The sequence below is a fragment of the Rattus rattus genome, chromosome 15, assembly GCF_011064425.1.
Source record: "Rattus rattus isolate New Zealand chromosome 15, Rrattus_CSIRO_v1, whole genome shotgun sequence".
In the NCBI taxonomy this organism is placed as follows: Eukaryota; Metazoa; Chordata; class Mammalia; order Rodentia; family Muridae; genus Rattus; species Rattus rattus.
Window position 1 is genome coordinate 73,594,604 of NC_046168.1, and position 288,358 is coordinate 73,882,961.

General features: G+C 43.3%; 1 protein-coding gene and 1 pseudogene across 1 annotated transcript; one reads left to right on the top strand and one right to left on the bottom strand.

Moving 5' to 3' along the window:
* Window positions 1-32,385: 32,385 nt before the first annotated feature.
* On the top strand, window positions 32,386-239,447 carry Fbn2 (fibrillin 2). The gene is given in 66 exon segments (XM_032885839.1): window positions 32,386-32,639; window positions 33,489-33,571; window positions 38,115-38,213; window positions 41,304-41,399; window positions 51,943-52,038; window positions 91,007-91,204; window positions 98,433-98,558; window positions 124,804-124,929; window positions 133,893-134,045; window positions 135,028-135,240; window positions 136,263-136,400; window positions 142,870-142,989; window positions 143,853-143,978; window positions 144,937-145,059; window positions 146,639-146,761; window positions 152,569-152,721; window positions 153,499-153,552; window positions 155,103-155,228; window positions 157,756-157,881; window positions 162,628-162,747; window positions 166,171-166,308; window positions 166,825-166,875; window positions 167,329-167,454; window positions 170,746-170,973; window positions 171,476-171,601; window positions 174,792-174,920; window positions 175,731-175,856; window positions 177,545-177,670; window positions 178,093-178,215; window positions 178,366-178,428; window positions 178,431-178,490; window positions 179,215-179,340; window positions 181,376-181,498; window positions 183,700-183,822; window positions 185,374-185,499; window positions 188,525-188,647; window positions 189,535-189,657; window positions 191,750-191,911; window positions 192,622-192,690; window positions 193,139-193,264; window positions 194,281-194,406; window positions 194,990-195,142; window positions 197,811-197,879; window positions 199,136-199,261; window positions 199,434-199,559; window positions 199,986-200,111; window positions 202,310-202,426; window positions 203,496-203,624; window positions 204,037-204,156; window positions 207,933-208,058; window positions 208,671-208,823; window positions 209,690-209,755; window positions 210,074-210,199; window positions 210,824-210,943; window positions 211,910-212,032; window positions 212,516-212,647; window positions 221,817-221,942; window positions 222,909-223,115; window positions 223,773-223,898; window positions 225,419-225,541; window positions 227,412-227,528; window positions 228,116-228,244; window positions 229,823-229,942; window positions 234,650-234,881; window positions 236,099-236,276; window positions 237,786-239,447. Coding segments are annotated over 66 exon segments (8,721 nt in total). The 3' UTR covers window positions 238,161-239,447.
* A 48,272-nt stretch (window positions 239,448-287,719) lies between these two features.
* On the bottom strand, window positions 287,720-287,806 carry LOC116885090 (annotated as a pseudogene).
* Window positions 287,807-288,358: the final 552 nt, after the last annotated feature.

Sequence of the window (288,358 nt, forward strand, 5' to 3'; positions counted from 1 at the left end):
TGAAGAAGCAGGTGCTGCTTTAAGTCTACATTATCACTGATGGGTTTGGTTCCTTTTATCAATGTATTTCTATTCTGTGCAAACCTCTGTCGAACCCAATACTTTGACTTCATTTTCCTAGTGATAAAGAGTAATGTGGAGAGTTTTTATTATGTTAAGCCCCAAGAATATAACGAAATGGAGAATAGTTTCCTTTAAACTTTTTATAAATTTATTTTTATTGGATATTTTATGTATTTACATTTCAAATGTTATCCCCTTTCCCGGTTTTCCCCTTTGGTATTCCCCCTCCCCTGATCCTTTGAGGATGATCCCCCTCCCACCTCAACACGCCAACATACCCCTACACTGGGGAATCGAGCCTTCACAGGACCAAGGGCTTCTCCTCCTCTTGATGCCAGATAATGCCATCCTCTACTACATATGAGGCTGGAGCCATGGGTCTCTCCGTGTGTACTCACTGGTTGGTGGTTTGCTCCCTGAGAGCTCTCAGGGGTCTGGTTGGTTGATATTGTTGTTCTTCCTATGGGGTTGCAAACCCCTTCAGCTCCTTCAGTCCTTTCTCTAACTCCTCCATTGGGGTCCCCATGTTCAGTCTGATGGTTGGCTGCAAGCATCCTCATCTGTATCAGTAAGGATCTGGTAGAGTCTCTCAGGAGACATCCATATCAGGCTCCTGTCAGCAAGCAGTTCTTGGCATCAGCAATAGTGACTGGATTTGGTGGCTGCATATGGGATGGACCCCGGGGTTGGGGGGGGGCATCCTGGATGGCCTCTCCTTCAGTCTCTGCTCCACACTGTCTCTTTATTTCCTCCTTTGAGTATTTTGTTCCCAGTTCTAAGAAGGACTGAAGCATCCACACTTTGGTCTTCCTTCTTCTTGAGCTTCGTGTGGTCTGTAGATTGTATCTTGGGTAATCTAACTTTCTGTGCTAATATCCACTCATCAGTGAGTGCATACCACATGTGCTCTTCTGTAACTGGGTCACCTCACTCAGGATGATATTTTCTAGTTCTATCTATTTGCCTACGTATTTCATGAAGTCATGGTTTTCAATAGCTATAGTCTCCTTTAAGCTTTTAAATATGTATTATCCGTATGTGTGTTTGCATTCATGTTCATGTGCGACTTGCATGCATGCTTGCTCGCACAGCCAGGATACATGAGCATAGCATGGCAAATGCAGATTTTAGTGGGTTTGGGGACTGGACCTGGGGTTACCAAGTTCGCACAGCATGTTCTTTTCACCTGTTGAGCTAGCTCACTGCCTCCATTTTTTTTCCAATTAAAACACTGTTGCCTAACTAATACCTTCCAAATATAGGTAACTAAATGCAACTGATTTCTATAGACTAAACATCCTATGGCACATGCCTTAGCCTTAAGTTCGTAAACACTTCATCAAGCATCACACATGAACACACACACACACACACACACACAGGCACACATGCGCACACACACACAGCTTTAATGAACACTGATACCCAATGGAGACGTCCCACTGACATGTTTATGAGGACATAGAATAGTGGCTTACATTCTTATTAATTAGCTACATGTTCTAACCATCTTCAAGCATCAGTGCTTCAGAGCACTCCAAACATCTACCTTCTATTTCTCTCTTAACAATATCCATCTTTATTCTGTCCCCACTCAACCTGAGTCTTGCCAGGTTGGCCAGTATTAACCACCTTAATGACATGTTTGACACTCAATGTTAAGTTCTAGTGGGAAAGTGCAGCAGGGTTAGAGACTGACTTCCCTAAGCCCCTGCTCTTCATCGTGGTTCTTGATTGTCCTTATCCCACTACAGAGGTATTTTCCATTTTGAAAGAGCAATTCCTCTATCAAAGTCTTTTTGGCTTCGGATTTTAAAAGCCAAACCTTTCTCAAGATTTAGAGATGGGATAATGTTTTTTTTTTTCTTACTAAAGTAGGATGTGTACCTGATTCCATATAATTTCATTATATGCCACCTATCTCTCAATTAATATTTTTTCTTTTGTGCCTGTGTGCTGTGCATATTGTAGAGACATATATGATTTTATATGGTGGATGCACCAGAGGTTGACAGCAAGTGTCTTAGTCTCTTTCTACATTATTATTTGAGCAAGACTTTTTCTCAGCAAACCTGAAGTCCAATGATTCAGCCAAACTGGCTCTCTAGCAACCAATGTGATCTGGCTGTCATCAATGGCCTCACTCCTCCCAGCAAGGAAGTTACAGATGTGTGTCACCACCCTGGTTTGTGTGAGCCCTGTTGGTCTGAACACAGATCTACATGCTTTGCAAAACAAGTACTTTAATGACCGAGCCATCTTCTCAGCTCAGAGCTCTCCTGTTCTTGAACTTGTAAAATCACTCGACTGTCAGTGTGCCAGCTTTTTCTAACCAGAATCTCTGGCTGGTGCAATGTCTTCCCTGAGCTCTGCTGCCCAAGATGCATGCTACTTCTCCACATCTCTCAGTCTCTCTGGTTCCTTCCGCATACACCTTTCTCACCAAAAGGCCATCTAGAAGACTTAGCTGAATAAGAGCTAGTCGCCAACTTAAGGATGAGCCATCACCATTCTTTCCCCCCTAAAAATCATTCTGGAGGATTCAATAGTTGTTTCTGTTTATGGAGACTACCATGTTTTCTCATGATACCAAAGTTCGTTCCCACTGACTCACTTGCTCACCAATCCCCCTGATCCCACCCATACTAGCACATATGACTATGACCTGCTCATCCCTGTCAGCCTTTAGAGATGAGAAGTTTGGATAAATATACCTACTGCCAACAAGAAGATGACAACATTTACCACAATGGTTTTCAACACTCCTAATGCTGTGACCCTTTAACTCACTATAGGACCCCAACCATATAATTCTTTTTGTTGCTACTTTATAACTGCAGTTTTGTTACTGTTATGAATCATATAAGTATATATATAATGTGCACGTTATCTGATATGTGACCCTGTGAAAGAGTAGTTTGATCCTCAAAGAGGTCATGACCCACAGGTTGAGAACTGCTGATCTAGAGGAAGAGGCAGAGTCTGGCATCAGATTCTTTGTTTCAGTCGTCTCCATGACACTTTAGCAAAAGCCCACCTTCTGCCCTTCCAGCTTGTACCTATACACAGCAATAAGAAGCACCTTTCCTTCAAATTCCTGATTCTTGCTAGTGTAGGATGATGGCAGACGCAAACAGACCACTGAATTGTGTCATGGAATGCATTGTGTGTGCTCATTCTAACTTCTTGACCAAAGAGAAATGATAGGACATTTCAACCTTTCAAGGTACACAGGGACCCACTGTTGGTTTAATGGCCCACGTGTCTTAGTCACACTGCTTCCTCTGTGTGTATCTTCTTTAAGAACACCAAGGGCACAGTGATATCAAGTCAAGGGTGTGGTGGTGGCCAAGCTTCCCAGGTTAGCTGCAAGGTACCGGAAATTCCACATCTCCTCCACCATCTTTCTCTGCAAGGAGTCCCGAAATAAGATGTTGATTTGTACACCTAGGGTCTTTAGAGTCAGCCAGGGGCACTAACAATAACTTTGACTTCTGTCGGCAGGTCACATCTGGATGGGGTTTATAAGCCAAAAACCAACCACATACTTGCTAGCTCTAACTGATCTCAACTTCGGAAGCTATGTTCTCAGCACCTTGTAAGAAAGTTTACTGCTTGTATTTCCCCAGTCTAAACACATGTGCTCAACCAATCTGTCCTTCCTTTTGAGAAGCTCCTGCCAAAGGTCCACTACAGAAATGTGCGTCTTTCCCAACTCCTCCTCAGCCATTGCTTTTATACATCAGTATCAACACAGGCCACGGTGACAGTCCTAAACTGAGCCTTGTTAGCTCAATGCTTTTTTTTTTTTTTTTTTTTTTTTTTTTTTTCGGAGCTGGGGACCGAACCCAGGGCCTTGCGCTTCCTAGGCAAGCGCTCTACTGCTGAGCTAAATCCCCAACCCCAGCTCAATGCTTTTCTTTGAATACTTGTGCACTACATTTGTCTAAAAAATGTTTCACAGCACCCAGTCATCTGGCCTCACTATCACGAAATGCCTTGAAAAGCATTTCTGGGTTCTCTAGGTCCAAATTAACTTGATCCTTGTCTTCTTAGCAAGAAATGCCAAGTTTCAATTGCCTTTAGATGCTAGCTGATTAACAAGTGGACATTAGGAAAATCCTACATCCTAATCACTGGCCTACTACTGGCACCTAAGTTATCAGGAATAAATCTACTGTTTACACTTTCTAGCCAAGTGACTTCTGGCCAGCTCTTTACCTTTCCTGACCCTAGACATTTCGTTTTTAAATCAGAACACCAAAGGTACAAATCGAATCTAGAAAGGTGAGCATTTTTCATAACCCAGGCCATATCCATATTTCTAATAACAGTTATCCATTAGGAAGTTATAATTTGTGAGATGGATGTCGAAAGAGAGAGATCAATGGGTATACCACTCTGAACGTATCCAATCTAGGAAGCTAAGTAGGGCTGGGTCTGGTTGGGACTTGGATTGGAGAAGGGGAAGATTAGCATCCATGCTATGCATTTACCTCTGTTAAGAAATGATAATGGTTTCTTCAGTAGCCAACAAGAGCTGCTGACCTAACGATCCATCCAAAGATGATCTGGAGAATTTAGAGACACTAAACATGACCCACACCATCCAACACTAGCCATTATGTAATTCCTTCAGATGATGTCTTCACCCTTCTCAGTGTTTATAAAGAGCAGTTACTTCCATTCCCTTGTACTTAAAAGTAAGCACATACACAGGGCAGCCACACTATGCAGCGCGCTAGAAATAAACATAAATTTTATCAACACATTGTTTCCCAGTCGCCATTTGAAAACACGAATTGCATTTTTATGCTTTGAAGGGCGGAGACGGACACTGGCAAGAGGTTATGCGCCGCCTATTAAGTACACGTGTTGGATTTTGCTAATGGTAAAATACTAAACTCAAAGTGACTATTACTTCATTTTTGTCTCCTTTTTGCTGTTAGCAAAACATACGTAGAATATGTGAAATATTTCAGCCCAGGCTGTTAGGAGAAGGGTGTAAGGAACATTTCCTTTTCAGTCTGAAAATTTACAGGAATGCACCGAGACGTCTGTGTGGAATTAAGGGCGCTGATTCTATAGATTCAAGCAACTCTCCACTCGCGGTTTCGGCACTTCTGAGACAGGCTTTTGTCTGTTTTCTTTAATAAAAATATGACTTGTCTGCATTATGGGGGACAAAATTAAACCAGAATAACACAAACTTGCTTAAATATAAACTCCAGACCATCACATTGCTTCATATGTTTGCCTTCCCTTATAAAATATGATCTCCTGAGATATCTTTCATTGGGCCCAAAACCAAAACAAGCGAACGGATTCAGAAAGCTCAAAAGACACTGTAAGTGTTCTGGGTTCTTGAAGTTGATAAATTAAACTTTCCTATGTAATAAAATGACTTCATCTTGGAATCTCGTTGGCTGTTTAATTTATGGACACTACGTGATCCAAGCTTACATTTCATAAATGTGTAAATATATTTAAGACAGAACACACCAGCTTCATTACTCATGCCGCTCACCTCTCGGCTCCAAACTGTAGCTCCTTCTCAAGCATCTACTCTGGGAATTCCCTCACAGTGCTAGTTTGTTTGACTTCCAAGGGCTCGCATGCCTGCCTCAGTTTTGTTTTGCTTTGTTTTGTGAATGTTAAATTTTATTATAACAGCAAACCCCTAAATACAATGAATGGGAGAAAGAGAGAGACAAATGTACCAAGAGCCACATAATATCAAAAACCATGAGAAGGACAATAATCACTTGTCATCTTGTTCACACTGAGCCCTGGATCCCAAATGATAGGTGAGCCCCCCTCCTATCCATAAACGGTGTATTTTAAACATACACACGAAACCCTGCAAATAAGCATAAACAAATATGAAAGAATCATATCTTAACCATTGGAACAATTACAAAGTATTAGCCTAAAGCATTATAGAATATATTATATTTCAAAATATATATCATTATGATATATATTTTAGATCTATATTTTTCTACAGAAAAAGGGAAATTTATCTCTAGATAAGTACATTCAGAAGTTTGAAAGAAGATGATAATGTTGTGACTATGAAATCCTAGATTCTAGGATGTCCATGATCAAGACTCAGGACAATGCAAAGAACTCCATAGACAGCAGCAAGGACAAGAGCCGTGTGCTTTCACCTGGCACAAGAACCAAAAGGGCCATGAGCTTTCTGAAGCCTCCATTCATGAGGGTAGAGCTTTCGTCTAATCCTTCTCCAAAGGACCCTCCTCTTAAAACAGATATATTGGGAATTGTTTCAACTTGAATTACGGAGGGACACAACTGTTCAAACTATTCGGAATCAGTATTTTGCATATAGCAATTTGTCATGGGTCCTGAGTGTCTTACATATGGCAAGAATGTAGCCCTGTCTTTTTTCCTAAGCCGTGTTGTGGGGTTGTGTTGCAGCAAGAAAGCAACGGATAACGTTTTTCCTTCCTCTCCAGAATGAATAGACTGCTTCCGGATGCTATAAGGCACATAATCCCTCAGCTGTGTGATTCTGCTGTGATAGCAAGCTACCATCTGCACAGCATCTGTCTCTACTGCTGTCTTGTCCCTGTGGGACTTCAAAGAACTCCAGCAACCCAACAGGAAACAGGCCCCCTTTGCTTAAAAAAAAAAAAAAAAACAAAACTCCCCCACCTACTATGTTTGAGACAGGATTTTGCTTTCTGTAGCTCAGGCTAGCCTGTAACTCACAGTCATTCTTCAGCCTCAACCTCACAAATTTTGGGATTACGGACTTTGGGCCTCCATAATCATTTCTTAGTATTATTTTTGACGTTTCATCTACATATATTATAAAACATAATATTCTATGTAATCACCCTTTTGATTTAAGTGTCGAATCGTCTTTGAAAGCACAGGACCTGACAGAAAGGACGTAATCCTTCCCACTCGGCTGTGTTTTCACTGTGTGAGCGATACTGCCCCTCCCACCCTCACTCCCTGCTACTCCTGTGACGTAAGCCATAGGTAACAGTAATGTTTCCTGGGATCGTTCTAGAGACCTGGGGTGAGGTAGACGGAACCACCTGATAAATGTACTCCAGCCCGTCACGTCCCAAGTCTCAACTGTTTCATCTGTGTTATACCAAGGAAGTCTGGATATCTGAGCTGTTAAGCAGCTAATAACATTGGGAAGATATGACTTTGTTAGCCAGGAGAGAGAGCGAGCCAAGTGGACAGTCTATGTCATCTTTGAACTGAACATCCACGTCTTTGTTTGAGGTTCATGTAACTTTTTATTCTTACACGTGTGTGTACACACACACACACACACACACACACACACATGTATGTGTGTGTGCAAGAACTTACCATGGGGATTAGAAGAGGATGTTGTATTTCCTGGGGCTAGAGTTACATATAGTTCCCATATGGATGTCTGATATAGAAGTTGGGCCCTTTGGAAAAACAGCAAACACTCTTAACTGCTGAGCAATCTCTCTAGATCCATTTCGCATAACTCTGAAAATCTCCGTGCAAGCACTTAATCGAATTGATACTATTTATTGGCAACTTCAGTCATCAAATTTCAAGTTGGACACCTTGCGTTGGTGTCTCTATGCCTCTAAGAGGTAAGACTGAAGTTAAGAAAGTTATATACCCTCCTTAGCTTTTGTTTGATGCTGACTTACAACTTGTAGATCTGGTAGAGATATTCCTTCCCCCTCACCACCTCCCCACAACATATCTGAGACCTTTTGAATCAGCTCACTAGTTAAAGGCTTTGAATTCCTTGTGGTTCTTGTAATGGTCACAGGCAGAGCCAATTAATAACACTGAAGCCTTGTCCTCAACGGCAGGAAATAACAGGAATGTAGAAGCCAGTAATTTGCTTTTATCTCTGCTTCGACCAAATTTCCCTATGGATTTCTTTGAGGCCATTACCTAGACTATGATTTAATTATAAAGTAAACGAGGGTGCTTAGTTGCTAGCCGAAGAAATAACTAGCCCAATCAGAAGGAAGCTCTATGGGAAGGAAGTTAAACAGCTATGATAAAAATTATAGAGCAAGGAGTTGGGGATTTAGCTCAGTGGTAGAGCACTTGCCTAGCAAACACAAGGCCCTGGGTTCAGTCCCCAGCTCCGAAAAAAAGAAAAAGAAAAAAAAATTATAGAGCAAGACTCAAGAGACATGTGTTTAAAATGGCCACCTTTAAAAGGTAGGACTTGTCACCACTAGAAGCTATCACCTGTACTCTCCAATATTATAGTCCTACTTCCAGTTCAGTGTCACAGACAGCAATATCTAAGGCTTCCCCATTTTCCTCCCATGTCTGAGGCTGTATAACCAAGTCCCAGTGGCAGGGCACAGTGAGGATGATCCCTAGGAAAGAAACTGGAGAGGAAGACGACCAAGCCTAGCACTTGCAAACATAGAAATGAACCTAACTTCTCCCTCTGGCCTGGGGTTCTGATGTCTAGCGTAACCTGCAATTCTCTGGGTAAATTCTCCTGGCTGGACGTCTGTTTCTTTCGCCAGCCTCTCCTCCCTTTTAAAAGTGTTGTTTTCTATCATCAGGTTACTGATGAGGCTAGGCGGCCATCTGATTCGCAGGAGCTCGCTAGGGCACTGCCTCTTCTTTTTCCTTTCTAGAGACTGTGATGAGCTTGGATTTCCTACTATTTCATTCTCGATACTCTGTCCTTTCTTATTCACTTGAAACTTGGCCCTGCTACCCCTACTTCCTAACCCCTGCTTACTCTTTAGCAACTACCGTTTTTGAAACTGGGTCAGTTGGAATGTCTTCAATGGAAGTTCAACCTCTCACCCGGAAGTAGTGACAAAAGCCCTCCTTTCAGTCTCCAAAGGGCTGTTCAAGGCAGAGTCACTTGAAGATCTGAAAAACACGCAGTGATTAGTCTTTGCTGCAAGAAGTTTTCCTTCTAATGTTTCTGAGATGTCCTAATAGGTACCCAATTCGACCCTCTAACCTGTCACACTCGGGTCCTTTCCTTTAGCTCTCTGCTTTTCCTTCTGCCACGTACCATCTCCTGAACCTTCAATGGAGATTTCATTTTTCCCTCTGTTATTTTCATTCTAGTGGAGCAAACAAGTACCTGTGTGTCCACAGGCATCTTTCTGGTATTTGTGAAAGCCACAGCTGTGGGCTACTCACTGACCTACCTGTTCTTTGTGCATAGTTTGTGATACAGAAGGAGTCTAGGGGGATCTCTCCTGCCTGAAGTTACAGCAGTAGAGGCCCCTATCCATTCTTTTGTTGTTGTTACTTTCACTCTTTGCTCATACATTACATCCCCACAGCAGTCTCCTCTCCCCTCTTCCCCAGATCAACTCCTCCTCTGCCCACAACCCCAAGGATCAGGCCTACCAGATGTAGCCATCAAACATGCTCTAAGAAGATAGAATAAGACTGGGAACAAACCCTCACTTCACGGCTGGATGAGGCAACCCAGTAGGAGGAAAAGTTGATTCTGTGAGCCAGGTTCTGGCAGTGTCCTGGAACCCTCTGGCTCCTACAATCTTTCCTTCCCCTCTTCTGTGGGATTCCCCTGACTCCACCTAGAGTTTGGCTGCAGGTCTCTGCATCTGCCCTCTCGGTAGCTGGACACTTCTTCTCTGATGATGATACCAGGATATATTAAGAATTATTTCATTTAAACCCATTGCCAAAATGGTTTCTCCAGATTAACTCACAAAATGCACTCATTCCCATAGCCCCCCAATTTATTCTTTTTACCCAGACTCATTCAGTCATTTCCTCTTACTCAACAGAAGCCTTTGGAACAATGTCTCCCCTACACACACACACACACACACACACACACACACACACACACACACACACACACACTCTTTCTCACACAATGCTCTTGACTTTTGTTCCTGCAACACTATATCAGGAATGTTCCTCCCACCTCATTCCTTACCAATTGCAGCTTCTCGCCATCTCCTTCTGGCTGAACAACCTCAAGATAGACCTGGCAACTGGGCATCTCCACATCTCACGTGGCATTTCTCCCCACCTCGCGTTTTCTGATTCTCATGGCATGTTTAATATTCGCCAACATTATTACTCCTTGGCCTTAATCTAGAAAATCTGCAGGAACACAATTCTCCTCTTCAAGGTCTTTGAGTGGTTTTGGAGTTCCCAGTTTTCTCCCTGCTGCCTCATTCAGAACACAACGACCTCCTTCTGCACTTCTGCTTCTTCTCCGTCCTTCTAGAAGTATGTTGGACCACTGAAGTCCTATTTCTTTATGTTTGAAACTATGTTATTCAAGAAAATCAAACTAATTTTGTTTCTATGTTGACTAAATTCACTGCATAGGACATTATCAAAACCTATAGAAGCTTAAGACACACGAGAAGTCACAAATGTCAAATGGCCAGTAGATGGGTAAAGGCATTCTCATTGCCCTTTTGTTTTCCTTGGCATTGCGGTTTTCTCCTGCTTGGGTTTTCCTTGAAGAGCTTTACTAGAAGCATGACTGTTATTTAATCAGCTTGTCAACAATTTTTTGAAACTCAACTCAGTGTCAGGCACTACACTAGTATCCATGTGTAGAGATGTCATTCACTGAAGGACTCACTAAAATATGTGCCCTCTGCACCAGGGGCGGTCTCCTTTCCTGAAACAATCGCTGAGGTAGGCAAAAGGGAAGATCTGCTTAGTTTAGGACACTCCTTAGCCACCACTGGCCCAGGGAAATTTCCCTTGTAGAGGAGACAAAACCAAAATAACAACACAGAACAAATTCCTGGTAATTCAAGAATAAGCATTCACTGCATTTATTCTACTAAATCTACACATAACACTTATTGAACTTGATAATTGCACTGATGTGCACTGATATATATATATATGTAATATATATATTATACACACACATTTATTTGCTTAGATTATGGTTTTAGAGATTGGCAATGCAAACACGAAGACACAAGCTTTGGCAAGGGTGAGGAACAATACCCAGAAAATGGAAAACCAAAGATTGGGAGAGAGGGACCACGCTATGACTTTACACGAGGCCCCCACTCCTTAAAGGTCCCAGAACTTCTTGACACTGCCACCCTTGGAATGATATTCAAAACACATGACTTTAGGAACACATTAGTCGTCTGAGAACCATATCAACTGACATTTATGGATTCGAAGTTTTTTTAAGCAAATAATTTTGGAAGAATTAATATTCTTACAAAATTCATCCTTCTCAGACAGAAATGACAGATACAGTTTCACTTACTATTCACGGGTCTCCCACAGAAAGATTTTTACGTGTCATTTCTATTTTGTATATAATGAAAATGCTTTCCTGGAAATGTTTTATGTCTGATATATGTAAATATTAATTTGTTTACTAGATCAAATAATATTTATAATCCCAATTTTAAAAGATATACTGGCATTTCACCCTAGACTTCACCCTCCACCCAGCTCCTAGCACTGACAGATATGGCTGCTTTCAGCCTTGGTCACGGAAGGTTGTTGGCAATGGTCGGTGAGAAATGCATTCTAGTAAAAGTGCTGAAAATGGGAGATTGGAAGCTCAGCTCCAAGTCAGACATCATATTAATCCCTCCACCACTATGGCTCAGGGAACGCTGAAGAAGAGTAAGAAAGTATGTGAGAGAGGGAAGGTAGACAGAAGGCTGCAAAATGCTCCCTTGGGCACGCCTATCCCAATCATGAAGTCACAGCTCTGTGGTACCTGTGTAAGGTCTATGTAAGATCAAGCCAGTCAGAATCCTGCCATGGATGGGGCAGCTGGTCTGGAGGCCACACCCCTTAGTGAGAAGTTACTGGCATTGGATCATTGTTGGAAAAGAGAGATGCTTACTTTATTCTTATGTGGTTTTTTTTAATGTGACTACTGGTTTTTCATACATCCATAAATATATAGGCAACACTAAGTGAAGTTAGTGGGTTTTAAAAATAAAAGTATTTCAAAAGGCATGAAGTTAAGAGGGAGTTGTATTGGTCATATATGGTTGTATTTAGAAAAGAAGGGGTCTATATGATGGTATTTTATAAGAAACATGAAATTCTCAAAAGTAAAAAAAAACCCAAAACGTATGTGCTGTAAAGGATATAGGTTTTACATTTTCGTTTCTTGGTATGTTAATAAACTGCTTTGCCTTCTACTCTTTAAAATCCTCATTCACGGGTTGGGGATTTAGCTCAGCGGTAGAGCACTTGCCTAGCAAGCTCAAGGCCCTGGGTTCGGTCCCCAGCTTCGAAAAAAAGAAAAAAAAATCCTCATTCACATGTTATTGAAATGATATTGATTTCTGGTTGGACACAAAGCAGGGACTGCAGCTCTGTTATTGTTATTTATATAATTATGGGTATGTGCTGCAATCTTATGAGCTCATTAGTAATGAGCTGTGATCCCCAAACGGAAGAACAAGATCTTTTGGATTGGGCTATTTCTAATAGCTTAGAGTTATGCTGTCACACCTAAGGGTTTAGGGTTAACTCCAAATACAGAAAACAAAGAATCTTTTGCATTTTGTCTATTTAATTATTAATTTGGTAAAAAAAAATCCTAATGTAAGGAATCTTTCCATGTGGTATAAATTATCACATTAAGTATAGATATGATTGTTACTATTCCTTTCTGCTTGTTTGCCTGTAAAACTATCATATCTATGAAAATAGATGGAAACTGTGTTTTAGTGTCTTCCTACATCTAGTAGAAACAAAAGTAAGATTTGTTTTAAAGGATAACTTCGTAATGTTTCATGTACCAGAGCTTTAAGTTCATTTTACTAAGAACTTGACTATGAGATGGCGTATTTTCCACTTTTAAGTCAACTGATTTTGTTAAAGAAACCAGAACTTTTGTCTTGTTACGAAACGTTAAACTTCAGTAGTGACTTTCCCATTATTTTTATCTTTCTATTTCTTTTCCAACTAGTTTTTTTGGCTCTGGTGTTAGCACAATATGAGGGAATTTTATTTAATTTTTCTCTAAACCACTTAAATATAATCAATAAAAACTCCATTATTCTCGTAAATTCCATTCGCTCTACTTTAAAAGACCCAGTAAGTGAACCAGGTGCTTGGCACCCCCTCTGAAGGCGGGCGTTCTGCAAAGCTACTCATCCAGGACGCCCTGCACTGTGAGCAGGAGATGTGAAGTTACCAAGATGCTCGTCTCCTTAACATCTGCCTTAAAGCTTTAGACGTACTAGGCTTGCTTAATTTGGCAAATTCCATTTACTTTTATTTTGGTCCCCATCCCTTACCCCCCTTGAATAGTTACGGGAGTCATGCAGGTTCAAATTTCACATCTTTAAACTGTATTAGACAGTTTATGGGGTTGATTTTTAAAGCCAACTGCAACGGTACATTTAAGGTTCACTGATGTACACACCCTTTATACCTAAGATTGGTTTGCCCCAATGCAGACTATGTAGTATTTTATTGTTAAGTTGCTTTAAAGTTCACTTCTCACAATGTTTGAAAGGAACAATATAGACCTGGCTGCTCTCTTTAGTGGTCACCGTATTTTGTTTGCTAGTTTACGTTTAAGTTGGCTTATTCATTGGGGTGAGGTGGATGCGTAGATGTTGGAAAGAAATCGGACGTGTGTAGTAGGATGGGTACAAGTCTGGAAAGTGATGTGAATAAATTTATAATGAGGATTAGACTCACATGGTAGGTAGTCTAGACTGGGTAGGTAAGTATTAAAGCCATGGAGTAGGTTGTCAGGAAGACAAGCTACTGGGGACTCAGGAGAAGGAAAGATCCAGAGTCAGACAGGGTATGTTCTCCCTTGGGAAAACTTCACTCTTAAGGTCTTCATGTCTTTTAACTGACTGGATCAAGCCCACCAAAATTAGCAAAGGTAATCTCCTTACTGAAAGTTATTATTGTAGATGCTAAGTCTACAAAAAGCCTCCATCACAACACCTAGACCCATGGTCAAATTAGTTATAAGAATAACCAGTGATGGGCTGGAAAGGTGGCTCAGTGGTTAAGAGCACATATTGTTCTTGCAGAGGACCAGAGTTCGATTCTAGCTCCTGTATTAGGCAGCTCACCACTGCCTGTAACTCCAGCTCCAGGAAAGCCAACAGTCTTCTCTCATCCTATGCAGACATATGTAATAGTAATAGTAATAGTAATAGTAATAATAATAATAATAATAATAACTTTGAAAAATACCTAGCGAACACATAAAACTAACCACGACATTGAACAAGAAAGGAGAATTAATTCTATTCGCCACAGTCAAAGACTCTCAAAATATATGTGAAAAACTTAACAAAATATTAACAATTGTATTAGTGAAAGAAATTAACCAAGACCTAATCAGAGTTGTTCTGTGTCTCCTTGATTCAAACGCCGAGTATGGATGAGACATCCACTCTTCTAAACTGTCTACAAACTCATTGAAATTTCAATCAAAATCACACTAGAGCTAAACCAAGAAAGAGCTTGCATGTCCATCATCAAGTGAATAGAGAAATTATAATACAAATAGACACTAATTGAAATGTTCCCACAGTATAATTACTAAGCAAAAGGGGAAATGGAATGCTGTACAGTAATGAGGATTACATTTAAAATGACTACAATAAGAGTTACAACTTCATGCTGTATGAAAGAAGCCACGAGAGCATACAGTATGCTGCAATTCGTATGTTTCTATGTTTCTGCCCAGGGCAAGCTAGCCTTGTGTGCAACTGGGTAGGGGTGGGAAGGTTAGCTTTGTCCCTGCAAGAGCGATCTTCCCCTAGCGATGCAAACAGTCTCCATTTTAACAGAGAGAGTGACAGGACTCTGGGCCATCATCACAGTCCACCCGACTGTACACACTTATAATAGATACACTTCACAATATGTCATTTTTTCCCCTCTCCATTTACACAGACAAAGAAAAGTGTCTATGGGGAGGGAGGTTGGGTTCAATCGCCCTGGAGCTGAGTTCAGTTGTTTCTTAACAAAATATTTTTGCAAGATTTGATTTGTGAGCAGTTGTTTGTGTTGCTTTGATTAAAGTTTACTTAGCGAGCACTCACAGACGTCCAGGTTAAGATGGTGGACTGAAAACAACCGAAAGGCTGCACTTCCCAACCGCAGTGAGAGAATACCAAGGGGAGAAACCAATCAAAATTCCTCAGACGCGGTCAAAGGAAAAGGCAGAATTTCCTGACATCCAATTCAGAATGTGCAGTCCCACTCGATAAGGAGAGAAGAGGATGATGGGAAGAGATGTGAGGAGAAGGAGGGGGAGGAGAGAAGAGAGAAGTTTCTTCCTGCTCATCTCAACTCTGTTGTAAAATTTAATCTCTAGTTCAACCCTGGAACACAAGCTTGGTAGGTAAATCATATGAGAGAAAGTTTAATTAATTATAAGACAAGCTGAGTCAAGACACAAAAGATGTGCCTGAATTGGAAAATATATCAGAAGTGTGCCTGTTTAATTATTGATTGATTGATTGATTGATTGATTGATTGATTGATTTGACTTAAGGTAAGGTCATCTGGAAAGATGGAGTACCACTTGAGAAAAATTAATTCCTCAGACTTCCCGGTAAACAAATCTGGGTAGGGGAGGTATTTTCTTGATTAATTATTGATATGTGAGGGTCCAGCCCACTGTGGGTGGTGTCACACCCGGGAAGGTGTTCCTGATTGCAGAAGAAACCAGCAAGCTGAGCAAGCCATGGGGAACAAGCCAGGAAGCAGCATTCTTCTATGGCTTCCACTTAGTTCTTGCCTCCAGGTTCCTGCCTGGAATCCTTCGCCTGACTTTCCAGGACAATAGACTACAGGCTGCAGGACGAAGTGAACTCTTTTCTCCCCAGGTTGTTTTTGATGGGAGTGTTTATCACAGCAGTGAAATCCTAGCTCAGACAGAAAGTTCGGTATCCATTTGCCAGTAGGAAACTAAAACGAATGGCATGAGCGGCCATTATATTCCAAGAACCTGAGCACCTTGCTCTGTGCTGGGGACATTCCTGTATAGAATGAAGTGAGCGGCCAGGGGACATTCCTGTACAGAATGACATGAGTGGCCAGGACAGTGTCAACGGGGAGCTGTGGATACATAGTAAGAGGTGGGCTCTGTGCTGCAGACAATTCTCTAGAAAAGAGATAATGGAAAAGTCAGGTGAAATCTCCGCACAAAACGATAACAGCATAAACACAGTAAAAATGATTCATTTTTTTTTTAATTTGAGAATTTCACACAGGCACATAGAATACATTTTGATTCGACCCACTCTCTTTCTCTTCCCTCTAGGTCCTCTCCTAACCACCACCCCTTTTTCTCCAACTTCATGTGCTCCTTTTTTTTGTTTTCTTTTTTTTTTTTTTTTTAACCCAGCGAGTTCACTCAGTGCTGCCTGTGCAAGCAGACGCTGATTTATGGTCCAGCTTAATTGTAGCAATATAGGTATAATTAGCACTGCTGTGATACCTCACTAATTTGTAAGTTGAGTTCTCTTGGTTGGGTTTTCAAATACAAAGCTCAACATATTTAAAAGTTGAAGAGAAGATAAATGAGCATTAAGGGAAATCTTCAGACCTTAGAACCTAAAATATGTGTTAAGAAGCAAAACCCAACCATTAACATCTTCCTAGCTAAATAAATGCAGACTTGATCACCAACAAAGAAGGACGTTTTGAGATGACAAAAGCCATGACAACAGCCCCATAGAAAAAAGGCAGGGCAAATAAAGCCAGTGGATCAGCTCACAGGCCAGACAAACACATCATCTGTCCTTGAAATGAAGAGCTCTGTGTTGCGGAATAATTTAAAAAACACTGCTTTTATCCCATACTAGTGCTGGTACTGTAGGGCCACTGGCATCTGTGGGATATTTTCATCTTTGTCAACCAAAGAAGCCCGGCGGCAATCTCTCTACCCATCTAGCTCCCAAGGCAGGTTGCCTCCATGCCAGGCATACACATCCCAATTCCGTGGCGGGCCCAGTATGTCTGGCCACCAAACACTCTCTTGAACCGATTTAAGTCGTCACATGAAAAAACACATCGCACAATGACCTCTGATTCAATTGATAAGATATAATTGCCCATCTAAACAGCACAAAATCCTATACACAAGAATAGTCATATCAACCTATAACTGTGCAGAGAGAAATCTTAACATCTGCCTCCATAGTCTCTGGACTGCTGTCCTCCTCGTTCCAGTCTCCTCCCTTCTCCTCTCCTCTCTAAAACTTTTCTCCCACCCATCCTTCCTTCTTGTCCAGTGATAGGCCTTGTTCTATCCTGTATCTGCCTTCACTTGCATAATGACGTCATCCTACAGCTCTGCACACAGGGTCCAAAGATACTTAAAGAACCATAAAAATTCATTTTTTTAAAGAAAACAACTGAATCTATAGATGTCTAGAAATAAAAACATAAATGACAACATGTACCAAGACAGGGTGTGCTGGCCAGTCTTATGTCAACGACCTATCAACTAGAGTCATCTAAAAGGAGGGGCTCAATTGGGAAAGTGGGATCCTCCACAGGATCCAGCTTTAAGGTATTTTCTTAATTAGTTATTGATGGGGAAAGGTTCAGCCTTGGGCTGGTGGTCCTGGGTTCTATAAGAAAGCAAGCTGAGAAAGCCATGGGAAGCAATCCAGTAAAAAGCATCTTTCCATAGCTGTGCGTCAGTTCCTGCCTCCGAGTCCCTGCCCTGTGTGAGTTCCTGTCCTGACTTCCTTTGGTGATGAACAGCAATGTGGAAGTGTAAGCTGAATAAACCCTTTCCTCCCCAACTTGTTTTCTTGTCCTGGTGATTTATGGCAGCAATAGAAGCTATAAGTAAGACATAGTTCTTAGATACATTTGTAAAACATCAACACTAATGCTTCCACGGAAGAAAACTCAGGTTGAATGTTGTTAAAGGACGGAAGAGGCAAGGCAGGTCAGCCATATCCTGATCTACAGCCCCAGTCAAAGTCACAAGAGACTGTGCTACCCATGTTGAAACAGCTAAGGGAAAGCACAAAGCCACTCCTCTATACAGTGCATTGAAACTCAAAGTAGTTTGAATATGTAACAAAAGGGCTGGGATACAGCTCAGTATCAGAGGCAAGGCTTGATTCACAAGCCATATGTGTTCTCTGGAATTACAGTGATGGTGATGATGGTGATGATGGTGATGATGAGAGGTAATAATGAATGATGATAATATACAACAAGAAAGGTGCTGAGGTAAGATTCATCATTAGAAAGGCCAATTGTAAGTTATGAAAATAAAATGAAACAAGCCAAAACTTGAGGGAATTCCTTTTATAATCATTCTCTTACTCTTATCAATGATAAGTCAACGGCCATTTAAAAGTGAATAACTTAGTAAATGACATTAAACTGTTAGTATGTGACATAATTGAAAGGCACTATTAGACTCTTCATGGGGGCATCAGTATTGTCTAAAGCTGCTCTAATGAGAAGTTATAGCTGGAAAACTATAAATACTGATCAACGTTTCCATAGCCATGTCTGAAAACAAGACATTGCAAATCGTGAGAAGCTTACGCTTCAGAGTGAAACCAACGCTCGAAAGTTTCACCCATCTGCAAAGCACCAAGGCCACGCCAAGGCCGAGAGCCAAGGAGGTTCTCGGGCTTTCTTACTAGTGCCTGGGTTAGCACAGTAACATCAAAACAGCTACATCACCGCAAAGTCTCAACTCAGCATGGATAACGGCTTTCCTGTGGCCTCATAGACAGTGGAGCCCAGACTCAGCTTGATATTGAAAGCATCTCTTGGGATCAGTAGACCACATACAGCCAAGGCAGAAACCCATACAGCTGGCAAGGAGGTGCAGAATAAAGAGAGGGGAATCTCAGGTGGAAGTCTAATGGCCCTTCACAGGCCTTCCTCACTGAGGGAATGTCAACAGCCTCGGGCTTGAGGAGGCACAGCTGCTCCAGTGAGGCTAATCATAGCCGTTATGCTGAAAGGAAGTTTCTGTCTCCCTTCCTCCCTCCCCCTCCCTCCCTCCCTCCCCCACCACATGAGCAAAAATGAAGTGTTTACAGCCAAAATATAAAAAATGGAAACAGATAATAGTTAAACCAATGATATGGCGAATGTATTCACACAAAATGATCAGGTTTAGTAGAGGAGGAGGAGGAGGCAAGGGAGGAAAAGGAGGGGAAGGGGGGAGGAGAAGGAGGATTTGAATACAAAAGAGGGATAGGAGAAAAGCACCATTCAAAAGGACTTAATTTCAAGCAATGTTTGAACAGGATAGCAGTCCCCTGTATGAATATAAGGCATACGATTTACTATGAAGATATAATCATGCAAACTGTATGGGTTAGGCCAAGCATGGTTTACGCCTGTCACCTCAGCTCTTAGGAAATAGATTAGGAAAATTGTTATAGCCTAGGTTACATAGTGAGTGCCAGGTCAGCCTGGCTAAAAAGAGAAACGTCTATTGTAAAAAAGAAAACTGGGAAATTATAGTAAAATAACCCAAGACTGTGGGAAAGTAAGTTAGGAGCCCTGTGCTGTCTTAGCAGGACATTTTAACTTGCATCGATAAAGTCAGAACAGATTGGCTGGAGATGGAAAAGAACAACTCCAAGTTTGAATTATATAATTGTTATTTATGTGCTAGCCAACAGAAGTCCTGAATGGTGTATTAAGAGTACGCACTATGCTTTCTTTTTAAACTTGTATGGACCATTTAAAAAGACCAACACCATGTAATGAGACAGATAATGATCACAGAGTTACGTGAATATGCAGAGGACAGGCCATAATCCCTGAATATGTCACAAGATGACTAGAAATCAGTAATCACACATACAAAAATATGTAATCATAGTAAAACTGTACACCTTTTCCTTAACGACTTCGAATTCAAAGTGAAATGAAAAGTTAATGAATATTCATAAAAGATAATGAATATTCCACACACTAAAAACGAGTATCCATCACCTAAGGTTTGGTTTAGGAAGAAATCATACTGTACACCCCTTGAGCAGTTAAAAAGAAATGTAAGCACCTGGACACAAAAGTTTAAGGAAAATGAGGAAATTAAAATGTGCTTTCCAGGACAAAATGACTCAGCAGAAAATAACTCCTCTGCATGGCAGAGAACTAGTAGAATTTTAAGACCTATATGTGGAAAGTTTGCGGTTAACAATAGGAGAATACAAACAGGAGTAAAGCCGGAAATAACTTTCGATCATGAAAAAAGTTCATTTTTTACAACATCAGTTCATTAACCATCACTTCAGAGATAAGCACAGAGTAAGCGTCCTGTGGTTACTCGTACACTGCATCCTGTGCCATGTTGCTGGGATGACTGTGGCCCTTCAGAGATTCTTGATGGCGTTCAGAGACAGTCCTGTGCCTATGCCATTCATCATGGCTGCTTTCACATAGAAACTCAAGAGTCAATATATCACATAGTCATAGCCACAGAATAAGGAGCCAAGACCTTTTCTTCACAATTGGAGTGATGCTATAGGTAACTGCTAGGTCTCATCACTGGGTAGACAACATCCATCCCTTTAGATCTTTTTTCTCATCTGGTCTTAGGTTTCCCTTCTGTTAATGTTTGGCAAATTCAGTACAGTTCCATCTCAGCAGGTTTTCTTCAGAAAGAAGGCAACTGACATTAGAAGATGGTTATTAGCTCTATTTCTTTTTAGTATTCCCTGCATACACAACCCTATCACCTGCAAACAACTGCGGTTTTAAAGATGCTCCTAATCTTTATATTTTGAGTCCATATTTTTGTCCTATTGTACTATGCCTTGGACTAGAAACAGTGAGAGAAGCCATCTTTGCCTAGTTCCCAATCTTGAGGCAGTCCTAATCTGAAAGTTCCTATGGGAAAGAATTCAGTTCTGATCATTAAATGTGTTAGCCACAGGGTTTTGGAGATGTCTTTTATTAAGCTGAGGAAACGTCTATCTCTAGCTGGTAAGATTTAAATGCTCTTTAGTCTGTGTGGTTATTGGTCTGTTATGACAATGAGTTTGCTTCATTAAAAACAACAGGAGCTGTGGGAATATGTAGTGTATGCACTAGTGTATAGAAGTGCACATCTTCATGCATATGCAGAGGCCAGAGGGAGACACAGTGTCTTCTCTATTTCTTCCCACTTCACTCACTTGATACAGGGTATTTCTCAGCCTGGAGCTAGGATGACAACTAGAAATCCCTTAGTATCCTCCTGTCTTCACAGTTTGGGGACTACATGGCTGTGTCTGCATACAGGGGGGCGTGAGATTTGACCTCAGGTCCTTATATTTGTACACAGTGTGCTTTTACCCACTGAACCATCTCCCCAGCTCCTGAGATTTCTTCTTGAACAGACATAGTATGATAATTCCCTTAAAAATTATTTTTTGAGAGTTGGAGAGATGGCTCAGTGGTAAGAGCATTGACTGCTCTTCCAGAGGTCCTGAGTTCAATTCCCAGCAACCACATGGTGGCTCACGACCATCTGTAATGGGATCTGATGCCCTCTTCTGGTGTGTCTGTAGACAGTGACAGTGTAGTCATATACATAAAGTAAATAAACTTTCAAAAAATTATTTTTGATTATTTGAGAATCTCACACCATGCACCCAGATCCCACTCAACTCCTGGTCTTCTCATGTGTGCCTTCCTCCCCAGTGACTCCTCCTCAAATCCACTCCCCAGAGAAAAGAAGAAAGGGGAAAAGGAGAAAATTAAGTCCACTTTGTGTTGTCCATATACTCACTGCAGCATGGCCACACTCCTAGTGGCCAGCTCTCCTGTCCCCATGCCACAGTCACTGCCTGTACCTCAGTGCTCTGGGCTTTCCAGGAGCAGGCCAGCTCTCCCTCGAGGGAGGGAGCTGTCCGTGTGCCCATAGCACTGCCTGAATCACCATGTTCTGGGGCTTTGAGGTTCAGGGCCAACTCTCCTCTGCCCACAGATATTACCATGGCTTCAGGCAGCAGCCCAAACCACAGTCATCCAGCCTTCAGTGGTAACACATGCAGCAGACACCAGCCTGTCCCTTAATCACATCAGGACCACAGACCCACTCATGGCAGCTGCACGGACCACAGGACTCTGCATGGTTTCAAGTGGCTACACATGCAACTTATATCGGGATAGAATCCCCAAGGCAGTGAAGCCAGAAGATATCACCAAAGTATCAGACAACACTAGAGCTGTGTATGTCCACATGGCTTCAACATGGCCTGAGGCAGTAGCATGAACCACTTGAGATATTAATCCAATGTGAGTACTGTTGTCCATGACCCATGAGCCATTAGTCCACTCCATTTAAATTAGCATGTTTGTAATACAGTTGCTCATACTGTGTGTTTCCTTTTGATGCCACTAGGGTAAGTAGTGATGGTCCTTCATTTAATAGAACGATGCATGTCTTTTTCTCCCTAGCTTTGCTAGGTTTTATCCACTTTACTGATCTTTTTTAAATAATCAAATCTCAGTATTGTTGATTTTCTCTATCATTTTTCTGTCATCGATTTCATTCATATTTGCTCTAATTTTTTTAACCTTATTTACTTGGGATTTAACTTACTCTTCTGGTTTCCTAAGATGAAAGTTTGATTATCAGTGTTAAATATTTTTTTCCCTTAAAATATACCTCAAATTCTAGAATTTCCCTCTAAGTACTGTTTTCATGATATACATACAAACAAATTTGATTTTCATTTAATTTAGTACAGTTTTTTTTTTAATTTCTTGAGACATTTTTTACATGAGTCTTATTTGGAAGACTAGAATTAAATCTCTAATTGCTTTGGCATTTTGTCTCTATCTTTCGATTTATTGTTTTCAACTTTAATTGATATTCTCATGGTATACTTTGATTTCTATTCTCTCAGAATTTGGCAAGGTGTGCTTTATTTCTAGGGTGACTACCATGGTGGGTAATTTACATGGTTATGGGAAGAATGTGTATCATGTGACTGTTAATCAGTTAAAATTTCCCAAAATGTGTCAATAAGTATAACCATACACATTCAAGAATCCTAATAAATCATAAACATAGTAAACCCAGTTAAGCTGATATCAAGATTCATCACAAAGTAACCAAAATCAAATATAAGAATATCTTGAACTCAGAGAATTGATTTTACCCATTAAAGAAAAGCCATTGAGTTAGATAAACAATTCTATAAAATCCAACTAGATCAAGTTGATTGTTGGTGGTGTTCAGTCCAGTCTTTTCTTTTTTGGGATTTCTACCCATTGGATCTACCCATTTCTAATAAAAGGCTACTCACAGCTCTAACAGTAACCAAGATTTTGTCATTTTATTTTAAATAGGAAGCAATGTCCTACTTCACATTGACAAGATAGGTGAGGTTGAGTCCCTAATTTTAAAGGGTTCGTCTCTCTGTGTGTTATGTATTATTTACCTATTTATCATGTGCGGATGGCAGTGGCGTGGGCGTTTACATGGCACGATGCACCCACGAAGGCCAGAGGACGAGCTGCAGACCTGACATGCTTCTTTCACAATATAAGTCCCGAGGGTCAAGCTCAGCTCTTCAGACTTGGCGGCAAACACTAAACTATCTCCCTGATGCCATTTTCTTTTGAGCATAAATTTACAGAAAGCTAAAAAGACAACAAAGAGAACCTATGTGCTCGTCACCCAGATTTCCCAACCCCCTACTTCTCAGACACTTAGAACATCTAAGTGAAGATTGGGTAAGCACTACCCAGCCCCTAGAGAGTGACTTCATTGTCACGAGGTGGCTGTGTATCCTCCTGGTCCTAACACAGTATCCTCACAGCAAGGTCCTAATATTCTGCACTCGCCTTGATGCTGCTCCATTTATTCTATATTTCTCCTAAATACTCCTCACACATAAATAGAGAAACACATAAACAATGTAATGACATTAGAGAAACAATAAATTAAACCATGCTCTCCCGTCTTTGCTCATGTCAGAGCGGTCTACTGCTCTTTATTCTCAGTGTCTACACTCACTCTCTTTTCCTTTCCTTTTTGCCAGAGAATGTCTTTTGGTCATTACTTTACAGTAGGTTTTCTGGAGGAAAATTCTTTTTTCTCTTCATCAGTGTGATGGTTTGAATATGCTTAGTCATGGTGCCTTGGTCATGGTATCTGTTACAGCAGTAAAACTCCTTTTTTTTTAAATTACTATTACTTTTACACTCCAGGTTTTATTCCCCTCCTAATGCACCCCCCCACAACTGTTCTACATCCCATACCTCCTTTCTGCCCCCTTCCCCAGTCTCCACAAGGATGTCCACACCCAACCTACCCCACCAGACCTCTAAACTTCCTGGGGTCTCCAGTCTCTTGAGGGTTAGATGCATCTTCTCTGACTGAACCCTGACCCGGGAGTCCTCTGCTGTATACGTGTTGGAGGCCTCATCTCAGCTGGTGTATGCCACCCGGTTGGTGACCCAGTATCTGAGAGATCTCAGGGTCAAGGTTTAGACTGCTGGTCCTCCCATGGGGTTGCCCTCCTCAGCTTCCTCCAGCTTTTCCCTAATTCAACCAGAGGGCTCAGAAGCTTCTGTTCATTTACTAAGACAGAAGCACCCTAAGACAATCTGAAAACATCTTATAGGCGAATGCCAGCAACAAACCACGGAACTGAGAACGGGACCCCCATTGAAGGAATCAGAGAAAGAACTGGAAGAGCTTGAAGGGGCTCGAGACCCCATATGAACAACAATGCCAACCAACCAGAGCTTCCAGGGGCTAAGCCACTACCTAAAGACTATACATGGACTGACCCTGGACTCTGACCTCATAGGTAGCAATGAATATCCTAGTAAGAGCACCAGTGGAAGGGGAAGCCCTTGGTCCTGCCAAGACTGAACCCCAGTGAACTAGACTGTTGGGGGGAGGGCGGCAATGGGGGGAGGGTGGGGAGGAGAACACCCATAGAGAAGGGGAGGGGGAGGGGTTAGGGTGATGTTGGCTCGGAAACCGGGAAGGGGAATAACAATCGAAATGTAAATAAGAAATACTCAAGTTAATAAAGATGGAAAAAATAATAAATAACAATAAAAAAAAGAATTAGGTGACAGCTTCTTCCATCTCGAGAAAAGCCTGCTACTGCTACTATTCAATAGCTTTTCTCCATTGGGTAAACTCAAACGTCTGCTGAGTTCAAGATATTCTTCTGTTTGATTTATTTACTTTTTGATGACTCCTGGTATCGATTTAATTATTTTTACTGCGTTTATGATTTACTAAGACTCTTGAATCTATCTGTTTATGTTTATTACCACACGTTGGGAAATTCTTGATACTCTCTAAATGTATAGTTTCAGAAATTCCACTCCTCAAACTGAAAGGTCATTGACTGCTGTTCCTCCACAGCCTGAACAACTCAGCAAGATTCTATCTAAAAAAAAAACAAAACAAAAAAAACATATTAATTGGAAAGAGCTCCGTTCTCCAGCATTGCAAACAAATAATACCACTTTGCTACATTTTTATTGCTGTATATTTTTCATTTCTTCTTTGTACCTCTCTTTTTTAATCTATTCTCACAAATACTCACTGAGGCATTTTTTTTTCATGTCTGCTTTGAAAACACTGTGAGGCACATCTGTATCCATGCCATCTTGATGCTGGTCTGTATGGATTTTCACTTCCCATTTGTATTTACGGTTTCCTGAGTTTTGCAAAGTGAGGGATTCATATTATGAGATTTTTATATACTTAGTCTATATAAAACTTGGGTAGCCTTGGGAGGGAACTCACTCATTACAGCTCAGTAGTGACGGAAGTCCAGTTTCCATACTTAGCTTCTGTTGACATTCTTCAAGAAAAGGAGCACACTATCATTGCCAAAGAAGAGTAGAACACAGGATTCTCTTTGTAACTTATCAATATCCTCCTACCTGGGAAAGATAGGGGTACTTTACTACTGCTCACCAGGATGGTACCATGATTAGATAGTCCACATAGTCAGAATCCTCTACTGAAGTGTCTCACATGTCATCTAATCAGATAGGGGTACCTCAATACTGAGACTGAATGCATGATGGTTTTTCTGGATGACGTCAACGTGAATGGATTGAAGCATGCCTAGAAAACTAGCCAATCATGACTTACTTGTGCTTGGGCCTGTGAAGTGTTTATTGAAGAGATTACTAGTGTGGCAAACATTGGAATGGTGGAACAGATTCAGTATGGCCAAGCACCATTTCATTAGCTGGAGACTCAAGGCACAAGGAAAGAAAGAGGAGCCTAGCCTTCTGCTTCATCCTTCTGAAGCAAGGGACAAACTGGAAAAGTGCTAAGAACCAAACACAATCTAGAATCACCCGAGAAGGAAAGCTCTATTCAAGACTGAGTTCACCTATGGGTGGGTCTAGTGGGAATTTTCTAAATTGGATTGATTGGGGTAAGAATGGCTACCCTGAGTGTGAATGACACCATTTCAGGGGCTGGACCTTGGACTAAATGAAACAGAGTGTAAGTTGAACGCTAGCAGGCATGCTAGAAGGCATCACCTTCTGCTCTTGATTGTAGTTGTGATGCGACCAGCTGCTTAAAGTTCCTGCCACCTTCACTTCCCTCCAACGATGGTCTGTAACCTGGAATAGTGATTCTAATGCATCCTTTCTCTGCTAAATTCCTTTTGTCAGGCTCTTTACTGCAGCAACATGAAACAAAACTAAGATACAAATGCTTGAACATTCTCTCCCCCTCCCCCAGCCTCCGTCCTTCCCTCTCTAACTTTTCATTCTGCCCTGGCAATAGTCCTTTGAGGTTCACAAGCCTTTGACCTCCAACTGAGACTCTACTTTTGACCTCCTTTGTTCTATGGCTTCTGGCTTCCTGGGATGATTCAAGTTGTTGAGTTCTCTGGATTTTCAGATTGCAGAAGAGGCTTTTCAGTCCATGCTTTGTCAGCCATCCCTCTAATAAATACTTATCTACATATATACTACTGTTGATTTTGATTCCAGGGAGAACCTACTACCACAGGTTGCAAGTCTAGTTTCTCCATTGACTTGGTAAAAGGGTGACTACACAGGAGGATTGGCAGTCACACTCCCAACTGGGTCTCCTCAGATGCTATTTAAGGTGGGAAGGTCCCTTTGTTACAGCCCAGTGTGGGTGTCAGTTTTCCATCTGACCTCTGTTGGCATACGAGTGGGGACCACAGTTGATTCTGTGATGTTTTACTTGTAAAATAGCTGTTATTTAAAGGTTTGGCCCTGCTAGGTTATCCTTTACTGGAGACAGCAGGTGTTCTTAGAGTCTTTCCTTAGTCCATGTTGTTGGCATTTCCAAAAAACCAACTTCTCCTGCACCAGGCATACATGAGGCACCCATTTCCATGTAATTCTGGAGGTACCAAGCTCACTACACAGTCTGTCTTATGTTTTGAGTCTTCCTGGGCATAATGATTCTTCTTCTTCCTTTTGCTTAAATATATTTAGCAATGGTTAGAGAGAAAATTACATCTAACCCACATTTTCAAAACCCAGTCTTTATTTTATTTTTCTCTAGTGGTTTAATTTACATTTGAAGTATCATATCCAATCACAAAAAAATTTTTTAGTTGGTATAATATTAACAACTATGTTACCTAAATCAAATATGCCAGTAATCAAATATGCCAGTAAACCCCCATTCAAAACAGAAAATAATCATTAATACATAATAGTTTTCAGATATTCTCCTGACTATACAAAATATAATTTTGCACTTCTCATGTGCATATAGAATTCCTAGGTATGATACTATTATTTTCAGTTGTTGAACCAAAACAGTTCTCTTTCTTCCCACTCCTGTTACCTACTTGAACAAACCTGGTCATCTGGTATACCTCACGTCTTAGCTACAGTCATGTTATGTTTTATGACACTAATAGTCCTGCAAAGCAGAAGTTAAATAAACGAATATGAATACATTCATGTTCAATGTTTTTGACATTTTTAAACCAAAAATATCCAAAGAGGTCATCCCTCTTACTCTACCACACGGATAGACCCACACTGATTGGTTTTATCAGTTTCCATAAGTTTGTAGTTATTATTCTGTAAAATGTTCCCTGATTCACTTCCCCATAGTGGCGGACTTCTAGAGGGTGATATTGCAGTATTGATACTGAAGTTGACACTGATCCCACTTGGTTATGGGACACTTTAACTGTATCCCTCATGTTCCTCCCACACCACTATGTACGGTCTTGTTACAACAACCATAATAAAAAAGACCTCACAGTTTAAGCAGCCCATTAGTTTATAGATCACTATTTCAGCAAACTTTGCCAAGTGGTGTTAATTTTTCCCCTTTCTGAGGTTCCTACACTTATTATTTACCTTTCGTGGAATAAGCACTTACTCTCACCCCTCCCAGCGAAGGTAGAATCACTGTTTATCTTCTGAAAGTAATGACCTGAAGAGACAGAACTTCCAAACTGACTGGCTAACCATTTTGAGTATCCTTTGGGGCTCTTGATTATTTTTATATTCTATACATCTAAGTCTCTTTCCCTATAAAGCAGAGTAAATGCAGTGAGCGGTAACCATGCCAAAGCCTAATGTCTTGAAATTTCCTCCATAGAACAAGTAGTCCATCACTTTAGGAATCAGTTTGACTCAGATCTTAGGAACATGGACGGTAACTTCCTGATTCTTTGTCAGATAAAACCTGAATGAGTTCTACTCCAGTTCCCAAAAAGCCCTGCCCCACGACATCACATGACCCAGGCCTCTGCTGTTCACATTTCCCTCAACATTTTGTTCTAAGCTCCCATTACTTACAGCATTTTTTACAAAATTTAAGCGTGTGTGTGTGTGTGTGTGTGTGTGTGTGTGTGTGTGTGTGTACGTATTCCTGCCACAGTATAAGTGTAGGGTCAGAGAGGTGGTTCTCACCTTCCCATCTGTGGGGGCAGAATCTCTCTTCTTGTTGTGATGAACATTGCTGTGCTATGTTCTATAGGTTTTCTGGTCGATTCTCATGTTCCTCCCTCTCAACTCTCCGTAAGAATGCTGTGGTTACAGATGTGCACCACTCCACCTGGCCTTTACACGATTGTTGAGCTTGAGTTTAGGTTCACAAACAAAATTTACCCACCTTTCTTCCTTTCTCACACTGTTCCACTGAATGATCTTTTAGTCTTCTTTATGCTTTTTTTTTTTCATTCTTAAAGTATATTTCACTATAGACTCACTGTTCCAAATATGGTCTTGACTACCTGCTTACTCTGTGCCTATGTTGTAGATGCCAGCCACTTATTTTGCTTGGCTTTTAGTTCTTTTACATTTTAATTATTGTTAATTACATAGGTATGTAGATGGTTTCAAAACTATAAGAGTAGGTGAAGCTTCCACAAGGTTTTCTCCTGTATTCTCTTTTCCTTGCTTTTTTGTTGTTTGACTCGTTCTTCTATTACAGAGCAATGCACAGCACAGACACAGACAAAAGGCAACATGCAATGCAAAATTACATATCTTACATTTGAAATAATTATCGTAAAGTGGTTTATGAGATCACTATTTTAATCATTTTGAGAGTACAGTTCACTGGGATCCCTTGTACTTAAAACTTTTTCAAAACCTGGAACTCTGCAACCAGAGGCAATGGCTCATCGTTCCTGCCCCCTCCCCCTAGTTCCTGTCCAGTTGCCTTCTACTTTGTGACTCAATAAATGGCCGATTTTGTCCCATGCCTTGCTGATTTTCCATTGAATCCTCTTTGGTAGACGCGGCTCAATAGGAACACAGTGCTCCTAATTAATTTTTCTTATATTTGCATAGTATTCCATGGAATGAACTAAGTATGTATGTGGCCAATTCTTTATTGATGAAACACTTACATTTCTAGTCCTTTGCCGTTATAGCCGTGCTGCAATGCCTAGCTTAATGGATCCCTCATTTTGTATTTTTTTCCAAGTATTTTTTATGCAGGCTCCTAAAAGACGCATTATGGAATGGAAGGGTAAAGGCATAGGCGAGTTTAGAACATTTGGGCTTAATGCAATGAGCAGAAATGAAATATGAAGTCTTTTGAGTATTAAACGCGAAGTCATAGGTAACAGTAAAATGCTTCTTTAACTCATGAGATCACTTATTTAGCTCTTTAAATAATTATTTGTTCGACTCAAAATTCAGGGGAAAAAAATTACCTCTCTTGCTGTCAGTGTCCCCTCCCCCCAAACCGTGGTGGCTCCTACTTTTTCTTCTGCTCCTAGGATGCTGTGAGAAGGGCTACTTACTACCTGAGAGTCTTTGTCTGCCAACTACAACTACACTGGGGAAATAAAAGAGGGAGGTGTGCCAATTCTCCAAGAATTTTTGGCTGTCAAATAGCACATCTGGACAATTCGGGCTAGGAAAAACAAGCAAGCACACTCGTTTCTTTTAAAGTAAAGCTCTCGAGGCTGGAATGAGCCGGACACTGTTCCCAAGAACTATTTCCTAAACTGTGCTTGCTCATTCCTGGTTTTCAGAGGTGTGTGGTCCCCTGGCCCATTAATTCCACTGACTAAGAGATGGCAAGGGATTCATAGAGACCTCCTGAAGTCAGGGCCACCAAAGACCCCAGAATCTGGCCGAGAGACACCCTAAGTTTACAGACCATTCATTGCACCAGTTGCCAAGTTTAATCATTAATCAGACGGGGTTCAAGACAAAAACCAAAGCCACGCCCAATCCCATTTACCAGCTATGTGGACGAGCGACCCCCAACCCCAACAACAAACCATCCTGTTTAAGGACCCAGGCAGAGTTCTGCCAGGGGTCACACCTGAACACATCTCCTCTAAGAACTCCTTGAAACTGTGGCGCCAGCGCGTGGCCAAGGCTCCTTCCCCGTGATCTGAATTCCTTCTGTACACTGCAAATGCAGTACAATCTGGAAACATCCAGCCCCTGTTTGTTCTGCTGGTTGATGGTGTTCCTGGTGTGGGTAGCAGAGCGATCCAACTCCGAGAATAGAGGGTGCGATCCAGTGGGAAGGTCTGTCCCTGGCCATCTGTGAACCCCCACCCCCAACCTCGCATCAGAGTCTCGACGCCTGCTGGAGAACTGGGTCCCTTCTACCATGCTGCCTCTGTCCCACTGGGACGTTCAGTAGCACCCTCAGGGACCCTTGTCACCAGTCCTTAAGACCTGGAGCTCTCAGGAGAAGAGGCAGGGGGCCGCTGCGGGGTCTTTTCCCAATCTGGCCGCTGACTGCCCCCTCCCCCGCCGTCTGCTTGCTTTGTAAGGCAGTCAAAACAGAGCTAGCGGCCAAGGAGCGGGACGGGAAGCCGGGCCGCCTCGCCCCTCCAGCGGGCCCTGGCCCCCTCCTCTCCGCCAGGCCTGCCCTCCCCTTTCCCACTTCTCTCCTCACCCTCACCTCCCCCATCCCCCTCTCATTTCCTCTGGCACCCAGGCTCGCAAATCCCTCATCCGAAACCCCGCTTCCAACCTAGACTGGGCACTCAAACTCGCTCCCCCCTCACCTCTTCTACTCCCCAATCTCAATCTCCTCCGCTCCCTTCGCCCTGCCCCCCTTCCTGCCTCTACCCCTCCCCCAATCGCCCCCCCCACGCCTAAAATCGCCCCCTAACATTGTCCCCGCCCACCCCGCGACGCCGGCCCCTCGGTCCCGGCTGCGCTCCACGTGTGGACCGCTGCGCCCCGGCCCCCTCTGACAGCCGCCGCCCGCCGTCCCGCCCCGCGCCCCGCCGGGCCTCTAAAACCCCGGCGCCGCGCCCTCCTCCGCGGCATCTTCCCCGGCGTCCAGCCTCCTGCCCTCCCTCCCGCCAGCCGCTCGCCCCGGCCCCCGCGCACCTCCGCCGGGCTGTGCAACCACCGCCCGCGCCTAGCTGCCCCAAACGAGCCCCGAGGAGACCCTCCTCTTCTTTTGGGGGTGACTTTTGTTCGCTAGCCTGCTTCCTTTGGTGACTTCTGCAGCTTTCCAGGATCTGTGCCCGGAGCGCACGGGAATCCGCTCAGCCTCTGCACACCCCCACCCCCTCCTTTTTTTTTTCCCTTGTGAGGTCCGCTTTCTTTGTAACTTTATGCCGCGGCTGCTCGGGTTACTTTTGTAATTTCCCGCCCCCACCCGCTGGCGGTCCTGAAGTCGCTCGGGGCAGTGGCCCGGGGGATGCAACGTGGACCGCGCGGGACTGCCGTCTGCACCGCCGCCGCGCCTCGCAGCCCCCTGCGCTAGATCCCGCGCCCCGCGCGCTGCCGGGCAGGAGCTGACGCTGCGTCCCGCTACACCAGGACACCGCAAGCCAAGGGAGTCCTGCGAGCTGACGAAGGGTGGTCAGACCCTGACTTTATTTTTTTTTCCGGGCCGTGCGGATTTGGTCTCGGACAGTGCTCTCCTCGCGGGCCTCATTCCGCGCGCTCTTGGCGCCGGCGATGGGGAGACGGCGGCGGTTGTGTCTCCAGCCCTACTTCGTGTGGCTGGGTTGCGTGGCGCTCTGGGCGCAGGGCACAGATGGCCAGCCCCAGCCTCCGCCACCAAAGACGCTCCGGCCCCAGCCGCCCCCGCAACAGGTCCGGCCCGCAGGAGCGGGCTCCGAAGGTGGCTTCGCGGGGCCTGAGTATCGGGACGAGGGCGCGGTAGCGGCGAGCCGGGTCCGCAGGCGAGGACAGCAGGAAATACTCCGAGGGTAGGTGGGTGGCGGGGGTGGCTGGCTCGTGCGAGGACCTAGACTTCCCTGCTCTTTATTCCACGCCCTCCCTGACTGTCTTGCTAACGGGTAGAGCCACTGGCCTCTCCACGAGGACCTTAAAGACCCCCTGAGCTCCAGGAGCGCCTCTGCCCCCGTTTTTCTCCCGAAAGCCTCAATTCCTCGTCGGAAAGCCCTCCCTTGGGGGCTTCTGCTAGCTGGCGAAGGGGAGTCCAGCCTTCGGTTGCGGATGGCAGAGCATGTGCAACGTCTGTGGCTCAGGGAAAGTTTCTCATTGTCAGACCCGAAAGCCGGCATGGGTCTGCCCTGCTCCGGGGCCCCCCGGAGCCTGCCTGCTCCCCACCGTCGGGAGCGCAGCTCTAGAGCCTTTTGTTTGAGGACGTGTGCGAGGGAGGGTAGCGGCTGGTTCTCTAATTGCCAGCTCCAGGACTCCACCTTCTGAGTAGCCTTCCTTGACACTTAAGAGCCAGGGACAAAGTTGATCGAGGAGGAATGGGTTTGGGAACAAGGGCAAGGATTTTTGAACGGAGTGCCCCTATTGTTCTCAGCATCCGGATGCTAGAACAGTAGTAAATTGTGTGTTTCTCCTTTCTTTTCCCGGTTTAAAAAGGCAAGCAAAAGAGAGCACATGAAAGGGCACGTTTAGATGTTCGGACCCTTCCCCATTCCAGCCTCTAACCCATCTGTTTCCCAAACCCCAAAAATGTGAAGTAGAGCTTTGATTTGTTCGTCGTCCCGACATCTACTCACTCTGGCTTTGCTTACGGAGGCATTTTTGTGTGACTGCATCCATCTTTACGTGTGTATCACCGTGTTTGTCCCCTGCAGGCCCAACGTGTGCGGTTCTAGATTCCACTCCTATTGCTGCCCGGGATGGAAGACGCTCCCAGGAGGAAATCAGTGCATTGTCCGTGAGTGTTGGGCAGGGCACACAGTCTAGGGCAGCAGCGTACTCAGCTCCATTTCAGGGCTGACCTTACATTCAGTGTTTGAACACTAGGTTGCCTGTACGAAGCTGTGGGTCACACACAACTGTGGTAATGAGAGCTCAGTGGGGGGAAGGAAGCCGCATCAGCTGAGACTTCACTGACAGGAACATGGGAGGCAGAGAGCGATGAAGGTTTTATAATGCTCGATCAGGTGTTTGCGTTTACCATTTATGTGTATTGATACAAACAGGGGTGCAGGAGGGGGGGCTTTGTGTTAGAACAATTCTCTAGATAACTGAACATCACCTCTTCTTTAAAATTCCAGGGAAGACCACAGTGTTACTATGGTCATGCTTGGACTCTTAGGTTTTGGCCAACAGAAGATCAGTCTTAAGACTTTATATCACATTCTCATCTCTGGGCTGTTCTCAACAGCCCCATGGCAAAGATTGTTAAAGGAGTACTCTCACAGATTTTAAATTAACCCAAAGTTAAAAGAATTTTTTGTTTTGTTTTGAAGAGAAAAATCTAAGTTGGTTGACTTTTTTGGGGCGGGGGTGAGGGAACAGTTAACTTAGAATTCCCACAGATCAGATCTTACAGTGGACAGTATGTTTTCTAAGATGTGACTCTTACACCTTGATAACGTCTGTGAGTCAGAACTTACAGGTTGGGATTATTAGCAGCAATAGCAGTACTTTTCTTAAGATTCCAAGGTGCATATACGCAGGTCTTCAGGTTCCAAGTGGAGAGCTCATTAGTTCCTTGGGTTATGATCAAGGACCCTGAGGGGTCTTATTTCAGTCTCCTGAGGTGGAGTATGATAGGCCTTTCCCTGTGTGTTTATGTAGCCCAGACACATTTGTCCATTCTGGAGGACAGCCAGGTCACAGACAGCGCATGCATTCACAGTCCATCTTGACTTTAGACTGACCTTGATGCTCTCTAGTGGAAAGATAATTATGTCGCTGTGAACAGCAGAAAGGCAAGCTACCCTAGGCAAGGGTGCTGCGGGCATGGTGGCATTTCCAGCTCTGTATTTATTGGTTTTGTGGGTTTGAGACAGACCCTAAATGCTATTTCTGTCCTTTAAAAGGACAGAAGTCTGAAATTTTATTGTGAAGATTGGTTTTCTCTTTTTTTCCCCCCTTCTATTCACAAATCCCACAACCTCTAGTAATCAAACAAAAATGAGAAACGATCGTTGTATCCTTTCGAGGGATCGATTTATAAATATTTTTAAATACATTCCATGAATGTATAGGGTTTTGGCTTTGGCTTTTTACATGATGTTCACCTGCCTTCTCTCCAACACCTCCAACACAGAAAGTCCTATGTGAAGTATTTATGGAAGGCCCCTTACTCTCGGGCCACTGGGGCAGTGCTGCGGATGCCTGACACTAGCAAGGTCTCCCAGACTCTGGAAACAGCTCCTGCCACTCACCACACACCTGCCACCCTAGCTGGGAATGACTTGGGCCCCAGGGAAAGTCTGACTCACTAAACCTAATGAACGTGACTGCCATTACTGAGCTGGAGAGCAGCCGAGGAGAAGGAATAGGTTTATGGTACGCATTGAAAATCCGTAGAGTCAGGTTTTATTGGACCAGTAAGGAATGGGAATTCCAGAGAGCAAAGCCTTCCAGCCTAGTTGCTATAGGAGTGTATGTATGGCCCAGTGAGTGTCGGCCTTAACTGCTCTGAGTCTTAGACTATCATTCTGCCATTTCCTTCAGGAGAGTATTGTCACCTGTGTTTCTTCTGCTTGAAATATTTGGATGCTAATGAGTTGCATTAGGCAAACCTTGATGTTTTATTATATCTTCAAGAAAACACTTACGATATTTATGTCAAGTATAGCTAAGTCATATTTATTATTAACACCTTTGGAAAACAACTGACATTCTTGAGAGTGTAAAACGTGGGCACAAAAATCAGCAGAGAGGATGGGCAGTGCAGTGCCCTCCTTTAGAGACATTAAATTCAGTATTTCTGATATCTTCACATCCCAAAAGGGTCACATGTGAAGAATTAAGGAAACTAAAACCATTGCAGATTTAAAACTAGGAGTTTCAATCACTGAATTTTTCTTTGATAGTAAGTATTTCTTCATGGAATTTACTTATGTTTCATTACGAAACAAAGACAAACTCTGAGGTGATTTGTAAATCATGATAGCAATATGAGAACCAGTGGTTAATTTTCTCATACGTTTACATCTCTGCATTCTTTCTATGTAGAACAAGCTTCAAAGTTTAATGTTCGCCTCTTAGCAGGCATCACACAGGAAGCACTAAGGAAATACGTCTATTATTTTAAAAGTGTGATGCCATGCGTTGTGATTCCATTCTCTTTTTCCTTAACGGTTATTTAATTAGTAGTATTTAAAGACGGGGTCTCTAGTGCGTCCCCTGGAATGGAACTAACTGTGTGGAGCAAGTTGGCCTTGAACTCCCAGGTTCTCTCTCTGGCATTCAAGGGCTGAGATTACAGGCTTGAGCCACTGTGCCCAGCTGTTATTATTCTTAATTGTGGCTTGAAATGTCATTGAAGTACTTCCAAGTTTCCATGTTTGTTTCCAAACTGACTTTCTAGCTTTCCTTTAAAAAAAAAATTCAAGAGAATTATCTTAGAACATGGAACAGCGGAGGAAGAGTTGCCTGTGCCTTTACTTATGGAGAAAGTGCGCCATGGTGTTTTCATCATTGGAAAACAGTGGGCTGGGATTGGCTTGGCGTCGTGGCATTCGAAAGCTGAAAAAGACAACTATAGAGTATTCATGTAAATAAAATAAGTAAATAAATCTTTTTTTAAAGAAGAACCTTCCAATATAACCCCTTTAATTTATGTTTCTAATGAGAAAACTGAGCCGTAGAAGTTCTGAGTGTTTCCTGTGCTCGCTGTGGCTCCTTGGCCAGGTGAGAACCCAACCTCACATCTCCATCTCGTATGCATCACATGCTAAGCACCAACCCATCCACCGTCTCCAATCTCCACACTCCTAGTATTTACATCCTGTCTGCCACTCCTTCCAACACTGCGAGGCTTAATCATTTTGATGAAAATGGAGCAGTTGTAAGGAGACCTCAGACTGAGACTCACACAGGGAGGAAGGAGTTCATTAGTCTGACTTCCTCCTGTCCTGTGTGCAGTACACGCTGAAGCTTTGATAGACAGCCAACCGTCCAGGCCCCGCCCCCTTTAGCCCTCTTTGGTTTGAGACCTAAATGGGACCTTCATCTTAGCCTAGATTCACCTGCCCGAAGGGCCCTTTGAAATAAAGCTATTTTAGTGAGCATGTTTCAGTGAAAAAAAAAATTAGTGATCAGAAATAAATACATTTTAAGTATTCTATGGTGGAAGCCGTTTTCTTGCTTTTTTTTTAAGTCTTAAGAACATAATTTTTTTTGCAGTGTTTTCATTCAGGAGAACTTGTTGAACACTGTTCATATAATACAGATGCTAAAGGGGCTCTTAGAGAAGGAAAGCAATTACTAAATTGGTTTGCTCCTGGAAAGAGTGTTCCTCACAGTATTGGAGGTCCTCAGTCTTTTTTGAAAGCATTGAGACCTCTCTGTAGATTCGTGTACTTGTCGCTGTTCTTACACATTGCTTCAGGACATTCCCACGCCATTCTCCTGTTCCATGCATCCAGAGACAGAACAGATCAGCCCACAGCCTTTGTGCTCAAAGAGGGAATTCAGCTGAGGGTAGAGAGATAAATCTTTCAGCTCCTTAATGGCCTGGCTAAATTTGGGAGACAGTTCCTAGTCCAGAGCTCTTGACTGGAGGTTTTGAGTATCTGTGGCATGTGCTATGTCAGTGAGCCTATTATTCTTGGTTCAGATGACCCTCTTGTTCACTAGAGGTCACAGCTGTAGGAAAAGCTTCAATCCCCACCCCTGTCATAAGGACTTTTTGGAAGAGCAGAAATGGATTGCATTGGTAATGTAGCAGAAGACTGGAGGAAGGAGAGAAATTACAAAGGGGGACAAAATTGATGACGGGTGAGGCAGAAGCCAGCTGGGTTGGACTGTTCAAGGAACCTGATGTTTGGCCAGTCCATGAGGGTCTGGGGTCTCTGTTGCTACCAATTTTACATTCTTACATAGTGGGCTGTATTTTCTAAGATGTTCATTCAGTCTCTCTGGGTTTCCTTCCCACTGCCAGCTCCCTAAGGATCTAGACTTCCTCCTTTGGTAAACGCTGAATTCGAAAGTTTTCTGTTTTGAATTTGTTTTTTTAAAAAGCAACTTTCATTGATAATCAAGTTAAAGAATTGGTGTTACATTAGTATGATAGAATTTAAAAGAGTTATGTTGGTACATCATCACAAGGAAACTGTAAAGCTTAGTGCCACGTCTTTAGTGGGTGATTTGGTTCATGCTGAAAAGTCAGACGTTTCGCCAACATTCATTCCATGTCCTAGTTTCCCAGACCTATGGCTTTAAACTATGGCTTCCGTACTGTAAAGCTCGGTGGAGGGTGTTGACACTCATTCCCTCTTGTGTTGTGCTCTCTGCAGCCATTTGCAGGAACAGCTGTGGAGACGGATTCTGTTCCCGCCCCAACATGTGTACTTGTTCCAGCGGACAAATATCCCCGACCTGTGGAGCAAAATCAAGTACGTGCCCTCCCTGGGTCTCATTCTCCTCATTCTCCTTAAACGCGTGAAGCAGCAACAAGTGTCCTCCTCAAATAAGATACGGATTGGTGATGGTTCTCCCTATCCAGGCCTTGGCTGAGTTTTGCACTAAGACATCTTGGTGCCTCAGTTGTCACCTAATCATCAAAGGAAATGTGTGTGGGTAGTGGGACAGTTAAGATTCCATGACGTAATTCTTCACAATAGCAATAACTTCCCATTACTCGCAAGGTTCTATGTGCAGTGTTAGCATGATTTCAAGCCTCTCGCCACCATTATTTGATATCGATAAGATCCTATTTTGCAGAGGAGGAAAGTGAGGCACATAATATATTTAATAACTACTGTCCTGCTTAGATGTCTAGCACTGTGATAAATACCATGACCAGAAGCACTTTGGGGAGGAAGGGGTTTGTTTTCTCTTACAACTCCCAGGCAACATTCTATCACCAAGGAAAGTCAGAGCAGGGACTCAAGTCAGGAACCCGGAGTCAGGAACTGAGGCATGGGCCATGGCAGAATGCTGCCTACTGGCTTGCCTGCATGACTTTCCTAGCTACATTCTTTACCACCCAGAACCATCTGCCCAGGTAGTGTAGCCCATAGGGTTGGGCCCTTCCACATCAACAGTTAATTAAGAAAATGCCCTGTAAAGTTTCCCATGGGTAATCAAATGGACAGGATATCCCCAGTTTGTGTCAGATTGACAAAATAACCAGCTCGCCCATCTAAGGTAACAGATTTGAATCGGCTGACTAAGGCTGACTCAGCAGGTAGCCACACAGTAGCCTGCATTTAGCACCTTTGGTGTATAGTGTTGCAACCTCAGGCTAGTCTCAGCTATGGGAACAAAAGGCGATAAGAATGACAACAGATACTTACTAAAATACTGACTAAATACTTTATATATATATAGCCATTTTTCCACACATACTAATTTTCAACAATTTCATGAAGAGAACTATAACAGAAGACTAAGAATATATATATTATTATTATATGTAATAATATATATAATATATATATATTAGTTACTCTTTTTGTTGAGACACTTAAGTCCAAGACTGACCTGTGTAAGGGTTTAAGATCACACTGGATAAGACAGACAGAACACTAAGTAAAACAGAAATGATATCGCTTATTTAACAGCTCAATATCTAAACGAGGGCCTCAAATCTGCCTTTTAAAATGAGTATGAAACTGTTACACCTTAATCGTTCCCTCCACGAGTTTCTTGCTCAGCAAGGGTGACGTAGAACCTGTCTCATCTAGGAGTAAGAGTCGAGCAATTACATGCCAGTGTTTGTCATGGACCACTGACAAGAGCCTCTGGGTCCACCGATTTCAATAGTCTATGTTTTAATCAGTGATTTGAAACTTATCATCGAAACGCACAAAGATGTCAGGCGCCCTCAGGAGCACATTCCTCCTGCCAGTTTGTCTGCCGGAGACCTTTCCTCCATGCCTTCATTGTCTAATTCTCGATTTGCTCACACCCACCCTTGGCAATACCACAAAATACAAACCAAAGAAATACCGCTTCTTTTTTTTTTTCAAAATAGTATTTTTGTTGATTATTTGGGAATTTCACACAATGCACCCTGATCACACTCACCTTCCTGTCCTCCCACCCTTGTGACCTCCCCTCAAGAAAGAAGAAAAAAAAATACGAAGTGCAATATTGCTTCTTAATGCCGACCTGAACAAGGAACACTATACACGGTACCGCACTTAGTCTGGAATCCGCACTCACTCATTAGAGAATACCCAATTCCTTTCCACCTGGAATTTTCTTAACTCTTCCAACCTTCATCCTGTTCGAACTTGCTAGAGCTTTTTAGCAGTATATATCACTAACTGCCCGAAACACTTTCTAGTGTGTGTGTGTGTGTGTGTGTGTGTGTGTGTGTGTGTGTGTGTGTGTGAAAGAGAGACAGAGACAGAGACAGAGACATAGACAGACAGAGACAGACAGAGAGAGAGAGAGAGGGAGAGGTGGGGGAGGGAAGAAGAGGAGAGGCCAGAAGTTAACCTAGGGTGTCATTCCTCAGGTACTGCCTACCTCCAAAGTGAAACTTTTAATTCATGGCTGACCACAGTCTAAGTGTCGCAGATGCTTCTGCCTCAGCACGTGGCCACATCTACCTAGTGCTTACACAACTATAGTTTTCCTTTTTCCATGTCACTCTTTAAATATGTGGGTTCTACTAGGCAGTGCATTTCAACTCCACCATTTTGCTTTCCATGGGGTTCAAACCATCCTCATCTTTCATCAGACTCCCTTGCACCTGGCATCTTTAAATCCCTTTTCTACAGGACAGGTCCTCTTTTCAAATCAAATATCTTCACTTTCTTTGATATCTTTTCCTTCCATCTGCAATTGGAACATGGTAAACCTTTGGCGGGCAAGGAGCCCCACCTTATCTGGCTGGCCTTGCCTGCCTCTCCAAGACACCTTCTACACCAGTTCTTTGGAGGAAACCCTAAAAGCTTCCTAGGATCTTTAGAGTTTGTGTTCTTATCCTTCCAAAGTGGCTCCTTGCCTGGCTGATTTTCATCTTTCCAAGACCAGTCCACATGTCACATCAAAGTGGGCTTTTCCCGGTTGGTGTATCTAAGTTCCTAATTCAGTCTAGATAGTTCTCCTTTGTATTGTCTTTCTCCAGACAATTAATCACAATTTCTCCTAACCCTGTATTCTAACCTTGGATTTGATCTGTCTCCTAGCTGATATGAAGGTGCCATGAGGACTGACCTAAAATCCATCCCAGCATCAGGCCCATGGTCCTGCTCTCTAAGTGGATACTAGTCTCCAATATGCCCTAAACTATGCTACTAACAGCTTCTAGTGATTTCCTTTGATACTGTAGTTTATTTTAAATATATACTAAGTCAATGTCCTAACAGGTATAGGCACATGTGTGGACTCAATGAAGGAATAACTTGGTTGGATTGTTTGCATCAGTAGAATGCATTTGCCATCAGATTGGACAGGTAGTTTATTGATGTATGTGCTCATGGATGTAATTTGGTGACTGGTGCCTCTCTTTTTCTTGCTATTCTTCACAGTTCAGCAGTGTAGTGTGAGGTGCATGAACGGTGGGACCTGTGCGGATGACCACTGTCAGTGCCAGAAGGGATACATCGGGACTTACTGTGGACAACGTAAGAAACCTCAGAAACAACTTTATTGTAAAACCATGACCTAATGGCCATTTCACATTGGTCAGAACATAAGTTCTTACAAAGCTCATGCTTGGGCATTGGAAGAGGTCATTTTATACAGTAAGTCATAGGTCACGATTGCGCCTGGAAGAATTCTTCTAACTCAGTAGTTCTTTATGCTTTACAATATTAATGTTGAATACTAGTGATGTGCTATCAAGTTTAGTACTTATCATGAGTATTAATGCCACAAAACAGATATGTTCCCGAGGAAAAAAATTATTCTCTTCCCAACCTTGTTTTAAGAATCATTCAAAATCCCACGAGAGCCAGTTTCACAAGCTGTCGTTTGTTCAAATGTATTGAATAACAGATATAGAACTATGGAATTATTTGAAGAGATCAGATACCACTGTGAAAGAAGAGGCTTTTAACAAAGCTCGCAGCTACTCACCCACCCTGGAGATTGAACTCAGGGTCTTGTACATCACGTTATGACTGTGCTCTATCCCTGTGCCAGGAAATAAAACTGTCTCCAACCGGGAGAATCACACACTGATCAAGAAATAGTCCTGTTTGGACTACAGGGTGTAGACTATAGCTCCAGGGCTGTCACACATCCCTGGGGAATACAGTTGGCTAATGTTCACCAAACTGGGACACTGTTCTGAGAGCTTGTATGGTTTTTGGTTTGTTGGTTTAGTCTTGTTTGCAGTACTGAATGTGAGCCTGTCTTTCTGCATGGTAGCCAGGCTTTCTGTACCTGAGACAGAGCTTCAGTCTTCTTCTTACTTTTTAATTTGAGGCAGAATCTTGCTAAAATTTCCAGGCTGTCTTTGACCTCACCAGCTGGCCCAAGCTGGCCTAGAACTTGGAATCCTCCAGCCTCAGCCTCCTTAGCAGCTGGGGTGAATAGACCTGCTCCACCTGGCCCAGACAAAAGTAGCGTCATGTTAAGTACACATGAAGAACATTAAAGAACATTGAATCACACATAGAAAGATCATCCATGTTATTTCACTCATATTTTATGTGAGCCTAAACTCTCCGTGGCTTCCTTACACAAATTCCCAAACTATTTCCAGCCTAGGGGAACTGGTGTTAAGTGTGCATGCATATCTACTTTTAATTACATTCATGATTTTTGCCGCAGTTTAAACTGTTTCTTGATAAACACCTATAACACGGCATTTGTCTCCTTCAACACTTGGAGTTACAGCTCGGAGGCACTGGTCCACTCTCAGTGCACGGCAGGCATCTCCAGGGTGTCTGTGCTGTAAAACGGGAGATCTGAGCCTGAGATCACTGTCCTCATTTCCCTCTCACCCAAGTCCTGGCATGGGCCATCCTTCTAGCCTGACACTTTTGATTGCTCTAGTTATGTCATAAAGTGTAATCAGAAGGATCTACCTGTAAGCACAATATTTGTTCTCTTATCACGGGCTCAATTTACTTAGCCTGATAATTCCTGTTTTATTCAAGTTATAACATGTATCAGAATTCCTTCCTCATGAAGGCTGCATTACTATCAGGAATTCGTTCATTCATCTGTCTGTCAGTCTGTCTGTTTCTCCCTCTGTCTATCTATCTCTCTGTCTCTGTCTCTGTGTGTGTGTGTTTCTGTGTGTCTGTCTTATCTGTGTGTGTGTCTGTCTGTCTCATGCGTATGTCTCTTGTGTATATGTCTGTCTCATCTCTGTGTGTTTCTGTGTGTCTGTCTCATCTGTGTGTGTATGTCCCCCCCTCTATGTGTGTGTGTGTGTGTGTGTGTGTGTGTGTATGTGTCATTGTTTACACATCTGTTGATGAACATTATGTTCATTCAGCTTTTGGCTATTATGAGTGATTCTGTTGCAAATACCATTTTGCATGTTTGGGTCCTGATTTCCATTCTTTGGGATATACAACCAGAAATGGAATTGCTGGGCATAGGGAAGCTCTGTTTTTAGAAGAGTTTGAGGAAGAGCTATACTGGTTTCTGTTATAGCTGCAGGAGTTTTTCTTGACATGACACAGAAGGGCCCATGTTATGTTGCTAACACTTGGTGCTTTATTTTCCTTTTTTAAAGAAAACCGCTCTAATAGATATGAAGCAGTGTTGCCCTGTGGTGTTAGTTGTTTCTAACATTGTCTTCTAGGTATAATTGTAACTTCCTGAACAATGATGTAACTGTGTAAGGCAATCTCAAGAAAATAAATCAGTTTATAGTCTGGTAAAGGCAGGGATAGATCAACTCAAAGAGTAGATAATACATATGTTAGTATTTGCTTCCTTTGTTACAAAGACTGGACTCTGGCACCATGTAAAGATGGCGACAGGCTTGTGTTTTCTAAAGGAGAGTTAGGGGGACATAGGAAGATAGGAAAGCCAGATCCTTGTGATGGTGGCTTCTTGTTCCCAGAATCCATTGCAAGCAGAACCTGCTTGGGGCCATTATCTAAACTGGACCAATATGGGAAAAGGAAGGGGCCCTTCCTTAATCATCGTAGACATTCAGCCCAGGATCTGTTTGGCAGAACCCCAATATTAGGGCTCCTCCCAAAGTGTTCTGTCTTTCCTGGATGTTCAATTCTTTGTTCACCCCGGGGAATGAACAATCCCCTAGATGATCAATGACACCCGGTTGATGATCAGTGACACCCCATTACAGTACATGGGAAATCTCACTTACTCAAGGCTGCACACCTGACCAAAAATCAGAGAAAGACTCAGAAGTGGCTGCTCTCTGAGGGCCTCTTCCAAGAGAGGGGAGCACTTACACACATAGCTATCAAGGAGGGAGCTCCCACTCAGTCATCACGAGGGCTAGCATAAGGAAAGGAGAGTAAGGGATTGGGCACCATCGTGTCAGGGTGTTTAGATCTATTATGGCTAGACAGATATTTCTCCTTGGAGATAGTAGAAGCTTCCGTTGCAACCCCTAAGCCAAGAGACAGGGCATGCCAAACCCCAAGGAACCGATTGTCTTCCTAGAGAGGAAGGATCGGGAGGATTTTTCACTCCACATGCTTGGGAGAGTGCAGCATGTAATTATTAAAAAAACAATCCACAGGAAAACAATCCACACTAACACCGCCTACTCACTGGCCGCAGCGGTCTCTCTGCCCCCATGGCTAGCGGTCCGTCCAATTTCCTGTGGTTCACTCGCAGCCGAACCGCTCACATTCCCAGTCTTAACAGCTAGTCTGCCACAATTTGCTCTAAACCCGGAGCCCTGTATAAAGAAAACTCCAGAGGCTTGTAATGTATCAGTCAGGTTTAGAACAGTAAATTCTCGACCCACAAAATGCCCACACAAAGAGCTCAAAGGTCAACTGATATCGGTGCAAGCCGCCCACCTAGACTGGATAGATTGCTGTACATTGCTCTATTGTTCTTCTACCTGTGGCTATTTCAAGCCGCCATATGCATCCGGTTCGACTTCCTCTCCTGTAGGTTCCATCTCGTCTCCTTGTCTCCTCTCTGTCTCCCTCTGTCCCGTCTCTAAAACTCTCAGCCCGCCTTCCTTTTCCACTGCCCAATCACAGGCTCTAATCATTCACCTACCCTCACCTTGCTTACAGGTGACACTCTACAGGAAACACCCATGGAGAAGGTCACTGTGCTCAATGACTTTTTACTCCATGCCCAGTTCTTAGGTCCCTGTGCCGTGAGTGACTCAAGGGTCGGCACCTGCTCATGGGGGGATGGGAAGACTTGGTCAGTTCTATTTTTGAACCATCCCAGCGGGTAGGCAAAACTTGGAGTAATCTTGAAGTTTCTGACGTGGAGTAAAAAGGTGTTGTCCAGCAGGCTGTAAGTTGAGGTGGAGCGTGTTTGAAATTCAAGTAGAGGTTCTGAGTGAGTTAGGGGGACTGTTCTGTCTCTGCATGGTCAGCCTTGTCTGAGGGATGACACTCTTTCAAATGTCCCCTGCATGTATACACCCTTTCTTCTGCCCAGGATCCCCCATATTTCTGATATATATATATATATATATATATATATATATTTGCTGGCCTTGTAGAAAACCCAGGCTTCTGGAGGTCCACAAGCTGATGGGGGAATTGGGGAGAGAACAAAGAAGGCACTGACTGTGGAGATCCAGAGGTAAAAGGCTTGTCTACCTGACAGAGCCCTGAGGTCCATTCCTAGCAGCACAGCAGTCAGTTATGGAGGAAAGACATTTACGAGGTTTCCCAGCTGTGTGATTCTGTCACTAACATAGCTAGACCCGATAAGCTTATGTGGATTGACAGAAACCCAGGCTCAGGTGCTAGACCAGCTACCGTCCATGGCAGCTCCAGGCAAAGAAGGAAAAGAGTCCTTGGCGGGAGTTGAGGACTCTACAGGTCTTAATGCCTGGCCTTTCTGCCGGGAATCTTCAAGCCTTTCTGTCTAATTGAGATAGAACATTCTCTCCCTCCTGCTACGCCTCCGTTCCTGCTCGGTTGTGCCTCCTTTTTCTTGTCTCTCTCTACTTGCTGTGGCATAAACAGTCAAAGGGAAAAAGCATCCTGGTGTTCTCTAGAGGTGGGGTGCCTGTGGTAAATTACTTACCCTGAGTGTGTTTCATACTTGCTGACAGATTATAAAATTAAGGGAAAAAAAAGAAAAAAAGGTTAACATGAATGTCTATTCCAGATGTGTTTTCGATGGTATATCTTACCCAGGCTAGATAAGATTAAGGTTTTATTAAGGTCACGGGGTACCAAGAGTCATCATTATCAGCAGAGACAAATGTGACCAGGCGCTGCCCTCTTCATGGCCTCCAGTGAGGAAGGCACACCTGTGCGAGTTGGTAATGAACAGGCACCTACTTTTCTCAGGGTTGCTCAGGACAAAAGGGACAGGAGATGGTACATCTCTGGTGCAGGCTCTGGAGAGAGAGACCAAGGGGAACGTCTGGAAGATGTCCCAGTATATTTTCTTTTATCCTTTGTTACCCAGTGGTGACAGTTTTAGCATATCTAACCAAATGAAAGACATAGGTACTTTTCCTAGTTCAACGTTCTGCTCCGAAAGGGAGAAAGTGGCATTTTCTTTAGAACCACCGAGTAGAGCAGGGCATCCAGTGTTTGTTTAGAGCCCTTCTTAGGACTGTCCTTGCCCCGGTTGTTTTCAGCCTGGATTCAGTACTCAGGTATACTTAGGGTGTATAGAACAATAGGAGGGTGTCTTGCCTGTTTCTAACACACAAAGGGGAAGCTCTGGAGTGAAAAGCCTCTCCCTTATAGACGAGTGCTTTGATCCCCAGCCGGCCTGCTATCGCTATCAACCTTACTGATGCCGTGCTCTCTGGTTGGAGAAATCTATTAAGCACCGAGTTCCCAGCCAGGATGCGTGCGGACAGCTCTTTCCTGAGTCTCTTAAGATGGAGACTTCTGTCTGCTTTTGTCACAGGGACAGTAGAGCCTACGGTACAAGCAAAACCTTACCTATAAATCCAGTAGTTGCCAAATGAGGTGAGGGCGGTAGCTGGCGGACAGGAGGGACAGGAAGAGTTTAAGATGACATTTTCATCTAAGTTGTCTTGTAGGAAAGGGTGGTACACCATTGAGAGTGGAGAAGGAGATGCCGATTTGCAGCTTTTGAACCAGGAAAAGCCCTTGGAATATGATTTTTGGTGATAGAAGGGCCACAAAAACACTTAAACTGTGATAAGTCTTGTCCAAAATGTCAGCAGCGCTCTTTAGGAATGTCACTGTGTGTCCTTCCCTCTGCATGGCACAGCAATATGGCACGTTTAGGGAAGAGGACTGCCAGGTAAATGAAGAGGTGAGAGTCTAGCTGGCTCATTTCTTGTCAGCTTGGCACAGTCTGGACCCATCAGCGAAAGGGGAACCTCGACTGGGGAGTTGCCTCCATCAGATGCTGTAGGCAAGTCTGTGGGGCATCATTGACTGGTGATTGATAGGTAGGGTGCAGTTCACTGTCAGAAGCGCCACTCCCCAGGGCAGAAGGTCCTACGCTGTATGAGAAAGTGCGCTGAGCAAGCCAGCAAGCAGAGGCCCTTGATGGTCTCTGCTTTGGTACCTGCCTGCAGCTTCATCACGGATCCTGAGGGCCATTTTCCACTGGTGGGTTTTGGTCAGTGTTTTGCTATAGCAATGGAAATGCATGTTGTGCTTAATCCACTGGAAATGTAGGTAGTGAGAAGGTCCAGGATGGGAGGAAAGGGAATGTGACTTGCACACAGGCCACAGTCTCTGTGATCCTGTGGGAAAGTGTTCTGGACACACAGAAAAGCCAGTTGAGAGATGCTGTGGCAGACACAGACTCTGTGGACTTTAAAGACAGCCACAGAACCTCTGGGGCCAGAGTGAGACGAAGACATAGGAAAATGGCAGGAGACAGATCTGGACAGGAAGGTTTGGCTTAATAGGCCAAGGGAAGAAACTTGAATTATCTCTCAGGTATGATGGGGAAATGATGCCTTCTGAATGGTCAAGTGCCTCAGTTAGGGTCACTGTTGCTGGGATGAAACACTGTGACCAATTTGTGGAAGAAAGGGTTTATTTGACTGAAGCTCCTAATTCACAATTCATCTGAAGGAAGTCAGAGCAGAGACTCAAATAGGGGAGGAACTTGGGGGCAGGAGTTGATGCAGAGACCATGGAAGGCTTCTGCTTTCTGACTTGCTTCTTGTGACTTGCTCACGCTGCTTTCTTATAGAACCTAGCACCACCATCCCATACAGCACTACCCACAGTGGACTGGGCCCTCCCCCATTGGTCACCAATTAAGAAAGTATCCTACAAGCTTCTCTGAAGCCTGATCTTACGGAGAGATTTTCTCAATGGAGCTTCCTCCCCTCAGAAGACTTTAGCTTGTGTCAACTTGACATAAGACTAGCCAGCAGACCTGATTAACGTTGTTTACAAAGTCGCTATGGATGCTATGTTGATACTGCTTGTGAGGGGGCAGGAAGGAAGTGGAGCAGGCGATGGACACATGGCCACCATGGCAGCGAAAGCGCTGGTGACAGCACAGGTCACACTTGTGCTTTGGAAGTCGTTTGTGGTCCAGGTAAGATGGGTTGAAAAGAAAAGGAAAAGGCAGAAGTCCCAGATGGAGGATTATCAGCGGAGCCTAGCTGGCTGGTAATAGAGTTTCCTTATGGGGGATCAGCTGACAGTGAGGCTAGATGGGCAGAGACTGGTGAAGATCAATGGTTGTGCCAGGTCTAAAGATCTGTTGGACTTCCAAGTGTACACAATTAGAAAGACAGACATCAAGACAGAGACATAAATTGGATGTACTTGGATTTAAAGTTCAGTCAGAATAGTTTAATAGACAATAATTAGAATGTTATAGACAAAAAACAGACTTGAAGTCAGAGCCTTAGATGACCTCAACATTTTGATATCGATAAGGGGAAAGGGGCATGAAACGCGGATGAGAATAGGTTGAGATCAGGCAGGCCCGATACCCTGGAGGAAAAGTCGAGGTATCATCTTCTGCTGTCCTTAACATGGCTGAGAATGTTATTTTTATGTGATGTGTCTGTGTAGAAGTCACAGCCACAGTTTCAGACTCAGCTTGGCCCTTCTTCCCTGTGCACTTCTTCCCTGTGAAGCGGTAGTACAGGTGTCTGTCTCATGAAAACCCGTGCCTCGTGTCACGTGGCCTCTCACAGAGCAGGTGCCAGGGTCATGGCTGCCGTGAAGTGTTCTCTGAGTACCCAAGCTCCTCCAGCAGGGGAGCATGCTCTGTCCCTCAGGCTGATGCCGCGTGGTGCTCTTGTTGCAGAGCTTGCTGGTAGCTTAGACAGTAGCTTCTGCTTCTGTGGAGTCTGCTCTGTCCTCCCTGCCCTGCCCTTTGGTGCCCTGCTAGGTACAAGCCTCTTCTGAGTGGGTGGCCGGTATTTCTTCTAAGGTAGAAGTTTGGGTGTATTCAAGGTCTTTCTAGCAGTATTTCAACTATAAAGTACTTTTTCCAGATTCATTTATCATAAAAATATTAGTCTATAAAACCATACTTCACTGAAAAGAAGAAAAGTGCCCTCTCCTTTGAGTGTTTAGGCTCCATTTGCACTTTCAGTATATCAAGTCTCCTCCTCCATGCTTGGGTTCTGTAGCAAAATAAAGTGTCGGTTAAGAGTACAAAACAGAGGCCATGTGTGGTGTGCATGCCCTTAGTCCCAGCACTTTGGGCGGAGAGGAGAGCAGATCGCTATGACTTTGAGGCTAGGCAGGACTATAAATTGAGGCCCTACCTCAAAACAAACAAACAAACAAACAAACAGCTTCCCTTAAAAAAAATCACCCCAGGAATATAAAAAAGCCGTACTATATCTTTGGCCTTCCATGTAGGTTTACTTAATCACAGTACCGTGGGCTGGGGACCACCAGCTGTTGTGAGCAGTCATGCTGAGATCAGGGAGGTTAAAATGCTGGAACGGAAAGCAGGTCTTACTGCTCCTTACACCGTATGCCTGGCAAAGTGGCAGAAAAGGTGCTGAGAAGGGCTGTCACAGGGCAGGGTTCCATCAGTGATCACAGTGCATGGAGGGCGAAGCTTAAGTCCAGCTAATTGTTCCTCTTATGTGATTGACAGGCCTGGGAGCAAATGACTTGCAGTGGGTCTAAGCCTTTCTGTTCCCAGGGCCCTTATCAATATTCACAGTGTCAGAAATTTGACACAGGAAATGTGAGAACTATTTGCTAACTCATTTCATTTGGGGTCATGTTATTTGGTGTCAAACTATGTTATATGTCCACATAAATATTTTTATTGGATATTTTTTATTCACATTTCAACTGTTATTCCCTTTCCTGGTTCCTGTCCGTAAACCCCCTATCCCATCCCCACCTCGCCCTGCATCTATGAGGGTGCTCCTGCACTCAACCACCCACCCCTTCCTGCCTCCCCACCCTGACATTCCCTTACACTGGGGATCCCAGCCTTGGCAGGACCAAGGGCTTCTCCTCCCATTGGTGCCCAACAAGGCCATCCTCTGCTACATATGGAGCTGGAGCCATGGGTCTGTCCATGTGTACTCTTTGGATGGTGGTTTAGTCCCTGGGAGCTCTGGTTGGTTGGTATTGTTATTCTTATGGGGTTGCAATACATATTTTTATGAGTAATAATTATACTTTCTAAACCTCCAAACATACTGTGACGAAATAGAGACGGATTAGTCTGACCCAGACAGGTTAGGCTAGGGTTACACTGTAAGTCTCTGTCTCTGCAGGAGGAGCAGAACCCTCACCAGGACTACCTTCCGGTTTGGAGAACTTGCTTATAGAACCTAGCCATGGGCAGACAGAGTCTCCTCATTTGTGTCTTTGTGATTTGAGGGAATGTTATAGATGTCCATGCACCTGGAGGACAGAGATTGTCAGATGCCTTTCCCAGCTCATTTTAATTTTTTGGGACGGTGTCTCACTGAAGCCGGAGCCACCATTCAGCTAGGATGGCTGGCCAGGGAACTCCAGAAATCTGTCTGTCCACCTCCACAGTGCTAGGATCACAGGGGCACCAAATCTTTGTATGGATGCTAAAGTCCAAAGTCAGGTCCTAATACTTGCACAGGAAGCACATTCCTGGCCGAGCCATCTCCCCTGCCCCCACTGTATCTTTTCCAGAGGCTGGTACAGTACCAAGAGGCTGTGTCTGGAAAGTTCTATTTCAACGTTCTCCCACTTAATGCATTTAAAGAAGATTCTTTGCATTTCCAGTAATCACATTCAATTAGAGTTGTCCTTCTGCAAAGTACGTGTTGGGCAGTTGGGAAATCCTCGACCCAAATCGAGCACTTATTTACAATTGAGCCTTCAAATACTAGCAGTTGGTTCCAAGAATTACACGCTCCTTAGAGATCTCTGGGAAGTTTCTGTTCCATTTGACATTCCTATCCACCCCCATCTGTCTCCCAGCCCTCATGGTCTCATTCTCCCTTTCCTAACCTTTGTGTATATCCATCTCACTGTTGGCCAGTCTCCGTGTTCAGTGCAATGGAGTATCAGGAGTGGTACTTAGAAATGTAGCGTGTTACGGGTAAAGAGGCAAAAGGCATGGTTTCTCGGGAGACACACTTCTCCAGAGCATATAGCATCATGCCTTGCATGAAAAGTGACACTGGAGTAACCCTGAGGTCACTGACATGGCGATGCTTTAAGACAAAGAAAACATTTTCTCCCCAAGTGCTATGATTGGGAGGGCAATCATGCCATGTGCTCTGGTCAGTCGTGATGGGTGAGGAAGGAGCCAGGTGGCTGAACCTTCAGCCCACTCCTGTGCTTACTGATATGTAGCCTACTTGAAGGGCATGTGAATGGATTTTGCCACTTCTGTCCCAACAGAAAAGGTGATGGAATAGTGACTATTGATCTTCTGGCTCCTTGAGCATCAGACCCAGCCAATCTTCATGAATCTGATAAAGAAAAAATGAGACTACAATAAATGTTTGCTTGACAATAAGGTCTATGCATTGTTGAAATATCTCCATCTGACCAGTCAGATGCATTCACTTGTGTTCCAGAGAAGCAACTGGATATAAGGTGTTTTCTAGTCAGCATTGCTCCAGGATCTCTTGGTGATTTTTTTTTTTGTCCGCAGCTGTCTGTGAGAATGGATGCCAAAATGGTGGGCGTTGCATCGGCCCTAACCGCTGTGCTTGTGTTTATGGATTCACCGGGCCACAGTGCGAAAGAGGTAAGAGGGAAGAAGAGACTGTGGGACTTACGTTTTCAAAGTTTATTCTATAACATTACAATGACGAATGTGTGTTTTCGTCATCCAATGAGAATTGGTCTAATGAAATATATGTTTGGCTCCAGTAGCTTGAATGGAAAGATTTGGGGCAGCAAGTGTATCAGCGACTTTCATGACAGTGACCCTGGTCTGAGAGGCCAGTTCAGAAGCAGTCGCTTCAGGGCGATGCTAACTGACTGACTGATGGCAGATTCTTATCATATTCCTTTCTTCTCTGGACACTGTTGGAGTACACTCTCAGCTGTAAACAGTAACAATAATAATAATAATAATAATAATAATAATAATAATAATAATAACAGCAATAATAATAATAATAATAATAACAACAACAACAACAGCAATATGTCCCTGGCTGAACTCCACAAAATTTGACAAAGTTGTCCTAATAATAAAAGAACACACTCTATTCCATGACAGCAGTCTAGAGCTCCTGGGCTTCATAATCAAATGGGATTAAAGCTTTGGATATCTTACTCCTCTTCTCTTAGACCTGCACTCTCTGTGCTTCTGTCTGGCCTGACTCTGGAGGATTCTGGAGTGTTTTCTTGTTGTTTGCTTTGTGACTGAAGGAGAACTATCATTAACTGAAACAACACACTTCCTTGTTCCATCTGTGGAGAGAAACTTCTCCTCTAACTGTTTCCGGGTCAGTTCGAGTCCTCAGAGATAGTTCATGTTGGTGGGATTAGGCTTAGATTCTGCACAGTAGTCCATGGTGAAATTAAAGTGTTACTATGTTGGCTGTGGATTCAGCAGCCATTCCTGCAGCAGTAAGGAGTAAGCCTCCCCACAGCTACATGCAAGGAAGGGGCGGGTAATTCTCATTAGAACTTCCTTTAGGCAAGACAACTAAGAAAGTATCCTGCGCTGAGCACTGTTATCTCCAAAAAACAGTCATTAAAGCCATTATAAAATCAGCTTACAATAATTTCCATAGCAACTAAACCTGTTTCCTCTCAGCTGCTGAGAACAGCCAGCACTGATGCTCTAGCAACCTAGTCCTATAGCCTGATAGGTGTGGTCGTCGTGATCCACCAAAGTTGAACCTTATAAAGTGTAATAAGTAAGTGCTTAGTGCTGAGCTGTGAGAGCAAACCTAAGTTTAGAGTAAAAGTAATATTACATTATCATATTGCTGGATTTCATCTTTAGATTTATTTTCCCTGGGCTGTGGGGACAGCGAAAGGCATGTAGAACTTCACTGGAAAATTAAAGTGTATGGTGTTGATGTCGGTGAAATGATACAGGTATCCATGCAGAGAATCTTTACATTATGAATATACCTTGTACTTTTAAAACTGAGACTTATTACCCTCAGAAAAATCTCATCTTAGCGTTTAGCCTAAGTCTTGAGGATAAATTGGGAAACTTGAATAATATGGCGAAGTATGTGACGTTAGACTTAGGCCAACTTTTAACATATGTCTGTGTGATGCACACTGGGAAATTTATGCTCTTCCTAATGTAATTGAGGTTTCTTGGGACTAAAGTGCATTCCACAGATGACAGAGTTTATCATTATTCTTAGGACGGACTCTAAAGCTTTGTACCAGATGTTCTTACTGGGGGAAGGGGAATGAATTGCGACAGGCTAACACAAACGTTCGAACGGGATATACTGATTTGCTAGACGGTGTGATTTAAAGGCCAGGGAATACAAGATGGTAAACTTGAAAATGCTAACCTGGTCCTGACCAGCGGGGACGACGCTCCTGCAAGCTCTACAGCACTTTCGTCCCAGAGCAGGATCCAAAGTTAGTTTCTGCTGGGCACGGAGTTGGCCGTGTCCTTTCAGCCCAAGCTTCCAGCTATTGCATCACCGTTCTGCAACAGTTGCTCCTTCACTCCTGGGGATCTGACTCCGGCTGAGCTGTCTGCATTTTACACGCACAGTAGCATGTTTGCAGAAGGGCTTATAAAATTAATCCGTTAATGAACTGACCTTAAGGATATTTTTAAAAGGTTTTTTAACCACTGCACTTCAGTATTGAAGTACAAAAGCGTCCTCTCTTTCTAAGAAGCGGTCAGGAATTTTCACTCGTAAACTGCAGCCATGAACTTTTTAACCTTTCCAGGACACGTTTACTATTTTTCAGTTGATTTTTTTTTTCACGTGCACATAGTTTTTGTAACTAGGAATTCTCCCTTCAGAACTATTGTGACCGCTATATACAAGAGTCTTATATACATGTAGATTGGGTAAACAGGTTAATTTGCCCGTTTGTAGTTAAAGTCCACATTCTTACTCAATTACTGATTTCAGAATACCCGTCCTTTATTATATAAGAGAAAAGAGTTTTATAAAGTGAAGGAAATTTTCCTTGCTTAATGTGGAATATGTATAATTTCCCTTTAAACTAGCCTCCTGGGCTCGGGGGTCCTGTAGAGGAGGTCTGCTTATCCAGCTATCTGGTAGACTACTCTCTGGGCAAGCAGAGACTGAGTGTAGCTAATGACTGGCTTGATTAAGCTATTGAACTCGAGTCTTGGAGCCGTAAACTGAAACTCTGGAGTCTCTTGTCTTTATGATATACACAATGACCTTTTATAGTTAGAAGAAAAAGAGGGAGAGGCCTTGTGGTCACATGCTGACTGTAAAGTGCAGACAGCTTAGCTGCGTTCAAAGAGCAGAGAAGTATTCCATTATTTTTGTTTCTTTCGCCAGACAGATGAATAAAAAAAGTACTTCCTATGCACCTGAGGAAAAGAACGAGAACAGAAATCAGTATTCTAGAGCAGGCCTCCATGTTCCCCCAAGAGTACCTTACTTCTTAGCAACAGAAATTTCAAGGATACAGAGAGGAAATACGGGAGTCTACCTAAAGGATGTTTAGACACACTAAAATGGTTACGTGAATCCCGATGTGCTCTGCCCCGCGGTCCCTTTTTAAAACTTCTTTGGCTTCAGTGAAAACTTATTTAATGATTGAATTTCCCTTGAAGCTTCCCCTGAGGAGCATCTGGTAAAAATGTATGTCACACCCTCTTAGTTACACACAGACTATGACGACAGATTATTTTTGTCATGTAAAATATGTTTTTCTTCCAAAAGCACTAACTACCCTGATACCTAGTGACATGGTCTTTAATTTTTAAGTCTTCCCAACACTACCAGAAGAAGGTGCTTTTTAAAAAGCGGGTCTAACAGGTTAGTTTTTGAACCAACGTTTTCAAGAAAATCTTCCCAAAGTGTGCATTTGCAAGGGCGTGGGTTGTGATCATGACAGTTGTGCAGCTTGTACTAGGGAAGCTTTCACGTCTGTAGGGAAGGTATATGGAATTGGTTCCACGTTTGGGCAGCTCTCAGGAAATCCTACGGTTGTATAGAGTGATACATGAACTCATTGTCCAAGCGAGGCTGAGGCTGAGTCCTCTAGTGTCCCTGAAGCCACATGGCTCTCATGTGTACCTGTAGTAATTTCCTTCTCACTTCTACTGATTGGTTGAAGGTTGAATCTTCTACACTGTTTCTCTTCTACTTAGCTGGGACATTTAAAGCATGCATACTCACTCACACTCACACTCACACTCACACTCACACACACACACACACACACACACACACACACACACACACACACACCACACACACACACCACACACACACACACACACACACACACACACACACACACACACCCCACACACACATATCACACACCACACACACACACATACACACACACATACACACACACACACACACACACATACACACACACACACATACAGCCCATGTTACCTGGTTCAGTATGAATGTGACATCAGCACCTTCTCCAGCAGATCCAATCATCGTCTAGGACAGACATGATTGCAACCTCACGTCTCATTAGAAAAGTCTGAATTGTCTGCATGTTTGTTTGCTCCCTCGCGTGTCAAGAGCTAAGGTAATTGGGATAGTCACTAAACCACTTAGACAAAAACAAGAGGAGAGCCACCTCAGAGTTTCTGCGAATTCCGGGAATTATGTAGACAAACCCCCAAGTCGTAAATACCTCATACACTTGTTATCCTGTTTTGATTTCCCGGGCTTGGCACTTACTGTAATGGATGCACGGTGGCCTTCTGTAGGATTTCAGTAACACGGAGAATGAATAAGACATGCGGAAATGCAGGACTGTGTGGCGGGAGAAACTAAACAGTATCGTCCTACAGACGTCTCAGACGGCGGTGGGCAGTAGGTTTGAGACTTTCGAGGAATGTCAGTGCAATCCTTTTTATTTAAACCGTACTTTATTGTACTTTTAAAATGAACAGTAATGTGCATATAAGGTAATTGAGAAAATAATACAAGATAAAAGGAAAAGTTACAGTTGTTCATAATTCCTAGTCTCAAGGTTAATTACTATTTAGCTACTAAGTAGTTTTAGCCTCTTGTTCCTATTGAACATAAAGCATTTCCTAAGAATGGGATCTTGCCCTTCTTCCCAGAGTCTGCTCCTCCGCGATCTGAAACACTCTCATGCTTCCCTTCTCCTTTGGCACTGTTGAATACACCATGGGCTTTGATGGCTGCGTTATATACGGTAGTTATAAGGATGAATCCGCACTGGTACACCAAGCCTCTGCCCTTTATAAAGCCATTCCCCAGTCTCACAGACAGGGAAGGCTTGCTCAGGTCAGACCCGTAGCACTGATTGTGACAATCAGAAGACATACACCGCAATCCAACTCAAGACCCCAAGCCTTTGTCCCTCCATCCCAGGGGTCGGCCCAGGTAGTCTTCTGTCATTGACATTTAAGGTCATTTCCAAGGTTATTTAAGCTTGGTTTTGTTCTGGATTTGGCTCTGTGCAATAAACATTTCTGGGTAAATCTGTTTCCTGAGCTATATTCCTAGACCATACCATATAAGTATAGCAAGGAGTTTGCAGGATGTCTGGGAACAACGGAGACTGACACGTTCTGCTCATTTCCATGGAAAAGCTCACTGTGGTTCTTTCCATGCTCAGTGTGTCTGGAAAATCCTTTCTTATTCTAAAATCTTATGAGTGACTATTTTTTTTAAACTTTTGGTATCTTATTTCTTTTAATCTTTCCAGCCATGAATTGAATATAGGACTGCTACTAAACTGCTCTCCCTCAGACATTTGTTCAGAACTTATCAAGGATTGAGCTTGGAAATCTAGTTCTAAAGAAACAATGTATACTCCATTCACAAGAAGCTAATTGTGTATTTAGGGACTGGGACTGGAAATCTTCAAACAGAGATAGGGTCACTGTGGTAGACATCATAATAGGAATGGAAGGAAGTAATGATCTCAGAGATGCTTCTCAACTGTGGGCAGTTAGAGCAGTGCCTTGTCAGCCATGAAAATGTAGACTAAAAAACAGAACGTTTCATTTTCTGCCACCATAAAACGCCATTAGACTATCGCCTATGATTGATATTACAAATGGTACTATGGCTCCGTCCTATACAAACACTATTTAAGATGCATAATTAGTTTTATTACTGTAGTATACTACGCCAGCTTCCCCCCGGAAGTGCATTTCCCTTTTCTTTCACACTGAAGATTTAGTAGAATGGAAATAGCAAAGAGGAGATATCATGGGGTCTAAATGTTAAACCCACATATGCTTATGAGCCAGGGAGCACACACATCTCAGCAGTGTGCTGGTGTGCTTTCACACACACACACACACACACACACACACACACACACACACACACACACACACACACACACACTTTCTGCTCCAGCTAAGAGAGAAGAACATTTTATAACCCTGTACCCTTTAAGCTAAACTTAGCCTTAAATGGGCATCAGAGGAATTCCAGAAGATCTGTGTGAACTTTATGTGCTGGCACTAGCTCAATGGCATCTGTATCTTGAATGCCATTAAGAAGACGAGGGGGGAGGGGGAGCAGACTCTATAAGGAGCAGAAGCAAAGGAAGACATCATCTCTCTGGTGACAGAAATGGAAGCAGCAGTGGTCGTCAAGCCATATGATGCTGGTGTGTGTTGAGGGAGAATTGGGGTTTAGAAAAAAATCAATTCTTCAATAGGTTTATCTGGAAAAGGCCCTGACTTCCACCTCTCTGTTCTTAACCTAAGCCTCTCTGCTTACATCTGCAGAATAAGGCATCTCCCCACTTCACATCAGGTCAGATGGCATTGCGTTAACACATCTGGAAACTAGGCCAAGCCGCCATACCATGTATAAACTCCAAAAATGTAATTGTCATAAAATGTCACTGTGTAGGAGCTCATTGAAAGACATTAAATATATGTATGTAGAGAGAACATTAGAAAACAAATACGATATTTACCCAAAGATCCGAGACAAATAATACTTGTCTCTAGGAGTGAATATGGCCTTGTAATTTCCCCTTAGAGTTATTGGGAGGATTAAAAGTAGTAAAACCTGATGCATAATTAGTGTGCCCACCACACAAGCAAGCATCCCCTGTTATCTATTGTGTCTTAGGAATGTTGGGTGCAGTAAAACTTCAGACGTTGGTGTTACCCTGGGTGGCTTTGTTTGCCTACTCTGACACCTGCTTCCATACAGGTAGTAAGTTTCTGTGGGAATTAAATGACAGTAATAAAGCGTGACATCCCACAGACGATGATATTGGTAGTTTTAACGACTCCCCAGGTTATCGAAAAGATGGACGTGATGGTTCCTTATTCAGACTTAAATCTCAGGTGCCAGAACCAACATGGGCCACGTTAACTGAGGTAACGTTTGATGCTGCTTCTCTTAACAGGAAGGACTTAAATGGGAACTTTTCAGAGAATCTCATCTTCATGAAAGGAGAATTGAGAAAGTTCCTAGCTGGTGTTTGGCACAGAAAAGGTGCTATAACTACAAAAGTCATAAAGCCAAGTCAGGGATCTGCACACTTAGACTTGGTGGTCTTACTAGGTGCTGGGAGGCAGGCGAATGATTTAGGATTCCGGGCTCTCACTCCTTGCTCTGGTTCATGGTACGTTAATTGTTAGCGACACCAATTTCATCTCCGTTGTCTCCTAACAGTATAAGGCTGACTAGAAAATAGTCTTTAGCGTCCTCACCAACTTGCTTGGTGCACAGTTGAATGATCAGATGCTGTATGTCTTATTTTGACCTATTTAATTTACCCCAAATATCAGAATTATTGTTACTGTTTTTAGTTTATTTGGCCCCTTTAAAGTACATCTGTTCCCTGCCCACAGAATGTGGTTCTTAGATTTTTCACAAAGAAGGGTCTTTGGACAGATCAGGAGTCCATTAATCTGCAAACATTCCTTCTCCACTTATTCATCTATGACAGGCACACACACCCTTCATCTGCCATTTATCAGTCCTGTAGAATAACTGTGTTTATCCCTGTGTTGTACGCACACTTACTTGGCTGTGAGTCTTTTAAGAGCAGAGGATTTTTCTCTCCACTTGCCTGTAGGCTCCAGAGAAGAAGTACACAGTAAAGGTCCTCTGTGGCCATAATACACAGTCGATGAAAGAAAGAACAAGGCTGGGGGGAAATCTCAGACCTCCGTGGAGAGTGTGGGGGAAGAAGTCCACAGACTACTCTCTCTTCAGTCTGCACTGGGGGAGGGGCTTCCGAACTTGAAAGTCGTTCCCCACAAAGGTCAGTCCAGGGTGACAAGATGGAATGCAGGCTGGGGAGAGAGAGAGAGAGAGAGAGAGAGAGAGAGAGAGAGAGAGAGAGAGAGAGAGAGAGAACCAAGAAGACTTCAGAGAATTCACGTCTATCAGAGTGTCGCAACCGAGTAGTAAGGTTATATGATATATTCACTGGAGTAATGGCGTTTGTGTGCCTAAGTCAGACTATTAGCTTAACTATTAAGTGGAAAAGTATGTAATGTTGAGAAATGATACTTACTGACCATTTCTTATGGCTGACGCTCTGAAGTATTTAAAGTATTGTTGTACTCACACAAAGAAAATGTCTTCTAATTTAATTCGATTTAAGAATTTTAATTGTAGGGGGCTGTGGGGGGGCGGTGCTCACCTTTAATGCGTGTGTGGGAGGCAGAGCTTGACACTGGGTGTCTTCTCCTTCACTCTTCCACCTTAGATTTCTGAAACAGCCTCTCCCACTGACCTTGGAGCTCACCTATTGGCTAGGTGGGCTGGACCCACCTGTTAGCACGTCAGCACGGGGGTTATGTACATCACTACATCTGCCTCCTATAAGGATGATACAGACCTGAGCTCAGGTCATTACTCTTGGGTAGCAATCACTTTACCCACTGTATCATCTCCTCAGGCCCAAAGATAGCATTTTAAATTTTGGGTTTTTTTACAAAAATAAAAATGTTGTCCATGACAAGGTATTTTATCCAAATCCACCAAAGCTAAAAATGGAGAACCTGAACACAGGCGCCTCAGAACCTGTATGCTTAGGCATAGCTTCAGATGGAGCACACATGCCATCTCCTTAGAAGTATATGCTAAGCACCAGTCGGTATGTGTAAGAATAACGGATGTGCTACTGAAGTAGATAAAATGGGTAACCCTGGAAATGCTTATTTTGCTATCTCTATAAGTGAATTCATTTTTGCATATAATTTCAGATTATATCTCTGAACTCATATACTCAAAACAAACAAACAACAGTAACAAAAACAAACAAACAAAACAACATGGTTTTTGTGCCTGGCCCAAAATGATCAAAATTCCTCATCTTAAAAGAAAGTTGAGACTTTTAATTGAGACCAGGAGAGGCCATATTGACCCTCGTGACTGAAAAGAAAAAGTAAGATAATTGAGACAATTCTGAAAAAACTGGACACCTAGCTTTAGGAATTGTAGGTGTCCCTCATGACGGCTTGATCCTCAGTAACGCAGTGCTCTCTAGGCAGAGGACAACAGGATGCTGATGAGGTCTCCAACCCCCACCAAATGACTCCATTGGTGGATTGAGGACCTAGCGGGTTTTGGAGGGAGACACTCTTTCTCTTCTTCCTAGCGGCCATGAGGTGGTTGGCCTTGCTCCTCTCTGCTGTGAGCTTTTGATTTAGCACAGACAGAAACAGTGAAACCCAGTGACCACCAACTGAAACCTTGCGTCGAAACAGGTCCTTTCTTCTTTGGTTGCTTTCCCCGGATACTTGATCTCAAGGAATGCAAAAACCAATTAACACACCATGCAACAGAACCCAGCTATCAATGAGAGAAAGAAAAATGAGCAGAACGAGCCGTCCGCTTTTCCCAGCTATCGGTGGAGTTTCCCATGCTGTGTCACGGTTAGAAAGAACACAGGCCCAGCCTTATAGACTCCCTAAGACACACTAAGGTAGTGGAGATTCCAGGAGACCATGATAGCTAGAATTCTTAGGACACAACGCTAAGGGGGAGTGGAGAATATATAGAGAGCTGTACATACAGGATCACACCATTCACCTTCTCTGTAAAACGTGATGAGGTCATGAGGCGAGCAGTCATCCTAAAGCTGGAGAAGGAACAGAACAACCCAAGGGCCTCAAAATGAATCCAGGGGTGTGCTCTTCCCTCAGACTAAGTCGTAAAATCACGCAGGTTCTGAAGTACGGATTTTAGCACTCTGGAAAGTATTTAAGGCACAAAGTGTTAAGAAATAAAAGGGAGTGATTAGCCATAGAACAAATTTTACTCTGGTCCTGACTATTGACTCCAAACAGTAAATATTCAAGAGGATCAAATATCCATTATCTAAATTCAGAATGATTTATGTGATTACAAAAGTTCTAGATAGTCAGAAAAGTGCTGACAACACGCGGTATCTAATAAGTTATTAACAATCAAAAGTAACAGAGGTCAATCACAGTGAAATCAGAATCACTCAGAACTCATGTAATCATTAGGGTTGTAGACTAGACAATGTAAGATTACTTTAGTGATCCTTTGTTTGTCTGTAACACTAGAGAAGCCAGTAGCAGTGTTGCTACCAAACAGAACATTTAGACGTGAGATACTGAGTATTGTCGATGAAAGCATTAGTAAAGCTAAGGACACGTCAAGAGAAAATATTAAAATATATTACAGAGACAGAGGCCATCAAATGTAAGGGTACATGAGTGTTGTGCCAAATTCTAGCAAATTTAAGTATATGTAGTTGGAGTTATCGGAGGTGTGGATGAAAGAAAAATAATACTTGAAAATGCTCCAAATTCTTTTATGTTGTTAACTGACATGACCAAGAATATCAGTGAAGCCCGAGACAAAAGAAAAATGTTTAAAATATCAAGGAACACTGTAATCACATTTCTAAAGTGGCATTGAGAAAATCTTCTAGCAGGCAAAGAGGAACAGACACATCCTTATAAAGAAGAGTGAGGTAAGCCTGCTGACCCCAGCACGTTTCTGACTGGGGAGAAAGCAGGTGGCAAGATGGCGGAGCAGCGCGCTCAGAGGGCTGCCTTTAAAGGCAGACCTGTGCTGACTTAGAAAACACCTTTCAAAAGGAAAAGGAAATAAATCAATTTTAAGATGTGAAGTATAAAAACGTCATCACTGTAAAGTGTTAAAGAGAGCCTTTCAGACCAAAGAAAAATATTACTGGGCAAAACCATCAATTTATATAAAAATATGAAGAGCCTAGCAGCACTTAACCATATGAGTAAATAACTTTTATTTTTAATTCTTGCATCTCTTGAAGAAGAATCTGGCTATTGGACCAAAAGGTAACTATACTGTTGTTGTAAAAATATAAAAAATAAAACAGTCTATTTTATCCCCCACTAGGTCTGTCACCGCAGTGCCCCAAGATATCTGCTGGATATCTTAAGTCTCAGTCAGCAAAGCCTCTCACCCGCTTTGCTCCATCCCCTATCACACTGCTGAAGGCCTCTCTCTGAGCCTGGCAGCAACCTCTCTACCTATCTAGTTCCCAAGGCAGGTCTCCATGCCAGAAACACACGTGCCAACTCTGTGGCGGCCCAGACCAGCCGCCCCACACTCCCTTACACTTAAATCTACACATGAAAGAACATACAATACAATAACCTTTGACCCAATTGATAAGATATAATTGCCCACCTAAACATACAAAGCCCAGTACACATCTATCCCTCAAGGACATTCATAACAACCTGTTAATACACAGAGTGGGATCTTAACATCAGCTTCCATGTTCTGTCCTCCCGGCTTCTCTGTCTCTCCTCTCTCTTCCGTTCCTGTCTCCTCTTCCTTCAAACTTTTCTCCCGCCCATCCTTCCTTCTCCTCCAATGACAGGCCTCCTTCTATCTTGTACCTGCCTCACCTGTGACATCATCCCACACTACAGTGTTCCTTTCTCCACCACATGGTTGGCCAAGGACATTTTAGAATGGAGTAGCCATTATAAAACTCTAAGATCTACTCGTGAGTCTTCTCATTAACTGATGTGGAGTTTATTATCTCAGGTTTGAATTACAAGTGGTATCTGTTTAATTTTGAAGGTTTACACACTTTCTACTCATTTCTTTGAGTATAATACAATTATTTTCTGACATTGAATATGCGGTGGACATTTGGATCTAGCTTTATCTTTTTCACTGAAGCTATTGCCTATTTTCCTGCAATAATAAGTACTTTGGTTTGTTAATTATGGGCAAAGTTTCTTCTTTATTGTATAATTTTTAGGGCTCGATTGATCTGGAATAATAACCATTTGAAAACTTAATGGAATTTTTCTTCCATTATATCTCTGAGCTCAAGTTTAGGTCCTCCACTTTAGTTACATTAATACTTATCAGTAAACGTAATTTGCTATCTGCTCTGTAATTGTTTTAATCTTTGTAAATAGGTTTTTTAACCACATTGTTCTTTTCACCAATTAACAGTTTTATAATAATCTGCCTTTGTCTTCAGTTTCTTTAACTTTTAAGTTTTCCTGTATTGCTTTTACGTTTTATCACCTAAATGCTGCTCTTTTGTTTTCTATTTATTTATTTACTTTAATTAATCATTTTATTCACTTGCATTTCAAATGATATCCCCCTTCCCAATTATCCCTCCACCAACCCCCCCATCCCATTCTCCCTATGCCCATCCCCTTTGTTTCTATGAGGACGCTCCTCCACCCACTCACCCATGCTCCCCTCACCTCTCTCGAATCCCCCTACACTGGGGCATGTGTATGCATGTTTTACCTACATGTACATATGTGTGACACAGGCATGCTTGGCACCATTGGAGGTCTGGGGAGGATATCAGATTCCTGGAACAGGAGCTGGGGATATTTATGAGACACCGTTTGTGTCCTGAGAACCAAACCTAGGTCCTAGCTCTGAGCCATTTTAAACTGCTGAGCCATCTCCCCAGACCTTCCGTTAGTCTTCTTATGTAGTTTTTAGCAGACTTCTGTGGTGCAAAAAACTCCTGTCTACCTTTTTGTTTGGGTTCCTAGGTATACCTTCCTTCCCCAGGAATGGAGCAGTCTTGTTTTTTTTACTCTGCACCTTAGAGTGAATGAAGCAAATTCCCGCCCTGTCCTTTATCCCTCTCCCAGCAAAGCCAGGCAGCTCTGTCCAGGGTAATTCGCAGTAATTGGGCACAAGAGATAAATTTTCTCTTTCTCCTTTTAAACATTACCTACACATTGTCTCCATTCCATAGCTCTTGTTGGAGGCCCAGGAATTTCAGGCTTTTGGTAATCTGAACCCCCTTGGACGAAGGAAGAACTCAGCTGGGCTTTGGTATCTGGCTGGCCCCACCCCCATTTCAGGTCTCATGCCTGGTAACACACTTGCCGTGAGTGGACTCTGCTGGCTTGACTTAGCTTTCTCCCATCCCTCTTTCCAGAGATCACCTCTCCTCCCCTGTCATTGTAAAGGGCTTCGCCCAGTCTCTTTCCCCCTCCCTACACTCCTTATTTGCTCTCTTGTGTTTATAATGCTGGAGATAATTGGCCCTGTGTGGTGATGATCTCCAAGTTGTCCGTAACTTCCTCCCATCTGGTAGAGATCACACTGGCTGGAGCCTTCCAGGGCTTGGGCTTTCCCTTCCAGTGTGGTGCTATATTGGTAGCGGGGGCCTCAGCCCTTACACATTTTCTCCAGCTCATAATCTGAAGCCAAATACAGCTCTCTATGGGAAGCTGGTGGACTTTCTCAGGAGTTTGAACAGCTACCCTCACTCCCTGTATGGTCTGCAGGGGAAAGCTTACAAAAACCTCTCTGAGTCATCCTGGTCTGTCGTTGCAGTGCCCTTCTGGGCCGTTTCCTTAATTAGGTGTTGGTGATGATCTTGTCTCGATGGTGGGTTTTGACCCCTGTTGAGCTTTTGCTCATATTTACTGTGGGGAGGGGAAGAAGCTGCTATATGGTTTCAATTTGCTGTGTTTTCTAAGATGTTGACATCACATAGGAAATTTTCGACTTGGAAATGTATCTAAAGCCATACAGGAAGCCAAGTGTAGGTACTCCTCATAGGGGTATAATTTTTGATTCTATATCCGGTATCTATAAGTGCAGTTATGGTAATGCATTAGGTACATCTATTGGAACCAGGACCTGCCCCCCGCCCCCCAACTCCACGGCTGCCTCTTCTTCTGTGGGTTACAGATGTTTCCCATGACCGTACTTAATGTCACAGCTTAATGCATGCAAATTCCTTCCATATGGGCCAAGTTGCATGTCCGTGAGTGTTTTCATCTGATTTAGAAATAGCACACAAGGCACATTCCAGGCTCGAACAAGACCGTTTTCATCTTAAAAGGAAAAAGAATTAAGTTCCGAACATTACCATAGAAGCTTTAATCAGAATTTAACACGTTACTGTGTTGAGTAAAATTGCTATTTGGGAAAAATCAGGATGTGTGTGCTGATTCTCAGTCGTAGGAGTAACCTGGATATTTTGGCCCAAAGCACATCCTCCCATGCCAGTTCCCCTGAGGTTCTGATTCAGGGCTCAATTGCAGTGATACCAGGACGGTGCGAAGCAAGGGGCTTGAAAGATGCTGACACAGGCCCCGCCTGTGTTCAATCAAATACGCAGTGAGACCCACGCTAAGGAGCCATCAGTGGTTTGCAGGCCCCCACAGTAATCCCGTTATAGGGTGAAGGTTGCGAAATACTTGCTTCCACATACGCCTTTCAAAACACCTCAGGATATTTTCTTTACTAACTAAATAAGGGGTTTACAAAATATTTCCAATTTTTTTTTTTTTTTTTTTTTTTACTGCAGAGAGCCCCAAATGAAGCTGTTTGGGATGAAATTCACTTTTAGGATATTTTGAACCAAGTTATACGTCCTCAAATTGTATTATTAGAACAGTTGTGTGCTTCCTTCTGATTTAGCAAAACGAGATTTGGGAGAAGTCTATTTTTATCGTAAGGTTTTTCTCCTTACCTCCAATTTTTAATCCTAATGACTTCAGTCGGAAGCATAATACCTGCTGGGGGCAAAACAGCCCAGAGTCGTTAGGATGGCTTAGGGCGGGTGTCAGCGTGGGTACGGTGACATAAGTCAGTAGTAAGTGAGAAAAACGTTAGAAATTATGTGTCCAAAATGGAAAGCTTCCTTGAGATTTTCCAAAGGGCAGTCTCACTCATTTTGAAGCAAACTCCTGACATATCTTGCTGTATTTGAACTGTATTTTACTCAATGATTACATGAGCAATTTGGAGGGTTTAATAAGATAGTGTGGTATAGACTATGATACCTGAAGGAATACATAATTATGTTTCCTTATGTTTATAATGCTTACTCCTTTTAGATCACTGTCTGTTTTTAATGCTTATATTTTTTAAAGCCACACATTTTCTGTTGTTGGTGATAGAGCAAAGCTAACGCAGTACATTTAGGGTAAGGCCAGAGGACCATGATGAGTGTCTTGGTTCCATCAAGAACGTTTGTGACGGAGGGAGAATGTGAAAGGATGTATGTTAGAAAGACAGCGTGAGACGCCTGGCTCAGGCATCCTCGGCCAGATAAATATCACTTGATGGAAAACCGTCACATGGGGACTAGCTCACCAGAACATTCTGAAGGAATAGAGGATGTGAAGGTATCCTGATGTTAAGTCTAAATATCCTCTAATTAAGGCCTTAGTACTGTTGTGGTGTTTGGATCTTTTTCTCCCTATTTTTCTCTTCTTTTTTTTTTCTTGTTTGCCTATTCATATATATGAATATATATGACAATATATAAGATTTTCCTAACCAGACCCTCTATCAAGGTCTAAGATGTGCAGAGCTATTTTGGGCCTGCTTGGAGGATACTGGGTTTGCTGAGTCCCCAGAGAAGACAAATATACCCTGCCCTCTGTCTCCTTTGAGTTCCTCTATCTCTCTTCTCTGGACAACGGACTAATGGTATCAGAGGAGGAAGCATTGCTGTAGGGGTTGGGGATTCGAGGCTTGGATTTATTTCCCATAGTGCACTTTGGTAAGTAGAAAGAAGTCAGTACCTTGCGCGATACAAATACCAAGTTTTAGTTACTAAAACTATGAAGCACATTCATCCAGTCATTTCCTTAGAACCTGTGTGGGGAATTTTGTGCTGTTCATTTTAAAAATCCAATTACAGTGGGTCTTGAAGTTTAGATTTAACATTGTCTAATCCAAAGCTACCATGACTCGGTGAAACGTTCCTTCTCACAGGGGGCACTTCAATGCCACTGACATAGCATGATAACTGGAAATCGGGTGGCTCTATTGTAAGTCTCTCTGACAAGAGCTGAGACTGTATTGCTCCTCCTGTCAGCTGCATCTGTCTGGACCATGTTACCTTAGAAGGACACTAAACGAACCTGGAATCTAGTTATTTGAGTTATGTAGTAATTCAGAGTAAACTATTAGCTCCCACTGCGTTGGTCTTCCTTCCTTTGTGGTTGGATCTGTTCTGAATACCAGACCAGATGTCGGAAGTAGTGATCCAGTGATAAGTCATAGTGGCCCAGGGGGATTGGATCCACAAATCTCTAAAGGTCATGGATTTGGTAGACTAGATTTCCCTAAGTCCAGCATTTGGTATTCCATGAAGTTGTCCTGGTACTTCTGAGTATACATTTTTCACACAGTATAACTCAAAGTGTCCTTCTCTTATTTGTTGAAGACATCTTAGAAAAGATGTCCGACGGGGTTGGGATTTAGCTCAGTGGTAGAGCGCTTGCCTAGGAAGCGCAAGGCCCTGGGTTCGGTCCCCAGCTCCGAAAAAAAAAGAAAAAAGAAAAAAAAAAAAAAAGAAAAGATGTCCGATAGTCTTAGGTTACTGTTAGTTTGCTAAGCTAGTTCTTCGTTGCAACTTGTGCAGGAAGGATTTATTACATCTCACAGATTATAGAGTCCTTCATCAAGAGAAACTAAGGCAGGAGCTGAAGTGGAGGTCATGGAGGAACACTGCTTACTAGCTTGTTCTCCAGGGTTTGCTCAGTTCGCTTTCTTATACAAGCCCACAGTGGACTGGACTCTCTTACATCAGTCATCAATCAAGATAACACCCAGCAGATATTCTCCCAGGCCAGTCTGACGGGGGTGGGATAATTCCTCACTGGACTCCAAATTTATACAAATTAGTGCTATTCTATAACCTGCTTATTGATATGATTGACCATATTCATATTATCACTTTATGAGCAATTTTATTTCATAGAACCAGTAATATTATCTCCTTATTCTTGATGTTAACAATTCTAGTGCCCCGTTTTTCTTTGGTTCAATCTAGCCAAGGATTTGCCAAATTTATGTATGAAAGGACAAGTTTTTACCTTTGTTGCTGTCTGTTTAATCTTCCCATTTTTAGTTTCATTCATTTCTCTGATTTTATTCTCTTGGTTTTGCTTTCACATTAGTTTTCTCTTCTTTTCCCAGCCTCGGATTTGTCTTTTGTATTTTTTTTTCCTTCTGACAAGAAAACCATTAATTGTGCCGGGGTTCTTTCGTGTGGGAGGTGTTGGCTTTGTCAGACTGCTTTAACAGTTGCCCTCTTTGACCAGGTTCAGTCTCTGGTTTTAATGAGTTGGAGATTTATGTATTGAATTCCTTTGAGGTTTCCTTATCTACTCTGATAGAGCAGAGCGACCAAGACAACTTATAGAAGAAGAGGGTTTTTGAAGGCGTTCAGTCTCAGAGTTAGTTCCTGACCGTCGTTCCGGGGAGTGTAACAGCAGGTCTGCCGACATGGCAGTGGAGCAGTAACTGAGAGCTTACATCTTGAGACACAACCACAAGGTAGAGAGAGAGAATGGTGAGGACCTTTGAAACCTCAAACCCAGTCCCCAGTGACACATGTCCTCCAACAAGGCCACGCCTCCTGATTCTTCACAAACGGTTTCACCAACTAGGGATAAAGCATTCAAATTTATGAGCCTGTGTGGATCATTCTCATTAAACCACCACAGAGCTGTAGATTAATTAATGATGTGTTCAATCAGGCCGGGAGATTTTCCTGCCAGTATTTATTTCATTGTTGCTTTTGCTTTCCCTCTTTTTCTGGTACCTATATTTTCTTTTTCTTATTACCCATGTTTTCAGATACTTAGTGGTATTCCCACATTTCTCTGGATCTCCCTCCATTTTAGTTTTTTTTTCTTCTCTTCTTTCATGCTCTGCCCTCACAATGGAATCCCAACAGAAAGCCAGTGACCTACCTTAGAAGGTAATTACATTTGCTGCCAAGTCTAACACTAGGATTTTGATCCCTGGAGCCCATGATAGGAAAAGAAAACATAATCCCACAGATTTCCTATGTCCTCTACAGTACAAATGCATGCCCCCTAACCCCCCCCACACACAACAAATGCATAAATTAGTTTTAAAAAGAAATACAAGCTAAAATTGGGCCATTCTTGTAATCCTGACCCTTGAGGAACTGAAACAGGAAGAATTACTAAAAGTTTGAGGCCAACCTATTCTCCATAGAATCCCTGGCTATAAGACCCTACCTCAGGGTTGGGGATTTAGCTCAGTGGTAGAGCGCTTGCCTAGCAAGCGCAAGGCCCTGGGTTCGGTCCCCAGCTCTGGAAAAAAAAAAAAAAAAAGACCCTACCTCAAAGAAAAGGAAAAGGAATCAAAGGGAAACAAAGTGAGGGATTAGGGATGGTCTGTTTTGCCCAGTCCACTCTCGTGCCTGCTTCCCTCTTGTCACCTCAGACTTCCGGTTTGGTTCTTTTTCCTCACTGCCCAATTGATTATGATGCTCTCACCACACCTGACTTGTCCAGCAAGATCTCCTTTAGCCCTTGAGAGAGATTCATGATTGCTCTAATTCCATCAGATCGGATCCGTGGGGCCTCTCCCTGGCTCCGTGCCTCCCATCCCCTACTGGGAACATAGTTACAGTCTCCTCTTTTCCCCCTGGTTTTTGTTGCAGACTCTAAGAGATGATACATTATAGCCAGTCTATGCTTCTACAGCTCAGAAACCTGATGCCACTGTTCGCCTGCTGAAGAGACTGAGACACAGAACAAGTTCTGAGCATGCTCAGTCACCCTGGGGGACTAGTGGGTTTAGCAAAGCTTTCTTTGACTCTCCCTTTCTCTGATCCCTGTTAAGCTGTCTGCTTCTGTTGATGTCACACCCGTTTGTGGGGTTCCACTAATTGCTCACTAATTACTTCATTGTTTCTCTAATGCCTTAGGGCATAAATTGCTCCACAGGTTCTTTCAATTAAATCCAGGCCCCTTTGCAGAAGAATTCTTTGAGACTAGTCTTTGAAGTGCTTAGGGATCTTTGTCTGTGGTTTTCTTCCAGATAACTAACTGGGCTGTAGTTTAGCTCATTGTCCTCATAAAGCTACCTGCATCCTCTTGCTTGCTTACCATTGAAATCCCCATTTTCAGAAGAACTCTTATGTAATAATTTAAATATTGCCTGTCCTCACCGGAAACCTCTCCCCTTAGCAGCAAGCTGCTACATTAGCTGCCCGGGTGTAAGTGGCCCCGTGCACCCTGAGTAGCAATCTGTTCCCTTCCGCCAAACCCCTCACCTGTCTGTCCCTGTAAGTGAGCTGAGGACACCAGACATAACCTGCTTTCCCCAGGAGACAAGACTCAGCCCTCAAATGAAAAGGGAGAAGGAATGTCTTGCTGTTCCTGCTTGTACTGGAACTTCACGAACCTAAGTTGGTACATCAATAGGAGGAAGGAGGGCGTGGTCCCCAGTGACAGGGACTCTTGCTGTTACTGAAATTTTGTAGACTTTTTTGAAGACATGTTAATTATCCTGCTTTGTGCCCTTAGGACAATATTCACAGACTTAAAATGGCTGCTGCCTCAAATAGTTTTATTAGTTGTTTTACTGAGGACCAGGTTAGCACATCTTCTATCATCTTTCTATGGATTTTTATGTGTATTTAAATGTATCTTTAAATTCATCAACTTCCTTTCAGACATTTAATTAATCAAAGCATCTCTCTCTCTTTTATTTAATGTCATGTATCCTCCCCCTCCACCCCCCAATTGTTTCCCTGGGCCTGTTCACAATCCCACTTCAATTCTTGAGCTTTTTATCCACTCACTGAGATCTGTCTCCGGCTTAGACTGAGTCTCAGCCTATACTGAACCCTCTCCGCCTGCATCCCAGGGTCCCAGTTCTTCTGTCTTTGTTTTGGCTCTGGGTTTTGCACGAAGTCCCAAGGTTTTGTCCTCCCAACAGTCTCAATGTGAGAAATGAAATAGTCAGACCCACACTGGAGGATATACTCACTCATTTGCAAGAAGACAGGAAGGACCCAAGTTTAGTATCCACATTCTTTACAGCTTCTATAGTGACATGTTTATAACTCCTGTGACATTTTTTATTTTGTGTAGTTCAGATCTACACTGTTTATGCAGAGGACATCTAAGGTTACCTAAGAGTCCCGTTTATAGGTCTGGACTTCCTTTCACAGGATTCTCATGTGGAAGCCACTGTGTCCCTATTGTACAATGAGCTTATATTTCACCTATGTATTCAGGTTTGGGATTATACATGTGTTTTTAATTTTTTCCTGTATGTTTAATCTCTTACTATTTGCATTGTAACAAAATTAAGTAATATTTACCATTTATTTCTTTGCCTAAGAATATGATTTTTTTTAGAGTTTTATAAAGTACCAACATTATCTCAATAAAGTGGAACATTTATTCATTCTGCAGTACTCGCTAGTAAACTGCTAGACACACACAAAAGAAAGGATACATTCTCTGGTGAAAATAAAGAGTTTTCTGATAAATTTGACTGGAGAAATTTCAAATAATGGCATAGGACTTCCCACTCTGAGGACGTCATTTAGTCTAAGAGCTCTGTTAATTATGGTTTAGGTCAGTGCTTCTTCTCTTTCTACTTTCAACAAATGTTCCTGTGACCCTGGGTACATGGTTGCATAAACTAGGAACACAGAGAGCTTTTAACTGATAAGTCACAAAGGAAAATTTAAGACTTGTTTTTATTTTATGTGTACGAGTGATTTGCCTGCGTGTGCTAAGTGCAACATGTGACTGCAGTTCCCATGGAGTCCAGAAGAGGGCATCAGACCTCCCTGGAAATACAGACTGTTGTGAGCCATCCTGTGGGTGCTGGGAACTGAGCCCAAGCCCTCTGCAAGAGCAGCTCTTAACTGCTGATCCATGAATCCTGTTCCAGGAATTTTATTTTTAAATGATTCTTGAGGCATGCACATAATTTTTCCATTTACTAAAGATTAAAAAAAGCAAATTTGCATATGGAAATGTGTGCTTGCATACCTTTACATGAATCATTGGCGATGAGCTCATTGAATACTCGATCCCATCACACACAGAGCAGCTTCCACGTTTTTCAGAGTTGACTGACACTTGAACACCACTGACTGTGCACCAGAAAGCAGCAGGAAACGCGTGTGGAGCTGATTCAGAAATTGTTAGAAACTCTATCCTAATCCCAAACCAAAACTAATGTAATGAATTTTTGTGAACCAACTCAAAACCAACTACTCATGCAGCAATTGTAAGAACCCGACATTCGAACGTAATGCACCCTAATCTACTAATAAATGCAGGCTGAGAGTGGCAGTTGGAAAACCTTCGGTCTGCATTTTTTATAATCAGCCCCTTCTATCTCTGTACCTTGGAGTGTACGTTTAAAAACATGGAGCAGGGCCAGCTTTAGCCCGGGTATTTCAGGCCATCATTGTGAGCATGATGCTGTGTGTGCATGTGGTACTTTACAAGACTGCAGGGAAGCCGTGTAGGGCCACACGGGCCATTGCTGACAGAACGACTCAGATTCATTACAGGTGGGGTTTTGAATTCCTTTTGGCCCTTGTGTATTTAGAACCATTTTACTGCTGCCTGATTCTCTTCTCTTCTTTTTTTTTTTTTTTTTGAAACTCCCACATCCAATAATATGACCCCGTGTGGAATTTCACCCCCGCAGTGTGTGAGGCTCTGAGAGCTGGCACACCAACCAATCACAAGACTGCTATTCAATTTACTTAGTCAGCAACGGTTAATTTCCGTTTACACACATATCCAGTGGAGGCTTGTGGGAGCTTTGATGGTTGTAGCAGCTCGCGGATCTGCGAAGGAAATGACTCACTCTCATACTCACCTCTGTAGATACAGAAGCATGGAGAGAGGATGCAGTGGCGTGGTAGCGTGTACAGTGGCAGGACACTTCTGTTCTTGCTTTGTTGACTATAAACGTCACGTGCTCTAGTTACATCTTTGTAACGGATAGAGATCTGTTTCTTTCCATGTGTCTGTAAAGGGGCAAGTTATATTTGATAGGCAGCGGCATGAACCAGTACAAGCCTGCTTTTTGGGGGATGGGAGACCTGGCTATTTTACAGACCTGGTTTTGTTTTAAGGACCTGGCTGTTTCAAGAGTTGTAGAAAGAAGGTTCTTGACAAAGGAGACTTCACATGAATGGCTTTAACTTGGAAAGAGCTGAGTGTGTTTGAAAGATGTTGCGGTAAAAATTGAAAAAGGGCACAACTGGTTCCCACGCATCACCGCCCCTCACTGGGCCCCTGGTACTCTCGGACCCGGGCGGTTGCTCCCCTGGCGTTAGTTCTGGCACGGTAGGGCCATATAGCACTAACCTTAATTTATCTCAGCAGCGGCTGCTTCTAGTGAGGCACCACGCCACGTTAGCCTAGCTGTCTTCTAACCCCAGGAGTCTCTCCGCTCCCATTGCTAGTCGCCCCGGCCAGCCCTGGCCAACCGGGAACGCTGGTCCCAGCTACCCAGTAACATCAAGACTCAACAAACTATAACCCAACAATCAGATTTATGTGTTAAAGTCTCAGTCTATGATACCTCCACAGAATAAATTCACTGTCAATTAATAAAGATAGAAACCGCCCATCTAGACAAAATAAAATTGACCTAGACCACCTGGATCGAATCATCGCTCCCCAGTCTCCATCTTGATTCCCCTGGCTCCTCCTCCTCTCTCCTTCCTAGACTTTTCCCCGCCCACCCTTCCTTCTCATCCAATGATGGGCTATGCCTTATCCTGAACCCGCCTTGCTGCACAATGACATCATCCTACAGAAAGATCAGAACGAACCTGGGCTGTTGGAAGAGTTCTTCACACAGCTGAGAGTTTAGGATCCTCAGAGTTCTCATCGCACCCCTTGTCAGCAGGAGCACTTTTCTGTTCCACACGTTTCGTGTACAGTGATTGCACAGGGGTATGAAACTAGAATTTATGTTCCTTTCGGAGGGATCTTAATTTAATATCAAGTGTGCTAGATTTTAAAACCAACCATGATTTTTCCCCCTCCAATTTGACTTGTCTGTGACAAGCCCTAGCAGAGAAGGAAGTCTCCAGATAAAAACTGAGGTAAGAGACTATAGCGTCTCTTAACTATAGAGTCAGCATAACATTCTCGTAATTTTTTAAATACATGATTCCTAGTGATATATGTATGTTGTCTTGCAGCGAAACTAAGAACTGTCTCTAAGTCATATATATATATATATATATATATACATATATATATATATATATGAATTATTGCTTTGATTCAGTCCCCCAAAATCCTAATGCATCATTTGTTTAAAACAATCCCGTTCTTACCAAGGCGGGCTTTGTGTAAGACTTAGTCATTTTAAAACATGGCGTACAGAGGTTAGAGAGATGGCTCAGTGCGTAAGAGGGGCTCTCTGTGTAATCATCAGGATCTGAGTTTGATTCCCCGGTACCCACTCAAAATGGGGGAGGTATTGTCCTGATGCCTGTAGCCTCAGGGTTGTGGAAGGCTGAGGCAGGAGGACTGCTGAGGCTTGCTGCTAGTCGAGCTCCATGTTCAGTGAAAGACTCCATATAAAAGGCACATGAGGGAGGGGAGACAGCAGAAACCCTGACTTCCTTCTCTGCATAGACACAGACACACGTGCAAATAACCACACGCACACACACACACACCACTCGAGTCCGCTACACACACGGACACGCAAAGCGAGAAAACTAAAGGAAGTGGCTTCTGATTATTTTTCCTCCCTGTCCCTTCAATGAATGGGACTTTATTGATATAATCTTTTGTGTTTTCTTTTCATTTCTATCTTTCCTGCCTTACTAGACGCTGTGGCTGTTAGGCCTGTTCAGGTCATCTAAGCTTCTACAGAACCAGGAGGGGTCAAAGCCAGGCTTCCTCGTACACTGCCACCACTTGATACGTATCCCCAGCCTGTGTGACCTCTAGTCATTGGCATTTTGGTGGTGCTAATGTTTTTATCCACAGGATATTTCAGTTGTTATTAAGTCCTGTTGTTGTAAAAATATAAAAATAAAAAGTATTGTTGGTCTTTTACCTCACTAGGTCCGCACCGCGGTGCCCCAAGATATCTGCTAGGTATCTTGGCGGAAACACATCCCAGCCGCACACTTTCTTACACTCAAACCCTCACATAAAAGAACACACAACACAACAATCTTTGACCCAATTGGTAAGATATAATTGCCCACTTAGACATACAAAGCCCGGTACCATCCATCCCTTGAGAACATTAATAACAACCTGTAAATACACAGAGCAGAATCTTAACATCGCCTGCCATGGCTTCTCACCCTCTCTCCCTCCTGTCTCCTCCTCTCTCTCTTAGTCTCCTCCTCTTCCTTCAAACTTCTCTCCCGCCCATCCTTCCTTCTCCGCCAATGACAGGCCTCCTTCTATCCTGTACCTGCCCCTCACCTGTACTTTACAAATTCAATGGGGAGGTGGTTCTGGTGAAGTCACCTGAGTTCTGAGTCCTTGGCTAGGCAGCTGTCCTTGGGGCAGTAGAATTAGCATCAAAATACAGTAACTTCAGGGCAAACCACAACAAAGTCCCTTTATGGTTTCTGCTTAGAAGTAAGTGACACCTCACCTCCAGGTATTCAGATATGCAGTGGCATATGTGAGCTTGGTAATTACAGAAGAGTCTCAAAACCTCTGAGTTATCAAGGTTGGAACTGAGAGAGTGTAGCTGGAAATAAATGTACTCAGACATGAACAGGTCAGGCATGTGAAAGTGGTAATTCTATGAAAAATCTAAAACAATACCACCAACAAAAGCTTGAGAAACTGGCTTCTCCTCCACTGAACAGTTTTAACCCTTTCCCTGCCTTTGCCCATACATCTTTAGCACTGCGTTAGGTAGCCCAGCCAGTCACAGGCCTCCCTTGTGAGAAATGTTACATCCCTTCACTTGAGTCAGACACTGCAAGATTAAAATGCAGTTATGAAGCCAGACTTGTCTTCTCTATAAAGACTGTGATTTTGAAAAGTGTTACTACACACCTAAGTTTTTCCAGATATTATCACTTACAACGTGAAGAAGCACTGATTCACACAAAACACTAACACCCTCTGGTCCGTGCCGGACACAGTGTATTTTTCAGAGCCCAGAACACTCTTAGGAGTTCGGAGTCATTGTACTTTACGTGTTCTCAGTCTGCCCTAAGTATTTCACTGAGGATTTTCACAGAGACTTTGTGGAAATTTGGAATGCTTCTAGATGGTCAGCACCTTCCCGGTTAAAACATCAGCCAGCCTCAGGTGGTTTACAAGACCATCCCTCATTTCCAGCTAGTGTCAGTTGCCTCTATGTCTCCTTGAAGGCTCCACAAAGTCATTTTACATGTATCAACCCCAAACCCGTGCATCCCATCGGATCCTTTGTGCACATCATTGGAAAGCTCACGACTGTCTTCCTGACGAATCAGTGTGCTGGAGAGAGACGTATTCCATGTTGAGGGATTCCCACATGTACAAAGACCTCTATAAGGGCTAAGCCTCTTTAAGTGGTAATGATGTTGGCGCTAGGACTCTTTAAGCATCTCAGTGTTATAGGAGATGTGGGGAAGATTAGAATATGGAACTGCAGTGAAGAACAGTACTCATTGAACCACAATGCTTAAACTTCTCATCAAAACCCAGACACACTGGCAAAGAACGGCCCCTGCTTGTGCACGCTGCTGTGAAACCAGAAACTGGGGGAACTATGGAGTGGATTTTTAAGTCGTAACTAACTTTCGAAACTTTTAATAATTCCATTGTCCATAAGATGCCAACATACTTCAGCTAGGGCTCTCAGTGACCAAACAATCTACCAGAGGGGGAAAAACATAGCCTATGTAACTGAAAATAGGAACCGGAGGACTGCCTGTGTAAGGGTATCCTGTGCACCATGGGGCAGGACTTGCAGGCAGTGCAGGGAAAGGAGCCTGGGGAAGGTAGGCAGGAAACCCACCCAGGTCCTTCCCTGTCCTTTGCTGCCCGCCTTGTGCTGAGAAGACTGTGCAAATAAGCGACTTCCCATGATGCTCCCACCAAGAATAACACAATGGAAATCTCTCCCAACTGGAAAGAAGGCGTGAGCCCAGTACAAGTTAAACATATCTACATTTTCTTCTGTGTAGGTCAGGATATATTTTGAGTGTGAGTTTTGCCTGCTCTGGGGATCTAGATTTGTGAGAGTTTAATCCTACGAACAAAAGTATATTGCAAAAATGGAACGATTCAGCTGACCTTAGCTGTTCAAATTTTGGTTTTGCTCCAATCAGCAAGAGTTGTTTTTAGTGAATAACATTTGATTTTGCTCCTCATAGGCATGATCCGTGTAGGAAGCCCACCTCATAGGTCTTAATATTTCCTCTCTGTACATCAAGCAAAATTGTCTGCGGTTCCCTGAGAACTGGGATAAGTTTTCTTTCTTTTCTTTTTCTTTTTTTTTTTTTTGAGCTGGGGACCGAACCCAGGGCCTTGCGCTTCCTAGGCAAGCGCTCTACCACTGAGCTAAATCCCCAACCCTGGGATAAGTTTTCTAACGATGAGAAGGAACCATAGTCACAGGCCTTCTAGACCAAAAATGCAAATGTGGAAGAATTTGTGGTTCTGAGCTCAAAGAAGATATTTTTCCAATAATAATCTTGAAGTTGATGATATTTACTAAATAAGGAGAGGTGATAAATGACTGATGATTGATAGATGATAGATGGTTATGGATAAATGATAGATGATTGACAGAAAACAGATGCATAGATATATAGATGACAGGCAATGCCTTGATTGGTGATATTTAGATTGACTGATAGGTAAATAGATACTGCAATATGATAAATTTTACACTCCTTTCAATTTTGAGTTTAGAAGCATACACAGGAGCAATCAAATGCCCAAATAGAAACATTGCAGATTGACTGAATAGGAGATGTTTTTATATACCTAGAATGTTAGTGACATTTGGAAACATGGATACCCAAGTAGGTTTTCTTTGGTGTCATCACAGGCAGGGCCAGCTTTTAGTGGTCAAAGCCATTGAGACCCAAGGGAAGCCAGAGAGGCTACAGGGACATAATCTGACCAGATAACCTTAGGGTTTATCAGGAACCCCGGCCAAGCCTCTGTTCTGGTCAGAGCAACACTGATAGGGGCAACACTGAGAGTCGGGAGCCAAAAGTGCTCTCAGTGGCAGAACAGGGACACTGACAGACACTCTGCCTTTGTGTTTGCCCATTGCACTTTCTGGTGAGGTGGAAAGGGAGAGCCCTTTTTCCCTCCAAACTTTTTTATGGATCTGGTATTTCTCTCTGCAAAATAAATTTATCCCTGGCTACACAGCACTGCTTCTCAGACTGTGAATCCCGGCTTTGGTGCCAAGTAGAACTTTGAGAAAGAGGGAGCTTGAATAATAGACTCAGAAGTGTATTATTTCTTGGGAGGATCCACTTATCCATTTAAGTGGTTTCCTATGGCTTTCACAAGCAAGAACACTTTATCCATATATAATTATGAGGCTCAAAGCCACAGTAAGTTTTCCACAGACTTCTCTGCCTTCTTCATGCCTCACCTTTCAGATGTTTCTGTGGTGGCATGAAGAACTCAAAGGCACAAGTGTTTTTCAAACAGGAGTAGCCTAAGACGTTAGATTATTGGTGGCCATAGTGATAAGGACAGGAAACAGGCAGCGTGCATTTATTAAAAGGCAGACACTGGGCCCAGCACACAAGGGTTGTCCTTACACACAGTGTAAGCTCTCTGGTTTTTCCAGATTCAGTTTACAAACACAGAGGCAAAGGTAAGTGCACCGGTTGACTATGTAATGTTTCCAAATATCTGGACTGCTAGTGACCTTTGGAAATGTGGACACCCAACTAGATTTTCTCTGACGTTCGTCATTAGGCGAGGCTGGCTCTCAGATCACGGGCAAGCTGCTGGTGAAAGCTTGGGTTCCTGAACTGCCAGAGAGCCCCTTCCCCATTCCCAGTCACCCAGCTTGGTTGGTGCTTCTGTACAGAATGTGATACCTTGCTTATCCGAGTGACAGAGAAGCAAGTGAACTGCTGGACAATCTCGGAACCATTTGTAACAACCATAAAGGCCTCACCAGATTGTACTCCTCTGTGCACGCGCACAAACACGTGTGATCTCCCGCGCACTGCATCGCTTGCTTCAGAATGTAGGAATCACATTTCAGGCCTGGGATGTGAGCTTTGGCAGGTAGGAGAACAGCACCAGGCAGACAGAAGAGCCTTGGGGGCTATGACCATTTACAAACTGTCCTTACAAACACCGTCAGCACTGTTCGCTGTAGCAGTGTAGGATCTGCTGCAGAAAGCTTGTATATCACGGCACCGGCTCTGACGTTCTCCGGGATATTTACAGCAGCAGTGATGTCATCTGGAGGAGAGCCAGTCACACGAAAGGTATCCTTTCACTAAATCTATTTAAGGCAGCCTTGTTTGAAGCTATGACAGAGGCTCGCGGAGTGAAAAGATAAGTGTTTGCCAAAGTGCGTTTCACCCTACACTGGTCTTCAGGAATGCTTCTATATAAAACTTCTTTATGAGCAAATAAATTTTGAAGACTGCCTACTATAGCCTCCTCTTGGCAGTTAATACATACACGAGTACATTAAGCGCTCCCAAAGGCTGCAGAGTCGTATCTACAAAGGAGCCAGTTTTCTTGAATTCTAATATATTTTCTGATGTTTGACCACAGAATCCTTTTTTTTTTCTTGACAAAATATTCCTAATAGTTTTGTGTTCCATGGACCACATACTGGGAAATGTTAGTTACACTCTACTCTGAATTTTAACCAGGTGTATTTGGTCATGAAAGTCATGAATCACATCAAAGATGTACCTGGCACCTCAAAGTCCTAGCTCGTAGATACCCCAGTACCATTTTCTGTTGGGTATGGCAGGTGGATGAGCCTGGAGGTCCAGCTCTCATCTTAAATCCTTCTGAAGAAACGAGTTTTTCCCTCTTTGCAGACTCATTCCCCCCTCTGCTGATCCACAATCAAACCCCTTCATTCCTACCGTGTTCCCTCTCTAAAGATTATGGAAAAATGATTCAAATTTAAGTCATTGTTCCATTGCTTAAAATGCTTTCATACATTCTGTCTAGTTAGGGCTAAAACTTTTGGGAAGGCAAGAAACAGAGCCCGCTGGCACCCGCCTAACACTTCAGATCCAGCGGAGACTTTACTGAGCAAGCTCCACGTTATCTTCTGTAGATAGTGTGTCTGGCTGCTTGGGCACTCGGTGAGCATTGTCTGTCATCCATCTAGGCACCGTCACCACAGCCTCTTTCAGCACTGAAGCAGCCACTGCTCTACACTCTGCCCACGAGGAGAGCAGCAGCAAAGCTGCACCAGGGTGAGAGCGAGCCGTGCTATCACGCTGCGGGAGCGGCTGCTCAAAGAGAATGTCCATAGCTGAGAATGATGTAATCGGAACAGCAGCGGAAACAGCCATACCCAGGCAGTGGTTCAGGAGTCCAAGACACAGTGGCTCCTGGGATGCAAATCAAAGGGCCCAGTGGAGCGATCAGTAAACCAAGCTCCTTTATCGACAGAATAAAGACCTTACAGTCGTAAAAATGTGGGATGGAGTAGAGGGGGCACAAAAGTGTAGTGGATACGAAGCAAGATCTATTGATCAAGTGTGGGACGAACTCTGCCGTGATAACCAAAGACGCTGAGAAATAGGAGGAGTGTGATGGCTGAGGATATGGTTTTGGGGATGGAGAGAGGGCTCAGCTCACTGTGCAAGCTTGAGGACCGAGGTTGGATGGGCAGCGCCTGTATAAAGGAGCCAGACACAGACTCCCAGAGCTGAGGAGGTAGAGGCAGGAGGATCTCAGACTGGTCAATCTGATGAAACCATAGAGCTCCTGGTTCATGGACAGACTGTCTCCCAAGATGACAGGGAGAGTGTTTGAGAAAGACACCCGACCCTGACTTCAGGTCTCCACATGCATGCACATATATGAACGTGTACACACAAGATTCTGGGAAAGGGGCAGGACTCGATGTTAGTTGCAATCAGTGATTCAAAGCCTGCTTCACTTCACTAAGGACTATGTCACTTTGGGCAATTCTGCTCAACTCATGTAAGATCAGGAAAGGAGTGAGACATGCCACTGTCGCAGTGGCCTCTCCAACCCGAACACGCCCGTGCAAAGAAGACACAACTCGATTAGTATGAGTGCAAGCTCACTATAGACTGGGCAGATCTACCACTGCGCTATCCTGTTCCCCAGCTCTGAAATCCCTCATAACTTGCGGTTTCTCCATGCCATGTGCTTCAGCTCCATCTTCCTCCTTCTCCTCCGACCTCCTCTCTCCCTCCTCTTCTGCTTCACCTTCCCTTCCCCTGCTCAATCACTGGCTCTCGCCTTTATTTTACAAATTAAATGGGGAGAAGGTTCTGATGAAATCCCCTGACTCCTGAGTATGTGATTAGGCAGCCTGTTCTTGGGGCAGCAGAATTAGCATCAAAATACAGATAACTCCTGGGCAAACCACAACATGCCACCAAATAAGACTGTTAGACAGATTAAGCGGAGTGCTGTGCCCATGCTGTACACACGCTTCATGCTTGGCACATGTGTGCTCTTTGTCCTCTGTTCCCTTTCTCCTCTATGCCCCACCATAGAACTAAACTATTCCTTAGACAGCTGCTTTTTGATGCTGAACAAGATACAGTGATGCATCCTGTTGCATTTCTGTCTGTCTGTCTGTCGCCTTTTCAAGGCAGGGGTTCTATCTGAATCCCCATATCTTCAGACATATGGCCCTTTATAGAGCCATTGCCTCAGTACCAAGCTGTTTCATTTCCGTTTCTCTGTGGTCTTGGGAGATAACCACAGCAGCATGTATAGATAGAACATTCTGGGATGATGGAAATACTTGTGCCGTCGAGTTTGGTAGCCACTAACCACCGTGCGGCCTCTGAGCACTTGACATGTGGCGAGGGTGACTGGAGAACTGAATGTTTGTTTTATGTCGTTCATGCTTTAGGTTGAAATTGAGGAAGCCACATGTGGCTGCTGGCTGCTTCTGTCAGCCATACCGCTGTGCGTGCTGGCAAACTGCGGCGCTGTGACGTTAGAGCTGGTGCACTTTGCTTCTCTAGAATGATTGATTTCATGTCACTAATTCTGTAGTGGGGACAAAAACATCGTCCCTTTGTAAGCAGCATGGGATGCTCTTTCCCGGATGACCGTCAATTCTTTTACCCAAAACTCTTTACATGAGGGCTATGTCAGCTTTCAGTTTCAGCTTTCAGTTTCACCCACTGTTTAAGACACAACACTTCGTTTAGTAGAAAGCTCAGAAATCCATTGATGTCCTTCGAATAATTGTGCGGTCATAAGCAAAGATTTAATCATGATCAATTAGTCAATTTGCCAAAATAAATAAAAGAAATACTAAACAGAGGCATCTTATTTTGATAAACCTTATCATGATAAGTTATTGCTCCCTGAAAAGCAAAAATAATACGTAACACAGCATCGTGTGTCACCTGCCAAGACAAGAACTTGTCTTCACCTTTTCTGTTAGCTGCTTTACTTCTGACAGACTCTCTGTTTCCAGAAGTTTTTGCACACTCTTTGTATTTCATCATAAATTTTAATATAAAAATGACATAAACCCTTACCACAATTTAATTTTACTCTTATACCAGTCAATGGTGTGTGTGTGTGTGAGTGTGTGTGTGTGTGTGTGTGTGTGTGTGTGTGTGTGTGTGCACGTGCACACATGCACAGTGCTAGGAATGGAACCAAGGCCTCAGGGATAGCACACCCTCCCTCCACGCCAAGCTCCCTCACTCATCCTTCAGTCGGTGCTGCTGTCTTCACATTGTCCTTCTTCCCATATTGGTCATTGTGACTCTGTGCTTCATTAATACTGGCTTTTGTCATTTTGTTTTAATGATTTTTACAGGTACCAAATAGAGTCCAGTGTCATTATTTTAATCAGACCCATCATATGTTTACTAAAACCCCGACTTGTTCAGCTTGCTTTCTCTGTTCGTCTTTGCTAGTTAGCCTTTTTGGTTCATCCTATGATATTACAAACTCCCCCAGCTCTGACCTTCCTGAACGATCATTTTGCCTATGGACTTTGTGATAAAAATGGCTGCCTGATTTCCTTCACCACTGTATTGAAACCTCTGTGCCTCTCTTTTTGTCTTTTGGGCAATGTCTAAGTTAAATGACATTTGTCTCTCTTAACTCACTCCTTTCCCACTCCTCCCGATGTGAACTGACATCATAGGAAGAATTAACCTCCAAGTCTGTGCTATAGGAAGCCCCCCTCCCTTGTCTCTTTGTTTCCCGTCTTAGAATTTACAAATTTGCCCTCTGGATGTGATCGCACTCTCCTTAGCTTCTCTGTCCTACAGATGAAGAGAAAGAATACTGGCCCACGGCATCCTTCAAGGTAGCCTTTCCCTCTTGTTGATTAGTAATGGAAAGTTTTATTCTTTTATTTCCACACTTAATCTTGGAATTCAAAGGCATAGAGATTTTGTACAGCTCTTTCCTTGGATGAATATTTTTGTTGTTTTTGTTTGAGATATGGGCTGTTTTCAACTAGAGATATAAAACTATTTCAATTCATGAAAATACTTATACTATTACTTTTTTACTGTTTGTGTTTGTGCATTTTAAGTCCCATTCTTCTGTTCACGTGATCACACCCTGTACAAGACTGACTATTCTTAAGTCTCATTTTGTACTTAGTATGTGCGCCCATGTGGTGAGCTTTTCCTACTCTGATGACAACTCCTTTCCTTTCATGGAGTGACTGTCCCCCCCCCCCCCTCCTCCTCTCCTCCTCCTCCTCCTCCTCCTTCCCCTCCTCCCTCCTCCCTCCCCTTCTTCTTCTTCTTCTCCTTCCTCCTCTTCTTCTTCTTTTGAATAATGGTGTAAAGGGTTCACTTTCCAGAAGCAAAGGAAGACCTTGGTCTTTGCCACTTTACTCGTGTCTTGATGAACTATGTGTCCTCACTACCAAGGCTAGCTAGCCCGCCCGTCGGTTTCTATGGCTACTTAGATTTGCAAATCTGTTAGAATATGGTCATTTCAGTTTCTGATATGGTATCACGACATTCTGACCTTTTGCTGAGTGGCCATAGAGAATGTATTCACTCTTGAATCTTTTCCAGTGTTGATCCTTAAAGTTCCAAGTTTAAGAACCGGCAGGGTTCACTTCAGCAGTGCAGATCAACACATGTCCAAGCCGGACCAGGTCATGCCTGCTGGGCCTCTCACAAACTTCTTCCTCTTCTAGTATTTCCCTGAAGGTCCCAATAATGAAAATCGGAGTATGGAAGCACAGGGATGTGTTTTGTCTGTTCAAGGAATCTTAATGGGTCTACCACAATGTTGCACTGGGGATCACGTGTCAGGCAGTTAATCAGGTTCAGGGGAAGAATGGGCTATTTTAGACTTGCCTGACTTAGCACCAGTGGTAGGTCATGTCACTCAGGAACCATTGATACTCCAGAGTTAAGTTACGTCAACAATGCATTGGTGTACGAAGTATCCCTCAGCAAATCATGTGGGAAGTTCTTACTTATTTCCCACCAGAGTCCAGTCTTAAGGGCCTTACTGTGTTTGAGGCGAGGCACACATAAGAGCTGTGGAAGTGACATGTTTTTATTGGTTTAGTCTCCCTTGAATATGCGTAATTATTTTGTGAGCATATATCATTTTTTTCCTGAAATATATTCAGGACCGCTTTGCTTGTGTTGTTAATTAGAGCTGTAAACGCATTACTTTTCACAATCTTCCCTTTTATCTCTATTCCCCCTCGTTAACTCAGGTCAAAATACAGATTTGTCTCTTCAAACCTTTATCTCAAAGGTGGCTCTAATCTTCTTCTTAATTCTATTTAGCTTGTGATCTGCATCACTTTGGGGGTTGTTCTTTAAGTAAGTTAATTGATTTTACTTAAGAGCACACACTTCCAGTACCTAGGCTGTGAATGTTAGGAGCTCATCCTTGATAGCCTTCATCCTTATGGAGAGAACCAGCAAGGACCGGAATGTTGTTCGTACCATTGGCCAGCACCTAATTATCATTCTACCTCCCCGTCTCTAATGTATCCTTTGATGCTAGCATCAAAAGAAAAAAAAAGCAGTCCTTCTATTCGAAGTACACATCCCACTGATGTATTAAATGTCTCTGTTAGAGATAAGATGTGCTAGAGCTGTGGTCACTAAGGTGGCTACCCATCTATCACAGAAGCAAATCTTCAGTGTCGACCCCAGGTACCAAAGAGTCATGACTCCTGGTGTCAGGGACCAAATGGAGACTTCATCTTTGGGGAATAATCAAAATGAAAGTGAGCTATCTAGTTATTTGTATAAATAACATTTGCTTTCAACTCATGTCCACACACATACATTTCGAGACATTAGCTATTTTTAAGTTCAGGAACGTGAACTATACTCACAGTGAGGCACTTACACTCTTGTGCAGCCACTCCCCCATCCATTTGTGGAACCATTTTTGATTTCATCAAGCTGACGTCTCCTTACCTCTTAGACGCTACCTCCCCAGCCACGTCTCTCGGCTCCCAACAACCAGTGACATGATTTCCGTTGTTATGAGTACAGTTATTCTGGTCGTCTCATGTGAGTGAGGTCACTTTGCCTCTGACCTCTTGTGACTGACTTACTTCAGTCCGCGTGCCTGCATCCCCCTGCCCCTTTCGTGAGGGTAAATGATACTCGGTTGTATGGACTTACATCATTGTACTATTCATCCATCCGCCAGTGGGTGGTTCCTACCACTTGGTCATGCAAATGCTGCAAGCTGGAGCATTAACACACGGACTGATAAACATGAGTGCTGAGATATTAACAAACAGGGTTTAGTAGCCATGCGAAGAGAACTTCAAGTAGTCTTTGGTTTTCTCTTACACTGTAGCCGGAATATTACTCTACCCTATCAGTTGCTTGTCATATTATAAGTTTGTCACATATGTCTGATGCCGTCCCTAAGGGACTCAGCTGTATGCCTTAAAAGTGCACCTAGCACTCAGATCTTACAAGCTAGTGAACTCAAAGCTAGGCATATTAATGTGCAAACAAACATTTTGAAAAACATGGAGTCCATCCACCACTGATACTCAGGATCTTGTGTAACCATGAATCTCGTTCGTCACTGTTCCCTAACCAGAGAGGCTTGTCTGAGTGAACCCGAGAATGGGCACGAGCAGACACATTTACAGGGCAGCCTGATGCTATATCAATCTAGACAAACAGCAGTATTCAGTTCCTCCTTAGGGCCTGTGATCCCTTTGCCGTAGGGTCTTTGTAGTTCAAGGTTTCTAGTATGAGGTTTGTGCTTCGTCATATGAAGCAGATCTCCAATCCAAAGAGAAAGCAAATGGTTACCCCACAATCATAGAGGCCCTAGGACATACACTACTTACATAGGTTGGCCTCCTTAGACCATAATATTCACAGATAAGTAAGACCATTGATCCCTCTTCTCCCTCAGTAGCCTGCATAGCATCTTCTGGCACTGTAGACTCTAGCAGGAAGGGAGGACATTTTCAGCTCCATCCTAGTTGTTTTCTGCATACCACACATCCAAGACGAATCGTGTCTTTAGCAGTAGGGCCTTCTCATCTACCTCTGGTAGGCAACCAAAAAAAAATGGGCATATATATGTAAATTTTAAAACTTGGTTATGGGGTTGGGGATTTAGCTCAGTGGTAGAGCGCTTGCCTAGTAAGCGCAAGGCCCCAGGTTCGGGTCCCCAGCTCCAAAAAAAAAAAAAAAAAAAAAAAAAAAAAAATTTGGTTATGAGATATTAAGTATGTGTATGGCTTTCTCATACCCAATGTGTTTTGATTACTCCCCTCCTCTCCATGTCTTCTCTCATGATACATGCTTGTATCCTAGCTCCCCTCCGTCATGCTCCAGAGCATTTTTCCCCACTCATCCAAGGATAACTCCCATATGCAGATTCAAGCCTCTGATGTCATTTATTTATATGAATTGCCCTGAAAATGCAAATTCATAGTGACAGGGCTTGGAGAGCAGTTGTCTAGGATCAGACTAGTCATAGTCATAAGGGGCGCTGGGGAAGTGGCAATGATGTTCCAGAACTGAAGTGTGATGATAGCTGCTCATTTCAATTAATGCACCGTAAGTCATCTACTGTAAACAGAGAGATTTATGACATGTAATCTATACCTTCATTAATTGGTTGGGAGAGGAAAGAAATGCAAGGAGTCTGCCAATTGTTTTATGAGTTTGCTAATTGCCCTAATGTGCAAAATCATGAAATAAAGAGCCAGAGAGATAGAGTAGCGTCAGTTAAAGATGCTTGCTACTGCAAGCCGAAACCCTGCTGGCCTGAGCTTTATCTCTGGAACACCCATGAGGTGGGGAGGAGATAGCTGACTCCACGAAGTTTTCTTCTCACCTCTACATGTGAGCAGCGTTACATGTGACTCTCCCCTCCCACCCACATCATGCAGTTGCACACTGGCTTGCAATAAGAAAGAATAAGACAATAAATTTGAGAAATAAATATTAAGTGAAATGGCATACAGTTCTCATTCGGTAGCATTTCAGCTAGATATTAGAAAATAAAATTAACAGTATTTGAGTGCCATGGACTAACCTTGAACAAATTTTTATTGGTCATATCGCAAGGAGGAAGTCAACAGTTTCTCACCCAACGACTCCAACATCCTAAGTTAATGGAACATTCCTGTACTCTGCTCCCTTCCCAACTTCCAATGGTTGCGGGAGTGCACGATAATATTCTACTATGATGAAACTTTCATAAAGAGAGTCCATGATCTACAAGAGATCAGTTAGAGCATTTTAGGATCCTCATTCATAGCCAAGATATGCATAGAATTTAGGAACAGAGTAAACCGACCAGGAATTTAAATTCCTTTTCAATATGCAACACTGTTCTTGTTTTCGCCTGGTGACAGTTGCTGTGAGCAGAGCTAAGACTGAGAATCTAAAACTTTAAGCTATTTGAGTGAGAAAGAAAAGTGTCATCCCAGTAAGAATCTGCACAGTTGGTGCAGAGGGAGGTATAAACAGTAAGGAAGAAGCAGAAACCGTGTGGTTGGGAAGGGAGCCTAAGGTTGCCTGCGTTCTTTCATTCCACTAACAACATCATTTGCAAAGGACACACAGCTGCTTGTATCCACTAGCAATTCGCTAAGAGGCTCACATTTTGAGGGCGCTGTGGTTAGATGGAAGCATGGGTCTCCTGGCCCCTTGTTTCCCTAGAGGAAAGCCCACAGGCCTCTTCCCTGGGGATCTGAAAAACCCGAAAGAATTTGAAGATACATATTTATGCATGCATCTCGAGAAGTCATAACTTTACCACCGTTTGGTGAGAAATGGAGTTTTCCTATATGTTCAGAACTTGATATAATTGAAAACCACAAATCCAATATTTAAAATGGCAAAATATGGGTTTTATGAAGACTTTAAAAAGTTATGACCTGGCAAATGCTTATTCATAAGGCCGGTATATCTTCCCATATACATAAAAAAGAATTTTCTTCAAGAATGTAGTATGCGGCCAGTACATCTGCTGTTCTTAAGAAGGATTAAAATGAGCTATTTTTTTGTGGACGTTAAGCTGCAAGCATATAAAAACCTTAATCCAGCTTGTGCCCAAATACCTGCTCTCGATTTATTTCATTATGCTGAATTTAATTATCCTTATGTTAGCTCTCAAACTGCACTGCCCTTCAAAATATCCATTTCTTATTTACGAAGAAGCCTCATTTTTCATTAAAAACTTTTGTATGTGGTTTTAAGTTCTGCTTGATCATTTGTAGCCTTTATATCCTATATAACATTTACATGTCATTCTGAATATCATTTTATCCATTGATTGTCACAGTAGAAGTTTTCTCATAAAAACCATACCACTAATCTTTGCAATGAAAGCCCAAGACATCTAGTATTCCCCAAGACTTAGTCAACGATGAGATACAATCTTTCTGGAAAGAGAACTCTTTTTTGTATGTGTTCCACTTACATGTTCAGGGCCAATGGGAGTCATTACGTCAGTCTGTCATTAGGAAACACTTCTGACATCTTACAAATCAGCATCAGTAACACTCAAAGGCTGTCTTGTTGGCAATTCAGTTCTGTCTACAAGAGTGTTTACTGGTTGCCTAGAATGTTTACCGAAGTAAATTTACAACATGGAGAAAGTAGGCTAGAAATACCCAGAGCCAGCCTTTGAGTCGCCTGCAGCCTGATTCAGCCCTCGGGCTTTGAAATGCATGTGGAGTTCTTGACCATTTCACTAAATATACTGAGTCTGGAACAGCGAGTCTTAGGGGTGGGCTACGAAGTGACCCCAAGAGAGCTTGGCCTCGGACCTTACACTTTGATGTGTAGGGATGACATGACAAGTCCTCATTAGAGTCAGGATCTCACGGGAAGGTCATAGGTTACCTCTACATCATGCACCCACCGTACATTCACTCAGACTTTGCCCATCATCTACCGAAGCGCAGGACAATGGTCATTTGGTAGAGAGCAAGGAGGATAGAGCATTCAGTAGCCTGTGAAGCGCCCATGCTTGCAGGTCTCTCTCAGCGTGTCTTCCCCTAAGGGAGCTAACCATACAAGTGCAGACTGATGCAGAGATGGATGTCCGCCTGTCATACCTCACGGTTTATGTACTGTTTAGACTGCTCAAATATGTTTTTGGAATGCAAAAGACATCATCAGATCAGCTTAGCTTTCTACACTCTTGATCACTTGGTCTGGAAAGGAAATACTTCCGGGGTAAGAAGGAGTAATAGTTAATGCTGACACCTTCAGAGCCCTGGCGGGGCATTTGAATGAGCACCAAGGGTCAGCATTAAAGTAGGAGGAGCCTTGGCAGGAAAACTTCTTTACCCTATGATTTCCGTGTGTTGTGTTGGGTTTAGCCTAGCTAGAACCTTAAATGTTTCAAGAAAAGCCTGAAATCCAAGTTTCTCGCAAAATGTTCCATTTTTTACAATGCTGGCTACTAACTCTTTTAAATGATCCAAGCCAAGACAACACATCCGAGTGCCATGAACCATCCATTCGCAAAGCACGCTCCACTGTGGTCTCTGAACACACAGCTCATGACTGGAAACTTATAAATTTTCTAAATGGAACTCAACTGCTCTTCTGTCCTTAGACATTTTGCTCAGAGGAAAGGAAGAGTTTTGGGTTTCTGCATATGGGGTCTAAGTGGGTCTGAGTGGGGTCTAAGATTGGTGTGTGCTCATAAAAGTCATCCCCCTCCATTCTCATTCCAGATTACAGGACAGGCCCATGTTTCACTCAAGTCAATAATCAGATGTGCCAGGGGCAGCTGACAGGCATCGTCTGCACGAAGACGCTGTGCTGTGCCACCATTGGGCGAGCCTGGGGCCATCCCTGTGAGATGTGCCCAGCCCAGCCTCAGCCCTGCCGCCGGGGCTTCATCCCCAACATCCGCACCGGAGCCTGTCAGGGTAAGTCAACTACTACTTAGAATATATAGTTCTATAATAAGAGGGCTGCATGATTGAAATGTCTGGAGAAGGGAGACGTTGGCTTCACTGAAATGAAACATTTGGCTCCATTTCAAGGTCACAACTTGCTCAGGAAGTTCTATTATGTGTCAGTCCTCAGTTTAGAATACTCATAGACTGCTGCTTTCTGTGATTTTGTTTTCTCTTTAAGTTCCTATGTTATTTCCTGAATACTTCTACCAAATTTAGGAAAGGTGAGATATTAAAAAAAGCACATTGACATACTCCTCTCTCTCTCTCTCTCTCTCTCTCTCTCTCTCTCTCTCTCTCTCTCTCTCTCACACACACACACACACACACACACACACACACACGGTAGTACTGGCCACTTTTTATAGGATGATTGAAATTGTTATAAAATTAAAAACAAATGTCAGCTCCATAGAAGACAATAAAAGTTGCTTAACAGAGGATAAGGAGAGGGAGGATGGAGGGAAGGATTGTGGGAGGGGGTGACCGGGAAGGGGGCAGTGAGCGGGATATAAGGTGAATAATAACGATTTTTAAAAGTTGCTTAATATAGGCCCCAAAACACTGATCATACCAGCCAAGGCAGGCGGGTTCTGAGAGTCTGCACCTAATGAAGTTTTAATGTGTGGGTGGCTTGAGCATGAGCGAAGCATGGTTTTGTAACAAGCAGTAACTGTGGAAAATGGGAGATAGCAGCAAATTAAGATGATACTGTAGAAAGGGTATTTGTGGGGGAAAGCAGCAAGGTTTTGTTAAGCTTGAACTGCATCTGTGAGAATAGTCTAGACATGGATGATGAGCTTCTCTGGTGTGCCTGCCTCACCTGGGTGCCCAGCGGGTGATAGTTGACTTCTTTAATGCTGAGGGCAGAGTGAGCCGTTTTTGTCCTCTATCCACACTTAGTGGTGTGCGGTCTCCTTCATCCATCATTCACCCTTACTGATGTGCTTGAGTAGTGCACTAAGTAACTAAAGGTAATTTACATCACACCTTAAACGTAAGCTATCCTAAAACAAGTGAAGACAGAATGTTGGTAGTTGAATAAGGGGCTGGAGAGATGGCTCAGCATGTAAAAACACTGGCTGCTCCTCCAGAGGACCCGGGTTCAGTTCCCAGCACCCATATGGTAGCTCACAACTGTCTGTAACTCCTGCTTCAGGGTTATCTGACTCCTTCACACGTGAAAGCAACATATCAATGTTTATAAAATAAAAATGTCTTCATCAGGGTTTGTAATCCTGCACAAAAACATCATGACCAAGAGGCAAGTTGGGGAGGAAAGGATTTATTCAGCTTACACTTCCACATCACTGTTCATCACCAAAGAAAGTCAGGACTAGAATTCAAACAGGTCAGGAAGCAGGAGCTGATGCAGAGACCACAGAGGGATGTTACTTACTGGCTTGCTTCCCCTGGCTTGCTCAGCTTGCTCTCTTATAGAACCCAAGACCACCAGCCCAGGGACGGCACCACCCACCATGGGCAGGGCCCTCCCACCCTTGATCACTAACTGAGAAAATGCCTTACAGCTGGATCTCATGGAGGCATTTCCTCAAGTGAGACTCCTTTTTCTGTGATAACCCCAGGTTGTGTCAAGTTGACACATAAAAACCAGCCAGTACAAAAAAATAAATTTAAAAAAATAGCTGAATTAAATCCTTTCCCTAGTATTCATGGCTTTCACGTCCTATGTAAATTTCTGCTATTTTCTTAGGGCTTGTGTTCTTATCTAAACACATGCATATATTTTAATTAGCAATGATACTTTTTTAAGATTAATACATGACTTTTTGTCTGCTGCGGTTGTAAATAAATGTCTCCATTTCGAATTTTTAGTTATATTAAGCTAAAGTAATACAATTAATGATCTACGTCATCGATAGTGAAGTATTAGACTTTTAAATGTCTCTGTCTGTTCCAAAACGTGAAAACCTGTGGATGAAATTTGTTTGTTTATTAAATTCTAGTTCACGGTTGAAAGGTTATTATCTTGATTAATGTAAATTAGTAAAAAAAATAGTTATAGCCAAGGTACATTTATTTATCTTGGCTGTCTACACAAACCAAAGTAATCACATAATTAACAATGAACACCTAATGAATGCCAGTCTTAAATAAACCTTCTGTCAACACAAATCCTAGTCAATCCAAAACGTTACTTAAAACTCAATCACAGAAAACCTCTGTCAAAGACAGCAGGCTAACCCCTGTCCAGCCTGGCAGCCTTGCGGAGTACCAAGAGGATGCTCACTAAGAACAGCTCACAATCAAGAGGATGCTCACTAAGAACAGCTCCCAATGCTAAATGAAACCCTGAAGGGATGGTTAGGATCAGTGAGGAACACTGGGAGTCGGGAGGCCATTTGGGCACGGCTTCTAAACAATTAAAAACCTAATTGTGTGTGTGTGTGTGTGTGTGTGTGTGTGTGTGTGTGTGTGTGTGTGTGTGTGCATCATCATCCTGAAAGCTGCTCAATTTGTGTTTGTTTGGACCTACGAGACCTAGATCCAGGGTTCCCGAGGTCCCACTGAAGAGGAAAACAATGTACTGAGGCAATCCTGAACCTCAGATCATCACAGTAACAGATGGTGGCAGGAAAAGAAACTTAGAAAAGCAGGGGCTAAAAGAGAAAGAACTTAAGAAAAAGGCATCTGTCCATCTGAGCCCTCTCCCCAGCAAGCACTTGACCCACTGAGCCATCTCCCCAGTCCCCTTCTTTGCTTTTTAAAATAAGGAAACCCCCCACCTTGATTTGCATTTCTCTCAAATAACTCACTCATAGAACAAAACACAGCGAGGCCAATGGTTACCGACCTTTCAGAGGATAATCTGTTTTTTTGTACTTGGATACAATTTCCTTAGTCTCTGTATAGAAAGGTTTGAGCACATGGGGCTGAATGAGGAAGACAAGAAATGAAATGGAACATGAATGGCTCTAGCAGAAGTTTGAGTGATGCCTGACAGAGACTGAGGGAAGGTGTGAGAATGGGAAACACATGATGATGACGATGACTATGAGGACGACCAGATGATGATAGTAAAATAGTAATAGTAACAATAGTAGCATTGGGGCTGGATATACGGTTCAGCAAGTAACAATACTGTTACTCAGTAACAACTCTTTAGAACTCAGGATTCCGTTCCCAGCACCTACCTGTAACTCCAGTTCTAGAGGAGACAGCTCCCTCTGCTGGCCTCAATAGGCACTGCATAAACATGGTACACCTTGATGCGAGCAAAACACTCATAAAAATTAAAATGAATTGAGCCTATTTGGTGACCAAAAAAAAGTTAAACATTATTGAATATTATTGTTTTCTTGTCCTTGGTCCCTATGCCTATAAATGAGCCCTCATTTATGTCTATACAACTGACTGCATTTGTCCATATATGGGCAAGAACTTAAAATGTGCCACCGAATGGTAGTTTTTTTTACTGAGTTTGTCCTTTTAAGACAAGAGTCCTTGGAGAAGTTGGAGAATGCATTTTCATAAACAATAATTAACATAGCTTTGTTACATTGTTTATAATCTTAGTAGAAGGCACTGAAGCGGCTGAGTTAGGCTGCTGCTTCAATTTTCCTTAATTGCATGTAATCTTTGCATACGGTTTGAAATCATCCGACATTTATAGGAATGGATGGGATGAGCATGGATTAACAATGAGCAGAAACACACGGCACAGTCGGGTAGTGGACACTGAATTGTTTGGTGTTGCTTGTCTGAGATCGTGAAGATGTCGTTGGGAAGTCTGGGCTCGCCTCTTGTGTTTGCAGACAGTGCTGGCGTGTGCTTCTAAATAGATTATTTCCATTTTGCTTCTTTAATACTTCCCTCTCAGGAACCTCGGGGGTCTAAAAGATACCGTGTATCATTCAGTGAGAGTGTAATTACTTTTGTATTTTGAAACAAGTTCTCACTCTTATCCCTGTTAAAGATGTGGTATTACATTCCTGGCTTAATGAGGCTTTTAGAATCACCAGTGTGAGTTAATTCTGTTACTTGCTTTTCTACATCTATAGGATGATGTTGCCTCCTCTTCTTTAATTTAATATGATGAACTATACTAATTAATACTGTGATCCACTTTTAGGAAAACCTTTAAATTACTGAGATAAACTGACTCTGGTCCTGTTACATTGATTTTTCTTGTATATTAATAAGCTTGACTCATGAAAAGTTTCTGTGTTTCAGAGAGAGACTATCTAATTCCATTCTTTTTATTCCTGTATTTCTTTCGGGAATGCCTTGGTCTGACCTTGATGTCAGAGTTATGCTTTCTTAGTTACATCAACAGGACAATGTCCATCTTTTTTGCTGTAAGAATCAGAATGAAATTTCTGCCATCTTTTCCTTTAAATCTTTCATAAGCTTCCGTGGTGCAGTGGGATGAGGTATTCTTGAGTAAATATATCAAACTGTGAACGAAATTACTTTAACATATTATGCTATCCTTTTTCTGAGTCAGAGCTCTCTCTGCATGTATGCCTGCATACAAGGGCAGCCAGTGCTCTTAACTGCTGAGCCATCTCTCCAGCCCTTTACTTTGTTCTCAATATCTGTTTGTTTTTGGGTGAGCCTAGGCATTTGTAACTTTCAACAGACTTGTATATTTTACCTTAATTTTTGAATTTCTATTATTCGCTCTTTACGTCTTTTCTCATCTTCGTTGACTATTTGGCGATGTGTTTATTGTCAGTACTTACATTACTAAGTTTTCCTTATATCTGTGATTAATATTGATGAGATAACATCAATTGTACTTATATTTCCAGAAGGCCAGATTTCAGAGTGATTACCTCTCTGTTTTGTTTGTTTGTTTGTTTGTTTTGTTTTGTTGGGTTTTGTTTTTGCTTTATTTTGGGTTTTGGTCTTGTGTTTTATTATATTCTCTTACTTCTACTGAGTTCACATTTACTTAGTGCTTTTAAAATTTGTGACTATGGAAGCTTAGATCATTGTCTGTGAAGTTTACTCTTTGCAGTAGAAACATTTTACTGCTCCACCTTTAGTTTCAGGTACCAGTTTAGCTACAGCTCACAAGCTTTATTGGATATATTTTAATTATATAATTAAAAATGTGTTCAAGTTTTGATTTCTGGTTTGATCCATACATTATTACAGAATATATTATTACATTCCAATATCTGACCTTTGTTCTAGATATTTTCCATTTCTGCTTTTAGCTTAACTCTTGTTCTGACATAGCTTATTTTCTATGGTTTACACACATACACACACACACACACACACCTGAGAATCTGGGGATGGAACCCACAATCTTTTGCATGCAAAGCACGCTACCCACCAGAGTTGTGAATGCAATCCCCCCTCCATATGTATAATTCTATGTAATAAGCCTTTCCACATGACCTTCACTAGAGGGGGTATTCTGTGTGCATTTGAGAAGAAAGTCTGTTCCGCTGAGGTGTGTGAGGGGTACAGATGGGTGAGGAGCTTGAACGAAAACCAAGTCCTGTATCTCCTGTGGGACCTTCAGTTCATTCGTTTTATTTTTTCCAAAGAGACACGTGTGGAAATTTTCATTCCAGTTGTAGGATTGTTGTCTTCATTTCTCCTTCTGTCTGCTGAGGTTCCATTTTCTCTGGGTGTTTAATGTCTCATAGGACACGTGCCTGATTAGCATTGAGTTGAACGTCTAAATGAACTGAATCCTTGGTCATTAGGAAACGTCAGTTTTTCAATCCTCGGGAGACTTCTTGTCACCAGATATTGTTTGATTTACCTTTGGCTCCTTCCTTTCTAAGTCGTCAAAGTGCCTTTCTTGTGAACAGCATATAATTGAGATGCGGTGTTTCAAAATAAAATATTACAATCTCAGCCTTTTAGATTAGATTGTTACACCCTTTGAACCTCATGTAAATGTGAACATTATCATGCTGAAATCTGTGTTTCACTTTTTCCCACTTGTTCTGCTTCCCTTTCCATACTTCCCCTTCCCTGCTTCTATTGGGTTGACGGTGTTTGCTCAGGTTTTATTTCCGGTGGACTGTGTGCTGCGCTGTGGTTCACTCTATAGTGTTCTCTGCACGTATTTAACTACCCACAGTGTGTTTTCCAATACGAACCAGCCATTTTTACATCCCCATTCCTTTTCCTTCTCTTCTACTTTGCGTTGTTTTCTCTCTCTTTGTTTATTTATTATAACCTACAAAATACAGTACTTTTATTCACTACTTTTGTTTACAGTCAACAATTATCTCTTAAACTTACAAAAAATAAGAGAAACACTTTATATTCCTCCACACACTTACTATTTCGAGTGCCTTTTATTTCGAGTTTAGGTTTTAACACCCATCTCACTTTCACCTGAAGAAATTCATCTGACATTTCTTAGAAACTCTCGCATTTTATCTGTTGCTAACTTTCATTTTTACTTCGTGAATGTCCCCATGACGATATTAAAGCTTTAACGTTTGTTCCTAAATGGGTGAGGTCAACACACAGTGTACGATTCAGGAGCCCTTGGCCATCTAAAACTGAGGCTTTAATGGGAGGTCACTAACCACAGTGCAATACTGTTTAGGGGGTAGAGATTCATAGATTTCAAGCGAGAAAATAATAACCCCAAAAAACTTAGTAGCAAGTAACTGAAGCGATGAGAGCGAAAGTCGTGTACTTTTGCTATTGTTTGGTTAAGGGAAATTAAGAGATGACATAGTAGTAGCAAAAAGTGGAACAGTTGTAGCAGGAAAGGGGGAAGACCAAGTGTTCATGACTTACGGAGGCGGAGCATGGAGTGCTCTTTACAGCAGGGGTATGTATGCCCTGTCCAAGACTTCTGTCCTAGATCAACTGCAGAGAGATCAAGTGGCTTTGAATCCCAAGGTCCTTAGTCACTGAGCTCCATTAGGAAGCCCACTGGGGGCATTCACTTTATGTGGAGAAGATAGGAATGAATTCAGTGCCAGAACCAGGAGAGCACACAGTAGGAGCACACAGTAGGAAGCACTCTGTAACAAAGCAGCAGATCGTCCACAGGCCAGCACAGGTAGGTCCCTAGCAGGCATCTTTCTCCAGAGGAAAACATCACGGTTAAGCTGATAACAAGCATGAAGGGAGGGTCCACTTTCCTCGCCCTGGAGTCCTGAGAGCATGTTCCCTTGCACATAAGACACCTACTAAGGCATGTCTGGAAATCAGTTTTGTTTATGTTTAAAATGTCTTCTCCTTGCAGATGTTGACGAATGCCAGGCAATTCCAGGATTGTGCCAGGGCGGAAACTGTATCAACACAGTGGGCTCTTTTGAATGCAGATGCCCTGCTGGTCACAAGCAGAGTGAAACCACACAGAAATGTGAAGGTGAGAGTGTGTGTGTGGGTGTGAGCCCCGCAGAGGGGCACAAGCCTGGTGCTGAATTTGAATTTGAAAAATAAGATGCATCTGGAATGGTTAAAACTAATGACCATAATCACGATTCTTCATCTTAATATGAAAATGAAGGTGCACCCCATAACATCTGGTGCTAGAACCATATGTTGTAGCTTTAAAGGATTTGACCTGAACAAAGGCAAGGTTGGTCTCACTGCCTACAAGGCGGGGAGAGTCAGTTAACCTCTGGTAATTTTCATTTAGTCTGTGAATTCATTTCAATAAGAGTACATTTATTGTTCTAACTTATCTGTGAACAAAGTCTGTGTCCTTATTACAAAACTTCTAGATGCATGTAGCTTCAAGGGTCATGTTTGTTTAGAATGCTTTTTAGCAGTACTGAAACTTTTTCAGCCATTACTCTACTGTAATCAATTAATTTTATCACAGGTAAATTTGTAGTGTGTGTGGTGTGTGTGTGTGGTATGTGTGTGTGTGTGTGGTATGTGTGTGATGTGTGTGTATTTGTGTGTGTGGGTATGTGTATTGTGTGTGTGTTGTGAGTATATGTGTGTTGTGTGTGTTGTGAGTGTGTGTGTGGTTGTGTGTGTGTGGTATGTGTGTGGTGTGTGGTATGTGTGTAATGTGTGTGTATTTGTGTGTGTGAGTATGTGTATTGTGTGTGTGTTGTGAGTATATGTGTGTTGTGTGTGTTGTGGTGGTTGGTGTGTTTTTGTGTGTTTGTGTGTGTGTGTGTATGTGTGATGTGTGTGTGTTGTGTGTGTGGTGTGTGTGTATTGTGGTGTGTTGTGAGTATATGTGTGTGTGTGTGTTGTGAGTATGTGTGTGTTTGTGTGTTGTGTGTGTGGTGTGTGTGTGGTATGTGTGTGGTGTGTGTGATGTGTGTGTGTATTGTGTGGGTTGTGAGTGTGTGTGTGTTTGTGTGTGTGTGTGTGTGTGTCTGGTGTGTGTGATGTATGTGTGTGTGTGTGTTGTGAGTGTGTGTATGTGTTGTGTGTGTGTTGTGAGTATGTGTGTGTTTGTGTGTGTGTGTGTGTGGTTGTGTTTGTGTGTGTGTGGGTGTGTGTGTGTGTGTGTGTGTGTGTGTGTGTGTGTGTGTGAGAGTGTGTGTGTTCTGTGTGTGTGTGTTTGTGTGTGTGTGTGTGTGATATGTGTCTGGTGTGTGTGATATGTGTCTGGTGTGTGTGATATGTGTCTGGTGTGTGTGATGTATGTGTTGTGTGTGTGTCGTGTGTGTATGTGAGTGTGTGTATTGTGTATGTTGTATGTGTGTTTGTGTGTGTGTGTGGTGTGTGTGATATGTGTATGATGTGTGTGTTGTGAGTGTGTGTGTGGGTATGTGTCTGGTGTGTGTGATGTATGTGTTGTGTGTGTGGTATGTGTATGTGATGTGTGTATGTTGTGAGTATGTTATGAGTGTGTGATGTGAGTGTGTATTTGTGTGTGTGAGTGTGTGATGTGTGTGTTGTGAGTGTGTGTGTGTGCTATGAGTGTGTGTGGTGTGTGTGTGGTATGTGTGTGTGTGATGTGTTGTGGTGTGTGTGTGGGTGTGTGTGTGTGGTGTGTGTGGAGTGTGTGTGTGGTGTGTGTGTGTGTGTGGTGTGTGTGTGATATGTGTGTGATATGTGTGTTGTGAGTGTGTGTGTGTCCGGTGTGTGTGTGATGTATGTGTTGTGTGTGTGTTGTGATGTGTGTGTGTGTTGTGAGTGTGTGTATATGTTGTGTGTGTGGTATGTGTGTGTTGTGTGAATGTGTGTGTGTGTGTGTGGTGTGAGTGTGTGTGTGTGTGTGTGTGTGTGTGTGTGTGTGTGTGTGTGCTCCTGTGTGTGGTGAGGAGTAGCATACTGATCCCTTGCTGTATATACGCCATGGTATGTGTGGGTAGGTTAGCTTCAGGTGTCTGCCCTCATCTTCCGTCTTATTTGAGGCAAGTCTCTTGAACTCCTATCTCTACCTTCTATCTGCACAGGGGTTGGGGGGGCTTACAGAAATGCTAGCACATCAGCCTTTAGACAGATTCTGAAGATCTGAACTTAGGTTCCATGCTTATACAACAGGCCTTTTATCCCCTGAGGCACCATCTAGCCCAAAGGTAGAACCTAAAGACTGCACCATGTAACTTATCCTAGTTGGCTGTGGAAGAGCATCCTCGTTTACTCCAGTTCAGAGTCCCCCATTCTTCTTTTATCATAGGCAGGCATTAGTTATTTCATGGTGGTCAGTTACAAAGCAGCATGCCCATCTACGTAGACAAGAAAATGGGAAGATGAAAAACCTAGTATTTAATTGCACAAGGTCAACAGGAGTCTAAGCACTGTGAGGAAGTAGGAGGTAGTGTGTGGAGATCGAGGCTCGCACGAGCAAGGATTCGCCATGAGCACAACCCCAATCCATGAGTTGTTGGGTAGCATTGGCCTCTGCTTTCCATGTTCCTCTGCTGTTTACCGTCGGCCTGAACTCATCTCTACAGTCTGACCATTTCACACCATTGCCAGACAATCTCACGCTCCTCACAGCAGGGAGGTGAGAAAGATTTCATTGATTATCTCGAGGAACAAATACGTTTTCTCTGATGCTGTTTTTTTTTTAATAAAATCCAAGTGGTTTTTGCTACTTCGATACAATTATTAGTCATCAGTCTACTTGCAGTGAAAAGGTGGAGAAAAATACTTGCACAGTGAAGGACACGGGATTCTGAATTAGCACAGGAAGTGAATCAAACATTAAATGGTCTGCAGAAATGGTGCTACTATTCCAAAATCCTCCTAGGTTTTTGGAGGCATTTATACTATCGATTTTATTCTTCATTCCCCTCTACTTTTAACTTCTGGAATAAACTCCAAGCTCTATCCAAGCATGGGAGAAGAGAAGCCAGCCTTTGATTGTAGGTGAGAAGGCACAGCCACCGACTGATTCTAGTGGTTGTGACGTTTCCGTTACACATCAAACAATGAGTTTCTTCTTAGTCGAAAATGGAAGAAGTCTTTTCTCCATCAATTTCATCAAAAGAGCATGCAGAGCCAAGGCACAGCTCAGAGGAAGACAGGGCCACTCTTTATTCTTGCTCTCCTCGTTCTCTGGGAACGGGAGTTATTGATAGAACGTAGGCACCACCCAGAGCCCTGAATCCAGTCGCGTCTTGGCTTACTTCCTGCCGAGGCAGCCAACTCCATTTAAACATTGCCCAGAGAGAATTATATGATTTAGTATTTGTGATTTGTGGGAATGGTGGAATTGGAACAAGGGCTGATTACCCTCAAAACCTAAAGGCCCTGTGAAAGCTTTACTTGTTTATAAAGCGTATTTATTTAGATGTCTTAAAAGTAGCTATTTTCAATTTTCTTTGGGTAATACTGTTCCTGTATACAAAAGAGCAAGCAGTACTTTTTTTTTAATTATTTAATTCAATCAGTATCAAAATGTACCTTGAAATACCAGAGCTGTGGCTATACCCAATGTCAGGTTTTGAAGCGTACTCACTTTAATACAGTGTTGTCATAAGTTTAAATTTGATGTATGTTTCAAATAAGAATACAAACACAGCATTTACCCTTGTCTATCAAAACGTGGGTCTTTAAATTTCGGTGTTAAAAATGTAAAGTGGAGGATTAGCAGATTTAGTTTTCTAATAAAATTTTTCCTGTTTTTTTACTACTTGAAGTCCCATGCTTTTGTTCATGCAAAAGAAACCTCCCACTTTTTAAGTTCCTTTGTCAAATCAAATCTACGAGGACACAGCATTCTTGGGTCTGAGTCACTGGGGAGATGGAATTCTTACTAGGAAACTGCAGCTGGAGGCTGGTGGTTTTCGACAACTGTGATGTGACTGTTGCTTTCAAATGCTTGAATAAGATTCCCAAGGACAGAAATTCTTCATTCTCCACTACTCTGTTCCAGATCTAAGACTTATTTCTAATATAGCAGATTCCTGACCAATAAATGTTGATGAGCAGGGTCCAAAGTTCAAAAACTAGGTGAACTGTGAAACCAGGATAAGGCTGTCTTTGGAAAGAGGAAACTCATCCAAGCAGATTTTCTTTTTCTTCATTAGACCAGTTTTCATTTCCCTCTAAAAGTGCATAATTATTTGTGCGTTTGTGTGTGTGTGTTTGTGTGTGTGTTTGTGTGTGTGTGTGTTTGTGTGTGTGTGTGTTGTGTGTGTGTGTGTGTGTGTGTGTGTGTGTGTGTGTGTGTGTGTGTGTGTGTGTGTGTGTGTGTGTGTTTGGAGACTTTATGCTACCATATAGCTCTGACTGCCTGCAACTCACGGTGTAGCCCAGGCTGGCTTTAAACCTGTAACAATCTTCCTGCCTCTACTTTCAGAGTCTGGATTTATTGGACTGCGCCACCATGCCCACCTCCATTTGAAAAAAAATAATTTCATTTTTGTTGTCTGTGCCACTGTTAATCCAAGTAGGACATTAAATGTGGCGTGCTACTTTTCCCTCCTGTGATTGTCCCTTTATGTTGACCTATTGCTCTGAGATTAGGGAACCTTTGCCTTTTTTGAAGTAGAAAGATGTCTGCTCACTTCTCAGAACACCATCCTTCGCCATTCTAAAAGGCTTGATCTCCTAAGTTATATGCGTTTATGCATGAATGGCTTATGGGGTAACTCAAGGAGAGGACAGAGCTCATCTCTTTAATGTTTGGAATCTGTGCCTTGGTGTCTTCATGGAGGCTGTTGTGTGTTGTGTGCTGGTCTGGTAGGTTCTGCTAAAGGATAGGCTTCCCCTCTCATGCTCAATATAGACTACTGCTCAAGCCCTAAATTCTCAGCCCGACTCTGGAAGTAGTATGTGTGTGTGTATATGTGTATGTATGTATGTATGTATGCATATATGTATATATGTATGTATGTATATTGTATATATGTATGTATATATGAATGTATGTATATTGTATATATGTACGTATGTATGTATATATGTATATGTGTATGTATGTATATATGTATGTACATATGTATATGTATACATATATGTGTATGTATATTGTATATATGTATGTATATGTGCATTATGTGTGTATATATGTATGTATATTGTATATATGTATTTATGTATATGTGTATTATGTGTATATATGTATGTATATATGAATGTATATATATGTGTATGTATGCATGTATATACATATGTATATATGTATGTATATGTGAATGTATGTATATTATATATGTATGTATGTATATATGAATGTATGTATTATTATGTATTTGTTCGTGTGTGTGTAAAGAAGATCATCTCTCCCTTCTCTTTGGTTAGGAGCCCAGTTCCATAAAATCCCTCTTGATGGCAGCTACAACCATGTCTTAGTTCTCCTGAGCGAGCTTGCCTCTAAAACCCAATGTCCTAGCTCCGTCAGACAGCAGGCAAATGATTCTTCAGTGGAGTAAACGATTCCTTCACATCCAAAAGGGAGGCTGGCTCAGCCACTTACCTCAGACATTCATTAATATAAATATCTGTGTGGCTTACATGAAGACGAGGCACTGAGGACTAAGCACCTCCGTGCGGCACGATGCTCACCATTGGGCTGCCCAGCTTTCTTCCTTCTGCAGCCATGTCGTGTTGGCTTGCCTTGCCCTGCACATGGATAGAGACAAGTGGGTGCCCGATGTCCTTGCTTGTCCCCTCTCTTCCCTTCTATATCTTCTCTAACATTCCTGAGCCATTTACTCTGCCTTGGTGTGTTGTGCAGGCAGGAAAGCTGTGTCGAGATTTTTCCTTTCTAGTGATTGGTGTGTGTGTGTGTGTGTGTGTGTGTGTGTGTGTGTGTGTGTGTGTGTCAGATGCCCGTTTTAAACTATTCTGAAGAGTGTTCGGCCTCGGTCTATTTCTACCGCATTTTGTCATTTGGGGTCTGAAGGTAACAAATGTGCTTATTTATGCTTGTGAAACCCCCAATACATGTTGGCATAGTCTTTTTTGCTGCTATTACAACTCTGCTTTAATAAACCTGGGGAGATAAATTCTTCACAATAGGATGAAAATTAATTGAGTTTACCCAGATTTCCAAAAGTAAATTAATTTTAAAATAAATAATAAATGCCCCACCTATGTGTCAGGGGGAAGCCCATATATGAAGTGGTTAGTAGGGGAAGATGGTTGTTAGCAAGGGCAGACAATGAAAACTTAGAGGTCAGCAACACAAAAGTAATGAAAACCAACATCTTCTAAATCGTCTGGAAAGCTTAGAACTTTGAAGATGAAATGGATGCATTCCCCCTATTGAAGAAGGAAGTTGGCACTGCCATATCCAAACCTATTTCTTGATCTCGTAATAAATAATACTTAATCCCCCTGTCTCCTAGTTCACTCTTTTAAGTGGCTCTGTTATTTTTTTCATGCCTGAGTCTGCCAGCAGACTATATCCACCAATAATAATGTCTGGTGTTCACCACAAACTTACTATAACTTTTGGAGATACTGAGAAAATAAGATAACCCAATTTACAGAGGTTCTTGTTCTGGATTATCACAACAGATGGGGAAACTGACTGACTAACACTAATCTACTTACCAGCTGAAAAGACCTCTGTGGGAGGGCCTGGGGACTCGCTCCAGGTAAAGAGTAAAAAGGGACATTACAGAGAGCTAGCTGGTCATTTTCCTTCATTTTCACAGGAAGCTCTCCCATATCATCAATGCTGATAGATATTTGTAACCTCGATCTCTCTGGCTCCCAATGAGTCACCATTCCTGCTCTTTCCTCAGACTCAGGCATCTGAAGGATGATACATCTAGTGTCCCTGTGCTTTTCAGGAAACTGGCTCACAAGACCTACTTCTTTAGGACGCTTACTTCCTCCTGAGATGTGTTCTGCTGCCTTCCTGACTGGCACATTTGGATACGCAGCTAGTGGGTCTTCTGTCACATCCTATATTCATTAAAATGTGGTTTATTCTGTGCCACTGCACTGAACTAATCCGGTCACCAAGACTGTAGACTTTAGTAGATCTAGGAAAGCGAGAGTCCAGGGTAAGGGGGTAGAACTGAAGTAATTCCGTTGTTCATGGAAGGACTCAGAAGCAGTACTCTACAGAAGTCGTTCTAGAGTGGGGATGTGCTCAACTGTTCCTATGGAAGAATAAGATGAAAACTTAAAAGTCAAGCATGAGTGGATGCGGTGACAATGGCTTTCCCAACACCAGGAAGGCAGAGAAAAGCTAGCCCTTCTGAATATTAAAGCATAACAAAAATATCTAAAATATTTACTACAGGATTTGTATCATCAGCTTTCTGGTCTGAGAAACAGAACTCAATGACTAATTTTTTTAGTCAGAAAGCATCTCTGAAAGATTCTCCCCAAAGGCAGAGAACTCTCAAACCCTGAAAGATAGTTGTTTTTTTCTTTTTAAACACCTCTGGCTTCTTTGTCTCTATATAAGATGACTTATGTTCCAATGAGATGTGAGGAGTGAGTAGGGTAGGGAGGAAGGAAATGGGTTACAGGAGGGATCTGGTAGAGTCACACATCACTCAAGCACACTGACCAACAGGTGACTGTTTCCTTCTTCTTCTTCTTCTTCTTCTTCTTCTTCTTCTTCTTCTTCTTCTTCTTCTTCTTCTTCTTCTTCTTCTCTTCTCCTCTCCTTCTCCTTCTCCTTCTCCTTCTCCTTCTCCTTCTCCTTCTCCCTCCTTCTCCTTCTCCTTTCTTCCTTCTCCTTTCTTCTTCTTCTTTTCTTCTTCTTCTTCTTCTTCTTCTTCTTCTTCTTCTTTTCTTCTTCTTCTTCTTCTTCTTTTCTTCTTGATTGTCAGGGGCCTAGCATGCATCAAAGACATTCAACAGAAAGTCGAGCAAATTAATGCATATATATATGTAATTAATAAGGAAGGTGACTGAGCACACAATGAATGAGAAAAGAGGATATCAAATTTAAAAAAGATTGGATGAGACATCACACCTCATACCAGTGGTTCTCAGTCTTCCTAATGCTGCGACCCTTTCACACAGCCCCTCATGTTGTGCTGATCCCAACCATAAAATTATTTTCATTGCTACTTAATAACTGTAATTTTGCTACTATTATGAATGGTAACGTTAATATGTATGCTTACTGATGGTCTTAAGCAAAGCCTGTGAAAAGGTCTTTGAACCACCCACCCAAAGGAATCACATCTCATAGGTTTAAAACCATTGCCTTACACCAAGATAGACCTTTAACATTAGTAACAGTGAAGACACATGATATCCAAAGTCATCATGAAAGATTTTTTGTGTAGTAATCAGACAAAGAAGACATACTCCCATGTTTTGTCAACCCTGAAGCTATAGAGGAATAGATTCAATAAATTCAAGTCTATGGAAGAAAATAAATTCCATGCTAATAAAGGAGAGAAAAAACACAAATGCGAGTGAAAGAAAAAATGCACAGAGGAAGACAAATTATTCAAAATATGTGAAGAAATCCTATGAAACAATAAGAACATTTCTAATAACAAGATCAAATATCAAAATGTACAAAGAAATTCCATAAATCAATAAGAACATATCTAATAATAATCAAATATTTGTCTGTTGACAAGGGTAATTGTTGTTTGACTACTATCTTTAAACATGTGTTTCCTTACATAGAATAAATTATGCAAACCAATACTGAGCTAACTTTTTAACTATAATCTATGATGAAATAAAATTCTAATGAAAATTATACCACTACAGGTGTTAGAAACATGGTCATGGTCACCAGATTCCTTGCAGCCTATATCAGGAATAATTTTGACTCTCAAAAGACAAACATACATGCCATTTAATTTATTGATTTCAATCCTTTGATGTTATCTTATCTATAGTCATCATTAAAATTGATAGATATAAGATCTGTTACTCTCTTCTGTAATGTTAAATTACAGTAAACAATACAGAGAGCAGAAGACTGATTGGCATGAAGTACAAAATAGGAGATGATGACCTTTTAAAGATGTGGATGCCTTAGGTTTATGTAAATGTATTGGAGATATTAGTTCCCATGACAAAAACAAGTTATAAAGCATTTATATATAAACTGTTTTATTTATGTTGAGGGATTTTCCAAACAAGGCTTTCCCTGAGACCCTGATGTGTAAACAGGGAACATAATTTCTTCTCTAAAACCAGGAATATGTTTGGTAGAGCCAGTGATAGGCAGAGGCCAGGGCCTTGGCTTGAGATCAAGTTATGGCTTGAGATCCTGAGAAACCTACTCTTCTGGCCATGTAGACTTGCGATTCTCAATCCCAAGGTCACTGTGTGCTTGGTTTCTGATGCCCCTTAAGTGTCCTGTGTGCTCCATGTACAATATTGTTTGACTTCCTCCCACTGTATGATGGCTTTTTACTGACTCTGTCCAATTCTCTTCCACAAAATAGTATAGAAAATGCTGTTCTTAATAAACTGGCTTGGCATAAGACATAGGTCGCACAAGACCTCCTGACCCCAGCCTTTCTGTCTTCTTTACCTTCTCATCTTCTAGCCATCCCCCCTGCTGGTCCGAGTCAGTTTTCTGTGTCTGTTCTCTTGGATCTGCATACAATGTCAGAGGAATGACAGAAGGAAATCTCATTCAGTGCCCTAAACCATGGACATTGGATGGCTTGAAAAGGGGATGGGGAGGTGTTTTCTCATCAATTGCCCCAGCCTAAGTTTCTTTTTATTTTTTTTTTACCTACTTTGAGCCACATAAGTATATTAAAAATCTATTTAAAACTAGGAGTAATTATTTGTACTCAGACAAATTGATAGTAAAACTTCTATAACCTAAAGATTTTGCTTTTTATGACGCGTTTATATCGGGCTGAAGTTTAGAGCAAATTCATTTGGAAGATGGTGGATTAAATCAAAGCTGGGGAGTGGAAGCCCCTGTTCACCCATCAACCATCTAAGAGAGTAAACCTAGAAGCAGGGTTATCTCCTGACTTTTAGATGCCCCTTATCTCATAAACAGACATACCACATCCAAGAAAGAGAGACCAAGGGTCCGGGAGTGATAGGCACTCCAGAGGGAGGGCAGAGCAGTGGTCCTGAACTCACCAGGCTAACTCAGCAGGAGACCAGATCACTGCTCAGCATGCCGACCTGAGGGCTGATCATAGACTTCTCAATTTCTTTGCAAAAATGGCCTCCGTGTGTGGCCAGTAACTTTGCTGCCGCCTTGACAGCAAAGTTGTCAAGTCAGCGTCCTTTTAGTGAGCCAACAACAGGACTGTGTGAGGGGCTGCTAGAGTCCATTTCTTTTTAGATTTCAAACTAGGCAAGATGGTTCATGGAAAGAAGCCACATAGATAGTTTTCAGTGGAAGTGTTGAAGAGAAGGAGCTCTTTAACTTTTATTCTACTATGTCTGTGTATTTATTTTACTTAGTGTAGGTATACCACGGTATGCCTGAAGGAGTCATGGGACAGCTAGCAGATATTCGTCCACTCCTTTTACACTGTGGGACTTGGAGTTCAAAGTCAGATAGTCAGGCCTGGCAGCAAATTTCTTTCCCCACTGAATCACTATGGGCTGTAAGTCAAAAGCTGAAATATCTAGATCCGGTCTGGTGAGAAAACTCGGGGGGTGAGGTATTTAAATTCAGATTCCCAGCAGCCAAATAAGACACTTCAGGGTGGGACACCAACCCTGGTGGGGAGGGGCAGAGATGAGTGAGACGCTGGAGCGTTTAGCCAACCACTCCAGTCAGTCAATTCAATAAAAACACCTGCGTCAGAAGGGGGAGGAGGAACCGGAGGAGGAGGACAGCAATGACGACAACAATGATGGTGATGACAGCGACTAGGATGGAGAATAGAGGATAAGATTTGACACTGACCTCTGACCTCCACATGCATACGCACCTGCAGAGATGCTTCTGCACCTGTACACACACATCCTTCTACACCTGTACACAAGCATGCACGCACACACACACATCCTTCTACACCTGCACACAAGCATGCACGCACACACCATGCACTCATGCACATACACAGGCGGGTCACACTTTTGACTTCTGTCATAACTTTTTTAAGAGCTGTATATCCAAGTAAGAGGAAACATAGAGATGGAAACAGTAAGTTAGGGAGGAAGTATTATTCATGTCTAGGGGGAGGGAGGTAGAACAGAGCGCCTGTAGCACATAGTCAGTGCCTACCCATCAGGACAGTAGGAGCTGTCTTACACCACTTGGTATGGTCCTGCTTGACTTTTTTGGCTGTAATTGTCACGTGTGTCATGAAGTGCAGTATTTTTATGGCACTATTTATTTAGATTTTTGATGTACCATTCTAGTGAGGATGGACATTCAGTAACAGCATCCAATAAGTCAGCTTTTTCCACGTTTTCAAAAATTTTCGGGGCTGGAGAGATGGCTCAGCGGTTAAGAGCACTGACTGCTTTTCTAGTGCTTTTCCAGAGTTCAATTCCCAGCAACCACATGGTGGCTCACAACCATCTGCAATGGGGATCCGATGCCCTCTTCTGGCATGTCTAAAGATAGCCACAGTATACTTATATATAATTAATAAATAAATCTTGTAAAAAATTTTTTTCAAAACTAAAATTGGCATACCGGAGCATATATTTGCATGATCTGATAATACTGATGAGGTCAATGATGTGGTGCTGAGGGACAGGAAAGCCAGATGGTCAGTTTCTTCTGGCTCAGTCTACTCCCCATGCCCCAGTTAGTTCCATACAACTCACAGGCATGAGCATTTGAGACTCAGATAACTCAATTTATTTAGCATAAGACAGTGGTTAGGAAATTATTCTTTGCTCAATCCAGGGATATTTTCTCAAACGTTAGAAGCCAGTGCTGTTCACCGGGGCTAGTATATCTTCAAATCCTTTGTGTAGTATTGAAAACTGGTAAAGTAAGCACGTGGTTCTTGCAGCCGGATGTCTGTTGATCACTGGAAAGATCAAGAGCCCCCAAAGCGCCTTTTTCATAGACGCAAAACTAGATGTGGGGTCACGTCAGAAGACCGAGTCCTCCGTGGACTGAAAGGAACAGAGAGGTGCTTTGAACCTGGACTTTGATGCTCAAAATTCTAAAGTAAATTCTAAACTATATCTCAATTACATTTGCCAAACTGGTGGGGTGACAGAGGCCACAGGCACTTTGCCCTCACTTGTCCCTTAAATGATCACAACGAACAGTTAGGAAAAGTTCTCCTGGCGTTGTTGATGAGAAGGTAGAAATCTCAATTTTGAGTTTCCTTACAATAGAAGGTGCAGTAAAGACGCCCTCCACAAAAAGGACCACTTTTGCCAGAATCATTAATTCAGAAGTTTAACGTTTGAGTTGTTGTTTTTCTAGCATGGGCATAGAGACTGAAACCAAAGTCACCCAGATCCTTGCTCACAGGAAGACTGTATTAGAGACAAAGAAGAGACGAGAAGCTTGTAAACCTCTGTGGCTAAACGTGATCAAATCAACAGGAAAAAAGCAGAGTTTATAAAATGATGTCATGAAATTTTATTTGTGATTGGACACTCATGAAGATGCTGCTGTTTGAGCAAAGGTCTGAGGGTGTGAAGGAATGAAACATGGCTGAGGGGGAAGGAAAACTCCTGGTATGTGCCATCCTTGGCAGTGGCCGTTGTCCAACGGAGGCCAGGGCATACCAGGAGTTTGGAGGAGACATCAGGAGATCTGTGCTCTTGGGAAAGTGAGCAAGAGGAGGAGCAGGGAGCCTTCATCATGAGGTGAATTCAGTCTCACTGAAGCCTATGAAGCGTTCAGGTTCCTATGAAAACTGTCCAGAGTCATTCCTCACGGGTTAGCAGCAGCGAATTTTCTCCTACAGCAGCAGGTGGTCCGTGGTGCAGGATGGATGTGTCTGTATCGGCCGATCAGAGGGGTCGTCTAGTGAGGTTCACCTGTGAGATTTGCAGGCTGCAGAGTTGGCCATCTTGATCTGTTTTCATTTTCCACAGGAAGTACTAGAAAATAACTATATTATATGTTTGTGACTCCAGCATTTCATTGTGAAAGTCAAAGTATGCACTCTATAGGCTGAGCCTGAAGAATGAGCCTTCCACACTGATATATCCAGTTACATAATCCCCTTTTCATGTTTACACAAATGGCGTTTACATCACACAGTGAATATACAGCTGCTGTTTGAAGTGCTGGAGATTGAAAACAGGGCCTTGCTCAGTCTGAGCATGTGTTGTAATTCCCATATGTACCCCCTAGCTGTGTACCCTACTTGAAAAATCAAAGAACTTAACCTGGTATGAGAAATTTCAAAATAAAACAGAACTAAGAAAATACAATTAAGAAACATTCTTTATAGAAATTTTACGTAGTATGCATGTTATTAGTGGATGAGCATAGACATTCCAGTTCTATGAGAATAGGTCACCACTCATGACATCATACTGCTACAGAGGAACGTAGCACTAAATTCACTTTCACTTGAGACCGTTTATAGAGAAGATAAAAATAAATTACTCTTAAATGTATCATTAGAATGTTGAGGACAGCCCCACATCTTTAGTTTTCTTTCAGTGTCTTGCCAAAATGCTTTACGAAACATCAAAGTTTTACATCCCATATACTAATGAGAACAGGCGCACGCCAGTGCTGAATTCCTGAAACGTGGCCAGGTCCAAATGGTTATAGTTCATTTAACTTTGGAATGTCCTGACTTTCGTGTTCAAGCTTTTATCCAACCTTAAAGGGAGGCTTTCCATCCATCTTCTCTGCACTGGGACTTTCAAGGAACTTGAGAGAGGTGGGGGAATGAGAGCAAAGGAAGACCGAGGGTCTACTGGAATACGGTTCTGGGGCCGAGTGCTCACTAAGTGTGAGTTTGATCCCCAGGGCTGGGAGTAGGAATAAAAACCAAGAAAGATGCCGAAGGCAATTTAACAGGGCTCCACCCCACTCCTAGAGGCATCGTCTCACAGATGAGCGGCTGAACCCTATTGAATCTTCAGCATTTTAAAGTAATAAATAGTAATTGGTTCGATTTGTCCTGAAGTCCATGTTCTAAATGTAATCTCGTTTCCCATGTGTCTTAAGTTTGGATTAAGGAAGGGTAACAGCATATTTTCACCCTGAATAAAATGATAGAAGGTGTGTGTGCAGCTAATAACTATTGATAAGTGGCTGTGTTGTCTAAGAAAACCATTTTGGAATATAGATCAAAGACTAAAGCTCACGTTGTTTGACTATGTTACCAGTATCCTTTATGTATTTAAGTGGAAATCATTTCCAGAGTGTTGTCACAAGGCTGCAAACATCATGGTGGCATTGTTTCTTGCTGCCAATACTTCATGCCTGAGTTACTACAAACCAGTGTCTAGGAAGATCCAGCACTAAGTTCAGGCAACGGGGAACCATTTATGGTATCGCTCAATAGAGGCCTTTTAAAAGCACTATTGCGAACACAAAACTGTGAGAAAGTTCCAGCGTTTAAAAACTAATGTACAAAGAGCATTTTCAAATGCACTTTCCTAGACTGACAGCAATAGAAAAGGGGATCAAGAAATTAGATAGATAGATAGATAGATAGATAGATAGATAGATAGATATTTTTTGCTGATACACAGATACAGATTAATATAGTATGGATGATAGAGGTACAGATGTGTAGATCCATAAATAGATAATGATAGGTAGATGACGATGATGATAGTTGATAGATGATAGATACATTGGATAGATAGATGATAGACAGACAGTCAGACAGATAGATAGATAGATAGATGATAGATACATAATAGGTTGATAGATAATAGAATAATAAACAGATGGATGGATGGATGGAAGGATGGGTGGATGGATGGATGGATGGATGGATGGAAGGATGGACAGATGGATGGACAGATGGGTAGACAGGATGGGATGGGTAGGTGAGAGCTAAGTGATGGATGATGGATGGATGGATGGATGGATGGATGGATGGATGGATGGATGGATACTGCAGCATAACCCTGAAGTGGCATAGGACACTGATGTGAAGGTATAGACTAAACTGTTTCCACACAGCTCCTGGTGTTGTCCACTATCCTAGAAGAATGTCCTTCCCTTCCATCATTTCTGTGATTATTACCCCTCTCCATCTTTCACATAAACTTCTGGGATTGTTGACAGCGGTTGACTTTCCTTTTGTGGAATTGTGTTCTCTCCAGTGCCTGGTAGCATTTTCCTTAGTGTGCATGACTCAAAACTGTAGGAGCTGAACTTCAACAGGCATCAGAAAGTCAAGTCGTCAGAGACACTGTCTCATGCTCAAACTCTCAGTCTCCTGTCAGTAATGGTTAAAAACACCGACTCCAGCTGAAGCAAAGCAAAAGCTGCAATCTTTAAGTTAAGGAAGCGAGAAAGATGGCGGCAGCTCCTGGGGCAGCAGGGGACTTGAAAAGCTGAGCTGTCAGGCTCTTTTCACAGAAAGGCAGAACATTTTCCTTCTTGCTTCTACTGTGATCTCCTTTCTCTATATATAACTTCCACTGCACTGATGGCCTCATCCGCCTAGATTCTTGGCTGACAATCACTTTCCAAAATTTAGCTGTTTCACTGTAACTCAGAGTTAATGAAGAGACCATGGATTTCCTCTTCCAATGCCATTGCTGGTTTACTAATTCCAGGTCACTAACAACACTTGCTGTGTCTTCCTCTTACCCTTCCTTCTTGCTTTCATGATATTGCATTGTCCTTTTCTCTCAGAATCTTGATCTCATCAGCTGACGCTTGATGGCCTCTACTGCCCCCGTCATCATTATTAACTCCTTCCTGCCTTATTTACCAGCACATGCAGGACTTCTTCATCAACAGGGAACCCTTGTTCAGCCTCCACCCCACTTTCCAAGATCCAGTTGCCCCATCTTTGCTCTGAAACAGGGACAGCAAAGTGTTCTAGGTCTTTCTCTACCTTTTCTGTTTTATCTTCTATTACCTCAACTCAAAGGAAAGCTCATTCCTCACACAATGGGCTCCCTCCATGGTTTGGATCTCCTATTACCTGGAAAACACTTCTTGTTCCTCTATAGGTGAATGTTTGTCATAATCTTTAAGGTCCTTTATCAGATACTATGACTTCCAGGTACTCACTCTGAGAGTCAAAACTGAATCGAGTGAGAATTCTGCTTTAACACAGTGTTGTATTTCAGGGTGATCAGGCATCTTGTGATTTGTTTTATATCCATCCTCTTAGCAGATTGCAAATTCCTGATAGTTACAGACCATGCATGATTAGTTCTTGGTATGTGACGAATCAAAGGCTTCTAATCAGCAGTAACTTCTTGAATCTGTAAATGAACAGCATGTGTCTAATCGATGCTTCGTTGTTTAAAGAATTAAAGGCTTCTTAAAAGGGTCATTTTAATTATTACTTTTTAAACTCCAAACAAATTGCTTGAAATATTTTGCCTTTTAAAGAGAAAAAGGATCAAGAAGCTGGAGATTCTGTGTTTGTTTAAACGCCCACCTCATTCAACTTTTTTCCATAAAACATAGATGCTGTTATTGATCACTAAAACCGATATCTGTGAATTAGAGTTGAAGGCTCAACAGTGATCATTTAGAAGTGATACAACCGCTTTTCCTGACTTTCTATGTTTTTGCTGTATGGGGAAAACTCACAAGATTCTAGGGATTGCATTTTTCAAATGTCTCATAAATACATTGAGAGAAAATAATCCTGTGCCAGCCCTCTGGCTGGTCTTGAGAAATGAATGTATCATCTTTTATTGATATAGAGCCATGTAATGACTAACATTTCATTCTACACAGATAAAGTTTAGAGAGCTGAATTCAGTTTAGAATGGCATGAAAAAAATCAATTTCTCTTAGCAAGACAGGAATGCAATTGGCAAAAACATTGATTTGGAAAAATCTCATTTGTTTAAAATCAAGAACTAAGAAGGCGAGGTCCTGTGTGAAAATAACTCGGCATCATTGTCGGTAGCAGGTCTCCTTCCACAGACGGGCGGTTACACTTCACTGTCAGTTAAGATCTGTCCTGAGAATGTAAACTTGGCTCAGCATCTTTAAATGAATCCACATAGAATATCAGAGCAGATTAAAGACCGTGATCTCTACAAAAGATGCGGGGGAAAACATGGAAAACAACAGAAACCAAACTTGCTAGTGTCACTTCCTGGTCAAAAAGATCTACACATTAGGCATTTCTTGAAAAGACTTCCACTCCCCTGACCAAGTGCCTCTGTGTAAAACAGCTGACAAGCTTCTTAAATAATAAAAGCGTGTTTCTCCAACAGCAGGAACAAAACAGAGTATGCTGCCCCCATTTCTACTCAGGCGTAGTGGAAGTGGTAGCCAGGGCAACTAGGTAAGAAAAGAAATAGAGGGAATTAACTAGAAGATGAACACTACAACAGTCTCTCCTTCATTTCAAGGGATAAATCCCAGATGTCCCCATGGATACCTGAAACTATTGTTAGTATTTGTCTATTTCTGTCTCTCTGATTGTCTAGATATCTATCTCTTTAAATATGCATATATAGTGCTTTTTGTTCATATATATGAATATATGCATATTTGTGGTAAAGTTTAACTTACACATGAGACATGTTAATTAGGTGCAGTAATCACATTAGCACAATTTTAAGAAACTTAGGGAATTCTTGAAAGCAGGAAACATCAAGGGGACAAGGCAGGAGAATATATTCAGTGTGGAAGTGCTCAGTAATGACATGTTTGAATTCAAAGTAAGACACAAGGTTTTATCACTACTCAAAATGAATACAATAGTCTGTTCTCCATTTAATATTTTAGACTGAGCAATCTGGTTGAGAAGAACACATTCCTTTATTCCAGTTTTAGTTACTAATTTTAACTCTTATATCAGAGCTCTCTCTCTCTCTCTCTCTCTCTCTCTCTCTCTCTCTCACACACACACACACACACACACACACACACACACATTATTTGTGTCTGTCTACTGTCTGTGTGTCTGAGTGTTTTTATATGGGATATAAAATGGATAAAGGGATAAAAAGACTACAGAAGAGTTTTCAGAGATTTCAGAAGTAGGCTGATAAAAGGGCAAACAGAGTCTATGTTGCTATAATAACAAGCCCAAACCAGCTACAGGTAAAAAGGGAAGGCCTGGCTACTAACCAAAATGAACAGATGTATGGGCAGCAGGTTCAGAGGCACGCACATGAGGATGAACAAAAGGCAATTCAGTAGGTTAAGTCAACAAGGGGATTAGCTGAGGAATAGCAGGGAGTTCTCTGCCCGTTGACCCTTGATGCACATCCATGATGACAGGTCAGTGGTTGAACGGTCATTGACATCACCATCTTAATGGTGAATGTTTACCTCTTCATGCGGTCCACATGAGGGAGTTTAAAGAATCCCTCTCATGAGTCCACTGTACCAGATAAATTCTTGACCCCGGTCTCCCTGATATGGTTTCAGTATGCTCCTGTTTACCATGACATATTAATAAGGTGACAGGAATAAGTCATGCATCCGTCTGTACTGTGTGGGTGGTGCCGGATAGGTGGCGGTGGTGTGTGAACATACCCAGGCTCACCGTGATGTCCCATCCTCAGGATGTAGTCAGAAGCTGCTTGTGAGAGGGAGTGTTTTAGGATGAGGTACAAACTGAAAACCAGTGTTTACATCGTGAATAGTTTAGAGCAGGACACAGCCTGGTCTCCACATGGCGAATGGTGTGTCCGTGGTGTGGATGATGGGCTGAGCCGCTAAGATACCACCCAAATGCACTGAGATGTCCCATCAGGAGCCTGCAGTGTACTCTAAGAAGATAGGAGAGTTGGGTAAACTGGTTCATCATTGCTGCAGCTCGTCCTCAATACGCAAAACAATGCTGTGTACACTGACAGTGAGCATTCTGAAATTGAAACTAGGAGAATCCCATTAATAATAAGGTCCAAAAGAATGGAATGCTTTGGAATAAATTTGAAAGGGATCAAAAATTAACATACTGAAAACTATAAAATACTGTTGAAGTAAAGTCTAAATGGAAATATATTCTACTTTTATCAATTGGGAGGCTTAATCTTGCCAAGTGTAAGGAGAGGCCAAAGAGTACACTGGGAAAGGAACTACAAAGCCCACCCCAGTGACACACCTCCTCCAAGAAGACCACACCTCCTCCAAGAAGACCACACCTCCTCCAAGAAGACCACACCTCCTCCAAGAAGACCACACCTCCTCCAAGAAGACCACACCTCCTCCAAGAAGACCACACCTCCTCCAAGAAGACCACACCTCCTGCTCTTTCCCAAGTAGTTTCACTTACTGGGTACCAAGTATTCAAACATATGAGACTAGAGAGGCTATTCTCATTCATAGCACCATAAAACTCAATAATGAAATGTTTTTTTAAATAGGCAAAGGAATTAAATACATTTTTCTTCAAAGAAGATACACAAAAGGCCTAGAAGCAGAAAATGAAAATATCAACTGGACGTCCTTAGGGAAATGCAAACCACACCGCAGTTTGATAGCCCTCCACCCCTATTTTTAAAAATAACCCTCCCCCAAATACTTGCAACAAACAAACAAGAGAGAGTAACAAAAGTAGCTGAAGCTAGGAGAAGCCGGAGCTAGGAGAAGCTGAGCGCTCATACACTGTTAGTGGGAGTGCAGTGTCACTGCCCCTTGGCAGACAGTTCCAACTCCTTAGGTTTCATGGGGATGGCGGGTTCGTGTCCACTGGCACCCAAATATAAACCACCCACACATCCACAATGGGTGATAAGGTGCATAGTGTATTCAGCGACCCCCAAGGAGCAAGATGGGGTAACACAACACAACACAGCATGGAGAAGCTTGGCAAATGTCAGGCTGCATGGAAGGAAGCCTCCTGTCAGAAGAGACCACGCTTTATCACCTCATTTGATGGACTGTGTGGAAGAGCTGGTTGGGTAGCCACAGAGTCTGGATTAGTGGTTTCCTGAGGCTTACCGGAGGCCATTGTGGCGTGGAATTAGTTGGGGGGCGGGGTGTGAAGGCGTCATAAAATTAGGCTGTAGTGACGGTTGCCCAGTCCTGCACTGTATTTTAAAAGAGACACAGTAGAACTTAGTGAGCTGGGTGTGTGAAATGTACAGTATAGGAGTCGTTTCTCAGTTAAGCGGCCCATACAGGACTCAGAGCGCAGTTCATGTAGGCTGTGCTCTCAGAATCTAGGTAGGAGAAAGCTAGCATGAGTTTTCCATTCGCAATTCATTTTAGCACACCAGCATTGGCGTATTCTGACATAAAAAAAAGAAACCCACACCAATTGATTGTAAGTCACATTTCAGCTCATGGATTTACCTACTATACACTCCTATACATTAAGAAATAGAAATTTAATATATAACAAAAACAATTACATATCAGAAAAGTTCTGCAGATTGCACCTACTGTATACAGGCCATTGGCACCGGTGGGAAGGAACTATTCCAGCAGTATTTTATAAACAAAATCACTTACTTTGTTCACACTAAGTTTTCTGGAGCAGGTGCTGACGGGGGCTTTGAAGATGCTGTGTGTCTGTTACAGCAGAGCATCACCAGGACAGCGTTCTCAGGAGTTGGTGGAGATCACTCCACTCACTAAGTTAGCACCATATCCTGCTAAGAGTAGGACCTACAAGAACGTGACGTTCTGTGGCTTGTCAGTAAGAAAGCCATCCGATGGTCTTCTTTAGACCCTGTTTTCTTTTCCAGAATCCCTGTGTTCAGATTCATCAATCCCCATACACTGTGAGGTTCCTCTTACTTCCCATTTCCTGGGCTCTTCCTCTGGTCTCTGTCCTCTCACTTCCTGGGCTCTTCCTCTGGTCTCTGTCCTCTCACTTCCTGGGCTCTTCCTCTGGTCTCTGTCCTCTCACTTCCTGGTCTCTTCTTCCTGGTCCATCTCTTGATGAATTTTCCTTTAGGTATGGACGGCTCACACAGCCTCTTCTCTAAATTCATCTCTGTTTCTCCTTGTTTAACTCCCACCCACTCTCACACCTAATACGAGCTGTATGCTTTATCAACCATAAAAATACTCATTCAGAACTTAGCTCTCCACTGAACTCCATACCCAGAATCTGAGTGCGTAGTTCATTAGTCTACTTCCCTCCCACCAGACTCTCCTTCGGCTTGGCTCCCTGTTCCCTGTGTCCTGTTCCTCTCTTAATCATTCTACGCCATCTGTCTGTCATATCTTCTCAGTGACAAAGTTCTGTTGTTTTGTCTTCTTTCCTTCTTGACTTGTTTTCTTCTCCAGCAAGCCTGACTTCAGGCGTCCTGCAATGTGGTTCCTTCACATAACACTCTTGTTCTATCTAAAACCTTTCTTAGAAAGTAGACCAACGCTCTATAAATGATGCTGAAGGGTTTGCCCTGTGTCTTCCTAACTATGCCATCTACACCAAGTTTCCCAGCCATCGGTTGTCAACAGTACAGTGTTTCAGACTCACCCACACTCTTCTACTTCCTGTTATGTATTAGTCTAAACTTAGTTGTGTGGAGGACCCCAGGCTTATGCTGGTGAAGACGCTCCTCAGACTAAGGAACGATTCAGGTATTGTCTGTGAGACAATTCGAGACATTAGGATGAGAGGGAAGATTTATGGGGGCTTTCTTGGAGAGTGTGTCTTCCTCTTAAGAGGGCAGACACCCTGGAGAGAGTCTGTGCTTTACTGGATGGCCTAGTCGACCACATTCACTGTAGCCCTCTTGACCCCAGTAGGGAAGCAGACGGGAGATCTGTCAGAGAACAGAAAGGTTCTCCCCAGATGTTCAGATCTCTAACTAACTGCCCCCAAGCTTCTCTATTTTCTGAAAACTTTTCAGGAAACAGAATTTAGTAAAGGAAAATGGGATATTTCCAGTTTAGCCAAGCCAGGGGAAGAATCTAATTTTTCTCTGTACCCTGCCCATATCAATTTTAGAACCTTAGAATTCATAGTAAAGTAACAGAAAGATCAGACTGTTTAGACAGCTGGGTGTGTGGCAGTTTAATCTGTTTTTTTTGTGGAGTGCAGGGGAACGATCATCTTGACCCCGTCCATTCTCAGCATGTCATCTTGATTCTCCTATATTTGTACAAGGTTAATAGGGTGAATAATAGAACATCAGCCCAGGTGTCTTGTGACCCCAACAGGAGACACTGACCTAACAAATCCCGAGGTCCATGTTACGTGGACTTTCAGCCACGATGCTGTAAATCTCTGGCTTGTGTTTAGATCAGTCTTTCTGAGATTTGAAAAGTAAAGCTCCCAGCTCGCTTTAAAAGTTCAAAATGTTCAAGATGTGGGGGGAGCTTAATAGATGTGTGGAAATGGTCTTAACTTTTCTTTTGAATTGGACCTGCCACCTTCAAACACACTTGCTTAAACAAACTTTAGTGTGTGATGTTCATTGTTATAGACTTTCTTCCAAATCTGATGATAATACAGAGTCCTGAAGAAATGACATAAGAGAACTCAGTTCATGTAGCCCACTGATCATAAATGCTAGATTTTATTAGATAAACACATACTCTTATACTGAAAAGCACAATGTCTGGATCCTTATGTTTCTGTGGTCAGTTGCTTGCTTGCTTGCTTGACTTCTTGTTTTCACCTATCTCTATAATTCTTAAAATTTGGGGAGTAATTTGCTTAAAATAGGTTTTAAAAAAAAATCACCATTTTACAGAACCCTCAGCCTCATAACAGAATGATTATGGCATGAATCTATTTAAAACCCTATCTTTTAAGGTTTCTATCTCATTTTAAACACAGACTGTAAATAATTAATATTTTAACAAAACCCATCAAAACTGAATGCCATTGGATGCTGGTTAGTTTGTATCAAGTTAGTGAAAAATTGGGGCCAACTGGGAAGAATTATTTGTTTGAGGAATTGCCACCATCAGATTGGCCCATGGGGAAGTCTGCAGGGCATTTTCTTAATTGACAGATGTGAGGAAGTCCAGTCCACTCTGAGTGGGCAGGTATTTTAGGTGACAGAATAAGACACACTGAGCAAGCCATGAGGAGAAAGCCAGTAACAGTGTTCCTCTTCATGGCCTAAGTATATTAGTGACCAACTCTGAGTCAATGACAGTGCATTGATTACACACTAAGGACAGAAAAGCATTTCTGCTAGGAGTCGTCCAACCAAGATCAAGTACAGAGTTAGATTCTCTACTTCATGCTCCCCGAGTGTTCTGCCTCTTGTCAGTTTGCCCTGTGAATCTGAATCCTTGCCTGTATCTGTCTGTACCTGTATCTGTCCATGTGTCTGTCTTGGCTCTGTCTTTATTGAACTGTACAGAAAGCATCCCATGGGGGAGGAATGGCATAATTTACAGAAACCTTTAACAAAGCTTGACAAGGGATTAAGTCACTGGCTCCAACTGATCCCAACTGATCCCAAGTGACCCAGATAACAAGCATCATTGTTTATCGACCAATATCCATACATGGTTGCTTTCGACCTTTATGGTTTATTTTCAGAAGTTATTCACAGCTTCTGTATTTGCTGATTTTAACAAATGATGCCCACGAATTATTTGGGCCCGGGCATGGAAGAACATATTACTCATGATTACAGATATGTATTAGCTTAGGTTGTAAACGTTGTTTACAGGACAAACCCAAGGCAAGTAAGATTGACTGTTACATTGTTCTCTTAAAAGCAGGCTAAGCAAACTATTGGGGTAGATGTTAAGATAGCCATCTTAAACCTGAGGTGACCTCTAGGTCTGTTATTAATTTGGATGTGAGGTCCAGCAATGGTTCCAGTTTCTTAAAATATAAGAAATGTTTTGTAATATTGCTTTAATCCCCCCTCCAGCATGACGTCAGCTTCAGTTCCTATCTCTAGGTTCCTTCCTTGAGTTTCTCTCTTGGTTTGCCTCAATGATGGAATATATGTAGCTGTAAGAAGAAGCAATCTCTTTCCTTTGTTCTTGATCAGTGTTTCACCACAACAGAAATATTGTATTTGTCTCTATCCCAGATATTTATTCCAAAATTACCTTCTCAAATGTCAAACATCTTTCCCTTTTTGGTTTTGAACAAACTTGTACTTTATTAGAAAATGCTTGCAAGTGGAACTTAGTGTTCAGATGAAGGTCACGAAATCTTAGAATTTCATTAATCCTAAACCACACAAGCTCTTGAATTGTTGGTATTTTTGGACAATGAAGGAGAATGTAGACACAGGGTTTTGCCTGCCCTTTGTGCTGCCTGCCTTACATCACGCTATTCTCGGTTTTGTCTCCCTTGGGGAGAGGTGATTTATCACATTCTTGTTGACTGCAGTCTCTCTGCTCCTGCTTCATCTCCGTGCCTGTCTCCGTTGTCTGACAGCACCACAGAGCAGGAAGATGGCAGCTCGGGATGCAACAGGTCCTAATTCGCACACATGGTTTCATTTTGCTGGGTGAAGGCTGATGGGAGAGCTATTACCACATTACACATTTGCTCCTCATTTGTGCGGGCAATTCTTGTTAGGATTCTGGTCCCTTGGGGGATTGCTAGGTGTGGATTTGTGCCCCTGTCCTTCAACAGCTATCGAATCTCAGATGAAGATGGTGTTTTAGAGGACGTCTGAACGTTAGCCTTCTTTTCGAAGAACAGAAGGAGGAGATAGCAAAACCAACAGTTGCTTCTTGGTGCAACCGATTAGCCTGGATATGTGTCAAAATAAATGGGTAAATGAGTGGACCCACAGAGGGATAGCAAAAGGAGACGTCTAACTTTGTGTACTAGTATTTAAGACTTTGAATTGTTTGTTTCTAGTAGTTTCCATCTTGTAGTTTTAACTACTTTCTGATCAAGGACTTCATACTCCTGTATGATGTCTTTGATCAAATGTTCACACACTTTCCCCTCCAGTTCTTGCTCTTCCTCCCCATTTCTCCCCCAATTGCTCTGTTTTCAAGCCCACTGAGTCCTCATTGTACTGCACGTATGCATATGGGCGTTAAGGACTTTTTATTCAAGAGGAGCTTCTCAGGGACCAAATCCCTAAGAAACTGGCTCTCCTTCTCTGGCCAATAGCAGGCTCCTCAACAAACCTCAGGCTTTAAGGTCCACCTTCCTTCTCCATAGGGGATTTTTGGCTAGCGTCGTCTTGCGCCTGTTGTCACGGGCCCTGTACGTTCCTGTGAGCTCAGGACATACTGTTCCACTGTGGAAGTTCACCACCCTTTACAATCTACTCCTGCAGTGATCCCCGAGGCTTGGGGGTGGGGGGTAATTACTGAGCTTAACCGTTTTCCCTTGCATTTATAATTAAAGTGCAATTATTTCCCCTGTCTTTCAAATTGAGACATTCTAAAAGAATGTATACAACACAAGAGGACAAGAACATAAAAGAAACAAAACGTTCCCATTTTACTTTGATTTTAAGTAATTATGTTTATGACTTTTATAATTGCTTCCTCTATTCATTGGTCTTTACTACACCAGTTTCTTTGCAAACAATGCCAACAGTTGGGTATCCCTGGCTGGGTTTCTCCGGGTGGCTCATTTCCTTTTGTAAAAGGGATTAACGTTCAGCTCCCAGTGTGCCTAATTGCGGTTTTGTTTGACTTTCCACCTCTCTCCACTCACAGGATTTCTACGGGAAAACTTGCAGAAATGCTCAGGTTTCCCCATCTTTGGGGATAATTTAAGAAAAAACAGACTTTTGTTCCTGTGATAGGAAACAGTCCATTCCCAGAATTAAGCCGAGTAGATAAGCACGGAGAACCTCAGTAGGAAAAGTGGACCCTTCTCCGTGCCTCTCGGGTTTTTCCTCTGCCATAGTTCTATATTGTTTCAAATTGAAGTTATTCCCAGAATGTCAAATATACCCACATTCACGTGCACCTACCGAAAGCACGTCCTACAGCCAAATAGGAAAAAATAATAATGATCTGATAGCGTTTGTTGGTTCCAATGATTATTGTAAAAATTAGCTATGCGTTTGTATTTAATTATTCCATATTTAAGAGGTAATTGTATACGTGTTTTCTGAAGGGCCCGGGTAGGATAATTCCCTCGTTGGTGTAGATTAGAAACTAAAACTTTGACATCTTTACTTATTTGCAATTTAAGTTGCATTTGAGCGGAAAGGGCTATATAGAGTTTTGCTTTAGTTGGCCCTGTTTTGCTACCCTGAGAGGTTGCTCTCAACTCAGTTCCCATAGATATGTGCGGGAAATTCCTCAGGGCCTGAAGGAAGACTATCTCCAGGGTTATATGATCCACCTAATCAACCGTGAGTGCTCTCCTGAAATCCTTTTGTTTAATGAAGGCCTTTCTCAATTATCTTCCCTTGATTAGACATCGACGAGTGCAGCGTGGTTCCTGGAATCTGTGAGACAGGCGACTGTTCCAACACCGTGGGAAGCTATTTTTGTCTCTGTCCACGTGGCTTTGTTACCTCAACAGATGGCTCCCGGTGCATTGGTAAGCCTTGTGTTTTGAAGTTACAATATGTGGCTTCTTTATAATGACAGAAGAGCCCAACAGGTATGAGGATGGTAATGATTATAAAACCACTGGGCGAGTGGATGAAAGGGTTGTTCTAAGGCCTTAATAGTATTTATCATCACGGAGGGATTGATAGACCAGATACTGTTCGTAGTAAAGTCTTAGCTTTCAGGAGCCATCTGGCTTAGTTTTATGTTGTCAAGATCATTTTTTGAAAGAAAGAAAGACTTGCCCAAGATGTAATTACTGCCCAGCATTGCAGACACAGAGCACAAGAAAGGTGTAAAATCTGTTGGGGAGCTGGACTATAGGAACTTAAGGTTCCTCTCTTGCTATGAATCATGAACTCAGCATTTATTTACTTAAACCTTATTCTGATAAAAATGCGTATTACAAAGAAGGAATGGGCACCCCTGATTTTGTGTTTCAAGTCTATTCAAATGAAAGCCAAGTAGACTTACATGGTCTGCTCTGTTTAGAGAGATAAAGCTCTGTGCTTTGCAGACAGGATGTAGGTTATCCATCCGACAACACACCTTACTTAGGCTTCCGTCTTGTGAGCGCTTTGATGTACAATCCTGGTAAAGTTATCTACCTTTACATTTCTCCCCTTGGGCGTTCAGCCTGGTCAGTTCCAAAACTGAGCTGACAAAGCTTTGGATGGCTACAAAGAGATGGAGAAATATGTACCATGTCTATAGCAGCCCTCAAGATTCATGTATGAGGAATTAGAGAAAGTCATCTAGTGTCATCTAGAATAGTTTCATGGTCCAGTGATTTTTTTCTTATTTGTTTACCACTGAATTAAAATTTTGTTTCTCTCAATGTCTTAGTTAGGGTTTTACTTCTGTGAACAGACACCATGACCAAGGCAAGTCTTATAAAGGACAACATTTAATTGGGGCTGGCTCAGAGGTTCAGAGGTTCAGTTCATTATCGTGGTGGCAACATGGCAGCATCCAGGCAGGCATGGTGCAGGAGGAACTGAGAGTTCTACATCTTCATCAGAAGGCTGCTAGCAGAATATTGACTTCCAGGAAGCTAGGATGAGGGTCTTAAAGCTGTACCCATAGTGACACACCTACTCCAACAAGGCCACACCCACTCCAACATGGCTACACCTACTCCAACAAGGTCACACCTCCTACTAATGCCACTCCCTGGGCCAAGCATATACAAAATACCACATCTAACTCTTTCCTGGGCCCCAGGGCTTTTAAGAATCCGGCCCAGCTTGTTTCTGAGTTTGTCTGTAAATGTCTCGAATCTTACAGTCTCTCATTGCTAAATGTGATGGCATCATCTTGCTTGCCTACAAACTCCTCTGCCTGAATTATCATGGTTTCTCCTTTCCATACTCATTAAAGCTCACTCATTCTTTCAAATTGGGAGTTATTTTTAATAGCTACCCTTACCTAATCTCAATTGTCTTCTTGGACAAAACAGTTGAGCCCCTCCTACACTATCCACATACCCCCGTAGCTCAGGGTCTTTTGTCCTCTCTCAAGTACTTGTGCTTTCCCAGCCAACCCGCCTTTGGGGTTAATCAGCCTTGTGCACCTTAGACTCCATGTTTCATATACATCATATGCATTTCCTGCTGAGTGGATGCATTTGAATGCATGGGAAAACCACCAGAGGGGTGAATGAGGTGCTATCAGATATAGGAGTCCCGCTTGGTTAATGACAGCTTTGTGTCCTTTGGCCTCCTGATAGACAAGATGACATGGGACTGAGTTAGGGTCCTGCATATGTATGCCATACATTGATTCCTGAAGCTGAGTCCTGGGCCTTCAACAATCCCCTTCATCTCAGAGGAAGCATCCCCAGGGGACAGAGGGAGATCACCCCAAAATAGGAAACTGGAAAGTGACTCCCCCCAGGAAATAGAAAGCCAGTGCTGAAATTAAGTTTAACAGCTTAATTTTCAAGATATTCATATTATATTTTGAATAAGCATGTCTTTGCATGTGTGAGAAGAAAAACAAATACAGCATTCTAATGTGTAAGAAGTCTTTGGGTTTTAAAAAAAATCAAAGAGTTTATTTTCTCGGATTGAATTTATTTGTGATCGAATCATGTCATGAATATATGACTGCCCCTCTGGTGTTTGTTTTGTGAGCTCACACTGGGCACGCCACTGAGTTAGATAACCTCCGAGTTTTCTCTAGTATGAGACGGCACACTATATGAACTTCTTTCGGAGAGTTTGACTCTGGCTTGCTTCCTTGTCCTATTTCTCCCCACAGAATCATAAGAAAATCATCAAAGTAGGTACACTGAGTCTAAACCACGTCATAAAATACCGGGGAGCCTGATCCTTTCTTGTGGGCAAGAGAAGCATTTCATGGGACAGAGGCATTTAATCTTCAAATAGCAGAGCCTTCCCATTTCATTTAATGCTAAATTAGGGAGACAAATCCTAACATAATTTTACCTAGTGTGTTGATCAAATTTCTTTTTTTAAAAAAAATCCAGGAAAAAAATCTTTAACTTAGAAACTAACATATGCCACATTTAAAAGGAGCCGAAGTGTCACTAATAGTCTTTTCTTTAAAAGCATTTTAATAGCGTTATTTAACGAGCCTTATGTCATTTTGGAATTCGCTCCCCTTGGGCACTATTAATACCTAATTTCTACAATTTAATACAGGCCCTGAAGAATGACTGGCACAAGCAGTAATGAGTAATGAATATTTAAGCCACAGAGAGCAAGCCGGATGCAGGGGAAGGGGGCTGACTCTCAGTGCTCTCAGAGCTAGCAGAAGCCCTTAACTAATGGGGACAGGCTACTGCCAGCCAGGGGCAAAACAAGGTTCGGAAAAGAGATTAAACATTTAGAAATTCTTGCAGAAAGCAATGTCGAGACATTCTGATGCCTTTTCCTCCAGCCTTCCGTGTCCCATTGCACAGTCCCACCTGAAAAAGTCTGAGGTTACAACCCCAAAACTGTAATGTGAATTGTGTGCGAACATGTGTGTGTGTGTGTGGCAGGGGGAGGTGTGTGTGTGTGTGTGTGTGTGTGTGTGTGTGTGTGTGTGTGTGTGTGTCTGTGTCTGTGTGCGTGTGCACGCACATGTGCGCACGCATGCATGCACACATAAGTAAGTTTGAGGAAGTAACTCACTCCTACATACTCTTTCTATGAAATGTGTACCATTAAGCAAAGCAGAACAGAACGCTAAGTCTAGCGAGAGAGCCTGACCGTAAAGTGCTTGTACAAGCCTCATGGTCTGGGTTTTGAGCCCCAGATTCCACAGAAAGGTGGAAGGAGAGAACCAACTCCACACAGGTGTCTTTGACCACCACATGTACAGAATAATAACAAACAAAAGTGTTTTAAACGTTGACAGTTAGAATGAAGTTTTTTAAAGGGAGTGTTGGAGAGAAGGCTGAATGAATTATGTACCTGCTCGGCAAGCTTGAGGGCAGAGATTAGCTCCCGCAACCCACACAGAGGCCAGACAGGCGGGGCAGAAACAGGAGATCCCTGAGCAGACTGGCCGGAAGTAGCTATTTCCGGGGTCAGTAAGAAACTCTGCTCAGTAAATGAAGTGGTGGAGCAATTGACGAAGACTTCAGTCATCAATTTTGGGCTTCTATTCATATGTCTACACTCTTGAAAATGTTTCCCTTTACACACATGTGTCCACACAGAGATACATGCATACACACATGCGCATGCATGCACACGCACAAATTAAAAAACAAAAACAAACAAGCAAGCAAATCCTTGGAAAGAAAATTCTCAAGAGATGAATTGATGAAGATCTCGATAAACGCACAAGAGCCGGATCTGTGGGAGGAGCAGGAGTTGCCGGACAAGAGAATCCCGTGAGCCCCTGGATGCGGAGAGGACTCCAGATGGAGACACTGAGCAGAGCTTGGTTGGGAAAAAAGTGAGCGAGCAATTGGTTGGCTGGAGGACATCAGGCTGTGAAAGGTATCCTGATTCCTGGGTCGAATCCCCAGGGACCCTAAAAGGGACAGCAGGCACATTCCCAGTACCCCAGGAGATCGGGGCCTTCTCACGTAGCTGCAGCCCCCCACAGATCCCAGTAGGAAGGTTTGAGACAGATCAGTCTCTTAGGACAATGCCCCAAGCCCCTCCTCCACAGGTGAGGATGTGACCAAAGGTCACATAGGCTCCAGACAGATCAGTCTCATAGAAGCAGGACCACGCCCCTGAATATGTAGATGAGGTCTTCCCAAGCTCTCAGGCCAAACCAATGGGAAGTACCTGCTGTCAGACACTGATCCATCCACACACTGTATTTAAGAATCGTGTTCAGAAGGATTAAATGGGTGCTGGAATTATTCCATCGTCTGAGAGCTTCTGACATAAGAGTTGTAACACCACCACTTGGGGAAGAGATCTGCTCTCCCGAAATCACCACCAGAAGCTCCCCTATGTTAGCTAGCCAGTCCCCTGCTGCCCCCACTCACCCCCCACCTCACCCTGGCTCAAGCAACCAAAGTGGCAGCAGAAAGGAGCAGCAGAGGTGGTGAAGGTTTTCTCCTCCCTGCCAGAGTTCTCTTCCCTTCTCCTGAACCTGAGCACCTGGCCAGCTCAGAGATCTCTGTGGGGAGCCCCCAGCGCACAACCCCACAGTTGGCAATAAAACAAAAAGACTGAAGCTCCTGCAGTCCTTTCTCTAACTCCTCCATTGGGGTCCCCATGCTCAGTCCAATGGTTAGCCCAAGCATCCTCATCTGTATCAGTAAAGCTCTAGCAGAGCCTCTCAGGAGACATCCGTGTCAGGTTCCTGTCAGCAAGCACTTCATGGCATCAGCAATACTGACTGGGTTTGGTGGCTGCATATGGGATGGATCCCCAGGTGGGGCTGTCTCTGGATGGCCTTTCCTTCAGTCTCTGCTCCACTCTTTGTCCCTGTATTTCCTCCTGAAGGGGTTTGCAACCCCACAGGAAGAACAACAATATCAACCAACGAGAGCCCCCCGCCCCAGAACTCCTGGGGACTAACCACCAACCAAAGAGTACACATGCAGGGACCCATGGATCCAGCTGCCTATGTAAGAGGATGGCCTTGTTGGAGTATCAATGGGAGGAGAAGCCCTTGGTCCTGTGAAGGCTCGTTTCCCCAGTGTAGGGGAATGCCAGGGTGTTGAAGTGGGAGTGGGTGGGTAGGAGGGGAAGCATCTTCAACAGAAGCAGGGGGAAGGGGTATGGGAGGGGGAACTGGGAAAGAGGATAACATTTGGAATGTAAATACATAAAATATCCAATAAATACAGATAAAAAGTGAAAGATGTGCACAATGTTAGGGCAGCACCGAGTCATCAGAACCTTCTCCTGTGTTGAACGTGGCAGTATCCCAGCAGATTTACTAAAGGGCAGGGCCCACATAGAACGGCTTCCTGATAAACCTGCTGTCTTGGGCTTTTACATTCACATCTTATATGCATGGCCATATTCCAAGTGGAATGCTGTGCCTGAACCCATGCAATGTGCTGAAGTGGGCAGAGTTTTCTTGGTTTCCTTTGCTCTCGATAGCCAACTTCATTACGTTCAGTTTGGTCGGAGAAGTCTCTGGTGTTTGCTGCTGGCAGAGCAAACACATAGTTTTTCGAAACCTTCGGTACACGTTTGAAAAGAAACGAGCTCTCTCGTTTGTGGCTGGTAGACTCTGGATATGCCTGTGAGAGGAGATGGGATCGTTTGGTGTTGAGATTTCTCCTCACCTACAGAATTAATTCTGCTGTTACTGTCGGTTACTGAAAGAGCTGTTATCATTCTACTGTGGGGCTAGGTTTATTTAAAGCTTTTACCACAGACCTCTGTAAGTATTATTTTATGTAGTTTGGATTTGCTCTTTCTTCTCTCACTTTAGATTTACTGTGGATTTCTTAGGCCTAAGCTTATGACATTGCTAGAAATTTCTGGAAGGTTTGCATCTGTAGAGCATTGCCTGTTATTCTGTCTGCCCTCTTCCAGACCTCTTATTAGATGATCCCTCGTTCCCTTTCATCTTCACATCTCTCAATCTTTTTGCCGCATTTCCTATCTTTGTTAGAGCAACATTGACAAGGATGTGTACACACAAGCCTCCCCCACCAGTACCTCTCTCCACATGTGCCTGGCAGAGGGATTTTTATTCATACATTGTCATAGTTTTCAGGGTAATTTCATTGAGAGGGACGTTCCCAGTAGAGAGTCTACCAGTTGGGTGGCAAAACAACAAAACAAAACAACACAACAACAACGACGATAACGACAACGACGAAACCTATTGTTTTATTTCGTTTTCCCACCAGCTCTGATCTATGAGTAAGAAGTATTAAATGCAGTTATGGAAGTAAATCTAGGTCTCTTGACTCAAGGCTGCTACAACCTCCTTAGTGCAGAAGCCTTGCCGCATGTCACATGTCACGCTCCCCTGTAGCATGGATTGGACGCTATAATTTGGGGGATAATTCTTGAGAGTTCAGGACTTCCTTATCTTAATTGACATCTTGTTCCTGAGAAGCACAGCAATCAACTGGAGCTAAGAATACGATCCTTTGGCTCCCAGAACGAATGTTTTTAAATGTGTTCCCATGACTCACTTCACAGTAGAAATCGACCAGGGAAGTTACGCACATCTACAGACTGTTCAAGCTCAGCTCCTGAGAGTTTTAGTGTCTCCCATGGCTTTAAGCGTGATGCATGTGGCCAGTTCTGCACTGTGCTTTCCCGCAAGCCGAGTGTCTGCTGTCAATGAGAGGACGATTTCCACATCTCCTTGGCTATCTGCAAGACAGCTCATCTGTTTCCTTCTGGGTTGGAGGCCGTCTGAGAACGCTGTGGACCATTTGGGAAAATGATGTATTTATGTTAGACTGCGTAATTAGAGCCAGGAATGTCAGCTGTGTCTATTACTGGAGTTATTCACAATAATTTTTAATTTAATTTAAAAAGTATTTTATGAGTACTGTATTTACACCAATTTCTATCCCTCTTTCCAACTCCTCCCATGCTCTTATCATATTGATGATCACGTTTGCTTTAATTAGTATTGCTAAATACATGTGCATCTGTACCTGTGAGTGTATATGTGTGTGTGTGTGTGTGTGTGTGTGTGTGTGTGTGTGTGACTTACTCAGTCTATTTAGTGTTGATTGTATTTACTTGTGTTAAGGACTGACCATTTAGATCTGTATAAACTATCAGGAAACTTGTCCCTGAAGAAAACTTATCTCTCTGTTTTTGGCGTGACTGGCGTGAGGCTCCTGAGTATTGTTTTGTACCTTCATATGATCATGGAGATGTGTTTCTAGATAAAAAGGCATGGTGGCTTACATCCATAATCTAAGCACTTCAGAGGCTGGGGAAGGATAGTTTCAAGTTCAAAGTTGCTCTGGGCTCCAGAGTCAGCTTGAGGGATGCCTTGGACATCTGTCATCACCCTGGGGGCTTGTTAGTTTGTTTATCTGTTTGACAAAGGAGCTTGCTCACATTACAATAGTACAAAGCTAACTGGATATAACTTTTTCACTTATTAAAAGAAGGTGGTTGTATATCACATTTGACGATGATTTGGATTTTTTATTCCTGTGTGATTTGGAATCGAGAGCCTTTTGTTACCGTTACCACTTTTTCTTGCTGTGTTTTCTGCCACTCTGATTCTTTCTCAATCTAGTTGACAGGGTGCGCTCTATCAGCCTCAAATCTGATCATGTTAATTTCCTACCCCAAATCCTTCAAATATTGTACCAAGGCTTTACCACAACAGTTTTGCCAAACTCAGCGATGCATCCAGGTTATCGCCTTGCTTCGATTCGGACTTCCTTAGCGACCCTGAGTTCTTAAAAAATGTCATCCAGCCTTACAGTTTTAGATTATTATGTATGTGCATTGACAACTCCTGGATACACGCATCTGTCTTAAGTCTTCCCCTAGGCTCCAACTCATGTATTCAACATCCTAGCTGTGTTATGGGTGACAGAGGAGCCTTGCCTGGTCTACTCTCAGCCCACTGTTTCCTATTCGTTGCCATCTTAGAGGTCCAAGTCGAAACTCAGGAAATTTCCAACACTCATTCTTTTATATCCAGCATGTAAGTGATTTCCCATTAGGCCTGTCTTCGAAGTGCTCTTTATAACATAGTCCTTGCTACTGCTCTAATCAAAGCCATTGGTCTCCTGAACATCTTCCTGTCTCCTTTTACATCAGCCATGATCCTAAGAATGTCAGTCACTATCTTTTGTCTAATTGAAACCATCCACAAACCCTCATGGCATTGCGTTTAAATCCCAATGACACTAGGGCTCCTATGATAACGGCCTTCTTTTCCTCTTAAGTATGGGACCCTATTCTTTCTATGACTACAATCCATTCTCTTCTTCCCCTTGCAAGCTGCTTTTGCAGTTATTACCAGGGTTTAAGTGTGTGGTCAGACATAGTGGCTCAGGCGGCTTCTGATTGACCTTTAAGTCAGCATCTTCGTTACACATTGTTGCAAAGCAAATCGCTACGTAGATCTCAGCGGCAGACCTCAGAATACATGTGGGTCCAGTTTGATGCTGGCCTGAGATACATTGTAGCTCTAGACCAGCCTCAGATGTATAGCACAACCCTACTCCCTTACTCCCCAGTTTCAAAAAGTATCTTGATCAAGCTCAAATAGGATTGTAGAGACCAGTGTTTTGAGCTCGAGACCTTGGCTTGTCAGCTCAAGTTTGCCTCAGATTTACATGTCTTTCACTTTCACACCCAAGGAACAGGACATAGAATCACTAATCAAAGGAACCTTTACTGAATAAAGGAATAAAGTAATGATCAGATGTGTAAGAATTAAAGAGACAAAGGAATGAACTGATATAAAAAAGATCAAGTCAGTGGAATTCACTTCTCCTTTATTTGCTTACCATTGAAAATGGTTGCTGTCAGACCTGGAGGTAATTCCACTGTGTCTTCTGTTTTTTCTTTACATCTTCAGATCAGAGAACTGGCACATGCTTCTCCGGCCTGGTGAATGGCCGCTGTGCTCAAGAACTCCCAGGCAGAATGGCAAAAGCTCAGTGCTGCTGCGAGCCCGGCCGTTGCTGGGGTATCGGGACTATTCCTGAGGCTTGTCCTGTCAGAGGTTCTGGTGAGTGGCAGGCCACTGTCTCCTTGGCACCAAAAGAGATTATAAAGTCAATAACTGTGATGCACTTGGCCCTTCTACTTGGGGACAGGTCATATGCTTATATGGGATGACCATCAGCGTATAATGCACCAGTCTTTCACAATAATTTCTTTCCTTTCTCAAGACCTTGAGAATTAATTCCTCTCATATCCTGTGTATTCTAAATTAGTTTGCTTTGGGAAACTCTGCTTAGGATGAATGAGGAGTCCCTCTTACTATATGTACCATGAATAGTGCAGTTAATTAGAGATTCTGAACCAAATGCCTTGATGTTTTCGTCATCTTTATTATGGGAAAAAATAAGATACATTCTTTGTTCTCTCAAAATCATGAAGCCATAATATACTACCTAGTTTGATCTCTAATATACTGCCCTAAGTCCACAAATAATTAAGAAAATATGGTAGTTGCTTCTTTTATACTTATACAACTGAAAAAAAGGTTTGAAGGCTACCTGGATAGATTCTACTACTGAAACTCATTTTAGAACACTATTCTGAATATATATTAATATCTAATTCCTTAAAATGAATAAAACAGACATAAAGTGCGGGTAGACAGAATACTGATGAGAATTCAAGTAAACCAAACATGTAGAATGAGTTACCCAAAGCTTTTCACCTGCTCAAGTAAATTTCTCGCATTCATAGTTATGTCTGGTATTTTATGAGCAATACTTAGAGTGTAAAGTAAAAATAGGTTCATACAAAGGACTCTTTGTCTTTTGCAACTTGGTTAAAATAATGAGGACCATAAGTTTTAAATATTTCAAAAATACCCATACCTTGTTCTTCTCACTATACAGCACTGAAAATATTGAATAATATAATAACCTCCTTATTCATATTGTACAGAACAAGTAAACTAAAAGTGAGCCATGACAGCTACATTTATGATGCAGCGAGAACTCTATTTGTGTTTCACCAAACTCTTTCTCTCACAGAAGAGTACCGTAGACTGTGCCTGGACGGTCTTCCAATGGGCGGTATTCCGGGGAGTTCAGTTTCTAGACCTGGAGGGTCTGGAGGCAACGGCAATGGTTATGGCCCAGGAGGGACAGGTTTCCTGCCCATCCCTGGAGGCAATGGCTTTTCTCCTGGTGTTGGAGGAGCTGGAGTAGGAGCTGGAGGGCAGGGACCCATCATCACGGGACTAAGTAAGTGATCAGGTTTCCTGTAGATTCTTGAGTTCTCAGCCTTAAGTGATATTATATTAGCTGACACGTGTGTGTGTGTGTGTGTGTGTGTAAAATGGACCAATATTAAATTAAGAAACTGTGATAGCAAAGCATTTTACCTATTCCTCATACCTTTGGATAAAATGGAACAAAAGTATGTGTGACCAAGGATCTTTCAAAATCCAAATGTGAGTCCAAGACATCTGATCTCGATGACATCACTGCAAAGCATGTTTGGGGTCTTGGTGGAGTTCATCTGGCCCGTCTCACTGCTCCACTCATACACTGCTTGGATTACATTCCAAGGCCATGTCTCCAGTGAGAGAAAGCAAGCCCCGCTCTGTGCCTCTCCCAGTCCTCTGAAGCACACAGCCTCTCCACCTCACGTTTTGCCATTGTTGTCTGATTGCTTGAAACTGAGAACCGTGGGCTGCGGAGCAGAATTGGTGCCCGCTTGCTTGACACTTAAGCCCGCTCTTTAAAAGCACTGCTCTTGATGATAATATTTAATAATGTCCCACAGTGCTCTGTTTATTCTTTCTGGCCTGCTGCCTATTTGCTACATCTAAATATTCAGCAAGTTCCAAAAAGAAAAAAGTGCTCAAACGTATGGGAGAACATTCCTGAAATTTTTCAAAACGATGCAATCAAAGTTTCCAGATGTGTGACTTACAAACGCTACTTGAGGCCATGTGCCTCAAGTATTTATTTTTAAGCTCTTCCATATTAAAGTTTAATAAAAATGTGAGGATAACAGAGAATGACTATGAAATGACTATATATATATACATATGTATGTATATATATATGTGTGTGTGTGTGTGTGTGTGTAATATATATTACATATACACTCCCAGTTGAAAATATAATTTAATAAGATACAGAGTAATGTAGGCTTTTGATACAATTTTAATTAATTTCTATGAAACTTCTAAAAATCCAATTCGAGTATATAATGCATGTTGTAATGAACAAGTATGACTTGTTATATTTTTCTGTAGCAATTCTCAACCAGACAATAGACATCTGTAAGCACCACGCCAACTTGTGTTTGAACGGACGTTGCATACCTACTGTTTCCAGCTACAGATGCGAATGTAACATGGGCTACAAGCAGGATGCTAATGGAGATTGTATAGGTAAGTTCACATTCTTTAAGGCTTCTCAGTCTTCAGATAGCCGCTGGACCATAAAAACAAATGGGACTGAATACGAACTTTTTAAGGTTGTTTGAAGTAAAATGAATTTCAGTGCTGTTTTCCTGGTGTGTATGCCACTCTCTGAATCATGGGACCCCCCCCTTAACTGGTTGTTGACCTAAATCCCATCAAGAATTCCCCATCTCCTCTTTCTCTAAACGTAATTTCTGTCTCTCCTTCCTTTATAGACTTGCCTATCCTTAATATGAATTAAAATTTTAAAGTGAATGTATTTCACAAGCAATATTCATTCGATCCATTCAAGGTGAGAATGGATGGCCAACTATAAATATTTAAATAATTTGGTCCCAGGCTCATTTAACATCTAAAAAAGTACTGGGTCTGACTACATGACTGGAAACAGTAACTTCCACTTCATCCTCTGTCTTCCTCCTCTTCCTCCTTCTCTGTCTTCCTCTGTGTGAGTTTTGGGTTGGTGTGTTTGTTTGTTTTTGCAGTGGTTTTATTTTGTATTGGGATTTTGGGGGTTTGGGGAAGGGGTTTGGTGGTTTTGTAAAACAAAGTCTCTCTTTGTAGCCCTTACATGTCCTAGAACTCACTATGTAGACCAAATGGCTTTGAACTCACAGAGATCTGCCTGTCTCTGCCGCCCACCGAGTGCTGAGATTAAAGGAATACAACCACACAGGCAACAACTATTAACTCCTTAAATACAGAAGCACCGCATCTAATAAACACAGAGGGCTTGGGGGATAGCTCAGCTGGTAAAGTGTTGACTGTGTAAGCGTGAAGATTTCAGATCCCCAGACATACATATAAGAAGCAGAGAAGTGTGTGTCTGTAATCCCAGACATGGGGAAGCAGACACAGGGATTCCTGGGACCTGCTGGCCAACTGGTCTACCCCAATCAGGGAAGACCAGATTCAGTAAGATATCCTAGCCCTAAAGTAAGAAGAAGGAGGAGGAGGGGGAGGAAAAGAAGGAAGAAAAGGAGGAAGAGAATAATTGTTAGACAGGGATGTCAACCTCTGGCCTCTACACATATCTGCATACATCAATGCACACACAGAGAGAATAACCATAAATAAAAAATTTTTAAATATAATGACAGGAGCTAGAGAGCTGGCTCAGCAGTTAAGAGTACATCCTGGGGGTTGGGGATTTAGCTCAGTGGCAGAGCGCTTGCCTAGCAAGCGCAAGGCCCTGGGTTCGATCCCCAGCTCCAAAAAAAAGAACCAAAAAAAAAAAGAAAGAAAGAAAGAGTACATCCTGATTTTGCAGAGGGGCTGTAACCTTGTCAAGTTGTTCCAGTTCCAGGGGATCTAAGAGCCTATTCAGGACTTGACAGGCACTTACTCACAGGTGACATACATTCACATAGACACACACGTATACACATAATTTAATAAAGAATAAAAATCTAAACTAATTTAAATAACAGTATAAATATTGTATATCAATGGAGGTACCACCTGAGTGCATAAAAATTGCACGTTCTAAAATAAATGAAAGTGTGCTGATAAAGCAAAAAACTAAAAAGTTGTATTCTCTGTCTCTGTATTAGTCAGCTTGCTAAGTTGTTTTAGCTGGACCTTGTGATAAACTCAATTTTTAGTCATAAAAATCCCTATAAATAAAATAGTTGAGAAAGGACAGGATGTCATCAAGGCCTTCAGATAGTTGTGGATCTTCTCTGCTATCCCACTCAAGACCAGTGAATGCTAACGCATAGAGCTTCTCTGTAATGTGGAAACGTCAGCAACCCTTTGTGTGCTGTGCAGAGCCAACTGATCTGTTTTGTGCATCGAGTGAATTTTGTAATGTGCATTGGTTGTCACTAGAGATACAATGTGTCACGAGTGATTCCACTATTTTAAAAAAACAAGAGCAAGAGATGGCTCAGTGGTTAAGAGCACTGAGTGCTCTTCCAGAGGTCCTGAGTTCAAATCCAAGCAACCCGGCATGGTGGCTTACAACCATCTGTAATGAGATCTGATGCCCTCTGCTGGTGTATCTGAAAACAGCAACAGTGTATTCACATACATTAAATAAGTAAATAAATAAATAAACCTTTAAAAATAAATTAATAAAATATATCGATGTGTTTTTAAAACAACAAGCAAACAAACAAAAACAAAAAACAGAACACAACCAAAAAACCCAAACCACAAATATCTTACAATATCACCTTTAGATTCACTAGAAACTCTGTTATACTTTAAGGAAATTGACAATATTCTTTATTACTTTTACCAATTTAAGTCTGGATTTTAGCTATAGCGTCAACTAGACTTTTTTACTTCCTTAAAGGGACAGGTTCTTGGTTTTCTTCTTCAAGAAACTGACAAATTCACACATTTGGAGACCTGGAATTTGCATGTCAGCTAATCTTTGAGTAAAAATTGCAGTCTGTGATAAAATGTGACTTACAGAAGAGTGTCGCACCAATTCATTTCTGAGACAGGTGTGGTGTTTCAGTCAGCAACGGTGTGTGACATACATCGCTTCCGTTAGAGACTTTAGAAAGCACATTGCAGGTCAGGGTCTAGGGTAAGGTTTTACTGTTACAAATGAAGTCCTTTGCTGAACATGGCTTCTCTTTGCACTACTGTCCTCTGTGACCTTGGTAGTGGGGCTTTCATTTATATTCAGGCATCTGTGCTCAAAGTATTGCTTTGTCCTGTGCCATTGTTTTCAAAATGTCCCCACAGTGAAAAAGGCAGTAGCATCAAGTGATTAAGAAAATTTTTTTAAAGATTCATTTATTTTTATTGCATTGGTGTTCTGCCTGCATATCTATATGAGGGTGTCAGATCCCCTGGAACTGGAGTTATAGATAGTTGTGAGCTGCGATGTGGGTGCTGAGAACTGAACTTGGGTCTTCTGGAAAAGCAGCTGGTACTCATAAATATTGAGCCAGCTCTCGAGCCTCAGGGAAAACAAACCAAAACATTTTAATGGTGTTCCTGAAATCCCAGTGAGTTCCAGGGGCTCATAGACCAGACCCTGAGACCAGTTATTACAGAGAATTCCCTGTCCCTGCTCAAGTTCTGAGCCACTAGAGAGAAGAAACACACATGCTTCTCCCCATATGGGCTTACCAAGTCTGAAGTCCTGAAGAAGTCAGCCATACTGTTATATACTAGTCAAAGGTGTGTTGATTTGTCCAAACGTAGACTCTCGCCTACAGAGGCCAACGGACCTCAATGAAGGCTTTGGTTTCTCCCAGTTGATTGCCCTTCACAGATGCCACTCCTTGAACTTCATCCCGTGAAGCCATTGGCATGACTACTGCTCACTTCACCAAATGATGGTGCATAGACCACACCCAACCAGGTGCCCTGGAGTTGAGTTTCTTAAGTTTAACATTGCAGAGCCTGAATAAGTCCTAGGAAGGAAGGGTTCTTGTTCGATCTCCTATTACCTCTGTCTAGTGTGATATGAGGCTGTCTGTCTGCATGGCTTAACACATGAGGGAAACCCAGGGCTTCTACAGTTTGCCCAATTACACATGGTTGCATTTTAGATACATCTCATCATGCAATCCTTCAGCAATGGAACCTTACCAGGATTCTCTTTCACACTATTATAGTTCACACAGCCATAGCTTAATACTGAACCCCATATTCAGAAAAAGATGGTTTTGGTATTTTTATACCTTTCTTGTGTCACCTGTTAACCATTTTGTGCTCATGAGGAACAAGTTATTACTTTAGAAAAAACTCACTCTAGGACTCAAGATAAGAGTAACGCCTACATAAATGTGCCGGTGTTTTGAGGAGTAATAAACTGACTTTTGTTTGAAAATGTCTGTTATGTGCTTGCAAGGCATAAGGGAATCACTATGTTAAACATTAAAACAAAACAAACAACAAAAAGAAAAAACAGAGTCTGACCCTTATTTCTTGTAGAAGAATTACTCCTAAGGTCTGAAAACGGCTACATTTCCTCGCTTTATTTCTCTTCTTTTCTTGTTCTACTCTTAACGTGAAATTCTGCAATGCCTAGTGCATGTCTAATTCACACTGTTGTTAAGATCATTTTTACTTCATATCATTTACCATGGGACAATGGGGAATAAATGCATTCCTCTCCTGCCCTGGGTAATAAGGAGCTGTGAAAAGTAACCGTTTTATAGTTATATATTACATACATAATAATTTCCAAGGGTAAAATTTTAAGCTCATGGTGTCTGAAATTTTAATAACTTCAATAATCAAAATATTTCTGCAATTCTTTTCATTTGTTTTAGGAGCCTAAGATTCCCATGAATTGTACTTGACACTACTCAGTCCTTAATGGAATCGTAGAAAGAAAGCAAAAATACCAAAGTATAGTGGCTGCAATGGTTGTTTATCTCCGTTCCTTTAAGATAGAGACATGCAATGCAGGAGTCAGGAGAGTGTTGCTGGCTTGCTCGACCATTCTAAAACCAAATCTCCAGCTACCAGGGCTGGAGCTCATTGGTGGAGTGCTTGCCTGCATACTTAAGGCCAAGGATTTGATTCCGAGAACTATCAAAAATAAATAAAAATGAAAGCTAAATATCCCAATCCTGGTAAACAAACAGAAAGAAAGAAACCAAGTTTAAAGGGAACTTCAAATTTTAAAGCAACTCAACTATTTTGCCGGTGAGGAAGTAAAGAAATCAAGGAGCAGATACAGTCCATTAGCTGAAATGTAGGAGACTAAGAATTCAGCTTTGATACCAGTGAATGACAGGGGGGTGGGAAGAGTTGTCATGGGCAACAGGAAGCCATGGGGGTGGGTTCTTAAGAGAGAAAGACATGCTGAGTGACACTACCATCACTGAGTGATTCTTCCATTTTTCCATGGCTCCTTGGACAGGTTACCTGGAGGGAGGAGTTGGGTGCTTGCTCTCTTAAAGTCTTCATCACAACTCAGTTTTACACTGGGCTTCCAATAGGATACACCTATGAGTCGTTTTTAGCTGTTGGGCTTCAGTGGTGCACCTCTAGATAACCAAGGCGATTCTTCAGCAGTGCAAAGCGAAGGTTCCGTTTCATAGTGGGAAGTGCGCAGATTGTACCTGATGTGTTTGTTCGCTAATGCTCTAAACTCTCTCTTCCCCATTCCACTCCACTCCTTTGGCTCAGTAGGATTGATGGTATCAACCAAAAGTGTCAATGTAAGTGAGTCTGAGGGGGCTGAAAGGGCCCCGGGTGAACTGAAAACTCACCTAATCCTGTTAGACTTTGCTGTCTTAATTGTATTCACCTTGAGGTTTTGTTTTGCCTTCCCTCTCTTTACCAGAGAGGGTTTAATTGCACTCCATCTGAAAGTTTATATAAATGAGGCTGCCGTGGTGGAGAGAGCGCAGTCCCTCTGGCAGGAGCATCTGCGAGAGGAGCAATCTGTTTATTACCATGGTCCCCCTGGGTTGACTGCTTTGTTCTTTTCTCCAGTGTAACTAAAATTGAAGTGCTAAGGACTTCTGCAGGTACCTGAGATGGCAAACCAGTACAGCAGCGGTTTTAACTTGCCAGCATTCAAAATCCTACTTAGTGGGCATTAGTAAGAAAGGAGGAGTTCAGCGTACACTGGCACAGCGATTTCACTGGGATTAGCCTGGTCTGATTTGTTCAGTCTAGCCTGTGGTTTTACACACCCAGCGTATTGGGTTCGCACTTAACTGCGCCCTAGGAGACCTTACGTGAAAACTTTCTACTTACTCATGCTTCAGATCGGATGATAATTGCACCAAGTCTTATTTTCTGTGATAAAGAAACTCTCAGTGCCAATTTTACGACTCTTAGGAGATCCGAAGTTAATGGGAAAGAAATCCCTATCTAATCGGTTTTTGTTTCCTATATATTTATGATTGTTACTACAAAATAAAGCCTCGGTGAATATCTAGTTACGTATGTGTAAACGAGCCTGCAACAAAGTAACAAAGAAATTCCCTAGTCCATCAGTTCCTTTATTTAAAAGTAACAGTATTGACCACGTGGAGAGAGAGAGAGAGAGAGAGAGAGAGAGAGAGAGAGAGAGAGTGTGTGTGTGTGTGTGTGACTTTAGAAACCGTCCATTGTTCTCATGATATTGTCCAAGGCCTTAGGCTATTAACTTGCCTAGATTGCCGTGGCCGCTGAGTGTTCCTGTCTGTTGGAACTCACAGTTGTTATTTTTCGAGGCCTGCACCTTTAATCACTGGGCATCATTCCAGTTGAAAAAAAAAAAAAAACCATTATTTCCTGATTAAAGCAAATTCACTAGGACTCTCCAATAAGCATTATTTTTGTAAATCTCCAAATTGGACTCTGTGTGTATTTGAGGAAAGGAATTTTCATTCATTTATAAATACTCTGCTATTTAGACTGTTACCACGGCCCGGCCTTCTCTCAAGTTTGGGAGGCCGAATGCACTTTAAACAAACATTTCTACAAATTGAGCGACGTCTGTAATGGTTTCTTTTGCTGCTCGCAGATGTCGATGAATGTACGTCAAACCCCTGCAGTCATGGAGATTGTGTTAACACACCTGGATCCTATTACTGTAAATGTCACGCTGGATTCCAGAGGACTCCTACGAAGCAAGCATGTATCGGTAAGGCAGGGGCTCTGCTCGGAAACCCGGTCTGTGAGCTAGAGTGGGCCAGGCTGTTGAAGTTAAAGGAAACTTATTAAAATGAGACAGACGCGGATTACTTAAGCACTGTTACGCTGTGGCTTTGTTTGAGGATGCTATTGGAGAAAAGCATAAGCACCGAGTGCGTGTGTAACCCAGGCAATGCAGTATCTGGCTTCAAAACCCTTTAGTCTGCTTTCTTTGCCTATACCGACAGCTGCCTTTCTCCAAATGACATCAGCACTGCTGTCCACTGAACTTAAGATTTATAGTTCTTTTTCAACTACTTTTTTTTCACAATCCAACCCTGAATCGTTCCTTGTCTGAATTCGCAGTCTCATTGCTTCACCCACGACATCACCGAAACCCTACCTCACTGCTGATTCAGCCCAGAATTCCTTTACCAGACAAGTTCGAGTGCCTTTCATTTCCTGCTCATCCTCGCACAGTTAGGTGCCTGGATGGACTTCCTCCCCCGTTGTCCTCATATTGCTCTGAAGCCGGAAATTCCAGTTTCCTTCCCTGACCCAGCACTGGGTTCTGACTTTTAAGGCCTTTGTCCACTCTGCCAAAAACCGCTGCCTCAGTGATCCGGCCCCCTCCTACCCGCTCTCAGGCTAACTGCACGCATGTTCCTTTCTCGGTCTTTCCCCCTTCACCTACCATCCGCTTACGCTTTCTACCCAAAAAGAGAAGCTAGTGAGAGGTGAGGATTTTGCTGAGGACTGAGCACGATCCTACACATGTAAAACAGCAGTGAGTATTTCAAATTGCGTGCATGATCTTACTGCTTTCTCCAACGAGCATGACAAAGACTGTTTGGCTCTCTTTAATCTTGTCAGACATTGATGAGTGCATCCAGAATGGAGTCCTGTGTAAAAATGGCCGATGCGTGAACACAGATGGAAGCTTCCAGTGCATTTGCAATGCTGGCTTTGAGTTAACCACAGACGGAAAAAACTGTGTTGGTATGGACTTTCTTTTCCCTTGGAAAGGATTTTTAGAAGATGTGCATTTTATTTAGGGCCACATATATGATGTCTACAAAGGCTTCCACACCTCGTGCGTGAAAGAAAGTGGGTCACGTTACCTAGGTAAATAGAATATGAAAGCACATGGCATGACTGGAAAGGTAAAGTGATGGAATTAATGAGCCGCGAATGCTACAACACCACATAATTGGTGATGTCCTGCATTTCTCCTGTGTGGTGCACATTTCAGTATACATAGCAGTTATTCTTTAGCAATGTGCTGAACTTTAAATGCCACAGTCACAACACTGGCAATATAGAGAAGGGGCGCCCTCCTTCTAAATTTGGGGAAATTCTGTGGTAACTGAATCTCTTGATAGCTTGGCATGCTTAGCTGAAGAATAGACGTCAAACACTCACTAAGGGAAGAGCAGATCACCCTACCTGCAGTGAGGTTCACTGGGTTTTAATTCCATTGTAAACTGAACACCCATTGGGTGTTAAAAGACCACGGATGCTTACCTGGTTTTAAGATGTATTCCTTGCCTTTTCATTCATTATACCGAAGGTCCTTGAAGCCTCCGCATGACTTACGTTCAAGCACTAGACAACCTTATTTTTAAAAGTGAAAGGAACGGGCAGTCAGCCCAAGAAACACATACAGATACACAGCATCGTGCAGATTGAACCGGCTGTATGTATGTGTCTAGGAACATCAACAGTGAATGGGGAAAGAGGCAAAGGATTTGAAGGGAGCAAGGAAGGGAACATGGAAGGGAAGGGAGAGTGGGAAGAGGAGGGAGAAATGATATATTATAATCTCAAAGCTAAATAATTTTAAAGAGCGAGATAGTGCCCGCAAGGACAGGATTCTGACAGGCAGGTTTGACTGTAGACTATGGAAGGAGAGGCATCTTAAGGCCAGGGCTCAAAGTCACTGTGTCTTCTGCCACAGACCACGATGAATGTACAACAACCAACATGTGCTTGAATGGGATGTGTATCAATGAAGATGGCAGCTTCAAGTGCGTGTGCAAGCCAGGCTTTGTCCTGGCTCCAAATGGCCGCTACTGCACAGGTACGTAGAGCTTTGAGGTGAGCAAGTCACTGTGACTCACACACAGCCCTGGGATCATGTGAGAGTATATTCTTTATTTCAATATCATCTTATTCATAGCTCCTGCGAGGAATAAGACAGATGTCTAAAGCTTCCTATGGAAAAATACACTGTGAACTGAAAAGACGAGGAGAGAAAATGGTGTCTTTGCAAAGTAATAATAGTATTGGAAAAATTAAGGGCCTGGCAGAGTGATTCAATTAAGTCTGAAGGAGACAATTCAAAAACAATGTCTTCCTACTTGTTGGCTAAATGAACAAGAGTAATCAAATGCCCTTGCAAACTTTTCATTTTTATATATTCCCAGGACTGGATTTTTCTAAGGTCATTTTTATGGGCACAGTATCTCGTATTTTCCGTAAAGCTGATCTGCAATTTCTTTGGAAACATATCATGAATCTATTATCTTAGTTTCATTAAGTAGAGACATAATTTGAATGTTTTCATTAGCTATTTTGTTTATGAAGCAGTTGTGGAGACCCAACTCTAGTGATAATTTTAATAAATAGAGACCCCCCCCTGGAAATCCAGGACACTCTATGACGTCCATGCTCACAAGCAGAGCTTTGTAACATGGAACATGTCTTTGTGGGTTTTGTCTTGGAAGCAAGCTTTTATTTTTATTTCCCTTTCCTTCCTTAGAGGAAATCAACTTTTCTGCCTTCAATTCCATCGGTCTAACTGAATAAAATGAGACTCGTTACCATGCCCTATGACTTCATTAACATTGCAGGGACAGTAGGGATACAAAGTGGTGCAAAGTTTATGTATAACAGTTAGCTTTTGACTTTGCAAAGGAGAGGAATACAAAGTGGAGTGGACTGGATATGGCTTAGGATTGATACCTCAAAGTCAATTGGCTGAGATAGGTTTAACAGGATAGGTGCCTAGCATTGCCCTGTACCATCCAGGATTGCACGACAGTCTGGGACGTCACTTGAGAGTTTCTTAGGAAAGTTTAATGCCTGTTTAAGATGCCAACATGTACCCATTCATCCGTCCTGGAAATCACTCTTCATCAGCTTTCTTTACTACCAGTGTCCCAAGCTGTGTCTTCTCACTTCCGTGTCTGAGGTGGGCCTCTGCTGCTCAGAAACCTCCTTAGTGTTGGGCGGCGTTTGATAAATACAAGTGGACTGGAAGCCAAGGTCTACCTCAGCTCTTTGTCGTTGGTATGAAATGTTCAAGCTGGTGCCAAAGCAGAATCCGCCTCCCTGTGAAAAACATTGCAAAAGTCGACCATAGATTTGTAGAGACTTACTTCGCTTAATTTGAGTTAGATATTATTAGTAGTATCAAAGGCTATCAGAGATAGTAGATGTCATGAGACTGTTTTTTTTCCTCCTTCAATACATAAAGCAGATCTTAGAAGGTTGACTTCTACAAAAGCACTTGATAGGACTGTATTGTTATAGATGCCAGTTTGCACTTATATAAAACCTTCTACAAGTTACTCAGTTGAAAGGCTGGAAGGCTAGAGCGGTTCAGCAGGCAAAGTCTGTGACTCAGTAACGGACCAGCTTCTGTCCCCCCTGGGCAGACGTGGACGAGTGCCAGACCCCGGGCATCTGCATGAACGGGCACTGCATCAACAACGAAGGGTCCTTCCGCTGTGACTGTCCTCCTGGCCTGGCTGTGGGTGTGGATGGACGTGTATGTGTTGGTAAGTGAAGCAGTCTATAATGGCCCGATGGTCCCAAGTGATCTCTGGAAACATAAAATTATTTGACCACAAGGGAGGATGCATGCTAAAAACACAGGTAAGATTTGAACGCATGCCAAGTGGAAAGCGCCAGTCACAAAATGGCCACATTGTGTTCGATGTCCTTCATAGGGAATGGCCAGAGAGGCAAAGCTGTGTGCATTTAATGTGACTGCTAAGGGCAGAGAAGACATGGTGGTAGGAGAACGAAATGTTAGCTAAAGAACAATGCAAATGGTCTTAAAACCACTGTGAGTGTAAATGCTCTTAAAATGTAGAATTTCCGTGGGTAAATTCTAGGGCATATAAGTTATATCTTAATAAAACTCTTTTATAAAACCGAGGCCCTAAACTCTCTCTTTTCAAAGCTTCTGATGATACACAAAGAAAGAGAGTTCTGAGTTCAGTGGGTATTCGCGCTGTTATTAACCACAGCTATAGAATTGGGGATTATAGTCACATTCACGTACACTCTTAACTTTTGTTCAAATAAAGCCTGGAAGTCAAGCAACTCGTGCCATGGCAGTGTACTCATATCTAATGCTTAAAGTATTCAAGAGTATTTCTCACCACCATGAAGAGAGACTGTGAGACGGGATACACATTTTACTCTAAGCCATTCCGAATTCCTTTTTGGAAACTGAATGGACAGCATGGAAATGAATCAAAAGGGCCACACGTTGGCGTTGAAAAGGCGTGCAGAGGATGTGAGAGGCCATGGGCTCTTCAAGGCCTAAGCAGTAACTGCAGTGATAGCGTAGAGAAGTTAGGAGGAGACATTGACGGAGTTTCCCCTACCAAGTGCTTTTGTGACTTGAAGTATGGGTTGGTCTGATTCTCTGATTCTTCCTGTGCTTATGCAGGAAGACAGCTAGGCTGGTTTGAAAGCCTATTCGAGAGAAGGGAAATTCTTAGCCATCGTACTTTAATACTTTACGTGTAGCTCCTGAATCCCGGGCGGGATGAGGAGGGACAAGGAGGGGTCGGCAGATGGAAATCATCTGTTCTCTCAAATCCTCCGCTGTCCGGCGGAGGCTCCGTCCCAGCCTGCAGGTTTGTCCGGAGGAATTTTGGATATGGCAGCTAGAAGAATGTAGCTCCTTCCTGTGCGGAGAGCCCAGATATTTTTTCAGTTTGCTTAAAATACTTGGTTTCTTTTCATCTACACCTAAATGATTCCACTGAAATCGAAAGTGAACGCCAAGCTGGTTTAGGATGGAGAAATTACTTTTTTTCTTTCAAGCATCCAATTTTGAGCATTTATCACAAAATTGATGTTCAAAACCACGACATGGTCCTTTTATCCACGCGCCTGGAACACATCAGAAATCATAGGAATGCTCTTGTGAATTTTTTGTCTTTGTGGCAGTATCAACTTTTTAACATAGAGGACCATTTATTCGGGTGGAAAATTAAATATTGCTATTCTCACACTAAAGGTGGATTTCTTCAGTCCTTCCAATAAACAGTGGGAACTGCTCCTTGTTACGTGAGGAAGAAGTCACGCCTATGTCCTCTTTGAATTGGCTCTTTAACTGAAGTTTTTTAATGATCTTTGTTTCTATAAGGATTGAAATTGTTAAAATAAAAACTTTCAGAAAATTAGGCTACAGTTTTAGCGAACTGAAGAACCATGGCTCCCAGAGTAAACAAGAGACAACACTTATGTTTTCCTCTCATCCCCATCCTTTTAAACTGTTTTGTAGTTATTTCAGTAGACAGAGCAAATCCCATAATGACAGAAGAAACGTCAGGTTAGCCCGTAACTTAGCGGTTAGGTAACCAAGAAATTCTATGAAGATTTTATTTAATGGGAGAGATCTAAATTTAGAAACTAGAATGTTCACGAGCACATGATAATTAACATTCCTGAGTTTTAAATAAAAAATTCCCTTCGAAGCTCAGCTCTTCAGTGAGTGACAGTGGGGCAGGGATACTTCGTATTATTGGAACCACCCTAGGATGGCTTTGCAAATTTTAAAATTACCTTGCGTGCCCACCCCATGAAGCCCTTTCTTCATGTGACCCAGTCCACAGACATATTATCCTCTGTCCTGTCTATTGTGACACGAGGCTAGCCTCCTTCCATCATCTGTTCAATGCTGACACTGTGGGTGTTATAGCATTGGGCTTGCCTCTTAAGCCAAATAAAAAGCCCTCCCAGGGATCCCATGGGATTCTTTTGATCTTGACAAGATTTAAGTAAGAAGAACCTCAATTTATAGCCCAGATTATGCACAAAAAACTTAACTTTTTAAATAACCATTTTCTTAAGAGCTTAACTAGCTAGATTACAGAGAGATGATAGATGATAGATAGATAGATAGATAGATAGATAGATAGATAGATAGATAGATAGATAGATAGATAGATAATCTTGGGCAGATACGAGAGATCAGTCATTAATTTCTCTATATCTTCAGGATGGGATCTCAAATTTACCTTGCTATTGGAAATTTTTTATTTAAATTTCATTTTTAGCGGGCTCCTTTAAACACTGGCTTTAGACCATTTTATCGTGTTTCTAAACCCTAACATATTTCCTTATAGAAGTTAATGTTCCCCTCTTTATCCATTCTGTTGTTTACTATCTGTGTGCTATCAGACAAGGTATATATAGTCCCTTGGGGGGGGACACCACTCCTTTCCTCGGCAGCTTTGTTGATTAAATGTGTTAGTGCCACATACCTCACCTCTGTAAAGCATTGTACGGTGTCGGCTCAGAGCAGACAGTTAATAAGAAGACGATACTGGGGCTGCAGGGATGACTCAGTGCCTAAGAGTTCATAGCGCTGTTGCAGAGGACCCAACTTGGATTTCCAGCACTCGTTTTTGGCACAATCCCCTTCTAACTCCAGACCCAAGGTATCTGATATCCTCCTCTGGCTTCATATGGGCACCTGCACATATGTGTGTGCGTGTACACGTAATTAAAAATAAAAATAAAATCTCATTTAAAAGCAAAATAGTACTTTTTCTTTTACTCGGTTAGAATAACGGCATCATATCGAGGGTGAGTCTTAGGAGTTGCTGTCTTATGTAGTAAAGTTGACACTAAAAAGCAAATAATGCAAAATGAGTATTTCCTCATCCATACATATTTTGCTAGCGGTTTCTAAAATTTGTTAGCATATTGGTGAAATTTTCTCAAAATTACCTCATTTTAAAGAAAAAATCAGGCTAAAATGCAAATTATATGTAAAAGATATATATCTTAATATATACATATATAAGTGTGTGTTGAATGCATATATGACTCTGGTCCACCCAGTTCCCACACAGGTCCTGTGATCTCATTCTCAAGCTCACTGATGGCATCTGTCTTTCCTATTGTGACTCGGTTACACTATTAGGGGAATATGAACCGAAGTTCTATCTTGGAGCCCTTGATCATAGTACTGTCCTTGTCAAAGATCAAAGAAATAAGGTTGCTCCCCCCTGGGGCTTTTATTTCCTGACTGTTGTTTGGCACCCCACTTAATGTTTAGCTAGCATTCCTGTTAACTTTAGAAACTACTCCGTTGGTAAGCTAGGAGTGTAGTAATCTGAGATACATCATCTAACGGAGATCTGCACTCAGGGTGGGTGTGGTCCAAAGACCCGCGCAAGAATCATGCTGCTCTCTTTCTTGGGGACCTTCTGGTATCAAGTGCTCTCAATAACTTAGTCAACCACACAAACTCGTGTGTAATTCACTTGCTCCAGTGGTAGATTCCACAGCTTTTTGTCTGCTTGTTTTTATTCTTTCACTGTTTTAGGTTTATTATTTTTACCTTTACATGTGTGTACCTTCGTGAGCTTGTGTGCACCATGTATATGCAGGCGCTCTCTAAGGCCAAAAGAAGGTGCCAGATCCTCTGGAATTAAAGCAACAGGTAGTTGTAATTTTCCATGAGGATTGTGGGAACTGTACTCAGGTCTTCCACAAAAGCAGTTAAGTAAGTACCATTAGCCACTGAATCATCTCCGTAGCCCAGTCAACTTGCTTTTGAAAAAGTGTACATTGCATGTTCTTGTCCTGAAAATGGAAATAACTTTGACCGTGCTGATCCCTTACAAAGCTCTCACAGAAATCCTACTTAAAATCAAAACTGTGCTTCTCAAGGTTAGAACGATAAACTCGGGAATAACAAACATCTCAGCATTTAACAGAGCTATGACTCTGATAGAGTTAATGGTTAAAAACTACGAGAGCATAAGAAAGCATTAGAAGACACACACTAAGAAATAGATACAGTTATTTACAACTTGTGAACAATGTTAGGGGCTTAGAGTGGGGGCTATCTCTGATGAAATCACCATGTTCTACTGCTTAGAAACTTTGTTGCCTCTCTGGCCTTTAAGATGTTCCAAGTTTTTTAAAAAAATAATTCATTGTTTACTACCTCATAAAACTATAATTATTTCATAAGGCTGGGGGGTGAGGGAATGAAGGAGAGTGGGATTTTTAGGGATGTGGATTGGCATAGAGGGGAAAGAGGCACCTTGGAAATCACTCAAACCTACCCTGAATCCCAACTTGGGCCTTTGGGAGTCTGTTACTTTGACCTTTTACCTATTCTCTCTCAGCTCCAGTGACCTCTTTCATGAGACCATGTCTGCGTAGCCCCTTTAGTAAGGTGCCAGAGGGAGAAAGTGATTGTTTTCTTTTTCTTAACTTTGTATCTTAAATTGTTTTGTTTTGTTTTTCTACAACAAAATGTCATGACTAAAACTGCAAGTTGGGGAAGAAAGGTTTTTTTTTTTTCAGCTTTTCTAAGTTGCTGTTCATCACCAACAGAAAAATCAGGACAGGAACTCAAGCAGAGCCAGAACCTGGAGGCAGGAGCTGGTGCAGAGGCCACAGAGGATGCTGCTCACTGGCTTGCTCCCTCTGGTTTGCTCAGCCTGCTTTCTTATAGAACCCAGGACCACCAGCTCAGGGATAGCACCACTCACAATGGGCTAGCCCATTCTCCACTGATCACTAATTGAGAAAATGTATTATGGCTGAATTTCATGGAAGCATTTCCTTAACTAACACTCCTTCCTCTCTGATGACTCTAGCTTGTGTTCAGTTGGCAAACATCAACCCATTAAAGTCCTTTTTAAAGGAACAGGTTCTCACTATGTAGCTGGCCCAGAACTCACTTTGTAGACCAGGTTAGCCTTGAACTCACAGAGATCTTCCTGTCTCAGCCTCCTGAGTGCTGGGAGTAAGGGCATGTGCCACCATGATCAGCTCATTTTTAAAATATAACTCTTAATTGAGCCAGGATACTGGAGACTAAAAACATAGTCACCAACTCATCCTCGGGTTGAGAAGAAAGACTCGCTAATTTAAGAAGTCAAAGCAAGAGATCTCCTAGGCAGCTCTCCAGTTACTTCAAGGCAGCTGATCTTTGTTGCTCCTTAGAAGTTCTCAAATAGAAACAAGAGTCCAATGCCAGTCCGAGGCCAAGACAAGCTCTGATTAAAGCCCAAAGTGGTGATTTTAACTGTTGCTATATCCTTAGCCAATGAAAGATCTGTGAGAATGGTTGGGGTTATGGACACATGTGTGGCACAGAAAGCTCCAGATGGGTAGGGCGGGGGACCATAGTCATTGGTATGTTTTTAGCTGTCCCTTTACTCTACAGGCATTTGTTCATTCCCCAGCCTCGAAGATGCTAAAGATGGGAAATAAGAGAAAATGGCAGATGTTCTCGAACATTCCCAAGGCATAACCTCTTAGGTGAAAGAAGCCTTCCATTCTAGTCTCTGATGGCAAATCCCTTTATCTTCACTAGACACGCATATGCGCAGCACCTGCTATGGGGAAATCAAGAAAGGAGTGTGTGTGCGGCCCTTCCCGGGTGCAGTGACCAAGTCTGAATGCTGCTGTGCTAATCCAGACTATGGTTTTGGAGAGCCCTGCCAGCCTTGCCCTGCTAAAAATTCAGGTAATCGGGTGGGTGGGAGGGGAAGCATCCCCACAGGAGCAGGGGGAGAGAGAATGGGAGGGGGGACTGGGACATTCGAAATGTAAATACATAAACTACCCAATAAAAGAAAAAGGGAAATTGGAAATTCAACAGTGGACTCCGCCCACTCTAGAGTGTTTTGTCTTCTGAACTGAGGAAGAAAGAGCGGAGTTTATATCATCATGGGAAGCAGGCAGTCAGCAGCCTCCGGTTGTGAGCCTCACTTCACAGTGATCACGGTGAACAAGATGTATTTGCTGCTGTGACCAAGGCCCAGATTTTATACAGGACTGTTACCTGACAGTATAAATAGGTTGACATTGTACTTGCCACTGTTGGAATTACAAATACAGAACGGTCTGACTGGATCTTTTGAAATCTAGACACCTCATGTTGTCAAGTCCCACATCCATCGAGGTCGACCGTTGTTCATTCACGCTTGGGATGGGCCTCTTTGGATAATAATTAAGTCCAGTGAGGTTCAAAAAATAAACAACCCCCCTGCCTTTTCTTATACTATTCTGTGATTTTAGAATTCTTAAGACAATTATGTTCCAGAAAATGGATTTTTTCCATTATTAAAATGAATGTACATAAAATTGTTATTTTAACAACTGAGTTATGGAACAGGCTAGGCATAACATCTCTCTGTGTCATTGCTATATTAATGGCTGAGTTTAACTTCTCCATTGTTATGTTAATGAGTGGGTGTGGCATGGGCGTGGCTTGACTTCCTGTTTGTTCTTTCTCACACAGCGGAGTTCCATGGTCTTTGTAGCGGTGGCGTAGGCATCACTGTGGATGGAAGAGGTGATTCTGCTCAACTTGTGATTATAAAATATCGCTATCTCGCTTGCTGGTTCTCAGATGGATACGGTTGTTTACAGTGAAAATTCACAAACGGAGAAAGGGTTGTTAAGTTAGACGGTGTTAAGTGGCATTTTACAAGTGACTGCTTTTCATTATAGACAAATATTTATTGGTTAAAGTTGCTTCATTGAGAATGTTACTAAAAACCCACAGCTGTAATTTTATGTGTTCATTTATTTGAGACAGTGCTATAGCACATGATTATACGGACACAGCTAGAAAGGTATCTGTCTCTAGAGATGTATGATATGGATCAAGTCTGGGACATGCTCTCCCCAAATTAGACTGTGTTTTAGAACCACCAAGATGTTTCTGTCCAACTGTAGAATTCATTCATGTTTTCTTATTGCAAACTTAGCATTATGTTTTAAGAAAACTCAGATAGAGAAGAAAATACTCCTGTGTTGAGAAGGGGAGAATGTTTGATGTGATGTGAAGTTTTAAATGAAGATCTGAAACCAAAGAAAGAGGTAGAATTTTACAGGGATTTTTTTTTTCTCGGATGCAAAACGAAAAGCTAGATAATCAGAGAGTTTCTAAGGAAGTCTTCCTAATTGCCTTTTTCCTTTTTAAGATGGAGTCTCGAAGCCCTGGCTGGCTTTGAACTCCTGATTTTCCTGCCCTGTCCCAGGTGCTGGGGTTATACAGATGTTGTGTAGATAACCAATTCCTATAAATTCCAATTCCTATAAACAACCATTATCAGAATCTGATCACAGTGAACAGAATGGGATTTTTGCGTCACAGTCCTGTTGTTGTTGATGAGGAGGAGAAGGAGGACGAGGGTGGGGGAGGAGGAGCAGGGTAGGGAGGAGGAGGAGGGGGGTAGGGAGAAGAAGGAAGGTGAAGGAGGGAAAGAGGAAGAGGATTCCCCCTCAATGGCCTCCAGCTAAAGCCTATTGCCTGTTGGGAATTATGTGTTTGTTTCACGGGCACTGGCGACACAGCACTCATGTGTCCGTGGTGTGCTGTAAATCCCTGGGTTGTCAGCAGCCATATTTACGTGTCTTCTGGATTCATTCCAACTCATCAACAGTGAGAGACACTGCGTATCCTATTCCTTAGGTAATTGCTAAATATGAGAACAAAGCAGGGACATCCAGTGACCATAAAATCATACAGGCCTTCCTAATAAATTTCTATGTTTTAATTAGATGGCTGTAAATACTTATTAAATTGACTTTTCCTTTGGATTTTGAGCCAACAGCCTGTAAATGTTCTTTATTAATTTTGTCAAAAATATAGACATACTACATGACTTAATTATTTGGCTGCTGTCAACGCCTTTCTTTTTTTCTGACTTACCAGTGAAGTGTATTGTATTCTTCCATTTTATTTTCTTCTTTTTATTTTCCTTTTTTTATCCCCTAAAAGGCAAATTGTAGGTCTTCCAAGTTAGATATTTCACGTGTTGGAAGTTCCTTACTAGATCCTTTTCTTAGTCTGCAAACAGGTGTCTGTGAGTGTTAACCACGCTATATTTCACACAGATATCAACGAGTGTGCTTTGGATCCTGACATATGTGCCAACGGGATCTGTGAAAACTTGCGAGGCAGCTACCGGTGTAACTGCAACAGCGGCTATGAGCCGGACGCCTCGGGAAGGAATTGCATTGGTAAGTCACGGAGATCTATGCACAAGGGCCATCCATGTTGTCTGACCCCATGGATAAGAGAAGAAGCGACAATTAATGATGAAAACTAGACATCCCATAGCTCCCCTCATCGCCTGTGTACTGCGTATGGATACAGAGTCGTTAGGACTGAGTTCTGCAGCACAGCGTCAAACTCGCTGGTGTACTGTTACTTAAGATAGTCTTCTCCCAAATGAGTGAATCATTCACCCATTGCTTCTCTGTACTTATTTTAATCCTAAATGTCTCCAGTGAGACATGGACTTCAGAAACTAACACTCTTGGTTATAGTAAAGTTGGGGAAAGGGTGATGTTCCAATGGAGGAACTTCAGCTTTATCCAGAAACCACTAATTGCTGCCACGTGCCTAAATGTGACAGCAGAAGTAAGTGTGCCCCTGTTTCAACTTATAATAGGAAAAAACCCTTCTGTGTAACTTGCATTCAGCAGAAGGAAAGGGGACAAAATGAACACAAAATGAACAGTGCTTTATTGGTTTATACACTTATGATACTGGACAGAATCAAAATTGTCCCACAGAACAACTGACTCTTTTTTCATAAAGTGAGAATTAATAAATATATCATTAGAAGGAATACTTACAAATTACCCATAATGCTTTTACAACCTATCAATTGATGATTGCGGATAAAGAAACTTAACATTCTAGGTTTCTACTGATGGATTTATTACTCAATATATCCATTTGACCTTGAGTTTAAGATGTATACAGATAGACTTTTAATACTCTCTGATCACATATTTAAATAGATTGAACATCTGTAGGGAAAGGTACCAGCCAAAGATTATCAAACCGTTCTAAAAGCAGGCAAATGTGCTAGAGAACCTTGTCTAACACTCAGGAAGCCTTGGGATCAATCCTTGGCGCCACATAAACCAAAGGGTAGTGGTACACACCTCTAATCCCAGAACCCGAGAGGCAGGAAGCTGAGAATTCAATCTCTAGAGCTACCATAGTCCCTGGCCAGCCTGGGCTGGAAATCCTATCTTAATAAATAAATACAACCTAAGCCATCTTTTATTCAGCACAAGCAAAGGCACTTCCAAATTAGCCTCTAAAGTGTTGAGGTGAGCACGTGAGTGGGAGCCTTGTAAAACCAGGGGAATTCTGTGGGCGTTCCCACTTTGCGCACAGGTGACATGACTGTACTACTTCACAGTGTGTGGTTTTGTTAAAATTTATAAATGAAGGGCCTGGAGAGATGTCTCAGCAGTTTAGAGCACTGGTCGCTCTTCCAGAGGACCGGTGTTCAGTTCCCAGCAACCACATGGTGGTTCACAAGTGATGCCCTCTGCTGACTTCCATAGGCACTGCATACACAATGGTAACCATATATGCATGCAGGCAAAACATCCATACACATAATATAAAAACGCGTGAGTCTTATCAAATGGTTGACTCATCCTTTACCCATTTCTCAGGTAACTGAACTGAATCCCTCAACGAACGTGCTTCAGAGACCTTAAAGCCCAATAACACAGGATGTGACCTCATTTGGAATTAGTTCTATTTTTAATATTTATTTAATTTATTAACGATTTTATATGTGCATACTGTGCGTTTTGATCATAACCACATCTCCTGCCCCTCCCCCAGCCTCTCCCACACCCACCCCTTACTCTCTGCCTCCTTCCAACTTCCTACCTTCCTTAAAAAAAAAAAAAAAAAAAAGGAATTACATGTCAAGTCCACCCTGTGCTGTGCATATATGCATGGCTGTGTGACCATCCGCTAGAGAATGGTTGACTTCTAGAGGCCATACCCCTCATAGAAAACTGACTGGGTTTGTACAATTCTAATTTAAAAGTTCATATTAACAGTCAGAGTCAGAGCAAAACATAAAAGCGGGAAAAACTCAACCAAAACAAAAAGGTGATACTGCCTACGGTAATGCTATGTGAAGTCATTTTCTGATCTCCGTTTTCAGTGTCATCGGGATGATGCTGTACCATTTGACAAAGTACAATGGTTTGCACGAGTAAAATACATAACCTGAGTAAAGGGAACTCTTTATCCCCAAGCATAGTTATTGTTTCTTCCTCTTGGTAATTATACTTGCTGATAAGAAGGCAGTGTAACTCGCCTGTAATCTCAGCACACAGGAAGTGAATCCGCTGCCAGCCCGAGCGACATAGTGAGGTCTGTTTCCAATAAAACAAAACCAAAAAAGAAATGAAGGAAGGAAGGAAGGAAGGAAGGAAGGAAGGAAGGAAGGAAGGAAGGAAGGATAACTGAAGAAGAAAGAAGTAGTGAGCCTTACTAAGTCCTGTGCATTTCCCAAGGACTTCAGAAGATTTTTAAAGCATTCACCAGCACAAGAACGTAGCATTTGAATAGCACTGGGTGTGTTTGCTCTAGTGTGGTATAAAGAGACAGAGAGGAGAGGAGGAGAGTCTGGGACAGTAAAACAAAGAAAAGTCAAGCATGAGGAGTCTGTGAATGATGCCTTTAACCATTTCCGTCTCCTGTCTTCCACTGGCTGTGCAGACATTGATGAGTGCTTGGTAAACAGGCTGCTTTGTGACAATGGCCTATGCAGAAATACCCCCGGCAGTTACAGCTGCACGTGTCCTCCTGGCTATGTGTTCCGGACAGAGACAGAGACCTGCGAAGGTAAGGACTATCTTCCCTGACTTGGCAAGTTCTAGCCCTAGCCTATGTCAATCAGTCACAGGGAACCAATGTGCTCAAAGCACGTGTGTGGGTGTTGTCCCTGTTTTATGACCTCTGTCCACGGCTTTGGAAGTTCTGGAAATGGCATTCATGTAAACATGGTTTACAAACACCGTTGGTTTCATTCTGTTCACACAGTCTGTCCACAAGCAGTTAGAAAAACCAACAGAGAGAGAACCCTTTCGTTTTACTCGTTAAAATAGAATATCTGATTTTGTTCGCTTGGTTTACCCTTTAAATAAAAATCACTATGACACATTAACCTACAAAGCCTCATTCCAAAAAGACTCAACCGTTGGCCCCTTTATTATGAAATAGATGGTTGATGGTGTCAAAATCTTGACCCAGAAAAATATTTGGAGCCTATGTGAAACTAATTCCATGCTGAAATAGTCTATTAAAATTATCATTTGCATGTGACAAATTAAAGGACATTATTTGGCTTTGCAGACCATTGCTTGATATCTTAAGACTTCTTTTATGCTGTGAGTTTCTACACAGTGCAAGTTGCCTAAGGAAACAGTTGAGTGCTTGAGAAATTCTCAGTTTTCAGTGAGATGCGGGCTATGACATGAGTGCATGAGGCTATGACGTCATGATTCGGTATCTGGATCATGCTATGGTGTCATGATTTAATTTCTTGATCATGGTGGTATTTCAGAATAATCTGTTCCTTAACTAGCATTCGTTATCCCCCTGTAGTTTCTTTACACTCTGTGGGCCTGCAGGGCACTCCTATAATATGCTCAAACCCAGTTACAACTTCCAAATAGTAACATGTTTTACGGAAGTTCCTATTAATTATTGCAGAATAACCCTTCCCTTTTCTGTGGGTGGACTTGTCCCTCTGTGACGTCACAGCTGGGAAAAGTGCAATAGCGTTATTATGCAAAAAAAAAAAAAAAATGGAGGCTTCACGTCCTCTCTTCATCGTCTTCTTAACTTCAAAGCATTCCTGTGGATAGAAACAAGTCAGGGCCATTGAACAAGCGTCTCAGCTGAAGTCAATAGAGCGCAATTACAGAGCGCTGTTCTAAGTTTGGGCTGAGCTGTATGTGTGGAGGGGAAACCTTTGAAAAACAGTAATTAACCAAAAGGTGGGGGGAGGAAAACAGTCATTTACATAAAGTCACATTTTCCTAAACTGAGGTAACCTTTCCCTGGTTGTCTGGCAGGACGTACCCATCGATCCTGGGTTGGAGTACTTGACCTCTCTTTTACAGATGGTCATGGGGTTTCCTAAGAGTGAGGGGCATCTGTCAGTAAACCAGCCTGGGCTCCTCAGCAGTGCCTGGGAAGGTTTCCGGTCTCTGGCTTCTGTTCTCACCCCTAACACCTGTTACCCTTCAACCTCTGAGAAAAGTTTGTCTAGTCAGATCCCTGTGTTGTCCCTGTCTCCTCCCCCATCACGCCCACCCCACAAAAGGATGAGGTAAGCGATTGCAGGCGTCACACACACACACACCCAAGCCCCCCGGGTATTCGCACTTCTGCTGCCTTTATCCACTGTACCAGTTCAGTCCTCTGTTGTAGGGTAGGTTTATCTACATCTCAGGAAACGTAAAAAGTAAGAGCAGATGAGACGTCCTCCCAAGCAGCTCAGTACTGTGCATTCTTGGGTCTGTTGAACCTTTCTGTCGCCACCGTACCAACCATACCCTCTGGTGATCGCTTGAGAATAAAATGGAAACCCAGTGGTTGGAGTCTGGTTCTGTGACATATGTGCTGAATTGTGAAAGCAAGTGAGATGGAGTTGAAGGTACTGAGAGGTGAACTGCCCAACAGGTAAAAGACAGAATGAGGTTTAATAGTGAAATATTGGGTGGCCGCATAACCTTTAAGGCGCTTCCTTGGCAAATCAACCAACAAGAAAGGTTAGAGAGACATCTTGACTTATTTTATTCAAGGGACACTTGTTCTTAATAAACCTCAACCTTGCCTTTGATATGGAAATGACTCTCATCTGTCATTCATAGGAAAGAAGTTCATGGTATATAAATAAGGATGAAATAATAGAGAAATATTTTAGCTCCAAACTTATATTGGTGGAAATTAAAAGTAAAAACAGATTTACACAGAAAACTTTTCCCCCCAAAATTTTTTACACAATGTTACTTGTGTTTCATCAAAAGATTTCCCCCCAAATACTACACATGTACAGACCCAGAGGCTACTCACCTCTTCTCTCCTTGAGTCTCCTGACTTCCGCCATCGTCCTCAGTCAATTTGTCAGCCCGAGTTCTCTCTCCTCTACTCTTTCTTCTCTAATTTCCAAGGGCTAGACAGCGAATCATTACCAGATTCATTGCAAACTTCGGTTTTCTGTGTATGTATTTTCTCTGTTCGTGTAATTCATGTTTTCAGTAGATTAATTTAAATATATAATAAACAACAGTAACAATAAGCAGGATGTTCCTCTGTGTTTTAGGCTGAAGTTACAAAAAAAAAATTATTTCATTTTGCTTGAGCTTGGAGAGTCTGAAAGTTAAATTTTTTACATCAAGCCCTGTGGTTTAGATTGTGTTTCCAGTGACATAACTAGTTAAATGTAAACCAGATGTGCTTTGAAGTTTATTTCCAGAAATGTACAGTGAACTGTTTCAATTTCTGGTTCCATGACATTTATACCATAAAAAACATCATATTTAAGGGAGAACTAAATAGCTGATATTTGTACTTGTCCCTGTATGTGTTTATAGTTTTTGAGTTCACCATTGCTTAATTCAAAATGAATCTTTGTAAAACTATGACATGGGCACTTTTCTTTTGGGGACATCTTTTCACACATGAATTAATTGGAGAATTAAGTGTGGAATACCCTCAGACAGATTGCCTGTTTCCTGCACATCTAGTTTCTTTTGCTCTTGGATGGTCGTGGAAGGATTTCAATATTACATACGAGCATTTGCTTTCATTAAAAAGCTTTATGTCTGAATTAGTGTATTATTATAAATATTTTTATTTCCCTAGCAAGAGGTCTTTTTCTACTGCAAACAATCTGAATACAAAATGTATTTGTATCCCCCCAATAATTTATACTTCAAGAGCTAAATTAACACCTGAGCACCTCTTCAGTCATTCTGAAGTAGCAATAATCTCTCTACATAGATTTTTTAAATTAAAATACAGCGATATAATTCTTACCTTGTCTGTCTTCTCACTCTGACACCTCCCATGAACCTGTCTGTCAAGTCCATGACCTGTTTCTTTAGTTGTTGTTGTTGTTGTTGGTTGGTGGTGGTGGTGGTGGTGGTGTGTGTATGTGTGTGTATTTCTAAATATATAAATATAACCTTCTCAGTCCATATGTTACTTGTATGTATATAATTTTAAGGCTGACCACTTAGTGTCAGATAGTCATCATTTTCTTCCTGACTCTCAGCATTCCTTATGTGCCTCTAGTTTCTTGTTTACAGTTAGGCTTCCATGACATTTCCCTCTCCCATATCAGTGTGCCTTTGGTCCTTTCACACAGAGTTTTGAACAGCTATTTTAAGCCCATTGGCTGGCAATCAGTTCTGAGCCTGCCCCCCTTTCAGAACTGGTTTATTTACATTTTATTTGAGATAGTCAGGGGCAAGAATTAGAACCTTCCAGCTTTACTTATATGCCTTCTGCAATATTTAGAGTAGAGAGCTATGTATGGAGGGCAATGTCTCCTTGGCATCGAAGAAACTCTACTATATAACCTAGAGGGATGTTGACATGTTTGGAATAACTTAGCAAGGGGAGACGAGAGCTCGATGATGACTCCCGAAAAATGGGTGGTTGAATTTGTATAGAAAGTGTCCTCAATGTTATTGTTCACATTTTAACTCAGAGTTGTGTTATCTCTTATTGACTCCAGTGTTGGGCGACTTAATTTTATAACCTTGAGAAATTCTCCTATTAAGAAATACAGGTGCGCTGTGATGATGTCTGCTTTTGTCAGCAACAGGATTTGCTTAGAGTACTGATGTATTATTTGATTTAAGGCTACAAGCAGTACTTACAAAGTTCTGTTGAGTGTAATTGAAATTTTTTATTTCTAACAGTTCTGAAGATTGAATTTAGGGCCTGAGGCCCGTGCTCTACCACTGAGCAACTCCCCCTGCCCACTCTGCCCCAGTTTTCCTATTTTATATCTTACCAAAGTTGGCTGTGTAAAATAATTCATTAACTAATCATGCAGCTATAAAGGGCTCAAGAAAGAGAATGGTGGATGACAACTGAGGAGAATTCTGTAGCCAGGATTGATATCCCAGTTCTTTTTTCTTGGTTTGCCTCTAAGGGTTCAGAACTAAAGCCAATGTTGGTGTGTGCTTTTGACTTCAAAGCTTCACAGAAGTGTAAGTGTCAGAAATAAATAACCTTTGTTGTGCCTGATAATTGCACCTGGGCTTAGAACCTTCAACAGAGCAAGACAGATCGACTGTATGTAGTGAGAGTCATAGAAGGCGCCCATGCTGAACCCTCTTCTGAACAGGCTGTTGCTTATGGTCCTACTGAGTCTCTAGTCATGTCGAGGTCTATCCGTGCTGTGGAACACATGTCTGCATTCCCTATTCACTTTAGGCCTTGTATATCCATATTAAAATTATAAGAGCCAAGTTTACCAGACGTTCTGGCACAGTCTGGCTTTGCTGGAATAATATTTTCCAGAAACACATGGCAGCTCTAACGGAATCTTTTCCTTCTGGGTTGTAGATGTCAATGAATGTGAGAGCAACCCGTGTGTCAATGGGGCCTGCAGGAACAACCTGGGCTCTTTCCACTGCGAGTGCTCACCTGGGAGCAAGCTCAGCTCCACGGGACTGATCTGCATCGGTAAGATTCCTACACGGATTCCCCCTGGGAGGTCATCACACACCTCAGCCTTCCTGAGGTGAAGACAGAGCTGGTAGGAGGAGAGCTGAGGAGCAGAAGTTAGGCAGGCTTTAACGTGTTAGACTCTAGAACGCTTTCTTTTCATGTCTGTAGATACCTGCTGCCATGGTTGTGAGCATTTCTATGTGTACACGTTTCGTGTGTTTGAATTCCTTAGGCCTGGGCACAGTCAAATCTCATCACAAAGACATTCATTCCCAAATCGTTGCACACGTTTCCTACCTTTGAACCCCTTGGGCATTGGCACAGTCAAATCCCATCACAAAACTTGGAATCCATCATAATCAAAGACATGATGGGATTTGGACTCAGTTCACAGGATAAGAATTTGAGGATTTTTAGCATTGAAGCACAGAGGGAGCTCAGTATTTTTCTTTCCCTCATCGATCACACGTTGATAGGCTCCAAAGAAAGGAAGACAAGTGTTCTCTTGCTTTGGGAAGTCTCTGGGTGTGGTAATACGACTCAAAACGTCTAAGGTCAGTTCTTTCATTCATGATTTTGCTCCAAGATAGGATTTTGATGTACAGCCCAAGCTGGCCTAGGACCTGATGCAGAGCAGGCTGACTGGGAACTCCACAGTTCCTCTGTCTCAGCTTCACAAGTCTAGGTATGGGCCATCATGCTTGGTCAAGGCCAGGTCTTGGTAATGACGTATAATGTATGCAGAACAAGGTAATTTGATCAAGGAAGAAAAATCATGCATATGGACAAGGTCTACCTAGGTTATTTCTTCCTGTGACTAATGGCAGTGGCTCTATTTCCTAGGCACGCCCAGATTCCCATCACACCCTTATATCCACCTTAAAAGGAAACAAACTATAAATGGGCAAGTTCTTGCTTATTATCTAGCCAAAGTGAATCCGTCCAGGCCTTTTGTAGTTATTAATGAAACAAAGACATTTGTTGCAAAATCATTAAGTCGTATTTTTTTTTAATTTGCCAACAACTAGATGCTACCACATTTTCCAGCCAACATTTTCAATGTTTTCATTCATTATGATAAAATTCCGAGTATTTCCATTGGCTCCCTTTCCACCATGTGAATCTCACCGAGAGAACTCAGGTCACCAGGCTTGTTGGCAAGCACGTTTACTCACTGAACCATCTCTCCAGTCGGCCTTGGACATGTTTTAAGAAGGGCTATCAGTGGTTCTATCAGTGATGAGCCTGTCACCGCTAGTCACAGGATCTAAGTCACTTAATTTGTAGAGGAATGAAAATTCTACTTTGTGGTTACTAATTTGAAATCAGACCATCTGCGACTTCACTGGGTACTAAGGCCTGTTCCAGAGTTTGAGCTGGTCCTTCAGACACACTAAACGTGATTTTGTAGATGCTAAGGAGAGTTTTGTATCCTGGTGAGTGTTGTTTGGCTTTCCAGGAGTTAAGTTCACCTTTCCTGAGCTGCGCTGCTCTAGCCAGATAGCACCCATGTCCCATGTCTTTGTCTTGGGTCTGCACCCTTTCCCCATGCCCCTGATTCCTGTGGACATAAAGGGACAGTGGCTTCCCCAGTATCAGGTCCCACTGTCCATTCCTCGTGGTAGGCTATCGAGAAGACCGCCACTCACTTTCTCGGATCTGCACTGGGAATATCCCAACCGCAACTGTTTTCTGTCTCTCTCTCTCTTTTTTTTTTTCTAATTTCTTTTGCTTTATTCTAATTATCCTCCTGACCTCCAGACCACAGTATATGACCGATCTGCCCTTGATCGTTTTACATCCCTGTGTGCTCTCGCCCCTAGTTGCTCTCTGTGCTGTTTCTCAGTTCCATGGATCCATCCTCACCTTTTTTATTAATCCCGGGCCTGTGTCTCCACCTGGCTATTTGGATGTCTCAGGACATCTCGGCAGATGTCCAACACCAGGGTCTGATCTTCACACTTATTTTACTTAACCTTTCCAATTGGGTTTATTTCCCTACAAAAGTCACAAAATTCCATTACGTCTATTCTCTGTATGCTTACCTAGTTCTGCCTGCTCCCTCACCCAGCTCCGCCCACATCCTAACTCAGCTCCTCCCACACTCTCCACCCAGCTCCTCCCACATCCTTACCCAGCTCCTCCCACATCCTAACTCAGCTCCTCCCACACTCTCACCCAGCTCCTCCCACATCCTTACCCAGCTCCTCCCACATCCTAACTCAGCTCCTCCCACACTCTCACCCAGCTCCTCCCACATCATCACTCAACTCCTCCCACACTCTCACTCAGCTCCTCCCACACTCACCCAGCTCCTCCCACACCCTCACCGATCTGTCCACACTCTCATACTTTGACATTCCTAAGGTGTGTGCAACAATATGTACTTAGGGTTTATTATCAGAATCATCTGAGGAGAATGACAAGAATGCAGATTTCTGAGCTGCACACCTGGACCTATACATTCACATTGATCAAGGATATTGACAGTATCATGCACACTTAGCTGAAAGCTGCAATTCTCCAGTGAAAACTAAGTATTGTAATCGTATAGGCACTGCTTTAAAACCAGTTGTCACTTACTTTGTTCAATTAGAATCTGTTGTTCTATCAAAATCTTTCCCCTGAACACACACAGAGTCAGAAGCGGTCACTCACTAGCATTCCACTATATAAAAATAAAAAGTTAAATGAGATGTTGGGACATTTTAAAAATTAGGAGTGGCTCTCTAAGGTGGTCCGATGGCTAGGTGATTCTTTCCGTGTCTCGTTTATATTTCTCTATGTTTATGTGACTGACTATAAATGAGTATATATGAGTTTGGGGGCCAGAGCTAAAACGACAGGTGTGCAGAACGAAAACACCTAAAAGAAAATATGCCTGGCATAACCGAGAAGTGACAGGCTGGTCACGTCACCATCATGTCTTACCGTCAGGTGCCTGTCATCTTTATTTTCTTTAGATTTTGTTCCAAGTTATTAATCCAATAAATGATTCAGTTAGGGAAGTCCTGGCTCTTTAGGATAGAATGTAGATTTTGGCTGGCTGCTCAGTGAGGAATGAGGTGAGAAAGAAACGGAAGTCCGTTCTTCACTATCCCTTTCCATGTGTGTTACGGTGTCATCACCACAATTTACCGCATTCCTGGTGCCAGAATCAACCCTCAGGAAGCAGTGACTATTCCTCCATAGACTATTAGTCCATATCGTCATCATATTAATGGCCACGACGTACGAGACAATGCCGATCAGTATTTGACTTGTGGCATGTTTAAATGCTGGCACATGTCCGTCTGCTCAGAGAACATGCTGTAAAAATGACTGTGAGGATTAATACTCTTCTTGTGTCCTTTCACGCCGGAACACGTATCTTTGGTGTGCACCGAGTTCATTCTCTGCCAATAGAAGAGCTTCCCGACCCCTCCTATTCCTTTCCAGACAGCCTGAAAGGGACCTGCTGGCTCAACATCCAGGACAACCGCTGCGAAGTGAACATTAACGGAGCCACCCTGAAATCTGAATGCTGTGCCACGCTTGGAACTGCCTGGGGGAGCCCCTGCGAGCGCTGCGAGCTAGGTAGGAGCCTGACCAGGCCTCCGACTTGGTCACTGACTCGTCCTCTGCAAGTCAGTGGTCACGCCTTCTCACACTGTATCCTAAACAATGGGGAAGGCTGCTAGGTCATCTTCTCTCCAAAGCTGTTCCCGGTGAAACTCATCCTCCTCTTGAAATGTACGTTTGAGTTTCTCCTTTAACTGAGAGCGGATCTAAGTATCTCAGACTCGGAAAGGGAATTGGCTCAAACCTTCTGTCCTCATTTGAGTGTGTCCGGGTGGGATGTGATAGCCTCTCCCCTGAGGTCTTGACTTTTAATTCAGTTGTCAATTTGAGCAGAGGGGAATTGTGGGAGAAATCGTTTCAACACTGATACCATAGCAACTGGAGTGCTTTCTGAATCAAAGACAACTGGTCCTACCTAGGTCTTTGTGACCCACTTTAAATTTAATTCCCTTGTACAGTTACTTGAGCCTGAGACCCGAGTATTTTTTTTTTTACACAAAGAAGTAAAATTCTGTCCTGTTGTTCTTACAGATGCAGCTTGCCCAAGAGGGTTCGCCAGGATCAAAGGCGTGACCTGCGAAGGTGGGTGTGACTCATGAATGAAGGGCACTGCTACCCCCTTGCACGTTGCTAGTCGCTATTCTCAAGGCCCTTGAGATTTCGGTTTAAAGTCCCTCAGTGTGATCAACATAGTGCGTTCAGGAAATAGCTTCGAGGTTCCCGTTTCTCTTCTTTATGCCGTTGAGGAAATTTCATAAGGAAGTCCCCAGCCTTCAAGGCACGGAACAGCTGGCAAGGGAACATGTCTGGGCTGCTCTTTTATGGACCAGCAAGACTGCGGTCGTCTGCACAGCTGGTGCCCAGGAAAGCTGGTGCTGCCTCGTGGAATATTTTTTTTTTTGCTCTAACTCAAGCAATAATCCACACCGTGTTGCAGATTGAACACACTACACAGGAAATGAGGCTACACCTGCTTTTTCTATTCGTAACATCTTTTGCCTTCTGCTAACTGCATTTTACCCCCACCCCCCACAGACGTTAATGAGTGCGAGGTGTTTCCTGGCGTCTGTCCAAATGGACGCTGTGTCAACAACAAAGGCTCTTTCCACTGTGAATGCCCTGAAGGCCTTACTCTGGATGGCACAGGCCGAGTGTGTCTGGGTAAGATGAGAACATTCCTGTCTACGTGTGAGGAGCTAACCGTCGGCTCCTTGTCCTTTGGGTGGTAGCCAGTCCAAAACCAGACTTTATACTTGAAAATTCGGCTTTAAATGAGATACTCTTTGAGGGGGGAAATCACTCCAAGGTAAATCATGACTGAAAAAAAAAGAACTATTATTTAACCCTCAGTGTTAAATAATACTTTAAACAGATTGAGTTATTTGTATGAAGTTAATAGAAGAAGAAAACTAGGCATATTTCGGGTCTAGAATTTAAAACATTACCATGTTCCAGCCCGCTGCAACTGGACTGTTCAGATAAAGGGGGGAGGGAAAAGTATGTCAATCAACCTACTCTCTCCTCTGTCGCCATTAAAGGAAAGATTTTCTTAATGCTTTTTTCCCCCCTAAAGATCTAAAGCCCGCAGACTCATTATCAACAATTATGGATGGTGATTTGGCATTAGTGTTCATCAGGGCCATAGCTGAAATTATTTGAGTTTCATAACGGAGAAAGAAGCTCTCCTTCTCCTTTCGTGTTATATGTGAGCAAAAGAATGTCTCTTTTAAAGACAACTTACCCCTATAAGCTATGGAACGTGTTTTAGTTTGCCAAACATGTTCATGTCAGTTGTTGTGTTTGGAACTTAAGGAAGTAGACGGAGTCGGGACCGTGGTGATGCCCTATTAGACGCTCTTCAAGTATTTAAATGTATCAATGATATTTTTCCACTACTAGCTTAGTAGTTGACTCTGCAGTACTACAGAGCTTAATTCACTCTAACAGAGGCTTCATTTTAAGTTAATTTTGACAGCATATTTAAGTCTGGATAGAAAGCAGCATAGTGGTTCATATGGAATCATTTAGAAAGTGCATATTCAACATGGAAAATAATTTTTTTTTACTTGGTTGATTTCCTTCTTTGGATGTGTGCATTCTGAGCGCCTGCGTATACATTGGTACACTTATGAGTCCATCACAAGTCGAATCGTAGACTGGGTGGGCAATGAAACCCCTGCCATCCTTTGTCCCTACCACCCCAGAGCTGGGGTCACAGCTGTACACCGCCATACCTGGCTTATACAGAGATTGCTGGGAATCTAAACCTCGGTCCTCATTCTCGCATGCAATCCTTGGCCTTACTTACAACCCAAATACTGCTTTCGTGAGCCTTGTTCTTGATGAAAGATTTTGTTCTTTCTAACTTGTTCTATGTTGAGTCCTTCTGAGGATGTAAGAGCGTTTGGGGTGGGGGTGTTTGGCATGTGGTGGCGTGAAGATGCTGAGGACAGATTAGTGATAAGTATTAGAGTTTCATATAAAATAGGGATGTCATCTCGAGTATCTGCAGGAGGTGAGCTGACGTAACAGTGAAGCAGGAAAAGGAGCAGTGGTGATTGTGGTGAATTCCCAAGTGCACATGCCGTTGGGTTCCAGGGTTCCATGGTTCCATTATAGTGTTTTTTGCAAGCCAATCCAAGTGTCTACTTAGGTTTTGTTGCCCTGTGCTCTGACTATTTCAATTCTTAGTGTAAATATTGATATGAATCTTCATAATAAAGACACCAGATTACTCTTCTCAGATGTAAAGGCTCTTTACATTCTTGGTTCCCATAACCCATTTGTTCCAATTTATCACAGAATGACTACTGAGCGGACTACTTCAGCGGTCCTTGGGACACCTATATTTAACTAAGATTTAGTTATTAAATCCTTCCCATCTCATGAAGATCCCTCCTCCCCTAGTGCCAGTGCTGGGTGAAGCCAACTCAGAGATCAGTGCTTGGACGTTGTGCCAATGAGACTTTGAGATGTGGCCAAGTGTGTGGCCTTTGCTTCCTGTTAATGTAGACGCGAAGTGAAACTTGACCATGCTCTCTCCTTAAGAATAACTTCCTTAGTTTCGATTCTTGGAAATGTGTGTCACTCGAGGTTAAAGACAGCTGTAGATATTGATGCCACCTTTGATTGAGAATTTGATGCCCCATATTGAGAACTATTGAAGAGTCAACCTGTCTATTGTTTATGGTGACCTTGCTATCAGGATGACCTTCCCTCTGTGAAGCAGTTCTCAAGCCCGCTGATGATGTCATGCCTCGGAATTCTTCCACCAAAGTCATTTTTATTTAGCTATGAAAACTCTCTCCTGAGCCTGTTACCCATGGCTGCCATTAGACAGCGTGTGACTGTAGTTGCTCCATCTCTGTTGGCCAACACGTGAGCGAGCGTACTGTCTGTAGATATGAGCATACTGTCTGCAGATCGTGCTGGCTCCACCATTCACTGCCGCTCTGAGTCTCTGAGTAACACAGGCTAAGCACTGACATACAGTATGGTATGGATCGAAGTTAAGAGGAAATGTTCATTCATTTAAAGAAATGATTTGGCCCCTTTGTGGTGAAGAATTCGACATGTCTACATGACTTGGGACAAAAATCCAGATCTAAAATGTGTAACAACAGAACAAAACCCAATTGCAGAAAAAATATCATATTTTTTGGTAAAGCAAAATCTATAGATTTTACCAAGTTGCAGATGGAGTGCAGCAACTATTACTGTTTATGACTAACTAGTCCCTAATAGGACTGACTATGCCCTAACAGTACTGATTAGGCCCTAACAGGACTGACTAGGCCCTAACATGACTGACTAGGCCCTAACAGTGCTGACTAGGCCCTACCAGGACTAACTAGACCCTAAGAGGACTATCTAGGACCTAACAGGACTAACTAGACCCTAAGAGGACTGACTAGGTCCTACCAGGACTAACTAGACCCTAAGAGGACTGACTAGGTCCTAACAGGACTAACTAGACCCTAACAGGACTAACTAGACCCTTATAAGACTGCAAAATTATTTTAAGGTAGTGACAAAGAAGAGTCCATCATTGGAATTATTGTTCTGTTGTGGAAACAAAAGTAAGAGAGTGATCATTGGCCAGGACATGGAAGAGTCATGTGGTCATGAGTGCCTTTCGGGGTTCCTTGTGAGAGTTAAGTAATCTCCTAAAGAGCCCACCTTCACTCTCCCTAAATGATTGTTGCCATGGAGTTCATTCAAGGTGGTGACAAACCAACTTCTCATTTTAAGTCTGCCCCCACGCCCACCATCCTCCACTGCTTTCTTGAGTACACTCCACCTGGCATGGCCACTGAGGAAGGAAGAATCTTGGGAGATGTAACGGTTTTAACTAAATACAGGTAGCCTGGGGCCCATAGTTTGTGAGGCTAAGCAGGATGCTCAGTGAGTGCTCCCACCTAAGCTCAAACTGCATGTGTGCTCTCCATGCAGATGTCCGCATGGAGCACTGCTTCCTGAAGTGGGATGAGGATGAGTGTGTCCACCCCGTCCCCGGGAAGTTCCGCATGGACGCCTGCTGCTGTGCGGTCGGGGCGGCTTGGGGCACAGAGTGTGAAGAGTGTCCCAAACCTGGCACCAAGGAATATGAGACCCTGTGTCCCCGGGGCCCTGGTTTTGCTAACAGAGGGGACGTCCTCACTGGGCGTCCATTTTACAAAGGTAAGTACAAGCTGGTCTCTGGCCCACCACACCCACAGGCCACTCTCTACAGTCTCTGAGAATTAGTTGAGTTTTCAACATATCATTGGTGGGCAACCTAAGGTCCAAAACTATAAGTTACATGTAAAAGGCAGTATGGATAAAAAGCTGGGAGACAAAACGGTCACCATTCTCTTTCTCTCTTTCCGTCCCTGTACTTTTCTTCTGGCGTAGATTGAGGAGAGGCAGTTCTGCCTACTTCCTCAGCAGCAGAGAGATCTCTGTCCCTATGTGAGTAAGCAACAGCCAGACGTACAGGAGTTAAGACTCAGGTGATGGTGGAGCATCTCGCCCTTGGTGAACCCTTTCCCTGTGCCATCTCTGCAGTCATTGCAGACCCCGGGAGCTGTCCCTGTCTATGGGTGCCTGGTTATTGCCTAGGGTGATCGGTTTTTCAGTCAGGGTGATGGAGGTGCTCAGCCCTGTCAACCATCTCAGCAGTGAGCCCCCTCTCTGCTCGCAGATATCAACGAGTGCAAGGCCTTTCCTGGGATGTGCACCTATGGGAAGTGCAGAAACACAATCGGAAGCTTCAAGTGTCGTTGCAACAGTGGCTTTGCCCTGGACATGGAGGAGAGAAACTGTACTGGTAAGATTATTTTTCCTCCATAATGAACCCTAGCTCTCTTGCTTGAGTAATCTGCCTTCAAAAGTCCATCTTCTTGGTGAAAACAGAACCCCACCTCCACCCCACCCCAACCTGCCCCCTTTCTCACTGTTTGTTTTGTTTTGCTTGACTTAAAGGCCAGGTCTCCAAATAACTTTGAGAGAGAACTACAAAATAGCACAGAATGCTATTTTGATGTAAAATTATGATCTTCAAAAACATATGAGTACTAAAGCATATAGCCACTAAGAGCCTATGCCTGTTATATCGTATTTGAAGAGTATGCCAGGAATTGTCTTAGTTAGTGAGAGACGTGTTTCGCCTTGTTTTCCTCACCTGCAAACAGCATTCTTAGCCGCGTTGGCTTGAAAGGAGATGAACTCAGAAATGTTTCTCTTTGACACCGTGCAATTTATTGCAAACGCCTGACCAGGCTCACCAGGGATTTCTGTGCAGAGTTGCCTGCATCTATGTGTGGAATGTTCAGGTGTAGATGTCCCCTTTTTGTGACCTCTCACCCGGCGCTTCTTCATCATGCCCATTAAAATGTCTCTCTCGCCTCCTTCCTGTGCCTGCATGGCCTGGACTCTGCCTGGGCGTTCACAGCCATCTGTCTCAGCCAGTTCTGCTTAGTCCTGCTGCTCTGCCCCCAGCCTCCATCCCCGTCACCATCAGTATCTGTTCTCTGGAATGCCGACATTGCCGACATTCGCCCTCCACGGGCCCTTCCAGCTGCTTAGTAAACCCCTGCTTTCACTTCCCAGCGCTTTTGAAACTTTTCTGTGCTTCTGAACCACTGACGGACCTCCATAACTCTTCTTTCTTCATGACTGTCCCCAGGCTTCCTGTCCTCATGGAAGCCCCTCTCCCACCTTCTTCCCTCCCCCAGTGTCAGAGAGCTATGGGCTCTCCCTGTTTGAAGTTGACCCCCCTGTCTCTCCATTCCTCTCCACTCGTGCTACAGGACAAGTCTCTGTGGGCTCTTGTCCCCTCTTTGATGTCCTTTGACTTTTGCCCAAGGGCAGCCGTTGCCCCTACCTGCCCCCCCACATGCTATCCTGCCTTCTGCCTTCCACTTCCTACCCTTTTCTTAGCCGGCTACCTATTTTGCGGTTTGGACAGTTGCTGAACTTGACCATGGCCTAAAGATAGATGGCATCTAAGAGCAGTCTCCCAGCTCTGTACCCCAGAACAGGAGTGCAGGAAGAAGAGAGCCTTTCGGTGGTCTTTGTCTATGTATCAGTCTCTGCCACACGGCAGACCTACCAGTGCCTTCTATCTATTGCATTCCCCCAAACAAATCCTTCATTTTTGCAACCATGGGAGTTTTCAGGCTGACCCTTGAGAAATGCCATTTTTGACCCAGGCCATCCTGGACCTGTATGGACAGAGCAACTGAGGCTCTTCTAGCCTCGGCCCTTGTTAGTAATGTGCAATTAGACAAGTTTCTTAATCTCACAAACAGGCACCTTCTACTGCTGGAGAGAGATCGCTATTACTAGCGCTGCCTTGTTTAAGAACAGAGAAGGAACGAATCCCCTGCAATGCTATTGGTTCCCATTCTTGTTAACTGGAGGCATTCTGGGTAATCAGTCCCCACCCTGCCTGCCTTGATTGTCAGTCTCTGCAGCCAGCCACTCAGCAGCCTTCCACTTCTGGAAAACCAGTCACTACTCATCTACGTGCTTGTCTCTGCTTGTCCAGCGATTCCACATCTTGAAAGTTAGAATTTCTATACAACCTTCGGGTTCAGTATGAAAGCCTTGCCTTTCAAAATGCCAGCTCCTAGTGGGGAATGGATCATGCATACATAGCAGTGTGTATGTGCCCGTGTTTGATGCTTGACTCCCTTCGTTTTAGAGATGAGCCCTGCTATAGATAGGAAAAATAAGATGAAGAAAATGGTTGGATTTTTCCAAAACCCTGAAAGATGAAAGACTGGGCTGTCCTCGGGCGCCTTGTCACAGAGTCCATACTTGTACCGTGTGGTGCTCCTACGAGTTTATATTGACCCAAAGCTGGGCCCTGCTTACCACAGGGTTCGCTCTGTTCCCCATAGGAGGCTGAACACCAGTCACCAGAAATCGCAGGGCCAATCGTGTCAAGTTTTGGGTGTGGCTGGTGACTGGAGAAATAAGTAAAAATTGAAATCGGAAACTGCAACTGAGCCTACCAAAGTGCAGATTGTCCATTGTTAATGAAGACTTCAATTATAATTCATCAAAAAGACAATGGGCCTGGTGCGCTGGAATTTTATTCAGCATTTGACAGATAAAGGCAGGTGGATCTCTGTGAGGTCCTCATAGGATGCTCCAGTGAGAGCCCACCTTAATAAATTAATACATATGCATGACAGTGGCAGAGAATTTCTTTTATTGAGACTTATTTTTTTAAAAAAAATGTAGCTCTTGTTTTCTTAAATATGCTTTGTGCGGATTCAAAATTCCTGTACTGAAAATACATAACAGGTTCGAGAGATTTCTCCAAACCTTCTGAGAGTGCCCATATACTACTAATGAGTCTAACAGTCATATAGGACACATAGCAAAACATGAGCACGTAAGTTTTCTTTATTTTTGGAAAGCTGGGTAAGCCCTTCTCATCCGACTGTGACACAGATCCCATAATGGCTTCACTCCAAGGCCCTGCTGTGTCTGCATACTCTCTGGCTGGAGGAGTGTGCTGGTCTGCCGTGGAGGGTGCCTCTCTCTGTCCTGCCAGCCAACCCAGAGTAGCATCAGGGTTCCCTGTCCACACGCTCCCACCCTTGGCTGAGGTAGCAGAATGAACAGTAGTCCCCGTGCACACCTATGGCTTCCTCCCTTGTGAACTCACTGCCTCCTCACTTGGGCCACGTAGGAGTCGTGTGGTCTCTTCTCTGTTACTACATCTAAGCCACAAAGAGAAGGCCACATTTCAGAATTCAAAGACACGCAGGCCCCACCTGCCGGTTGACCATGACAGTTTTGACAGTTGGAGAAAGGAATGTGCCTGATGAAGGCCTGGTCCCCCTCGACCCTATCTCTCCAGAACATTTCTTGCTACTCTCAGCCCTGATTTCCCAAAGTCTCAAATGTGCAGCACCCTCTCCTAGAAAGCCCCGTCCCTCCAGCACTCTCTTACCTCATTCTGTGGTTTTTTTTTTTTTCTTTTCTTTTGAACTCGTGGGCAGACATTGATGAGTGCAGGATCTCCCCTGACCTCTGTGGCAGTGGCATCTGTGTCAACACGCCAGGCAGCTTTGACTGCGAGTGCTTTGAGGGCTACGAGAGCGGCTTCATGATGATGAAGAATTGCATGGGTAAGCGTGGCCAGACCCTCCTGGCTGGCCTGGAACCTGACAACTGTATATACTCGTCTGCTGTGCCTCTGCTGGCGTCAGGGCTATGGCAGCACCCTCAACAGGGCATGTGCCGAGAACGAAGGCCTACAGAATCCCTTCCCCAGGCTGGAAGCAGCACACAGACTACCCAGGATGCATTTATTTAAAACAATTAACCTTGTGCTGGCCTGGCCCTAAGTTTGTGTTCTGCCTTGCCAGTTCCATGAGAGCTGTGTCTTAGAGTTGTGATACTGAAAAATGTTTGGGTCACTATTTCACGTGAGTGACTATGGCACTTAAGATGCTGCCACTCTAGGGGGTCCAGCCTTTTCACTTTGCAACAGGGGATTGTCCCTACAGTGAGCTGGGCTGGACTTATAGCTGTCTTGGACTGCGTGCAGCCAAGGGCCAGAGGTTGGACATTCCAATTGTAAACATTCGGGAGTTTTAAGAAAATTTTTTGTAGTTGGATTCAAGCCATAAACACTAAAATGACCAAGAACAGCATATGAACCCAGGTCTATGGTGATATAAGGGAAGAGTTGTATCGATCACTTCTTGTGAGCTATCATCTTGTACATGAAAATTTTTCAGTGGTTTACTGCAGTGACAGTAAAAGTTACTTAATTTTTATATTGAAGCAAAAGGTAAAGCTTGTCCCATTTCTGATTGGGTGTGTCTTTACGTTTACGTCACACACCTGACTTCTAGGGGCCCTTTTCCCGTACTATATGTGTGAACGTGTTTTCCTCAGGGTGCTTTAATGAATCTCACGTTTTTACCTTTCAGACATTGACGAATGTGAACGTAACCCTCTCCTTTGTAGGGGTGGCACCTGTGTGAACACTGAGGGAAGCTTTCAGTGTGACTGCCCACTGGGACACGAGCTGTCGCCGTCCCGTGAGGACTGCATAGGTGAGTTTTCTCACTTAGTATATAAAAAGAAAGTGAAAGAGAGAGAGAAAGAAGAGAAAAGAAAATGCAGCAGGCACAATGGGTGAAAATGGGGTCACCTCTAGTGAATGCACCGTCTGAGTTCCCAGTGTCTGCTTTCTGGAAGGTTGGGCACTCAGCTGCTCTTCATGGAAAGATCTCTGTGCCACGTCATAAGTTCCTTCCATTGTCCAGGCAAGGTTGTGAGTGAGCTGCCCAGGCCTCTTCCTGGTCAGCTGTGGGTAGTCCACACACCTGTTCCTTCCCTGCTCTGTCCAGTCCATGCTCACCCCGGTCTACACACCCACGGGTGACCATGACAGGTCCCTTGGTGCTTTATAACCCTGTAAGTTCTGCTACAAGAACCACGTTCAGGAAGATGGCCAGAGTGTGCTCTGGTGTTTCCTCATTCCAGCTACTACTTGGAAATCCACACAGTGTTTAGCATGTTCTAGAACACTTGCTGCCCAGCACTGACGTAGCCAGGGGCCATCATCTTCAGGAGGACTGGCCCTCAGAACTGTCTGAGCACGGCTCTCAGTGCACATACATTTACTCACAAGCCAGAGAGATCTCTGTGCTGCACATGAAGGGAACCTTAAATAACACACTAAGCAGACATTTTCAGAAGGGCAGATTTAAAGTTTTAAGTTTTTTGTTTTTTTTTTTAATTTTGATGGTAGTGTAAAATACAACTGTATACCGGTGGTTGAAGAATCCATGGCTAGACAGGCTGGGCTTGAGTCTAGTTCGTCCTTGCTTATAGTTCATCAACCTTATGGATAAAAAAATTTACTCTTCAAAAGGGCAATGTATATCATAAAACAAATGCTTTGTAATATGTGTACTTAATAAATATAAGCATAGATTTATTCAGTATAATCTTTAGGTGACTGTGTGAGTCTGAAATAATTTCTTGTTACATCCAGTTACCGTCTGGGGTCACTGTGTCTAACACCTATTCCTTCTGATGAGCATTCTGCCTATAGAAACGGATCAGTCTGCCATTTTCTGGGCGTTCACTGGGAATTTACTAATTTATTCCACATATTTTTTGCATGACTCTCTTTTTAAATTTATTTGTCCATCTTGTAAGGGCCGCGTTGTTTTTTTAAGGTATTTGTGAGGGCCAGGTTGTTTTAAACTAAGAGTTGTGGACCGAAACTCCACATATGCAGGCACAGAAACAGCTCCGCGAAAGCGCACACGAGAGTCTTACTGCCATGCCTCTGGTCCCTGGAACTGGTACCTTCCTTCAGATAGTTGTATAGGCTGTACCCAAACAGCTACTGAAGACCACATGGGCACAACAGTATAAATCATAAAATAGTAATAAGCTTCATTTATGGTATACACTATGTCAACGCACTCTGCCATAGCAAGTACCAGCTGCTATGGCTACATACTTGTAATTAAAATCAAGTAACAGTAAAAATTGCTCAGTCGTATTATGTGCAAGGCCTTGTAAAAACATACAGAAATACAGAAATTCTAGTCAGAGAAGGGAATGCTTCCAACACAACAAAAAGATCTGGTGTCAGTGAATGGAGGGCCCAACGTTTTCACCAAATAGCCCAGGTTAGCCTACTCACTTCTTTGGTGAAGCCTGCTCTTAAAGGCTCATGTAATCGTGCTCTGGCATAAAGCATGGCTCTGTTTGCCTTTCACAGATATTAATGAGTGCTCCCTGAGTGACAATCTCTGCAGAAATGGCAAATGTGTGAACATGATTGGAACCTACCAGTGTTCTTGCAATCCTGGGTACCAGGCCACGCCAGACCGCCAGGGCTGTACAGGTAAGGGTGGGTGCTCTGGTCTGCATTTCCCACCTCTCCAATCAGCAAGCTCCCTCACCAAATATGAACTAACACTTCCGGCAGTCCTTTGTACTGTAAATGAATGCAAGCAGCAGTCCAGAAGGTTTGTTGGTTTTGCAGAGGACTTGCTGGCCTTATCATTAAAAAGTGCTCCAAACTCCGTACGTACCATATTCCCGAGTTCCTCACTCCTCGCACAGTAGATGAAATAGAATGCTACACAGAAGGAAGTATCAGGGATTTAAGGAGGAATAATGGTTTAATCTTCTATCAGTACATACAGAAATGGAGGCAAATCCAAAGCTAGTCAGTCACTATCTGTTTAAAAGGAAGACGCTCTAGCCATTGCCATGCGTGGGTGTGGACTTGGCATTTCATGTGCTCGTGTAATGTCTGCACAGATATCGATGAGTGTATGATAATGAACGGGGGCTGCGACACCCAGTGCACCAACTCAGAAGGAAGCTACGAATGCAGCTGCAGCGAGGGGTACGCACTGATGCCAGACGGACGATCGTGCGCAGGTACGGCCAGGATAAGACATGTGCATGCCGTGGTTGCTCTGTTACAAACGTAGCTCCAGACTTGGTCCAGTAGAGCTGAGGGGAGAAAATGTGTCCGGCACCAATGAAAGACATCCCTGCTTTGACCGGAGGCTACCTTTGTGTCCTCAGATATCGACGAATGTGAAAACAACCCCGACATCTGTGACGGCGGCCAGTGTACCAACATTCCGGGGAGTATCGCTGCCTCTGCTACGATGGCTTCATGGCGTCGATGGACATGAGAACATGCATCGGTGGGTAGCGGAAACCAATGATAGGTTTTTACTGTTCTTTATTCGTGCAGAGTGGAATATAATCATGTTTACCCCACCTTCCTTATCTCCTCAAACATGTCTCCCTCCCAACCTCGTCTGTCTGTTTTTGGCCTCTGAGTCTCGCTCTTGCTGCCTGTGTGTACATGGGTGTAGGGACATCCACTGGAGTTCAGGAATCCTACCAGTGGCCACATCCCCCAAAAAGGAACGGTTCTCCCTCCCTCTACTGACCATAGCTCCTCAGTAGGGGCTGGGCCTTGACATCGCCCATCTCAGCTACGCTGCCATCTTCGCTCGCTTGATCTTGTGCAGTTCTTGTGCAAGATCACAGCTGCCGTGAATCCATGAACGTGATAACCTCATTATGTGCAGAAGATTATGTCGCAGCACTCCTCCCCAGCAAATGATTTGATACACGCATGAACACACATAGACATAGAGAGAAGACTTTTTCAGTCTTGAAAATCTGAGCCATTTTGCCAGAACTAGAAAATCTGAGAAGGAAGAATTATTTCAGAAACCCTTAAAGACACACAGGTACTGACCCTGCAAGACTGAGTCTTCCAAGTGAACTGTATTTTAAATTTTGCCGGCTCATCACAGCCCTGTGCTAACATTCAGTTTAAAAGGTGTTTTTTTTTTTTTTTAAAGTGCAGTGACGGTGAAGGACAATAGTAACCCAATGATACAATGCGTTTTCCAGATGTGAACGAGTGTGACCTGAATCCCAACATCTGCATGTTTGGGGAGTGTGAGAACACGAAGGGCTCCTTCATTTGCCACTGCCAGCTGGGCTACTCAGTGAAGAAGGGGACCACGGGATGCACAGGTAGGTTCGCACCCATGTCCTCCTGGCTTCGTCCTCAGAGAGGTTTCACGGGCTCACGTCATTCTGGCATTCAGCCTCCCAGGACCCAGTCAACCAGGAAATGCCTGCCGGTGCTGAGTAACTGGCTCTTAGCTAGGCCACGCCTTGTCTCTGAGGTGCACACTGCCTGAGCCACCCAGTAGGGAGGAAGGAGTGGTGAGTCTGCCCTGCTTCTGGTGGATCCTGCAACATCATTCAGTTGCTCAGCTTGGTTGCAGCTCAAGTGGAGGACCCATGTAAAGTGGGAAGTCAAAGCAGTGGTCCTCAGTCTTCCTGATGCTGCAGCCCTTTAATACAGCTCCTCACTTGTGTGGTGACCCCGCCCAACCAAAATTGTTTGTTGCTGCCCCATAACTGTAATTCTGATACTGTTATGAATCATAATATAAATATCTGTGTTTTCCAGTGTCTTAGGCGACTCTTATGAAAGGGTCGTTCTAATGCCAAAGGAGTCGTGAACCACAGGTTGAGAACCAGTGACTTAAAAGATCCCAAGATCCATATGATTTGCAATGTTAAAAGGATAAAACATTCTAAGGTTCTATTTGGACTTTTACTGCCTTACTTCCATGGTTTCTCATCAACCTCCCCCCCTCCAGTTACCTCTCTTTTTTTCCTCTCTTCACTCCTCTTCACCCCATGCACTTTATCTTCTGTCTCCTTTTTCACTGTTTAGTTTTATCTTTCATGTACAGATGGGACTAGAAAACGTCACTCGAGGTGTGAGCCACTTGTTTCTTGAATGCTCACTTTATGGTCCCTGTATGGTATTTTGCTCGAGGCATCAGTAAGGAGCTCAGGCAAACCCTTTAGCTGACCATTCAGATAGAGGTAGATGATGAGGGCAGGTCAGTTGTGTGATCATTACTAAAAGAGAGAAAGAGAGAGAGAGAGAGAGAGAGAGAGAGAGAGAGAGAGAGAGAGAGGATAGCAGCCGCTAGTGTTTATGGTATCCGTTCAGCAGTGGCGGCTTGTGGTCAGTGAGCTGTGAGGACATACAAATCACATGCTAGAAAGCGTTGGGGCACCGAATCCACCTACTTTACATGAGTGTATATGTTATTTGTACGTACATCCACACAGTTGTGTACTGCTTTGCAGTGGGGATACATTGCAAGAAATGGGTCCTTTGAAGAGTTCAGCAACATGTTAACATCAAAACTCATATTTATTCAAGCACAGCTGCATGTCTTGGCGCTGTAAGCTTAGGGGACCATTGTAATGTCCTTGGCCTGCCATTGAACAAAATATCATTAGGTTGCACGTGACTGTACGCACCTGAATAGATCCCACATGTGTGTCTCTGTATAATTATTAAGAGCATAAACACATGCTGGAAAGCATTGGTCGTCTTCCACATCACATCCACAGAGAACATTCTTCACATATTCTCAGATAAGAAAGAAAAACAAAACACAAAAGCATACACATAAGTGACAGTTTACAAAAACTCTACATAGATATGCACTATTGACTTGTGCGTGCGGTACTGGAATTAAACTTAGATGCTCACGCATGCTAAGCAAGCATTGTACCACTGAGTCCAATTATGGTAGTGACTTTTAAAATGAAGGGTGGCTCCTTTTTATTGCTGTCCTCATCTTTATGAAGAATATGTGATAGATATTATCAGACGGGAGCAGCACAGCCTTTCTCAAAGTCTCTCCTGAATACGTATCTCCACCTTCTTCCCACAGAGTTCTGTCTGGGCCTTTCTAACGTGGGGGCTGACACTCAGATCCAGGGTCAACAACTTTCTCATTCCAGGAGGAAGTGGCTAGCAAGTTCCCATAACGAAGGGCCAGTTTGGCTATGATCATGAAGTTATAGACCTTAATGGAATAAAAAAGAACTGAAGACGAAAAGCAGTCTTAGTGCTTTCTCTGTAGTCTCGTGTTTATCCTAAATGGTTGTCTTTTCAGAAATGACCTTGGAAGTAGAATTCAGCTCATGCCTCATCTTCCTCATGTCTTTCTTTCTCACCCTGGTTTCCCAGACGTGGACGAGTGTGAAATTGGCGCCCACAACTGTGACATGCACGCCTCGTGCCTGAATGTCCCTGGGAGCTTCAAATGCAGCTGCAGAGAAGGCTGGGTGGGAAATGGCATCAAATGCATTGGTGAGTTTGCAGACAAAGACCCTTCTGGAAGGGCCCGTGTCCTTACTGTTCTTTGCATGCTTGTTAACCCACACACCTCCAGCAGGAACACGCTCCTGTCCACTTAGTCTCTTGTAAATCAAATCTACCTTTGGTCGTAGGGATCATTCCTGCCTGGGTGTTTCCTCAGGTTTAATATACATGGTCGAATTACAACAGGATGTTTTGGCCTCTGCCTCTTCATGCACATTGCTCAGTAAAAAAGATTGGATGTGCAGCCAGTGGTCTAAACAGCTGTCCTATGGGGGGGAAAAAAAAAGGCTGCTGTGTTTTCCAGTCTTTACACAGTGTGGAGGGAAGTAAATGGAGAGCGCAGAGGGGTCTCTCACTGTAAGGGAACAGTTCTTAGCAGATAGGATCGTTCTTGCAGGCAACGCTGAGTATTTTCTTGAATTCCAAGAAGTCTAACTTGAAAAGAGAGAATAGGGAAATCTTTTCCCCGAGTGCTGGAATTCTTGAGCCGAAGCCTAACATTGTAGAGCCCCAAGGCAGAGGACTGGATTATACCCTGGGTGTCATTCACAGAACTATTTAATATGCCCATGCTGTAGCGGCAAAGAATATTTCCAGGTGGTAACAATTACCCGGGTCAATTTAAAAAAAAAAAAAAGAAAGCAGTCTGAGCTGACCTCCCCATGATGAAGTTGCAGTAAAAGCTTATGGGCCCCTCAGTAAGGATTAAAGCAGGAACCCTTAATATCTCTTACCAATAATGTGAATTAATTCGAATAAAACCTGCCTGTTCTGCCAAGTGTTTCATACTTGTCAAATATTTAAAGCCAATTCACAGAGCGTGTATCATCATAGTTTCCAAATGACTTTGCTGTGTAACACCCTGTGTCGGCTTCCCCGGGTCTAATGGAAGCCATTTCCTAGCCAGCCATCTCCATGCCTGTCCTCATTCCTGCCTTTTCCCCTGTCTCATGGGCCTGCTAGTTTGTTGTTGTTTTGTTTGGGGTTTTGAGGGGTTTTCTTGGTGTGTGTGTGTGTGTGTGTGTGTGTGTGTGTTCCCATTCATGTTCTTCATGCCAATCTGTCAGCTTGGCTAACTATCACCTGACTGCCAGCCCCACAACAAGATTACAGGGTTCAGGCACCTGTGCTCCTATACCCATTCCTCCTTTCCATCTTCATCCTGCGCCCAAGTCATTTGCTTCCCCTCCCCTTGCTCCCCCCCTACCTGCCCCATCCCTCTCCTCCTCCCCCTCCTTCTGCCTCCTTCCCCCCTCAATCCTCACCCCATCCCTCCTCCTTCCTCTTCCCTCTCCTGTCTTCCTCCATTCTCCCTCTCCCTCGCCCATATTCCCTCCATGATCCTCCTGCAACTTATCCTTCAAATATTTAAAGTGGCAGAACCCTTAAGCCTCCTCTTTAACTCTTTAACTTTAGGAGCAACCCCGGGTTCTAAGTCGCCGCAGCATGTTCTGGCCTCAGCTTCCACTGCCCTGGCCCCTGTACTGTGCTTTCTTTGCCCCTCCAACTGCCAGAATGGAATGCCACGTCCTGTACTTTCACTCTTTAGTGGCCCTGTGTGTGCTGCTGTCTACGAGAAGCACTCTCCTCTCCTTCTACTCTTAGAGACCAGGCTTCCTCATCCTTGGAGAGGGAGTCTGAGGCTGATAAAAACTTGCTTCTTCAATAGACCTCCCTTGTCCCATATGATCCAGATTAGGTTGTTTCTGTAACCTTCTTAATAGTACATAGAAAGACACACAATTCTTTCTTTTCTGTATTTGACATCCACCTTTCCGATAACCCATTAGTTCCATGAGATCAAGAACTATGTCTCTCTTCCCTTCTTACAAAAGAAATTTAAAACTATGTGGTGACTCTCTCCTGTGAAGATCATTGTTACCTTAAGCAAATCCTCTCCCAGTGATCAAGGAACCAGTAGTAAAAACCATGATACATGGAGGTTAGAGTGAAATCCAAGCCCAGTTTTCCTTAAATCCCTCCCACAACTCTTGAATCAGTAGCTGGGGCCACGGTTATGGCGTGAACATTTTGGACTAAAATCTTAGGGACTTTGAACAGTGCCCTTCCAGATAAACTAAGCCAGAGTCCGTTTGGACTGGCTCGGAATCTCCACAAGCCAAACCCTTCCCATGCATTAGACCGCACCACCTTCTCTCTGATCTTCTTGGTGCCTGCTTGCCACACAGATCTGGATGAATGCTCGAATGGAACCCACCAGTGCAGCATAAACGCCCAGTGTGTCAACACCCCAGGCTCGTACCGATGTGCCTGCTCGGAGGGTTTCACGGGAGACGGCTTTACTTGCTCAGGTGAGTGACAGACCCGAGGTGTGCTCCCCTGTGTCCAGCGCAGAGCACCAAATGTGCTCTCCTTGTTTGAAGAAAACCATGAGAAGAATGAAATGATTGTTTCGGTGTTTATGCTTTACCTACAAATGGACACATACCTTTCTTTATCCATTAAACACAGACACCTAAAAAGGCTTCCGTGACATTGGTGGGTGTTCTAAAGGAATGGCGTATATCACCTCCTGTAGTGTTGATAACTGGCATTATCTGTTACTGCTTTATAAAGTAATGGTCGGGAGAACGCAAGCTTTGGATAACACCACCTGGGTCCACAGTATCTCCCCGCTTCCCCTGCTGGAAACTTCAGCACATGAGTGGCCTATGTGACTTCAGCTCTTCTTGTCTTAAAATAGCAGTACTTTTTATCATTAAGTGGACAATCTTGGGGAACCCCTCAGTTCTTGAAGACAGGATGTGTAATGTGTCCTTCAAAGATAGGTCGTCAAAGCTGCCTCTTCTCGTCCTCGGAGTTTCCATGGTTTTGAAAGGACTAAGAGCAAAGGACTTAGGAAACTTCACAGTAAGAGGCTATCCATACAGATTGTTCTCTCACTCCTGCCCCTCCCCAGGGCTCAAGGGTGAAGTGCTGTCTCATTAAGGCATACACAAGACTAGGTCACCCTTTCAGGCAAGAAAATTACCTATGCTTTATGAGCTGATCTTCATTCATACTTTAATTTCACCATTATAATACTAAATCTGTAATAATTCAGAGCTCGGAACTCATCAGAGTACAGAACTCATCAGTTTCAGGGTCCCCTTTTAAAAGGTGTGTTTATTTGGTAGTTTTTCTCTTTAAAGCATTGGCTACTTTGTATTTCCTGGACTTTGTATGTGCCACTTTGTGTGTGTATCAAAGAAAGAATGGTTATGATGGCAAACACATCTGCAGCGAGAATAGGGTTCAAAGGGACCCCCACAGCTCTGTTGGCTGCTGGCGCCTGGCTGCGCCTGGTGAACTCAATGAAAGATGCATGCCAGGTAACAGCCACATCGCCTGGCTCAGTAAACACTGGTTTCTCTCCTCCGTCTCTCTGCCACTTCAGAGAATTAAGTAAATCATTTGCAAGGTCTGTGAAAAGTGTCTGCCTATGTAATTTTAATCAGATGTTAGGGATAAAAAGGAAACTTTGTTTCTATAGTGTCTCCAATTGTCTTTAAGCCCCTTCCCCTTAGGGAAGCCAGAAAGGTGCATGGCTGTGCTTCCAAATGAATGAACAGAATTCCAGAGCTCTTGGTCATGTCAACTAATATTGTTTTAATACTGATTCATCGATAGGCACGAAGGAGAAGTGAGAGAAACCCTATCAATATATATTCTAGCTGAGTGTTCTGAATGCAAGCTATGGCTCTCTGATCTCAGGCCACACATCCCAACTCTAGTGAACGGGGGTCAACCGTTGCTTCATGCTGATGGACACCAGCTCCAGCCACTAAAACCAATTTCATCAGGGGGGAAAAAAACGTGTGGCAAAACTTGGAACTTAACAGAGATGTCTTTTTATTCCGCAGACGTTGATGAGTGTGCGGAAAACATAAACCTTTGTGAGAATGGCCAATGCCTGAACGTCCCGGGAGCTTACCGCTGCGAATGTGAGATGGGCTTCACCCCAGCCTCAGACAGCAGGTCCTGCCAAGGTGGGTCACCACGCTTTCAATTCACTTTCCAGTTGGATCAGCTACACCGAAGGAAACCAGGAGACCTGGAACGGGCTTCACCTGGAAGCAGAAACAGCAGCACATGCTGCACATATAAAGGCTACTCGTTTAAGCATGGATTGTTTTGTGGAATGAGTAATGAGGAAGCTGGCTTTCATCGCTTAGGAAATTTTTCTGGCCAAAAGCCAATAGTTGGAAGTTTGGCTCCAATTCCTCCTCCTTTTCCTCCTCTTCCTCTTTCTCCTCCTCTTAATCCTCATCTCTTCCTTCCTCCTCCTCCTCCTCCTCTTCCTCCTCTTCTTTCTCCTTCTCTTCCTTCTCCTCTTCCTCCTCCTCACCCTCCTCTTCTTCTTTCTCTCTCTCCACCCCTCCTCCTCTCCATTCCAAACAATTTCCTTTTTTCCTTTTGTTTCACTCAATGAATGACATGTGACACACCTCTCCAGTTTTTAAGTGGCAATCAATTATTGCCTGCTTTGGCTGTCAGTGTTTATCACACTCAGCAAAGTCTAAGTAGCTCGTTTATGGCATTTCCTTTCATGTTTGAGTCTGCCGTGTGTATGCCCGAGACTAGGAGCCTCACACGTCCATCAAGGACTTGTTGACTTCTGCTCAGGAGTAAAGCAAAACGAATCCCCTCTCTTTCCTAAAAATGGCGCTTCATGTCCAAAATGCTCTCTGTCCAAGGGAGAAGAACTGGATTCTCTTCCTCCAGTTAGAGGTTCGATTCACATTGCACGTCCTTTGGGCCATCAACATGCAATAGGAAATACAACAGGAACGAAGAAGGAAAAAGTTAGTTTTGTTGAGAGACCATGGAGCTTCAACAAAATTTGTCAGTCACACAAACCCTAAAAAAATAAAAACATAAGTGACCCCCTTAGCTCCAACTTGGGCTCCTCCTTCTCTCCCGCCCCCCTTAAGTTAACAACAGGGCAAAGATGTTAAACTGAAACAGATCTGAGGCCGTTCCTCTATCACAGTGTGGAGGGAATGGCAGACGAATGCATCACCAGTATTAACCAAACGCAAACTGTACTGGGGAGGCCCAAAGCCAAGCCGAGCCCTGCCCCACCCCCAGAAGTGGGCCATAAGAGAAACCATTGCCTTAGATGCTGTGAGGATTACATCACCACCTGGCAGTGTGGATTGCCTCTGTGCATGTGGTAAATAGAGGACACGGGGAAGAAGGCGGTCTTTCCTCATTTGTTAGCAACACATTATGTATCTTTTGGATTTTTGGGTACTGATAGTATCGAGGCAGTGTTTTTTACGTACCCTACCCTTATACAGATGCCCCATTAGGAGAAATGGGATGCTTTCGATAAAGCTCATTGGAGAGCGAAGTGTGTGCTTGAAAAGAAGACCCCATCTCTCCACCCACGACTATCAACAGTTTTGTTGCAACCTTCATGAGGAATTCATTGCTCTCTCTCCTCAGATGACAACTTTCTTGTCCCAGCAAAGGACAAGATACACCTGAATATAAGCTGAACATAGAACACAACTTGAACAGCACCTTTTAAACTTAAGAGAGTGAGAACAAATCAGTGTAACGATTTTAAATGACCAGAAGACACTTTTAAATTTAAGATACAACTGTTTCAAAATAGCAATTTGAAATGGCCTGTCTATGGAGCTTGAAGAATGACCCAGCAAGTAAAGGTGCTTGCCCACAAGGCTAATGGCGTGAGGTCTGTCCATGGGACCCACCTGGTGAACAGAGAACTGATTTCCACAAGCTATGACATGCACACACATGTGCATGCACAACACACACATACATCTGCACAGACACTCTAAATAAATAATGTAATATTTAAAAATCATTTTAAAAAATCATTTCCTTAAAAAAGAATGACTTTTCTCATCTAGCCTAAAATGTCAGGGGTGGGCTGCCTCCTCTCAATTATTGGGCAGTTTACATATGAAACTCTCCACCCTCTTTTGAGTGTGAACACATTATTTCTACAGCTCATTGTCTCCTCCGTATTGTGCCTTTGTTTACACATGCATGTAAGAGCGATAACCTCATATGTATTGCCCTTGGGCTGCAGCCTCATGAAATAGCTTTATTAGCTGAATTTCTGGCTTTAGTAGAAATGGACATTTTGCATTTCTTGCTCTGATTACATGGATATGTGTGTTGTGGAGGAGGGTGGTGTGTGTGCCTGGGAGTGTGTGTGCCCATGGAGCCCAGAAGGGGGATTCGAACCTCTGAAGCCAGATTTACAGGTGGTTGTGAGCCACTCAGGGTGGCTGCTAGGAAGTGAACTCAGGTCCTCTGGAAGAGCAGTGCAGCCCTAACTGCTGAGCCACCTCTTCAGATCGTTAGCAGAGGTATTTTAATAAAATATGTAGAAATTTAAGGGTAGTGAACCGAACTGGGTTGTATCATGGCATAAGGAACAGTATTCTTCTCTAAGTGTTTATAAATGATTTTGTGGTAATAGGTCAGATTACAAAATAAAATAAAAACTTAAAAGTGTTAGACATTTCAGCAACATATTTAATATCTAGTGTTACTGAATTTCATATTTCGATTTGCCAGTTACAAAATGTGCACCCTCATTATGTAGAATCTTTTGTTGTTTTTGCTTTTTAAAGCTTCATTCACTTGACGGGTTTGCATTTAACTCTTGTACTTTGCTAATACTGCCTAAGCCGGTTCTTCCTATTTGAGTATGTCGTAATCTAGACAGTTACAATATTAAACATGCAGGTCTGGGGCGCAGCTCAGTGGGGAAGCGCTTGCACACGTGAGACTCTCTGTTAGGTCCCTAACACTGCAGAAGGGGAGAAAGCATGAGAAACCCATTGAGTCAAAATAGTTACCTGTTGTATATCTTTCTTATCCCATGGATAAGACATATTTACCATTTATACTATTTATCTGGGGTGGGGGGATAACAGAGAAAAATGTGACTGCTCATAAATATCTGAGAATTTAGGAAAATTCATTGTTACATATAAAAAACTTAAAATAATTTTTTTTTGTCTTCAGATATTGACGAATGCTCCTTCCAAAATATCTGCGTCTTCGGGACGTGCAACAATCTGCCTGGGATGTTTCACTGCATCTGTGACGATGGTTACGAACTGGACAGAACAGGAGGCAACTGCACAGGTAATGTCAGTGAGGACCTACTGTGTGCTCTCTGTGCTTGGCACTGGCATTCCACACTAAAGATAAGCTCCTCAAAGCTTTCTTGAGTCGTCTGCACCTTGGGCCATGCATGTTCCCGAAAGAAAAAAGTGCACCCTGGTACACTCACTCTCTACTCTGAAACTGTCTTGTGTTTAGAGAAGCAATTTCATTATTCAACACAAAAATAGTAATCTGTGTGTGTGTGTGTGTGTGTGTGTGTGAACTTTTACATCTATAGCATGTTTCTTTTTTTTTTTTAATTTACTGTAGACAACCTTGCAAATGAAAGCCATCACATGCCAAAATTGACTAGAACCATGGTGGGTGCCTCTCAGTGAGCTTCTATTGGGCTGAAGAGCGGCTCTGAACCCGCGGAGCTTCTCACTGGACTCTCCTCTCTTTTTTTAAGCACATAATTCTTCTTCCTCAGAATTGAAACTTTTGCTTATCACTTCTATAATAGGATATTAAATGACATTGTTTAAAATATCATAATTTTCTGAGTTCCAGGACTTTCTTCATAGTGAACCAGGACTATATAGTATAATACTGGTTTCTACCCCCTAATTTCTGCAAATGCACACACACACACACACACACACACACACACACACACAGTGCGGGGGGGACAGAGACAGAGAAACAGACAGAGACAGAGATGCACCATGCATGTATTCACCATGCACACAGAAAAGCCTTTCCATTAGACATCCTATTTTGAGTTTATGGCGAATCTTAATCGCCACTGAGCTGAGTCCTTCACAATCACCTTTAGTAACTTGGGAAAGTGGTCCACTCAGTTCCTTGGATTAGCGCTTTTTATATCAAAGTAAAGATGTTAACACAGGCATCTTAAATGTTCACAGATATTGACGAGTGCGCAGATCCCATAAACTGTGTCAATGGCCTATGCGTGAACACGCCTGGTCGCTATGAGTGTAACTGCCCGCCTGACTTTCAGCTGAACCCCACTGGCGTGGGCTGCGTTGGTAAGTGAAAGTTAAATGAAATGAATAGGAGCACATAAAGTTGAATATTTAAACTCTGTTGACAATGATCTATAATATGTATCTGTCATTTAAAGATATGTATGTATATGTATTTAAAGATAAACAGCCTGTTCCCTTAAGAAACACTCTAGATGATTCCAAGTAATTACAAAGGACAATTTTGAGTACAAAACCAAGAAAGGAGGTAGTAAATATTTACGTGAGTAATGACTAAGTCCTTACTAAAATAATCAATGATTTTTCTCAGTATAGAATTGTTCTTCTATAAACCCTATTTTAAAATTATTTTAAAACAATACAAAGGATCCACTGATTGCAGATAATAAAGGACAACAGTCTTTACTTCTGAAGAACTTATGAACCATAAGTTTCATATGCCAAAGATATTAACACACTGACTCTTTCACAGATGTGTGTAAGATTTGTGGTGATACAGAGTAAGAAACCAATTTAATAAACTGTGCAGACTTTTAAAGATGCAATCCAGGCTATCAGGAAGCTGAGGCAGGAGGATTGTACATTAGAGTCCAGCCTGTACTGCAGGGTATAATCTTATCTCCAAACAAGTAAGAATTATAAGCACTTGGACATCATACACAGTTTGTCCACAGAGCACATGCTTAGACACTAACTCTCAGACACATGACAGAAATGTCATTTATTGAAATTTTAAACGAACACATTAAAGATCGTTTTTATGAGAGCACATGCAAAAGCTGCTAGCAGGTCATTTGAATGGTCCAGCAGGAAAAGCAAAACAGGAGTGGAGAATGAAGATTTGAAAAGGGAAAAAAGAAAGGAAGGAATGTTGAATGAATTCAAACCCAACAGGGAAGGAACCAGGAGTTAACTCCGTTCTCTGTACCCAAGATTTGGCAACAGAAACAAATGAAGTCTAACAATGGGAAGCAGCCAGATGGCTGTGCTGCGTGTAGCCAGAAGTAAAAGGTACTTTGTGGACTCATAAAAGCTTTCAAAATACTCTGGTTAGGATGAGACCTCTTGGGGGTGGCCTGGCCCAAAACAGTTCTTCTGAAGAATTACTTTGGCTACAAAGGCAAAAACAGACTGGACTTGGGCCAGAGATGGAAACTGAGATATGAGTTAGGAAACCACTGCAATAATCTAGGTTTTAAAAGATGCTGATAACTGGAAATCAGGCTAAGGGGAAAAGGCAGCGGTGACGTCAGTTGCGAGATGCATCTTGACGATAGAGTTATCAAGCCTTATTATTACTGGTGTCACGGGGGAATGAGAGTAAAGGATTAGAAGTGAATGGCTGGACTGCTGAAAAAAGTGGAAAGTTCCATCGCTTGAAAACCCCTAAGACTGGTGAACAGAGGAAGGAGTATCCAGTTTGGTTGCTGGGCATGTTGACTTGGAAATAACTAATAAAGAAATAGGCAGAAAGGTTTAGAACTCAAAGAAAGGTGAGAGAATTTTGACCTTGAGGGCACAGATTTGGGGGCAGGGGAGCACCATCTAAAGCCAGCGTTCAAGGTGGTAACTATAAATAGAGAAAAGCAGTCTTCAGAGAGATGTAGTTTGGCAAACTCTGAACAATCTGCAAATGTCGCAGTGATGATTAAAGTAAAACCAGCGGAGGATGCAGGTGAAAGGTCAGACTGAGATTGTTACTATGTTACAGACTTGGTCTCTGAGACCCGTCTCTACTTCTTCACAAACTCATGAAGCAGATCAATAACCCCCCAGTTTCTCTTCTCTTCGCCCTACTTGAAATGTCCAGAGGGCCCCCAAAGAAGAACTGCCTCGCTGTCTTGTTTAGAGCACGAATATATGGACATCTGTCTGTGTTTTCTAGTGACTGCTGCTTGTTACCGTCTCTTATGGCTGACTATGATCATGCGAGGTTTAAAAGCCAAAGTTTATATCGAGAGATTGCACTGTGCTAGCAGTTAGGATGCGCCTTCCCAAAAAAAAAAAAAAAAAAAAAAAGGATGCGCCTTCCCTGTCAGCGTGCAGAACCTTGAACTTTGTCCTTTGCATGTCTTTGTGAGGATTTCTCCCCACAGTGGGGACCACTTTAAGCTCTTCTGTTGCTCCTCTGCAGACAACCGCGTGGGCAACTGTTACCTGAAGTTTGGTCCTCGAGGAGATGGGAGTCTGTCCTGCAACACAGAGGTCGGCGTGGGCGTCAGTCGCTCCTCCTGCTGCTGCTCCCTGGGGAAGGCCTGGGGAAACCCCTGTGAGACGTGCCCTCCTGTAAACAGCAGTAAGTATGGCAGGAAGAGGAAGGAAACTTCTGTTCCGGGATCTAGAAACAAGTTGCTATTGTATTCCCGGACTGTGGGCCGTGGGAGGGGTGGCCTTGGACTGTTGTCAATGCTTATGCTGAAATCAGCCAAGAGTGTTTTCTAGAAAAGGAATTCGTTTCTGTCCTTCCTATTTTTTTCCGTTATGTTTTTCTTATTTTTTTTTTTAAAAAAGAATCTTAACCACAATCCAATCTGAATGGCCATAATACCGATTATGCGTGGTATCGCAGATGAAGGCTGTTCCCAGTCCTTCTTGGAGGTTGTTAGTTCAGGTTCATAAGTGGAGTGTATCCTGAAGTCAGTCACAGAGCACTTTAAAAGAAACCATGTGTTCCGACATGTACAGAACCCAGACCTTTGTACCACAGACTCCTGGCACTTTTTTTTTATTTACTTGCCAAAATATTTGTGATATGAATTATCTAAAGGGAAATGCTTTTTTAGTAAAAAACAAACTAAACAGACAAATGGCTTTTTTTATCCTACTGCCTGTCATTGAAGTAATGCTATTTTGGAATAAAAGGTGATATACATTATCGAAAATGCGTTTAAAGGGACACAAAGAAAAAGACAGACACCCCTGAGGCTGTGTGATTTGAGCTTGGTAGTGATTGTCTCAACCGCCTGGATCCCGGAATCAAACCTCTTGTTTTCCATTGTTTTGCAGCTGAGTACTATACGCTGTGTCCTGGTGGGGAAGGCTTTAGGCCGAACCCCATCACGATCATCTTAGAAGGTAAGCTCGTCGCCAGATGCCATGTAGACTTAAATAAGCAACAGCCTAGTTAAAGGGACCTGGGAGGAAAGCTAGCGGGAAGCTATGCCAGAAGGATCCGTGTGCCCAACTGCAGGTAGGCAGCCTGTCACACACATGCTAAGCAAGAGTTTTACCAAGAAGTAGCCATCCATTCCGGCATCTGGTGTTCAGTTGCTGTGCAGAGAAAACCTTGTTACATTGTCCCCAGCAAATTACCCACAGCTTGCTTTGATTACTCTCCTCAGAAAACAGCAGGCCTGCAACAAAGGCAAGAAAATCACAGTCGGAATAAACCCAGCACCGAAGGGCATTCATTCCTTTAGGTGCACAGATGCCTGTGGTCCACACAGGATGTCACGTTTGAAAGCTGCGATATTGACTCTTTGGTCATAGATTTTTATCGTTGATGGACTGTCTCCTCTTGTAGACATTGACGAATGTCAGGAGTTACCAGGGCTCTGCCAGGGTGGAAACTGTATCAACACTTTCGGGAGCTTCCAGTGTGAGTGTCCACAAGGTTACTACCTCAGTGAAGAAACCCGCATCTGTGAAGGTGAGGAAGCCTGGGCTGCCCCCTACCACAGTGTCTCCCCTCCTGGTCCTGCAGCCTTCAGGAGGGATCTGTTGAGACTGTTAATAGCTTTTCTTTTTTTCTTCTGGAGCAATGGCGTTCATTTGTACAGTGATAAATCCAATTTGTGGCTCATTTGTAATGATTTACTGAAATTTTTTTCTGAGTAAAATGACTGATGAAAATAGGATTATAATATGAAGGTAGTGGATGCTGACAATAATTTTAAGTAGCAACAGGTAAACTTAAATGTGAATGTAAGTTAATATTTGTCGCTAATTTCTAAATGTTGGATATAATATAAAGAAGTTGGAATGTTGTACAGATTCTTTCCCCACCCCCCAACCCTTGTCACATGCCAGTTATAATTTTATTTTTAGGTGACTGTTGTTCCCTCAAATTCCAGCTGGCACCAGTGTAGCATCAGTGTTTGTGTGGGATGAGAGGCTGCCTGGAAAGCTGAACCTTAAAAATGTTCATTGTTGCTCCCATTACAGCCTTTAGTTTTGAACTTGTTAGTCAAATGCATCTGAAAGAAAAGTGATTTAGTAAGGGAAAGACCCAGTAGCTACCCTGCAGCAAGAACCTGTGAGAGGCTTCTAGTTTGAAAGGAGGATCTCGTAGCCTGCATTCAGTTTAAAGTTGCTGTTAAAATTTAATTCAAATGGCATAGGGATGGGGGGGAGGGGCAGACTTCAAAGAAATTCCTCTTGGAGAATGTGGATTTCCACAAATGTCTACAGGCATGAGGCAAATTTGTAATTCATTTGCCTCTTTGGTCTGTTTTTGTAATCCATAGTATTTTTAGGGTTAGGAGCTTTTTATCTTTATCTTAAATGTGTGGCATGTAAACGTAAGCACATCGTTTGGGGTATTTTTTTTTTATTTCTGAATCTTATAAACGTGAAATTAGGGAGTCACCTGTAATCTGTTTAGTAAGCTACCCTGTATAAATCCGCAGAGCCGTCTTAGCTCACAGACATTCTTGCCTGTTGTAGATATTGATGAGTGCTTCGCCCATCCCGGCGTGTGTGGACCTGGAACCTGCTACAACACTCTGGGGAATTACACTTGCATTTGCCCACCGGAGTACATGCAAGTCAACGGAGGACACAACTGCATGGGTCAGTAGCCCTCGCTGGGATTAACGGCCTGAGTCCAGGTTGCTGGCTTTGCACCTGTGTCACTTCCTTCTCAGAAATGCTGGTCCAGAAAGTTTGGAAACTAAGTCTTTATGAGTGAGGAAGCATTTCAGAGTCCTGTGAACTGCTGCCCTGTAAATCTGAGGTTTAAGAAAAAAACAAAACAAAACAAAACGAAACAAAACAAAAGCATCAAGCTTTAAAGAGTTACAGATCTCAGACAATTCTGATTCTCTGTGTTTGTGAAAATGCATCTGTGTAGATGAGGGGGCATTTAAATGTCAACAGTTACCTCCTTTTCCAATCCAATTAATGAATGAATATCTTTTACAATTAAGTGGATGTTTTAGTAGAGAAGGAAATATGTGACAAAACGTTGTCACCTGTGAAAAATGATCCGTAAAATGCCTTGCCTAAAAGCAGAAGATGTCCCATCTGAAAACAAGGAGCCTAATAGATGTTTTCCAGAATTGTATCACTTAGGAAAGCTGGCTGAGAACAAGTTGGTTAACTGCCCGCGGCCCCCTGCTCTGGCCGCCTTCCTGACCGATGTCTCTCCTTGTAGACATGAGGAAAAGCTTTTGCTACAGAAGCTACAACGGGACCACTTGTGAAAACGAGTTGCCTTTTAATGTGACAAAGAGGATGTGCTGCTGCACGTACAACGTCGGCAAGGCCTGGAACAAACCTTGTGAGCCATGCCCTACACCGGGGACAGGTAAGCGAGCACACAGCAAGCGCTCTGCTGAAGGGATCCATCAGTGACACAATGTAACAGTGGGTGCATACTGCAGCCAGAGGTGCTCTCAGTCCCAGAGAGACCCAAAAGGCTTGATTTCCCAAATGACACAACGCACTTTGAGAGCCAAACAGTAACTCCCAAGACATGTCCCATAATGTCCAAATCTTGAAAAGAGACATCATTGTTAAGAGTTTATAACCTTGACCTATTTACAATCATTATCAAACAAGACTGGCCATACATACATACATACATACATACATACATACATACATACATACAAATAAAATGAATTTATTGAGAAACTACTGTTTGTCACAGTGTTAAACATGGAAGGTATAATATTTTGGCAAAGTAACTTAAAAGCTACCAACTTCACAATAGCAGTTGTTTCAATTAAATCTTGAAACATGTTAAAGACCTATTTTTTAATGAAACTTTGTTTGAAATATATAAAAATATTTCATGAAAAAGCTGCATACACCATCCCTTGAATGTGTTCCTTGTGCAGTTTTCCCCACAACACAGAAGGAACCTTTACATGACTACATTTTAAAATTAATTTATTATTGTATGTGCATGGGTGTTTTCCTTCATGTATTTCTGTGCCTGGTGCCTGCAGAGGCCAGAAGGGGGCATCTAGAGTTACAGACGGCTGTGATCTGCCCTGTGGGTGCTGAGAGCTGAAGGCAGAAGGACAGACAGTGCCCTTTACCACTAAGACCTGTCTCCAGCCCTGCAATGGGGGACTTTTCACTACCACAAAATCCACTGAAAGAAAAAGTGAGCCATCATGAAAGACAAGAATAGCAACCGCATACCTTTGAACTCCTCCTTTTTAGACCTTACATGGCCCAGAGAATGGTAATTTCTCATAGCTACAGACGCCTGAGGCTGAACGGAGGGGACAGATGAGAGGCTGATTGTGCAGGTGTCACCAAGAACTGACATGCATACACTCGAGCACTTCAGTTACGAGGAGGCTAGAATGAGGAGAGACGTGTGGACAACTTTAGTGAAATACCTGATGGGCCCTTCTCGGAGATGACAAATTTATTTTGGCTCACGGTTTCTGAAAGTCACAACCCATCATGCGAGCAAAAGCCAAGCAAAGCAGTTGGATCCAGAGTAACAAGTTTAGAGCATGAGCTTGTGCCAGGGTGTGGACCAGGAGGCAGGGGACAAAGGCAGGAGCCAGAAGCAGGCGTGACCCCTAAAGACAGGCCCTCCTGGCTGACTTCCACCCAGCGTGCCCAACCTCTGAGTGCTCCACAGCCCTAAGATGGCAGCTTTGACATAAAGCCAGAGGCCAAGCGTTCATAGAGCGAGTCGGGCAGGGGCACTTAGATCCACACTGAGGCAGCTTTGACAGATGTGTTTAGCCTTCCCTCGCCCATCTGTGCTCCGTAAGAGGGAGTGGGGGCATCCTTACCCTTCGTGATTGCAGAGCTCCAAAAGTCAAAGTCCAGGATTACTGGTTTGGAAAAATAAATGCCCTTTTCCTCTCAGTGAAAGGAAATGAAGGGCTTAGGCTTGGGAGACTGGTCTGTATGTACATCAAAGCCCTGACACTCGTGTAACCCAAGCAGGGGATTTACTCCTCCTGATGACTCTTCTGGGAGATGAGGTCATCAACAGCCGTGGGGCTATTCCATGTGTGAGCCACGCTGTCTGATGAGCTGAGGGGATGGATGGATGGATGGATGGATGGATGGATGGCAAGATAGATAGATAAATGAATGGATGGCTAGAATAGGTGGGTGTAGGTGGGTGGATGGATGGATAGATAGATAGATAGATAGATAGATAGATAGATAGATAAACACAGACTGACCTGAAAGCGGCCAGTCTGTTAGAAATCATTGAATTGAGCAACTCTCCTATTGAAGGCATTAAGAGTCACAGTCCATACCCATTTTTACCACTATAGTCTGTGGAGTTATACATACATGTGTCTTAACAGTCATCGAAAACAGTTTGCTCCAAGTCACTGTCCCTTTAAGTTTCTGTTGATTTGGTGAATTATAGGTAAGATTAACCCTTATGGTCTTTATTTCTTTTCATGACAAATTGTTTCTTTTTTTCTCAAATTTCACATTCCAGCAGTAGGCATTGTTTGGAAAAAAACTAAAAGACAAAAATCTTGCCTCATTTGTGGGTCATCTCTGGCCTGTGTCTCCACTGCAAAACCTTTTCCACACATCTGAGCCTTGTGCAATCACAGCCTTTTTAAATTCATGGTTTATCAATAATTGTATGTCACATACATAACTTGTATATTGTATAAATTGTATGTGGGTTCCAGGGCTCCCCTGCATGTTGTCAGGCTTGCCCAACAAGAGTTTCTACCCCTGAGCCATCTCAGCAGCCCAGACTGAGCCCATCGTTAAAGCCTTTTTATCATAAGGGGAAAAAGAGTTTAATTGCTGAAGAAGTTTTGCCTTTTTAAATATATTGCTAGCCTTCTGTTACCAGGTCAATAAAGAGGTATTGATAGAGAGTGCCCAGACCATCCCTTCACAGAAGCAGGCACTGTTATCAAATGCACATGATTACAATTTAAGACTGGCTGTAAATAATATAACAGTGTTCTTGTTGATAAAAATAATGGCATAAATATATTTTAAATGTGTCTGTTCCACAGCTGACTTTAAAACTATATGTGGAAATATTCCCGGATTCACCTTTGACATTCACACAGGAAAAGCTGTTGGTGAGTTTGTCCCGGCTGTGTTTGGGAATGTTCATATCTACATATTCATATATATCATATTTTGTACTCTCATGTCTCAATGCAACAGTACCACAAGAATCAAATGATCTGGATTCCAGGCCAACATGATTAGTGAATAAAAGGAGAAACATGCTTTGGTACACTGACCAAGTGTCAATAAAATTATTATATTCTATTAGCACAGCCTAGCAATTGAATTATTACTTGGCAATTCAAAAATTCGATGGATACCATGCAAAAATGTGAATTTCCCTCGTCCTGCATATTGTTTTACATGGTTAAATAATCTACCTCATTTTGGGTGTGGGAGGGGTGATATGCCTCATGTGTACTGTGTGGTTACATATGTATGTGTGTACCAGTATTTATTGAAAGCCAGAGGCTGGCATCCGATGTCTTCCCTCATCTGTCTCCACTCTTTTCTGAAGCAGGGTCTCTCACGGACTCCTCTGGTCCCTTATTCAGCTAGGCAAGCTGGCTGGCAGCTCAGGGATCTGCCTCTCTCACCCTCCCCTCTCAGGCCTGGGATTACAGATAAATGCCAGTGTGTCCAACTTCTGTGTGGAAGCTAGGGATCCGAAGTCGGGTCCTTAGGCTGATGTGGCAAGCGCAAACACATGGAACCACCTCTCCAGCCCCTCCAGCCTTATTTTAACTGCTAGTTACTCTCTTCAAAAGTAAATCTTAAGGCTTTGGTATATTTTTATGCCATCCCCTTCATGTGATCTCATTATGAACTTACAGAATGACTTTTCAGACACATTGCTTCCTTCTGAACGCACTTCAACTGCTAACTCTATTTTTTTTCCTTCGTAGTTTAAGCAATGTGATTTTAAGTCTCTATGAAGCAATAGACTTGAGCATGTGTTTAACAAAATACATCAACTTAAGGAAACATAGCTTTATCAGAGGAAGGGCAGCTATTTGGATGACCTGACATAACTTGTGGTTGGGGCTCAAATTTCCCCAACCAAGACAAGAGGGTTACCTTATGACCCCTTAAGATCTCTTGCTGTGTTTTACCAACCCCCTTCACTGTTCCAAAGCTCTTGAGGGAACCTAACTGCTCTGCAGTCTCTAGTTCTTCAGAAGCCACAAGACCATTCATGCCAGTTTGTATTTGACCGGAACAGAGAGCATGTATTTTCATTTCAGGCTACACACGCGTAGCGTTGTTTCGAGGTAAGGACATTGAGCAGAAACACATGTATTTTACCAAATCCATTCAATTTCAGACATTGACGAGTGTAAAGAGATTCCGGGCATCTGTGCAAACGGCGTGTGCATTAACCAGATCGGCAGTTTCCGCTGTGAATGCCCGACAGGCTTCAGTTACAACGACCTGCTCTTGGTCTGTGAAGGTAAACTGAGGAATTTATGTCCATCCTCCAAAGACTTTGCTATTTATAAGTGGCTTTTAGGTGGGCTTCCGGCTTTGGGCCACCTCCTCTGTCAAGTTTAAGAGCTGAGGACATGAATGTGACCCCAAAGCCATAGCGAGCGGCTGTTTACCTGGACCTGTGGCTCTTGCAGACATCGACGAGTGCAGCAATGGCGACAACCTGTGCCAACGCAACGCAGACTGCATCAACAGCCCAGGCAGCTACCGCTGCGAGTGTGCGGCCGGCTTCAAGCTCTCCCCCAACGGGGCCTGTGTAGGTAAGCACGAGGCTGGCAGTCACCAGCCACAGCAACCCGCGGGTCCACAACACACTTTCAGGACGACTTTAGAAAGACCGTCTAACTCAGTCTATCCGTCAGGCTGGAACGCTCCCACCATAACCTTCAGATCAGTTTGCTGAGAAAAGAGGTTGCTTTGGTGGATTTCTCTGGTATAAAACAGAATCCTTGAGGTCCCAGTCAACCTACAAAAATTGCATGACTAAAAGGGGGCAGGGGGTTGGGTACTTGAAAGGCTTGCTTACTTTGAGTCAGCTATTGTTCTGGTTCATTCTCAGCCTGTCTATAATAATTAATAGCAGGTTAGAGAAACGCATCTGTGCAAAACGAAGGAATCTTAATAAAACTCAGATATGTATAACATGTGGCCTTTCTTTCTTTCCTCTTTTTTCTTTGCCATTTTAGATCGCAATGAATGTTTGGAGATTCCTAATGTTTGCAGTCATGGGCTGTGTGTTGATTTGCAAGGAAGTTACCAGTGCATCTGCAACAACGGCTTCAAGGCGTCTCAAGACCAGACCATGTGCATGGGTAAGACGGGCGTTCTCTTCCAGGAGTGACGTGAGGGTGGGACTTAAGGACAGATGCTGGCAGTGTCACATGACCTCAGCAACTATCTCTGCCATGCTAAAGAGTTTAGGGCTTCGATGTGAAACTGGCAAGCAGAGACTACCATAGTAGGTTCTTCTGTGCAGAGACTACCATAGTAGGTTCTTCTGTGCAGAGACTACCATAGTAGGTTCTTCTGTGCAGAGACTACCATAGTAGGTTCTTCAGTGTAACGATTCTCGGCATTTTGCTCCAGAAGTTCACACGGGATGATGTGCACTCAGACACACTTGGAGCTAGGTGAAAGCCACCCACAGGGCACATTTCAGAGTGCAAAGGTAGTAAGGGTGACACATAAACATGTGTGCAAATGCGCATCCCTTTTAGACAGACTATAGCTTAGGCTTTAACGGCATCAATTTGAGCTTGAACTCTTGCAGAAGGGAATATAACCAGAGTCTTTAACTCCATTCCCTACAGCCAACATAATGGCTAGACAATGAATGAGAGTGAGGGTTTCCAAAGGCTCATGGGGAAGATGCCCTGAAGCTGGGATCGCCAGAATGTCCTAACTCTCTTGTCAGCAAGGGCCTGGGCCTCTGCCAGAGTTCCTCTCTAGGCTTCAGATTTGAAGGAGGAAAACTAAATCTAAAACTTGGTTACTCAGGTGTAGCAAGCTCTCTGTGTGGAAACGCAGGGGCTGTGCACCCAATCTTTGGGGCTTCTAGATGCTTGATAAGTGAATGCTAAAGCCAGGTTTCAGTGGTGTGGAATCGTTCCCTTCACGGAGTATCTGTGCAATGAGGAGCATGTGGGGAAAGCCTCAGTTTACCCACCGGTCCCTGAGTGCACCTTCCCACCAAGGGCTGCCCCAGAATGACAGAGGAAAACCTCTAGCTGGTACTTATGTGAAGGATATCGAAACTTCCGGTCCCCTGTGCATGCACATTGTGGGAATGCTTGCTTTCAGGAGACACAGGGGTCTCCTTCCATACTCTTCCAGAAAACATAGTCCGTGCCCACCCCAAATCTGTGATATTTATGACTCAGAAATTCATATGGGAAAAATCTGCCCCAATGTTCACCGTTCTTCCATGAGAAAAGTCAGATCCTCAGTTCTCCCAGGCACAGCTCTCCTCCTAGGGAGCAGTGTCTGTACCTTGTATGGTGGCTCTGCAAGCTGGCCCCCAGCACAAAGGTCTTAAAGGGACTCTAGCCAGTCCAAGCATGACAACCTTGGCTCTGGCAGGCCTTGTCCTTCCTGATTCCCTCTGCCTTGCTGAAAAACCATTAGATTGCATTCATAGAGCTGGCCACCAAGCTCTGCTCCCTTATTTGGCCACTTCCTCTGCTGGAGACTGACTACCAAGGTCTAGCTTTCTAAGTATCAAAGTTGAGCAATCAGATCGCCCCCTTGGGCTGCCCTAATTAACATTCCCAATCAGAGTAAATCACCTGCACCCTAACACAGGCTTCCCCTTTACCTTCATAAACCGCCATCTGCCATCTGCCTACGGACCACGTCTGTCTCCTCTCTATCCAGAGGCAGTCCTTTGTCCCCGTCCTGGACCCTTGTCCCCCTCCCTCACTTCCTCCCCCTTCTCCCTCGTCCTCTATCTCCTACCTTTGTCTCCTATTCCCTGGCCTTTGTCCCTCTGGGGCATAGAAATCTCCTTTGTGCTGAGGTTTGGGGTTACCTGAGCTGAAACAAATCCTTTCCGGCCTCTGTCTCCTGTCTAGGATAACCTTGCTAACTGTTCGTCCCAGGATTTTTGGAAAGCTTATGACTAAAGTCTTAACAAACTCCTATTTGGATTTCACTATTTCATCAAAGGGGCTAAAGTCTTCCCTATGAAATTAAGATAAATTCTTTAGCAAGTGTTAATGATGCTTTAATACTTGACAAGCAAGCCTGTTCTCTGCAACACTCTGCCGGGGACATTCCTCTCCCCCATTGTTGCTGAGAATTGTACAGACCAATAAGTAGTTACACTGCTCTCTGCTTTCTGTTCTGTAAGTTGTGAGTTCGATTTGTCTCCCCTTTGCATGTTCTCGTTTTTATCGAATAAGCGTGGGTCCCTAGCACCGCCTGAGGAGAATGTAAACAATAAGTAGTGGGGGCAAGAAAACGTTAAGGGCGAATGGCCAGTTCTAGGTAAACATTGAGTTCTTCTTGGTAGATGTTGATGAGTGTGAGAGGCACCCCTGTGGAAACGGGACTTGTAAGAACACTGTCGGGTCCTACAACTGTCTGTGCTACCCTGGCTTCGAGCTCACCCACAACAATGACTGCCTGGGTAAGTATTTCCCTCAGGTCATCCTCGGCCCTCCCGATCCCTACAGAATGTGCAGAAATAAAAAAGAAAACCAAGAGCAGGGCTGACATTTGCTGTTAAACTTGCACACGTGCCAGAAAACAGGCCAAGCCACTGTGAGCCCTCCATTTGCCTACAGCCATTGGTTGCCCTCAGTAATCTCGAGGCCGGGTACTGTTTTCCAGCCCTTTCACAGTCTGTCGGGGCAAAAGGTCGCTGCGACGCCTGTACGTGGATCAAGACTGATTATAGCTTAGGCCCTCTGTCCCCTCTTGGTGAGACAGAGAGGGACCCTTTCATTCCCATGTTACTTCGCATGTTATATGACTTTATTCCTAATCTACACTTGAGCCCTGGCAGATTTCTACATACACATGTGTCTGTGTCTTAAAATTTCCTTACCCCATTAGCTTCGAAAGCCTGTATGCCTTTCCCCACCAAAGAAGAGAGAGAGAGAGAGAGAGAGAGAGAGAGAGAGAGAGAGAGAGAGAGAGGTGCACAGGAAATGGGTTTTGAGATGAGCCCTCAAACAGCACCTGTGCTTGGTACAGGATTTCAGCTTTTGCCTCACAATCTCACAATGACATACAAATGTGACTGATGCTGGAGAGGTCACCCCAAGGAGGTGGAGTAAATATAAGAGAAAGGGTAACACCACTCCATTCCCTTTATCGTTTTGCATAGGATCCTTATGTACAGATAATGGGTCTGGAAATTAACTCAGTTGGGTTACATTCCACAGTCCATTCTCCTCCACTAAAAGAAATTCTTTCCAACTGGGAGGAAAAAAAATGGAAAGATTCACCTTAAACCTGTAAACCTTTGCCTGTTTATAAATGTCTAAATCATAGCTCATGTCCTTGGAAAACAAGGAGGCCCTCGTGTTCCTGCTGGGATTCTGTCCTTAGAGCATGCGCTCTCTTTCCTGTTGTTAGAGCGCAGTGTAGACCCTTTGTACACGTGGGCCAACAAGCGGGTCCCTAAGCTTCGGCTGGTGAGACAGTAGAATGCAGACGACCCCCCTGAAGCGCTCACTCCTCTCTGCTTACAGACATAGATGAGTGCAGCTCGTTCTTTGGCCAGGTGTGCAGAAATGGGCGGTGCTTCAATGAAATCGGCTCCTTCAAGTGTCTGTGCAACGAGGGCTACGAACTTACTCCGGACGGCAAGAACTGTATCGGTAAGGAGCTGAGGTGGCTTGCCCTGATGAGACGGTGTGAACCCCACGGGCATGCTCAGCTCATCCATACTGTCTTGTCACACATCGCATCACAGGACTGCCACGACCGGTGTCGGGGTATTACTGCCAGTCGGGAGTACACCACAGGGAGGGTTTTTATTGGGGGCAGTGCTTGAGGCTATGTCTCAATAAATGTACTGGAAGAAACAAATCCTAAGGACTGACAGCAGCCTTCCTCCCAAGAACCACCTACGATATCAGAGGAGTGGCAAGGTGTCTTTCTTTCCTTGGTGACCCAGCAGATCAGAGGGCCCAAGTGGTCTGTTACTGTCTGTCATCCAGCAGACAGATGTCTGCAATGTCTGTCTCCTGTCTGGGTTACATTTTATTTTTGTCTTCTTTCTCTCTGAAGATACTAATGAGTGTGTCGCACTCCCTGGCTCCTGCTCCCCTGGGACCTGTCAGAATTTGGAGGGATCCTTCAGGTGCATCTGTCCCCCCGGATATGAAGTGAAAAGCGAAAATTGCATTGGTGAGGCTCGGGCCCATCCTGAGGTCGTGAGGTGTGCAGGAGGAGAGGGCTTAGTAAGGCTCTGCGGAAACATCAACCCCAGCCTCTGTGCACAGGCTGGCCTCGGGGGTTAAACACACAGCCACAGCGGCCTGCATCAGCCAGGGCTGGGTTGGCAGCTTAGGGGCGTGGGCTTGTTTCCATCAACAGAAGTCTTACTGCTGGTCAAGGGATGTCCATTCTACTCTGGAGCTGGGTTCTAAATGTCAGGAAAGACTGTCCACTAAATTTTAAAAATGTCTACAATGTAATGTTGAACACGCGATTTAAAAATAGCTATAAAGGTGCGCCCAGGCTCCCGATAATGTGAAGCATGATGGTTCAGTGAGAGACCGTGGTTCCCCTGACGTATCCTGCATTACTTACACAAGGTTAGAAAATATCAACCCCGTTGTCAGAGCCGATGTCTTCTCCTGAGGCTGGCAGCACAGAACCCTGCTCAGCCTCGGAATGGGGACCCGGAATGGAGACCCGGAATGGGGCCTCGGAATGGGGACTCGAAAGGCAGACGCGATGGGGCACCCTGTTGTTGCAGCATGATTGACAGTCGAAGCAGCAGCATCTAAATGAGGCTTTGCTAGCAGGAAAGGATCTCAGAGGTTGCCTTGTCTCTGAGGCGTTCGTTCTACCTCCCTTGACAAGACCCTCAAGATAAACAGCTCTGATGTTCATATCCGAGGCAGTTACAAAGTGAGAAGGGCTGTGGACTTCACAGAACCGAACTATATTTCAGACCAAGTGATTAGGTACTATGGGTATCCCTAGTCATCCCGGTCAGTACATAAGGTTTATTATAAGATTCGATCTTATTTTACTAGTCAAAGTAATAAAAACATGGTCAAATGGTCAAATCAGCTCGGTAAAAAGTTTCTTGAAAGTTTAAGATTATCTCTGCCATTCTGTTAAATTTTGTTTGGGTGCTAGGAAAGAGGAATTTTTTATTTGTGCATGTGTATACACAGATGATTTTACAGCAAAGTAACAAAAAAATTCCATAGTCCATCAATCCCTTTCTCTAAAACTAGCAGTATTAACCACAATAGTGTGTGTGTGCGTGTGTGTGCATGGGTATAGTACATGTGCATAAAGAGTGATGCATGTGGGAGATTCGTATGTGTGTGTGTGTGTGTGTGTGTGTGTGTGTGTGTGTGTGTAGTATACTGTATAAGTCTGTATGCATGTGGTGTGGTATGTGTGTGGAATGTATTTGTGTATTGCAAATATATGTGTATTTGTGTATGTGGTAGGTGTGTGTATGTATATGTGTATAGTATATGGTATGTATTTACATAGTGTACATGAAAATGTGAATGGTGTGTATATTTGTGTGTAGTTCATGTTTGATGATGTGTGTGTGCATGTGTGTGATGTGTGTGTGTGTTGTGATATCTCTGTGGTATATGGGGGGATGCATATGTGATGTGTATGTATGTTGTGGAATGTTTGTATATGGTATGTATTGAGTATATGTATGTAGTATATGTATGCATGTGATAAATATATGTGTTTGTATGTGTGTGTATGTGTGGTAGAGAGGACATATGTGTGTATTGTATGTATGTTGTATGTGTCTGGCTTTGGGAGGTATATGTGTGTAGGTTATGTGTGTACACAATGGGAAGTATGGACTTGTGTATAGTATATTTGTGTTATATATGTGTGTAGTGTGTATGTATGTGTACTGGTGTATGTATATGCATACATATGTACAGGAGCTATTGCTCTTAATCCCTTGACATGGTCTCTCACTGAACCTAGAGTGAGGCTGGCAGGAAGCTAACCCTGGTGACTCTCCTGTGTCTACTTAGTGCTGGGGCTACCGGCCCACGTGACCAGCCCCAGCCTTTACAGTACATTCTGGGGATTTAAACATGGGTCCCCATGTTTGCCCAATGAGTGTCTCTACCCGGTGAGCCATCCGTTTTGGTTTCACGTTCACTTTTGGTTCTTCACTGTGTTCACGGCCCATCCTTGTATGGGGCGCTCACCACTGCTGCACAGACGCTCATGGTATGGGGATAGAAATGTTTATTTTGTGCACCCCAGCATCACAAGTACCTCTGTCTCATTGAAAGCAGCCACATCTATGATTCAATTTCACCCACATTGCCTTTCTTTAACTAAACCTTGCTCATTGGACAACTATTCTCTTCCTATGAAAAGTTCACTTCCAGTTAAATTACTTTAGCCTATGCTCATTTTATTCCAACTAGTGTTTCCTGTACCTGTTTTGCTCAGATGAGATTCTCATGGCATGGTCCAGCTCAGATGCAAACACATACATACCTGTGTGCACACATGCACATACACGTACACATACACATACATAGCTAGCTGCGTGTACACAGACAGACAGACAGACACAAATACATAGCTAGCTGTGTGCACACACACTCACACACACACACACACACACACACACACACACACATACACACACGCACATCTACATCCCTCAGACATGGCGGTGAGAATGTGGCCGCTCTCCGACACTTAACAGTGGGCATACAGAGTGCGGGCTCCACTTTTACAGAGCCTCCCACCTAACTGGAGAGACATAGTTTGAGTGAACGTGTTTGAAAAGCCATCCTTATAATATAGCACGGCGAGCCCTGAGCTGGAGCTGTGTCCAGGATGCAAAAACACATTAGAAAACGGAGGCAGATGTGACGTGGTGTGTCTCAGCCACCAGCCACCAAGGGCAGCGGTCACCCAGAGTCACTCCTAGGTGTCTGACAAAGATAAAAAGGAAGCAGTAGAGATGCTAGGGAAGCGGATACCCCAAGCGTAGAAAGGCTGAACGTGGTTCTGTAAGGTGGCCATCGCAAGGGACAGCGTTAGCTTTAAGGAGGGATGTGATGTGACTTGCTCATTAAGCCTTTAGAGAATTAAATGGAAAACGCGCCAGACATCACAGGAGGAGCAGAGGGTACAGCATGAGCCAGACACGACACAGCCTTGGGATCCCATTCTTGACACTGTAGCATTTAGTCTCTTGAATAAAATAACCCACTAAATAAGCATCACGCACATGCACACACACGCACACACACACAGACACACACACTCGGGGCAAGAGAGATGAAGAGACAGACAGACACACAGACTGAAAACCAATGGCAAAGATTCCTTAAAGTGTCATTCTGGGTGTTGAGGAATGGTAGTCTTGTGGTCTGGTTCCACTGACCGGGACCATGCAGAACAGCGAGTTGTGTGTTCTGAAGGGTATCTTTGGTGGACAGAGAACAGAGAGAAGATTCACATGCTGGTGACGAGATGCTCAGTACCTGGATGGCGCCTCAAGCTGTCTGTGTAGAAGGCACTGGGAAGTATAGAACAGGCAGCTACACACGTGTGCACAGGCACCAAAGGCCGGAGGGATCCCCAGTTGGGTTTCCAAAGAGGTGTTCGGGAGGGCATCCATGGGTAAAAGCTGTTTGAGCATCCCGAGTCTGTGAGGCATGAAGGTCGGACATGCCAGAGAGACAGTGAAGTCCCCACCCACCTGGAGGTGTTCACGGGAAGCTCTGGCATGTGATTGGCTGAAACAGGGCATGGTCTTTCACTTTTAAAGCAGCAATTTGCCTTAAAAGGATAAACTCACCATGTGCATAGTGTCGTCTCTACTCCATTAGTAAATATCCTTTAGTTAATGACTGTGGCAAGTAGACTGGGCAAGTAGATTATTTTCAACTATAGAAAAAAAGATTGATTAACAAACTCTCACTGTTCTGCAGATATAAATGAATGTGACGAGGACCCCAACATTTGCCTCTTTGGTTCCTGCACCAACACCCCAGGGGGCTTCCAATGCATCTGTCCCCCCGGCTTTGTCTTGTCTGACAACGGACGGAGATGCTTCGGTAAGCGGTAGACTGAATTCCTCCGTCATGATCTCCCTTCATTGTGCTAGGGCTTTATTATGACAAAATGCGCTCTACTCATAATTCACCATCCTCAACTGCAACCCAGACTTCTCAGGAGCGCCTCAAATGGACAGCCTGTACACTCTGTTAGCAGCATTAATACATACCCTCTGACTTTATGCTAAAAGGAAAATCATCTCGCTGTACTGTTTTGTTATGTTGCTGGCATGAGTTGTAATTTATCAGTACATGGGTTGCCTCAGGCATAGTTTAATTTACTGAAAGTTAAATCCATTGTTTTTATGCAGCTTTAATGGGACAGTGAAAGGCAAAGACTGTGGGAATATGTTCCCGGCCGAGACTGGTTTTACAAATCCCTAAACACATCATAAAAACATTTTAGATATAATAACATTTTGTGCGCAGATCAGTTTAAACTAGCAAACGAAAGTGAACCATGGAGAATGCCCAGGCCCATCTCTAAACTACTGATCTCTCATGTGCCCTGTGCCCTGCCCTTGAGAAATGTCTGGCTGGGACCAGTGTATCCATATTGTCCCGTCTGTTTAAAGAGCAGTGAGGAGCTGTGCCGTTTGCTTTCCCAATTAGATACCCGCCAGAGCTTCTGCTTCACCAACTTTGAAAACGGAAAGTGTTCTGTACCCAAAGCCTTCAACACCACCAAAGCAAAATGCTGTTGCAGCAAGATGCCAGGCGAGGGCTGGGGGGACCCGTGTGAGCTGTGCCCCAAAGACGATGAAGGTGAGAGCAATGTCAGAGACAGAGAGAACTTTGTGTTGTGACTGTGTGAAGGCTGACGTTATATCTTGGTATAAACTATACCAGTGGTTCTGGGAGCAGCCACTTGGCAAGACCTCCCCAACAGTTACGGACAGGATGTGTGCACTGAGATGGAAATTAAACTCCACATAGCTTCACAAGTTGAAAGTCCTGAAGAATAGCTTGCCAATAGAGCATGGGCCTAACACCAGTGAGGCTAGAGTTTAATCTTTGCCATCAACAAGAAATATGTAGATAAGAAAAACCCATGTCGGTGGAATTTCATGGGCTGTGGTTCTCGTAATGTTACATAAAATTCTGAGAACTAAAATCAACCCAATGGCCCAAAAGTCTCCAAAGGATCCATCAGCACCAGTGAACTCCCAGTAACTCCCAGTCAGATCACACTGGGAAAGGTCACTAGGTTAGGAGTGGTTTCTGGGTATAAAGGACAGGGGAGTTTTTGGACTTCCTAGCGTTAGAAAGAGCCAGGGTCCCCAGGTTGCCCTAGTAGAAGCTCAGATAGCCTTCTCTGAGTCTGCTCCATGCTGGGTATTGAAACAAAACAAAATGTCTGGGTACAGTGGAGTGAACCTTTATCCAAGCGCTCAGGAGGCAGAAAGCACGCTGACCTCGTGGCTGTAAGGCCAGCCAGGTCTACAGAGCGAGTTTCAGACTCTGCTGCAAAACAGACTGGAAGAGAGAGAGAGAGAGAGAGAGAGAGAGAGAGAGAGAGAGAGAGAGAGAGAGAGAGAGAGAAACACACTCCTGTTGAAGATCGATTTGTACAGTGTTAACTGGTTCTTAACATGAAGCTCTTGAGTGATGGGGATTCTGTTTCTCTGTAGTTGCCTTCCAGGATTTGTGTCCATATGGCCATGGGACAGTCCCTAGTCTTCATGACACACGTGAAGGTAGGCTTTGACACAGTTTATTTTTATTGTCGCATTTTATTTAAAAAATAGATAAATTTTCGTTTATTTTATAAATCATGCTAGTTTCAGAATGCCCTGTAGTGTATCTAAAGAATGATTATAATAGGTTATGAACTATATTATTGTGTGTATGTTTCATATGACAATACTGATATGTGAAATACATGTTTTTCTGATGAAGTATGCATGTTCCGTTCATGTTAGATTAGTAGATGTAGTATTATTGTGCTTAACGGATGGGGATATATGCACCTATCTTTTTATATGAGTGAGCTCATGGGAAGTGTTATATTTTAGATGTCAATGAGTGCCTTGAGAGCCCAGGCATTTGCTCAAACGGTCAGTGCATTAACACTGACGGATCCTTCCGATGTGAGTGTCCGATGGGCTACAATCTGGATTACAGTGGAGTCCGGTGTGTGGGTGAGTGTTGCCTCTGACTTTTGTAGTTCAGGTGGCCTGCTGTATTCCCCTATCTGCCCAAAGGCCCCTCAGCTAGCCTTGGTGGTGGTGGTAAGATTTAGAAAGCCAAGATGAGCTGATAACAGTATCTTCAACTCTCCTACATCTCCCCAGGCAACGTGACTCATTGTGAAGAGGAGTTTCCTAGCATCTGTCTTTAACCACATACACAATCTCTAAGGCCTCGGGATGTGGTTCAATGATAGGTTACATTTGCTTTGCATGCCCAAGGCCTTAGTTTGGTCCCTAACATTTAAAATAAGCAAACAGGCAACATTAATTAATTAATTTTCAAAGCCCGAGTGGGAAAATAACTAGGAGAATTGGCCATTTTGCTTTATGTCTTTGCGTACTTCTTGAAGCAGATGTCCACATCTGCTCTGGACTCGTGACCATTGATTGCAGAAAGCATTACCATCTGGGACTGAGAGCCTTGCAAAGTGGTCCTTCAGGCCACTTGATGCACTGCATAAATGCTGACCAGGGCCAAAGGGAAGGTGCTGGGTGGGAGGGATGTGTCACCATGCCCTTTTCGGATCTTTGCAATGTGCCTGGGCCTCTGCACCCCTTCCTCTTGCTTTGCAGACACTGATGAGTGTTCTATCGGTAATCCCTGTGGGAACGGGACCTGCACCAACGTGATCGGGAGTTTCGAATGCAATTGCAATGAGGGCTTTGAGCCGGGGCCCATGATGAACTGTGAAGGCAAGTCCTCCTGCCTTGAGGATTATCTGTTCTCTTCCTTTGAGAATATCGAGTTAGCTTTTGAAAATTATCTCCGCCTTTAGTCACTGCGTTATTCTGCTGTCCATACTCATCACGAGTACCGTTTCCTTTACCTCACCAAGCAGTCCCAGAGCTCATGACAGCAGCCCCTGCGTGCCTCAGGGCTGGCCTTCATTATTTCCTTGTTCTTTAAGATTCAGTTATGTTTTCTATATTTTCGTGGCTTCCCAATACCTTGGTTAATTTTTAATTTATACTATGGATATTGGGAAGGATACATCCTGGACTCAGATTATGTTCGTGCTTTTTTTTTTCCTTAGCAAAGTTAACTTGTGTAGACATAATTGCAGCCCGCTCAGGCCTTTGAAAGTTCAGGTTTCAGTTCTACTCTTAGAACCTAAGGCCAGCTTCTTTGGGTTTTTTCCCACACATACACAGTTCAGTCAACAGCCTAGGCTGTGTACATGGAAAGGAAGAAGTACACCATTTCTCTTTCCTGGTGCTCTTTTCCAGAACTTCATTCACTCTGGAGCACCATGATGACCTCAAGATTGTGTCCCCTGGACAGATTATTAGGAAGTCTAGATTTAGCTCTCAGGCTGTCACCCGCAGGGTACTGGTCATCCGTAGGGTAGATTGGGAGAAGGAAAGAGGGAGGGAGATCAACCAATCATGAATGTTAGTCCTTGCAGTTTCCTAGCTCTGACTTTTACTCATCACCAATACTCCAGGTAGCTTTTGTAATTCTTCAGCACGTAGCCGTTCACTTCCTGGAAGACAGCTTTGCCGGGTACTGTATTTTATGTGCCAGAAGCAAATGTCCTGTTACCTTGCTGCTTCCTAAGTGATCTGTGAGAAAACACATTAGTGTTTCTTTAAAGAAATTGTTAAGAGGAAGCTACATAATGAGTCTCACGCTGAACGCGTGCCCATTTCTTTGGCCAGACATCAATGAGTGTGCCCAGAACCCGCTGCTCTGCGCTTTCCGCTGCATGAACACTTTTGGATCCTATGAATGCACGTGCCCAGTTGGCTACGCCCTCAGGGAAGACCAAAAGATGTGTAAAGGTAAGGCCACAGTCAAAGGGAGAAGGGCAACTTGACTTGCCTCACTGGGGTGTAGCCTACTTTGGGCATTGACCTCTCCTGGACACCTTTCTCCCAGAGCATTACAGGAAAAAAAAAAAATCACGTGGCAGCTTTGCTATAGGTTTCCTCTCCTACATAACAGGACACTTAAAAGTATGTGGATGAGATGGCTCGAGCATCCCATTGCTGTCACGTGCCCAGGCCCTTAGTAAAGCAAACGTTACCCTTCCCTAAACTCATTGTAAGGACCAGTCCGGAAAGTGTTGCACACCTGGACTAGAGCCAGCCATTCAGAAGACCGGGTGTCTTCATCCTCTGCCACACCAGATGACAACGTGACAAGAGTCAGAAGAGCAAAAGTGTTACTGAAAAGTTGCTAATGCCTATCCCGCTAAATAGAACGTTCTGCTCTTAACGGGTGTGTTTCTTCCCTTTTGATGCATTTTAATGACTGTTTTCTAGATCTGGATGAATGCGCCGAGGGGCTTCACGACTGTGAGTCCAGAGGCATGATGTGTAAGAACCTGATCGGCACCTTCATGTGCATCTGCCCCCCTGGCATGGCCCGCAGGCCAGACGGAGAAGGCTGCGTAGGTAAGTCCCAAGGGAAGGTCTCTGGGCTCTCGCTCCCAGACGGATCTAACACTGATCCCCGAGGAGCCAAACCTGGGCCAGCTCCTTCCCAGGCTTTACTGAGGCTGGCTCTCGTGATGTTGGGGTCCAGGGTAGCACACGAGGCTCTGGGTCACGCAGGGTGTGGTTCACACTGCTGGAAACCGTGGGGGGGTTGTTAGGTGTGAGCCTCTGTGAGTAACTGTCCATGATGTCCCTCCACTCATGTAGCCAAACGGAAGTTTAAGGTTAAACGTCTCACCTTCGTGTCCTCCCGTGAGTGAGGGAAATGGATATGGAGCAGTCCACCACCATCATCACCTCTTCCCTTCACCTAACACGTTTGAGTTTCCAGGCGTTCGTTTTCACAGGGATAAGGCAGAGCTGTCACTCATGGCCCGGGCCAGTCTGGCAAGCATGTCACAGCTACCACAGTTGTTGTTATCAGTGTCCTTTTCTCAAGGGCTGTCCCCCGAGCCACCGCAGCCCACCACACAGGTTTTCTCCTCCCTAAGAACTGTTTAACGCAGAACCTGCTGCCCCCTGCCAACCTCCATTACCCAGGAAAACTGAGGTCTTTTTTAAAAGAAATTAATAGTTTCCTGTTTCTTCAATAAAAAGAATACCAAAATAACAAGATTTCTCAAAACGTGATCTCCATAGAGTTGCCTGCTACTCAAAGTCAGAGCAGGGAGAGACTGAATGGACACTGGGGATGCCCCTAGGAGACGGGGAACTTCTAAGAGTGCACTGTGGTGACAGTTGTGTGAGCCTGTAATTGACCAAAAACCATTGAATTGCACGCTTACAAATTTTACGGCATGCAAATTATACCTCGGTAAAGTTCATCTTAAAAAGCGGAAAAGAGATACAGGACATAGAGCTAGTTATGCTGTTTGTCCTAACAAAAATAATTAAGGAATGAAATCAAAATAGCTGCTCCAGACCCACAGACAGATGCATAGTGGTATATCTATGCTAGAAAGCATACGTAGCTGTTAAAGGATCGTGATAACTGTATGTGCATACGGGTAGAGAAATAACCATAATCGTGGAGCAAAGCCATGTAGAGTAACATGTCATTTTGTGGGAAACTGCAAGTAATATCATGTTTCCCGTAGTACACATGCAAGCATGTCGAAGACATAGGAAACGCTTTAAAAAGAGAAACCACGGGTCACCCCAGGAGTTAACCACCAAGAAAGATACTTTAACTAGAGGTTACTAATCTAGAATGGTTTTCTATCCCTATCTGCAAGATTTCACCTTTGACAGGAGTGAATTCCTAACGAGCATGCATAGCATAGACCTTAAAAATGCGGCACCCCATTAAATTCTGACCAAAATTCCGATATATCTGCCCTCTTCCTGTCATCGCACCAAACTGCCTTTGACAGCGTCTAAAGAGAAAAGGTTGTTTTGGTTCATAGCTATAGAATGTGTAGTCTGTGACCAGTGGTCCATGCTTTGAAGTAATGCCCAGGCATCTCACTGAAAGGAAAAGCCCCATCCCAACAACAAAAAAGCCAGCTGGGACCTCCTCGTCCCCTTGGGGGACATGACTGCAGTGACCCTGGCACCCTCTTACTCCGCCCATCTCCTCCAGGTTTCACCACCTCTCAGTAGCACTGTCTGGTGGCCAACCTTTAGCATTCAGCCTTTAGGGTACGTTCCATAGTCACAATACAGCGTGGAGTGTCTTGTGACTTAACAAACTTATTTGACGAAGGTCACTTTGTTGTTGTTCTTGTCTTTTTTCCCTTAAGTCCCACGTTAGGAGTTTAGTTAAATAGTGGTAACTCAAGACCACTATCCACGTAATACCTAGGATTCACCTAGGCTGTGAAGTCAAAGCATATGTTCCTCAAATCTAGCACAAGGCAAAATTGTAACGTGTGTGGAAAGGAGAAAATTACCACCCTGATTACTGCACCTAAGACAGCGGATTTGAACTCGTAATCCCAGGAGCCGAGGCCACAAGCTTGAGCCACTATGGTAGGCCTTGGGGCTTGCATCTTTTATCGTGTGTCTTGACAATAGAGTGAACAGGTTTTAAAGTCTGTCAGGTCCTCAAGCTTTTCATTATAAAATGAAAGGCCACTGTGATTTCAGAGTCAGAAATCCCACACAAATAGCAAAATGCTATAAAAAATAAAGTGTAAAATTTAGGATGGAAAACAAAGTCATTTCATAAAAGAAACAATGTACACGCATGACAGCGGAGTCCAAGAAAATTTCTGAGAGTCAATTTTCATAAAAGTGTAAACCGTGACAAGCCGAGGACATTCTGTAGGACGCAGAAAATCCCCCACCACGGGAACAGAAAAACTATGCAGAGATGGAAACTTGATCCTGCACGATATTGTAATCAAACAATCGGTTCTTGAACAAATCACAAATACCCAAATCTAGTAATTTGAAAAATATATCCAGGCAGTTATATTTGGTCAAAAATGCATTTATAAGCATCTGAGGTTGTAATTTAGAAGAAGGCGGTGTTTATTTTTAAGTATGAGGGAATAAAGGTATGTCCTTCTCAAACTTGAAGATTTTAGAAATGTCACGGGAGGGGAAGAGTCCCGGACTATTTGGATTTAAAGGCCTGTGGTGGGCGTCTTTAAAAAGTGTGTAAAGTCTCAGCCACAGCGCAGGGGTTTGGTGGCATGCTGTCCTTCACACTCTAGCCAGCTATTTCCATTTTCAAGGGTTTGGTTAGACGATCAGGGGCAAGGTGGACAAGAGACATGGCAGTATTTTTGTGCAGACCCCATTCTACCCTGCAGTCTCCAAAAGGGTAGGCGTGAGAGATGGGTTGGCACCGGGCTGTTCAATTATAGACAAACAGGTCTAGACATGGACATTTCTAGAGAAGAGGCCAAAAGGAGAGGGACGAAGCTGCCACTAGAGAGTCTGACTAAATGTGCTTTCTGACTCAGACTGCAGTGATCATCCGACTTAGTATAATGCCCCAGGGACAGAAAGCACGGCGGATTTGTTAAAGATGTTCATAAGAAGTGTGTGTGTGTGTGTGTGTGTGTGTGTGTGTGTGTGTGTGTGTGTGTGTTGAAACCATAGATCTGGCTTTACACTGTTGACCTGCTGGGCTACTTTTTCAACAAGACTGAACAGTTTACACAAATGTGGGAGTAGTAGTGGCCAAATAGAGGGAGAGACAGGAAGGAAAATAAGAAAAGAACGCAGTACGATTTGGAAAAATCACTTTATCAAGCTGTGAGGAAGATCATTAAAGACCCCTGAATGGTTTAAAAGCTACTGAAACTCGGGAGAAAGGACAAAGTAATGAGAGAAGCTGAGAAAAGAAGCGGCCCCACATGAGAGTCTAAATCCTCTTTAGAAGTAATGGAGTAGAAATGAGGGGCTGGAGAGATGGCTCGGGTCAGCAAAGGTGCAGACATGAGTCCGACCCACAACGCCCAAACAAAATGTGGGTTCAGCAGTGAGCACTGGCGTCCTAGCAGTGGAGAAACTGTGAAAACAGAATTCCTGGACCTGCTACTAGCTAGACTGGTCAAATGATGAAAACCAGGTTTAGGGAGAGACCCTGTCTCTCAAAAAAAACGAACTGGAGCACAAAAGAGGAAGACAGATACCCATGATAACCCCCAGCCTGCATCCACCTGCACCACACATGCACATACACACATATGTGTGCGCGTGCACTCACCCATCTGCATGTATTTGTGTGCACGCATTTGCAAAATAGAAATGGCAGAAAAGACTATTAGAAATGTGGCTATAGAATGGATCAATAAAATGGTACAAGCGGAGGACAGGTATTCACATATGCTTACAAATGTAACCCTTTAGAAAAAAAACTAAGCAAATAAAAGATAATGGAGTATATTGGAGTTTAGAGAAGTTCGTAGGGAAAAGATTTAAATCCCCATCAAAAAGAGCACACTGCCTCATGCAAACCCTTACACGAGAGTCATCCATTAGTTTAATTATATTTAGGAAACATTCACCATGTTTGTGGTGCTGGCAGTACAGAATAAACTGGTTTCATTTGAGGTCAAATCGCTCCCTTCCTCCCTGGCTTGGCAAAAGGAGGCCTGAACAAATAAAGAAACAGACGAACACGGTGATGTCATAGAGTTGGAATTAAGCCGTTTAAGGAAAACAGGGTTTTGTCATTGTGTAGGAGGTGCTTCGGAGAGCACTTTGGGATCTAATGGAGTGACCTGGGGACTGCGAGACAGACTGGAAAAGTAACGTTGTTGTTAATGTAGTTCCCGTGGCAGCATTGAAGGGAGCACTGCTGGAGCATGTGCCAGAGTAGGGACAAAGGAGGGCCATAAAGGGAGGCAGGAACACTGTAGTCACGGGAGAGTCTGGCTTCACGGCCCGAGCCTGAAGGCAAAGGGCTTTGTAAGGCCTGGGATGCCATGAATGTGGAAAAAATAAAAATCAAAATAAATAAAATAAAATAAACCTAGTCGACTTTGACCAGCCCGTAATCTTGTGTAAACTGGATTAACTGTGTCTCGGATTGCTTTCACTAAAAGAAATTATAATCATAAGGACACTTACCTCATAGGATCGTTGTCATGGCTAATTTAGGACAGCGCCGAGCAGATAGTAAAATATCAATTAAATGCTAATCGGCATTGTTCGAGATCTCTGGCTGCCCTGTATGCTGTCCATTTTAAGGAGGAAGAAGCAGGGGAAGTGATGTCATTTAGGTGGATATTTAAAGTCACCCAGACTGGGGCCGTGGTTACATGTGGAAAGATCTAGCAAAAAACGATAGACGAATCAACTTCGGAGGTTGCTGATGGCCAATTGACAGGATAGAGGAAGGAAAAGAAGTATTGAAGATGAGGATTGTTAACTGAGTAAGTTGACTGGATAGCGTTACTGTAAATTTCTATGGAAGACTTTAGAAAAAGCAAATAGGGTTAGCACAAATGACTGTGCGGTATGTTGGATGTGTGTGACTGTAGGGTGTGTTGATGAGTGTGACTGTAGGGTATGTTGATGTGTGTGACTGTGTGGTGTGTTGATGTGTGTGACTGTAAAGTGTGTTGATGTGTGTGACTGTAGGGTGTGTTGATGTGTGTGACTAGAGTGTGTTGATGTGTGTGACTGTAGGGTGTTGATGTGTGTGACTGTGTGGTGTGTTGATGTGTATGACTGTAAAGTGTGTTGATGTGTGTGACTGTAGGGTGTGTTGATGTGTGTGACTGTGTGGTGTTTTGATGTGTGTGACTGTGTGGTGTTTTGATGTGTGTGACTGTAAAGTGTGTTGATGCATGTGATTGTGGGGTGTGTTGATGTGTGTGACTGTAGGGTGTGTTGATGCATGTGATTGTGGGGTGTGTTGATGAGTGTGACTGTAGGGTGTGTTGATGAGTGTGACTGTGGGGTGTGTTGATGTGTATGACTAGAGCGTGTTGATGTGTGTGACTTGGAGTATGCTGGATATGTGTGAGTGTGGGGGTGTTGAGGTGTGTGACTGTAGGGTGATTGGATATTTTTCACATTCCACTGGTATAATTATACATACAAACATATCTATCAGGCAGGGGTCTAAGTCACTTAAAACTACATATTGTTTAAATGATCATGGAATTGATGTGGACACCGGAAAAGATCATAGAGAAGAGGGAGGTAGCGTTTGAGTGTTGCACACTCCACTATTTCATGGTGTTGAAAACCCACGGGAAATGAAAGCACAGTGGCCTGTAAGAAAAGAGATGCTGTCTCTTTTCACTGACTGTCTTGAGAATGTGGAGAACTGGTCATTGAGTAGGCAGCAGGGAAGTCCATTTTAAAAGGAGGGACTGAATGAAAGCACCAGATGCAGAAAGGCAAGGTAACAGTTGGATTCAGTGGCTTTTCAGAAAGTGTCAGTAGAAAGACAGCAGCTGAGTAAAGCAGAGAACCAGAGGTGGAGAAGTGGGGTAGAGAATTAATTTCTGTCCCTAATGAATAAGAAGATGACAGTAACTGTGGTCACCATATGCATCTGAGAATGTTCTGTTCTGGCTTGATCTTGAAGGTAGAAGTTACTGGGGAACATACACAACATACAGCAGGGTGTGATTTCTTAAGAAGGGGGAACTATGAGACTTGGAAGGCTAAATGAAGAGCTGGTCTTGGAAGACACCAAAGAGGCCTCAGCTGGTGTGGAGGGGAAAAGGTGAAAGTGGGAGTCATGACCGGGCAGTTCCAAGCAGGACAGTGGCATACACTTCTCAGAATGGCAGCTCCATGTAGTGGGATTGCCCACAGAAGTCCAAGGTCCATGGTGCCCAGACTCAATGAATGAAATGAGAACTGTCCTGGGCGCCATTCTTTCCTTCGTAGTGCTGTTGTGTTGTAGTATGATTAAGAAAGGGCACAACCGGTTCCCGTGTGTCACTGCCCCACTCTGGGCCCCTGGTACTCGTGGACTTGGGCAGTCCCTTCCTGGCATTAGTTCTTGTACCATAAGGCCATAAAGAACAAATCTTAACTTAGCAGTGGCAGCTGGCTTCACCACACCACGATAGCCTGGCTATCTTCAGCCCCAGCAGTCTCTCCGCTCCCGGGCTAGTCGCCCTGGCCAGCCCTGTACAACAAGGAACTGGTTCCAGCCACCCACCCAGTAAAATCAAGACTCAACAAATTGTAACCCAGAAATCAGATTTACATGTTAAATACTCAATCCATAATACATACACAGAATAAATTCACTGCCCATTAATATAGAAACCGCCCACCTAAACAAGATAAAATTGACCCAGACCACCTGGATTGGAATCATTTTCCTCTAATCCTCCCCTTCCTTGACTTTTCCCTGCCTACCCTTCCTTCTCATCCAGTGATAGGCTACACCTTATCCTGGACCCGCCTTGCTGCATAATGACATCGTCCTACACTGCTGTGCCTTAGACACAGAGTAGGAAGATGGGTGGGCACAGGAGAGCAGTGGGCATGGAGAGGGTAATAATCGTTGGTGGTTCTCGTGTGCAGAAACTGTCCAAGGAGAGGCAGTGGATGATGAGGATCAAGATGCCCTGAGTAGTGTAGCACCACGCTGAGGCACACCCTATGAAAGCTATGGATTTTAGCAGTGGTGGGGAAACCAGCTTCTTGGTTTAAAAACAAAAACAAAAAGCCCTCATTGTCAGTGGTAGTAAAACAAAGTAACGGTAAAAGTTGAAGCACATCAAGTTGTCATTCAAAGAATCAGAGCTTATGTTAGGCAGTACAACCAGCAAAAGCTTTGTCATCCCCTGCTGTTAAATTACAAATCAATATAAATATTGAAGCAGGGCAGCGGCCGTGCACACCTTTAATCTAAGCACTTGGGAGGCAGAGACCAGTGGATCTCTAAGTTCGAGACCAGCCTTGTCTACAGAGCAAGCTCTAGGAGATATGTCATATGTTTCTGGATGGATGGATGGATGGATGGATGGATGGATGGATGGATGGATGGATGGATGGATGGATGGATGCATGTAGACAGACAGACAAACAGAGAGAACAGCATTTGAGAGAGGATCAGATCTAGGGGTAGCCGACCTAAGCCCTCAGATTCTAGAAACAACAAACTAGAAAACTCAAAATTCATAATCGAGCTCATTATTTTTGTGAGTACTTTTAAATTTTTATAGTAAGGTTTACCCCCCCCCCAAAACTGAAAGTCTACATGAAATCACGTCTTTGGGGATTTCATAGACTAAAAACAAAATAAAACGCTCAACACTTCCAGATGGGAAGGGGTTCTAGATTCCCTTCAAATGAACAAAATTGCAGGGTAAAAGAAAATAGCGGACGATTTTCAATATTTCTAAGGGAAATTTAGAACTAAAATTTCAAACTCAGTAGAATGGAAGAACAATCAAAATAAAGTATTATCAGAAGTCTATTTAGGAATTTACTTTATATTCACATGACCTCTCTGAACTAATTAACAAACTATATAATTGAATTTGAATCCAAGAGACAATGATTATATATGTGCAGCCACACCTCTGTCACACCAGCACACAAGTAATTAGCTAAAGACGTTCAGACAGATACTACTACTGGAGCAGGACCAGAGGAAGCTGAGGCAAGAGGAAGGTCACTCCATCTCCATCCTAGATGACATGGTCAGTTTAAGCTAGTCTGGGTAACTTAGTAAGACTTTGCCTCAAAATATAAAGAACCCAAGGACAATATCTCAGTGCTAAGTACTTACCTAGCATGCATAAAGTCTGTGATTAGATGTGTATATCAAAAAATTATAATGTGTACTTGATGCTGGTTGAGAATTCATTAAAAGAACATCTTGAAATCATTTAAAGGACGCTACCAGAAGAGTGGAAGAACATGGTAATACCCAAACCTGAGTTGGAGACACAAGGAAAGAACAGAAAATTAGATTGATTTGGTAGATGTTAAGAGAAGGGGGAACATCACCAAAAATGTGAAATAACTTGAAACATATGAAACAGCAGGTAAGGCTGGACTAGTTTAAGTTGCTGGATCGAAGATAAACGTACTTTAAACGTTCTTTGGAAGTTCGGCCAAATGTATTTGTAAGAAACTCACCAAAACGAAAGGGTCTGAGGATAATGTGAAAATAAAGGGATGGGGAAAGAGTTGAGGCAAAGACAACACAAAGGAGCAATATAAGAAAGCTCGTGACCTCCCTCATGTTGAAAGTCATCAAATCCAACACAGAATGTCATACAAACCCAGTAAGGATATTGGAAATTTTAATAAACGAGTCTGGTTGTTTGTTTTTTACTTGTTGCTAATTTGTCACCAAGCAAAAGAGCGCAGCTCCCTAAGTTCTCCTTCCGGTTAACTGCCCTCAGAGGCCCCAGCTGCCCGGAGATCCCACTCGAAGCCTTCCTCCCTGGTCCCCACCATCCACCTCCGAGGACCATCTCTTGTCCCTCAGCCGTTTCCTCTCCCTTTCAGCCCTCTCTTCCACAGAATGCTTCCTCTCTGGTGGAGTCTCAAGGTCTCTTCTACAGGGGCAGAGTCAGGAAGGAACTTTCAGAAAGGAACCATCTGGCTGGATGAGGTGCACTGGGAGCAGCGGTCATGTCCGCTTTTATCCCGCCTCCTTGGAGGCGAACACCTAAAGACAGTTAGGAAGCCATGATTTTACAAGCTGCTCACTACCGTATTTTTTTTTTCCCCTATGAAGACGAAAACGAATGCAGGACCAAGCCCGGCATCTGTGAAAATGGACGCTGCGTTAACATCATTGGAAGCTACAGATGTGAGTGCAACGAAGGATTCCAGTCTAGCTCCTCGGGCACCGAATGCCTTGGTGAGTGAATATATGACTACGTCCCTGGGTGAGCATTGCACATCTATGACGTCATCGCAGCACAGCTCCACACATTTGTCCTTGCCTTGTACTCCACACGCCTCCGCCCACAGATATACATCTATTAAAATGATGTGTCTCTATGCCTATGCCTCACACGCCCGTGTAACCGAAGTAACAACCTGAAATAGTCTTTCCAAAGTGGAGATTAGTTAAAGCTCTGTGGAAAATGTGACTTTAGTAAGACTGACATCAGGAGATGATTTAATTCCAAAAAGAAAATATTTTCGGTGGGAGGTAAGCACTGCCAGTCCTAATGCAAAGCAAACGCCACACGTTTCCAAAGCACGGCGGGGGTTAATCCTTACATTACGGTCCAGAAAAAAAAATGCTTGACATAATAATTTCTAATTGGAAATATAACCTCATGGGCACTACGGCACACGGAACCAATGCTGGAACGTACACGCTGTAGCCAGTGCAGTTAATGACGGCAGCTGTGAAGATAGGGTGTGGTCAACTTTAAAGGAACCAGATAAAGGTCCTCTCACTGTAGACAGTAAGAGATTAATAGAATAAAGTCCATAACACAGCCTTGAATTTATTCTTCATTTCCTTCCTATCATCACTTTGTCTAACAGGAAAAGAATTTCATCCGATGTGTCTTCCTTTTGGGTTCTCTGGGAATACAGCCCCTAACCATTTGCCTGTTACTTTCATTGAATCGAAAAGGATAATAATTTGTTCAATACTCCCCAGAATAGCTTTTTGTCAGGTTTAATACTCAATTCATAGTATAAACACCATGGGGGAGGGTGTTGTCAACAAACAATTGCTAGGCCACAGCTGTTCACTCAAGAAGAATCCTTTGAGTTTTGAAGGTTTTGGGGGGCGAAGAGAGCATGATGGTCCACTAAGAACCAAACAGATCCCCAGCCTTGACTCTGGTCTTGTGTTCTGCTCCAGACAACCGACAGGGCCTGTGCTTCGCAGAGGTGCTGCAGACAATGTGTCAGATGGCCTCCAGTAGCCGCAACCTCGTCACAAAGTCAGAATGCTGCTGTGATGGCGGGCGAGGCTGGGGCCACCAGTGTGAGCTCTGCCCACTTCCTGGAACTGCCCAGTACAAAAAGATCTGCCCCCATGGCCCAGGATATGCCACTGACGGAAGAGGTAATGTGCTGAGGGGCCTAAGGCCTTGTCTCAGAGCAGGGAATTTTACACATCCAAGTTAATGTAAAAGGGATGTACAAAGGTAATTTCATCAGAATTCTGTCAGAAAGTCTGGTATTCTATATGCAAATCAAAATAGTCTTGCCTAATGCTGTATACAGGGGTGTGTGTGTGTGTGTGTGTGTGTGTGTGTGTGTGTGTGTTCTACCAAGTGGTTTGTGGATGTTATAAAAGACAAACTGGTTTCCCCCATCGCTGTACAGATTCCCCGCCCCGTCCCTGGCTGCTAACTGACGCCCTCCTCCAGAGTCGTAAGGGAATTGGAGGCCCAAATCTATGAATAGTAGACGGTCACATATTTCAAACGGCATCTTCCTAAAATGTACCAGAAATCGTAACTCCCACTTAGAATGCAAAATGAACAGTCCAGAATGCGCCATCCGGCATATCCTTCCCCTGTTTCTCTCTCTCTGCCTCCTCAGGTGCCTCTGTTTCCCTCCCAGGTTGCCATTCTCTGAGACTTGAAAAGGGACTCTAGAACTTCTCTGGGGTGGCATTCCACCCCACGCCAGTCCCTGAACTCCTCCCCAGTTCCAGCTGTCTCCACTGCGCACACATTGGCTTCTACCCTTTTTTCTTTATCTTCTTGCTCTGCAGATATTGACGAATGTAAGGTGATGCCAAGCCTCTGTACTAATGGCCAGTGTGTCAACACCATGGGCTCCTTCCGGTGCTTCTGCAAGGTTGGCTACACCACAGACATCAGCGGGACAGCTTGTGTAGGTAAGACGTGGTTGTGCACCCAGGGTTTGGCAACTCCTGCTTCCTACAGACTAAGCACACTCAGGGGAGCTCCGGCCTATGTAGCTTTTACCACGCTGGCCAGACATCTCAGTAATGCTCTTCGTAACTGCAGAGTTCTTGTTTTCTTTGTTTGTATGCTTGTTTGTTTAACTGTGTGGGACACAGGGTTCAGGTCATCTCCAATTCTGTAAGATATGGGGAAATATAAAAATTGAAAATTCACTTTTGACATTTTCTGTTTTAATTTAAATTTTACAAATGCATGTCTATTTGATAAAGGAAAAACAGGCTTTTCTTGTGAATCTAGTGTGTTTGTGTGTGAAGTAGAATTCTTTTTTCACATTCCTCATGAAGCAAGAAATCATCATCTAAAATCTCTCCTTGCAAAGATGTCTCACTGCAGCATCCTTCAGCTGTTTGCATGACGTTTTTCTTCTTTAATTAGTAATGGTTTGACCCATGCCATTTTCTGACAAACAGAAGGCTGTGGGAGAACCTTCTTGTAAACTTTCAAACAGCTCTTGATTTCTCCCTACTCTCTCGCTTATGTGATATCTTCTTAAATTGTCAATTTTACAAAAAGTACCAAGCAAAACAGACCGCCTAACAGACTAAGCATGTCACGCAGTAGAAACAGCATTCAAGAGTAGCCAGGAGTGGGCTCCAAATCAGGAGTTTCTGCAGGCAGTAGGCATCCATCCATCCAGCGAGCTCTGAGGAGGAAATGGAGATTGTCTGCTCTCAGTCACAGGCCTAGCAGCAGAGTTGGCCTAGCCCAGTGAGGACAGCAACAAGATCCTGTCGATGAGTGGTTCTCAACCTTCGTAATGCTGTGACCCTTTAATACAATTGCTCATGTTGTGCTGACACCGCCATCCCCATCCATAAAATTATTTTCATTGCTACCTCGTAACTGTCATTTTGTAGAGGAGCAGTGTCTCAGTTCCTAAGACCATCTGAAATGTGCTTCCCAATGGTCTCGACCATCGTAAGGTTGAAAACCGCTGCTGTAAGTGAACAGCGGAGTGTAGAAAGGTCACAAAGCAGAGTTCACTGAGCTTATATAACCCCACCCTGGGACCAAACAAAAGGAACAGAGGGAAAAGTGGTGAGACCCAGACAGGAGAAGAGAGTGTGCAGAGGGCATCTGTGAGAAGCTGCCCGGTGTAAACCCACGCCAGACAGACAAGAAGAGGTGGGAGTGCTCCTAAAGTCTAGTCCAGCCTAATTAAGTTGAAGAGTTTCTAGGGTTTGGATTTTTGTTGCGCCCAGACAGTTGTCTAGACATTACAAGGTCTAGCCAAGATCTGTGCATTGACCCTCAAAGTAAGCCAGTTTGCTACTTTAGAGAAACCGTTGTAAGGGCCATTTCTTGCTGGCTGGATTCACTAGATGTTGCAGAGGGAAAGCAAGAAGGACGGAGTGAGAATGTGGGGAGAATGGAGAGGCTGGTCATTCCTCGTAACTGGGACTCTCATGTTGGTCTTTCCTCTCCGTAGACCTGGATGAATGTTCCCAGTCTCCAAAACCATGCAACTTCATCTGCAAGAACACCGAGGGCAGTTACCAGTGCTCCTGCCCACGGGGTTATGTCCTGCAGGAAGACGGCAAGACGTGCAAAGGTGAGGGGATTTCCAGGAGCCACCACCTTCATTTCTCTCTTCAGGAACGTTTGCATATCAGCCTTGTAGCATATGCTTCCCCTATGTTAAAAAACTGCTTCACAGAAAACTGTGCCAGGGCTCCTGTTATAGAAGGAAGGGGCCTTGAAAATCTAAATTAAAGTATTTTGCTCCTTAGAAATTAAAAGAAATAAAGTCTGCACGTGTGCACACATGTGCACACACAAGCACACTTACACGTGCTCTCTCAAACATGTACAATTGTGTATGTGCGTGTGTGCAGACACACACACACACACACACACGCACACACACACACACACACACACACACACACAAAGGAATATGGTTTTTTTCTTCAGCCAGGAACCTCAAATTTACTTCAAAGGAAAGTGGTTGGAACTGGATGTCATCACATTAAGTAAAATAAACCAGCCTCAGGAATGCAAACATCATGTTTTTTGACATGTACAGAGCCTAGCCTTTTTTTAAAAGGGGTATAAAAATGTCATAATGAAACCCACCACTTCATATGCTATCCTAAATATTTATAAAAAAGAACTTTTAAAATAAACCTTAAAAAATGTCTGGCATGAAAGTGCAGAACACTTTTGGGGAGGTGGTCAGAGGAGAAAGAGAGAGAAATAAGAGACAATGGGGTGGTAAATTTGAGCAAGTTACACGTCTATGATATACCATAATCCGTCCATTCGTATGGTAAGTTTTTCATTAAAAAAAACATTGATGCAAGAGTTGGTGAGAGCCGTCAGGAGCTGGAGCTCTTGTTGCTGCTGACCTCAGACCCCACCTCGGTTTTCCGTGCCTCTGCATTTCCTGCAGAAAGGTCAGGAGTCGGCGTGTGCGTAATCTGTGCACACACTGTATTGAAAGCAGTAAGCCTGCCAAGTCCGATCACTAAAATGGCTTCAGTGTCACACAGTGTTTGATTTTATAGGAATTCCCCTAAGCATGACACTAATGGACCGAACAGACGATTTAACTGTATTCTCTGTGAAGCAAGGTTTTCTTTCTAAGCTATATTAAAAATAATAATAATAATAATTACAAAAAAAGCAGCAAGCACTGGTATTTTCTTGAACCTGTTTAGAGAAATGGTTCAGCGGAATTGTCTTTTTAGCACAGTGTCTATAAAATGCATGGAGCTCATACCTTCCTCTGTACAGGGCACGAACTTTGAATGGATTTTCCCAAATTAAGTTTTATTCAAGCGAAATCAGATTTCGAGGTTCCTATTAAAAGAGTCCAGATATTCAGTCTTAGTTTATAGTTGCTCTGGTTTTGATTGGGGAGTGGGGAGAGTGGGTGTTTGTGTAACTTTGTCTGACCTGGAACCCACTCTCATAAACCAGGCTGGCCTTGAACTCACAGATATCCTCCTGCCTCTTGCCACCCAAGTGGTAGGAAAGGCATCCCCCACCGGTGCCCAGCAGAAGCTGTGTTTTCGATTCTCCTCTTAGAAGTAATGGTGTTCCCGTTTGGATCTGGTGAACCTCCCTCCATTTCCAATCGCTACTCTGTTTTCTATTTAATATCCCCTTTAATAAGAACATATAACTATCTATGCATCAAACCACATTAACTACAAGAAGGACAGCTTTTCCATTACAACCTTTGAAAATGGCGGACCTGCTGTGCTTTGGCCATCCAGTTTTCTTTTCAAAGAAAACTTTGCCCTATAACCCTTTAGCCACCTCGTCCCAGTTGGTAGCCTTCTGTGCTTAGGCTGCCTAATGTGCACATTCAAACCCTTCCCCCTCTGCATATGGGAGCCTCAGACTGCAGCTGAAGTTTAAACCCAATCGCCCCACGGAAAATGCATGACTTCCCCTGGGCTTCTCTGTCATTTCAGACCTCGATGAATGTCAAACCAAACAGCACAACTGCCAGTTCCTCTGTGTCAACACCCTGGGGGGGTTCACCTGTAAATGTCCACCCGGTTTCACCCAGCATCACACGGCTTGCATTGGTAAGGCAAACCACACTCAGGGTCTTTCACAGTTGTCGGGTAGGTGCATAACTGCGGCTCGGTTTGGGAAGGTTGGTGATGTGGATGTTTTCCTGACTAGAACACCATCCGCAGGAAGAAGGCCTGGACGTGCGTTTGCACATAGTCCCAGCATCCCATCCTCTGTACAGCTAAGGTGTTAGATCATGGAGGCGGTCCTGCCATGCATTTGCATAGCAAACATGTTGTAAGCCACGCCTCAGTTTCACCAGCCAAACACAGCTATGATGCTCAGATAAAACAGGATTAAAGGCTGTACTGGAACTTCTCAGTTTTATTATAGAAGGCACGTTTTAAGAGACCCTTAGTCTGTATTATCTAAAATGGGGCCTCTGGTGACTCTAAAATACATTTCTAGTTACGAGTCACTGAAGACCACTCGTTTCGTGCTCCTCTTGCTAATGAATTCTGACCTGACTTAGTCTCAAATGCTTCCCCCACAGAGTGAAAGCACGGGCTTGTGCCCCTCAGTTTATTTCACGTAGTGAGGTTTCATTGACCTACACATAACCAGGAAACTCGACTCTTCCCTCCTTGTCCTTTGCTAGATAACAATGAGTGTGGGTCCCAGCCGTCCCTCTGTGGAGCAAAGGGGATCTGTCAGAACACTCCTGGGAGCTTCAGCTGCGAATGCCAAAGAGGCTTCTCCCTGGATGCCTCTGGGCTGAACTGCGAAGGTGAGTCCCTGTGCACAGGAATCCTGAATGGGGAGGCCTTAAACGGTCTCGGAAATCACGTGCCATTCACCCTGAGTTCAGATGCCCAGCACCCAGGTAAATGCCAAGTAGGCATGGAACCTCTTCTGTAATCCCCTCGCCCTGGAGGCAGGATTGGAGTCTGCAGAGCAAGCTACACTAGAGGAATCGGCATGGTCTGGGTTTAGCAAAAGACCCTTCCTCAACATACAAGGAAGAGCGCAATACAGGAACACAAACACAGACACGCATGTGTACATGCACAGACACACACATGTGTATACAGACACACACATACACAGACACACGTGTACACACACACACACACTCATATGCTCCCCACATGTACACATGTGCCCATGCACAAAAGAACATGCACATGTATGCGCACCACATACAAACACACAGACAAAAATAATATTTAAACTCTGCACCCATGGCGCCACCCACGGGATAGGTAATTTTCTCTTGGGAAATCCTAAAGAGGAGCTGATTGGGAGAAGAGTCAGAAAACTGTCACGTGGGGCTCTGCAGCGTTCACTTGGCACACGCTCACTCACGTCACGCACAGGAAGGCAGATACGTTAGTGTTGCGTGTCTCGGGTTATGAGGCCAGCCACATCACCTTCGCGTGTTTATATCGTGTTGGAATTTACATTTTCCAGTTAGTCATCCTTTTTTAAAGTCATTCCTAGAAATATGTGATTTTCCACGCTAGATACAATCAAAATACTAAACACGCTCTACGAATTATACGACTTTTGTGTGCATTTTTCAGCCATTTTTATTTAAAAATTGTAATTTTAGCTTTTGTATTTGAAATCAATAGTCATTGAAAGCATTCTGAGCCTACAGCTGCTCGCCATGTGTGAGTTCAGCTCGTGACCATCCACATAAGATACCATTTATTAATTATCCATGTAAATTTGTTACACACGCATCACGCATGCCAATTCTATTTCACTCTTTTGGGGTAGATTTCAAAGCCTTAGTTGTCATTCCAAAATTGTATGCATATATTAACAAAGAAATTATTCCATATGTAGTACCACATCTTGCCTAAAAATAACAAAGTATCCAAATCCTTGAAAAGGATTTGCATCTAATTAGTCTTGACTGGGAATAAAAAAATTTTCTCATGCAAAACCATTGTACTTTAGAGATAACTCCGTAGTATTTGTATCTTACCACAATGGGGAAAGATACATATGAATCACTTTTGAATCAACTACAATCTTCAATGCAAATATAGAAAATTTGCCAAATAAATCGTACCATATGGAGCCAGTCAACTAAAAACGTACCACATTTGTGGCGACTATGGTTGATTTGCTGAAATTACAGTTACTCAGAGCGCTGGTGCGCTGTGGTCTGGTGGACAGCATAAGAATCAGGTGGTTTCTTATCTCAGCCATTCTTTGCACCATCACTGACTAAGAGCCATGTTAAAGAAAAGCCCAGTCGCGTAGGCTGTACGTTGCTTGTTTGTTCCCTTAAAGGTTGCGTTTGGAATGCATTTACCAAGTGAATGTGAAGACCGTGCTTGGGTTGTTTTTGCAGATGTTGACGAATGTGACGGAAACCACAGGTGCCAACATGGCTGCCAGAACATCCTGGGAGGTTATCGGTGCGGCTGCCCGCAGGGATATGTCCAGCACTACCAGTGGAACCAGTGTGTCGGTGAGTACTCCTTGGTGGCCCAGCCCGTGGCTTTTCACGACTTCAGTGTCTGAGTAAACTAAATAATAGGCACTATAGTTGCAGTACAGACTCCTAAAACCAGTTTAACCATTTAAGGTTCGTGTGCGAGGGGGATAGAGTGTAAGGTTCTATCCCGCCCCTACGCACTGTTGAAAGGGTAGACAGGAGAAGTCTGCATAAAAACACTGATGCACACCAGGGTTTTCTTGTGCTCATCTCTGTACTTGTGCATGTGACAAAATCCATCCTAAATGTGTTTTCGGAATATTTAAAGGTACATCAACCAGAGGTGCAGTCACTTTGACTGGACGTACAGTGAGGTTGGGGATGGTGTCACAAAAGCCATCTACGTTTGCCATGCCTTGCCACTTTTCATTAGTATTCTGTTAGATTCAGTTTGTGGATGGGTTCACCCATTACCCTGGGATAAATCTAAAGGACTCTTTCCATCCTTTGAGTGACAGGGCCTCATATAGTCCAGGCTCGTCTGTAACTTTCTTGTCTATAACTCGCTATGTAGCCCCAGGCTGTCCTCGATCCTGCAACCTCTGCTTCCCAGGGCAAGGACTTAGGCCTACATCACCGAGCCTGGGAAGTAATTCTAAGCCCCCAAGGACATAGATTTAACGAGTATTACTATGCTGCTTTAACACAGAAACAGCAACTAGTTGGAGCAAATGCGACTGACAACTCCAGACACAAATGTGTATCAAAGAAAACACAACAAGCATTCTGTTCCCTTCTCTACACTCATAGTAATCACAGAAATTCTCCCCATAAGAAACCACTGATCAAAGAGACCGTTACTCTTCCCCAGTAGCTGACCGAGCATATGCCCAGTTTCATGGCTCTCTTTGAATGCACTCCATAGCTACCCTGCCCAGCATGTTGTGAGAGCAGAAACTCGAGTTGCCCGATGGGAGAGAAGCAGAGCTCCCCCAGAGAGTAGGAGGCTGCTTCCTTGTCTCTGAAGTGATTTAAGACACTACACACGTCATTCGAATGTGCTGTAATCATACACCAAATGAATTGATTCGATGTGATCTTTTATGTTCTTCTCAAAAAGAATTCTCTAATGGCAGCTTAATGAGCTGAGAAGAAAACTGAGCATTTCATAAGAGAGATGAGGTCCACAAAGTTCTTCTTATCTGGACTGTGGCCTCCTGCCAGGCCAGGGGCAGAGGCTTTGCCCCACCAGATATGCACATCTGTGGGAGGAGAGGCAGACGGCCTGGGATTCAGAGCAAGGCCTAATGATTATGTGTGGGGAAGCATCACACTAAAAAGGATGAACAGAAAACTTTAAAAATGTACAGCTAGCAAAGAAAGATAAGGCTAAAGTTTTGAACGATTATCAAAGCAATGAGTTAAACAGCCAATCAAAATTATATTTTGTAAATATAATTCACTTCTTTTTCTTCATGAAAAAAAAAGTTGCAGAATTCCTTAAGCCCTGATATATTCATTCATGTATATAAGGCCATGTGCTGTCAAGCTCTTTATAGAAAATAGTGGTTTTGACTATTAAAGATGTTGGAGAACTGTATTACATTATGGTGTTTGTAAACACCCAGACCCATCGTTTTAGTAAGGACTGCAGACTTGGTGGTTAGTTCTGCAGAATTTAAGGCAGAAGAATGATTCTCTAATAGTCAGTTTACACAGAATTCTTGCTTTCAAGGAGAACTTAGAAATTAGAACATATACAAGTCACCAGTTCAAGTTTTTTCACTTCTTGAAGTTTTGATCTGGTAAACATCCACTGCAAAATCATCTGCCCGAGCCTTTACTAACTTTGGAGTTTCTGTCGAGGAATGGCCTGTGTGCGGTTTGAAATGCTGAGGCGCCATCCCACTTGCGTTTTCACAAGTTCCTTGAGTTAAGTGTTCTACTTAGCCTAGACCTCCAGAGTCCAGGCCCAGGCCTGCGAGTCTTCTAATCCAAGAAACACCTTGAACAGGCTTGGGAGCACTTGCCTGCCCTGCCATCACCCAAAGACTGAAGCAGGAGGATCCAAGGCCTGGGAGACCCAGGCTCAAAAACACAAGGGTCAAGGAAAGGAGCTCAAAGCACATCAGCAGGTGTCCGCTCTCCCCAGACAGAGTTAGCTTTTCTTTCTCCAAATGATTATCTTTAGGCAGTCGCCCCTTCCGTAGACAGAGACAGAATTGCAAAGGTTTCTGGATCCCTCCAGGGAGTCAGCTCAGCTCTGATAAAACGAACACTGTTCTTTCTTTTAAACCACACAACACAATTGGAATTGTAGCTCAGAGATAGGGCAGAAACAGTGAACTCACCCCAGCCGGGAAGCCAATGAAAGCAACAAATTAGAGTAGTGAGATTAGGACCAAGTTCAGGTTATCCGCGTCTGTTGGTGTAAATGTGGTTGGAGGGACGAGAGAAAGAGAGAGAGAGAGAGAGAGAGAGAGAGAGAGAGAGAGAGAGAGAGAGAGAGAGAGAGAGAACTTTCCTGTCTCTCTGGTGAACAGTCCTAAAGTTTCAGTCAGTACATCAGACTCCCTCAAATAGGGAATCTCCAAAGTTCACACCAGTGTTCCTGGTACCACCTTGAGATGAGTAAACAGTCCCTGAAAGTGATAATTTTGGAGAAAGCTTTTCATACAAACTCCCACTTTGTGAGCTTCCAGCTCATTACCACAAGGCATTGAGAGAACATCCTAGGACAGACTTTCTGAGTGTAGACAGCGTTCTCAACCACCATCGGGTATTGTGATCATTTGATTGAAACCGTGCGCTGATACGGAACATTTGCATATGGTGAAAATATTTTGGTGTGCTTTTTTTTTTTTTCCCGCCATTTACCGCGGATAACTTTCGCATTATATAAGCTTTCCTTAAACAGTCCCAACATAGCCAAGCAAGGCATCTCAATTCACAGTATACCTCAAACAAGGCCATTCTTAGCTAAGTCCATGCCATGTTATATATTTATAGTGTATAAATATGAAAGCACACGGTACTTCCAGAAACATAATCCTGTTTTAAAATGTTCTCGTAAATGGAATATTTAAATTCAATTTACCCAATTAATTGGCTTTCTTGGTAATTTTTCTGACTTACACAATGCCTGAACAAAGTCTCAGTGGGAACATGCCATTAAGTTGTAATCTGATTAGATTCCATGTTAGAAGAGAAATACTACATATGAATGTGAAAACGAACTATGAGAGTGGATGAAGCTTTGGGGCAGAATTCCAAGCCTCTCAAATATAGAAACGAAGCAGTGGATCCATTCAGATCCCACATAGCCAACCTACTGGGAATTTATGTATTTTCTGTGCATAAAATAGATGCCAGGAGATTTCGCATATTAGGCAAATGACCATATTTTGTATTCAGTGGCTAAGAGTTCTTCATTCCCTTGTCTCATTTAATTCTCCAACTATGCACATTACATTAAATTTGCCTAATGCCTGCCCTTTTGGTAGCCTCTATCCTGTGCTTTACGAAGTTCAATTTCCTGTCTAGAGGCCTCTGCTGAGTCCCAACTCCATCAGGAAATCTCCCTGAGCCGCTGTGGGTTCCCTCCGCCCCCACCCCCACCCCCGGAACCCTGTAATCATTGTGTTCCCCGGGTCATGCGCGCTCACAGCCTACTTGCACTCAGGCTAAAATATGTCCACAGACCCTCTACCCTCCATGAGCAGTCACAGGAATGGAAGGAATTCCATGGAACAGATATGATTCGTGCCCAGCGTGAAGTTTGGGTTATAATAAAGCTCAGAGGAGTCAAACCCAGGGTTATCTCAGCCACCAAACAGCGACCTCATAATTCCCAAAGTCAAAAGCACCTTGGGGCTTAACCCTTGATAACAGCGACTGAAAGCAGAGCTGTAATTAAGCCTCCACCAGGCTTCTGCAGGACAGAGCTAAGCATTTAGCAGCAAGAGCTCAGTGTCAGCGATGGCGGGGAGGGTATAATCCTCACAGAAGGCCCAGTCTGCACCAGGCAGGCTCCGGGGCTGTTAAAACCACTCTCAGTTCAATAGAGTCGATCAGGGTCCTTTTCATTGTTTTTTATAGAAGGCCCTGATTTTTTCAGAGAAAAATTCAGAGGTGGTGGATGTGCTAAGGGCCACCAGGCACAAATCCTAATAGAGAGATGGGCTTTTTAAAAAAATCCACAAGGTTCACGTACCACACAATTCACCCTCCTACAGTTTTAGTGTTTAGGTGTGTTCTCCTAAGAGTATGCAGTCCTGGACCCCAACAGTCTCCATTGCCCCCCAATAGAAACCCCATAACTGATGCCACTCTTCCCTCTTCCTCCCTCCTCCCCGCCACCTCTGGAAACTGCCGATCTGTTCTCTCTCAGGATTTGCCTAAAATACAGGCTTTTGAAATAGCCCTTTGTTATGAGAATAAAAGAATTATTCATTGGGCAAACTGCAGATCTCTGTCCCTACAGGCCGCCAGTATGCTCACAAATAGTACTGTAGAGTAGAGAGGGCAGGGCAGTGCAGGGGGCTGTGGCTTTCTCAAGCACGTAAAGACATATATTGGAGTGATATTTTAATTAACTCTTCTTATTGCCTTGAAGTCCATCGTGAGAGTACTTTTAAAGTTATCTGCGGTGTGAACTGATAGGCCCTTGGAGACCACCACCTTCTTCGCCCTTGCCCCTCCCCCTTCCTTGTGTAAGGGCGTCTTTCTTTCTCTGAACAGATGAGAATGAATGTTCCAACCCCGGTGCCTGTGGCTCGGCCTCTTGCTACAACACCCTGGGGAGTTACAAGTGCGCCTGTCCCTCGGGCTTCTCCTTCGACCAGTTCTCCAGTGCCTGTCACGACGTGAACGAGTGCTCCTCCTCCAAGAACCCGTGTAGCTACGGCTGCTCCAACACGGAAGGAGGCTACCTCTGTGGCTGCCCACCAGGCTACTTCAGAGTGGGACAGGGGTAAGACGGCCCAGTGTCCCCACAGCAACAAAGGGTGACTCTCCCTCTCTCCAGAGCATTCAGGCAGCCTTGCTCACCACCCCTGCGGGCGAATCCCAAGAGGTGAAACCATTGGAACTAGGCACCGTGCAGTGTAGGATCAAGTCCTTTGTGGAGAGCCTGAGACATGTGTTTCCATGGAAACCTCAGTCATTGGTCCTCATAACGGACTCAAGGCCAGATTCAAAGCTTAGTCAGCTCATCTGTACGGTGAAAGACAGATGCGTAAATGACTTCCTCCCCTGTGTTGCTCTGCTGATTTCCACAGATGCTGACCCAGCTACCCCTGAGGAAGGACTTTGTCTCTTTCTCTGTTCATCTGGTTTTATGTTGCCCGGAAAGGGAACAGCCCTTCCTCCCACAGGCTGGTTGCCCCTTGGGTCACTGAACCTTCTCAGATCTTACCACTTGTGTGTGGCAGGGTAGTACCACCACACCGAGAGACCACACCGAAGAGAACTTCAGGGACACAGAAGATGGTAGTCTATAAGTAAATAGGGGTGACCTTCTTTGAAAGACTTAGTAAGTCTAGCAGGCATTAAGTAAGGGGCATGAGCCAATCTGACCAGCACTGATGTTCAGTCACACGTAACAGAAATGATTGAGCCAACGAGAGCCAATGCCTGGCCTCCTACCGCTCACTAAAATAGGGATGCAGAAATACTGATTCTTAGAGCAGGGATCTTTGCCTGAGCAGTAAGAGCTGGCTTCAGGCTCCTGAAGCAAGTTTCCCTCACCTTGTCTTGGGGCTTGCACAGCTGCATTTACCTCCTTAAGTGGATTACGTTCAAGTGCTTCGATCTGTATAGGATTGAGAACTGGAGAAGCCCAGGACTCATCCTCAGAAGAATTTTGCTGTTTCAAAGCAATAGGAAATCTTTCCCTCTGTGTGGCAGAGAACAGACCCACAAAGATCAGGTTTTGTGATTAATACAGTTCCTCCTGTTGTGCTGACCCCAACCACAAAATCATTTCCATTGCTACCTCATGGCTGTAACGATGCTACTGTGAGGAATCATCACACAAACATCTGCATTGTCCCATGGTCTTAGGCAGACCCGAGGGTTGCGACCTACAGGATGAGAGTGGCTGGTTCACAGCTTGTTCTGCTCTGTGTTTCTGTTTAGACCGCCCAGGCTGATGATAATGTCTAAGGATGTTTTGCCTTTTGTAAACAGCCACTGTGTCTCGGGAATGGGCTTCAACAAAGGACAGTACCTGTCAGTGGATTCGGAGGCAGAGGACGACGAAAACGCTCTGTCCCCAGAAGCATGCTACGAGTGCAAAATCAATGGCTACGCCAAGAAAGATGGCCGGCGGAAGAGGAACGCGCCAGAGCCTGAGCCCGCCTCAGCCGTGAGTAGATGCATGCGGAGCAGAAGCCCTGCTTTGCCAAAAGAAAAAGGGGGGAGGTTTCTCTCTCTCTCTCTCTCTCTCTCTCTCTCTCTCTCTCTCTCTCTCTCTCTCTCTCTCACACACACACACACACACACACACACACACACACACACACACACACACACACACACACGTGTATTCCTCGGCCCTTCCCACTGATCATCTTTGCCTCCTAGGACGTGTGCACCTAACCTCTCCCTCAGCTCCTTCACCTGTAGAACGAGGATTGAAAACTCTCAGCCTCTGAATGTAGCGGAGCCTGCGCACTGCTCGCTGCAGTGCCTGGTGTGCCCATCAGTGATTAATGCCCACACACAGGCATGTTGGTGATTTCCCCCTGCCAGGGACAGTATGATGTCACCAGTCACCTCTCCTTTTAGTTAATATTGCTGAGAATTGCCCCCATCAACACGCACACACTAACTGGCTGTGCTTCAGAATTCTGGGTCTCAGAACCTTTCCTTATCTGTAGGACCATACTAAGCCCCCAAAATCTCTGATACTATTTTAAATAACAAATCAATGTTGCATTTATTTTTAAGTAGATGTAAGTATCCGACCCATTGTCTAATCATGACAAATTGCTCATCAAGATATAAAGCCTTCTCACTGTGGTACACAGAGCACAATTCTGTGTAAATAATGGCGGGTTCCTCAAAGCCTCTGTAACCATAACGTCACTAAAGCACAAACCCACACCAAAGCATCATGGGGTTTTCGTGTCCTAACTCAAGCAGCATTCTTACCTCCCATCCCAAGTGACAAATTCGGTCCATATTACCTGGGCCCCGCTTTTTACCAATCCTGGCTCCTCGGCAGATGACTCCGCGTGTACTGAGGCTCCTAGTAAATTCAGAACCCAGAGATGATTTCCCTAGGTGCGGGCCTGCTGTCCCATAGCAATAAGACTTCTCATTTTGACCCCACAAAAGATAAAATTAGACTTGTCTCTTGTCCTCATCCATTAAAGTGTTTACTTGAGAATTTCACACATGTATAAAATGTATTATGATCATATTGACCCCCATTTCTCCCTCCAACCCCTCCCCCCGCAACACAGCAATGTCCTACTGGATACAATTAGTGCTACTCACATACACAGCGTGTATGGGGACAGCCACTGAAACATGGGCAAACCACTAATGGCCATGACACCGAAGAATATTGTCTCTCAACTTAAAACCTAATCTTAAGCATAATGCTGTATAAACCCTTCAAAGGAATCTGATTTGTGACTCTTGTCTGTGACCTAAGTCCTACGACTTTACCGATCTTGTTGAGGTTCAGTGAGAGTCAAGAAGATTTACAGGGCATCCTCTGCAGAATGAATGAAGCTTTTCCCCGCCCTGACAGGAATTTGCAGACAGCAAATGGCCAGACAGGGAACGGCCTCAACATGCCCCTGTGACCTCTGAGTCTACCTTGTGCCCTGTACTAACTCGAGCGTGTTCCTGCTCTTTCCCTCAGGAGGAGCAAATCAGCCTAGAAAGCGTTGCCATGGACAGCCCAGTCAACATGAAGTTCAACCTCTCCGGCCTCGGCTCCAAGGAGCACATCCTAGAACTGGTCCCCGCCATTGAGCCCCTCAACAACCACATCCGTTATGTCATCTCCCAAGGGAATGACGATGGCGTCTTCCGAATCCACCAAAGGAATGGGCTCAGCTACCTGCACACAGCCAAGAAGAAGCTGACTCCCGGCACATACACACTGGAAATCACCAGCGTCCCTCTTTATGGGAAGAAGGAGCTTAGGAAATTGGAGGAGCGCAATGAGGACAACTACCTCCTGGGGGTGCTGGGGGAGGCTCTCAGAATGAGGTTGCAGATTCAGCTGTATTAGCCCTTTGCAGACTTGGGTCCCAGCTCAGATCCCAGCACAGCCAGCCTTCAGAAGTGTTTGGAACGTCACTGACTAATTTTGAAGAGGAAAAAAAAAAAAAAAAAAAAACCAAAACAACAAAGAACGACTTCCGTTCCTTTCCTCCCTGATTCAGACTTTGGAATGTTGACCGTCACAGGGAAGGATAATTCAGACTCTGGTATGGCCAAAGATTTGAGTGCAAAGGCAAACATAGTTACTGTATTTTTTATATAACTTCATTTTAAAATATATTAAAAAAAACCTAAATGTTCAAGAGATCAGCATATGGCACTAAATGCACAAAAAGAAATGTGAGCATTCTTCCTGTTAGCAGTCTATAACACTTTGGGTATTTTGCTATAGTTGCTAATTAAAAAATATAGATGTTTATTTATTTTAATGCAGTAATATATGGAGAAATGAACAAACTATGTAAACAAAAAGGGAAACTCGCTTGTTTTTCTTAGATTTATAAATTTGAGCTATTTCTTTTAGAGGTGCTTTAAAAAAAAAAATCCAATACATTCAAGAGATGTTTTCCTTTAGTTTTTCTGCCAGCCCTCCAACTGGTACGCACCTGACTATTTCAAAGAAAGTCTCGCGGAGCTGAACGGGCAGTGCGATCAATAATTTAAAAGATGTGGAAGTCGTTTGATCCTGTCTGAAGGAAACGAAAGCCAGAGCAGCTCGCCCGACCGTATTTCACATCACCAGCTTCACCAGGCAACAGGAGAGGAAACTCAACCACTGTAGCAAAATACCTTGACTGCTTGTGAGACCGTTAGCATTGCAGGCCAAACTGTACTGTATTTCTTCCTCCTCATAACCTCAAGGATCCACACGTGCCTCCCACAACACCTCATTCTTACCAGGGCGCGCTGCGCACTTGTGGTCCCCTAGGCAGCTGAAGAACCCGCCGTTCCTCTGAGCGGGAACACCTGGTGTTCTGTTGCGTTTGGTGCTGTCGTAGATTAAATGGTGCATTTATTATGTTCAAGCTATTTCAGGATTTGCCATGTGTGCGAACAATCATGCCATGCAGCCAAGGAGTATATGTTGATGTTGTTTTTTTTTTTTTTTAGAATTTTCATTAATACCGTAGTTATACACCATATGCCTCATTTTATCATAGCTTATTGTGTATGAAATACGTTTGTAAAGTGAATTGATGTTTAGTTTGCTTTAGTCATTTGAAGAGATGCCACACCAGGAGGCACCAATAAGAGCACATGTCCGCGCTCTCCTCCCTGGAGAACCCATCCTCGGAAGATACGAAATGGCCAAAGCACACACAGTCATTTCTCTCACACCTGTGTCGACCAAAGAGTAGGAACCAGCTCTAGCCAAGGTTTTTGAGGCTTTTTTTTTGTTTTGTTTTGTTTTGTTTCTTTTTGTTTGTTTGTTTTTAATAACTAAAAAAGAAAAAGAGGAACAGTGTAAATTTGTAATCAAGTGTTTGTGAGGAAAAACTTATGGGATTTGGTTATGTTTGTTTTTGTAGGTCTATGTATCAGATATGACACTTTTCTGGCAATAAAGCTTATTTTGGGGTAGTCTTGCAGCTGTGTGTTCTGAGACTCGACCGGCTGGTACATCTGTGGGAGGCACTGGAGGCTGGGCTACAGGGATAATTATTAAAGAACTAGACAGAGAGCAAGGCAGAGGCACAGGAAGGGGAAGGAGTGCTGTACCATACTGACAAAAGCAGAGGGGTGTTTGCTTCCTGGTCATATTCATATGGGAAAATAGCATTATGGCGGTGGGCATTTTTCAATTCTACATGAATTATAAAGCTTCCCGGGGTCCAGAAATTCTACTCCTTCCACCAATCTCTGGAATGTCCTAATAAAGGACTCTGGACCATCCATAAGGATCAGGAACCAAAAGTTTCCTAAATCAAAGCCTTGAAGCAAAAGTAAACTGCAGGCGTGCGTCAATAAAATGGCACAAACCCTGAGGCAAACCAAAGCTCATCCCCTGCCTTGCACTCTACTCTTCAATGTGAATAGATTTGACAGGGCTTTTAACGTGACCCTTCTCTTGATACATTGCTAAAATGGGGCCCTCTCTCTCTCTCTCTCTCTCTCTCTCTCTCTCTCTCTCTCTCTCTCTCTCTCTCTCACACACACACACACACACACACACACACACACACAAAGTTTCCAAAACTTACAAGTTAATTCAATCCATGGTAGGATTTGTGTGCTTCAAACTTTCATCCACGGAGTAAGAGAACAAGGGAATATTATGGCCGATCGTAATTCTGTCCTTTGCCAACCAGAAATTAGCTGCGTGGAATAAGAAAAGTATGTGCCTCGGGGTGTCCTTTAAAATGTAGCGTGCACATGCAGCTCCATCTGCTGCTTATTAATAGTGCAGCGTGGGCTCTGTGATGTCAAATGACCCGGAACCAGATCTGACTCTAGTTCAGAACATGGAGCGACAAGGCTCTGACTCCACCTCTAATCTGCTCATGAGGAACTCTGGAAGTCCACACTGTTGGGAGCTTCATGTCAACCATAAAAAGGCATCAGGCATGCAACAAGGAAGAATGTGCTGGAAGAAAATGACTCCGAGAAGCTTTTACCAAGTGGGCAGTTTATTACAAGTGTAAATTACATCATCGTGGAGCTCACCACAGAGGCTGTTTTAGGGAGCATGTTGTGATTCCCATCTCTAACATTCACTCAGCATACTTTTTTTTTTAATTTACAGAAAAGCATGTCAACTCAGGAATCTAGATCAAACCCAGTGACTTTATGTGATAATGGCCCTCAAATGACAGCAACTCTCTCTCTGCTCACTGCGATTTAGGGCTTTTCAGACCTCTCTCCCGTTTAGTTCTTTTCCGTGTGGCTGCAGCTTACACTGCATGGACATAAGTCACATTTGCATCTGAACTCTGAACTCTACTCAGAGGAACATATGAACCACAGTGAATTTAAACATCTACTGTTTTGTATGCTCTCAGGACCGGGAACAGCATCGGTCACTCTGCCTGTCTGTTCTCTGAGGCCTTACTTGACTTTAACTTGTGGTTTGCAGAATAGATCCATGAGGTTAAAGGTCAGACAACTGAAAATTCCAAAGCACTGGTGTGCCTAGGTCTGTCAAAACGTTAGAGAACCATGGACTCGATATATGAGATCTCAAAAGGAGTGAGAGGCGGCCATGGTTGACATAGAAGGTGGCAATTTAGTGTGTTCCACCTGACCACTCAGAAATTCTCATGTTCTTGCAGAGTATGTTAAAGTAAGAAAGCCCTGCTCTTCAGAAGACCAGAAACTCCCCTGCACCACGCAGCCTGGGGCTCACTTGTACTCCTGCTTTACCAGAGTCCAGCAGAGAACCACACCACTTCCTCAAACACCCACTCCCTTTACTGTCCCATTGCACGCGTCTTTGGGACTTCGATAGATTAATTAGAAGCTGTTTAGACAAGTTCGTTGGAGAGAAAAATGAAGAGAGGACATTTTATTACCAGTAAAGGAATAATTCCAGAACCTTTACTTAAGAGAACTAAAGGTGGAAGGAAAGATGGGAGCTTACCGCTGCCCCATGGGAAATAATGTATTTCCTATCTGGTGATGGTTTGGGGTTTTTTTGTTTGTTTGTTTTTGTTTTTAGCGTGTTTGCTTTCTCAATATTTTCAAATCCATGAATACTTAATAAGAAGTATGCTTTTCTATCTTTGAAAACCATTTCCTTAGAATCCTAGCATACAATGTATGACTCATTTCATCATCCAATCAGTGACACAGTACGGTCTTGTAATTAAAACAAAAACAAAAACAAACAACCCTCCTTTGAATGGAGCAAAACAATTTAATTCCATCTCCTTGAACAAACTGTATAGCGCCTCACTTCCCTGACTTGATCTTACTGTGTGGCTCCAAGGATTCAATAAAGACAGCTTCCTGTCAGTGGAGGGCTCAACAAATAAGTAGCAGGAACTCAGAAAGGCCGGCCTTTTCCGCTCTTTCCTTTTGTGCCATGGCCACCACTTGAGGATAAAGCAGACCACATACCAACCCATACTTCTCCCTAAGTATGGCTCTTTGATCACTGGTGCATCACTAAACTGAAGTAACATGTCCAGACACACAGCACCCAGACGAACCAGTCTCCCAAGTGGTCCACAACTGGGAGATCTTTAGATGCCCCAATATTCCCTCCAATGTTTCCAATTGCCAACTTCTCCTTCCTTATTAGAATTGTGGTAAGAGCTCAGAAGTCCAAGCCACAAACACAGCCAGAGCCCTCGACTACACAGTCCCCAAAAAAATGACCGAAGAGACTGTACACACTGATTGTCCTCACTAGAATGATTTATTGCCATGAAAGCTAGAGCTAGGAAACCCACCCATATTTACAGGTAAAGAAACTGAGGTCCAGATTTGTAAGAGTTGAGTGCAAAGCCAATTTTCACACAAGAGAGACCAGAGCCCTTGTCTGGCTGAAGTCTGGTGCCATGAGTACTTCCACTACGTGGTAAGCCTATTTGGATCTCCTTTAAGCCCTGAGGATATAGGCCAGTTCCCATGGTTTTGGCTTCTACTGAATCCAAAATGTTTTCCAAGCACGATTTAAACACTGCTTTCCCTTCGCCCACCCCACCCTCTGTATAACTGCTCCCAGTGTCTCATAAACCAGAGATTTGTGTGTGCGTTAACATGCCAAGATATTGGCTGCAATAGAGCAGACCCCACCCAAAACCCTGCACCTTTAGATGCATATCAAAGTCCTGGCTTTTGAAGGGTTAACCATTTTATTTAAACCAGACCTTCATATTAAAAACCAAAACAAAACAAATACATCTTTTACTAAGAATGCTCAAGGAAAAAGTACACTAGTTACTTGTATTTCTTAATTGTCTTTCCCCCCTTTTCCTGTGAGCCTAAAAACGGGGGAGTATTAGTAGATGAAGCTGGCTTTCTTTCGAAATTGCCAAGAACCTACAGCTCACATTAGTCACCCCCATTAAGGCCACAGATTAAATGTCAGGATGCAGTGTAGACGTTTTCCAAAGGAAACGGAAAACATGTTCCATGAATTTTAGAGCAAACGGTAACAAACGCTCACGTAAATAGCCTTCCCAGACAACGGCTTCATAGACTAGTTCTATTAACGAAATAACAGTAGGAGCTGTGAACAACCAATCCCTAACACTGTCCAAAACAGCATTACCGTCCTCGCTGCTTACATTTCTGCCCCCGAGGGTTTCTCCTGCCTCTCTTTTTGCCAGATCCAACCTCCCTACGCTCAGGTAAGGACAAGGGCAGGATTTAAGCTTAGATGAGGGCCTTAGTTTGGCCCTCGACTACGGACCAGAACCTAGAACCCCTGACCATCAATGACCCCATGTCCTCATTATTCTAATGAACTCAGTAACTAAATTTAGAAATCTTCGGTGACAGAAGGAAGGATGAGAATGGTGAATGTACAGGGTCAGACTCATGGAGCACCCTCAATACAAATGAGGTGGAGGAGGGGGTTCAGACTACACAGAGTCAGTTCCGTGGCCTGCCTCCTTGACTTGGAGCTTTTGCAGAGAGTAGACAGCTCCATAATAGAGTTTACTAGAACTGAGCTTAACAGATTTCTAAAGTTCATTGGGTGCAAACTTCTTTAATTTAGAAAGATTTTCTTGATCTGTGCTACTTTCTTCACCTTTCTAGGGGGCCCTAGTAGGCCTCTCCCAAAGTATGCATGGAATGACAGGACGTCTGGGGCAGGTTGACTACAAGTTTTGTTCCATGAGGGTCCCCTGATTCACTGAAGCTATTAATGCTGTAGTGTTAGGGGAAGGGGCCCAATAGTCTTTGTTGCAAGGGAGAATCTTTGTTACCTCACTATAATCCAGATATAAAACAATTTAGAGAAACAAGACAGCCATCTATGGCTGCCCACTGGTATTTACTCAAAGGCCATACTGACAGTCTTGCACAAAGACTCACACAAAAGACTCCCTAGAGTCTTGGGGAAAGGGTGGTCAGTGAAATGTAATACTTCTAAAAGAGCTCTCCCAGAAGTGATAGGGATGAGCTGGACCTCAAAGAGGCAGACTTTGATAAATGACACAGAGGACTTCCTGGAGCACAGTAGTAAGAACCCATGTCAGAACTTGTCATGTGCATCGCCTGCAGAACCAGGAAGAGAAGAGCCAGTGGGAGTTGAATCATGGCGCCACGTGGGATAAAATGCAAAAGCATTTCTCACCACAAAGAGTGGAGAGTAGTTGAGGTGATAAATCTATTACTCAAAGTTGACCATTACCTGCCATACCATCAAAGCACTACCCTGATCATATAATTACCAACCATTACTACATAATAAAACCCTAAAGTTTAAAAGATAGTATTCATATTAAAAGCGTCTTAAAGACGTTCCTCTCCAGAATCTACCCTGGTGAGACTGGATGCTCCTCTCCTCTCTGTGGACCTCCCACTAAGCATTCAGATCTTACCTGATCCCACATCTAGGGCCCAGCCTAGTCTGACTGCCCTTACCTGTGCCATACCCAACTCCCTTACCGCTGACCCACAAGACCCTCCCATACCTCATATAACCTGTCCACCCAGCAAGATGTTGCATATCCAGGATCCAGCCACATGAGTCTGCTTGATACATTCCTCCACAGTCTTCCCTATCCCCAGATCCACCCCCAAACTCCAGGCTTGGATCACAATGCACGTCCTGCATGACGACACAGTTCCCTGTCTTCACCTGATATCATTCAACCTAAGCTATTTCCAAGGTCTAGGCCTAAACCTCAGGCATCCTCACTTCTGCCCCAACGTGCTCTTTCCATATATCAGACACAGAAGTAATAATACTTTTTAAGGTGCCACATGTCTAGATCTCATTGGAAAAGTACAAACAATATGAAAAATCAGGACAGAACCCACTCTATAGAACTACAAGTCCAATAGGAATATTTGCCCATGATTAGTAACTGGATGAACTCCAGGATACAGAATTTTAAAAAAAATCATAAACTTCATCAAATAACTCAAAGATGTGAAAGAAAACTCAAAGAAACAACCAAATGGAATTAAAAAATAAACCTCTAAAGACAATAAACTCCTGAGTGATACACAGGACTGGACAAACATAAGGCTGACATAAATGATGACGAGAGTCCAGGATTTAAAACAGAATTCTATAAACAGAAACATTAAAGAAGACTCAAGCTGGGGTAAAGATTGAAAAACTCAGTAACCCAACTAGAAAACTCAGAATAAAGGAGTAAAGAGGATCAGAAGAAGATATCAGGACTTGAAAATAAAAAGAGGACCTACAAGAAATGAGAACTCTAAAAAATTAAAACTTAGGAAAGAGATACACAGGAAATGTGGGTCGCTGCAAATGAAACCAGAGAAAACTTCCCAACATTATGAAATAATACGCCCATAGGGTTGGTGATTTAGCTCAGTGGTAGAGTGCTTGCCTAGCAAGCGCAAGGCCCTGGGTTCGGTCCCCAGCTCCGAAAAAAAAAAATAATAATACGCCCACATAGAACATCAAATAGACAAGACCAGAAAAGAGCATCATCTCTACAACATGTCGTAGCTAAAACATTGTGTATACCCAACAAAGAAAGTATATTCAAGATGCAAGGGGAAAAACACAAGTCCCAAGTAAAGGGAGACCCATCAGAATAATAGCTGACTTCCTAGTGGAGTCTTTGAAAGCAGAAGAGCCATGAAAAACACATTCCAAGTCCTAAACACAAGAGTAGTCAACCTCAAATCATGTACCCAGCAAAATTACATGACATAGTTGAAGAAGAAAGAAAAACTCTCCATGATATAACCAGCCTAAAAACATTTAAAGCCAACAAACCAAACTCAAAGAGCAGACAAGGAGCAATATTCCAGGCTGAAGGGAGGAATGAGAATAGCCAAGAGACTCTAGGAACAGATAGGTGGCCATTAATACTAAGACACAAAGTACTCCTCAGAGCACAAACAACAGAAACAAAAATCAGCAATGCCCAAAATTAACATGCACATGCAAGACATAACTTTAAATATAAATGGCCTCAATTCTCCATTCAAAAGGCACAGATTGCCTGAATGGGTCAAGAAACAAAATACACTGATCTGTTTTCTTAAAGAAACACATCTTTGGCTTTGAAAAATAGGGTCTGCCTTAGAGTAAAAGACTGGGCTCAGTCCCTGCAGAGGAAAACCACTGACTGTCTTGTAGAGAATGGTGGAGTCTGCTTTGCCCAAGAGATAGTTGTTGCCATTTCACAAAACACCAAGAAAAACACACAGAGAGAAACTGTTCGGTCTCAATAATTACACTTCATAAGCCATTATGGTCAGAACTGCCCAGCTAATAGGTAAGTCTAACACTGTAGCCATGTATCAGCTACTGTAATTAATTGAGAACATAATGCATATGAAGGTTTGTGTGACAAGTAACTGCACAAGTCATTTTTGAAAGCATAAATGCATTTGACCTAACAAGGCTAATTCATATATTGAAGGGCCAGCCGTACAAATGTCATGTTCATCCAGTAACTATTTCTCCAGGAACCTGGCAGTTGAATTCTTCTCCTTTATCTTTCTGGCCTCACCACACATGAACGGTTTTCAGAACAGGGGAAAACCTTCGTGGTGTCTGTTTTAAATCTGGTTTTTATCTGCATTGTGTGTCTGACTTTGTCCTTATATTCGTTTTACAACAAAAACAAAATAGAGAGAAGATATCAACTATGTCCTCAAACGTTTATAGAAGTTCCTCTTCACTGTTGATAATAAAGGCAGTTTTGTTTTATAACCTCGATCTCACCCATGATCTACAGCCATCCCAGTCCCCTCACTTCCTTCCAGGCTCTTGAGATGGCACGAGCATCCTTTCAAGATCCTGCATAGCTGCTGTGTCTGTAGAATGAGTCCGCCCCAGGGGCCACAGATGCCCCTGATCACCACTCACCCTTTGAATTTATACTTGGATCAGATCAGCGAGAGACAGTGTGGAGAGCGGTGTTTTCTACATCTTTCCACGATTACTAACTAGCCTTCAAGCAATTCACAACTCCTCATGTAACATAGAACCCCAAGTGTGAGACAACCCGGGTCTCCTCCTGTTCTCCTACCTGTGACTAGTGACAGAGAAAAGATGAATATGAGGTTAAATGAAGCTATAAACTTTAGAGATCATGTAAAATAATCATTGCTTCTAATGTACTAATTAAACTGGTTTTTGTTTACATTTATAGTAATAAATATCTTTGGTCTAGGTATGTTTTGAAATCTAAAATCATTTAACACAGATTCCAATGCCATTTCTATTATTACCAACATTGTTTGAAATATGCCCCCTTTTAGATTTAATGAATCAGAATCTCCAATAAATATGCCAAGTCATGGGCATACACAACAAACATATATTAGTAAAATCTATAGTGGACCATTGCTTCGAACTAGTCTACTGCAGCGGGATACCTCAGACCACGTTGCTTGTTTGAGGATGGGAAAAGCAAGCGGCATCAGTTTCCTAGGATGCTAGAACAAAGCATCATAAATCAAGTACCTTAAATAAGAGAAAGGAATTGTCTCAAAGTTCTAAATACTGAAATCAAGATGGGTTTGGTCCCATGCTCGCTATGCAACCTGTAGATTTGTTAGCCTTTACTGGCTTAGTAGAGCATCTGTTGACTCTCATATTCACCTACTCAGTTTCTGATTCATGTGGCAAGTTCCTCTAATGTATCTGTGTCCGTATATGGTCTCCTTTTAAAAGGACCCCAGCCATATTGGGGTAAAGAACTTCTGTAATCCAGTGCGACTTTGCTGTTGTAGACAAGACCTCATGCTGTATAGCCTTGTCTGGCTGTCCCAGGTTGGCCTTGAACCAGGTGATCTTTTCACCTCAGCCTTCTGGGTGTGGGCATTGCAGGCATGAGTCACCATTCCACCTTGGTATGGTTTCACCTTGACTTACATCTTAATAACTTTCACCAAGATTCTATTGCTGGATGAGATTACTTTCATCTCCCAAAGCAGCAAAGAGGACCAAAAGCCATGGTGAAAGCTGATTCGCTGGAGCAGAGGAAGAAGCAGTTGAAGACTACAGAGCTCAGCTATGTGTGTTTGGGACAGTCACAGAGCTCTATAAGGTCCGTCCTCCATCTCTATACTCACCCCTTTCCTCATCCACCTGGCCATCCATTCCTGCCTCCCATTCTTTCTTGGGGAGATTTGAAAAGAGGTTTTTGACGGATCTGTCCTCTAAATGCTTTTCTAGGTTGGGTACTCCCCGACATATGTCTCTGCCTGAAACAAAGACTATCTCCAAACTTAAGAAGTTCTCTTCCTTAGGCAAATTGTGCTCACCATCATTATCTCTTGCAATAAACTTATTGAATCTCAACTAGGGAGCCCCTCTCACCCCTCCAGGAGTTCTGTAAGCCATATGAGCAAAGGCCTATCTTGTTGATCAAGAGAAAAAAATGGAGGTAAACAGTTCTTTTCCCTGACTCTAAGGTCCCTTTTTGTGTTTATGGATTAACCTACTTTGATCTGACCCAAGTCCTGCCATTGTAATATGTTATTTTAAAATGAAAATACATTCTCCTCTAATGATAAGAGAAAGAAGTTTTTGCAGCATCCCACATAATGAGAAGAGTCCGATGAGTCCACAGGCAACTGGTCTTCAACAAAACGATAGTTGTCCTTGAGTTTTACTCAGTAGCTAGACTTGAGGAAAAGTTGTCACAAGTGTTGGATCACAACAAAGCAATTCCCAACGAGGAAGGACATCAACAAATGGTCTATCTGTTTGGGATTTATTCTATTCTCCAGCTAAAGAAGAAGCAAACCCCAAATCAAGGTAGTTTTTTTCCAAAATCCTCTTGCTTGGGAGTTTCTGTTTCTCTCTAATTGTTGATCTCAAGGCCGTCAACTCACAGAAAGGATACTGAATAGAAAACCACAAGAGAATATAAGACAAGCGTCATGGTCTGACACCTAACATGCTGGAACATTCTGTTGAGTGAAAATAGAGAATATCTCTGACGAAAGGCCGAACTAGACTCATTCAAATGTCTGCTAGTGTGTGTGTGTGTGTGTGTGTGTGTGTGTGTGTGTGTGTGTGTGTGTGTATGTGTGTGTGTGTGTGTGTGTGTGTATGAAGCTAGCCCAAAATTTGTATAATCAATTTCTTCATGCTTTCTTCCAACCACACCTTGGCAAGTGGGTTAAAATGGTCACAAATTCTATGTAGTTCTCCCTACCAAAAGAAGCTTGCTAGGCTGCCTGGTGGACTTGCCCTGGGCTTCAGAAGGGAGCGAATGTGTTGGTGTCTTTTCTACAGGTAGACTTCCATGAGATGTTTCAGTTACTGCTTTCCCTCACTCAGATCCCAGACTCCGTGTGATGAACAGGACAAGGCCACTAGAGATTTTGACACAGCTGCTGACAGCTGAGCTGCCAGATGACAGTAGCCACGTGAGGAAACCAGGCAAGAGAAACCTCTCAATGAAGACCAGTACAAACAGCTGGCCCATACGCTATTAGCTATTCATAGTTTTTCTATTTACGACATTCATTTTAGAAGGATTTCATTCTTTAACAAGGACTAACTAAATATAGCATTAAGCTTTCAGCAGCCAACATGAAAAAGGAAATCTGGTGAATTACACAACCGAAAAGGCAATGGCTGGAGAGAACCCAAGAGGGCGTGAGACCTCTTGTGTTCTTCAAGCTAAGCCCTGTGGTCCAGATGAGTGAGCTTGCTTACAAATCCTGGTGCCCATTCCATTTCTCATGAGTCTTTGCTATGTCTATGTCTCAAAAAACAAAGAAACATTCTGTTGCTTGTTCCTATTATGTTTCTGAGCCAAATGAATTTTCTGGTCTGAATGGAGCCTCTAAAACCACCCGATTCTAAACTCAAAGGCGTCATCCGGACTCTTTCCTTTTCACACTCTACATTAAATCATATGGACACTGTTTCCCTTATACACAGGCATGTGACCACATCTTATCCCTTCCACTGCCAATGCTGTAGCCAAAAAAAAAAAAAAATCGTCACTCAATGTCCCACGCACGACTTCCCGCCGTCAAGGAGCACGCGAGACATAGAAATTCTTACTATGAGTGACTTTTATTTCTGTCTATTCCTCTCTCATGGTGGAAGCCCAGCCGCCCAGGCGCGCCTATTTATCCCCTAATGCACGCACCCACACCTGATTGGTTGCTTACTCATGACCTCATCAGGTACGCCCGAAATGGGCAAAGACCTGGCATGAAGGCACTCTTGCACAGACACAGCCAATCTCCCGATAGGGAGCCGGCTTGCGCGGTAAAGGCTAGCGCCATCTTGACTGACCTGGCCTTCCACGTGGGGCTCAGTGGAAGCCAGCGCCATCTAGTGGTGGCGAATGTTATTGCGGCCCTCTACATCTCACCCTTTTTATTTATAAATTTTATAGTAGTCATGATCACCCATATCGCGTGTAATGAGGAAACCTCAGCGATGTGCAGGGGCTGATCAAAGGAAATCACTGAGTCTCTCTCAATCCCAGTGTAATGATCCACAGATCTATGGGGTGCAAGAGCAGAGAACTCAGAATACAGAGAGAGACCCTCTCCTCCCAGTGTAAATGGACCCACAGGTCCTTGGGGTGCAGGAGCAGGGAACTCAGATACAGAGTAAGTCCTGAGCAAGATAACCAAATTTCAGTGGAGGCCCTTTGTACAATGGCCACAAGTGCTTGAGTGAATAACGGCCTTGTCACATTACTGTTGAGATCTGAGTTTGTAAACCAACCATGGTATGAATACTGATCCACAGCATAGGGCTGCATCAAACAGAGCCACTCCCGATAAGTAGTGGGCACCTCATTTGGTCCTCCTCAGCTGTTGCCACCAAGGGCCATGGTCAAGCCACTCCTATAATGAAATTTAGAATATCTAATTGTTAGTAACTACTCCAGAAAAGTTCACCCATTGTACTTGTCTAACAATGGGGAGGATAATTCAGACACTGCAGACACAATGTCTGCAGCAGTAATAACTGCTACAATAGCAGCGAAAGTGTCAAGGTCTTTTTCAGGACAGTTCAGGATCAGTCATTTTCTCTGGAACAACCAGCAGACAATGGAACCAATTTCTGAGATCTGAATGACCAGGACAGAGTTCTCCAGTCACTGTAGCTTTACACAGGTGGCTTTCTGTGAAGCTACAGTCTGTAAAATGGCAACACCAGTTACCAGTTAAGGCAGCAAGAGTCACCAGGGAAATGAAGGGACAGGGGTAACAGCTGGAGTCAGCAAGCAGCAGTGTACAGAGTCTGAGCGTAGGCCACAGTGGGACGGGAACACACGCAGCGGTAACACTGACTGCAGCAACGGCAAAATTTCTGTGATGACAAAAGGTGAAGGGGGGATCTTCCGCCTTCCTTTCAGGGCAGAGGAATGACTCTAGGGACCCGAACCACGAGAGCTGAATCTTCATGTAACCAGGATCAGCAAGTCTCAGCAACCACCCAGGCAGCTGGCACACTCTTGTAGCATCCTGTAGAAAAAACACAAACATTCCCTCTTCCCCATATAAAATATCTGGACAGGATCATGTCAATATGTGGATCTCTCTCACCTAGGCAGAAGTATGCCTAGTTGTAGGGTGCCATAAACTTTGGCATCCAAATTTTAAAATTGAAATAAAAGGAGCATATATTAGCATACAGGGAATAACTCCCCCTATTTATTTATTAAAATTGTTAAAATATTGTTTATTAAGATAAGTCCTCGAGGATTAAATTGAGGACACTGAGCACTTGTATTTATAATTTGACTTGTATACCAAATTATTGTTTCTAGCATTATTGTTTTGGATATATAAAGAATGAGATTTTTTTATTACTAATTTTTCTTATGTAAGGCCTAATCTGTCTGGTATCTGTCCTCTCTAGTTAAGGAGTCTAGGCAATCCAGTTTGAGTTCTTAAATGTCCTATAAAGGAACAGTATTTAGTGCTCTTAACCACTAAGCCATCTCTCTAGCACCTCACAAACTTTATTTACCTAAACATAAGCATTAATTAGAAATGTCAAATCTTGTAAACAAGGTCCAGATTTAGCCTTATTTAGAAATCTGAGTTGGCAGGGTGAGGCTGGGCGTTGAAAGTAAGCAAATGGAGTCTTCCTCTTTTCGTGAGGGTGTGTTATCAACTCCATTATCATTTTCAAAGAGCTGGGTCTATGGTTTTGTTTAGTTCTCTGAGCCAGAGCACTGAAAGGACAGTGAGTTGTCAGACAATTTACACTGGAATCATTCACTGATTTCAAGTAGAAAACCTGTCTCCAATAAAGCGTTAAGTAATTGTAAAATTTGAGGGCTAGTAGTATCTAAAAAGATAAAACCTTTTAATCAATTGTAAACCACAAGTCACACATTGGCTATCAGTATATGAAGTGAAAGCTTGATTTTTACATTTTAAAAACAGCGGCTAAAGCATGGAATTTAATAATCTGTGCTGAAGCAGCAGAAACTCAAGAGAATAAGCAAGTGATCCAATTATATCTGTAGCCTTTTCATTAGATGAACCACCTATAAATATTCTACAAAAGCATGTAAAGAGTAAAATTATCAATTTTGCCTGAAATTTGTATAAGTAATAGGCCAAATATCAGTATTTTGTAATAACCAATTAAATTGTTGTTTGGACTAAGGTATGTTTCACCAGGTTTCTTTTTAAAATACTTCCATGACTCTAGCCTATAATTCTGTATTAACACAGCTGAAGTTTTATCTCCAATGTGTATAACAAAGACCTAAGTCCTCTGGTAAGGGGAGGTACTTAGCCAATTAACATATCTTTAGAAGCTTGAAATTAGCTTCAAATATTCTTTTTTGGAGTAGTGTAACATGTTACTCCCCAAATATTAAAGCTCATTTTGAGAGCAAATGTTTGTAGTAAAAATTTCCATATACACTGAAAGATTCAAAGTTCTAACTTCTTACATTGAAGAAGCAACAAAATTACATAATATAAGGCTATTAGCCACTTTTAATGATATCACTCTATGGGCTCTCTAAAATTATAAGCAAGCTCACAAAATAAAAACTCACAATCGCCAGGATGTAAACAAACTGCATAAAAACAATCCTCTAAATCTATCTTGAAATGGCAGTTGGAGTAAGGAAACTGGCTGTAATGTTCTCATAAGTTCTAAAACCTCATCAATCCTTTATAAATCCTGTAACAATCTCTATCTAATACAATCTCTACCTGTTTGATTTTTCCTCAATTGAAAATAAGTTTGAGTTAGTCAATGTAACACTGGCAATCCTAAATCACAATCTTAAATTCTCCTTGTAACAGCAGACCACCACCACAAGGTCACCTGAGCTCTTAGTATGTGACTAGGCAGCTGTTCTCCGGGCAGTGGAAATTAGCATTAGAATACAGATAACTTCAGGGCAAGCCACACCTATGGAAAGCAAAACTCAACCCCCAACAACAATCTAGTCTCCAAGGCACCACAAGTCTATCTATTATGTTGTAAAGTTTGACTATCAATTCTACATTAGAACGCACAATGGCGTGGTCTCCAATACCTTTCGAGACAATGTCCTAAATTCTTTTAGAAGCCTGGTTTCTAGCATAAGAATTTCATAAAAACATTACCTCAATTTAGACCTGTCTCACTAGGGTGGCCCAATGTCACGTGTATCTAGAATTACTTCATCTAAATTACAGTTTTAAGCCAACTTTCTGTTACCAATATTATACCTTTTTAACCATGTTCAATAACTTGAAAGCCAATAGTCCACAACCAAGGCAAGCAGAGCATATTTATACATTTAAAACCAATGAGAAACAAAATTGAAGTGGCTACACATATCTTAATATATATACCAAACACCATTTTTACCTTTTTAGCTATGATTTTAAGAGATGCACCTTGTCACCTGTTGAGTCAATTAACCAGTCAGGGATTTTTCTAAGAGAAACAGCTATCAACTCTCGTACCAAAAAAGCTGAGAAGCTGTTAGCGCCTTTAAGATCAGCCCGTGTAGACGCTTAGCCAGCTTCTAAGCCGCTCCTCCAGCTAATCTAGACACCTGGCTCTAGGCACAGGGCTTTAAAGACCTGATTGAAACTGTTTTTCTATTCATTTGTTCCCTTTTGAAACGAGTTAAAACCAAGTCAAGGTGTGCGACGACGGCAGATAAGGTTTTTACCATTTTTTCTTTTTGAACATGAAACGTAAAACATTTAAACAACGAGAAACAAAAAATCACAGACATAAACTGACAGACATGGAGACATCCTGGTGCACCAGAGACAAACAATAGACAAAGAGGGAAAAACCAGATGGTGTCCACGGTGACTATCCACCGGGTGGAGTTGATATGGGCGATGGATTGTCTCAATTCCTGGACTAGTCCACCAACGTGTTGAAACCCAATTCCTGTAAGATACTAAGATATATTATCTGAGCGGCACGACCGACATTTGCCAATGGTATGGAAGTGAAACACAGGCCTGAATATTTTTACTCACAACCCAATTACATAAACTCCATCAGGCTGTGCACGGGCACTGAGATGTCCTTTTATTTGATTCTCCTGAATAAATTTTCAGGCGGTCTGCCTCGATCAAATCTGATCAGCATGACTCTGTAAAGCTGTTCGAGTCAGCGACGGACCTTGTGCTTCCGAGAGCGCGGCGCGGAGCTTAACACCTTTATAAGCACCAAGACAAAGTTTTTCTGCCAACATACTGTGTTCCTTTTTACCTCCTCCCTTCTCTACGGGGCATTCTTTCCCCAATATTTCACCTCCAATTGGAGGGGACTGCTACTTGAGATCGATCAGCTTCCTTTTCTCGTTGCAACTTTTCACTACCCCCTGTTTCTGACCATCTTTTCTTAGTTCCAACACTCTCCGCTTTGTTGTTTTAACTGAGCAGTTCCCACGCCGACCTCTGAAGCCGTTTGGTGGTAGCTAGAAACTCAAAGGTCAATAGAAAGCCCCGAGGTTGCCAGAGCAACCCGGCGGCACCTGCCGCGTCCGGCAGTGGTAAGAGTTGGAGCAGATCAAGGCTAGCCATGGTCTCTCAGGGTCTTACCCCACTCATAGCTTCTGAATTTCTCCCACGAAATGGAGGCTTCCCGTGGCACCGGCGATGTTTTTATCCCGGGTTTCGGCACCAGATGTCCCACGCGCGACTTTCCGCCGGTAAGAAGCACGCGAGACATAGAAATTCTTACTATGAGTGACTTTTATTCCTGTCTTTTCCCCCCCCATGGTTGAAGCCCCGCTTGCGCCGCCCGACGCACCCTATTTATCCCCCGTGTACGCACCCACACCTGATTGGTTGCTTACTCATGACCTCATCAGGTACGCCCCGGAAATGGGCAAAGACCTGGCATGAAGACACTTGACACAAGACACAGCCAATCTCCCGATAGGGGAGCGGCTTCTTGTGTAAAGGCTAGCGCCATCTTGACTGACCTGGCCTTCCACGTGGGGCTCAGTGGAAGCCAGCGCCATCTAGTGGTGGCGAATGTTATTGCGGCCCTCTACAACTCAAGCTATTGGCATAGCCTCCCAGCTGGCCTCTCTACATCTGTCCTTGATGGCCACTCAAGTTTGTTCACCCCTCAGTAGCCAAAGTGATCCATTAAAAGTGTAACGTAATTCTAACCATTTCTCCACTCTTCTCCAAGCTTCTAGCACCTTCTCATGTTACACAGAATAGAAGCTGACATTCCACGAGACCCTTAACAATCTGTCCCCAGATCCACCTTTCTATCCCTTCTTCTGTGAACATCCTTACTCCATGGATGCTTTTGATGACCTGTTTGCAATTTCTGGAATATATAGAGGGATTTCTGATCCTAACACATGTAGATCCAACATGTAGAGGCCTCTTCTGGCCTCTGTGGGTAACAAGAATGCAGAGGCCCACAGACATGCATGCTGGCAAAACACCTATATGTGTAAAATAAAACAAATCTATTTTGGAAATGTTATTAGGAATTTGTAATAAAAATGGAAACATTATTGACTTAAATGTTTCTTCTCTGACCTGGGATGATGCTTAGCCCATAGTAATTCAGTATTTCTAAAGGGGGAAATAATGGTAATTGAATGGATAGCTTTAGCTACTAAGGGGTAAAAAACTGGAGAGGTCATCGAGAGCAGATGCAGAAAGGCCAGCTCGGGGCTGTTCCAATAACTTGAGTGACAGTGGGTTTTGCTACAATGTTGTCAATGAAGGAGGTGAAAAATTCAGGCAGGTAGACCTTTTTCTTCTAGTGCCATCCTTGGTATATACTGTTAAGCATGTATAACCTCTAGTTTTCTACATTTGTTCGGGAATTCACATCATGTAGGCTATTAACGACCGATCTACAATGTTCGGAGATCATAACATTCCTTGGACCTAATAAGAAAACCGTGTCTGTGATTCTCAAGTTCTATAACAGATGTGCTGGAAGAAACAAGACAAATAAGAGTAGCAAAGAACCTTAAAATAGACATCTACATGAACTCCACCACTATCGGGGCTCAGGGGACATCAGGAAGAAGGCAGAATGAAAGAGTGAGAGGATAAGAAGGACGCATGGAATGCTGTCTTCTAGATATGATACGGATGAGTTTACAGGAGCAGTGGTTACATGCACATGGCCTGTACAAGGTCAAACAAGACAAAATCCCAGGAATGATGGGGGTAGATCATCTTCAAGCTTCACCTCTTACAGATGAACTGTAGGCTAAAGGTTGCTAACGGAGAGAGAACCATTGATTATTGGAGATGAGGTTACTGTCAGCATCCGACACTTCATTGGAGGGCCTCGTGCATGTGGCCAGCACTAACTGCACTATCAACCTAAACAAACAAAAAGGCGTGACTTTGGGAAGAGGAGTGCATGTTTAGAGGGGAAATAGGAGGGCCTTCTGAGGGGAGATGGAGAGAACATATGGTCATATTTTATTGTATACATATATAAAGTTATCAAGAGAAGAAATAAAGCACAATAAAGATGCTAAAATCATGCAGTGGAGAAAAGGCAGCAGCTGGAAAAAACGCTGCTGGGAAAGCTAGACGTCTAAGGTGACGAGTTCATCTAGACCCTTATCTATCGTCCTGCTCAATAGGCAACCACACATGGATCAAAGACTTCAGCATGAACCCTGAAATGCTCCAACTACTAACAGACCATTCCCTTCAAGGTACAGGTACAGGCAAGGCCTTTCCGAATAGGACTCCATTTCCTAGAGATTGAAGTCAAGTGGACAAGTGGCATTTTACTAAAGCAATCCAGTGAAGAGCCCTACAGAGTGGGAGACGTTTCCAGCTGTTTATCCCACAGAGGACCGATATTCAGAAAACATATTTTAATACTCAAAGAACAGTAATGAAGACAAACGACTCACTTGAAAAAAAGAACTATGAACTGGAACCGATAAATCTCAAAAGAAAAAATAAAAATGGCCAAGAACTATCTCAAACATTGTTCTCCATCCTTAGCAATTAAGGAAGTGCAAATGAGTACAACTCTGAGAGAGACTTTGTCTTCTTTAATCCCAGTGCCAAAGATCAACAAAACTACGAACAGCCAAAGCCAGAGAGGATGTGGAGAAAAGGGACCCCCCATTCACTGTTGGGATGGCAAACTTGTGAAGCCGCTCTGGAAATCAGGGTTGAGGAGTCTCGAAATGCTAAATTAAATCTACCCTATGGCCCAGCTATGCCACTCCTTAGTTCATTCCCCAAGGACTGAGCAGCCACCACCACGGACGCCGGCTCAGACGTGTTCCTTGCCAATGGATTTACACTCACTGGGAAACGGAAAGCAACTTAAATGCCCTTCAACTGATGGAGGGTTAATGAGAATGTGGTGCGCACACACACAGGTGAATACTGTTCAATGGTAAATAAAAAAAAATATATATGGTCTTTTCAGGTCAATGGATGAAAACTAGGAAAATACTGTATTCTGTGAGGTAAACCTGACCCAGGAAGACAAATACCACACACTGGCTCTCACTTCAAGATCCTAGAACCAAATCTCTAAAGGTGAATTTATCGCTTAGAATAACACAGAAACTAGGAAAGCAAGAAGGGACGTGGTGGAGACAGCTTTAGCTACAGACAGCAGGACCCAGGTGTTATGAGGAGAAAATAGGGGTGAGGCTTTAAGTGGGGTGGGGAGACAATACAGGTGGAGAGGGAGGGGGAGGAGGGGGAAATAACACTAAGGATTTTGAAATAGTCACAGGAAATCATAGTACGTTTACCTGAAATTACATATAACACACACATATGCATAGATACAATTTAAATAAAATTATGCTACTTGGAATGATAATGCACCCCCAAAAGCTGTAGGCTATTTAATACACGCACGCACACACACACACACACACACACACACACACACACACACACACACACACACACCAAGTATGAGAAAATTCCTTTCCAGTTGTTGATAAAGGGACTTCAGGAGACTCCTAAAACAATACAGGCTATGCTGAAGTCCATGGCGGTCTCTCTGAGGTTAACAGTGGTCTCTCCGAGGTTAATGGTAAGTCCCTATTGCTGAAGACTCCATACACTTCGGACACAGGACTTGGAGTATTTGAGCTGAATTGATACCAATCCCGCTCCCTGAAGAGTAGCTCTTAGAGTAGGTGATGTGCAAGGTGATAAAAGAGGAAAGCAGTTCCTAGCCCTACACAGCTGCCTGATTGGATGTAAGGTCCATTCAACACCAGGGAACTCATGTCTGGTACTATGGACCTAGCCAAGCACCAGTGGCTAGAACCTATTACTTCCATTCCAATGGAGAGAACATACTTCCTCCACTCTCCTAAGCCAGCCTAATTCTTAACTACATTCCAAGCACTTATCCTTATATTCACAGGTAACAGGAGCTTTCAGCCCTCATCAGAGGCTTCCTTTTACAGCTGAAAGGGATCGTGACAGAACACAGCTAATCAAAACGAGGAGAATGGCTAACTACAGGGTGCTTAGCCCCAGGTGAATATCCACAGCCCAACTACTGCACCTGTGGCTGAGGGATCATCGCAGAGGAGGGAGCAGAGAGACAGTAGATCCAGAGGACGACTGCCGTCAGACTGCATCTCTAGCGAGAACAGAGAAGCTATTCCCATAAATCTCAACGACACCGCCAGTTAATATGCCAATGTGGACGGGAGAATAATAGGGCCCTACTCGTAGATGGAGAGCTACAAGCAATTAAATATATTTTAATCGTATATATAAATCACATGTAAAATCTAACTATAAACACACACATAATTTTATATATATATAATTGGAATTGAACCCAAATCTTTTCTGATGCTAGCCAAGATTCCTAGATCATTGTATTTGTTTATAAGTATTTCCCCTAGTTTGGGAAGAACAATATTTTATGTATTGCTGGCTGGTCTTTAGCATGCTGTGTGAGGATGACTTTAACCTTCTGATCTCCCTATTTCCTGATTACTGAGATATAGGCATGTAAACTCATCAGGTTTCAGTGTGTGTGTGTGTGTGTGTGTGTGTGTGTGTGTGTGTGTGTGTGTTTGCACATGTGCTTTTTAAAAGAAAAAGAAGTCAGGAATTTGAGGATTTGGGGAAGGCATGCCGGGAGGGATTGGACGAAAGAGAAGGAGAGATGATATAATCACATTTTAATTGAATAAATAATGAAGTAAAATGACCAAAAAACCCACAAAGTTTAAATCAGCTCTGTTTCTGGGAGAGGAAGGCAATGTCACACAGGGACAGGACCTGTGGAGACAGTGCCCTGGCTGGTGCTGCTCACAGGGCATGGCTGCCCTGGGCTGCCTTGGTACCCTGAAGCACTTAGCCTTCCAGGTGAAAATTCAAGCCCGCCTTGAAAAGAGAAGTCTGAGGCCAGAACTTGCAGGCCTCCAGAGCAGTCAGCCTGTACGCATGACTCAGAGCGAGTCTCAGTTTGAAAATCTCACAGGAACAGAAAGGAAACAGACATCGTGGTTTACACAGGAGAAAAAGGAGGGTGGAGGCATGGGTGAGGGACGGAGGGCTAGGGTCAGACTATGTACAAAGACGTGAAGCCTTACACCGAAGTCCTCCAGCGATCAGTCTAGGAGAAACAGTTTAAGAGAAACAGGAAGCCATCGCAGGACTTTATGCAGGAGGCTGGGTGATCTCGAGCATTCGAAGCCTCCCCATCGTCAGTCCATGGAGAAGTGCAGGGTCTGGAGAAGGTTGCTTCAGCAATGTTGGGGAGACAGGATAGAGAACCCACGGAGGGGGGCCTGTTTGAGGCTCTGGCTGAGCACATTCAGTGGTCTGGGATACAAAAGTGGAAGTAGGGGACAAAAGGGCACTGGACTCAGAGGTTCCTGGATTGGTTACTGAGCAGGCTGGAGGTCCCACTGCTGCCATCTAACAGGAACAGGACAGATTTTTCCTGTAGGGAGAATGGTTCTTACCTTAATTGATGTCATTGTGAAAATGGCGGGTAATTTCAGTGCATCTCTCTTGTTGTCCTGAGATAAGCCCCACAGTGACAGAGTCTTGGAATAACTGTCATGCTCTACCATGCATTTCTCACAAGCTGGAGACCTGCGTTGCCTTTCCTCGGGTCATAGGCCTTCCACCAGCAAATGGGCTGCCCAGCAGGACATTGTGACCTTAAACCAGATTAGTGTTTCTCAACCTGTGGTTTGTGACCCCTTAGTTCCCGAATGTCAGATATTTACATTATAACTCAACAATAGCAAAATTACAGTTACAAAGTAGCAACGATAATTTATGGTTGGGCAGCACCACAACATGCAGAACTGTATTCTATAGTTGCAGCATCAGGAAGGTTGAGAACCACTGGAACAGAGCCTGGTTAAACAATAATTGGGTAAATGGGTAGAAAGAGTAATTTTCTAAATTGCCATTTCTAATGATAATAACCCATAAGCTGCCTCCTGAAATATCTATTCAGAATCTCTCTGTGCTCCAAGCATTCTTTCCATGGGAGAACACAAACCACCGACCGGTGGAGAGAAAACAACACACCTCACTTCTCCCTGACGCCACATATCCTGTGCTTTTGGGCAAGAAGGAAAAAGAACAGTTAAGGGATTGGGGCCAACAAAAGCTCACTATCACATGTTTATCATCCTCATTAACACACACGAACACACATGCATGCATGCACACACACTCACTATCACATGTTTATATCCTCATTAATGCACACACACACGAACACACATGCATGCACACACACTCACTATCACATGTTTATATCCTCATTAACACACACACACAAACACACACACACACACACACACACACACACACACACACACACACACACACAATATAGGAAGACGTGCCAAATGAGTAAAGAGAACTGAAAACTCAAAGCAAAAGGAAAAGCCACACACAGGAAAGCGTTTCAACCTTGCAATCGATGCTATCTCAGAACTCCTACTGTCCACTGTGTGAGTCTCCAGTTCTGCTTCTAACCAGCAGCAAATGGCAAGGCACCCATTCAAAGGCGCTCGGTACAAACCAGCTAGCGAGAATTCGCTCATGGTCATGAATTAGGTCTGCTTCAGGGGGACGATGATATTAAAGTCTATTCCCAAGAGAAATCCTGAGGAGAACAAAAACTGCTGGAAAGTATAACTCCTCACGTGCACTCCGAATACACACACAGCCACAGCACAGCCACAGAGCACTCAACTCCGACAGCCAGGCTAATCACCCAAACTACTAAGAGCGTTCTGGGGAGACCATGGTGAAATTCATGGAAACCCGCAGTAGAACCTCCAAGCCATGAAGCCCGAATCTAAAAACAAAACTGCAGCTATCAAAATGAAGAATGAGAAGCAGATAAGAAAATAACGAGAAGCAGATGGCAAAGGTATTTTCCATCCATGCAGTGCCCTTCTGAAGAAAGGGCTGAGTTTTTATGTTCTGAAAGCATTTGTATGCAGAGGCCTGTGAACATTTCATTACGCGTTAGTGTCTCTCTGTGTCTCTCTGGGTCTCTGTCTTTCTGTCTCTCTCTGTCTCTGTGTACGTGATCTCTCTCTCCCTCCTCTCTCTCTCTCTCTCTCTCTCTCTCTCTCTCTCTCTCTCTCTCTCTCTCTCTCTCTCCCCTGCCCTTCCTTCCTTCCTCTCTCCCTCCCTCCTTCCCTCTTCCCCCCCCTCTCCAACTTAACCATCGTTTGTGCCATTCTGAGAGGAAAGGTCAGTTTGCCTGTGTCTTGTGGCACACTCCATTATCTTGAAAGCACCCAGGACATATCAATCTCCTAGACTACACTCAGGCAGACAAGGAAAGATCCAAGAGATTCCCTGCTTCCTCACTCTGTCAGAGGTGAGGTTTGCAGTTCCTGGACCACCTGCCACCGAGACCCTGTCTTCCTCCAGAGGTAAGTTTGCGAAGTGATTCACAAACCGCTGTTAACACAAAAGAAGGAGCTCTTGAGCCCATCACAAGATCTGATTTCCTCAGCGCATCTCTGAGTAAGATCTGCTTTTTGAAATGGCTTATTTTAAATTGGGACGATTTTATCTTGGAGATGGGATTTATTTGTTAGGAAACCCTGCATTCTTGGTGGGGGGAGAGATGTGTGATTTAGACGTCTCGCTGAGAAGTTCCTGTCTACTGGACAATCACGGTGTGACCTGCTCACATAGGTACCAGGGTAGCAGGATAAGAAAACACGAAGAAACTGGAGGTCAGCATGAAACGAGAGGTTATGGCCTGGCTCTGATATACATCATGTCCAAGAAGTTGGTGACAAATTCACTTCAGTGACATAGCAGATCCCCACTATCAACTGCCACAGAGCAAGAAGGAATAAGGCCATTAACATTCCTGGCTGGACAAGGCAAGGGGAAGGCAGCTGGCAAGGTCCACCTCCAGCCCCTGCTTTCTCTCCACCGCTCCCCTACATGGGACAGTCTCCCAGGCTCTAGACGCTAGGATAACTGATGGCCTCCTTCACTTCCTTCCACATGATCTAGGTTAATAGGACGAGGAACAGGTTCAGTATGACCTTCAGCTGTCTCCGTGTTATGTGGCAAAAGAAATGGACTCAGTGAGCTGTCTGACTTGATTTCCATACCCCAGTTGTCGGGTAGCTGCCAAACCCACTTAAGCCTGCCAGCTCCAAAATACCGGTTCCTTTCTAGTCTTACCAGACTTTCCTTCTGTGAGCTCTTTGGAGACAGAAATGTTCTGAAGGACACACCCAAATTATTCCTTGAGCCAAAAGCCCACGTATGGCTCTGGAGAACAGGAAGGGCTCTTCCTGAATCCAAGTGAGCTTGGGCTTCCTTCTAGAAGAAGGATAACAGAAATAGAAATTATTGTTCCTCTTGAAATTCTTGGTTTAGACAAACCAAATGACCCAAGCAAAGCCAAAATACAAATATGGGAGAGCGGGCCAGCGAAGGGGAACATGCTGTTTACATGTGAGCTTGATTTAAAAGAGAGACCCTCTCCCTTGATAAAAATAAAGTGCAGCCACTTAGGGAGAGACCTCATGTGAGAGTAACATTTTATACAAAGAGATTGCGGCTAACGTTTTTGGGGAAAATACAGGAAGTACTCCATGTGGGGTTCCCACTATAATGAGACAACATGGGGTTTGAATAGTTAGCATTTCTGGGTGTTTTTTTGCCTTACCTGCAAGCGCACCACAAACGGGCCCTGTTTGTAAGACGTTCACATCCCCACTGCCTTAGCACATTCTTTGTGGTGTGTGTGGGAAGCTGCCCTCAGTGCAAACCTGAGACCACCATGCAAGACGGAGAACCTCCCCCCATTGGGTGGTATTAATCATCCTGTATCGGGCTGCTTTTGTGACTGTGCTCAAAGGAAGCCAGAGAAGTTTCAGAAATTTTACAGACTATTACTTATTCCTGGGAAACTATAATTTGTTAATGAAGAGGGATTGGAACAAGGCCACCTACAGCAGATGCTTTAGCAGAGGGGGACGGGACAACTCTGCACAGTGTCCGCAGAGAATCTGGGTAAGACCCACTGGGGTTTAATGACCTAATCCAGTAAGTTCAGCCAATAGCAGAGCTTGGGAAGAGCCAAACACCAGTTCCTTGGTGGGAATGAAGCATAATTAAGACAGTTCAGTGAGGTCTTGCACACCTCAGTTGTCCCCCGGCTTCTATTACTGTCACTATCACTAATAAATATTCAGAAAATATTTTTTAATTATACATTTAAGGAACACAGGTAATTACTATCAACTGATCTGGTTACAAGTCTATCCCATAATGCCTGTCTGAAAGACAATAAGTCCCTAACGATGGTAGCAGGTAAGACTCATGAGTGTAATGAATTTGACTCATTACTGCGATTAAGGGACTAAGAGAGTCAGATGGACAACAGGGATCCTGAAATGTATGGCTGTAGTCAGGGCGTGGATTGCATTGCTGACCCCCCAGAAGATTGTGTATTTCATAGGCCTGAAGCAGGGTCCTTCCCACTAGATCTCTAGAGCCCTGTTGGGTGAGTGAAGACTTGCAGTCTAGCGAAGTGTTCCTTAATCTAGTCATCAGCCTGTGAGGGAATGGCTTGCCTTCACCTATGCAACGGAAAGTGTGGGTGTAGCTGTTTGTTCACTGTTACTTCCATGGGATATGGGTGCATTGTGAGTCATGGAACATAGCAGTCAGCTTAGAATTATGTTTGTGGGTGTGCTGAGAGCCTGTGGGTGCATACCTCCATCCTCAGTACATAGTTTCTCTCTCTCTCTCTCTCTCTCTCTCTCTCACACACACACACACACACACACACACACACACACACACACACACAAACACACACACACACACAGAAGGAGAAAAGAGAAAGACAGAGATAGAGAGAGAAAGAGACAGAGATGGGGGAGACACTCAAGTGATAAAATACTTTGGTGAAGAAAAATGTACAGAATTTGGGCTTGACTCTTCTGGTTTTCTAACCTTATTAACCATGTGACCTAAACATAAAACTATCTGTTGATATTTCCTTTTGTTCTCTTCATTTATAAAAATAAAGACCTATGAGAAGTTTCATTCTACTTCCCTGTGAGTTTATTTTCTTTTTCACTTTAAAGTTAACAAACGTTTCCCTACTTGGGCTGGTACAGTTACCCCATCCACACAGTTCACACTGTTGTAAACCAGCTAGGGCTGGGTTCGAGTCTACTTCCTACTCACCTTGTTCTTTTAAGCCTTCTCCTCCTGGTCTGTTTAGCCTTAATTGTTAACTCGCCATGGCCTAGGGTCATCTGAAAGGAGAAGCCTGGAGTGCCTGTGGGCATGTCTGTGAGGGATTGCCTTGATTATTAACTGATGCAGGAGGGCCTAGCCCACTACAGGTGGCATCATCCCTGAGCAGGTGATCCTAGGCATAGAAGAAAGCTACCCAACTGGCTGGAGAGACGGTTCAGTGGTTAAGAGCACTGGCTGCTCTTCCCGGTAGGTCCTGAGTTCAATTCCCAGCAACTACATGGTGGCTCACAACCATCTGTGATGGGATCTGGCGCCCTCTTCTGGTTGTCTGAAGAGAGCAACAGTGTAATCATAAATAAAAAAAGAAAGAAAGAAAGCTATTCAGGCATGAGCGGGCAAGTATGTGAGTCAGAGAGAAAGCAAACAAACACCTTTCCTCAGTTGTTTCTTTTGAATATCTGCCCTGACTTCCTGAACGACAGACATGTAATTGTGATCTGAGTAAATTTTGTCCTCCATTTTGCTCTTCTGGTCATGATTATCATAGCAGCAGAAAAGATACTAGGGCAAGTAATTAACTCAAATGTTCATAGTTTCTTAGACTCTATCACCCAGACGGATTCCATACTGTGAACATTTGCCTGATCATGGGAGAATGGATAAAGAAATACATGTATTATATATAATACTCCAGGAGTCTGTAACTCATTCTCAAGGAACGCTATGGTCCTGGGTGAAAATCCTGAGACAGTACATACAGGACCTAGGGTGTGGATTTTATCCCTGTCTGGCTCCCTAGAGGATTCCTCTCCTCATCTCTGTAGCAGTGAACACCTCCTCTTAGGTCACAGGCAAACACAAGTCCTCCTGACCCAGGGAGCACAACTCTACTTTCCAGAAAGAAGTGTCTGTGTTTCCATCCTCCTGAAACCTTCTCCCACCACGGCTGCCACCCCAGTGGGTCACAGTGGGCACTGGTGGGTCTGTGGTCCCCAGCTTCTGAGACTTTTAATACAAGGCTTCTACCATACCCAACTGGCTTCCAAAGGGGAATGAGCTGTCTTTCCTGTTATTCTCACTCTTTAAAAAGAAATACATTTGTTTTGTTTTTTAAGATTTTTGTTTTTCTTTTTAATTTATGTGTATGCTTGGGAGGATGCATTCGAAGGCAACATCCCCAGGGGCCAGAAGAGTGTGTTAGATCCCCAGAATTTACAGTTACTGTGGTTGTGAGCTGGCTATTGTGGGTGCTGGGAACTGAGATTACATCCCCTGCAGTAGTCGGCAGTGGTCTTAACCACTGAGCCATCTCTCCAGCCCATTCTTCCCACTCTCGATCACTCACTCGCTCTTCCTGGGTGAGCGTCCTCTTGCTTTCCCTTAACTCTGCACATGGGCGCCCCTTGTCTTCTTTGCACTATGGAGCCAAGAAGCTCCTCTCTCTGAACTTCCCCATTCAGTCCATCCACACTCTTCAACCCATTGCGATGCATCAAGATCTTTCTAGTTGTTGGGAATCGAGTAGCCTGTACACTCTGCCAAGGTAATGCTCGGTCTGCAACAAAATGGATGCTCAGAATGCATCATGGGACAGTAACTAATCCCCAGGCCTCTGGTTATCACTATCAGTGTTTCTTTGTTCACTTTGCTAGGAAGCCCTGAGGTTGTAAGATTCAGTGATATGCAATCTAAAGAATTCATGGGGATGTGGAACTGAGGAGAGATTTGGTGTTTGTTTGTTTGTTTTGCTTACTTGGTTTTTTATATTTCTTCATTAATTAATTTATTTACATCTACTACAGATAATTGGGGGCCTAGGGTTTCTTTAATAATGAAAAGAGAAATCTTGTAAGGGTAAGCCATCCTCTTGGGAAGCAGAGTTGCTGACAAAGGCAGTCTCCTGTTGGACCTGGATGCTGTCGTGGAGCTTTGCGACAGATGCCTGTCACCTGACCTCACGACATTTCCCTCCTTTGGAGACTTATCTGGCCCTCCTAGTTTCCTGAACTTGATTTAGAATTCGGGGCACTATAGGGCTGCAGGGTTTAGGTTCCCATGTGGCTCGAGGCCGTTGCTCAAATCTACATCTTTCAGCTCCCTTCCTCCGCCATCATCCTGGGCCAAAGCAAGAGACGTTCTTGTCTGCTGCAAAGAGCATCGAGCTAATGAGCCCGCAGTTAAGTGCGGCATCAGGTGAAGTGAGAGTGGGGCCTCATAACAGTGCATTGTTTTTCTTCCCCCTTTCATAAGCCGAGACTTCAAAGCCACATGATGTCATACCAAGCATGAAAGGAGGCTCTGTTCAAACAGTGGGTTTCATTAAAACCTTCACCATGCGTAAGCCGAGAGCCAAGAGTAGCAAAGCACCCAAAGGAAGGCCCTGCTAACTCACTGTCCTTTACTGTATGCCTAGAGCCCGCCCTGTGGGGAGAGATGGGGGCAACACACACAGCCCCTTCCCAACTGGACACCAGGGCCAAAACTGGCAAGGTCCATAGCTAATCTATCTTTTCCATTGGAGTATAGAAGGCCACGCGTAAAATAAACTAATTAGAGAAGAGGCCACGGATCTGAGGGAGAGTGGGAGGAAGGGGGCACAGGCGGGGCTGGTGGGGTGAGGTGGGGTGAAGGGTCTGGTTATATGATTATAGCCTAACTTTTAAAAAGGAAAAGGAAAAAGTCACGGGCATATGGGCACCCGTAAACCTCGGTGTTCGGTAAGTATTAAGTCCTCGCTGCCTCTTTCTACTGTATGTTGAGACAATTCTTGGAGACTAAAAAGGATAATGATGTTCTCCCATCTATCTCCCTGACAGTTCAACTGCTACTCCCTCCACCCCCTACCTCCACCGACGTCTATTCCACAGCAAGTATTCTGCCAGATGCAAAAATGAGAAGTCGATGTAGCAAATGCTGAATCCGCTCCAATTAGAAGGGGAGTTGGAGAGCTAAGGGCACAAGAGGCACCAGGCACGAGGGTGGCACACTGTTTAACCCCAGATGTCAGGGGCAGACAGGTAGATCTCTGTGAATTTGAGACCAGCTAAGTCTGCATAGTGAGTCCCAGGGCAACCAGGGCTACGTAACGAGACCCCCCATCTTAAGAATTATTTTAAAAAATCCCACCAGTCGGATGACTTGGGTTCAGTGGGTTGCTCAGGAGTCATATCATAATAGGAACTAAAAAATCATATGCTACCCACAACAGAGGTGTTCTAAATGGGATGGGTGGGAAGGGGGGATGCTGCAGTGACTTCGTAAATGAAGGATGAAAGTGGACCAACTAGTCTCCAGAGATATTAGCCTAGGGGTGGATGGAGAATAGATCAGAAGAATTAACAGTAGAGGGAAACAGGAATGGATGGTTGAGAGGGATGAACTCGGAGACGGGTGTGTGAGCCTTTGTGTCTTTCTTTGCTTTCCTAACTGTATGTGGGGTCTAGAGATACGAACCCACACAGTCTGCACAGTCTGCCTGGGGAAACACCCCACGGGGGCCTTTGATAATTCTGAGTTGGGTCTTTGTAAAGAACAGCTCATGGGCCAAGCTTCAAATGCTCTCCAGGGGACAGCTAATTCTACCAATGGAGCTGGTAGGAACGTGGATTCTAGTTGACATGGGAAGTTCCACTCATACTGGAATCTTGGTGCAGAATGTTGTGAGTGATGTGGGTATCTTCTTTTCAAATGCCAGTGTCCGTGACGTGTTTGAAATCACTTGCCTCCCAAACTTCAGAACTATGATGAAACGGTTTGGAGAAAAGTGAGATAATGTTGGGGTTATATCAGTGTTCAGATGCACGTTAGAGGCTGTAAAAAGGAAGTGAATGTCTAGGATCTGGGAGGAAACGCTTGTCACAGAATCGAGAGAAACTAGAGTTTGTATTTCTAGAACCCACACAAATGCCCTGCGTCGGGGGTAATTCCAGCCTTGGAAGGCAAAGCCAAACAGAATCCTTCAAGCAAGCGGACCGGACCAGTAAGATTAGCCATGTGGGTGAGCTCTGTGGTTTACTGAGAGGCCATGCCTCAAAGAATGAGGGGAAGGGTAATGAATATTCCTCACATGGAGTTAGGCCTCCACATGTACACACACACACACACACACACACACACACACACACACACACACACACACACACACGTACATACATGTGTTCATGCATACCACACATACAGGTAAAAGAAAAAAAACACAAATACATGTAGATCAGTTTTCAGCATTGATAGAAGAATTAGGAAATTTACTACCAAAATTTTGTCCTCCTACGGTTCATACATCATCACCAGTGGAAAGATTTCAACACTTGGGAGTCAGAGGTAGGCAGATCTTTGTAAGTTCAAGGCCAGGAAGGGTTCTATGGTATAAAGTATAGCTAAAGTGGCCTGGAACCAAAATAAAGGCATTTACTGGACCCAGAAGATGGCTCAGTGCATAAAAGCAGTGGCTATGAGCAGGAGGACCTGAGTTCAAATCCCCATGTAGAAGCCAGGCATGGCTGTACATGCCCCAGCCACGGGAGGTGAAGACAGAGCCTGGAAGCTCACTGGCAGTTTAATACAAACAATGGGCTTTGTGTTCAGTGACAGACTGTGGAGAGCAATAGAGGAAGGCACCTGAAATCCTCTCTGCCTTTCAAATGTGTGCACACAGATACATGGGCACATGCATGTACCACACACATGCAACGCATACCATATGCACACATGCCCAGCTAGTTATTACGTTTCATTTGCTAATTTAAATATTTATTTCTTGATGCACCATTGTAGGAGATACATAACGCTTCGCATAGTCACTTCTAGAAATAGTCGCTTTCATGAGTTTTCAAGTTTCAGGTATAAATTTTGTTAATTACAAGATTATATGCAAACAAAGATGAACTTACTTATGGAAACTTATCTCCGACGCTCTGAAGCTTTAAGAGAGAAGAGTTCACGAGAGTTGTCCACAGGGTAGCATCCATGAAACATGGTCTTTCTGTGCCTTGGTCTGTCACTGTTTTTGTGTCTTTATCCTTGACACTACTCTCGTCCTTGTGACCTCCTGAGCAGATACCTCCATTTCTTGGGTCACTTCCAGGTTCACCTCCGATAGCCCACAGTGCACATTCAGTTCCTTCCTAAGGAACTAAGTCACACATCACTTCGTTTTAGCGCCACAAAATCCATCATGCATATTGTTATTATTGGGGGTGGGGAGAGGGCCATTCTCCACGCATGCCACCTCGTGGGCATACTCCTAAGCTCTTGTGGCCTGGAATATATTGTTTAAGACAGGATCTGGGTTCCAATGTCCTTCCCCTTTATAAATACACACTCCTAACTCTTTTTCCTCTTATTTAAACCTTTCTTCTCCTATTCCAAACTCAGGTTAGGTAAGGGTACATTTATCTTGTAGAGAGGGATGACACGAGTTAGGGCTGGTTCCCCTATCTCTTAAGGTACCTAGCTGCAGTTGAAAGATCACAGCTCCGAGCTCCAAAGGCAGAGTCCACCGTCTCTGTTACTCGGTTCTTCCTGGACGTCCCTCCCTTTTTTCCAGACAATGTCTGGCTTCAGTCTCAGGCCAGTTGGCAGGGACATAGAAGTGCAGGGAGGTGGGAAAGCCCTGTGAATACTTCATACGCCCCTCTGCTACATTAGTTTTATATGACATACACCCTAGGTGTGACCTACAATGTTCAGTTTTCATTAAAAGCTTGCCTGCCCCACAGCCTGATTACATCTGGCCCTGAGTCATCATCCAGTCGCCCTGTCGTGGAGCACAAGCTATCCGAGCTCATTAAAGCTGGCTCTGAAGCAGCAGGCACAGGCCACACACCCCTGGCCCGAGGCAAACTACTTAGCTCCCCCAGAGTCTCAGAAACCCAAGCCTTCCTGCACAGCAGGGGAGCAAGGATGGAGACCAAGAGCCAAGAGGGAGGTTGGTCTCCCCATAGCCTGTCCACATCAGGATGGAAACCCAGCCAGGATCAACAGTGTGGCTCCTGGCAAAAAAAAAAAAAAAAAAAAAAAAAACCGGCTAAGCTCTCTCAGCAATGGTCACCCAGAGGCTTGTGCTTTTTCTGAGGTGTGGGTTTACAAAACAGATCTCCTGAGGTCTGGCTGAAGTGCTTACAGGAGAAGAGATGGGAAACCGAACACCTTTCTGCTAGGGGGTTAGGAAAGCAGAGATGCCCATCGTGCCTGGGAAGGTTCTGTGGTAGCTCACACCTGAGCATCTTCCTCCACACTGGACAGCCAGTGACGTGGCCTGAGACTTGGGAATGTCTGCTATGGTCTCTGAAGGACCTGAGAACTATCAAATGAAACCTTTCACCCCACAAGGCAGGAAGACCAGTAGAGTGTTGCCCTGGTAATGCCCGCCTTTCCGCTCATCCTTTCATTGTGTACTTTGCTTTCTTCTAAGCTAGGAAAGGGATTGTGGGCAGGATTTATCTAAGCTTAGAAAATCTAAATCTAAATAAGTAATGATCTAGGTCTACCCCACCTGACAGGAACACAGAGATAGAATCTTGGTCATATATTGGTGCAGAAAGTTGATTGTCATATATTTTTATTACAGTAGTTTGAGTGTACAGTTAATTGTTCCATTACATGATAAACATTTGTTCCGGTTGAATGAAAAAAGGGAGAGAGCTGGGGAGACAGCTCAGGAGTTAAGTGCAGACTAGGCCTCTGTAGAGGGCTGGAGTTTGGTTCCCAGCACTCATATCAGGAGGCTAACGGCCACCTGGGACTCCAACTCAAGGGGATCTGCTGGCATTTCTAGCTTCTGCTGGTATCTGCATCCACAGTTGCATATGTATACACAGACACAAGGGGTAAAAAGAACATGACCCTGAAGAACCTTCACCTCCCTTCCACTGAAATACCACCATGCTGCCCCTCCCTCTGCAGGGCGCTTCCAGGACCCACCCTTGCTTCTTCACTGGGTCTGACTGAGTCTGTCAGGTCATGATGCCATTGAATCAACCACAGGTTCTGGTGTCGCCCTTAACAACGTTTTAAAATCTAGGGGCTGGAGAGATGGTTCAGTAGTTAGGAGCATTTGTTCTTCCAGAGGGGCTGGTTGTGATTCCCAGGTCCCATAGGATGGCTCATGACTCTCTGTAACTGCGGTTTCAAGAGATCCAATTCTCTCCTCTGGGCCTCAAGGGCACTTCATATACAAGGTACAGAGACACACATGCAGGCAAAACATAAAATAAACACAAAAGTTAAATTAAAAAAATAGACTTGAAAAACAAGGAACAGAAAAGAAAAGGAAAGGAAAGGAAAAGAAGAAAGAGAAAAGAAAGCCAGCAAACCTCAGAGCTCATGGCTTACTGCTCTCAGGTCTGGGTTAGCCATGGTTATCTTGGCCAGGCATGCTTAAGAAGGGAGCTAGATCCTTGAAGCAGGTTAAGGAGGGGCAAGTGGACAGTCTCCTGTGCTACGGTGGACTTAAGGGTACCAACTCCTAACCACACTCTGCACCAGGGTGTTTTTGGGAATCAGAAGGTATTTTACCATCTGACAGCAAGTTTCACACCGGTTAAGTTCATCTCTTCTGAGAGGATTTTCTATAAGCCACAGGGGGAAGAAATTGAGTGTGATGGAAGAGGGACAGTGAAACCTTCGACTGGAGGGACCATGGCTGTCAGATTATGAGAATAAACAGTGTAATAGGCAACTGTGTGGGCTGCCACACCTTTTCTTTAAAAGGAGACAACAGCTCAGGATGGCTTCAAATGTATGACCTTCCCACCTTTGCTTCCTGAGCACTGGGATTCCAGGAGTGCACCCTCACTCTTAGCTCTAGTTCTTTTCTTCCCACTACATGTACCTAAGACACACACACACACACACACACACACACACACACACACACACACACACACACACACACACACATACACACACACACACAGACACACATACACAGACACACATAGACCCACACACACAGACACACACACACACACACACACACACACACACACACACACCCACACACACACACACACACACACACACACACACAGACACACACACACACACACACACACACACACACACACACACACACACACACACACACACACACACACAGACACACACACAGACACATACACACACACACACCCACACACACACAGACACACACATATACACACACACAACACACACAGAGACACACACATAGACACACATACCACACAAACACATACAATAGACACACACATACACACACACACATACATAGACACACACACAGACACACAGACACACACATACACACACACAGACACATACGCACATACAGACACAGACATACACACACACATACACACAGAGACACACACACACACAGACACACACACATACACACCCCAGTCTTACACACTGAATCTTGCTATCCCAACATCAAAATTGCAGTGTGACTGTAGCCTGTCGTTCCAATAACCCGGATATTAATGTCTGCGGCACCAGGGCTTTGCCTTGTGGTAATGTTGGTCTTTCTAAATGGCCATACAGTTTTCCCCTAAAATACTGTTTGCCTGGGCCTGAGCCATGCAGTCTAAGCCTATCCCCCCATCTCTCCCCTCTGCTGGGGAATGGTCTCTCAGTTCTTCTCTCAGCTGGGGAATGGTCTCTCAGTTCTTCTCTCAGCCTTCCTATCCTGCTCTTCCCTCTGTCTCCTGTTGTGACCTCCTCTTTTATAGAGAAGCCAAGTTTTGAAGACACTTTGAAACTTTACAGACATTTGAGCCTCCACAGAGGACCCTAGCCAAGCTTGTGTTCTCTGTGCTGGACCCTGGCCAGCCTCGCCTGTCTCCCTCTCTGTAGAATGGAAATTCTATGGGGTAAAAAGAACCTGACCCTGAAGAACCTTCGCCTCCCTTCCATCGAAATACCACCATGCTTGTTCCTCCCTCTGACGGTCTTGCAGGGAGCTTCCAGGGCCCACCCTTGCTTCTTCACTGGGTCTTACTGGGGCTGTCAGGTCATGATGCTATTGAATCAACCACAAGTTCTGGTGTTGGGGGAGGGGGCAGAACACAGACATATGGATCAGGCATCCCCACAGTTGCTCATATGGCTTCTTGAGCAACCAGGAGTTCAAGATTTCTTTTTGTCAATTCTCTTCAGTTTCCATTGAAACTGAAGACTCCAGGAATCCAGATTCATTCTGAGCCTTTAAGAAAGTATATTTGGGGCTGGGGAGATGGCTCAGAAGTTAAGAGACTCTTCTAGAGGTCCTGAGTTCAATTCCCAGCAGCCACACGGTGGCTTATAACCATCTAGAATGAGATCTGGTGCCCTCTTCTGGCCTGAAAACATGCATGCAGGCAGAACACTGTATACATAATAAATAATGTTTTAAAATAAAAGGTAAGTATGTCTATTGACCTTGGAAAACAGAATTCACCACTCAGTATCCATTCAACTTTTAGCTTAGTTTATAACTTTAAGATAAAGAACTGTTGAGGAGAGTCTCTACTTGTAACTGCTGCCCATGCTTTACATTCAGGGGGGTAATCCAAGGTTGAGTACCACACTGGGAGTTTTATTCACCTAGATTTGTCCACTCTTGTCTTATAGACTCATGTGTCTTACTGCACAAAGATAAACTGAGAAAGGTGTGAGCGCTTTGACTGGCTTGGACTTGAGAGTCAAAAGTGGAGGTCAGCCTTCATGGGGCAGCAGCCTGGCTTTGTTTGTCTTCCACAGTCCTTCAAACCTATGTTGCCCAGATGTTTGCAGACTTTTTCTGTACCCATCCAACTCAAGTTCCCGAAGCAAACAAAAAACTCGAAAAACTCAAAAGCTTTTCAAGGGCTTCTTCAATCTCTCACCCACTGCCCTTGTCTGAAGGGTAACCACCTTCACAAGCATGCACTTGAAGGGTTCCTAGCCTATTGACAATGGGCAAGGCTGGCAGCTTTTATTGTGTTCTTTCGGCTTCCAAAGACACATGGATGGGTTTCCTTGGATTTCTGCCCTTCCTCTTCCCATAGAAGCGAGGCCTGCTGGTTTCTACTGACACCCACCACTGTGGACTCGCAATAAAAAGTCATTTAAGCCAGCAAGAAGAAGCTGCTGCAAAACAGACGTTTCTCTGACGTGAATTTACACTTAGGAGAGTGTATCAAGCAAAGCTAGGCAGTGCATACCGGTAATTCTAGACGTGTGGGAGGCTGAGGTAGGAGAACCTGTTAACCTCGTGAATTTAAGAGCAGCCTGGAGAATGGTTTAAAAGTGACTATTAATTCTCATGTGGTGGAAGTTTCTAAGAACTAATTTCATACTGCAAGCATGCTTTAACTTTACAATAATATCTTTAAAAGATAGACAGAATGTACAATGTATGCACCATTATTGTAAATTGTACATACATGCGCACACACACACACACACACACACACACACACATTTGATATATTACTTGGAGCAATGTATAGAAGGTTTCCTTCTTCCTTGTTTGTGAAATTTGTGCACTTCATACCTAGATTCTGAAATTCCTTCCGAAAGGGCGAACTGCCTTTGTTGTGACTGTCTTTAGCAAAGCATAGTAATCTTTGCAATCTGAGGGCAGTAAGCAGTCTGTCCAGTGACTGAAACCTCAGAGGAAGTGCATGAACACTCTGGAAGTCAGTGTCCTTATCTGTAAAATGGGGATAACGGTTCCTACTGCACGATGTCAGGTGCTGTGACACACCGGACACAGAGTCTGGCTCACCGTAAACGTGTGTAAGTGAAGGACGAAACAAAAATAGTACTCACGTTGTTTTGATTATTAGTTTCCCAAATTTGCTACTCTTGAAAGGGTAGCAAAGAAATGGAGGCTTTTTTGTTGTCGTTTGGTTTTTTGTTTTTGTTTTTTGTCTCCCCTCTTCCCTCCCCAATGAAAATTCTGGAGCAGTTTTTTTTAAAAGAAGTGTTTCACAGACCTCAGTTAGTTCTTTCCTGCCCCCTCCGTTGAGTTCATTAGATAAAGCAAGTGACATTGGCTAGCGCAACACCCTCAACACTGCAGGAAAGCGGGGGAGGGGGCTCATGAGAGGAGCAGGAGGATTCCTCTGCTTTTCACTGGGATCCAGTAAGGATTTTCCCAACCCAATAGAATAGATTTTCGCCTGACAAGGCTTGCCCAATAGAGTCAGCGGCTGTTTTCCCCAAAGACAGGACCAACACTGCCATCTACTGCTCACAATTCAGGAGCCGAGCAAAAAACTGCTTTTAAAGCAGAGACATTGGAAAGTTTTCGGTTGTTTTGTTTTGTCCCCCTAGAAAACGAATGATTCCAATTCTATTTGTCTTCCAGAATACATCCTGCTATGCAGAATCTCAATGTTTAAGACTTCTCAGGAAGTCCCTCAGTTGGTTCCACATTAAGCATAGACCCTGGTTCCAACTGGTCAAATGTCTGCCAAATTGTCTAAAGTGTATCTAACCAATATCGGCCCTTAACTTAGGTGTGTTTTCATAACGAGCGGCCACTTGTATGTGTTTGCTGCCTCCATTCTGCAAGTTGGAAGGTCCCGGGATGTCAGGGAGGTGGAGTGAGAGATACCGAGAAGGAAACACTAGTGACCTTAGCTCAAAAGGAATTTGTCGTTGTTGGATAAAATTGGAGCCTGCAAACACGGACGGGGTCCCCTGACTCAGCCTGGTGGGGTCCCTGGCACACCCAGATGACAGTAGTATCATCAACTAGAATGCTTCCTTCTGCCTTTGAGGTGATCTGTTAACGCACACTGACAACCAGCAGGCGCTGGACTTTGGTTTTTGTTTTTTGGGTTTTTTTTTTGGGGGGGGGTTGTTGTTGTTTTGTTTTTTAAGCAGGATTCCATTGTCTCAGGCCGGCCTCCGTCGTGCTATGAAGCCTAGGATGACTTCAAACTTCTAATCCTCCTTTGTCCGTCTCCCAAGGAATGGGGATTACAGGTGTGCTCCCATCCACCGGTTTTATATGGTGCTAAGGATTGAACTCAGGGCTTCGTGCAGTCGGGACAAGCCGTCGTCCAACTTCGCTACATTCCCAGCCCCAAGCGGAGCTTTTTATTAACTGTAAAGTGGTTTTGGAAGCATTTTTCACGAAAGGCACTTTGCAAAGGCGAGTGCTGTGCTCAGTAAGAGAGGAGGCTCCGCTCTGTGTTGGTCTGCGTGCATACTTGTCCCGCCTGTTATTTTTCCATCACCTCACGCGGCCCAGGAAAGTATCTTTCATCTTGGTATGGCTCCGGTCCACGCTTCGGTGCTAGATGGGTCCTTGGTGGACTGTTCTGGCCGTGGGCTGTGTTCCTCATACACTAAGCAAAACTATCGGAATCCTATATAATCTGGGAGGCGTCAGCTCATTTTGCACAGACAATAAAATAATATAACGTGCCTTTACCTCATCCCGGAATGGACTGCACACCCTCTCACCAAGAACAAGGCCCCCTTTCATACCGCAGGCTTGAAGCAAGGTGGCTTACTCAGAGTGGGAATTCTCACATCTCTGGAACTGTGTTTGTCTCCACCACAGGACCAGATGGCAGCCCTTGAGGATTCCAGCTCCTTTTGGGGTCATTTCCTTCCAGGAATCAGGATCAAAGTGGTCAGGGTACAGGGCCAGGCTGTGGTATACTCTCCAGAGAGGTGGCATCGTTTACTTTAGGCCCGCACGGGGGACTTTCCAAACCAGAATTATTAGGGAAAGCGGTGAGGGGAACGTTGGGGGGAAATGCTGCTAACACCTGATGCACACATTCCTCCCCTCCCTTCCGCTCATAATCGCTCACAGACGTGGACTGTGTGGGAACGGAGAGGCTGCTTCGACTCGCACAAGTCCGGGAACAGAAAACCACAGAAGCCCCGTCCAGACCCTGTTCCTAGTGTGGTGGGAATTATATTTTTAAATCTGGGGAAATAATTTGAAAACTGAAGTCACACTCAACGTTACCAGTATTTTCTTCTCTGAATTTTTTGTTTTGGTCTTGGGTTATTTTGTAATTTTCTGCTTTTTTCTACTGATAACAAAAACAAAACAAGCAAACAAAAAACAAAACAAAACAAACCCGTCTATTTAAAAATCTCAGGTTGTCACTCTGGAAATCAGTCTGGAGGTTCCTCAGAAAACTGGGCACAGTACTACCTGAGGACCCAGCTATACCAGTCCTGGGCATATACCCAAAAGATGCTCCAACATATAACAAAGACACGTGCTCCACTATGTTCATAGCAGCCTTATTTATAATAGCCAGAAGCTGGAAAGAACCCAGATGCCCTTCAACAGAGGAATGGATACAGAAAATGTGGTACATCTACAGAATGGAGTACTACTCAGCTTTCAAAAACAATGACTTCATGAAATTTGTAGGCAAATGGATGGATCTAGAACATATCATCCTGAGTGAGGGAACTCAGTCACAAAAGAACATGTCATAGTATGTACTCACTGATTAGTGGATATTAGGCAGAAAGCTTGGAATACCCACAATACAACTCAGGGACCACATGAAACTCAGGAGGAAGGAAGACCAAAGAGTGGATGCTTCAGTCCTACTTAGAAGGGAGAACAAAATAATCAAGGGAAGTAGAGGGTGGGAGGGACTTGGGAGGAAGGGAGGAGGGGGAGGGGAAAAGAGGGGCAGAATCAGTTGTGGGAGGAGATGGGTGAGATGTACAGAGGGTCAGGAAATTGAACAAAGGTGTGTAGCAATGGGGGTTGGGTAGCAACCAGAAGGTCCCAGATGCCAGGAAAGCAAGAGCCTCTCAGGACCCCACAGGGATGACAGTAGCTGAAATCCCCACAAAGGGGAGAGAGAAGCTGAAGAAACCATATCCAGAGGTTAGGCATGGCCCTCTCAGTTGAGGATTGAGGCCACCCACCCATCTCCAAAATTTTAACCCAGAATTGCTCCTGTCTAAAGGAAACACAGGGACAAAGAGTGGAGCAGAGACTGAAGGAAAGGCCATCCAGAGACTGCCCCACCCACGTGCAGTCACCAAGCCTAGTCATCATTGCTGATGCCAAGAAGTGCTTGCTGACAGGAGCCTGATTCAGCTGTCTCCTGAGAGGCTCGGCCAGATCATGACCAATACAGATGCGGATGCTCAAAGCCAACCATCCCATTGGACTGATCACAGGGACCCCAATGGAGGAGTTAGGGGAAGGACTGAAGGAGCTGAGGGGCCTTATCTGGCATCAGTGAGAGGGGAGGCCCTTGGTCCTATGAAGGCTTGATGCCCCAGCATAGAGAATGCTAGGGTAGTGAGGCAGGAGTGGGTGGGTGGGTGGGGGAGCACCCTCATAGAAGAAAGACAGGTGAAGGGGGACAGGATAGGGGGTTTGTAGAGAGGAAACTAGGAAAGGGGATAGCATTTGAAATATAAATAAATAAAATATCCAATTAAAAAAAATTTCAGGTTATGGAACTGTACACAGAGCACAGAGTGCTGAAAAAGGGCTACTGTTCAATTCTGTCTCTAGTATCACCACAAATAATCTTTGCAAACTATCACAAGTCAGGGAAATAATATTTAAAATATATAAACAACTCCAAAAATTAAACACCTAAATGTATCCACTCAATAAGTGAACAGTTTTCAAAAGAAGAAATACAATGGGGGGCGGGGGCTAAACAGTCTTAGCTACTTTTAAGGCTCAATAGTAGGTTCCATTACCAGCACCCACACGGCACCTTACAACTAACTCCCTGTAATCTTAATTCCAGGGGATCAAACGCCTTCTTCTACCCTCTTCTGGCACTACACATGAGTCACAGCCTTTTGAGTGCAGACAAGACATCCATATACATTAAAAATAATTAAGTAATCAATTAAAATAAAATCGCTTTCTTATTAAAAAAAAAAAACACAGCAAAACTTCTTAGAGATCCCTCACTCCAATGAGAATGGCTAACATCAGGAAAGTAAGTGAAAACAAATGCTGTTCAAGATATGAGGAAAGAGGAACACACACACACACACACACACACACACACACAGGCTGCTGACAGCAGCGTGAACTGTTGCAGTCCCGATGGAAATCAGTGTGAGAAGTTTTCAGCAAACCAAAAATAATAATAATAATAATAATAATAATAATAATAGAAAGGCAGGCAGATCTCTGTGAGCTACAGTATAGCCTGGTCTACAAAGACACCCTGTCTCAAAAGAAAAAGAAGAAACAAGAAGAGGAAGATGATGAAGAAGAGGAAGAGGAGGGGGAAGAAGGGAGAGGAGGGAGAGGAGGAGTGGACGAGGAATGGGAAGGAGGAGGGGAAGAAGGAGAAGGAAGAAGGGGAGAAGGAAAGAAAAGAGAGAGGAGAGGAAAAGAAAGGAAAGGAAAGGAAAGGAAGGAAGGGAAGGGAAGGGAAGGGAGGGAAGGTAGGGGAGAGGAGGGGAAGGGAGGGAGGAGGAGGGAAGGAAGGGGGGAAGGGAAGGGAGGAAGGGAAGGAAAGGAGGGAAGGGGAGAGGAGGGGGAAGGGAGGGGAAGGGAAGGGAGGGGGAGAGGAGGGAAGGAAGGGAAGGGAGGGAGGGGGAGGGAGGGAGGGAAGGAAGGGAAGGGAAGGAAGGAAGGAAGGAAGGGAAGGGAAGGGAAGGAAGGGAAAGAAACAGAAAAATAGAACCATCACAAGACACAACTATGTCCCTCCTGGGGATATACAGAGAGGTCTCTGAGTCACGTGTGTGTGTGTGTGTGTGTGTGTGTGTGTGTGTGTGTGTGTGTGTCCTGTTTTTTACTGCATGATTAACAGTAGCCAAGTGACCCAACCTAGATACCAATCTAGATGACCGTCATTAGATGGATGGGTGGGTGATGTAGACATAGCATGCCTACACACTGTGATCCTATTCCGCTGGAGAGAAGAAAAAAAATGTTACTTGTAAGGAAATGGGTGGAGAACAGGAAGAGGAATGGTAAGCAAATTAAGCAGACTCAAATAACATGTTTTCTCTCGGTTGTGAAATTTAGATTTTAAACACACACACACACACACACACACACACACACAGAGAGAGAGAGAGAGAGAGAGAGAGAGAGAGAGAGAGAGAGAGACCATGAAAGTTGATGGGGACTATGAGGGAGCAGAAAGATTTAAAAGTGAACAAGAGAGGGTTGTTGAGGAAGAAAGACAAATTATCACATTTCCTCTCATAGATGACATGTGGATTTAATTATATATGTATATATGGGGAGGGTGCGTATACCTTTACATATAAGACATGAGAGTCAAAGGGGCACTACTGAAGTTTAGGAAAGAACCAGAAAGAGGAGTAGGAGGGACATGGCATGGTGGAATGGGAGCAAATATGAGAAATATATCATTTTATACATCATATATTAAAATTTCATAACAAAACCAATTACTTATTCCGTGTGTCAACCAAATATTAAGAAAAATTTGGAACCACTTCTTTACATTTTGTGCCTGCCTGTACCTAGTAGTTAGGTCCATTTGGCTTTTACTTTTTACTTTATTTGTTTTGAAACTATGTTATTTAATGCACACACATTCCAGGTATCTCCTTTCTCATGCAGTTGTTTACCTCATGGGACACATTTACGTTCCAGCTTCCAAGAGGTATAATCGACATATAAAACTGCAAGACGCGCAATGTGATACTTCTGATGTCTATGCATATTATGAAAATATCTGCACCGAAAGTTGGTGAGAATGACCGTCACCCAGATTAGTTAGCGTCTGTGGGTGTCTGTGGTGGGAAAATGTAGGAGTGTGGTCTCAGCAGATATCACACCACAATGCCTCACAGTTAGCATACTCACACGCTATGTGTTGCCCCAGAACCTACTCATCGAATACCTCTGTGTTTAGACACTTCAACAAACTCTTCTCTCTTCCCTTGACTTTTGCGTTATGAGAATCACCATTTTTGATGTTTCAGTGAGTTTTGCTTACTTTTAAATTCCACAGATAAGTTAGATAATACGGTATTGGTCTTTTTTCCTGTCTGATTTACTTCAGCTATCATAATATCCTTAAGGATTGCCCACATTGTCACAAAAGGACTTTCTGTTTAAATGTCTGAGTGTGGCATTGTGTATTCCACAGTTTCCTTGTCTGGCCTTGTGTCTCCCTGAATGTGTCCTTGCCCTGGCCACTGTGAGCAGTGCTGCCTCCGTTGTTACTTTGAGTTGTCTCTCCTTACACAACAGAAGATTGAGTTTACATTTACCCAGCGGACACCCTTCTTTTAGCTGGGACAGGCATCTCTTTTTTTTTTTTTTTTTTTAAATTCTTTTTTTTTTTCGAGCTGGGGACTGAACCCAGGGCCTTGCGCTTGCTAGGCAAGTGCTCTACCACTGAGCTAAATCCCCAACCCCAGGCATCTCTTGAAGATACCGTTGGCTTTGGAAATGCATGCTATTGAGTGGGTGGGAAGTCTGGGATTGCTAAATGTTGTGAAAATTGAATCTTCTGTGAAGATCAAGCTGCTTAATAATGTAGTCATGTTTCATACCTGAAAGCTTTGGTATCAGTATCAGGGCTATAGAAGCCCCTTCTCTTCAGGCTCTGAGCTATACTTCCCCACCCTTTCACTTCGAGCATCTCCCACTGTAATGATGAGTGTCATCTCTGGTTACACAATACTTCTTTAAGAGCCTCTTTCTCCTGGTTTGTTTGTTGTTTGTTTTCTTTTGACTGGAGGATCCCATCCATGGAGACTCTGTGTAAATGCAGCCCTGTATTCCCTATCTGTTCCTAATGTTTCTTTCTGCCCTTTTACTTTAAAGCTTCCTTGAATACTTTTCATATTTTATTTGTGTTTTTTTCTTTTCTAATTCAGAAGCTATACTTTATTTTTATTGCTTTTTTAAATGACATTTCAAATGTTTTCCCCTTTCCTGGTTTCCCCTCCAGAAACCTGCTATCCCGTCTCCCCTGGCCCTGCTTCTATAAGGGTGCTCCCCCACCCATTTACCCACTCACTCACTCCCACTTCCCCGCCCTGACATTCCCCTACACTGGAGCATCGAGCCTTGACAGGATCAAGGGCTTCTCCTCCCATTGATGCCCAACAAGGCCATCCTCTGCTACATATGCAGCTAGAGCCATAGGTCCATCCCAGTGTACTCTTGGGATGGTGGCTTAGTCCCTGGGAGCTCTGGGGGGTCTGGTTGGTTGATATTGTTGTTCTTCCTATGAGCTTGCAAATCCCTTCAGCTCTTTCAGTCCTTTCTCTAACTCCTCCATTGGGGATCTCATTCTCAGTTCAATGATTGGCTGCAGGCATCCGCCTCTGTATTTGTCAGATTCTGACAAAGCCTCTCAGGAGACAGCTGTATCAGGCTCCTGTCAGTATGCACTTCTTGGCATCCACAATATTGTCTGGGTTTGGTGGCTGTATATCGGATGAATCCCTAGGTGGGGCGGTCTCTGGATGGCCTCTCCTTCAGTCTCTGCTCCACACGCTTCCATATTCCCTCCTGTGATTACTTTTGCTCCCTGCTTCTAAGAAGGACTGAAACATCCACACTTTGGTCTTCCTTCTTCTTGAGCTTCATGTAGTCTGTGAATTGTATCCTGGGTATTCCCAGCTTTTGGAATATTATCCACTTATCATTTATTCATTATATCACTTGTCAGTGAAAGAATACCATGTATGTTCTTTTGTGATTGGGTTACCTCACTCAGGATGCTATTTTCCATATCCATCCATTTGCCTATGAATTTCATGAAGTCATTGTTTTTGATAGCTGAGTAGTATTCCACTGTGTAGATGTAACACATTTTCTGTATCCATTCCTTTGTCGAAGGACATCTGGGTTCTTCTCAGCTTCTGGCTATGATAAATAAGGCTGCTATGAACATAGTGTAGCATGTGTCCTTGTTATATGTTGGGGCATCTTTTGGGTATATGCCCAGGAGTGGTATAGCTGGGTCCTCAGGTAGTTCAATGTCCAATTTCCTGAGGAACCACCTGACTGATTTCCAGAGTGGTTGTTCCAGCTTGCAATCCCACCAACAATGGGGTAGTTCTTCATTCTCTACATCCTCACCAGCATCTGCTGTCACCTGAGTTTTTGATCTTAGTCATTCTGACTGGTGTGAGGTGGAATCTCAGGGTTGTTTTGATTTGCATTTCCCTTATGATTAAAAATGTTGAACATTTCTTTAGGTGCTGTTCAGCCATTCGGCATTCCTCAGCTGTGAATTCTTTGTTTAGCTCTGTACTCCATTTTTAAAAAGAGTTATTTGATTCTCTGGAGTCTAACTGCTTGAGTTCTTTGTATATATTTGATAATAGCCCTCTATCAGATGCAGGATTGGTAATGATCTTTTCCCAATTTCTTGGTTGTTGTTTTGTCCTGACAGGGTCCTTTGCCTTACAGAAGCTTTGCAATTTTATGAAGTCCCATTTGTCTATTCTTGATCTTAGAGCATAAGTCATTGGTGTTTTGTTCAGGAAATTTTCTCCAGTGCCCATGTGTTCAAGGCTCTTTGCCACTTTTTCTTCTATTAGTTTGAGTGTATCTGGTTTGATGTGGAGGTCCTTGGTCCACTTGGACTTGAACATTGTTCAGGGCAATAAGAATGGATCGATTTGCATTCTTCTACATGCTGACCTCCAGTTGAACCAGCACCATTTGTTGAAAATGCTATATCTTTTTTCCACTGGATAGTTTTAGCTCCTTTGTCAAAGATCAAGTGACTATAGGTGTGTGGGTTTATTTCTAGGTCTTCAGTTTTATTCCTTTGATCTACCTACCTGTCTCTGTGCCAATACCATACAGTTTTTTATCACTATTGCTCTGTAATATAGCTTGAGGTCAGGGATGGTGTTTCCCCCAGAAGTTCTTTTATCGTTGAGGATAGTTTTCACTATTGTGGGTTTTTCGCTTTTCCAAATGAATTTGCAAATTGCTCTTTCTAACTCTGTGAAGAAATGAGTTGGAATTTTTGATGGGGATTGCATTAAATCTGTAGATTGCTTTTGGCAAGATGGGCATTTTTACTATATTAATCCTGGCCATCTATGAGCATGGGAGGTCTTTCCATCTTCTGAGATTTTCTTCAATTTCTTTCTTCAGAGACTTGAAGTTCTTGTCATACAGATCTTTCACTCATTTGGTTAGATTCACCCCAAGGTATATTATATTATTTGTGACTACTGTGAAGGTTGTCATTTCCCCAACTTCTTTCTCACCCTGTTTATCCTTTGAGTAGAGGAAGGCTACTAATTTGTTTGAGTTAATTTTATATCCGGTCACTCTGCTTAAGTTGTTGATCAGGTTTAGGAGTTCGCTGATGAACTTTTGGGATCACTTAAGTACACTATCATATCATCTGCAAATAGTGACATTTTGGTTTCTTCCTTTCCTATTTGTATCCCTTTGGTCTCCTTTTGTTGTCTGATTGCTCTGGCTAGAACTTCGAGAACTATATTGAATAAGTAGGGAGAGAGTGGGCAGCCTTGTCTAGTCCCTGATTTTAGTGGGATTGCTTCAAGTTTCTCTCCATTTAGCTTAATGTTAGCAACTGGTTTGTTGTATATGGCTTTTACTATGTTTAGGTATGGGCCTTGAATTCCTGTTCTTTCCAGGACTTTTACAAGAAGGGGTGTTGAATTTTGTCAAATGCTTTCTCAGCATCTAGTGAGATGATCCTGTGGCTTTTTTCTTTGGGTTTGTTTATATAGAAGCTTATGTTGATGGATTTCTGTATTGAACCATCCCTGCATCCCTGGAATGAAGCTTACTTGATTCTGTTGATCATTTTGATGTGTTCTTGGACTCAGTTTTCAAGGATTTTATTGAGTGTGTCGACATGGATATTCATAAGAGAAATTGGTCTGAAGTTCTCTTTCTTTGTTGGGTCTTTGTGTGGTTTGTATAAGCATAATTGTGGCTTCATAGAAGGAATTGGGTAGTGCTTCTTCTGTTTCTATTTTGTGGAATAGTTTGCACAGTATTGGTGTGAGGTCTGCTATGAAGGTCTGGTAGAATTCTGCACTAAACTCCTCTAGTCCTGGGCTTCTTTGTTTGGGAGACTTTTAATAACGGCTTCTATTTCTTTAGGTACTATGGGACTACTCAGATGGTTTATCTGGTCCTGATTTAATTTTGCTACCTAATATCTGTCTAGAAAATTGTCCATTTCATCAAGATTTTCTAATTTTATTGAGTATAGGGCTTTTATAATAGGATCTGATGATTTTTTTTTAATTTCCTCAGTTTCTGTTATGTTTCCCTTTTCATTTCTTATTTTGTTAATTTGGATACTGTCTCTGTGTCCTCTGGTTAGTCTGGCTAAGGGTTTATCTATCTTTTTTTTTTTTTTTGGTTCTTTTTTTTTTTGGAGCTGGGTACCGAACCCAGGGCCTTGTGCTTCCTAGGCAAGCGCTCTACCACTGAGCTAAATCCCCAACCCCTGGGTTTATCTATCTTGTTGATTTTCTCAAAGAACCAGCTCCTGGTGTTGTTGATTCTTTGTATAGTTCTTTTTTGTTTCTACTTGGTTGATTTCCACCCTGAGTTTGATTATTTCCTGCTGTCTACTCCTCCTGGGTGTATTTCCTTCTTTTGTTCTAGAGCTTTTAGGTGTGCTGTCAAGCTGCTAGGGTATGCTCTCTCCAGTTTCTTTTTGGAGGCACTCAGAGCTATGAGTTTTCCTCTTAGCACAGTTTCCATTGTGTCCCATAAGTTTGGATATGTTACGCCTTCATTTTCATTAAATTCTAAAAAGTCCTTAATTTCTCTCTTTATTTCTTCCTTGACCAGGTTATCATTGAGAGGAGCGTTGTTCAGCTTCCATGTATATGAGGGCTTTCTGTCATTTTGTTGGTTTTTTTTTTTTTTTTTTTTTAAGATCAGCCTTAGTCCATGGTGATCTGATAGGATGCATGGGATTATTTCAATCTTCTTGTATCTTTTTGGCCTGTTTTGTGACTGATTATATAGTCCACTTTTGGGAAGTTACCACGAGGTGCTGAGAAGAAGGTATATCTTTTTGTTTTAGGATGAAATGTTTTATAGATGTGTGTTAAATCCATTGGTTCATAACTTCTGTTAGTTTCTCTACATCTCTGTTTAGTTTCTGTTTCCATGATCTGTCCATTGATGAGAGTGGGCTGTTGAAATCTCCCACTATTATTGTGTGAGGTGCAATGTGTGTTTTGAGCTTTAGTAAGGTTTTTTTTAATGTATGTAGGTGCCCTTGCATTTGGAGCATAGATATTTAGGATTGAGAGTTCATCTTGGTGGACTTTTCCTTTGAAGAGTATGAAGTGTCCTTCCTTATCTTTTATGATAACTTTGGGTTGTACGTCAATTTTATTTGATATTAGAATGTCTATTCCAGCTTGTTTCTTAAAAATATGGAACGCTTTACCAATTTGTCTGCCATCCTTGCACAGGGGCCATGCCGCTCTTCTCTGCACCATTCGCTGCTGAAGCGAGCACACTATACTTTTAAGGTTTAAGTGAACTCGCTATTTCCCTAAAATATAAACAAACAAAAACCCACTGAACACATTCCGGCTTTACGGAACCATTGCGTGCTGAGATCTATCCATAGGTAACCATGTCTTGCCTCTTTATTCCGATCTAAGTCATTGCTTCTGTGTTCTTTCTTCTATCTTGAAGACACTCCAGAACTTTCATTTGTGAAGACTGCTGGTGTGAGACAATTTTCTTTTTGTCTGTTAGTGCCTGTCCTTCATCCCCATCCTTAAAGGGTGTTTTGGATATTCAGAGATTCTAGGTCAGCACTTCAATTTTTCTTAGCACATTAAATAGAGCCAATCATATGCTTTTGTGGCAGCTGTTGAAAAGATGGCTGTGAAACCATTGTTCCTTTCCAGGTCATCCCTCTCCCTCCCTGCTCCCCCATGCTGCTTCCTTCTCCCCTTTCCTCTCATCTCCCCTTTAACTCCATCTCCTTTCTTCTTCCTCAGTTTAAAAACCTTTTAAAATCAGTTTCTCATTCTGCTTTGCATTTTTGAATACCG